Here is a 255,135-nt window from a genome sequence, read left to right as displayed (position 1 = left end):
GTGGGGCAGGTGGGGGCACTAAGCTGGTTCTGGAAGAAAGTCTCCGGAACAGTACACAGAATGCCCTAAGGTATCTTGGGAACGAGTTGCGAGCTTTAGTCAGTCCTCGCAACTAACACACGAGAGTTGAGCGTGCTGTGTCTCCCCTTGTCTTTAGTGGTTCCTCTGTGGCGAAGTCACCTGGCCCCCGGGTGAGGACGCATCAGCCTTGTGGGTGAATTGCACCCACAGTGGGAGCCCAGTGATCCTTCTGAATGGCTCTCACCCTCCTCTGGCTACAGAGCTTGGGGTGTAATGTAGGCAAAGCATGCGCACACCTAGGACACCCGCATCTATGACCTGGTCAGGCAATAAAAACAACACCATTAAAATAGGAAAAAACCCTCGCAGGATATGCTAAAACCGGGACAAAAGCAGATGTTAGTTTTAACTTGAATTTAAAACCAAGTCAATGTTTTGAGAAACAAGTGAGCCAAACACCTAATTGCTGCTTCCATTTTAATTAACGGAAATTTTATACTTTGAAAAAATAATTGCACTGACACAAAACGAGAAGGTAACCACATTTGAACTGATTAGAAGCTCAGGCGATGTGATATGACGTTATAGGAGATGAGTGCCCGGACCCTCTCATTCTGTGGTTCATAAATAAGCGTTGCTGGGCCACAACACCTGAATTTGCTTTCCGAAGTTTTCATTTGCCAGAACAAGCTTTTAGCGGTTCACCGGGAAAGCATTCAGTGTTCTTTCATTGCCTCACTTAAAAAAACAATCAAATAAAAGTAAGCATATACTCCCACAGATTCCTTAAAGACACAATTTGCAATTCAGAAAAGTCCAGACTTCCCCTTTCGACATCCTCTGTTATAATGGAACTATTGTGTCGTTTGTTTCTCCCATTGTATCACCTCAGAGGGATTTCTTAACCTCACGGAGGCTTGGTTCCCACACTTGTAATGTGGGGATAATAGAAATTTGTCTCTCAGGGTCATTGTGGAGACTAAGATGATGTATGGAGAAGTCCCGGCACGGCACGGTGCCTGCTTCGAAGCAGACTGTCAACACTTGAGTCTTCTGCAGATCCCTGGTGGAAGGGTGATTACTTGGCAGCATGTTTTTTTCTTTCTGCTCCATGAAATATTTTCCCTATGGATAGTCACCCACCCTTGAGGGCCACAGAAGCAGAGGGTGTAAATGCAGTGGACTGGGCTCCTGCTATGTCCTCAAGGGTAGGTACTCCTGATGACCTGGGGGCCGGGCCTGGGAGTGAGGGCCGAGGAGCTGAGGGGTGTGTGTTGATGTCAGCAGTGAGGGCAGCACCACAGACCTGCTCTCGTGGATGCTTTTATTTGGTCTTAGACTTGAGCCCCTTTTGGTTAGACTTTTTTGGTCAAGTTCTGTACCCCAAAACTGATTTTTTTCATTCTATTTTAGAATATTAATAAGCGCATCATCTGTCCTCAGAATCAGTCCTCCAAATAACCATCCACTGAGAAATGTTTGGAATTAACCCTAACGGCAGATGCTCATGCTTGATGTCTCCAAAATAGGGTGGCAGGAGCCAGCCTTCAAATAGAGATGTAGAGCTGTGTCACTGTTTACCACTAAGTCGGCCCCCCCTGCAATGGTCACACCAATGCCCTCATTCTACACCATGATGCCCAGGGCTTCCCCTTCATCTCTGTAGCAATCAGACTTGCATTTCATCTGGACTTGAAAGTTAGTAATCAGACAAATTGTAGTTCAAACCCAATATTGCTACTTACTGTTACTTTGGGCGAATTATTTATATCACTGATGCTTGGTTTTGGTGTCTGTGAAATGAAGCTAATCATGCTTTTGAAAAGTAGCTTAAAGATCAAATGAGATAATAGAGGTGAAATGACCAGCCCAGTGCCTGGTTTTCTTAATAATTTTGATGAGAAGCCCCCATCATCATCATCAACATCATCATCATCATCATTATCTTTTCACCCAAAATATTTTTGTTTAAGTCAACCCAAAGTGCTGGTAAAGATGTGGAACAACCAAAACTTTCATGCACTGCTGCAAATCACTTTGGACAACTGTTTGGAAATATCTATTAAAGCTAAACATATCCATACCCTATGTGTGACCCAGAAAGCCTACTCCATGTGCCCAAGAGTAATGTGAGCATTGGCTCACCAAAAGATTTGCACTAGGATTTTCACTGCAACGTTGCAGCTATATCCACTGTGGTTAAGAAACTGGACACAACCTAAATATCAACAATAAAATGGGTAAATTACCTTCTTTTTGCCCCCCTTTTGCTAAGTACCATATAATGAAAAAGCAAATTATCTGCTACATGCAACAATGCAATAACATGGGTGTATCTCACAGATGTAATTTTGAGGTAGGGAAGTCAGGTATGAAAGCATATGGGTTGTGTGGTTCTATTCAAATGAAGTTCAAGAACATGGACAAGGTAGTCTATGGTGTGGGCGACCGAGGCAGTGATAATCTTTGCAAGGGTTAGAGCTAAAGTGGACACAAGGTAGGTTTTAGAAAGCAAAGTATATTCTGTTTCTTGGTCTGTGTTCTAATTCTGTGAATGTTGTGGGTTGAAATTGTTTCCCTAAAAACAGATGTGCTGAAGCTCTAACTGCCACTACCTCAGAACGTGACCTTAGTTGGAAATAGGGTCATTCCAGAGGTAATCGAGTTACAATGAGGTCATTAGAGCAAGCTCTTCCCCAATACAACTAGGGTTCTAATATAAAAAGGGAGAATTTGGATGCAGAGAAGTACCCACAGGGGGAAAACTATGTGAACAGGAGGGCAGACAGTGGGGCAATATATCTGTAAGCAAAGGAACACGTAGTATGACCAGCAAACTGCCAGAAGTTAGGGGAAAGGTGTGGGACAGATTGTCCCTCACAGCCTCCAGAAGGAACCAATCCTGCTGCGGTTCTGAGCTCGGACCTCTCATTTCCAGACCTGTGACACCATAGATTCCTGTTGTTTAAGCCACCCATTTATTGTGCTTTGTTGTGATGGTCCTAGCAAACTAATACAGTGGATACATCTATTTTGTGAAAATTCTTTAGGCTGTGAACTTACCATCAGGGCACCTTTTTTGTATGTAAGATACATGCCCCAAATAATACTGAAGTAACATGTGGATGAGCACCTAATTGCACTTCAAAATAGTGAGGTTCTTCATAAGATTTTATTTTATTTTTTTTCTTCATAAGATTTTAAAAGCCTGTTGAAGTAAAAAGGGAAATACTTGATTACATAGAATGTTAAATTCTGTCAAATGATGTCTAACAAGTGAAATTAAGAAGAAAAAAAAAAAAAGCCACCAGCATGTTAGGGGATATATTTGCAGCAATTGTGACAACAAAAGATTTGTATTCCTGGTGAAGAACTTTTGCATACACGTTTTATTTTTTTTTTATTATTATTTTTTGCATACACATTTTAAAGAACTAAAATTATATAGAGAAACTAGATGAAGGATATATATCAATTACACAGGACAAGAAATAAAAATATTTTTAAAAATATTTTATTTATTTATTAGAGAGAGAGTGTGTGTGATGGGGAGAGATGGACAAAGGTGGGGGGGGTGGAGGGAGAAAATCTCAAGTAGATCCCGCGTGAATGTGGAGCCCAACACGGGGCTCGATCTCAACAGCCCCAAGATCATGACCTGAGCCAAAACCAAGAGTCAGACGCTTCACTGACTGAACTACCCAGCCACCCCAGAAATAAAAACATTAATAAATGGAAAATGTTTAATAGAACTAGAATTCTAAGAACTGCCAGCAAAACAAGATAGCATCTTTTACTTGTCAAATTGGCTCTTTTTATTTTTAAACAATAGTATCCAGCGTTGATGAATCTGCTGTGAGACTAACATTCTCATCTACTGGTGAAAAGACTAATAGTAACAAACATACACACGCTTGGAGTATGTCAAGCACTCTGCTAAATACTCAGCTTATGTTGGTAAGTATATCCACAATCTGATATCTTATTTTTCTCTTCACGGCAATCCCATGAGATAAGCATTATTTTCCTTATTTCCAGACAAGGAAGCCATGACTCAGGAAAATGAACTTGTCCAGTGTTATTCAACTAGCACACGTGAAAATAGGACTTGAAGCCTAGACTTCTCCAGTGTCAGATACTGGGATTTATTGCCTCTGAGAAGGTAAACTTGTTGTTCCCTTTCTTGAGAACAATTTGACAATACGTATCCATGCCTAAAAAGATGCATAAACTTTGACCTACTAACTAAATTTGTAGGAATCTGTTCTTGTGCTATAACCAGAAATGTCAACAAAGACTTAACAACAACAACAACAAAAAAAGACTTAACAACGAGGATGTTCATTGTTGTATCGTTTATACCAGTGGAATAAATGGAGAAAACTTATGTGGCCACAAGAGAAGTACACTTAAATAATTTAAGATACATCTATTCAAAATGTGGAATAAATTATAGCTATAAAAATATGTTTCTGGGAAAAAATTTAGAAAGACATGTGCATAAAGCTATTCTTGCAGCACTATTTTTAATAGTGAAAGACTAGAAACCTCCGCTTTATCCCTCTGTAGGGGACTGGCTGACTAAACTATTTCCCTCTATATAATGGTGGCCATTAGCCTTAAAAAGAAATGACGTTTATCTCCAAATAGTTATGCAATGAATTCAGGTGGTATTAGTAGATACAAAAAAGAAATGTGAAGAATTCTGTGCATAGCATGCAAAGTGCTTATCTTAGAATGGGGGATATGTATTTGTTATTTATGTTTTAAAAGCGGAAAAATAAATAATAAACCATAAACAAGGTGACTTATAGAGGAGAGAAGGGAAGACGGAGGAGAAGGCAGAAATGAAGCTAGACTTCTCTGAATATATCTTGTTCTATAACTTGGCTTTGAAACCTTGAAATTACTTTATATAATTATGAAACAAAAATACAAAAGAGACTCCCCCAAAAAAACTGAAAGCAAGATAAAACAATCTGTTTTTCAAGTTGGTGGTAGATGCCCACAGAAAGGACAATTTTAGGTGATTTTGGAACATGATAATATTACTGTAACTCTTTAGTAATGCCCAAAGGGCAAAAATAAGTTAAAAGTTTAACTACTGGGCAGCCCCAGTGGCCCAGCGGTTTAGCGCCACCTTTGGCCCAGGGCCTGATCGTGGAGTCCTGGGATCGAGTCCCACGTCGGGCTCCCTGCATGGAGCCTGCTTCTCTGTGTCTCTGCCTCAATCTCTCTGTCTCTCATGAATAAATAAATAAAAATCTAAAAAAAAAACAAAAAATAAAAGTTTAACTACTTTAGGTAATCATATTGTTAATGCTAGCATTGGTAGTGGTTTATTTTTTTTATTTTTATTTTTTTTTAAATTTTATTTATTTATGATAGGCACACAGTGAGAGAGAGAGAAGCAGAGACATAGGCAGAGGGAGAAGCAGGCTCCATGCACCGGGAGCCTGACGTGGGATTCGATCCCGGGTCTCCAGGATTGCGCCCGGGGCCAAAGGCAGGCGCCAAACCGCTGTGCCACCCAGGGATCCCTGGTAGTGGTTTAAAAGTATGACACCACCTTCAAAAAGTGGAGCCTGATCGCCCCCTCCCCGTGAATGTGAGACAGAGTTAGTGAGTGCTTCTAATGAAAAGTGTGGAAATGATTACGTGGGATTTCTGAAGCCAGATTATCAAAGGAATTGTGGTTTCTCCATCGTTCTCGTGGATCGCTAGCTTCATGCCATGAAGGCATTCCATTAGCCCCCTGGAGAGATCCATACAGAAGGGCACTAATGTCTCCTGCCAGCAGCCAGTGCCAACTTGCCAACCATGAAAGTGGGACCATGGAAGTGGATCCCTCAGCCTTAACCCTGCCTTCAGATAACTGTCGCCCTGGACATATTCCTTACCGCAACGCTATGGGCAAATCCCCACCAGAACTACCCAGCTGAGTTGCTCTCAGGTTCCTGACCTACAGAAACTGTGGGATAATCCATGTTTCATGTTGCTTTAAGCCACTAAGTTTTAGGATAATCTGTCAGGCAGCAATAGATAACTACAGAATTTGTGCTAGCAGGAGGGTGCTGCCTACTAACAAAACCCTAAGTGTAGGAGTGGCTTTGGAATTGGGTGGTGGACAGAAGCTGAAAGTATTCATGAAAGTCTTAAAAGGCCTTGAAAGAACTATGAGTAGAAGCCTAAGCTCAAGAAGGGTTTATTTTGGAGGAGTTTGTGAGTATGGTGTTGTTTGAGTGGGCCACAAGAGTCACAGGAGATCCATGCAGTTTTTAAGAGAAGTAAATTGGCAGAAATGCCACAAGCTTGGATTGAAAGGGAGCAGAATCAGTATAAAATGGTAAGAAGCCTTTGAACTCTGAAGCTGCTGTCTGCGGGAAGCAAGCTGAGAAAACTCCTCTGCAGAAGACCTGGGCTGCCTTTCTCAACAGAGATCATTCACCCTCGATCTAGAGGATGGAATGAAGAGCACAGAGGCTGGGGCTGAGACCTAAGGAGACTCATTTTCAGGCCTAGTTAAGAGTCAGGAGTCCTAGTCAAGGAACTTCCAACATTTTCCCTGATGGTTTTGCTGTGGGTCAGAGGCTCCTATGTGACTCTGTTTTCTTCTATTTTGAAAGTGTGTGTGTGTGTGTGTGTGTGTGTGTGTGTGTATGTGTGTGTGTGTTGGGGGCCATGGGCCATGGTCCATAGTAGTTATCCTATGCTTGTCCCACCTTTGTATGTATTATGTGTTAAGTGTGTGTATGTGTGAGGAGGTGGCCAATAACGTTTCTTTTTTAGTTCATAGGTCTTCGGGCTGCTTCTCCACACCTAGACCTGATTTAGGTGACAAGATTCCAGACTTCAAGCTGATTCTGTAAAAGAATGAATTTCGGGGAGTCTTTGGAAAAGTAAGTGTATTTTACATTTGCAATGTAAACCAGTAAGCCAGCAAGTAGAAAAATATATGCCTGCACATTCTTTGATATTTCCCTTTCAATGGATGGAGATTAGTTGTCCTCCCCTTGAATATGAGCAGACTTGGTGATTCACTTACAATAGCAGAATGCAATAGACAAGACAATGTATGATTTTTGAGGCTAGATCATTGAAAGCATTGCCATCTTGAATACTCACTTTTGAGGAAGCCGGAAATCATGCTGTGAGGACCCTCCAACGGCCCTCTGAGAGCAAAAGAAGTCTTCAGTTAATGTCCACATCAACTTGGTAACCATGTAAGTAGGGCCCCTTGGGAACAGATCTTCCAGCCCCAGTCATGCCTTCAGATGATGACAGCCCTGGCTAACATTTTGTCTGCAATCTCATGAGAGACCCTGACCCTGAGCCATGTAGCCAAGCTGCTTCTGATTTGCTCCTTCATAGATGCTATGACATTTTTAGTGTTTATTGTGGCTTTGCACCATTAAGTTTTGGGGTAATTTGATGTCTGTATGTGCGTGTATCATTGATGAAGCAAATGGATAATTATGCTGGTGTTGTTGAGGTAAGAGAAAGGAGCCACAGGTTTAAGATTGATGAGGTTGAAAAATACTGTAGTCTTGAATTCAAATGGCAATAATTGCAATGGTCTATTTTATGTTGAGGAGCAGACAGAGGGGAAGGAGGAAGAGGAGGAGGAAGAGGAGAGCAAAAGCAAAGTTTCTTAATTCTGTCCACAGAAAAAACTTTGAAAAAATAAGTACATTAAAACCCAGGTTGCGGCTTCTGTATACATTTTCCCACTTAAAAACAAACTAGGTCTTTCTGAAGAAATGTCTAATTCCAGATCTGGAGCAGAAAATGTTGAAGATGAGCCTGGAACATCTTATCACACCAGAAAGGAAGGATGCAATGAAAAAAAAAAATACTAGAAAAAAATGCTAAGGCCTTCTTAAGGATTCAGAAAATAATGCCAAGAGGCCCCTACTAGCTGAAGATGGAACAATTAAAGCATGATTAAGAATAATAACTGTAATGAATTAAAACACATCAAATATGTTTAAATCCCTGCATTCATAGTGATACTAGAAAAACGAATTCGTTTCTTTTGGATCATACTTGGCACTTAATTCATTATTTTGATAACCAGTGAATAAAAGGAATAAATTGGGCATTTATCCTGCCTGTCTTCTATGAATTATACCTAAGTATAATTAGCAAATGAGAAGTTTTTCTTTGTAGAAGTAGTCCAGTTCCCAAATGAAGAAATAATGATAAAATGAGAATATACTTTTTTGAAATTCCTAATGCCGCAATCGATCTGGGCATCAAGTATCACTGCTGACATCACAGAAAGACAGCCAGGTACTGTGTGCCCCCCGGGAGATCTACAGCACTGCTTGCAGAGCGCTCTTGCTAAAGTAACAAACGTGCCTCTGATCGAACTTCTAGATTTAACTACCAACTTTTAGGAAATATAGGGGACAGAGGAACAAGATAAATGACAACATGGGGATCTGACTAGCAAAATCCAGGTTGTAGGAAAAGTGACTGGGTTCTTTAACAGATAACAAATACATTGCAGAGAGAGAGAGAAATTAGGTTTCAATTAAATTTTTTTTCAATTAATTTTTATAACATGCAAAAATGCCCAATGTATACTGAATTAGGAAAATCAGGATGTAAAATTGTATTTATAAAATAAACCTATCTTATTTTTTAAGGAAACATAATAATACAGAAGAAAAAAATATAAAAAATATCAATGTTTGTGGGCAACAAGATTATTGGTAATATTTAAATATTGTTCTATATTTGCCCAATCTGTGTTAAGATACAAATATTATTTTCTAATCACTACATTGTCTCTTTTTTGGAATAAGACAAATAGATAAATTAGTGAAAATATGTCTGCCAGTCAGGAAAAAGTGAATATAATTATAAAGTACTTGTTTTCTCACATGGTGGGCCTGCGATTCTGTCCATTGAGATTCTGTTTTCTGCAAGAACATGGACAAATCCCACTGGATTATAATGTGTCGGTGGGCCTCGCCTCCCTAGTTGTGGGCATATGTGTTACGAGGGGTCCTACGGAAAAGACCCCAATTTGAAGGAATGACCAGCCCTTCTAACTTTGAGATAGTTCTCATAGAACGACGGAGAAGTTCAGTTAGCTCTCAAAGGTCAGAACTAAGGAGGTCAGCAACTAAATACGAAGCCTGACTTCTGGTGGATGATAACCAGGAATAGGAAACCCACAGCTCCGACATAGCTCAGGTTGGGTACAGATGGTCCAAAGGCAACAAGTTTATTCTGTAATGTTGCCAAGGCAACAGCAGCTGCTTCTGTCGTTGCAGAGGGTGGGGGAGGGGGGAAAACAGTAGAAATGAAGAAGCAGAATGATTCTGTAAATCTTTCCCAGGAAAACAGGAAAGAATGCTATAAAATATTGAATATTTTCTGGGTGAACATACCTTCGTGACGTGCGAGGTGTCATCAGGGAAAGGCAAGTGGTGTTTTTCACATTCTCCTCTGCCTAGACCCAACTAGGAGTCCAGTGCCTGTTGTCATCTTGTCATTCTCCCTTCCATGACTCCAAGCAGTGGCAGGCAGGGCTTTCTTACAGCTCTATCCCCTTGAGTGTGAAAACACATTGACGTTTTCTTGTGACAGTTACCGCAGCATCTATTCAGGAGGCTGAAAGATGCTTATTATGTTTTTGCTGTGTCTGGACTTGAGAGGGAAGAAGGGAGGGAAGGAATGGCGTTGGTCTTCCTCCTCCTCTTTTCCTCCCCTTGGCTCCTGCCTCTGGTTCTTTTTAGCTGCAAAGGAAGAGGATGAAGGAAGGAGAGTATGGCAGCGAGAAGAGAGAGAGGACAGCAGGTCTGGGGAATGTGCTAGAGATATTTTCAGCCCGCAGCTAGTGCAGCCAACAGGCGACCTGGCCAGAAGGTGACCCCATGGGGACGCTGGGGAAGAGCTGAGTCAGGAGCCCAGCTGTGCGTGTTAGGGCCTTAGAGAGGGATTAGAGGCGGACACGGACACGGATGAAGACGGAGGTTTGTAAACAATCAGGTGGGAGACGTGGAGCATCTCATCTCAGTCGTTCTTCAAGGGGAGAAACTGAGCCTTCCGACACCCTGGCTCAGGGAAGGGGGGCTCTCCTTCCCACCTGAACCTCGTTTTGTGTCTTCAGAACTGAAACAGTATTCAGGGTTTTTTCACATGCTCAGAAGTAGAGAATTTAGAGCCCTGTTGGAACTGAGTATTTTTTCAAATGCCAAACCACATATATAACAAGGCAGCGTGGCTTAGATCGGTCAAAGAGCCTGAGCTTGGAAGTCAGGGGGGTCAGGCGCACCCGACTCAGGGCCCCAGGCCTGACACCTGGAGCTGCCCATGCCCTTTAGCTGGAGGCACATTTACAAGGTCAGCGGCAGGTAGCCCAGCCTCCCCTGGCCTTAGCTTCCTCTCCCGTCAGTGCAGGCTCCAAGGCCAACCTCCCGCTGTTGGCTTGTGAACCTGGCACAGCACCTGGGACATTACTACTATTATCACTGTCATTTCAAGTTGTCTTTGACAAGTGGGAAGGAATGGAGTTCACCTATGCTTGCTTCTTGGATTTGGAAGTGACACTGGATAAGGTAAAAACCCTGGCCAGAAAGCTCTGTCACAAGTTGATGTCATCAATATGTCTATCTGTCTATCTATCATCTATGTATCAGCGAGAATTGGAGTGAATTTATTTCAAGGCATTGGCTCACACGGTTGTGGAGGCTGGCAAGTTCAAAATCTGCAGGGCAAACTGGCAGGCGCAGGAAAGATTTGATGCCGTGGTTTAAGTCCAAAGGCAGGCTGGAGACCGAATTTCCTCATCTTCAGGGGAGGTCATTTTTTTCCCATGAAGCCCTTCCATTGATGGGATGATGCCTGCCCACCTTACGGAGAGTAATTTGCTTCGCTCAGGTTCTGCTGATATAAATGTTAACTCCTTGAAACAAACAAACAAACAAAAAACACTTTCACAGAAATATCTAGAATAATGTTTGACCAAAATATCTAAGTATCGTGGCCTCACCAAATTGCCAGAAAAATTAACCTTGACAGGGTCCTTAGAGCACTGTCCAAACTTTGGTATCTCCTCCCAAATCAGTAACCATGACCCCAGAGGGTCACTCACACAATGTCTAGGGTCCCCTTGGTGTGGTTGGTGTCATGGCACCCGCAGAATAGCTGGGACTAGATCTCAGCATTTCTTTCCCTGTGCTGTCTCCTTCTTTTATTATTATTATTCTTTTATTATTATTACTTTTTTTGCTGCTGTCTCCTTCTTTAGGAGGAAGTCGAAGCATGACAAAAGTTGATAAGCAGGAGTTAGGCAAAAAAAAAAAAAAGGCAATTTTTACCACCGATCCTGGTGCTGTTATATATTTATTCCAATGTCTTAAATGTTAAATGAAAGAAGAGACTATTTAAAGGGAATGCTAGACTGAGGACCAGAAGTTCAAAGCTCTACCCTGCCATTTAGGCAAGTGTCCTAAACTGCAGCGAAGCGGTTGATTACACCTGCACCAAACACTATAGTCATGGGGAGGATCTGCTATGAGGATCCCTGTAAACGCACACAAATATTAACTGTGCTCGAATCTGGAGAAAGGGTTGTCAGCTGAAGCCTTGCTGGGGTAATCTAACTTTTTCAGGGGAGTGGTGCCATAGAAACAGAAAGCATTGCTGCTTTTACCTTATTTTTTTTAAAGATGTTATTTATTTATTCATGAGACACAGAGAGAGAGGCAGAGACACAGGCAGAGGGAGAAGCAGGCTCCATGCCAGGAGCCGGATGTAGGACTCGATCTCAGGACCCCAGGATCACAACTGGAGCCAAAGGCAGGCGCTCAACCACTGAGCCCCCCAGATGCCCTGTGTTGCTGCTTCTAAAACAGGAGGAAGGGAAGAGAGAACCAAGCCACATACCTCTGAGGCTGACACCTGGTTCTTTTCTTTCTTTCTCTTGAGCAAAATTTCACTCTGTCTTGATAGCGCCTCTCAATTATTCCTCCAGTTTATGGCTGCCTGCCCATCTTTCTTTCTTTGGTGCACACGAGCGCCCCAGAGCCCTTTCTGTAAGCTGCTGTCAGGAAAGGAGTGTGTCCTGGTTGGGAGTCCAAGGGCAAAGATGACACACAGGATCTTCAAAGGTGCCTTTCATGGTCTAGGGAAAGAGGCTCTCTTAGACACTGTTGCTGAAAGTGTAAATCAGTGCAAATATCCCACAGTACAGCTTGGAAATATGTAGTCACTGTCTCAAAAGGGTAGGCTGTACCTAGCAATTCCACTCTAAGGGCTTTATGCCAAGAAAATAACGGACGAGTATGCAAAATGTACATACGAAGACACCCATTCTAATCTTTTGATAGCAAAAAGCTGCGAGTAACCTAAATGTCCACGGGTATACAGGACTGAACTGCTGTTCATCTCGAGAATAGAATTCTTGAAACGTTAAAGATAATAAAGATAATACAATGATGATGGGCCTGTGTGTGCGCCTGTAACTACAAGATACTCATGATATGTGAAGAGGACACGTAGGTCACTAAATATTGAATGCAGCATTAATTCCGTTAAAAAAATAAACACACGCAAACATGTGAAAAAGTTTGGGCAGGTGTTTTGGTCTGTTCGGGCTGCTATAAGAGAGCACCACAGACAAGATGGGTGAGAAGCTACAGAAGCGTAGCCCGCGTTGTTCTGAAGGTTGGAAGTCCAAGATCGAGGCGCGAGCACATTCAGTGTCTGGTGAGGATCCACCTCCTGATTCAAGGATGGTCGGTTTTTTTCCCTCCATCCTCATGTGGAAGAAGGGAGGAGAGAGCTCTCTGGAGTCTCTTTTATAGGGGTACCTAATCCCGTTCACGAGAGTTCCCCCCTCGTGGCCTTATCATTTCCCAAAGGCCCTGCCTCCTAACCACGTTGGAGGTTAGGATTTCAAAATATGAATTTGGGTGGGGATGGGGAGGGGGAAGCACAAGCAATCCATCAATAAATATTGATTTATTCCATCAATAAATATACACCGAAATATTTACAGCGATTTTCACTCGGTAGTGGAATTTTGGCTGGCTCTTCTAATATCTTGTTACTTATCTGTGTTTTCTCTTTTTCTACATTGCACGTATGATTGCTTGAATACCTGAAAACATAAGGCGGAAAATACCCTCCTGAGATATTATTTACTTCTCTGCGGTCTGCCCGCCCTTGATTTTACAAGTGGGAGCTCCGTGTATTCTTGAGAATCATCAGGACATCCGGGGAGGGAAACTGTTCTTGGCATTATTTCTGTTATTTCTCAGCGTCCACTGGCGTTTTGACATCAGGGTTGATGGTAACCCCTCAGATTGATTTTCTTTCTTCTGTAAGAAAGAAACGTCGCAGACACTAACACTAGACAGTTCTCTCCGAAGAGTCTAGATCATGAGCCCTTGCAAGGTAAAGCTGCCATGTACGTGGTACCCAGAAGGAGGCCCTGGCAGCCATATTATCAGAAAGACTAATTCTTTGAGGTTTGCTAACATGAATTCCTCAGGAAGGTTCTGGGGTTAATGCAAAAACCTGAAGTCAGGAATATAAACAAGGGGAACACTGAGAAACCTTGACAGGTGGGTATTTCCATAAGAGGAGTTGATATTGGGGGATCCCTGGGTGGCGCAGCGGTTTGACGCCTGCCTTTGGCCCAGGGCGTGATCCTGGAGACCCGGGATCGAATCCCACGTCGGGCTCCCTGCATGGCCTGCTTCTCCCTCTGCCTGTGTCTCTGCCTCTCTCTCTCTCTCTCTGTGTGTGTGACTATCATAAATAAATAAAAATTAAAAAAAAAGAGGAGTTGATATTTTTCTTCCTTTTGGTAGATCATGGGACCTGGTATTCTTAGTGTTTGCAATGGCAGGGCCTGAAATGATGCTATTTCTTGGGTTACACTGGGCCGTCTCACCCTGAGTGCCCATAGGGTAGGTAACCTAGAAAACATGTTGCAGGTTGGACAATGCAGAGTGTCAGCATGTAGTCCTGTCACCCTGTCCTTCTTTTGGGCTGTTGAGCTGTAGTCAGAGATTTTTGTCTCTTGACAGGACAAATATGAAGACCACTTGAAGTCGTCTCAGGCTCCTAGATCTTGAACCACAAAGCAGAAGGCCCAAAGTCACTCTGTTTCTTAAAGAGAGAGACCAAATACTGAGGCAAGATAAGGGGATAAGGGTCGTAGGCAGGAAGGCCAACATCCTGCCCATATATCTGCAATGTCAGATTGGCTTCTGCTGTGTTTTTTTTTTTTTAAGATTTTATTTATTTATTCATTCATGAGAAACACACACACACACAGAGGGGCAGAGATACAGGCAGAGGGAGAAGCAGGCTCCATGCAGGGAGCCCGACATGGGACTTGATCTCGGGACTCCAGGATCACACCCTGGGCCAAAGCACTAAACCACTGAGCCACCCAGGGATCCCCCGATTGGCTTCTGCTTTTTGATGAACCTCCTTCCTGGCTCTACTCTCACACGATGATGGAGATGGGAGATTCTTCTCTTGCCTTATCTCTCCCGCCTCAGAGCACCTACTAGCCTGCCTACGTCTCTCTCAAGACGTTCCCCTTTTCCTGCCTTGGGCAGGATACTCGTGCATGAATACTTCTTAGGCTCTACTAGGTTACAAGCTCCCTGAGGGCCCTGACAGTCTCTTGATTGGCTTAGCATCAATGATGTACAATACCTAGCAGGTATTCAGTGAAACAAATAAAATAAAATAAAATAAAAATCAGGGACAGATTGGGTGTCTGGGTGGCTCAGCAGTTGAGCATCTGCCTTTGGCTCAGGTCAGGATCCTGGGGTCCCGGGATCGAGTCCCACATTGGGCTCCCTGTGTGGAGCCTGCTTCTCCTTCTGCCTGTGTCTCTGCCTGTCTCTGTGTGTGTCTCTCAGGAATAAATTTTTTAAAAAAATCATTGAACAAATTGAACTCCAATTAAAAAAAATCATTGAATAAGTGAATGGATGGATGAATAAACCATAGGCACTTAAAATTTACTCATTTCCACTAACAGAGAAAACAAGAAGTTGGAGATCTTTAAAAAAAAAAAAAAAAAAAAAAAAACAGCTGATGGTGACACCATCAATCCCCTGATGGTGTAATGGATGTGTGGGATTGTCCCCTCTCAGGGAAGGAGTTGGCTCCGATATCCCTGTCTTCACAGCTTGGATGCTTTCTTACTCTTCCCTTCCTAGTAGAAAAGGTGAGTTTAGTAATGAATCCAGTGGACTCGTTATTCAAGGACCTGTTCTCCATCTCAGACTCTGTCTAATCAGGTTTTCTCAGCCCCCCCCCACCCCCATAACAAACTCTGTTGGTGGAACAGGTTTAGTCTTTCCACCTACAACCTATCAAATGGATTCATAAAATCAGCTCAGGGGCATTTGTTACTCAACTATTACATGCACAACACTGAGAGACACAATCCTCAGAATTTGGGGACTGATGGGGCACCTGGGGGGGCTCAGGTCATGATCTCAGGGTCCCGGGATGGAGCCCCGGGTTGGGCTCTCTGCTCAGTGGAGCATCTGTTTCTTCCTCTCGCTCTCCTTTTGTGCTCTCTCTTTCCCTCTCTCCTTCTCTCTCTCAAATGAATAAACATCCTTAAAATAAAATCAATTTGGGGACTGACCAATAAAGTCATAGATGACAAGACATTGCATAGATAACGTAATCCATCCCTTCTACAGGAGATTGCGCTAAGCCGTTCCAAGGCACCAAGTGAATACAGGGACCTGTTAGATCGATAGATGTATGTGCAAAGAACTGTTTTCATGGTTTAGGTTTACCCTGCGGATGGACACAGAGACTGTATCTTCCATTTCTAATGATAGCCTGGTGCTTTGTCACTACTTTGAGGGACGTGCTAATAACATTAATGGAATGTGCAACAATCTGCTGGCCCCGGGGCCTCTTTCCCTCTCGTAGGCTCCAAAGGAGCATGGGCATAGGCAGGCTCCAGGAGTTTCTATTAAAGGGGCCGTGGTCTCCCTGATGGAAGCTCCTGGGAGAGGAAGGCTGGCCCTGTAATTGGGTAGTGCAGCCCCCCCCCAACGTGGGCTCCCCTGAGGAGTGTGAGCTCCGCATTCCATCACAGGCTCACCAGCCAGTGCCTTCCCAACTCATCAGCTGCCTGTAGATCTTTCTTTGTTTAGTGAAGGAGCTCTACTCTCCCTTACCTCAAATTTAAACAGAGCCTCAGACATGCCCCAAATCATTGGGCCAAATCTGCCAGGAATCATAAAGGGAAAAAGAAATTTCCGGGAGTGAGTTATATATGGCAATGAATTCATATACTTTATGTAGCTCCTCATTTCCTTCCATTATGTTAATTCTTCTAACTCAATAACCTAATTCCACCCTCCTACTACACACACACACACACACACACACACACACACACGTGCACATTTTTTTTTTTTTTTTAACCCAGAGAAGAAGCTGATTGATGCTGAAGTCAGAATCCATCCAATTTTGTGATGGTCTAAGTACTTCAGGCAATTGGCCTGCAGCTGCCAGTGGCTGCCTTAAGCCCACGCTAAAACAACCAGGTGTTCAACAGACTCGCTTAGAGCTGCAAGGAGGTCGGTGGTGTGCGCTAGGTGTGCGTTGAGGAGTTTGTTTGCAGCTGCATGTCCTGGACAAATGCCAAGGTCAGGAAATCTATAGAGGGTTGTCCTAATATTTCCTCTTTGATCTGTATCAACCTGCCCTTGTGCCACTTGGGGAGGTGCTGCTCCAGCCTGTTGGCATCGCTCCCTCACACAGTCTGTGCTGACTTGATGCTTATTTATTATTCAATTATTGGAGTTATTGGATGTGCTCATGGCTTATTACCCTCTGGACGCATTTACAAGTAGGAGAGGAAAAACCCACAGCAGCTTAATTTCTGTTATTATCAAGAAATGTGTATTTACTGTGAATCACTGTCTTTGTTCCATTAAAGCTTCTCAAAGCTTGATTTTTCCTTTTAGGGGCTACCGAACACCCACATGTAAGTCTTTTCTATAAAGTAGGTTAGAAGCAGGCATGACTGATCAAGAGGCCCAGCTATTAGGGACAGGGCCCCCTCTCTGAGCTAAAACCTGCAAGGGGATACCTGGGTCCTGATTATGTCAACATTTGCTTACCAGACCACGTTTCTGTTCCTTTCTGGTCTTGCTCAGAGCTTGTTCCCTCTGTCTCCAATTTGTGGACAAACACATGCGCACACAAGCAGATGCAGATGCACGCACGCACACATACAGAGCTGCGATTATGCAACACAAACAAAGAAGCATGAATAGTTTTCTGGAGATGAAGGAGACACATTCGGGTCATCTTGGCAGACCTCCCTCATGGATTCTTTCAGACGACAGAAGGTTCCTGATTTCCTCATTGCCATACACCGTGATGCGAAAGGAAGCCCCTGAGTGCTGTGGACCAGCTACACCTGGGGGTGGTCTTCTCTGCAAATCAGATAATACTAGAGCATCAATAATGTGGCAGGACATTTCTCCTTCCGACTTAGGAAGAGAAGTGCTGGGATGAAAAGGATCTGGGAACCTAAGTTGTATTGTTCTGGCTATAAATTTGCAGTGATTGTCAAGAAAAGAGAGGAACGGGGATCCCTGGGTGGCGCAGCCGTTTGGCGCCTGCCTTTGGCCCAGGGCGCGATCCTGGAGACCCGGGATCGAATCCCACGTCGGGCTCCCGGTGCATGGAGCCTGCTTCTCCCTCTGCCTATGTCTCTGCCTCTCTCTCTCTCTCTGTATGACTATCATAAATAAATAATTAAAAAAAATTTATAAAAAAAAAAAAAAAGGAAAAGAGAGGAACGTGAGAGTTCTCTCATTTCCTGTTTCTCATTTTCTCTCATTCCCGCCCTTGTCTTACCACCAACCACTCCCTATGACTGGGTGGGACTCTGGCCACCCGGACATCACTACTGAGGCCATCTGGAGCCCAAATGATGTCCTTGCCTCCTGGCAGCTCACATCAGAAGTTCTGATCCTATCTACCGGCCAGGTATTTATCAGAATCTCTGCTCTGCCTTCCTGTGGTTCAGGTCGGGGATAGGGCAGTGCTGAACTCTGACTTCTCCCACTGTAACACCTCGATGCTCCATCCACTTACCCTTTCAAGGCTTGAGCAGAACGTCCCAGAGTTCTTACTCTGGTCACTCCCTGGAGAGGAGCCTGGGATTAGCCCACCGCAGGGGGCATCTGAAATAGCCCATATGGGGCTTGCTAGATGGGCTGAGAGCCCCGGATATGGCATCCCACTGGCTCCTACTCTAGTCTGGGTTCTAGAGCCGGTGAAGGAGTCATCATTTACTGAACTCGGGAGCCTACAGGAAAGCCAGGGAGTGGATGGATCCCTTTGAGGGATCCTGGAAAAGCAGGAGACCATCCAAACAGGTGCTTGGTCTCTTAGAGCAAATGCACAATTTGTATGGATCTGAGTCGTGGGAGTCAGCTCTGCCCAGGGTCATGCTCGGACTTAAAGGCAACACTAACACCAAAGCACTGAAGAGGAACATTCTGAGTAATTTGGACCCTAGGGAGTGTTTCCTTAGGCTCCTACTGAGTGATGGCTCCTACTGCCGCTCTGTTGTCTAGCCAGCAAGCCCCTCTCTCTTCCACAGGCTGCTCCTTCCACATCATTTGCCAACCGCAACAGGATGAAACGCTCTTCCATGGGATGCCCTGTTATGCTCCATTTTCATCTCAGCATTCCCTTCCTTTAGATGCACCTGCTGCGATTCCCACTCCCTGCCGCATCAATAAGTAGCTTCCGCTGTGTGTTTCCTGATGGCACACTTTGGTTGGTTCTCTTGGAAACACGGTCATTGGCCCCCAGAGACTGTTGCATTCAGCCTTCTTCTTCCTCAGTTGTTTGAATCAGATGACAAGGGTGTGTGACTCGGCAGTGCCACAACCAGCAATCACCTACTGGACAGGCTTCCCCAGGAGAAACTCTGCCGTTGACCTGCAAATGGCTGATTGAAAGTGAGTAAATCCCTTCCAAGAACAAGGTCTGTCTTGACCACATCGGGCTTTGCCAAATATTTCAAATAGCTTTTCTCATTTAGGCAAGGGGGTTGGGGGGAATGTTGGCATTTATCATCAGTCCAAGGCAGTGTTCTTAAACTAGGGGTCATGACCCACCAGGGGGTTCTGAAATCAGTTTAGTAGGTCACAACTACATTGGAAAATAGAATTGAACCAAATAGAATAGAATAGACATATAGGGGTACACCTCATGTAATAAAGGTTGGTTTCTTTTCCTTTTTTTTTTTTTTTTTGAAGATTTTATTTATTTATTCATGAGAGACACAGAGAGAGAGGCAGAGACACAGGCAGAGTGAGAAGCAGGCTCCTTGCAAGGAGCCCGATACGGGACTCGATCTCAGGACCTGGGATCACGCCCTGGGCCTAAAGGCAGACGTTCAAACCCGAGCCACCCAGGCATCCCCAAAGGTTGGTTTCTCTGTGAAATTTTCATTTTAGTATAAACACACCTAGATAGATAAATGTGTGTACTGATATGGGGGCATAAATGTATTTCTGTTTATTTTTTCACCTCTATTTTAATTGTAAATACTATTACTCCCAGCAGCATATATATACAATTTCTATTTTAAAGACTAATTAGGCAACACCCCAAATTCCCACCACCATGGTTGGGAACTAGGACAGGGCTGAGACCTTAGCTGGCTGACCCTCCTCACCTCGATACCCCCACCCCCACCCCAGATGCAGCCTTATCCTGACTTTTATGATAATCAGCCCCTGGCTTTTTTTTTTTTTTTTTAAGATTTTATTTATTTATTCATGAGAGAGAGAGAAAGAGAGAGGCAGAGACACAGGCAGAGGGAGAAGCAGGATCCATGCAGGGAGCCCGATGTGGGACTCGATCCCCGGCCCTGGGATCATGACCTGAGCCAAAGGCTCAACCACAGAGCCACCCAGGTGTCCCATATTCAAATGTATTTCTGACCGTGGATTGTGACCAGAAATTTGAAAAACTTGTCTGAAGACCGTAAGGTAAGAATGGGCCTTTTATAAAACCAACAATTTTTGCATTGCTTTGTGTGTGTCTGTGGGTGGGGAAGGTGAGCCTGGAGGAAATCCGAACGGGAGAAGAAAGGATGAAAGGATGTTCATGTTATCGAGCCCTTGTTACCTGCCATGCCCGGAGCACAGCACTTTATCACTTTACATGTGCTTTCCCCTAAATCTTCACATCAGCCTGTGAGATATGGTAAATCCCATGTGAAAGGAGGGCTGAGGTTCAAAGAAAGTAAAGAACTTAAGTAAAGTTCTTCTAGTTCTTCTAGTAAAGCTAGAATCATATAGCAAGCTGGAGCTGGAATTTGCACCCCGCCTGTCGGTCTCCAAAGCCTGACCAGCTTTCCCACCTTAGATGCTCTTCCCGAGGCCCCTGCATCTCCAGGCTGCGCTTCTCTGCCTCATTGGCACATGGGCTGGGCCCGGGGTTGCCCTGACATCACTGTGAGAGAGACACAGTGCATCCCAGGACCGCGAGTCTTCCGAGAGTGCTCTTGCCTCTCACCCAGGCACCTGCTCCCCATTGCCCTCCGATGCTTGCACCCGCACGGCAGACACTCAACCACTGAGCCACCCAGGTGCCCCGAAATCTCAGCCACTTGAACTGCTGGCCACAGAGAGATGTTTGCGAGGAAGAAATCCTTCCCGACTTTGGCCACAGATTCCCAGAGCAGAGCAGGACTGGATATTCAGTTGGCAAAATTGGTGCCTGGAGGGCCTTCCCAGCAAGAGGTCATCTGGACTCTATCCTAAACAGATCCCCCAAACTTTTCTCACAAGACGTAAAAGGAGGATACCTGTAGCCAACGAACTCTTCCCCTTCATTCAAAACAAAATCCAGGATAGAGGGGAGGGGAGAGAAAGGATGATGGTTCATTCGTTCATTCCCCAGACTCGTGCTGGGCCCCATCGGGGGCGGTGGGAGATGGCTGCTACCCCACCACCCGGCCAGCCCTCACAGATGCAAGTGTGAAAGCACATTCGTGCATGTTTGGGTGCTACCACAGACGGAGGCTTGCCTGTGGTACGAGGCATCCTCCTGCCCACGAAAAGGCCAATTGGAGGGGGAGATCTTTCGTTATCAAGGTATCCTTAGGATGTTTTGAGAACCTTCTCAAAGCTTTAACATTTCATGCAATAATTAATATACCCGGCCAGATGAGTCACTGGCAAAACCCTCGATTTCTATAGCACTGCTGCAGGCCAAACTCTCCCAGTGCTTAATGGACTTCATTAGCAGCTCGGAGTTACAACTGAGATGGTTTGTAAGTCCAACGGACAAGAGAAGGTGGCAGGCGAACCTCTCACCAAAGACTGAGAAAAGGTGTTATCTAGGGAAATAACATGGTAAGACTTTCCATTGACTCAAATGGGGCTCACTTGTCAAAGGACTGTCCCCTACTGATTCAGCACTGGTGTATTCAGTGAGCTACTCTGGAGAACCCACATTTGCCCACATTCTTTCTGGCCCCAGGGTGCTCCACCCTGAGGTCTCAGGTGCTGGACCTTCAGCTGCTGGACACCAAGGCCTGGAGAGCCTGAGGCCAGAAGGCAGGGGTACATGGCACTGCCCCCTATTTGTCATATGTTCCATGCCACACATATATGTGATAGATGATAGATAGATGATAGAGATAGATAGATGATAGATAGATAGATGATAGAGAGATGATAGAGAGATGATAGAGAGATGATAGAGAGATGATAGAGAGGTAGATGATAGGTAGATGATAGATATATGATAGATGATAGGTAGATAGGTGGATGATAGATGATAGATCATAGGTAGGTAGATGGATGATAGATGTTATACATATATATATTTTAAGATTTTATTTATTAATGAAAGACACACACACACACACACACAGACAGGGACACAGGCAGAGGGAGAAGCAGGCTCCATGCAGAGAGCCGACGTGGGACTTGATCCTGTGTCTCTAGGATCACGCCCTGGGCCAAAGGCAGGCACCAAACCGCTAAGCCACCCAAGGATCCCCTGATAGATCTTATATAGATAGATGATAGATGATAGGTATATAGATGATTGATGATAGGTAGATGATAGATAGATGATAGGTAGATGATAGATGATAGGTAGATAGATAGGTGATGGATGATGGAGAGAGATTTGACTTAAGGGACTGGTTGACGTGGTGGTAGGCGCTGGTAGGGCCAACATCTGCAGTGCAGAACGGAAGGCTAGAAACTCAGGTGGGATTTCAAATGTGTTATGGTCTTGAGGCAAAAATTCCATCTTCTTCGAGAATCCTCAACATTTACTCTTAAGGACTTCAATGGATTGGATGGGGCTGATGTGGACCGAATTGCATCCTCCCCAGTTGCATACATTTAAGTCCTAACTGTATTTGGGAATAGGGTCTCTAAAGACTAATTATGGTTAAATGAGATCACAGGTTGGGGCCCTAATCCAACAGGACTGGTGTGCTTATAGGAAGAGGAAGTAACTATGGGGTGGGGAGGGTGGGGTGGCAGGAAGCACATGGCCTCACATGGCCACAGGAAGGGGGGCACATCTATGAGCCAAGGAGAGTGGTTTCAGGAGGAACCAAAGCCATTGGCACTTTGTTATTGGGTTTCCTGCCCCCAGAACTGTGAGAAAGAAATTTCTGTTGTTTAGGCCCCCGGGCCTAAGGTATTCGTTGTGGCGGCCCACCCATATTATTGAGAGGAATCCCTTCTATTTAAAGTCAGCTGAGGGGTACCTGGCTGGCTCAGGTGGTGGAGCATGCCATGCTGGGTCTTGGGTTCTGCGTTCGAGCCCCACGTGTGGTGTGGAGTTTACTTAAAATGAAAAAAGTTTTAACAGTAAAATTAAGATGCAGCTGATCACAAGCACTAATTGCATCTTAAAAATAATACCTTCACAGCAACTTCTAGACTAGACACCGGCCAAACACCTGGGCCCCATACCCTAGGCTCCCATCGTCAAACACATGAAGCTTCCGCAGCAGAGGGTATGAGTTGCCCACTGTGATGACGTCTGTCGCCAGGATCCCCTTGACTTCGGGTCAGATTTTGCCCCCGAATGTGTTTTCGGAGCTCAGGGTGGGGTGTGTATGTGTGTGTGTGTGTGTGTGTGTGTGTGTGTGTGTGTGTGAATGGGAGGGTTGGAAGGAGAACAAAGGTTAATTCCATTTACTTCACAGTTTCGATTGTGGGCACACCTGCCACCCAAGCCATGTGGAAAGAGCAAGGGGCTCCCATCCATTCCTAAGAGTGAAAATGGCGTTTGTCACTTAGACCTGTGTGACACTCTGCCAAGTGTCACATGGCTTTTCCTCCTGTGTCTTTCACAGTAACCCCAGGAGGCACATATTACTTTTCCCGTTTTCTAGAAGAGAAACGTACACTCAGAGAATGTAAGTAATTTGCCCCAAGTCACGCACCTACGAAGAGGCAGGTCTTGGCAGACTTGTGACCAGCTCGCTATGCTGCCTCCATCCCCCCCAAGAAAGGGGTAGCAGGTGCAGAAAAGAAAAAGTATAACTAACTGCTCGGAAAACAGAGAAGGTCCAAACCCTGAAGCCAACTCACTGCCACACCATTGACATTCTCCTGAAATCCTTCCACTTGAGCCTGCGCCCACCCTGTGGTTGGAGAAACCCCCTATAGATGTGGCATCCTCAAGGGCTCCCCATTAATCACTCAACACGGGCAGTAAGAATGTGGCCTCAATGGGGTCTTGCTGGTGTGTTGGTGGGTTTTCATGTTTTTGTTTTGTTTTTAGCAGCACCGCATTTCGGTGGCACTTTAGGTCCCCACATTGTCCTCCTGACCTGAAAACCACCTCCTCCCAGGTTACAAATGGAGCTTGGGGTTTGGTGGCAGGAGAGAGGGCTCTCGGGCCCTCCTAGTCCCACGCTTTACCACCTGGGCTCACTTCGGTAAGCTCTTTACTCCTACTGTACGAGGTTGATGCAGAGTCTCAAGGATCGGGCACAGAGAGCCCTCGTCGTGGATGGGCCTCCAGAGGCGCTCTGTTCCTCAGCCAGGGGGCCAGGACCAGGCTCACCCTGCTCAGGGTTCACTGTCCCTTTCTGTCCTGAGTGGCCTCCAATGTCTGGCCTCATCGCTCCCAGGACGGCAGGAACCCGCTCATGATGCCAGTGCCTACCCTCTGTGCCTTGGGCCACAGCCGTTCTGGAAAGCTCTACCCCCTTTCGACTCCTGGATCTGTGATTGACATACTTTTTTCTGGGGGTAGCGATGCTAATGAAACTCCACAGGCTCAGAAAATGTTCAGCAAAGTCTCTCTGAAATTGCTTTTCTTCTGCCCACCTTCATTTTTAATTTGAAGCAAACAAAAGCCCAAATGCTGCCGCGGAAGAGTCATTAAAGAATTGACTGCACCTGCCATTTTAAGTGGTCATTTAATGCAACCAGCCTTCGAGCCACCTTTATGACCCCAAATTTTCCTAGGGCCTCACCAGGAGCCCCTCTGGCAGGTGAGAAGCCGCCTTCTTTCGGGAAGGAGGCTGTGTTCCCTGGGGTGGGTGTCTGGGTTGGTCGCCGGGGAAGCCAGAAGCCCTCAAATGTTTTCCAGCTCTGACAGCAGAGATGCACTCGTTTAATAACTTTGCCATTTCGTGCAGATTAATTTACCTTCAGGGTGGAATACGGGTGCATTCAGAAAGAAAACCAAAAACCGTATTTTAAAGGCAGCCCGCAGACAAACCAGGATCATGTGTGCCTACGATCCTAGTTCAAAGGCTTGTGATTTTGGGGAGTTAACAACTTTTCATTCCCTCCCTGGCTTTTCAAAGTCTTTCAGTGCCTCTTTTCTGCCACTGTGGTCATTAACGACAACAAACGAAAAAAACCTAAATGGTTTTTTTTCCTTAGCTTAATGAATTAATCATGTGACTTAAAAAAATCAGGAATCATGGTGACACACCTTTTTAAAACTGTGGTAAAATACACATAACGTGAAATTTGCCATCTTAAGCATTTTTAAGCATACGGTCCAGTGGCATCTGGTTCATTCACATTGTTGTGCTGCTGGGGACACTTGTGCTTCCTCCTACCCCCGCCCTCGGTGGTCTTGACTCACTAGAAGGGGCCACAGCAAGATTTTGTTGGGTGATATTTCTGCTTGTCCCTTCCCAACTCTCTTGGGATGTCGTGTGTTTATGCTGTGAAAGTCTCTCCTCCAACTGAACGATAATTAACAGCAAAACCCATTTACTTTCGCCAAGCACCCCTAGAACTAGAGGGACATGTGTAATCTCTGACTTATAGTCACTCTTCTTAACACAGAGACTACCAAGGAGAAGAAACGACGTAAGAGGAGAAGGAACCAACATTTGCTGGGGGCTCTGTGCCCTTTCTGTGCTATTTACAGGTGTCATTCCGTGTCCTGTTGAGCAGTGTCCTCCTCCACCACGCTCGCTCCATTTCATGGGTGAAGAAATTGGGGTCCAGAGAAGCTAAGCAACAAGGAAGCATGGCTAGGTCTGAACTCCAGGATCCAGGGAACACCGCAGTCCAATATGGCATATCCCCCCAAAAACGGAAGAACCCAGTAAGGTGGGAAGATTCTAGGAGGGAGATGGGGAGAGTGAGTGAATAGATGAGGGAGTCAGAGAGAAAGAGCCAGACTGGGCTGGTCTCCTTGTCCAGGAGGGATCAGCGTCCTTGACTTCTGCTCTTCACGGCACTTACCGATTCTATAGCTCAGCTGGGCTTCTCTCTTATGGAGTGACCTCTCCCCCCGCCCCCCAGAGGGCTTCCAGACAGTGCTCTCCCCGCTTAGGGAGTCTGATTAGAGACATTACAGATGACTTCGATCACTTGCATCCTCCTGCTCCAAGGGTCACCCCAAGCTGCAGGCAGAGTTTCTGACTCTGCCTCAAATTAAAACGCCAACTGCATGTCAAGATAGATTTCCTTGACCGCCTGTCTCTGCCTGTTGGGATGTCTCTGTCTGGTGGAGAATGGCCTTGGAGAGTTACCATGGCAACCCCAGTCTGCAAGACCCCATCATATCTTTAAAGAGAGAGGGGTGACCACTTGCAGCCACAGGCCCACCAAGGGTTTTGCTCTGGGTACCAGGTTGAGGACTGTGGCCTAGGGGATGGATGGGAGGCCAGGAGGAGAGGTCTGTGGTACCAAAACGTGGGAAGTGCTCCCGCTCCGTCTCCCCCGGCCTCGGGAGTGGGTTTGCAATGTCTCTGTCGGGCTGTGGGGCTTTTCCTCTGTCCTCCGCCTTCCAGGCTCAAGGTCAAACACTTTAAAGGAGATGTATTTCTTACAGAAAAGGGCTGGCACGCAAGTAAGGGAAGAGGTAGCTGGCTCAGTAAAGGGGGATAAGGAAGAGAGAAACATTTGAAGGTTTGAAAACTGGAATTGGGTTTTAATAAAAAATTAAGATAATTTTCAAGAGAGCTTAATGACTTTCTTTCTTTCTTTCTTTCTTTCTTTCTTTCTTTCTTTCTTTCTTTCCTCTTGCTCCTTCCTTCCTTCCTTCCTTCCTTTCTTCTTTCCTTCCTTCCCTGCCTCCTTCTCTCTCTCTCTCTCTCTTTCTATAACTGGAATAGAAATGCACACAGCCAAAAGGTTTGGAATATATAATTTGTCATAAGTGAGATTAAAGTTATACAGACTCCTGTGACCATATTTAATTAGAGCTGAGATCCATCGAAAGATGGCAGACAACTTACCTTAGCGTTGAAAAGCTGTGCCAGCTTAGTTATGTGCATGTGTGGAAGAGAGCTACAAATTTTATAGAACTATCAGTCACTTCCAGTCCTTTCTGTTTGTAAAATAGGATCACATTCTTATTTTCATTGGGTGTAATCACCCAGGAGGACTCCAGAAGAGTCTATGTACCCCTACCCCTGTATTTCATTCCTATCTGCCTGATTTCTCCTGACATCACAGTCTGACCACCGTCTCCCCCCACCCCGCCCCCCGGGATGCTAAATATAACCAAAGAGCCCCAGACTCAAAAAATTCAGAGGAATGAAACATTCATTTTATCATAGGTTGGTGTATTGGTTTCCTAGGGAAGCTATAATAAGGGTCACGAACTGGATGTATCAAAGGAATAAGAATTTATTTTCTCATAGATGTTGAGGCCTGAAAACCAAACTCTAGGTATTGACAGAATTGGTTCCTTGGGGGAAATTCTCAGAGGGAATCCTTTGCATGTGTTTCTTGTAGCTCTGGGTGGCTCCTGGCAATGTTTGGCGTTCCTCGGCACGTGGATGTGTCGCTCCCAACTCTGTGTCCATCTTCACGGAGCTGTCCCCCTGTGCGAGTCCGTGTCCCTTCTCTTCTTCTAGGGGCGCCAGTCGTTAGGGCCTGCCCTAATCCAGGGTGACTTCTTCCTAAAGTGATTTCATGTGTAAAGATCCTATTTCCAAACAAGAAAGATCACCGGCGCAGATGGGGGAGCTGAGATCAGACCGTCACCGTATCCTTTTGGGAGACCCAGCTCAATCCACAGCAGTTGAGTTCCACCTGAAACAGACCCTGAGACAAAGATTTGAATGCAGAGAGTTTATTTGTGAGGGGCTCCCTGGGAGTCCTGGTAAGTGAGTGGCGAAGTGAGAAAGAGAAGGGAAGGGAGCCAATAGGGAGGGCATTAAAGAGCAAGATGCGGTTGTGGGCAGTTGGGCCTCAGTCATCTTGGGAGCCTCCAGGAGACAATGTCAACAGCATCTCAGAGGTAGCCCCACCTGAGAAATTTGGGGAATTTAACCCCCGTCTTTCGCATGGGCTGAAAGCTCTCAGGCAGTAGGAAATGGCCACGTGGAGGAAGAGTGAGTGGCCACGGGTGGACTGCCAGCAGCTCTGCCACAACATCAGATCACGGAGCCTTCTCTTTCCTAGACAAGGAATTCCTATTGGAAATTACTTCAATTACTTTTCTGAATGTGGGCAGGTAACTATTGTATAATAACTTACATGTAAAAAAAAAAAAAAAAGGTATTTTACTCCCAAATTCCTTTCTTCAAATATTGGCCAACTATAGATCATCTCGAATGTTTAAAAATGAATAATTGTATGATCTGAACTTGGAAAACCCTTGTGCCTATGTCCTATCTTTCCATCTCCTCAAAGGTGGACTTTCAACCCCGTGCCTCTTCTCCGCAGCTCACGTAGCTCTGGTAAATTCCGATTCCATCTTTGAGACCACACCGTAGGCCCCCGTAGGCTTTGAGCTCCCCGTGGCCGTGCTGTTGCATGGAGCACAGCGTCGCACACATCGTCGGTGTTCCATAAATGCTTGAAGAGCAAGTGCATGAACGTGGATCACTGGTTATTTCAAGCTCTCCATAAGCACAACGGCAGAGTGGGCCCCCACCTGCAAAACTGTGTGATTCATTAGACTTTGAAACATGACATTGACCAGGACATGCTTTCTAGTCATGCAAACACCCTGAAAATAGTTCCTGACGGTGTGTTCAGGCGCCCCTGAAAAGGCCAACGCCCGCCAGCTTTTCTCCCTGTGGGGACTGTTCTCCAGTTCGAGGCTGTGCTGCTGTCATCCCAGGGGCCTGTCCCTGCTCTGGCCATGGCTTCTCTCTGACTCCAGGTCAGCCTGGTGCCACCCAAGCCCCCCCCCCAGGGCCCACCAGTCACTTCCAGCAGGCCTGACCCCACTGCTCACACCCAGCATGTTCTGGCTCTGCTCTCCAGGCTCCTGATGAGAAGGTCTATTCCAATCTTAGACCTTTTGTGTTCTTTTTCTGGATTTCTACAGGCGCTGAGGAACATCTACAACATAGGCAGCCTTTAATTAATTAATTAATTAATTGGTTTAATTAATTTATTTGAGAGAGAGAGGGAGAAAAAAGCACAGGCAGAGGGAGCAGTAGAGGGAGAGAGAGAAGCAGACTCCCCCGCTCAGCAGGAAGCCCAATGTGGGGCTCGGTCCCAGGACCCTGGGATCATGACCTGAGCCAAAGGCAGACGCTTGACCAGTGGAGCCACCCAGGGGCCCGGTGGCCTATCTTTAAATGACCCAATCTTGGGGCATCTGGGTGGTGCATTCGGTTAAGTGGCTGACTCTTTGCTTTGGCCTAGGTCATGATCTCAAGGTCGTGAGATTCAGCCCCACTCTGGCTTCCCACTCCATGGGGAGTCCATTTGTGGTTCTCGCCCTCTGCCCCTCCACCCATCCCAATAAATAAATGAGTAAATCTCGTTTAAAAAGGAGAATAGGTAAGTGACCCAATCTTACCACCATCTGTGTTTCTGTGAAACCCAGGACTACATCATTCCCATGTTCTTCATTATTACTGCCATGACTGTCATCACATCAGCACTCGTAACATCTGCCAAGCACTGAACACTGTGAGCTCTTTTCTTTGGAGTTAGAGATGAGGGAGCAGGACCCTTTAAGCTTATAGGGAAATGTGAATCTATTACATTGGCATATTTTTTTTCACAACCAGTTTTTGGACATCTACCCACGGATATCTATTACAAGCCTCTTGTGCTGGAAGTACAATGGCGACAAAGACCCAGTTCCTCACAAACGTTCATCACATGAAAAGGTGGAAACAGCTAAAACACTCTTCAGCAAGGGAATGGACGAATCAAATGTGGCGTATACAATAGGATATTACCTGGCTAGCTGTAAGAGGGAATGAAGTGGTGACACATACCACAGCATGGTGGGATCTTAAAAACATTTATGCTAAATGAGAGACGCCAGACACAAAAGTCATATATAATATGGTTCCACCTATAGGAAATATCCAGGTAAGTCTACGAAGACAGGACCCAAGTTGGAGTTGCCAGGGACTGGGAGAGGACTATAGGGAGTGACTGCCTAACGGGTACAGGATTTACTTCTGGAGGATGGAAAAGTTTTGGAACCAGTTGCAGGTGGTCCAACAATGTGAATGGACTCAACGCACCACACTGTATACTTTAAAACAGTTAATTTTGTGTTATGTGAATTTCACCTCAGTAAAGAAGTTTTGTAAAAAGAACCAGTTCCTCCTCTTCACAGTCCATTATTTCTAAATAGTGTCACATTTAAAGTTTTATGGACACTCATGGGGCACCTGGACAGCTCAGTTGGTTAAGTGGCCAACTCTTTGTTTTGACCCAGGTCATGATCTCGTGGGTCCTGGGATGGAGTCCTGCATCGGGCTCCATGCTCAGCAGGGAGTCTGCTTGAGATTCTCTCTCCCTCTCCTGCCCTTCTCCACCATGCTCTCTCTCTCTCTCTCTCAAAAAAAAAAAAAAAAAATAAAATAAAATAAAAATAAAAATAAATAAATAAATAAAATATTTAAAAAAAGTTTTATGGGCAACCAAAGAATCTATAATGTAATGAGGGAGACAGACAATAATATTATGGTAGAGGCAATAATTTACATCAGCAAGAGCTTTCAACTGGAGAAGGACAAGGAAACTATCAAAGGACAAAAGCTGGAGTGGGATTAGTGGAGAATTTAGGTATTAGGTGTTAATGCTCCATGGCCCAATCCTTAATAAAATTCTTTGGTTTTTGAGGTTTTTCTTGGCACAAATACTTGGCAGCCACCAGGCAGGCTTATGGGGGAGGAAGGAGATACGAGGATGAATGAAATGAAGACTCTGCCCACTGTCCAACCAGCTTACGTTCTAATGTCCACAGACAACAGCAAAATGAGGTAGAACAATGTGTGCCATGGGAGAGGGTCTCATCGAACATTCTGGTACAAGCCCAAGAGGCAGATCCAAGAGATAAAGGAATCTCTTTATACCCACACAGGTCCCAGTGGTTATGGGGACTCCATGCCTCAAACTTTATGTCTTTGTGAGCTTGTTTGATCCCATCAGTAAAAGAGGCCGGTTGGGCATGTGCCAGATTGTTTCCAGGTTAGCTCAGCGACCTGCTGAGACTTAGGGATGTGTCCCAAATGCTGGCTGCTTCTGATCTCTTATTTTTCTCTCCCCAGAAGTTGTCCACCTGGCTTTCCGCATGCCTTACGGTTCTAGGTTAGGAGTGAGGCATTGAGGAGAAAGAGATCCTACAGCTGGGGTTTCCAAACTCTGCCCAAGAGGAAGCTCGGTGCTTTCCCTGTGAGTATTTCTCATAGTTGTCCTTTGAAAGAGGGATTGTAACCAGCCCTCTTTGGCCGATGAGGCCAGGGAGATGAAGAGATTTGCCCAAATCACAAAGCCACAAAGTGACGGAGTCATGATTCAACCCAAGACCCGTGGCCCCACGCTGGCTCTGCGTGTGGGCCTCACCCCGACAGCCTTCCTGTTCGGCTAAGAATCAGGGCTACAGAGCCAAAACCTGTATTAGGACAACTCATCCCACTGAAAACACGGAAGGGAAAATGAGTGGAAAGCTGAAACTATTAAGAACCAGTAGTTGCAAATATGCACAGTGCAGACCTCACCCTCCCCTGGGTGACCACGGCTCGCTTCCTTGAGACCTTCCGGCCACTGGGTCCACTGATGTGCACGTTAGGGCCAAGTTCCCAGAGATGAGAAGCCAGCAGGCGGGGGGTTGGGGTGGGGGCAGTGGGAGGGAGCAAACCTGGCCCTCAGATGTGTCATGTTAAGGCCTCACCGTGTTCTTTTTAAGTTTTTGAGTTTGAGGTCCCTGCTTAACCTTCGGGAAATTTTACATAAAATATAGATTTTTCTGCTTTTCCTTACCATGCCACGCTGGACGCAGGTTCCTGGGCCTCCCCAGGACTCGAGCGGCCTGGCGGGTCCCCCAGGCTGTCTCTGATCCCCCGGATGGCACAGCCTTGACCCGGGCACGAGGTCATGTCCTTGGCCAGAGCTGAGACCTGTGAGGTTTCTGACGACGGAGGAGCCAAGCGTGTGCAGCCCAGAGTTATCCTCTGCCTCGGTGAAAAGGCCAGAATTGGCATTTTAAAAATTCATCACCTTCTAATAATAAAACTCTGTATTTACCGAGGACCGTGGCTGCGAGCGCAGCCGGCTTGTGCAAACATCGCTCCTGGAGGGATCGTCGCGGAGGCTCGGGGGGAGCAGGTGACTCGGGGCGCGGGCTCCGCGGTTGGGGACCCGCCCGGCCCCGGGGATATGAGGGGAGCCCCCAGGACGGCTGCTGAGCACCTGCTGTGACAGGCACCCCGGGGAGCGGCTGGGCTCAGTTGCAGACGGGATGGCGAGGGAGGAGGCTGCTGCTCCAAGGGCCCGACCCACCTAGGCCGCCCACCTGGCCTTGGGCGCACCTGCCCCGAGCCCCGGCCGTCCTCGTCCTTGTGCCATGTGGCCGGGTGGCCGGGCCCGCTCATCCCGGGCTTAGCCCCGAGGCCACCTGCTTTTCCGAGCTCTTTCTGGCCTCTCATTGCTTCCTGGCCTCTCCACGCAGGGCTGTCCTCTCCGGGGGGGCAGGCAGGGGGTTGGTTGGGGGGCATCTCCAGCTCCGTGTCCCACGTTTCCTGGCCCACTCCCCACCCTCCTTCACCCCTTCTCTGCAAGGAGTCACCAGCACGGGGCACCGGGGCGCTCGGCCAAGGGCCTGGCCGGGCTGGGCTCTCGCCTTCCTCTCTCTTGCATGCCTGGTCCCTGGGGGGCAGCCGGGGTGCCTCCCTGCTCTGGGCCCGGCAGCGAGCTGGGGGGCACGCTCCACCCCTGGGGGGGCCTGGGGAGTCTGGCTCTGCCCCAGTGCACTGGACGGGTGTGGGGGAGATGGTAGGAAGCTGCGTATCCAAACACAGCCTCAGTCTGGCCTTTACCAAGAGTAAAGCTGGTATTTCATCTCCATCTATTACCCTCTTGAAGGTTCTCTTCATTGATGCTCAACTTAGAAGACCGGAACAGGAGTCTTAATTTTTTTTTTTCTCTCCTAGAACCAAGGAAGTGTCTGCGTTCTTTTCCTTTTTGGGATTTTATTTATTTATTCATGAGAGACAGAGAGAGAGAGAGAGAGAGAGAGAGAGAGAGAGAGAGGCAGGGACATAGGCAGAGGGGGAAGTAGGCTCCATGCAGGGAGCCCGATGTGGGACTCGATCCCAGGACTCCAGGATCACGCCCTGAGCCAAAGGCAGATGCTCAGCCACTGAGCGCCCCCAGGCACCCCAGTGTCTGAGCACCCCCAGGCACCCCAGTGCCTGGCACGCAGGAGATGCTCTCCATGGTGAATAATGAATTTCTCAGATTCCAGGCTAGGAGGCCTCTGCTTTTCCTCCTTCAAGACAGGAGGAGTGCATAGCACACCCATGGTCAGGGGCCCCCTGCTTTCAGGCAGGAGTGGGGCAGGGGGCAGGCAGGTGAAGTCCCCCCACACCCCAAAATTCGACTGGCTGGGGATCTCCTGTCTTTGAGGGAGTTAAGCATGAAATGGAATTCGCCTGAGTTCGAAATGCCCAGGGCAACCCCCCCGAGGATCTTTCTATCGGAAGAAGGAAGATAGTGTGAATTGGACGAAGCTGAATTCTTTTTCGGGAGATGGAAATAACCGTGCACTTTTTTGTTTGCGAAGCACCGCAGCTGCGTGAGCAAACGTTGAGCTCATCTCAGACGAGCTGCCGCTCTGCACGTGGGTGGTGACGGGCCTCGGAGGCGGCGGGCTCCCCGCTTTTGTCCTCCTCCAAAGGAAGCAGAGTTGGGTCAGCAGATTTGGGAGAAGAGGAGGAAGAGGCAGTGGTCCCAGCCCCGGCAGGTGGCAGGTGAGACTTGGAAACTCAGGTGTCAAGTGTCATGCTTCTGAGGTGCTAACTGGGGCTGTGGGCTTCGTGCAAACCCCGAGAAATGACAAAGTGAAAAAATGTTGGGTTTTTTACCCCCAGAGGATAAAAGTACAAATAATAAGAGGGACATGAGAGAGATCTGAAGATAGCCAGCCAGGGGACAGAGCGGGGCGATTGTAGAAGTCTTCCCGAGAAAGCGAACAACAAATAAGGTGAAATTAAAATCATTGACCAAAGTGCCCAGGAACCAGCCCATGTCTCTGTGGCCTCGGTGCTGAAGCAGGATTGATGCCTAAATCTAAATCTTGCGGGCCGCACAAAGGATATTTCTCTCTCTCTCTCTCTCTCTCTCTCTCTTTTTTTTTTTTTGGCTCTGTGTGGGGTGGGCGTGATGATGCAGGAGGAGAAATGGAGCCCCCACCTGCACCCCCACCCTCCAGCCCCAGGAGGTGCGTCTGCAGAGCAGTTGGGCTTCCCCCAGGACACTGCGGGGTGCCGATTTCAGGAGCAGGAGGCAGCAGGTTTGCTTGATGGAAAACAAAACCCAAAAGCAGACAAGGGGCCCTTTGATTGACTGCAGATCCCATTGGGGTACATTCCCAGGGGTCCCTGCTCGCTCACCACGATTCCGTGAGCAGAGAGACGAGGTAGCTACGGGTTCAGGGCCCGGGGTGGGAAGCCGGCTCTCCCACTTACCCGATTTTGATGGTGGGCAAGTTGATTAGTCTCCCTGGGTCTCACTTTTCCCACTTGTTACAGGAGGGTAAGAGCGTCTGTGGTCTCAGAAGCTGTGCAAATTAAATGAACTAATATCCCGTGCCACGGCCGGTCTCCATCACCTTGTTGTAGATCCAGAAGTCCCATCCTTAGAAAGCCCCTCTCGTGGTGCAGCTCTTTGGAAATCAGCCATTCAGATGGCTTCCTACTACTGAGCTGCCCCAGGAAGCAGGGGGGGGGGGCCCCCCGGGATGGGCCACAGTCAGCGCCGGGGTGGGAAACAACACGATGGCAATACTGAAGACTTCCCTTCACGGCCAGGCTTGTTCCAGTGGGGAGTTAGTCCTCCCAACCTCCTTACCAAGCAGGTGCTGCTGCTCTTTTCCTTTTGCACATAAGGACAACGAGGCACAGGGAGGTCAAGTAACTTGCTTCATGTCACAGATCCTGCCGGTTTCGTCCAGTCCCCTGTGTGTGGCCTGGGCCCTGCCTTCCCGTGCCCTCCTTCCCCTGGGCTCCATTCCCAGCCCAGACTGGGAGAAGCACCGACGTAAGCGGAGGCGCTCCAAGAGACCGGGGTGCCACCCTCCTGCCAGGGCTGGGACCTCAGACAGCCTGCTCACCCGCTCTCTGCTCCAGAGGCCCCCCCCCTCTGAAAGCAGAGCATATCTGGAAGTTAGAGCCATGCACAGCACCCCCCCCCCCCCAGGCTGTCATGGGAATCCAACGAGGTAATTGTGAGCTGCGCTTGCAGGGGTGCCTGGCATATAGAGAAGCGTCCAGAAGATGTTGGCTCTTATGATTATGATTGGATTCATCCTCTCAAGCCGGAGCATCCCTGGAGGGAGAAGGAGAAAGAAGCTGCTGAAGCAGCGGGGAGGGGCCGTGGGCACCCCCGCGATGGTTAGTGCCCCGCAATCAGATCTTAGCAGACTTCCTCCCTGCACCCCGCAACCCCGCCGCTCCTCAGAGATACAGGAGGGCGATCGCCTGATTCTGCTAAAAGAAATAACTCGTGCTTGTGGTCCCCAGATTGAGCAGCTAAACCCGGCTCTCCATCCGGGATTATCCAGGCGCCGGGGACAGGAGCACCGGGAGCTTGTTACGAGCGGAACCAGCATTAGCCACTTCTGCAGGCAAAGCTGGCAATGAACCTCAGAAACCGCTGGGTCTTAGGCGTTAATCAGGCAATGGCTCCTGATGGTTCCCTTTTATCTCTTGAGGGATCCAAAGCCAAATCCCAAAAGGTCTTAAAAATAAGGACACGTGAACAAATGAACTTTAAGGTTCTAATAAGGGGTTGAGTGTATCAGTTCAGAAGACTGTCCTCACGCGTCAGCTGCTAGCTGGGGACTTAAAATACTTCGTTTCCCCCGTTTTCGTCCCTTGTGTGGGTTTTTAGTTTGTATTTTTCCCAACAAATCTGGGGTCACCTGCAGTTATTTCATTTTCCCCCCTCAACTCTCACACAGTGTGTTCAGAGCCTGGACACCTGGGTGACCTAGCCACCCCATCTTCTGATTACTGCATTTCTCTTGCTGCTCCCACAGGGAGCAGAGCACCCCCGCATCCCCCCACCGTGCCCCCGCCAGCTGCAGGGTCCTCCATGTACAGGGCAGGCAGCAACACTCCACAGGCATGCAGTGGTCACTGACCAACAGTGTCCAGTGCACAGACCTGCAGGTGCACAGGTATCCCTCCACCCTGGCCTCTGCCCACAGGACCCCAAGGGAGGCACCTGATCCAAGGGCTGTAGTCACCTGGTTTCCAAAAATGGCCAAACCAATCAAATTCCTTTGTTCAGAAATTTAAACTAAAAACAAAAATAGAGATAGCACATTCACCCACTGGTTTTAAGAGCTACCGCTGACCAGTCATGCGGCGGACATGGGGGGAGCTTGCCTGGATGGAGGGGCTGCTTGCCGGTGGCCCTGCAGAAGGAAGCAGATGTGAGCGCCAGGCCTGACCAAAGTGAAGGTCTCCAGACCCAGACTCCAGGTGCATCTTTTAAAGTTGGGCCTGATTACAGCTGCCTGTGGATCCTGAGGATGAACCCTGTTTTAATAGTGCTGGCTGGGCGAGGGTCCCTTTACTGCCACCAGTGGATCCCAATCCTACTAATCAGTACTCTCCTATAAGATGCCCTCCAAGCGCAGCCTTCTGACGTTGGAACGAGCCAGCCTGGCGGTGGCCCCGGCTTGGCCAGGGGAACCCTGGGGTCAATCTATGTGATCGCCAGGCCTGCTCTTGGGGTGGTATGTGAGAAGCTGTGACTCTGGGAACACCCTCTAAAACAAGCACTTATGGCCCATTTTTAGGTAAGTGTAAGTGACAAATGCTTCCTAATTCTTTTTTTTTTTTTTTTTTTTTTTTGGTTTGCTTCCTAATTCTAAAGTTGCTCTCTGGGGTCAGCATGTACATAACTATTCAACAAGTATTTATTGGGTCGCTCTGCTGGTCAAGTCACTGTACTAGGTGCTGAGCATGACTCAAAGACGAAACGTTCAGGCAGCTGTTGCTCCAGACTTACAATTTTGAATAATGCAGCACCATAGGGACCAAGGTTAGAAAGTGATCATTATCCTACAGAAGCACAGATATGATGCCATAGACCTTCAGAGCAGGAACAGACTACTTCCTTCCAGAAAAATTAGATGAAACGTTGAGGCTGAGGTGACACTTTGTCTGGGCCTTGACCATCGGGTAGGATTTAAAGGCTGGTGAGTAGGAGGCATCAACAGGAAATAGCTCACATGTAGCTGGAGGGCAAGAGGCAAGAAAAGGAAAAAAAAAAATCCTAAATCAAATTGTGGAGGCAGATTGTGATGTTGGTCATCTAAGATCTGGCCTCAGTGTGGAACCTGGGCTTTATTCTGATGACAACGTGAGGTCTTTGGACATTTTGGAGCAGAACAATCTTGGGCAAAACTTTAGAAAAATAACCCCACACTGTAGGAGGGAGGGAGGCCCTGGGGACACATAAGGAACTTCCCAAATCTCCCCAAGGTGGGGGGAGAGTGTGCTTTCTGCCCAGAGGCAACCTTACCTCCCTCTGCTTCACTGAGGCTGGAGCTGCCTGAGGGAGCTTTCCCCTCGACAACAAATTTCCTTTCTCTTTCCGATGGACCCCCACCTCCCTCCATGGTAAACTGTTGCCAAATGGATTTAATTCAAATTCTATGTAATAAAAACATAAAGTGAAGCAAAATAAATGGGAATGCTTTAAGTAACGTGCTCTGGCATCTCATAAAAGCCTCTTAAATTGATCACATAAGAGCTCATGGTGTAGACTCAAGAAAAGGAGGGTTTTATGGGGACTCTGGCAGGGCCCCAAAGTGGAGTCGCATTGCGCTTGCTGCGATCATAACTCTTCCTCGTGTCACCTTTTGTGCTTGAAATGCTGCACCCTGCACAATGAGTTTTCCTTCCCTAACCAGGGCATATATTTAAAAACAAAACCCCACAGTCATTAGCAATTCCAGTCAGCTCCAACCAGACTCCTTATACTGAGCCTCTTGGCTGCTAAGATCCTGGGGGCTGTTTTCCAATGACCCTAAAAACCAGGAGGTTGAGAGAGTTTTCCCAGAAGTTGAGAAAGATCTGTTTTTGCCCCAGTCTGGCAGCCCTGGGGAGGGGGTGCTGATTTTTGCATGGCGCTGAGCCCCAATCCTGGTACGAGGGAATAATGGCAGTGTTCCCGGCAAGGGGGAAACTCAAGAGGCGGGAAGATTTCTTTCCAGATCCACTCCAGAATCTCTTCTTGCCTGTCTAATCCTCTTCTACAAGATGCCATCCAAGGGCAGATGTGATCTCAGAGCAAACCAGCCTGGAGGGGGCAGGCCTGGCCAGTGGAGCCCTGAGGCCAATCCCCACTTTCTGCAGAGTGGATGAGGGCAGCCTGATTGCCCCCCACATTGGCTTGAGCATAGGGACACCTGGCAAGGCTTGGAAATAATTTGTGCGTGTGGCAGAGGTGGAAGCCCTTTAAGCTGGGTGTCAGAGGATGAGAGGGGAGGTACTGCAGGCTGGTTGATGTGTGTCCTGTGGATGGTTGAGATCGGGGCTTAGAAGACCAGGAATAGCTTCCATGGCTTGGCCGTGGCCCACTCGCCAGATACCAGTAGGCCTTTCTCCGTGTATCTGCTGGCTCACATCTTCTTGAGAAGTAGATCCGGTCCTTACAGCTAAACCAGGAAATTTCTTTTCACAAAACTCCTGTTTTTAACTTGTAGTATCTTCCCCCAGAGGGTACCATTCTTCCAATGAGCCTAGAACACTTCTACTTCACCCCTCTGCCAACTGCCCCCCCCCCCTTTTTTTTTCATGGCCTTTTGACTGAAAGTCTAAGTACTTCATCCTGCTATAGGTCAAAAATGAACAAGCCACAGGGTGCCTGGGTGGCTTGGTTGGTTGAGGGTCTGACCCCTCCTTTCAGTTCAGGTCGTGATCTTGAAGTGTGGGAGTGTGAGGTTCTTGTCTCTCAGAGTAGAAGAACGAGTGTCCCAGACAGGGGAGAGTGAGCAACGTGATAGTTTAATTAAGTGAATATACAGCAAAGGCGCTCAGGAGTGAGACGGGTCCCAACGAGGGCGCCCCCCAATGGTATTTTATTTAAAACTGACCAGGGAGCTTGTGGCTTTACCATTGTCCTGCCATCCTGGTTTGAGTAAGGACTGGTTGATGACCTCTTTAATGGCTTCCTTTTGGGGCTGGTAATTGGTCACAGGTGACTGTCATAAGAGACACACCCTCTCCACCCACCCCTAGGGCAGGGTGGTCCGGTTGGTTCCCTTATCTCTGGTTTCCTTACATCTCAACATTTGGGGACTTCCATGAGCCTGATCTTGCAGCCCCCCCTATTTCTCTCCCTACCTAGCCCTGCGTGGCCCTTATTTAATCTCAAGGTCCTGGGATAGAGCTGAGCATCAGGCTCCATGCTTAGCTTGTGGATTCTCTCCCTCTGCTCCTCCCCCTGCTGGTCCTCATGCTCTTCCTCTCTCAAATAAATTAAAATATTAAAAAAGACCCAGTCCCGGCCTTGCTCAGAACCCACAGTTCAGTAGGTGACTTTCAAACAGGAGTGGCCATCAGAATTTCCTGGAGCACTTACAGAATTCCTGGGCCTAACCCCACCTACTAAATTTGAATCTTTAGGAATGCAGCCTAACAATAGGTATTGTTGGGGAGGAAAAAAATCTTCCCGGAAAATCTTCCCGGTTGATGTTTATGTGATCAAGGAGAGAACTATCAGTCTGTTGGAGAAAAATAGCTGCAATGCTATCTGCTGGAATAGAAGCCTGAACCTTGAGCTGTGTGAGCAAGGAGGGAACGCTGAGCCCAGTTGTTTGAAGGGGACTGGTGGTTGGGGAAAACCTGACAGAGGTAATGGGTCTACAATTGGGTCTCGATGGGTGGAAAAGGAGTTTGCTCGGAGCCTACCAGGGCAGGTAAAAGCTGGGTGGGATGGGAGAGTTCTTTTGGATAGATGTGTACACCTGCGAGGAAAAGTGACTCCGTGCAGGAGCTCCATGCCGTTCCCTGTGGCTGGAATGGTGTGAACCAATGGGAAGCGCTTTGACATGTGGCCAGAGGCCAAATGAAACCAGCTTTACAGGTCTTGCCAACTCACTTGGAGATTTTCCCTCAAAGCCATAGGAAAACTTCGAAAAGTTTCAAAGAGGTGGTAATTGAATTACATTTGAGAAGGGTAAACTAGGGGCATGGCTGTGAGGCTGCAGCTGGCAAGATTAGCTAGGATTTTCCTCCATTATTCTTCCATTAACTTAAAAGACCGACTCAGCGTCTCTGAAGACCCAATACTTTAAGGACAAGATGGCCTAGTCAGACACACAGGCAGGATTCATCAGACCCTTTACAAATGTGTCCAAATTCTTCAGTTTCCATATATTCCCATCGCTCCCTTGTTCCATCAGCCATGCCCACCTGGTGTGAAAAGGGGTCTAGGAGCGTCACTTAATACACTGCTTGTCGAGCCCCTCATCCTCAAGATCACATGGTGGGTAAAGACCTGGATCCTGGGATCCCTGGGAGGCTCTGCGGTTCAGCACCTGCCTTTGGCCTGGGATGTGATCCTGGAGTCCCAGGATCGAGTCCTGAATCACGCTCCTGCCATGGAGCCTGCTTCTCCCTCTGCCTGTGTCTCTGCCTCTCTCTCTCTCTATGTCTATCATGAATAAATAAATAAAATCTTAAAAAAAAAAAAAAAAAGACCTGGATCCTGAGCCAGTCAGCTTAGTATTTACCAAGTATTCATTGATCAACTCAGGCAGATAATGACGATACAAAGAAACTACACCTTGACTTCATGTAAAAGATGTTTTCCAGGAAGCACAAGCTTTTGTTTCATGGTTAAATCAAACTCTGCTCATTAAGTTTATTGTCTTGTGAACATGTTCTCTATGTTCCCCAAACCTATAGAACCTATAAAACACAAGCAAATGGAAAAACTCAGAAGGATTCCCATAGGATAGCATCGAATGCTCGAAAATAGTTATTAAACAGCTCAAAGATAATTTTTAAACTAAATGCTAATTGGGACTTAGGTTTGAGTCAACTCCAAAAAACTTTATGACCTTAAAACACTGGCAAATTATAGAGCAGTTTCAAAACCCCCTAAATGAATGTGGTTAAAGCTCCTCCAGGAAAAAGATTGTAAGAGGAATGGCAGATTTAAGAACCAAATACTGAATGAAACAACCAAAAATGATGGATTACCCACTGTGATTGCGTGTTACAAACCAATACTTTAAAGTGAACTACTATCGTGTTCATAATCTGTGCTGGGTTAAAAACTGGTGCCTCCGCTATTTTGTACTCTGATTGCTTATAGCATAACTTGGTGTGAGAAAGGGATTGATAAGTCTCAACCAATACACTCTCTACTCTTCAAACCCAGTCCTCTATCTTGAATATCAAAGAGCAGCAAAAGTGGACTGAAAAAAAAAAAATGCCTGGAGACTTATATTAGGCTCATGAGCCTAGATTTTTTTTTTCTATGCATAAACAATGATGAAATCGTCAAAGAGGTCAGAAGAAGTCACAAAGCCCTAGAGAAGCTATTAACAATTTAGCATTTTCAGATCATGTGGAAATTTTAATTCCATCTGCCGAAGATACGTGCAGAAATGGTATTTGTGACAATTAAGACCTGTAACTGTAAAATTAGGGAATTTACAGCCTCATAAAAATGGTTTGTATAAAATGCAAATATCCCAGCTGGGTGGGTTGGCCGAGGAGGTCTCAGTTGGGTTCCTGCCTGAGCTCATTACTGTTCTGAGTTCAGCGTGGGCATTAGTGGGTTTTGTTTTTTGTTTTTTGTTTTTGTTGTTGTTGTTTTTTAAAGGCAGCATGTTATCTTAAGTAGCTTCTTTGATTATCTTTTGAGCACTGTGATGGCCTCTTTAAATGGTGAACAGCTGGGCAAGGCAAACACAGAAGCAAAAAGTATGTTAATTTGGGGGGTAAATTAGGGCATTATCCTATGTTCTTAGGACTACAAAACAGTCCCTACAAGTCTGAGTAAACTAACGCTATGTTATCTGGTGTGCAAGGGGCCCCGGGACCACTAAGATCACATGTTTCTGGACCTAAATGGTGGGACGAGACCCAGGCAACTACAAGAGGAGACCTAGTGGAAATGGAGGGGAAAAAAGTGGGAGGAAAGTTGGCATTCAAAGGAGAAGGGAAGGGGAATTCGATGACCTATAGGCGTTGATTCCAAACCGATGGCAAGATACTGAACATTGGTGGAGCCTCCCGAGCAAATGAAATTATCCCTGAGCATTCCTTCCCTTGGTCCTGAGCTTTAGCCAAATTAGACCATTAGTCCTTAGTCGCAGTCCCTTCTCTGGGACTATCCCTGCCCTTAGCGCCCACGGAAGAGGGAGGTCTTGGCAACGTTGGGTGTATCCTTTGATTTGTGGTTGGCCAAGATTCACACGTACGGTCATGGCTGAGTGGACGAGGATCCGATTTAATGGCTCAGAATGATCAATCAGTTTCTCCCTGGGAATATGAGCTAAGACGCTGTGTTGGACGTGCACCTCTGCTATCCCAGAGTTGGGAGGTGTCTGGAAAGGCATGGGGGTATTTGAGGTTGCTAGGATGAATTTGTAAGGAGACATTACTAGCGTCCACTGGGCCGGGGCAGGGGATGCAAAATCTCTAGCTCTGAGCAGGACAATTAGCCCAAAGAAGAGTTGCCCCACCCAAGCTGTCAATGGCGTTCCCACTGGGGAAAAGCCAACCCCTCCCTAAGAAAGAATTGGTTAGGGTGCTGGGGACACAGGCATGGATAACCAGCCAGGGCTGTGACCGCTGGCCCTGAGGAATGGCAGGGTAGCTCTAGGTCTTTCACCTTTCCCATTGAACCCCGACCTGGCTCTACCTCCTATACTTGATTCTGTGAGGTGTTCCTATAACCTCCCAACAAAACACTTTTTTAAGTTGACCTCGTCTCAATTGGATTGGTTTTTCTTTTCTTGCAACCAAATGATTCCACACTGAGGCAGAAATCTAAGACCTGATCCCCTCCCTCACGAGCTTAGAACTCGAAGTACCAGGACCAAGTAGATTAACAACAGAAACCATCATGTGACCCCTCTATTAATGCAGATGGTGTGTTCGGTGACAAGATTCTTTGTCACCCTTTGTTTTACTGAAAGGGACATAATACAGGTATCTCTTTCACAGCCGCTTATTAAACATTCATGAAAAAAATCAAATGTGCTTCCCTCAAAAAAAAAAAAAGTCTCATATCTATATAAAACTTGGGACTTGTGAAGAGGAAGGAAAGGAATGTTGGGGGCCGATGGTTTGTTTCAATTTTTGTTTTGAGACTGAGGCCCGAGCTGTGTTTGGGCAGGAAGCAAAAGGGAAATCCTACCTCCCACCACTTACCCTATGCATGTTTGTGCTCCCGGTCTTCTCTCCGCGTTGGGATACACAACGCTGTCTGCGTAAAAAGCCAATTTTGGAAAAACACACGTGTTTACATTTTCCCTCTTTCAAATAAAAAACTGCATTATTGCATTCCATGGGAACAAGACACAAGTTTACAATCTAGCTGACCTACTTTATTTCACAGGGGAATGCCAGTGGGGCAATGTGGCACTATCTTGCCACAAATTATTAATATCTGAGCGCATTTGAGAACTCCCATGGAGACCACTCTCTAATCTATCTTCCTGGAGCTGGATTGTAGATAACTGAGTGGGCCCCGTAAATAAGGTCACAGCTCCTTGAGACCATCCTCCTGCACAGCTGTTGCAGCTGCAGAATTAAGTCTCCCACCCACCCTACCACTAATCTCAAAGCGGTTCCAGTTTGCATGTCCTGGTCCTGCTACGCGTGAGGTATAGACTCGAGGTTACTCTTCACTGACTTAGAACAAAAAAGCAGGCTGCAAGTCCTGCACTACGGAAGGGTCTTTGGGCCCTGGGAGCACCAGCCACTTCTTCCTCCAATTATTAAGAATCATTAGTTCTGTACTTAGCCTCTGGCTGAGCTGGGGGCTAGAAGACCATAAAAAATATCCCTGCCCTTGCAGAGCTCAAATCTGTAATGCTTGGGGGAGACCGGTGAGCGAAGCAGACAAAGCTCCCTTCCCTTATGGACCTCAAGTCTAGCAGGAGGCAGCGTGAACTACGTAATAAATGTATGACCTATTATAGAAGGTGAGCAACTGTCATAGGGGAAATCAGGGTAAGGAGATGATGAGTGCAGTGGGGTGGGGGGTTCACGTTGTAGAAGTGAATAGTCAGGATAGGCCTCTTCCCCTCCAGCTTTATACAATGTTAGGTCAATTATGCCTCCACAAGTTTAAGGCATCCAACAAAGGGGTATATGTATGGGACAGACCTTATTGAGAAGGTTTTAGATTAAGAAATTCTATCCTTTGTCAGTCCTGCATGGCCAGTTGAATCCTAGAGATTTCCAAAGTGCTTCTCAAACTCCAGGACCTTTCCAGTCACCTACGGATCTTGTTAAGCTGGGGATCCTGATTCCAGAGGTCTGGGGTGTGGTATGAGACCCTACAAGCTCCCAGGTGTCCCTGCTGTTTGCTATGTTGTGTCCTTGTCAGATGAATATCCAGTAGAACACTGGGGTGTGGGATGGAAGCAGAAGTTCGGCAAAAGACCACAAAGGAACTTGAAATAAGCTTACTACCCCCACAGGTCCTGGAGGAGGTACACAGCATGTCTTGAGGGGACACTTGGGGAGGTCAAGGCAGGGTGCAGGCAGAGAGAGGGCTGCAGGAGCTTGGGCACACGCTTTAGGATTGGTGGGTGGAGTAGGGCTTTTGGGTCTTCCTGGGAGTAAGGCCAGATGAGTCCATTCAAATGAAAAGAGTGGGACTTTGTTAAGCTTCTGGAGAGTTCTGTCTTCAGGGAATCCAAGAGGAAGACCCTTGGAGGGAGGGGAGAAGACCTATCACGAGGGTTGTTGCAGAAGTCCTATCAGGAACTCCGATTCGCCTGTGACTCTGTGGGCCGTTGTCCAGGAGCTAAAGTCAGTTCCTGGTCCCTGCAGACCGCTTGGCCATGCCAGGTGGAGGCTGAGGCAGTAATAGCCTGGAGTGGGTGGCCTCGAGTCTCCGCATGCTGGTTCTCAGGCCACCCAAGGCACAGCCAAGACCTACAGCACGGCGATCACGCCTTCCGGTCGCATAGCCTTCCCCAAGCTCCCTGTGTTTAGACAAGTGTCCCGTAAATGGGACGTTGGGTAACTCACCCGAGAAAAATGATGCAACATAGAAGATGTCAAGTCGTATTAAAGAACAGCTGAGCTACGGATGATTGAGTCCCTCGACGGGCTCCTTTTCAGAGGCAGGGCCCGTCACCATTCTGTTTGTTTGCACTTCATTTTAATGACCTTTAAACCAGACAGAATGAATGTAGTCTTAAATGGGGATGTCATTAGCGCTCCTGAAAGACGTCTTGCCCTGGAATTTTTAATGAATTCATCATGAATTTAAACTCGTTTTAGCTCCATCCCCAGGGCTGGCCCCATGCTTAGAAAATGACCCATCCAGTGCAATTTGATGGGTGCCGGAATGAGCCATCTGCTCAAAAATACTTCCTGTTCTGACTCCAGAAAATTCACCATCATAGTTTCACCTAATAAATCAACAAATAATTTGATTGATAGTCACGTCAGTCATTATTTACAAAATAACCTACAGCTTGCCAAGAGCCATAGGTCGTACAAAAGATGAATAAGACCTAGTTCCTGCCTGTGGGGACCTCTCAGCTTGATGTGAAGTTAAGAAATAGATATTTAAAGATGCATGCATGACGTGAAGTTATTTGTTAGAAGCCCCAAGCAATGCAAAGGAGTAGCTTTTCTAGTTCCCTGAACTTTGCAATAATGAGGGTGTCTAACTGGGGAGGGAGATAGATGTAATGCTACATAGACCAGGATTATAGGGGACTTTGGAGCCAGTGGTGCAAACTGGGTGCCTTTGAATCAACTCCTTGCCTTTCTGCCTTTGAATCAACTCCTTCCATCCCTAAGCCAGCTCCTCGTCTGCAATAGAGAAATAACAGCCTCTACCTCCCTGTGTTGATTGGAGACTTCCAGAAAGAGTATACCCAAAGCACTTAGGATACTGTATTTGGTACAATGCCTGGAGTAGACCTAGCACACACGGATGTAATTTCCATCCCCTGGTGGTCTGAGTGGATGAAGCTGTGAGCAGTGGGAACACGCTCCGTGTCCCGCATTTCTTCAGGTTGCCCTTCAACAGTCACTAAGGGCCAGAGACCAGGTTGGGTGCGGGGATAACCAGTAGGGCTGCATGCCTGGCCTTACACAGTTTCGAAGGTTACATAGCAAAGTCTGCTTGGGGCCAGGAAGAGTCTGGACCCAAGTGGCAGGGTCAGAGCCGAGTCTGGAAGACAATTAGGAATTGGCCAAGAGAAGACAGTAGTAGGGGCTTTCACCGGGAGAGAGCTCCTTGTCTGAGGCCCCTAAGCCCAGGGGAGCAAGACCTTGCAGGAGAGGGGCACTGTGGGAACAGGCTGGAGGCAGACGGACCATCTGTCAGGTATTTTTGTCCTCCTTCCGAGAGGTGATCAGGACCTCAGGCCAACTGTGGAACTGAGAATATTCCTGGGATTGACATGGAAAACCCCATAAGGAAGAGTTGAGAGGACCCTTCAGGAGGGAGGTTGCCCGAGATGGTTCTGGTTTTCAGCCCCCTGTTGGGTCATCAATGCCTTTAAGAGAAGAACAGCGATCTGTGAGGGGAGCGGGCTTGGGCAGGTGGCCATGGCGATGGTGATGGCCTCGGCTTTAGGCCAGTTTGTAGCGCCGTCCGGGAGGAAACACCATTTCCTCTGTGCTCCCCCAGGAGCCACCTGCCACGTGCACTATACCTCCAAGCAGGAGCCTACTACGTCCGTGGGTCGGTTGCTTCTGCAAGATGTGGTGGAAAGGAGAGCAGTAGGGACACGGCTGTGGGTAGCTGGAATATATTTTAACGAGAAGGTAAGAAGGACCCTGGTACCAGGTGTGGAGATGCAGACACAGTGGGGTGCTTCTGGCTCTCCGAGGGCCAAGCCCAGCACCAGCCATGGGCCCCATGCTCTGCACCAAGGGAGAACACGCTCCGTGTCCCTCTAAGACCACTCCGGGCTCCTCTTTCCTTGGGAACCTCCCAAGAGTGAAGCGTCCCTCATTCTTCTAAGACCCTCTTCTCCAGCGACCGCTCTGCACCCGTGGCCGTGGTCATTCTCCTGGATTACTTTTGCCCTTGAGTCTCTGGTTTCACCATCCCTATTGCATTTTTCTCTGCCTAAAAGGACGGTCTTCTCTATCCTGCCTTAAAAAAATAAATTTAACTGATCCTTCCCAAACCTTGCTACCCCTTGAATAACCACTTTTTTTTCTCCCCCTCACTTCAACTGAACTTTTTTTAATTGAAAAAACTATAGTCTGTAGCCTCCATGCTGTACACTTTACCTCCAGGACTTACTCAGCTTTTAACTAAAACTTTGTACCTTTTGATCACTCTCCTCACCTGTTCCAACCACCCCACTCTCTGCCTTGGGCAACCACCAACCTGTTCTCTGCATCTATGAATCAGGTTGTTTTAAGAATCCACATATAAGTAGGATCGTATGGTGTTTGTCTTTGAATTATTTCACTCGGCCTTCAGAGTCCATCGACATCACAAATGGGAGGGTTTCCTTCCTTTTTGTGGCTCAATATTTCATTCTATAAATCACATTTTCTTTATCCATTCAACCGTCAATGGACACTTCGGTTGTTTCCGTGTCTTGGTTATGGTAAATAATGCTGATATGAGCATGAGCATGCAGGTATCTTTTTGAGGTAGGGATTTCACTTCCTTCAGATAAATATCCAGAAGTGGAATTGCTGAGTTATGTGGTAGTCTCAGTTTATAAATTTTTTGAGGAATTTTCATACTGTTCTCCACGTTGGCTGTACCAATTCACATTTCCACCAGTACTGCACAAGGGTTCCCTTTCCCCCACATTCTTACTAACACTGACTGGTGTTTTTGATAATACCCCTTCCAGCAGGTGTGTGGTGGTATCTCACTGCAGTTTTGCTTTGCATTTCCTTGATGATAAATGACGTTGAGTGTATTTCACGTACTTGCTTGCCATTTGGATATCTTTGGAGAAATGTCTATTCAGTTCCTCTCTCCATTTTAAAATCAGGTTTTGTGTGTGTGTGTGTGTTACTGAGATATAGGAGTTCTTCATAGATTTTGAAATTAACCCCATATCAGATGATTTACCAATATTTTCTTCCATTGGTAGGTTGTCTTTTCATTTTATCCATGGTTCCCTTTGCTGTACAGAAGCTTGTTAGTTTGCTATCGCCCTGCTGCTTTGTTGTTGCTTTGACTTTTGGTGCGAAATCTGAAAAATTACTGCCAACACTGATGTCAAGGAGCTTACCCTCCTGTTTCATTGTAGGAGTTTTAGGATTTTAGGATTTATATTTGTTTATCTGTAATCCATTTTGAGTGAATTTTTGTGTTTGGGATAAGCTAGTGGTCCAACATTTTTTTGTATGAGGCTGTTTGGTTTTCCCAGCACCATTTGTTGATAAAACTAGCATTTCCCCATTGTATGATCTTGGCTCCTTTGTAATGAATTGACTATAATATGGGTTTACTTCTGGGTTCTCTATTCTGCTCCATTGATCAATGTGTCTGTTTTTATGCCAGCACCATGATGTTTTGACTGCCATAGCGTTGTGCTAGACTTTGAAATCAGGAAGTATGATGCTTTATCATCAGGAAACTGTAAAAGCTTTATCGTTTTTTCCTCAAGATTACTTTGGCTATTCTGAGTCATTTGTGGTTCCATATGAATTTTAGGATTGTTGGCTATGTGGAAAAAAATGCCATTGGAATTTTGATAAGGATTGCATTGATTCTGTAGATTTGGATAGTATAGACATTATAACAATATTCCAATTCATGAGCTCAAAATATCTTTATTTCTGAGTGTCATCTTCAGTTTTTTCATTAATATCTTAAAGTTGTCAGCATACAGATTTTTACCTTCTTGGTTAAATTTATTTCATCCTTTTTAATGCAATTATAAATGGAATTGTTTTCTTAATATCTCTGAGAATTCATTATCAGTGTAAAGTATAACTGATTTTTGTACATGGATCTTGTATCCTGCAACTTTATTAGTTCTAACATGTTTTTTTGTTGTTGTCAAGTCTTTAAGGTTTTCTATGTATAATATCATGTCATTTGCAAATAGAGACAATTTCACTTCTTCTGTTTAGATTTGGATGCCTTTAAATTTTTTCTTGCCTAATTGCTCTGGCTAGGACTTCCAGGACTATATTGAATAAACAAGGCACAAATGGGATCTTATTGATCGTGGTGGGAAAGCTCAGTTTTTTTTTTACCATTGAGTGTATCGTCTGTGGGCTTATATATGGCTTTATTATGTTGAAATACTTTCCCTCTGTACACAGTTTCTTGTAAGTTTTTATCATGAATGGATGTTAAATTTGCCAAATGTTTTTTATGCATCTATCAAGATATGATCTTTATCCTTCAATTTGTTAATGCATCACACTGATTTACAGATACTGAACCATGGAATAACCTGGAATAACTCCTAATTAATCATAGTATATGATCTTTTTAATGTTGAATTCAGTTTGCTAATACTTTGAGGATTTTTTGCATCATGAACATCATTTATGTTCATCATGGATATTGACCTATAATGGTTTTGGGTTTTGTGTGTGTGTGTGTGTGTGTGTGTGTTTTGTTGTTTTGTTGTGTTGTGTTTGTTGTTGGTTTTTTGTACCACCTTTGCATCCCAAGAATAAATCCCACTTGGTTGTGGTGAATGATTTTTTTAATGTATTGTTGGATTGGGTTTGCTAGTATTTTTGTTGAGGATTTTTACATCGATGTTTATTAGAGTTATTGGCTTCTAGTTCTTTTGTGGTATCTTTATCTGGTTTTGGTATTAGAGTGATACTGGCCTCATAGAATGAATTTGGAGGTATTCTTTCCTCTTGTATTTTTTTGGAGTAGTTTGAGAAAAATAGATATTAACTCTTTAAATATTCGGTAGAATTTGCTTGCAAAACTAAAAAAATTTGTCTGGTTCTGGACTTTTATTTGTTGGGGATTTTTCGATTACTGATTCAGCCCCCTTGCTGTGTTCACTCTGTTAAAATTTTCTATTTTTTCCTGCTGCAATTTTGGTAGGTTATATTTCTAGGAAATTATCCTCGATTGTCTAATCTGTTGGCATATAGTTTTTCATAATATTCTCTTATAATTGTTTCTATAGTGTTATTTGTCCTCTTTTGTGATTTTTTTTTTTGAGTCTTTTTTCCATAAGTGTGGCTAAAGGTTTATCAATTTTGTTCTTTTCAAAGAACCAGCTCCTGGTTTCATTGACCTGTTTTATTTTGTAGTTTCTATGTCCTGTAATAGTTGTAATTTGATGTATACTATGAAAGAGGTCAGTTCAGAATCTTCCTACATCACTGTCATGAATTAGAACCCCACTTCCTCATTCTTTTTTCTTTTTGTTCCTCTGATTGAATTCCATTGCCTTGTTTTTCCATTTGCTGATCCTTTCTTTCCCTTTATTTAGTCTACTCTTGAACCTTTTATTATATTCTTCAGCTCTGATTTCATTAGGGTACTTTTTAAATACCCTTTGTTGAAATTCTCACTTTTATGTATTATTTTACTACCTTATGAGGCATCTTTGTCAATTATTTTGAATTCTTTGTCAGGCATATTACTTTATCTCCATTTCATTAAATTTTTTTTCTGAGGGGAGCACCCGGGTGGCTCAGTTAGTTACATGGCCAACTTTTGATTTTTGGCTCAGGTCATGTTCTCAGAGTCCTGGGATCAAGCCCTGTGTCCGGTTCCCCACTCAGCAAGGAGTCTGCTTCAGGATTCTCTCTCTTTGCTCCTCCCCACCTAAAATAAATCTTTTTAAAAAGTATTTTTCTGAGGTTTTATCTTACTCCTTTGTTAGGAACATGTTCCTCTGTTTTTTTTTTTTTTTTTTTGGGGGGGGGGGGTTTGTTTTTTCCTTTTTCTTGACCCTGTGTTGGTTTCTATACATAGATAAAACAGCCATCTCTCCCAGTCTTGATGAAATAGTCTTACTATTCACTTGTGTAAGTGAATCTAATCATTCATCCATGCCCTACCTCTTGGTTGTCTCTGAAATCTTTGTGATTAACCAAGCATCCTTCTTTATTCTTAGTGGATCCCAGTAGTTGAGATCTGGGAGTGTCCCAAAGGGGAGGATCTCAGTCAGCACCTAGATGCTGGCTAACTACAGGCTAGATCCTCAGGCAGCAGCTTATAAAAGTATGCAAATATACCTCTTTCACAGGACGACTGGGAGTTGGGTATTTTTGTTTGCCTCTGTGCTGTGTCCTTCGAGAATCCCTGGTTAAGTACTGTTTCTCTGTTATAACCGTGGGGCCCATGAACATAAGCCTCATTAGCCATCAGAGCCAGGCAATCAAAGAGTGTCCCCTGGGTGGGAGATGTAAAACCTGGAATGCCAGACATGTGCATTAAGTCCTTTCTGGGAGATCCCGACAACATGGAGCAAGGCAGAGGGAGAATCCAAAGATCGTGCCTGATAGCATCCTTGGCCTCTGGAATGTGTTGCAGCATCCCCTAGATATGTGTTAAATTAGTAGCCTTATTCTCAGTCCAAAGCTTTTAAGATAAGCAAATAGGTCTCTTTCATGGAAAGACTGGGTTTGTTTGCTGCCTTTCCAGTAGGTCCTGAGGTGTTAGCCATAGTGGGTGTGTGAGAGCCCATGCAACCCCGTTAAGAACTCTTAGTTCCCTGTAGCCCAGTGGCTCTTCTGAATAAGCCCCGTTGGCTCTCAAAGCTAGATATTTTGGGAGCCCATCTCTCAGGTGGAAGTCTTAAATGTTTGGGTACCAGGTATGGTGTCCAAACTCTTTACTCCTCAGGAAGGAGCTGGGAGTTCTGAGTTCCTTTCTAGTTGCAGGTTACCATGTTGGGTGTGGGCTTTATGGGAAATTGCTTCTCAGCCTCTCCTATCCATTTCATCGTGGGATTTTCCTCATTTGCCTGTTGCGTAAAAGTCTTTCAGCTAGTTTCTAGATTTCTTTCAGAGGAAATTCTCCCATATGTAGTTATAGATTCAATGTGTCCTTGGAAGGATGTGCATTCAGGAGCTTCCTATGTTACTATCTTGAACCAAAACCCCGTTGCTTCTTCTGAACTTTTTAAAAGACAATCTTTAATCCTTGGCTCTACTTCCTCACCACAGGCTCATTCTATTTTAAAAGCAATCTTTTCTGTTTCCCTGATTATAAGCATGACTCTTACTTCAGAAATTTTGGAAAATACATGAAATATTAAAAAAGAATGAAAATTACCCATAAGCCCACGGTGTAGATATATCCATTGACTACCAAATGTCCTAGTAAGTTTCCCTTTTAGTCTTTTTATCTATGGAGCTAGATACAAAAATATAAGGTGGATGGATGGATGGATGGATCTAACCCAATTTTTTACTTTACAAAATTTAAGTCCTACTGAATATAGTGTTTTATATTCTGAAGTTTGGTTAAATATGATATTGTAATCCTAGGTGATTTATACTTTGTAAAGGTTATGATGGTATGATTATTATTTCTTCTTTCATTTTCTTGTGATTATAAGTAGCATTGTGATACAGTTCTTACGCTACCTTTTTGTCTATATGCCATGTCTGGAATAATTTTTAAAGCTCTCGCTACAGCATCACATCAGTTTATATTTGAGCAGTGCTTGAAAGGGCATCTTACCAACGCTGAGTACTGCCCTTCATTTACTAAACATTTTTTAGACTAGCTTTTCCTTGAAACTATGCCAAAGTTGCTTTTCTCCAACTTCTGTGGTGATCTCTTAACTTTTGAACCCAAAAGTTCCCTTTTGGTGCCTTCTCCTTCTCCTTCGTCTCTGCATAGTTCCATTGTCTGTCTCATCTTCCCCTCTCTATCAACATCCTTAACTCTCCATTGCTCTGGTCCCCCATGACCCTTCTGGTTGCAAATATAATATAATGACCCTCTCATTCTCTATCTGTCTCTCATGAATAAATAAATAAAATCTTTTTATTTATTTATTTATTTATTTATTTATTTATTTATTTATGATAGAGAGAGAGAGAGAGAGAGAGAGAGAGAGGCAGGCAGAGACATAGGCAGAGGGAGAAGCAGGCTCCATGCACCGGGAGCCCGATGTGGGATTTGATCCTGGGTCTCCAGAATCGCGCCCTGGGCCAAAGGCAGGCGCTAAACCGCTGCGCCACCCAGGGATCCCTAAATAAATAAAATCTTAAAAAAAAAAAACCCACTCTGATTAAAAAAAGAAGAAAAAAATGGACATATGAGCTCTTAGACCCCTGCCAAATACAAGTCTGTGACTCAGAGGGAGGATAATGACCTAGTCAGGTAGAGTGATTCATTAGGAGGAGCAGGGGTGGGGGGATACAGCTTGCTAGGGAGGAGTAGAGAGGACATACCAGATAGGAGGTATGATAGGTAGGACCTAGTGGCATGAGTAGAACCCCTATAAGGCTACACCCTTGTCCTGCCAACTGACTTCCTCTGGGTTGGATCCCTTGCCTCTTCTTATCTTTTAATCAAACTGCCGTCACAGGAAAGCTGCACCTGGTGGTTGACAAGCAGCTCAGAGAAAAGCCAGGCCGTGGGTATACAGGGAAGGGGAGGGAAGCCCCAAACCACAATCAGAAATTTCATCATGAACCTAGGGGTCTGGGGTGTATGGTTCATGATCTCCCCTCCTGGCCTACCCGAATTAGCTTTCCTTCGGGCTCAGAGCAAGGTCTCCCCTTGTTCTGTTCATTTTTCAAACAGTAGATATAAAAATAATAAAACCACATCTAGCATTCCGGGAAACTCTGCTCTGGTCCACGTGATGTTCCTATGAAAGCTTTAGAACCAGGGATAGCAACACTGATCCCATATACAGATGGGGTGAGAGGCCAAGGCCCTCTTCCCCCCACCCCACTCACCCCTCACTTTGTCTTATTACCTACAGTATATTTATACCAGGAGAGACCATTACTGAGAAAAGCATCACCGTCCTCCTTAAAACATCCACAATGCTTCAACCTCTTAATGGAAAGGAAATTATCAGTGCGATCGCAATCAAAGACCTTGACTCTCTAATGGAATATTAGTCCTTTCCAATCCATCTCAGACCTGTGGAAAGAGTGGAGACCTTGCATCTGTGGAATTAACATTTGAACTTTGGGCTCCTTGTAAGAACTGATGAGCTGAAGTCAGTCACTTAGGGAGCATCTCAGTGTTTGTTCTTTCTTTCTTTCTAACTGGTTGTCTTTTTTGAGAGAGTATATACTTGAGAGAATTGTGAACATCTCAGGACATTTTTCTTGCAAATATCAGAGTTGTGTATCTTAAAATATTTATATTTCATTCATTCAGTGGAAGCACCCAAATGCCTACAACATGCCAGGCACAATTGTAGATGCTGTGATTTTATTTATTTATTTATTTATTTATTTATTTATTTATTTATGCTGTGATTAAGACAGAAAAGGTACAGGAATCCCCCCTGTCCAAAAGCTTAGTGTTCCCATGAAACCTTTTGTAGACCAACGGCATAAAGAAGCAATTATCATTAATCCATATGGAAAAAAATTTGAGTATTCCCAGACCCAAAAAATAACCTCTTCCACTTTCCTCATACCTTAGGACACATCTCACCAACAAATGTATGCCATACGTTGTGACAAAGCACCTCTACTCACAAACATGGTTCTAAACTACGGAGCTGTTGAGCGTATTTCTGGAGAAGGAGCCTGCGGGTGCCCCGCTTGCTGCTCGGGGTGTGTGCTTCCACAGGGGCTTGCTGCGCAGCAAGTGCTGGGCGCTATTTCTACTTTGTGCTTTTCTCCTGAAACTGAAAATCCCCTTTGGATATCTGTTAGCGGAAACAGGTACGAATACGGGTCTTTCGTAAAAGCATAGTGTAGTGCAAACTTTCAAAACGGGGATACGTGCATCTGCCCTCCCATCCATTTGGAAGAGACAAATGGGTAAGATACTTCTAGACTGATGTGCAGAAAATAAGCCTAGAGAGTGACTGGGGAGGGGGTGGCTGGGGTCTTTGAGGAGGTGACATTGGGACTGAGGCCTGTGGAGTGAAGAGCCAGTAAAGCTATGTAGCAGCCTCACGTCTCTGGATTATAACCTGGCTCGTCTCGTGGAGTGAGGGGTGTCACGGTCCCCCTGAGGTCCCTGCCGGTGTTAGTTTTCTGCATATATAAGTGTGGAAGTTAGTTAAGCCTCTAGCCCGTAAGCCCCGTGGCGGAGGCTGGCCTCCAGTCCCTTTGGGAGGATACTGGCGAGGTTGTCAGCATCCCTGTTTCTGCTGAACAGCTCTGAGGTGGAAGATTAAATTCCAGGTCTGTGGAAAATGGCACAGCGCTTCCTCAAAACATTAAACCTAAAATCACCGTGTACTCCAGTAACCTCCCTTCTGGGTACACCCCCGGAAGAGTTGAAAGCAGGGACAGCAGTCGTAGCGGTATCACAGCCGCCAAGGGGGAAGCCGCCCAAGTGCCCAGGAACAGATGAATCAAACTAAACGTGGTCCCTGCATCCAGGGGAATGTTATTCAGCCTTAAAAAGAAAGGAAATTTGGACACACGCCACGGCCCGGATGAACCCTGAGGACACACTAAGTGAAATAAGACAAACGCACGAGGACCAACGCAGTGGGATTCCACTTGGACGAGGCACCTAGGACAGGCCGATCCTAGAGCTAGGAGACCACGTGGAGGTTCCCAGCAGCTGGAGGTGGGTGGTGGTGGGGTGTTCCTGGGTTACGGGATCCCCTCTGTCCCCCCCCCAAAGGAGCCTCAGGTGGGCCACGGCCTCCCAGGGCACCTGCGCCGGGGCTCATCACCTGGTGAGCAAGCTTGTCCCTGTCGAGCACTATCTCACAGCTGCAGAGGTCGCCAGGCAGGTAGGGTCCTTTGCTCCTGGTCACAGAGGTGGGGGTGGGGGTAGGGGTCGGAGGGTCGGGGTCCGCCTCTGCAGCCCATCTGCCAAGCCTCTTGGTTTATCAGCCGGCTGTTCGGCTTCCCCGGCCCCCTGCACAGAACTACTGAGTCCTAAACTGGGGTTGGACCCAGGGTCGGGGAGTTCTCCAGCCCCCCACCCCACCCCGGGCCATTCTGGGGACACCTGCACGTTTCAGAAGCATCACCCTCCTGTCTCCCAGCAAGCCATGCATTTAATTTCCTTCAATTCTGGAAAAAAAAAAAATTGACTGCAGCTAATAACATCTGGGTTTTAGGGGTATTAGAAAGAAATTGATGGAAAATATTGACGTGGAGGCAGACAATGGGGCTGGCTGGGAACATACAGGCCCCACTCCTGGTTCTGGTTCGGGGAGAGGCACCCCGGGGGCCGGGGTAACCCGCGCCTCCAGTCGCCCTCCCTGCCCCACTTGCCTTTGACCTGCTCCCACACTCGGACCCCTTAATACCCGGTGAGGCGTCCCGGCAAGGCTGGGGTCATGAATAATGCAGCTCGGCCCCAGGAGCCTGGACGTGCTTCTCTTATTTTTATTCTGCTGTGTTCTTTCTTATACCCAAAGACCTCTATTTATACCTGGTAAGCTTGATTCAACCTCTGGTTTCCAAAATCCATTTCTGGAATCTTTGCAGCCGAGGTGGTGGTGCTCGGAGCTGCTGTGTATGGTTGCACGGCCGCACACTGCACAATCCGGGAGGAGCCTTTTGCAGAGGCCACCACTCGCCTGGCCCAGGAAAGTTGACTCCTGTTGGCAGCCTCCCGCCTCCTTCCTCCCGGGCTCACTCCCCTTGGTAGCCCAGGCCTTGCCTAGTCTTCTTTCTTTCTTTCTTTCTCTCTTTCTTCTCTTTCTTCTCTTTCTTCTCTTTTCTTCTCTTTTCTTCTCTTTCTTCTCTTTCTTCTCTTTCTTCTCTTTCTTCTCTTTCTCCTCTTTCTCCTCTTTCTCCTCTTTCTCCTCTTTCTTCTCCTCTTTCTCCTCTTTCTCCTCTTTCTCCTCTTTCTCCTCTTTCTCCTCTTTCTCCTCTTTCTCCTCTTTCTTCTTTCTTCTCTTTCTTCTCTTTCTTTCTTTCTTTCTTTCTTTCTTTCTTTCTTTCTTTCTTTTCTTTCTTTTCTTTCTTCCTTCCTTCCTTCTCTTTCTTTCTTTCTTTCTTTCTTTCTTTCTTTCTTTCTTTCTTCCTTCTCTTTCTTTCTTTCTTTCTTTCTTTCTTTCTTTCTTTCTTTCTTTCTTCCTTCCTTCCTTCCTTCCTTCCTTCTCTTTCTTTCTTTCTTCCTTCTCTTTCTTCCTTCCTTCTCTTTCTTTCTTCCTTTTTTTTTTCTTCCGAGGCACTCCAGCCTCCATGTCTGCTGCAGGACGGGGCTGGCTCCCTTGCGCAGGTTGGCGCTCCACAGCCCCCTGGTGTTCAGGACCAAGAGCGAAGTCCCCACCCCAGGGGACCCCACAGCCCGTCCTTGCCCAGACCATTCTAAACTCCCCAGGAGGCCTGGGGACCTGGAGGCTGTGGGAGATGGAGCTATTAGGAGATGCCGTGTGGCTGTTAGGAAATGTCACGAGAGAGGGCGCCGGGGTGGCTCAGTCGGTTAAACATCTGTCTTGGGCTCAGGCCATGATCCTGGGGTCCTGAGATAGAGTCCTGTATTGGGCTCTCTGCTCAGCAAGGAGCCTGCTTCTCCCTCTGCCCCCCTTCTGTTTGTGCCTTCTCCAGATCTTCTTTGAGAGAGAGAGAGAGAGAGAGAGAGAGAGAGAGAGAACTTCTTTCCCAATATTTCTTTTCTAATCAGAAATGAAAGGCTCCAAGTCTCTGTGTCATAAACAGGAACCAACACGAGAACAGCCCCTGAGCCCTAACCTCGCTTCTAGACAGCGTGCACGAACGGGCTCTGAGCGTGGCTGCCTTGGCCATTCAAATTCCGCCTGGGGTGAGGGGCTGGGCCAGAGGCAGGAGACGCCCCGAAACTTGGCTTCCCTGGGTACGCGGGGAGAACTCAGGGCTCCCTTCCCCACGGGCTCCTTTCTCCCATTTACTTCCCGTGCACCTAGGGGTTGTATGGGTTGTGTTCATTCTTGGACTCAAGAACCAAAAAGTGAATAAAACATTAACTCTGAGTATCCCAGGACCTTGCAGACCCCGCAGCCTCATGCTCAAGGCTGGTTTTCTTGATCCACGGGCTGAGAAGTATTGACTGTCCACCACATTTTAAAAACAGACACTTGTCTCCTCTTTTATTTTTTCCCCCCCTTTTTTTTCCCCCACCAAGACCAGGTCACTGGGCCCAGAGGCCTTCTCAGAGACTTGCTCCCTGGTGCAAACCTTTCCTGTGTTCCCGTCTCTTAAATACGAATTTGGCTCTTGGTTTGGCTCTGCCAATGGGTTCTGTGTCCTTAAGAAACCAGTTAGGCTTTCTGAGCAACTTGGTTTTATCTTTTTTTTTTTTTTTTTGTAACTAGGAAATGATAGTATTGCATTTGCTTCCTGGGGTTGTTTAGTGCAGACTGGCAAACATTTGTATGAGTGTTTTGGTTTTTTTTTTTTTTTTTTTTTTTTTTTTTTTTTTTTTTTTTTTTTGCGGGGGGTGGGGTGGGTTGGTGAAGAGACTGATAGTAAATAGTCTAAGCTTTGTGGACCATCAGGGTCTCTACGGCCACTATCGATTGTGCCATTTTAGGGAAAGCGGCCCTAGACAAAGTGTGCAAGGGGAGGGTTGGGCAGGTCCCAGTAAGAAACCGATAGGCCCTGAGCAGCAACTGGCCACCGACATCCGTTTGCCAACTCCAGGGTTAGCAGGTGAAGTCAGAAGTATGGGGGAAGGTAGGCTGGGAAGCGCCGTTGGGGGGTCGGGGATGGGGACGAGGGGCCAAGGCCAGGCTCAGCTGAGCTCCAGCAGAGCTCCCTGGCCCAGAGCGGAACTGTGGGCGGGAGAGCCCGCAGCGGGGCTCCCTGGCAGCCCGGTCGGGTGTGTGCAGGGGAGCAGAGGGCCCCTCCTGGGCAGCCCCTCTCCTCTCCTTTCCTGGAACGTGTCTGAGGTGGGCTTGAAGTGCAGCGAAAAGCAGCCCGTGTTTGGGCATCAAACTGGTCTGAGCCATGGCCCCAGCTGTGGACAGCGGTGGTTGGGAGAGTCGGCCGCCCACATCTGGAGGCCCTGGGGCAGCCGGGCTCCGTCCCTCTGCTGGGGAAGGGGAGCCCCCCCGCACCAGCCTGCAGATTGGAGGACCCCCCCCCCCCCCACCTGGACGGAGGCCCCAGGCTTCCCATCGGTAGATGACAGTGACTGTCCCGCTCCGTCTGCGGGAGGCGTTGCGGGGTCACCGAGAGACCGGGAGCCACGCGCCAGGCAGCAGCGGCTCTGGGCCCCACGTCTGTTCATGTCCCCAAGTCCCTTCTCTGCAGCTCTAGGTCTGGCGGGTGTGGAGAGCTCTGCTGTTGTGACGATTAGGAGATCCTGTGCGTACGGTGTGCGGCCCGATCATGTCTGGGGGCTCCTCGTCCCCTTCTGGGCGCACCTGCGTCCCCGAGCTGGCTGGTCCCGGTGTGCCAGGTGGGGGCCTGGGCCCTCGGCAGGTGGAGCGGGAGGAGCGCAGAGATCTGCTGTCCTCTTGGCCTCGGGGGTGCCGGTCGGTACCGGGCAGGGGCTCTAAGCTCCTCCAACACCAGGCCCGCGCCGGGCTTCACGGGCTTGCACCTCGGCCTGAGCACCTCCAGGCTTCCTGTTCGGCCTACAAGCCAGTGACGGTGGATAGAGCCCCAGTCGGGAATCGGGGTAGTGGGGAGCCAGCGTGGGAGAAGTGGGAGTTCTCTGGCCCGGGCCAGAGCCGCCGGCCGCGGCGTCTGTAAGCGGTAGGGACTGTGCTGCACCGTGGGGGTCCGAGCTCGGAAGCAGTGGCGCTGCTCCCCCCTGAGTGGGGACGTGTCCCTATAAACCATGAGGGTTAATCTTACGTGTCAACCTGACTGGGCCCGGGGCGCCCAAAGGTTTGGTCAAACATTATTGGGGGGTTTTCTCTGGGGATGTTTTTGGTGGATGTAACCTTTTTTTTTCCCCCCTTATTTTTTGGTCCATGAGCCTTTATTTTCTTAAGCATTTTGCTGAAGTATGGTTGACCTGCAAAAGGCTGACCCCTTTAATGCACATAACCTGATGAGTTTGGAGACTAGCGTGCACCCCTGAAGCCACCCGCATAATCCGGACCATGCATGGATTGATCGCCTCCAGAAGCCTCCTCGTACCACATGTGTCCATGTGGGAGAGAAGAGGACTTAACGTAAGACCCTCCGTCTTACCAGAGTGCTGAGTGCACAACACCGTATTGCTAGCTACAGACGCTCTGCTGTGCGGTCGGTCTCTGGGATCTACTCAGCCTGTGGATCTGATGCTTCCTGAAACCTTTCATCCTCTGACTAATGACTCTCCACGTATCCCTCCTCTTCAGCCCTTAGAAAATACCCTTCTACGCTCTGCGTCTGTAAGTTCGACTATTTTACATTCCTCCTGTAAGAGGTATCACGTATCTCTTGTCCTAGTTTTGTCTGACTTATTTCACGTAGCACGATGTCCTTCCAGGTTCGTCCGTGTAGTTGCAAATGTCAGATTTCCTCCTTTTTTTTAAAATTTTATTTATTTATTCATGAGAGACCCACAGAGAGAGGCAGAGACATAGGCAGAGGGAGAAGCAGGCTCCATGCAGGGAGCCCGACATGGGACTCGATCCCGGGACCCCGGGATCATGCCCTTTGACCAAAGGCAGTTGCTAAACCACCGAGCCACCCAGGCGTCCCAATTTCCTCCTTTTTTAAGGCTGAATGATATTCCGTCATATGGATAGGCCACATTTTCTCTATCGGTTCATCCATATCCATCAGTCAACGTTTAGGTTGCTTCCACGTCTTGGCTATTGTGACTAACACTGCAAGTATCTCCCCAAGATCCTGCTCGCAGTTCCTTTGGGTATATCCCCGGGAGTAGGACTGCTGAGTCCTATGGTAGTTCTTTTTTTTTTTTTTTTTTTTTTTAAATCTTTGAGGAACCTCCATACCCCACGGGAAAATTATTTTCAGCCCAGATTTCTATTCTGGCCACACTAGTGAAGAAGTAGAAGGACAAAATATAGATACTTTCAAACATGCAAAATACAAAAAAGTTTACGTCTTTCCACAGTGGCTGCATCAGTTTACATTCCCACCAGCAGGGCACAAAGGTCCCCTCTTCTCCACGTCCTCAACTTGGGATCCTCCTAACAGCCACCCCGTCCTCCTGGCGTGAGGTAGTACCCCATCGTGGTTTCGACTTAACGTGATTTGCTCACTGTTTGGGGATGTTGAACACCTTTCCACGTACCTGTTAGTCATCCGTGTGTCTTTGGAGAAACATCTACTCAGATTCTCTGCTCGTGTTTGAATCAGGCTATTTTGGGGGTTTGCTACTGAATCTCAGAATTTCCCTCCAGGAGGTGGGCACCGACACGGGGGCAACCGGGCCTTCTGTGAGGGCCACATCCAGCCTCTCTGGAAGGGCTGCAATAACCAGAACAGCTGGTAGCACTTGCTGACCTGCTGCTATTTGCCAGACACTGGTAAGTGCTCTCCGAGCTGTTCTCAAGCCCCTCAGCAAATGAGGCAAGTACTCTTACTCCCTCAGAGAGGTCAATGACCTTCGCCAAGATGACTAACGTGGTGACCAGCAGGGCTGGGACTCCCAGCCAAATCTGCCGGGCTGCAAAGTGCGTTATTCTGCATACTTGGGGCTTTCCATTGCACCAACATCCAAGATGTTGGGCTCCCCTGGGACTGCCAACCATGCCCACCCTGCTGCTGCCCGCAGTCCCAGTCCCCCCATGCCTCTCTAGATCCCACCTCTGTCTCATTACCCGTAATTGATTCACTAAGCATTGAGCACGCACGAGGGGGCTCGGTCATACACTGGGCACCGAGGATGCAGTGACGAACCAAACGCACACAGCTCCTCCACTCTTGGGACCCACGGTCCAGGGAGGAAGACGATAAATGTGCAGTGACAGTCCACGGGATGAAGGATGGTGCAAAGGGAAGTACGGAGTGCAGGGGAGCGTACAGCAGGTGACCTTTTGACTGTTTTGAGGGAGGCCCACTGCGTCTGACACCTCAAGAATGAGAAGGGTTAAGTTTATGGGGCAAAGAGTCAACCTGCCGGAGTCAAGAGTGGGCACGACCACGTTCAAGGGATGGTTTGTGATTCCATCAGAGGCAACGTGCCTTTTTCGGGGGTGGGGTGGGGGGAGTTCGTCAAGAACCTCTTTCCGGTAGTACGATTCACCTACACGCATTTAAAAAAAAAATCCAATATCAAGTTATAATTGTAATATGGGAGGAACAAAGGGAAAGGAATTTAAATACAACGCTGTGCGTTTCCCTATATAAATGCTCAAAAATCCAACTGCCCTAGAAGACACAGGGAAGCAGGCAGGAGTTCACAGCTCTCGGGGAATGACGGCGCCTGGCGGCGTGAACGCTGGCAACCCCGATACCCTGAGCAGCGCTGCCAATAGTGCTGTGAATTTCTAAAGTGATGAACAACATTTGGTGACGTTCCAGTGAAACAAAGTGCGATCTTTCCTCGATTTACACAGCAGCTGCGTCCCTGGAAACTCTAGTTAGTGCCAAAAAAAAAAAAAAAAAAAAAAAAGCAAAACCCCCAGCCCTTGTGTTTATATGTTAAATGGGGTTTAGTCGAGGCCTCAGTGGGTATAACCAATTTTTCCACCCGTATCCTGGCTGGTGGGACACTCGGTGATGCGGGTCACAGGCTAACCCTCGTGTTGCATCACACGGCTCTTCGTCATTGTGGGCCGGGCCTCTCCACCTTCCTCACGCCCAATACCCGCGTGTGTCATTGATGTCTCCGGCAGTCAGGGTGACCCCGAGGAACCCTCTAGAATTTCTGCATGGCGCCCCAAAACCCCATGCTGCAGAAACCCCAGAGCAAGAGCGCCTTACAGGAATTCGTGAGCCGCGTAGGCGAGCATGAGTACTGTGCTGGAGAGAAGCAAAACGGGACAGTCGCGATGGACTTTAAGGACATGTTTTATTTTAACGCAATACAGCCAGGATACTTTAATTTCAACAACACAATCTAAAACGTGACTTTTCTCCCCCCACACAGCCTCTGAGATTCCAGCGTGTGTCTTACACCTAAAGCACATCCCCGTTCAGACTGGCCGCGCTGCAGATGCTTAAGAGCCGCAGGTGGCCACGGGCTGCCGTACCGGGGAGTGCGACGCCAGGCCACAGTAAGTCCCCTCCTCTTTTTTTTTTTTTTTTTTTTTAAAGATTTTATTTATTTATTCCTGAGAGACAGAGAGAGGCAGAGACGCAGGCAGAGGGAGAAGCAGGCTCCACGTGGGGAGCCCGATGGGGGACTCGATCCCAGGACCCCAGGGTCACAGTCTGAGCGAAAGCAGACGCTTCACCACTGAGCCACCAGGCTCATCAAAGTTCCCATCTTTGGCCCAAGGACTTTTTCCTTGAAGGTTCCAGAACTCTTAGACTTGGGTAGAAATACACCCCCGGCTTTTCCAGACCAGGGCACGGCAGCCTGCACACGGGGCCGGGCCCTGAGCCGTAGTGGACACCGTGCCACCATCCGGCCCCAGCCCTGCTCACGGAGCTGTGCGGGGTCCTACTCAATTGCCCATCACCGCATGGCTCGGCGCTGCCTGCCGACTGACGGCCCCCTGGAAAATGCCAGAAACAGATGTTCTCAAGACTCTGACCTCTCGTCATTAATTTAGAATTTAAATGCCCGGTAATTCCGCCCCCCCCCTTTTATTGCTGAGCCCCACACGGTGGCACACTCCATGTCACGGGGAACATCCTCTGGGGCTGTTCCACGGATTAAACCTGAAGGTTGCTGGAAATCTGAGCACCTGGGGGGCGGGAGGGGCACCGTGGGCCACAGAGCGAGGCTGGCAAGAAGCTTCTTGGGCTGGCACGGAGGCCCGAGCAGAAGGCCCCAAGGCCTGTCCGTGTGCCCTTGGCAGGTGCCCGCGCTGACCAGGGCTGTAGGGGAGGAACACACCTGAGTAAAGTGGCAAGCTGTGAGCTGAGGGGTCCCCTTACTCCCATGGCCCCACCCCCCACCCCGATGACCGGCAGTGTCTTGGCAAGAGCTGCCATGTGGCAGGGGACTGCATGCAGACCCTGGAGTCAGGCCAACCCAGACTGAATCCTAGAGGACCTCAGGCCCCCCCTCTCCATTTGCTTGGGTAGGAAATGGGGGTGCGAGCCCCATTGCAGTTTTCATTAGGATTTCCTGGTGCAATGGGCACGGCCCCTAGCGCAGGGACTCACACAGTAGGGGCTTGAACATCCCTTCGCCACGCGTCTGTCCTCGGAGCCTCGGGGGGTGGAGGCGATGGTGTTGTATTGGCTGGCGGTGACGAATCCGGGGAGCTACGGTTCAACCATTTGAGGCAAGGTCCTCAGAGAAACGGAGGATGTTCGCGCCCAGACTCTAGGTGGGGAGTAATCAGAGTGGCTTCCTGCTTAGGCCAGAGGCCCTCCCAGGAAGCTGTGGCGGGGACCCGACAGGGCACCTAGCGTGTCCCAATGTCAAGTCCCCTTGGCCCCACCGCTGGGCTCTTGGCTACTTCCACGCAGTCCCACCCCTTCCCCCAAGAGCAAGGGGAGGAAATTCAGAACAGAGTGTCCCCATTATTGCCAACGATGAGAGGAGGCCCCGTGCGCGACCCCTCTGGGCCCACTCCGCTGTGTCTGCTCCATCCTGTTCAGGGACAGACGTGGCCAGGCCGTGGGATGGGCCCTGCGAATAGGTGTCACCTGGACCCCCCAGCCCCTGCTAGAGCCCCGAGCCTGAGCTCTCCTTCCACCGGGGCACTGTGCTGTCCCTTCTCCCCCAAGGCCTCTGGGGCTTTCCTCAAACACTTGGCCCCAAGACCCTAGTCCGGGCTTGAGGGTTCAGCCAACTTCTGCAAAGGAAAACGATTATACTTTGCCGGTACTCTGGAGCAAATACGGTGGCCCTCACACAAGGAGGACCTCTAGGGTTTTAACCTCCCTGCTCTGAATCCGGAGAACTGCCCACCTTCACGTTGACGTTTGACGCTGGTGATTTGGCCCAGTCCCTGTAATTTGGTGCGGGGATGTCGGAGGACAAAAGGGACATCTGCATTGCTGATGGCCCCGTGTCCCTCAGAGCCCGGCCGGGAGGGGTTGGTGGGGACTCCAGCCATGACAGCCTCTAGGCGTGGGGCCTGGGTCCCCTTCCCCGTGACCGGTGCCCCCCCTGCCCAGCCAGAGGAGCTGTGGCCTTGCTTTCCATGTCTGCTCTGCTGTTTGCAGAGCAGCCACCTGGGGCCTAGACGGGGCGGGTGAGGCCAGAGCCTCGCAGCATCAGTTGGAAATGCACCCCCCCCGCCCCCCACATTAAGTCTGATGCTCCTTGCTGGGGGGGGGGGGGGGGGGCAGGTGCAGCCGAGGCCTGGGCACCCGGGGTCCTCCCTCTCTGTTTGCTGGGATCTGTTTCAGGATTTCCCTTCGGAGATCCCTTTGCTGCAGTTCCGCATCCATCCCGGGTGCGCCAGGGCCGCGGCCTGCAGGTGCACCCAGGTGCGGAGTAAAACCCGTACAAGCTGAAGCGCCTCCACTTTGGATAGCAGCGTCGCACTAGCGTCACCTTCCTGACTTGGGAAATGCGCTGTGGCCCCCTGGGATGTTGTCACCGACGGAACTCTCTGGGTCCTCTGCACCTGCTTTTGAAACTTAAATTATGATTTAACTTAATCGTAATTAAATTACGTCTGAACAAAAGGCCTCCCACGGAAGGGCCCTCGGGTCCTGGTGGCAATGAAGCCCGATCTGCCCCGTCCGCTCCCGGAGGGGCGGGGGGCGCGCACTGGGCCTGCCTCTGAACATCTGCCAAGGGCGCCTGTGCCCTGTTCATATTCATTGTGCTTTGGGTTCTTAGGTTTTTTCCCCTGTTTTGTTTAGGGTTTTTTGTTTTGTTTGTTTTAGTTATTTGGGGGAATGTCCATTTTTAAAAAGTCTTCGTTTAAATTCCAGTTGGGGGACGCCTGAATGGCTCAAGTGGTTGAGCATCTGCCTTTGGTTCAGAGTGTGATCCTGGGGTCCTGGGATCGAGTCCCACGTCAGGCTTCCTGCATGGAGCCTGCCTATATCTCTGCCTCCTTCTCCACCCCCCCTCTCTGTCTCTCATGAATGAATAAAATCTTTAAAGAAAAAAAAATTCCAGTTGGTTACCATACGCTGTTGTATTAGTTTGAGGGTACAACATAGGGGGTCAGCACTTCCATGCCTCACCCGGTGCTCGCCACAAGCGCCCTCCTTCATCCCCATCACCTGTTTCCCCATCCCCCCCACCTCCCCTCTGGTGACCACCAGCTTGCTCTCCACAGCAGCCGCTTCTTGGGCGCCGGGTGGCTCAGTCAGTTAGGTGACTGCCTTCGGCTCATGTCATGAATGACCTCGGGTCCTCAGGCTCCCTGCTCAGCGGGGAAGCTGCCTCTCCCTCCCCCTCTGCCCCTGTGCTCTGTCTCTCAAATAAATAGTCTTAAAAAAAGAAAATCTGCTTCTTGGTTTGCCTTTCTCTTTTTTTCCCCTTTGCCCATTTGCTTCTTAAAATCCACATCTGAGTAAACTCATATGGTATTTGTTCTTCTCTGATTGATGACTTCACTTAGCATAATACTAATGAATTAGTATTGCAAATAGCAAGATTTCATTCTTTTTTTTTTTTTAATGACTGAGTGGAAATTGATGCTTTTTTATACCACCCCCTTCTTTATCCATTCTTCAGCTGATGGAACCCAAGTGGGCTATTTCCATAGTTTGGCTATTGTAGATAGTGCTGCTATAAACATCCCTTCAAATCAAGATTTATTTTATTTTTTTTTTTTTGTATTCTTTCAGTAAATTCCTAGTAGTGTCATTGCTGGATCATAGAGTAGGTCTATTTTTAATTTTTAGAGGAACCTCCACACTGGTCCCCCGAGTGGCTGCACCAGTTTGCATTCCCAACCGTGCAGGAGGGTCCCCTGTCTCCACATCCTCTCCATCACCTGCTGTTCCTTAGGTTGTTAATTTTAGACCTTCTGACCAGCGTGAGGCGAGATCGTTGCAGTTTTGATGCGTCCGTTTAAAAAAAGTCTTTGTTTCCAGCTTCCCCACCCCCTTGCCAGGGAGGCGTTGGTGGATTAATGCTCCTCGGTGAACCTTGTCATGGCTACTTGGAGTCCCTGAATTTCAGACATCAGTTGCATGAGTGCCACCAAAATACGAACAGTGGATGGCTCCTTCCCCGCGCCATCCTGAAGGCTTTCAACTTCTTCCCTTTGCTCTCTGCTGCTTCCTGTGCCCCCCACACAGTGTAGGTGTTCAAGAAAGGTTTCTTTAAAAAAAAAAATTTTTATTTATTCATGAGAAACACACAGGGAGAGAGGCAGAGGAAGAAGCAGGCTCCATGCAGGGAGCCCGACATGGGACTTGATCCCGGGTCCCCAGGATCACGCCCTGAGCCAAAGGCAGACGCTCAACTGCTGAGCCACCCAGGCATCCCAAGAAATGGGTTTTTGAGTGATTGCACCCTCAGTAGAATCACGTCAAGACCCAAGCGTTTTGGAAGGATTGCTTAAATCTGACAGTTTCTTTCTCCTTGTGGCCTTGAGGGGAGAGGTGAGCTCAAGTCATGAGCTCAGGGTCCTGAGATCAAGTCCCTCAAGTCAGGCTCTACGCTCAGCGGGGAGGAGGAATGTAAATCCTCCCTCTCCCTCTCCCCCTCCCCTGCTCGTACTTGCACATCCTCTCTCTCTCTCTCTCTCTCTCTCTCTCTCTCTCTCTCTGTCTCTGTCTCAAATAATCTTAAAAAAAAAAAAAAAATGGAATCACCGAGCTGGGACTTGCTGGGGGTCAAGAAGCCAGGAGTCTAACCCCAAGGACAGCAGGAGTCTGAGGTGTGCTGCGTGTGCCCCATTCATCCCGTTCACCGCAGAGACAGCTTGCTGGGCACCACGGAAGGTCACAAACCCCATCTGATGACCGCACTGGACGTTTCTCCGACGTTTAGGTGTGCATACAAAAGAGGGGCAATGAGTGTTTGCAGAAGGGACGGTGACCCTGTGATGCTCCTTGGATAATTAAAGGAGGGGCAGAGGTTTCAGTGATCAAAACCAGATCCGTCTCCACAGGTGTGGGGCTCCACACAGGCTGGGGCGGGTGGGAGTTTATTCCGACACCAGCCCGGGGAGAGGTCTACGCCAAGGCTACCTGGCCACAGGTGCCCCGGCCCGGGAGCCAAGGTGGTTCCTGCTTGCTGGAAGGGTCAGCTCCAGGGAGGACTTCCAGAACCCGGGTCTGGTGGGAGAGAAGACCAGAGTGGGCACAAGGGCCACCACAGCTATCTGGGATCGGGCCTCTCTTCCTCTCTGCTTTTCCAGCTTGGGCCCCAGGACTGGTCCTCAGACTATTCCACGCAGCCCCCCCGAGGCCCGTCCATGGCCAGCAGCTCAGGACGTTTGGCGTCTTTCCTGGGCCCAGATCACATCTGCAGATGGCTCTTGTTCTGAATCCTAGAAATGCATCCTTAGGGGGCTCCACTGATGGCAAACGTACGGAACCGGTACGCGATGCTGGGAGAGAGCTGCAACCTGGCGGACGAGGTGGTTCTTTGCTCTTCATGCTAACAGGCCGGTTGCACTGGTCAATGGGCCAGTCCAGAGAACTGATAAAGCTGGCTAAGTGTTGATCACCTGATAAGCATTATTTAAAGAACTCAAGCGACTGAGATGTCTCTCCCGAGCAGGAGAAGAGCAAAGATAGAAAGTGGCAATACCACAAAAAAAAAAAAAAAAAAAAAACCTACAAAAAAACCAAAAAACCAAAATGCAAATCCTCATGAAAAACAGGAACTAATAAAAAGAGAAATTTGCCATTTTTCTTCAATATTAATACTAGATGCTCTTTCTTTTTCTTTCTTTCCTTTCTTTTCTTCTTTCTTTCAAAGAGGGAGAGGAGGGGGAACAGGGAGATGGGGGGAGAGAGTCTGAAGGTGGCTCCTTGTCCAGCATGGGGCTCGATCTCAGGACCCTGGGATCTCAGGATCCTCCCTGAGCAGGATCTCAGGACCCTGCTCAGGACCCTGAGCAGAAATGGAGAGCTGGACCTTGAGCCAACCCAGCCACCCGGGAGCCCCTAAGCTAGACGCCCCTTAAGGGGGCTGTCATCCCAGAAGCATTTTACCAAGTTCCTGAACCACGAGTCCCTGCCGTTGACCCTCCGTGCCCGGGGCTCCCACACTGCAGCCTTCAATGTGTCCCTCTGCAGAAAAAGGAGTACCACTGGGAAGAAACCGAGGGTGGTAGCTGGCCTCGCTGGAAGGGCTGCAGTTCTTTATAGACGTTACCTGGTCCCGTCGTCAGAATGATCTCGGCCCGCTTCACCCCCACTTTACAGCTCAGACCATACAGCTGTCATGCGTGGGAACGCAGGTCCCACCTCGGGCTGTCAGGCCACCAAGGCAAAGTGCTAATTTTCAAAATCCTACACTGACCAGAAACTGGCCATCAAGTCATTTTTAAAGGAAAGAATGTCACAAGAAAATCAGATGTTCGAACGATGATGTTTTATGCCAGAAGGTAAGGGGCAGGAAAATTTAAATACCCAAGGTGAGGAAACGTGAGTCCAGGCCAACTGACCTTCGAGGATGACGACCCCGATGGATTGTTATGAACCTATTAGCAATCAGGGAATGTCCTTCCCATGAGCCCTGCCTGACAAGGACGAGCTCCAGCCGAGTGAGGGGTGAAGCAGAGGCGCGGGCCTTGGTGGTGAACGTCGAGTGTGGACTGACCTGTAGGGCTAATATGCCTGATGCAAATACGGGAGATGGGGTAGTCACAACGCATACGGAGCTCGGCCTTCAAGATATGGAGTATTTTGGGAATATAGGGAAGGTTGGGAAGCTTATCGGCAGATTCCTAATATGAACTGTGAGAGAATAATATTAATTTGAACTAAATTCCTGGGGATAGAGACGAGAGGGGACAGAAGAGGTTTCTTGCTACTGTCGGGATTGCTCAAAGTAGAGAAGGGATAGTATGCTAAAAAGCAGGACTGAGAATATTAAATAGCATTACTATAAAGCTAAATTTTGGATAAAAACGCAAACCCTCCCACACACAAAAGATATATTCCAGAGAATAAGTAAGCCAGGGAGCCACATAATAAAAGAATATGAAATAGGTCATAGCCATAGCAGGAGAGGTCAAGCAGGCTTAACTCACCTATAAAAAATAAAAAGGTTTTCAGAATAACAGAAAAGCCACATGTTAAAATTATGCTGTAGTCAAAAATAATACCTAAAACCAAGAGATTCAGTGAGGTTGATAATAAAAGGCCAAAAACTGGAGGGCTCTTGTGGGGAAAGGTAAATAAGTAGTTAACGCTGATGTTGTTGAGAAGCAGCATTTTCTTACTGAGACATAATTGACCTATAACATTGAATCAGCTTCGAGGGTACAATGTAATGGTTCGGTGTTTGCTGGAATATTGTGACATGGTTGCTAGGACAAGTTTAGCTGGCGTCTTACGTCACAATTTTTTTTTTTTTCTTGTGAGGAACACTCTGCAGACCTACAACTTGCAAATGTATAACAAGGTATTATTAACCACAGTCATCACGCTGGATATCACATCCTCAGGACTGAACTTGTTTTACTCCTGGAAGCGTATTTCTTTGGACCGCCCTCACCTACTTTTGCCACCCCTGACCACGTGTCTCTGGCAACCAACGATCTGTCCTCTGTATCCGCGAGTCCAGTTGTTTTTTCTTTTCTTTTTTCTTTTTTAAGATTCCACATATAGATAAGATTATATAGTATTTGTTTTGCTCTGTCTGACTTATTTCACTTAGCATAATACCCTCATGATCCCCACATTGTTGCAAAAGACAGGATTTCCTTCCTTTTTATGATTCGTCTTTCACTGAATCATAGCCCATGGTGCACACATACTACATTTCCTTTATCCGTGCCTGCTCTGACAGACGCTTGGGTCATTTCCACGTCTTGGCTATTGTAAAATACTGCAAAGAATGTGGGGTTACTGATATCTGTTTGAGAGAGTTATTTTGTCTCCTTTGGATAAATACCCAGAAATGGAATTGATAGATTGATTGGCAGTTGTTTCTAATTTTTGGAGAAGCCTCCACACTGTTTTTTCCATAGTGGCTGAACCAGCGTCGGGCTCCCGGTGCATGGAGCCTGCTTCTCCCTCTGCCTGTGTCTCTGCCTCTCTCTCTCTCTCTCTCTCTGTGTGTGACTATCATAAATAAATAAAAATTAAAAAACAAAACAAAACATAGTGGCTGAACCAGTGTACGTTCCCACCCACAGTGCACAAGGGTTCCCCTTTCTCCACGTTCTTGCCAACACTTATTATTTCTTGCCTATTTGGTAATAGATATTTTAACAGGTGTCAAGTGATGCCTCACTGTAGTTTGCATTTCCTGATATTAATGTTGAGCACATTTTCACGTGTCTATTGACGGTTCGGATTCTCTGCCTGTTTTTAAATCTCGTTGCTTGTGGGGTTTTTTGGTTTTTTTTTTTTTTGCTATTGAGTTGTATTAATTTAGTATATGCCTTGAGTAGTAACTCCTTAGCAGATGTACGATTTGCAAATATTTTCTCCCCTTCTATGGGTTGCCTTTGCCTGTTGTTGATGGCTTCCTTTGCTATACCCGAGCTTTTTAGTTTGATGTAGTCCTGCTTGTTTATTTTTGCTTTTGATGTCAGATCCCACCCCTCCCCCCCCCCAAAAAAAATCCTAGCCAGGACCAATAGGAGCTTGCCACCTGTTTTCATGTAGGAGTTTTGTGATTTCAGATCTTACATTTGTTTAAGTCTTTAATCCATTTTGAGCTGATTTCTATGTATGATATAAGATGGGCGTCCAGTTTCATTCTTTTTGCGTGTGACCATCTAGTTTTCCTAACATATTTTACTGAAAAAGTATCCTTTCACCATTGTTTTTGGCTCCTTTGTGTAATTTAATTGACCATAGATGCCTGGGTTTATTTCTGGGCTCTCTATTTTGTTCCATTGATCTATGTGTCTATTTTTGTGCCACTACCATAATGGTTTTGGTTTTTTGTTTCTTGGTTTTTGGAGTACTGTTGAGACACAGTGTTGAATAGTTTCAGCTGTACAACATAGTGATTCACCAAGTCTGTGCATTATGTTGTGCTCACAAGGGTAGCTACCGTAAGTCAGCATACAACCCTGTTGTAATACCGTTGACTATATTCCCTGTGCTCTTTTATCCCTGTGACTTATTGATTCCATGACTGGAAGCCAGTATCTTCCAGTCCCCTTCATCCACTTTGCTCATCATCCCCGTCCCCCAGCAGCCATCCGTTTGTTCTATTATGGGTCTGCTTTTTTTTTTTTTTTCTATTTTAGATTCTAATATAAGTGAAGTCATACGATATTTGTCTTTCTCAGTCTGACCTGTTTCACTTTAGCATAATATCCTTGAGGTCCACGCATGTTGTTATAAACAGCACAATCTCCTCCTTTTTCATGACTCTGTAACATTCTGTTGTATATATACCACAACTTTTTTCTCCATTCATCTGTTGATGGACACAAGTTGTTTCCGTATCTTAGGTTTCATAAGTGCTACAATAAACATAGGGGTGATTATACCTTTTTGAATTACTATCCTCATTTTCTTTGGGTAAATATCCAGCACTGGAGTTACTGGGTCATATAATATTTTTAATTTTACAGGAAAATCCATATTGTTTTCCTCAGTGGCTGCACCAACTTACATTCCCATCAACATGTACAAGGGTTTATTTTTCTCCACATTCTCACTGACACAGGTTATTTCTTGTGTTTTTGATTCTAGCCATCCTGACAGGTGTAATGTCTTGTTGCAGTTTTGATTCATATTTTGCTGATTAGTGATGTTGAGCATTTTGTCATGTGTCTGTTGGTCATCCGGCTGCCTTCTTCAGAGACATGTCCATTCAGATTATCTGCCCATTTTTAGTTGGATTGTTTGGCTTTTTGATATTGAGTTATTTATATATTTTAGATATTTAGTCCTTGTTGGATACATCATTTGCAAATATCTTCTTCTACTCAGTAGGTTGCCTTTTCATTTTCTTGACTGTTTCCTTCACTGTGCAAAAGCTTTTCATTATGGTATAATCTCATTATTTTTACTTTTAATTCCCTTGCTTCCAGAGATGAATCTATAAGAAAATATTTCTACAGCTGATGTCAGGGAAATTACTGCCTATGTTTTCTTCTAGTAGTTTGATAGTTTCAGATCTCATATTTATATCTGTAATCCACTTTGAGTTTATTTTTGTGTACGGTAGAAGTGGTCCAGTTTCATTCTTTTGCATGTGGCTTTACAATTTTCCCAGTACCACTTATTGAAGAGACTCTCTTTCCCCCAGTGTATATTCTTGCCTCCTTTGTCTAAGATTAATTGACCAGGTAATTGTGGGTTTATTTCTGGGCTTTCTGTTGTGTTCCATTGATCTATATGTCTATCTTTGTGTCAGGAGCATACTGAGTTTTTTTTCCCCCCAAGTTTTTTTTGTTACTTTTAAAGTCTTTATTTCATTTGTTTTTGCTCTAATCTTTATTATTTCTTTCCCTCTGCTAACCCTGGGCTTTGTTTTTCCTTTTCTTTTTCTTTTATATATAAAATTAGCTTGTTTATTTGAGGTGTTGTTTCTTGGGGTAGGACTGTATTGCTATAAATTTTATTCCTAGAACTGCTTTTGCTGCATCTCAAGAACATTGGACAATTGTGTTTTGTTTTCATTTGTCTCCATGTGCTTTTTATTTCCTGGTTGATTGTTGTTGTTGTTGTTGTTGTTGTTGACCTATTGGCTGCTTGGTGGCATGTTGTTTGGTCTCCACGTGTTTGTGTTCTAAAAGTTTCTGTTGTGTTTGATTGTTAGTTTCATACAATTGTGGTTGGAAAAGATTCTTGATATAATTTCACGATTTCAATTGTCTTAAAATTACTGAGAGTTGTCTTGTGGCCTAGCATTTGATCTATCCTGGACAATAATCCATGCGCACTTGAAAGGAATGTGTATTCTGTTGTTTGGGGAGGAATGTTCTATATATATCTGTTAAGCCCATCTAGTTTAATGTGTATTTCAAAGACACTGTTTCCTTATGAATTTCTGCCTGATGATCTATCATTAATGTAAGTGGGGTATTAATGCCCCTATTATTATATTACTGTCCATTTCTCCCTTTTGTCTGTTAATATTTGCTTTATATATTTAGGTGGTCCAGTATTTAAATTGTTATACCTTATCCCTTTATCATTACATACTGCTCTTTGTCTCTTGTTACAGTTTTTCTTTTAAAGTCTGCTTCATCTGATACAAATGGCCAACAGACACATGAAAAACTCCACATCACTCAGCATCAGGAAAATACAAATCAAAAACACAATAAGATACTACTTCACACCAGTCAGAATGGCTAAAATTAACAAGTCAGGAAACAACAAATATTGGTGAGGATGTAGGGAAAGGGGAACCCCCTTACCCTGTTGGTGGGAATGCAAGCTGGTACAGCCACTCTGGAGAACAGTATGTAGGTCTCTCAAAAAGTTGAAAATAGAGTTACCCTATGACCTAGCAACTGCACTATTAGGTATTTATTCAAAGGATACAAATGTAGTGATCTGAAGGGGCACCTGCCCCTAATGCTTATAGCACCAATGTCCACAATAGCCAAACTATGGAAATAGCCAAAATGTCCATTGACCAATGAATGGATAAAGATGTGGTGTGTGTGTATACACACACACATACACACACACACACACACACACAATGGGTTATTACTCAGCCATCACAAAAAACAAAATCTTACCATTTGCAACAACATGGATGAAACTAGAGGGAATTATGCTAAGCGAAATAAGTCAATCAGAGAAAGACAATTATATGATCTCACTCACATGTGAAATTTAAGAAACAAAACAGAGGAACATAGGGGAAGGGAGAGAAAAAATAAAATGAAATCAGAGAGGGAGACAAAACATAAGAGACTCTTAACTCTAGGAAACAAATGGAGGGTTGCTGGAGGGGAGGTAGGTGGGGGGGATGGGGTAACTGGGTGATGGGCATTAAGGAGGGCACTGGATGGAATGAGCACAGGATGTTCTATGCAACTGATGAGCCACTGAACTCTCCCTCTGAAACTAATAAAACACTATATGTTAATTAATTGAATTTAAATTTTAAAAATTTAAAAATTTAAATTTAAACCAACATATAACCCCCCCCCCCCCCCCCCCAGCAAATAAAGAGCCATCAGGCCACCCCTCTTTTCCAATGTAGATGCCTTTTATTTCTTTTCTTTCCTAATTTCTCTGACTAGGACTTTCAGTACTTTGTTGAACAAAAATGGCAAGAGTGGAAGGAAGTAGAACTTTTGACGTGAAATAAAGAAGACACTGGTGTAAGATAGAGATTTAGTAAAAAACTTACCGTTCTGAATTGAATTGTATCAGTATAATCTCATAATTTATTATAACCTTTTCAAAGAAATACATGTATTTCATAGATCTGTCCTTTGAAAAAGCCCAGAGACAAAATCTTGATCGATAAATGTCATTTCCCACTAAAAGAAACAAGGATCTTTGGAGAAATGGTTGATTCCAGGTCTTGGCAACAAATGTACAAAATAATCCTGAAACATCTTCTTATACTAGAAAATAAGAAGGCTTGAAAAAAAGAGTTGTGCCAAAAAAGTTTAGGAGCCAACCTGAAAAGATTTCCGTTGACCAGAGATGGTATAACTGGGGTATCAATATGAATAATACCTGCAGTAGATTGAAGACGATGAAATTGGTGTAAATCCATGAGTTCTAAATTTGAAAAACTCAGTTACCCCTGGGGGTGACTGGTAAATAGAAGGAAAAAATAAGTGCTTATCTTGCCTTCCTGTGTGAACTGCACGTCATGGTCATCAAATAATTCGCGAGGAAAAATTCCTCTTTTGGAAAGCTTCTAGTTTATAAATGGGAGAAAGAATGATAGAATCATACTATTTCATATCATGTAATAAAACAATGGATGTGGACAATAATTATCAGTGGCTGCTACCATCACAGAAAGAGAGACATCTAGAGGCACCTGGGTGGGTGGCTCTGTTGGTTAAGCATATGCCTTTGGCTCAAGTCATGATCCCAAGGTCCTGGGATTGAGTCCCACATCAGGATTCTTACTCAACAGGGAGTCTGCTTCTCTCTGTACCTCTTCCTGCTACTCCCCCTGCTTGTGCTATCAAATAAATGAATAAAATCTTAATAAATTTTATTTTTTTAAAAAGAGAAACATCTAGACAATATATGCTGCTTCTTGGAAGCACACAATACTATCCATGAAATATTTCTGCAAAGTAACCTAACCTCATCTTATTCAAGTCTCTAATCTTCAGAGAGGTTACCACCTTATCTAAGATAGTACCTCTGCTCTCCTCCTGGCTTTAATTTTCTTCATAGTACTTATTTTGTAAAAATATATTTTATGATTAATGTTTTATTTGTTCATCTGTTGACACTGCTGGATTATAAGCTTTATATGGATAGGGAGTTTGTCTTTGTCAACATTTTATTCTCAGCATCTGGAATACTGCTTGGTACTTAATTGGGCACTAAGTAAATATTTGGGTCAATGGCTTTATGACTCTCACAGGATCAATAAATTATCAGCTAATACCTTATTGAGGATTAGCTGATAAGCAGTTGAGGGTAAATTCTGCAAGCATGGAAAAGAGAGAGACAGCTGGAAATTTGGAGTAAATAGGAGAACTGTAGTGGGTGAGTGAGGGGGAAACAGAGGGTTTGACGGCCAGACAGGAAAGGCAAGACTAACTTCAGAATCTGTATGACAATTTCACAAAAATGAATCCTTTTAAAATTTCTTCTTTATGACACTGGTCTTGCTTTAATGGAAGCATATTGCATACATGACAGTTTGATAGCATAGTGGTTGAAAATGTGCTTTGAAGCCTGATAGAGCTATTTGACCTTGGCAATCAGGTAATTGTTTTGTACCTTTCTTCATGAGAAAACTGTGAGGTGCTGATAGTTTTCTTACAGGTTTATGAGGAACCTGTAACTTGGGAACTTGCCTGGCACACAGCAATCATTCATCCAGTGGTAGTTCCTCTGCCCATGCTTCTGGAGCTGAGGGTAATCAGTGTCCGTTGACAACAATGCCACATTCAGTGAGCAAAAGTGAATTTTGACTATCTTGGATCTTTGCATTTTTAGTCTCAGCATCTTTGAATATCCTTCCTATGTTTGGGGAATTCTCTACCCAGCAAATTTATGTTTCCCACAAAGTAGAAGAAACTCCCTTTCCCAGTCTCCTGTTGTGGCTGGGCCCAGATATGGGACTAGACTCAGAGAGACTACCTGAAACTCATTCAGGGAAGGGAAAAGCAGTTATCCCACAGTCTCTATTCTGCTGAGGGGGACAGCAATACCAGGGCTCCTAGCAGGAGCATCATAGGCCCTCCACATCTGAGACAAGCTGTAGGGTCCATGTCCAGGGCTACAGACAGGAGTGATCATACGTGTGATTTGGGCCCCACTCCTGATTGTGTAGACTTCAAACTTGTTTTCTGGTCTGTTCACATTCTTTGATAAATCCTTTTCGGCTTAAACCAGGAAGAGTAGTTTCTGTTGACTCATATACTGACCTTCTCTCTCAGCCAGGATAGGTATGCTGCTGTAATGACCCAAATCTCAGCAGTTTAACTCCCTGGTCAAGTGACCTTCCCCTGAGCACTGACTCAGGGGAAGGACCTGGGCCCTTCCAGCTTGTAAGCCATAGCTCTGTAGGGTCTCAATGTCTCCTGATTAATTCTCTGTTGGGTCTAGACAGCTGCTGAACGAAGAGAGTATGGGTGTACTCATGGCAGTTAGTGGGTGGTAGGCCTGAAAGTCACATGAATCACTTCTGTGTGTCAAGAGGCTGGAAAATATAGGATTGCAGTGTGCCTGAGAAGAGGAAGTGCCTAGCTTTACCACTGGCCTTGAACAAATCTTTCTGAGCTCTCTCTCCTCATATCCAGAATGCCTCTTTCACCGGTCACATGAAGGGGATAGAAGTGTGATAATATAGGTGAAAGGGTTTCGTAAACTTGCAAATGGACTATTGCAATTAGAGGAGAGAGAGACTATGATAATAGAGAGAACGGCTCAATCATAAGATTTGCAAGCATCTCAGAGGTTGAGCAAAAGAATTTTTTTCTTTCATAGGGAGGAGCCAACAAGCTGGAAAGGACAAGAGTAGGCAATGGGATTAATGGATACTGTTGATCAGGGAATGATTTTCCCTCCAGTAGGCTGATTCTTTGAAGGGACTATAAGGAGGAATGGCTCCTGAAGGATGGGTCAAGATCCAGGGGTTAGGAGAAGAGAGAAGCCCAACTAAAGTTTGGTCAAGTTAAATTTAGTAGATATTTAGTACAGATTGAGAGTGGGGACAAACTGTCCAGCTGATCATGTAAGAGACAAAGAATGGGAATTTCGAGATCTGTGTCTGGCCATGTCATAGACAAGCAAGGGGTTCATCTATGAGTCTTACCCAAGTCTGTGGGGAAGGGCAGTTCTTTGCAGTAAGCCATTTCTGGAACACAAAAGGGCAAAGCTCAACATTATCAACCAGGTTCTGAGAATTATGCAAAATTACTATAATTAAAGAAGCACAAAAAAGAATAACCATTGACACCAATAATTAACTTTTTCTTCTCTGGTCTATTTTAATACATCATAATGCTAAGTAGTAGATAAGGTGTGTATCTAAGACCACTGCATCATGCATAGGACAATAAAATCTGAGTTATGAAATAATAATGAGCTCCATTCCAATGTTATCCATAAAGCCCCTAACTTTTGGGATTTTCATTCAAATCAAAATATAATTTCAGCCTACTTGTGGGTAAGTTAGGTTAAAGTCTTTTTGATTCAACATAGATGTCTTTAGTTCACAATTTTTAATGTTTAAAAGCTGTTTCCAACTGAATAAGTATTAAACTGGCTTAAGCTAATTGCAGCCTAAAGTATGTTACGTACTTAGATTTCAGAGAGCTCATTATTTAAACTTATGTTTTAATGTATTTTATGAACTCATTGTGAAAGTCATTAAAATCACTTATTACTTATGCTCAGCAGGTTCATTTCAATTCTCAGTATTTAAGCTGTTTTCACAGTTAAAATACCAAAAAGGCTTACTCAACATTATGCACCAACAGCAGGAAAAAACATCTTTATAATTGAAGTAACTTTCAATTTATGTATACAAAACACATTCTAGATCAAGGAAATGCCTCCTACCCATCCTCTGTGTCATAAATAGAGGAATTTGCTTCTTCCCACACAGAGAGATACAGAGGAAAGAAATTTCCACACAGATGGTTTTTGGAGTAGGGGTGGTGGAAACAGGAGAAGGGTGTGAATGGCCAGCAATTATCAGCCACTTCGAAGATAGATATCTCTGCCTTACCTGGGCTTATAAATTCTCCTTCCCTGCACATACCCCACCCAAACAACAGTGTCCTTTCATGTCTCTATGAATATTTAGTCTATTTCGCATTTCACAGGGGGAGAGGAGGCCAGCACCAAGGTCCTGGGACACACTAAGGATTAACTAGTGGGGCTAGTGTCCATGGAGTGCCAGTACCAGCCAGGATCCACTGAGGTCTGGGGACATGATCTCTCCTGCCCACATATGAACCTCACGTGACAAGCCAGTGGGAAGTCAACTGGACTCCCCAAGTTGAAAAACAAAAACAAAACAACAACAACAATAACAAAAATCCCTGTCCAACATGATCTTCCTCTGGCTTAATTATGTGAAGCTTTGGATAGAATTTTTCTTTTAACCTAATGGATTCTTGATTGAACAGTGACACCACTGGCAGGGCTGCTGTTTCCCATCTTCACCAAAGTCTGCTTGTTAAAGATTAGTGCTAGGAGTTTAATTTATGCTATACCCTGTGGAGTCTGATTGAAAATAAAAGCCAGTATCTATTTAAGGATTGTAACATGAGATTCCTTCCAAAGAGGCAAAGATCTTCAGGAGAGACGGTAATAATATCTCACGTAGAGCCACTAGAAATGTCATCAACTTATTATGAAATTACCTGCTAGCCCTTTTAACCTCAAAATGACTCAAAGAGCTTCTTGCTTGGATGGCTAGCTTTAATAGGAAGTCTGTCCACATTTGCCCTTTAGGGAATTTATATTCTCTATGAACAATCAAATTCAAGGATGAACCTATTTAAACAACCTTATTAGCACAACACAAAGATTAATTAAGCAATAATCTCTGTAACACTGCTCAACAGTGGTTAACAGGTTTGCTGGTTAACTTCCTAAAGCTAAATCCATGGTGGTGGATGTTTTAGGCCACTGGCTAACCACAGTAATAGTTTTAACGAAGCTTAGCACTGCCTTCAGTTGCCCTTGATGATTTGGAACAGTTGTAATGAATTCATGAATATTACCCATGAGACACCAGTACAGATGGAAAGAACTGGCATTTATCCATGGGGGTGGCCCGAGGGCAAGAATGGAGATAACAATAGCGACGGATTGCTTCCCAAGTGTGAAAACTGTATTATAGCTTCCCTTTTAAAATAATTTTTTTGTTATTTTAAATAATTTTGTCCGTTCCCCCCCCCCCCCCCATCGCTACAGATGTCATTTAATTAACATGGAAAAATATTGCGGAGAACTGAAGTCTGGAAATTGAGAGTAAAAATTAATGAAGCCTAAGAAATCTTTATTACCTATATTTACATGTTAATATGAAAAAAAAAAGCTACATTAAATGAACGAAAGTTTTAGGTGAACTTAACTGGAACCTGACCAATTCTAATGATGCTATCACAAAACTCCTGTCCTCACTTCAAGGAATAAATGTGAAGGGAAAAAAAAAAAGACTCCATAAATTTTATGACTGAGTAGACAAATTTCACTTATTCCACAACCGGATTCAGCCAACATTTGAGCGTTCCCTTTTGTTAAAAGATAAACTAAAGCACGTTTAAACATCTTAAGAGTTTATCTGGGCAAAAAGATTGGAACCAGGAAGTGCCACAGTGGAAGGAGTTAAAAAACATCCCACCTGGGCCAAGACTTTTATGGAGAAGAGGTGGAAGCAGAACAAGGAAATGATCTGGTCAGTGATAGCTTGAGTGTTCGCCTTATTTGGGAAAGCCTAGTTGGCGGTTTGTGATTAGTTCTCCTTAGGTTTTGGTTTCTTAACCTTGAGGCATTTCAAGCTTAGGTTTGGGGTTGCTTAGGAAGCTTCCTAAGACTTTGGAATCACCTGGTCTAACGGCTTCCTTGTTTGATTAATGTAGCCCTATGTTCAAGGGCAAAGAGCTCACCGTGCTGGAATGAGATGGGTACTAAAAATTTCACTTGAAAATAGTCCCTGAATTCAAGTTATTTATAGTCTGGGAAACCAGCTGGGCACATACAGACCCAGCCAACTAGAATGTAACTAGAGAAGTAACAGAATAGAGACCATAATACCCATCTTTTCCTTCAATGTGGATGGAACTGGAAGGTCTTATGCTAAGTGAAGTAAGTCAATCGGAGAAGGACAATCATGATGTGGCTTCATTCATACGGGGAATATTCGGAATAGTGAAAGGGACTATAAGGGAAAGAAGGGGACCTGAGTGGGGAAAAATTAGAGAGGGAGACAAACCATGAGAGACTCCTAACTCTGGGAAATAAACAAAGGGTTGTGGAAGGGGAGGTGGGTGGGAAGATGGGGTAACCAGGTGATGGACACTGAGGGGGGCACTTGACGGGATGAGCACTGGGTGTTATACCATATGTTGGCAAATTGAATTTACATTTTAAAAATGGAAAAATAAAAAATAAACCCAATGTCCAGTAGAGGCATGCTATGAGAGACAAAAACAAGCTGCAGAGAGAAGACAACATTTAACTTGGAATGAGTAAAGGTTCATCAAAGAAGCAGCATTTGAACTGTATCTGAAGGATAAATATAGATTTAATATAAAATAAAGGGAGAATGGGAGCGAGGAGCAGGCAGGTGGTGTTCAAGGCAGGAGAAACAACATCCAATGTTATGAAATTACTTACGTGTCTGGCACCGTGCTGTAGGGGAGGAAAAAGATTTCCTTGGCCTTCTTAGGATCCCTGACTAGGCCTGGAAATTCAAGTGACAGATTAATAGGAGAAAAACATTCACATTTATTTAATATAAATTTTATGCAACATAAGAGGCTTCATAAGAAAATACCTAAAGAAACTGTTAAACTTGAGTGGGTTTTTTTTTTTTTTTTTTTTGCTAGGTTTGATGAAGATGAGATGTTGTGGGGAAAATAGGATAAAAGAGTAGGAGCTAAATGTAATAAACTGGGAGCTTCTTTGCAAGACCTTAGATTCTTCTCAGCATCCCTCCATCTTGAAGATAGGGAGGGACACCTCTCACCCAAGGGTCTTATGATGTATTTCAAGGGCAAGGGAGGAGAAAGGTCAGCAAGATCTTCCCGCATCTGCTGTTTCTCAAATTCCTTCAGTTGAAAATGTTCAATACATCAAGGTGCCGTGTTCTGGGGTAGTGTGTTTGGAACCCTGTCAGTGTCCTACTCTAGACACACAAAGGTAAATAAGGCACAATAGCCAAGACACAATCTCACAGAAGATGAACAAGCCTACAGAGTCCTGGAGCTCTATTGGGTATAAAAAGAAAGAGAAATGGTGACGGGAGGGAGATAGGTCTAAACGTAGGTTGGGGTGAGATTGTGAATGGTGTTCACAGACCAAGCTCTGTCTGGACTGTGTTCCCCTAGAACACGGAAGCATTCACAGAATTTTTTTTTTTTTTTTCTTTTTAAGTAGAGTGACAGAGAAAGTCCTGGAAATTTAAAACAACCTACAACCCAACTCCTTTACTTTATAGATTGAGAAAATGACACTCAGAGAGATTAAGTGATTTGCTTAAGTTTATTTACTTGACAGTGGCAGGACCCCCCCACTAGAAACCAGGTCAATCATGTCTGTATTTCAGGATAATTTAGAAAGATTATTCTGGTGGCAATGTAGAGAACGGATTAGGAAGATAGGGCTGAGGGAGAGTGTCTGAATAACAAGCAGCAGCCAGGAGGATGTTGAATGGTCCAAATCAAGAAATGATGAGATCTAGGATTTAGCGTAAACGGGCGTTTTGGTGTCATTTTGATGTTTTTGTTAGTTTCTTAAACATGATATGCTTTAAAATCAGAATCATTCTTCTTAATCATTCTTTCATAGAAGTCTCCTGAGTTTGTGTGTTTCTTTCTTTCTTTCTTTCTTTCTTTTTTTTTTTTTTTTTATCACAATAGAGGTTAGAAATAAGGTATAACTCCCCATTCCCTACCTGCAAGTGCTAAGAAGGTGTCCTGTATATGTCCTAGAGTATTTTGCCCTAATTTCTTGGTTTTGCAAGAATGAACTACTGTGGGGCTTGATTAATTGCAGATACATCGTGTGGTATGTTTAAAGGTTACTGCATGCGAAGCTTAATAAAAAGCCTAATTCTTTAAGTATTTTTAAAATACTGTGAATCTGTGCTTGAACTGTGGCTGTGAACAGGTACAGAAGGGAGAAGTGACCACACTACATGTCACCTGTGTTCATTCACTAGGGTTGCCATAACAAGATACTACACACAGAGTAGCTTAAACACGGAAATTTACTTTTAGGCAGTTCTGGAGGGTGAAAGTGAAAGATCAAGGCACCAGTAGGGATGACTTTCTTTGAGGCTCCTCTCCTTGATGGGCAGATGGTTATCCTTCTTGCTGCCTCTTGACATGGTTATTTCTTGGTGCAAGTGCACCCCCATGGTGTCTCTTCCTCTTAGGACACCAGGCATATTGGATTAGGGTCCCACTGTAATGGATTGTAACCTAATCATCTCCAAATGCATTATACCCTGAGGTACTGGGATTGGGATTTCAACATGTGAATTTGGGGAAAGGGGGGAGACACAACTCAGCCCATACTACTGCTCTGTAAAGAATTAGTGAGATGTAAATGATAGCTGCAGTTACCTTGCATTTATACTTTGCAGTCTACACAGCAGTTTTACATGCTAATCTCATTTAATTTGAATGGAGTTTTCTTATTTGATCCACAGTTTTCTTTTTTTTTTCTTAAAAAAATTTTTTTTGTTGTTGTTGTCGATCCAAAGTTTTCTTACCAGAGCAGCACCTACAGAAGAATTCCTCCCATTAGAGTTTATCTGGAATGATTAGGAGATGCAGGTTGAAAAATGTCCAAATTATGTTCTAGTAATCTTTAAATCTCAGCTATCTTTAGATCCAGCTTATTTGGAAGATAATAAACATCATAAAAAAGTGTGACTTAAATGCCATATCCTTTCTCTCTTCTGATGGAGGAACAAATCCAATTAAAAACAAAAACAAAATTTAAGAAACCCTAAGCTAAAGAATTAGAAGGCTTGAAGGCTTGGCTGGGACTGGAGGATCCACTTCCAAGATGGCGCATTCACAAGGCTATTGACCAAAAGCCTTGGTTTCTCACTGCATGGACTTCTCCAGAGTGTTTCAAAATGTCCTTGGGCATGACAGCTGGCTTATCCACAGGAAGTGATCTAAGAGAACAAATAAAAGGCTACCATGCCTCTTAGGACCTAAGCTCTATTTCTGTGAAAAGTGCCATTGGAATTTTGATAAGGCCTGCATTGAACCTGTAGATGGCTTCGGGTAGTAAGGACATTTTAGCAATAATAATTCTATCAGTCCACATGGGGTGTCTTTCCACTTATTTGTTCTTTTCTGTCATCAATGTCTATAGTTTAAATGTGCAGGTCTAGGGGCACCTGGGTGGCTCAGTTGGTTAAGCATCTGCCTTCAGCTCAGGTCATGATCCCAGGGTCCTGGGATGGAGCCCCGCGTTGGGCTCTCTGCTCAGTGAGGAGCCTGCTTCTCTCTCTCTCCCTCTGCCTGCTGCTCTGCCCATTTTGGCTTGCTCTGTCAGATAAATAAATTAAATCTTTAAAAAATTGTGCAGGTCTTTTACCTCCTTGGTTAAATTGATTCCTAGGTGCTTAGTTCTTTTTGATGCAGTTATAAGTGGGGTTGTTTTCTCAATTTCCCTTTCTGAGAGTTTATTCATATAGAAGCTCAACAGATTTTTATATGTTGACTTTTGTATCCCACAATTTTACTGAATTTGTTCATCAGTTCTTTATATATATATATATATATATATATATATATATATATATATATATATATATATATATATTGATGGAGTTCAGGGTTGTCTATATATAATACTGTGTTCTCTGCAAGAAGTAAAAAGAGTTTTATTTCTTCCTTTTCAAATTGGATGACTCCCCCACCCCCTTCTTGCCTAATTGCTCTGGCTAAGACTCCCAGTACTATGTTAAATAAAAGTGGTGAGAGCAGGCATCCTGGTCAAGTTCTGATCTTAGAGGAAAAGTATTTTGCTTTTCACCACTGAGTTTGATGATAACTGTGGGTGTGTCATATATGGCCTTTATTATGTTGAGGTGGGTTCCTTCTGTATCTGCTTTGTTGAGGAGTTTTTATCATAATGTACATTAAATTCGGCTAGTGTTTTTCCTGCATCTATTGAGGTAATCACAGGAATTTTATCCTTCATTTTGTTAATGGGGTACATCACACTGATTTGTTGAACCATCCTTGCATCTCTGGAGTAAATCCCATTTGATCATGGCATATGATCCTTTTCATGTATCAGTGAATTTGGTTTGTTAATATTTGGTTAATGATTTTTGCATCAATGTTCATCCAGGTATTGGCCTGTAATTCTATTTTCTCATGGTGTCCTTTTCTGGTTTTGGTATCAGGTATTAATGTCTCATCAAATGAGTTTGGAAGTGTTCCCTACTCATTTTTAGAAAGAGTTTCAGATGGATTGGTATTACTTTTCATTTAATTGTTGGTAGAATTCATCCCTGAAGCCATCTGGTCCTGGACTTTGTTTTGTTGGAAGTTTTTTTGATGACCTACTCAATCTCCTTACTAGGTAATCAGTGTGTTGAGATTTTCCATTTCTTAATGACTCAGTGTTGGTGGGTTATAGGTTTCTAGGAACTTATCAATTTCCTCTAGGTTTTCCAACTTGTTGGAGAATAATTACTCAGGTAGCGTCATAATCCTTTGTATTTCTGTGGTATCAGTTGTGACATACACTCTTTCATTTCTGATTTTATTTGAACTCTTATTTTACTTATTATTACTCTTATTGAACTCTTTTATTTCACTCTTCCTGTGAGTTGAGCTAAATGTTTTTTTCTTGAAAAAAAAAATCTTAGTTTTATTGTTATTTTCTATTGTCTTTTTAGTCTCTATTTCATTGATTTCTCCTCTGATCTTTTTTAAAATTTTCCTTCCCTAGCTTTAGGGTTTGTTTCTTTTTTTTCTAGTTCCTTGATATACAAAGTTAGGTTTTTATCTAAGATCTTTCTTGTTTGTTAGGGTAGGGTTTTATCACTACAAACATCCTTCTTAGATTCACTTTGCTGCATCCTATAGTTTGGATATCTTGTATTTCCATTTTCATTCATCCCAAGGCATTTTTAATTTTCTTTCAATTTCTTTTTTGAGTCATTGGTTGTGCATAACATGTTGTTTAATCTCTACATACTTTGAGTTTTCCAGTTTTCTCTTGTAATTGATTTTTAGTTTCATATCACTTTGGTCAGAAAACATGCTCGATATTATTTTAATTTTAAACTTATTAAGGCTTATTTTGTGGCCTACCATGATTTATCCTGGTGAATATTCTATGTGTGCTTGAAAAAAATGTGTATTATGTTGCTTACGAATGGAATGCTCTGTATATTCATTAAATCCATCTGGTCTAATGTCATTTTCTCATTGATTTTTCTATCTAGATGGTCTACCCATTTACGAAAGTAGTGTATTAAAGTCCTCTGCTACTGCTGTATTGCTATCTATTTCTTCCATTTAAATCTGTTACTATTTGCTCTTCTCTTATATTTAGGTGCTTCTCTGCCAGTTGCATAAATATTTATATATCTTCTTGTTGGACTGAACTCTATTATTATATAATGAGCTTTTTTTGTGTCTTATTACAGTCTTTGTCTTCACGTCTATTTTATCTGATAAGTATAGCTACCTCAACTTTCTTTTGGTTTCCATGTGCATGGAATATCTCTTTTTCATTCCTTTACTGTCAGGCTATGTGTCCATATATTTGAGGTAAGTTTCTTTAAAGCATATAAAGCAGCATATAAATGGGTCTTGTTTATTTTTTTATCCACAAAGCCACTCTGTCTTTTGGCCAGAGACTTTAGTCCACTTACACTTAGTAATTTATAGGTATGTATCTATTGCCGTTTTCTTAATTGATTTCTGGTTCTTTTGTAATTCCTTTGTTCTTCTTTCTCTCTTTGTGACTCGATTTTTTTGTTTGTTTGTTTGTTTATTGTAATGTACTTAGATTCCTTTCTCTTTACCTTTTGTGTTGTTTTTGCTTTGTGGTTACTGTGAAGCTTACATAAAATGACTTATATTTACAATAGTCTAAGTTGATAACAACTTAAGTAGAACTCTTTCTACATTTTAACTCTCCCATTCCCAACATTTTGTTCGATGTCACAGTTTGCATCTTTTTATTTCGTATATCCATTACAAATTATTATAGTTGTATATACTATGTAGTATATATTACAGTATATAGTTAGGCCTTTTAATCTTCATACTAGCTTTATAAGTGATTAACACAGCACCTTTACAACACTGGAATGTTCTGGATTTTACTGTAGGTTTACTTTTACCAATGAGATTTTACTTTCAAATGTTTTCCTGTTACTAATTAGTACCCTTTCATATCAGCTTAAAGAAGTGCCTTTACTATTTCTTGTCAGGGCAGTCCAGGGGTGATGAACAACTTTAGCTTTTTCTTGTCTGGAAAACTCTTTACTCTTCTTCAATTCTAAAAAGAAAAAAAAATTTTGTTGGTAGAGTACTCTTAAAATTTTCTTTAAAAAAATTTTTTTTAGTATAGTTGACACAAAATGTTACTTTAGTTTCAGGTGTACAACATAATAATTCAGCTTCTCTGCACATTATGCTATGCTCGCCACGAGTGTAGCTACCATCTGCTACCATACAATGGTATATCATTTGCTCTATGCCCTATGGCGTGTCTTATTCCTGTGGTTTATTCATTCTTGTGGAAGCCCATTTCTTCTACTCCCCTTTGTTTTGCTCATCCTCTACCCTCTTGCCCTCTGGCAACCATCAGTTTGCTCTTTATATTTACAGGTCTGATTCTGCTTTTTGTTTGCTTGTCTTTTTTTTTTTTTTAAATTCCACTTATGAGTGACATAATTTGGTATTTTACTTTCTCAGTCTGACTTATTTCAGTTAGCATAATACCCTCTAGGTCCATCCATGTTGTTGCAAATAGCATGATCTCATTCTTTTTTTCGAGTGAGAAACCTTCCATTGTGTGTGTATGTATTTATGTATACATCTTCCTTATCCATTCACCTAGCAATGGACACTTAGGGTTGCATCCCTATGTTAGCTATCATGAATAATGCTGCAATAAACATAGGGGTGCACATCTTTTTTGAATTGATGTTTTTGTTTTCTTTGGGTAAACTACCGGATCATATGGTATTTCTATTTTTAACTTTTTAAGGATCCTCCATACTGTTTCCCACAGTGGTTGCCCCAGTTTGCATCTTCACCAGTAGGGCATGAGGGTTCCTTTTTCTCCAACACTTATTATTTCTTGTCTTATTTATTTTAGCCATTCTTATGGGTGTGAAGTGCTATCTCATTGTGGTTTTAATTTGCATTTCCTTGATGATTAGTGATGTTGAATGTCATTTCAAATTTCTGTTGGCCATCTCTGTCTTCTTTGAAAAAAATGTCTGTGCAGATCCTCTACCCAGTTTTTAATCAGGTATTCTTTTTTTTTTTTTTTGGTGTAGAGTTGTGTAAGTCTTTGTATATTTTTGGATACTAGCCCTTTACTGGATATATCATTTGCAAATATCTCCTCTCATTCAGTATGTTGTCTTTTTGGTTTTTTGCTCATTTCCTTCACTGTGCAAAAACTTTTTATTTTTATGTATTCCCAATTGCTTATTTTTGCTTTTGTTTTCCTTGCCTGAGGAGACATACCTAAAAAAATGATGCTAAGGCTGATGTCAGAGAAATAAATTACTGCTTATGTTCTCTTCTGGGGAGTTTTATGGTTTCAGATCTCCCATTTAGGTCCTCAGTTCATTTCGAGGTTGTTTTTGTGGATGGTGTAAAAAGGGGTCCAGTCTCATTCTTTTGCATATGGATGTCCATTTTTCCCAACACGATTTTTTGAAGAGGCTACCTTTTCCCCAGTGTATATTCTTGCCTCCTTTGTCCTAGATTAATTGACCATATAATTGTGGGTTTATTTTTGGACTGTTTATTCTGTTCTATTGATCATGTGTCTATTTTTGTTCCCAAACCATACTGTGTTTTTATTTTTAAATTTTATTTCTGATATAGTTAACATACAGTGTTCTATAGTGTCAGGCACAAGGACAATACTATATTGATTACTACAGCTTTGTAATAATACATCTTGAAATCTGGGATTGTGGTACCCCCAGCTTTGTTCTTTCTCAAAATTGCTTTGGATATTTGGGTCTTTTGTGGTTCCATACAAATTTTAGGATTATTTATTCTACTTCAGAGAAAAATGTTGGTATCTTGATAGGGATTGCATTGAATCTGTAGATTGCTTTGCATACTATGGACATTTTTCACAATTTATTCCAATCCATGAGCGTTTATGTCTTTCCACTTACTTGAGTCATTTAGAACTTTTTCATCAATGTTTTATAGTTTTCAGGGTACAGGTCTTTTAGTTTTCAAATATAGTCCTAGGTATTTTATTGTTTTGGTGCAATTGTAAAGGGAATTGTTTTCTTAATTTCTCTTTCTGCTACTTTGTTATTAATGCATAGAGGCACAACTGATTTCTGGGTATTAATTTTGTATCCAGCAACTTTACTGAATTCATGTATTACTTCTTATAAATTTTTGGTGGAGACTTTAGGGTTTTTTATGTATAGTATCATGCCATCTGCAAAGAGTGATAGTTGTACCTCTTTATAACAATTTGGATGCCTTTTATTTCTTTTTCTTGCTTAATTCCTGTCAGTAGGACTTCCAATACTACCTTGAATAAAAGTGGCAAGAGTGAACATCTTTGTCTTATTCCTTAGGGGAGAAGCGCTCATTTTTTTTTTTCATTATTAAGTATGATGTTAATTGTGGGTTTGTCATACATGGCCCTTTTAATGCTGAGGTATGTTCTCTCTAAATCTACTTTGTTGGGAGTTTTTTTTTTTTTAATTTTTATTTATTTATGATAGTCACAGAGAGAGAGAGAGAGGCAGAGACATAGGCAGAGGGAGAAGCAGGCTCCATGCACTGGGAGCCCGACGTGGGATTCGATCCCGGGTCTCCAGGATCGCGCCCTGGGCCAAAGGCAGGCGCCAAACCGCTGCGCCACCCAGGGATCCCTGTTGGGAGTTTTTATCATGAACTGGTGTTAAATTTTATCAAATATTTTTCTGTATGTATCAAGATGATCATATGATTTCAATCCCTCATTTTAAAAAATGTGTATCATGCTTATTGATTTGCAAGTATTAAACTGTACTTCGTCCTCAGAATAAATTCAACTTGACCATGAAGAATGATCCTTTTAACATATTGTTGAATGTGATTTCCTAATGTTTGTTGAGGATTTAGCTATCTATGGTCATCAGGGATATTAACCTGTGGTTTTTTTTGTTCTGTGGTACCTTTAGTTTTGGTATCAGGGTAAGCTGGCCTTATACAATATATTTGGAAATGTTCCCTCTTTTATTTTTCAGAATAGTTTGGGGAATATAGTAATAACTTTTTAAATGCTTGATAGAATTCAGCTGTGAATCCATCTGCTTCTGGACTTCTATGATTTGGTCATTTTTTTTAAATTAACAATTCTGTTTTGTCACTAGTAATTCATCTGTTCAGATTTTTTATTTCTTCCTGATTTAGTTTTGACAAATTATATGTTTCCAGGAATTTATCTATTTCCTCTAGGTTGTCCAATTTGTTGGCATATAATTTTTTCATAGTATTCTCTTATAATGCTTTGTACTCTTGTGATGTCAGTTATTCCTTCTCCTCTCTCATTTCTGATTTTTTTTTATTTTAAAGATTTTATTTATTTATTCATGAGAGACAGAGAGAGAGGCAGAGACTCAGGCAGAGGGAGAAGCAGGCTCCATGCAGGGAGCCTGATGTGGGACTTGATCCTGGGTCTCCAGGATCAGGCCCTGGACTGAAGGCGGCACTAAACCGCTGAGACACCAGGGCTGCCCCTCATTTCTGATTTTATTTATTTGGATCCTTTCACTTTTTTCTTAAGGAGTCTGGCTAAGGGTTTGCCAATTTTGTTTATTTTTTCGAAGAATTAGTTCTTGGTAAAATTGATTTTTTTAAATTAAAAAAATCTGTTATTTATGTCTACTCTTATCCTTATGATTTTTCCTTCTCTCACTTTGGGCTTTGTTTTCTTTTTCTAGTTTCTTTAGGTTTAGGGTTAGATTGTTTATTTGAGTTTTTTCTTATTTCTTAAGTTAGGCTTAATATTTTTCTTTCAGAACTGCTTTCACTTTATCCCCAAATTGTGAACCATATGTTTTCTTTTTCATTAGTCTCTGTGTATTTTTTAATTTCTTTGATTGCTCCATTGATCCATGGTTGTGTAGTTATCATGTTGTTTAGACTCCATGTTTGTGTTTTCTCAAATTTTTTTCCTGTGATTGATTTCTAGTTTCATACCATTGTAGTTGGAAAAAAATGCATGGTATAATCTTAATCTTCTTAAATTTATTGAGGCATGTTCTACATGTGATCTATTCTGGAAAATGTTCCATGTGCAATTGAAAAGAATGGATATTCTGTTGTTTCTGGATGGAATGTTCTTTATATATCTGTTATGTCCATCTGGTCCAACATTCCATTCAAAGATACTATTTCCTTATTGATAATCTGCCTGGATTATCTATCCATTAATGTAAGTGGGATGTTCAAGTCCTTTACTAATATTTTATTACCATCAATTCCCTCTTTATCTCTGTTAATATTTGCTTTATGTTTTTAGGTCCTCCAGTGTTGGGAGCATAGATATTTACAATTGTTATATCCTCTTGTTGGATTGATCCCTTTATCATTGTGTAGTGCCATCCTTTGTCTCTTACCACAGTCTTTCTTTTAAGATCTATTTTGTCTGATATAAGTATTGCTACCTCGGCTTCCCCCCTCCGCCCCCCACTTCCATTTGCATGGTAAATGCACTTTCAGTCTGTGTGTGTTTTTAGGTCTGAGGTGAATCTCTTGTAGCCAATATATAAACAGGTCTTTTATTTTTTAATCTATCCCTCCACCCTACATCTTTTTTTTTTTTTAAGTAGCTCCACCCACCATGGAGCCCAATATGGGGCTTGAACTCACATCCCTAATATACTCTCATCCCTGAGCTGAGATCAAGAGTTGGATGCTTAACTGACTTACTACCCAGATGCCCTGTCCACCCTACATCTTTTAACTGGAGTATTTAGGCCACTTACACTTAAAGTAATTATTGATAGATATGTACTTATTGTCATTTTGTTGTCTGTTTTCTGGTTGTTTTTGTAGTCTTTCTCTGTTTCTTTTTCCTTCTCTTGCTCTTTGTGACTGATAGTTTTCTTGAGTGTTATACTTTCTCTTTAATTTTTTTGTGTATCTATTACAGGTTTTGGGTTTGTGGTCACTCGGAGGTTCATAATTACCATCCTAAGTATACAGCAGCCTATTTTAAGTCGATGGTCTTTTAAGTTCAAACACATTCTTAAAAAAAAAAAGAACGAAACTTCTGTTTTTAAATTCTGTCCTCCACATTTTATGTGTATGCTGTCATATTTTACATCTTCTTATTCGTGATTTTCGTGTCTAATTATGGCCATTTATTTTCCACCTAAGCACCTTGAACATTTCTCACAAGGCTGGTATAGTTGTGATTAACTCTATTATCTTTTGTTTATCTGGAAAACTCCTTATCTGTCTCTCAAATCTGAATGCTAACCTGGCCATGTATTTTTGGTTGTAGGTTGGTTTTTTTTTTTCCTTTCATCACTTTGAATATATCACACCACTCCCTACAGAATTTTCTGCTGAAAAATCAGCTTATATAGCCTTATAGGGTTTCCCTTATACATAACTTTTTGCTTCTCTCTTGCTGCTTTTGAAATTCTCTAACTTTTGACATTTTAATTATTATGTGTTGTTGTGTGGACCTCCTTGGGTTCATCTTGTTTGGAACTCTGTGCATCTTGAACCTGGATATCTGTTTCCTTCCCTAGGTTAGGGAAGTTTAGCTATTATATCTTTTAATCTTTATTCTTTTTAAAAGATTTTATTTATTTATTCATGAGAGAGAGAGAGGCAGAGACACAGGCAGAGGGAGAAGCAGGCTCCTGCAGGGAGCCCGATGTGGGACTCAATCCCGGGACTCTGGGATCATGCCCCGAGCCAAAGGCAAACGCTCAACCACTGAGCACCCAGGTGTCCCCCCCCCACTTTAAAACATATCTTTAAATAAGTTTTATGCCCCTTTCTCTCTCTCCTTCTGAGATCCCTAATAATGCAAATGTTTGCTCAATATTGTCCAAGAGATCCTTTAGCTTATCCTCACTTTTAAAATTCTTTTTTCTTTTTGCGGTTCAGTTTTAGTGTTTCCACCCCGTCTTTCCGACCGCTGATACATTCTTCTGCATCTGCTAATCTGTGTATTTTTAATTTCCCTCTAGTTGTTGTATTCTTTAACTCTGATTGGTTCTTTTTATGTATTTTATCTTCACTAAAGATCTCACTGAGTTTTTCTACTCCTCTCTCTAGCTTTCATGAGCATCTTTGTGATTATTAACTTTTTAGTAGGCATGTTAATTATCTCTGTTTCCTTTTGTTCTTGTTCATTCTTTTGGAGTATTTTCCTCCATATCCCTATTTTGCTTGTCTTTCTGTGCTTTTCTATAAATTAGGTAGAAGAGATACTTCTCCTAAACTTGAAGGAATGGTCTTGCTTATGGGCATCCCTCATGTGCTTGGTAACTTGTGCTGGCTGGTTGGAGCGGTGGGTGTTGTGGATTGGGGCTCTTCGTGCACTGGGTGCCCTGGCAGGATAGCTGAAGCTGAAATGGCTGCAAGCCAGGTTGTCCCAGGACTCCCCAGAGTGAGGGTAACCTGGTGGTGTAGCCGAAGGTGAATTTGGTGCAAGCTGAAGTGTGCTGGGGTGCTCAGGCAGTGGGTACCCTGGCCATTTGACTGGAGCAGAGGCTGGTACAGGTGGGGGTGTTTCCATGTAGGGGGTGCTCTTGCAGGCTGAAGCGGACACAGGCATGGGCCCGGGGTTCTCAGGACCCTTGGCAAGGGGCACCCTGGCAGGGTAGCTGGTTCCAAAACAGAGGTCAGCGGGGAGGTTTTGGAGCACTCTGCACAAGAGGTGCCCTAGCAAGCCGCCTGAAAGTGAAGTGGTGTGGGCCTGGAGTATTTCAGGATGCTTTGCACAGTGTCACCTTGGCACAAAGGCTGGAGCTAGAGTGAGCACCAATCAGGGGTGTCCCCAAGTGTACCCCACAGCTGCCTTGGTGGGATGGCTGAGGCTGTCATGAGCTAAGGGCCTGGGGCTCCCTGAGGAGGCAGGCTGTTTAGGGCATCGGGCCTGTACAATGCTCTGTGCTTTTGAGGTGGAGGGAGAGCATAGATGGTGTCTGTCAGCCCTCCCACCCAGAGAGATTTCTAGCAGCTCCCTCACCATTTGGTGGCGTTCTACGGCTGACTCTTTAAATGCTAGTTGCTTTTTAAAACCATAAAAAGGTTGGGACACCTGGGTGGCCCAGCAGTTGAGCACCTTCCTTTGGCCCGGCGTGATCCTGGAGTCCCGGGATTGAGTCCCACATCAGGCTCCCCGCAGGGAGCCTGCTTCTCCCTCTGCCTGTGTTTCTGTGTCTCTCATGAATAAATAAATAAAATTTAAAAACCAAAAACCAAAACCAAAACAAAAACAAAAAAACGTGACTTTTTTTCTCGCCCAAGGACAGAGGAATCTGTTCCCATCCTTCAGGACTTTCCCTCCCTGCTACAGTCTGCAGCACTGGGGTAGGGTTTCCCTTCAGTACCCCATCCCCATTTCTCTTGCTGCCTTTTCTCCATTCCCTCTTTTGTTGTGCAGAAGCTGTTCAGTTGGCCCTCTGGTCTTTAGGAGCAACTGCTCTTTAAATAGGTGTAATTTGGTGAGTTCAAGGTTGTCCTATGTCACTGTGTTGGGCCAGAAGCCCCTGTTGGATATTCTTGGTTGACTTTTTAAAAATTTTCTCCCTATTACTTTGAATATATTTTGTCAATCCCTTCTGGCCTGCAAAATTCCTGCTGAAAAATCTGCTGACAGACTTATGTGGGTTTCTTTTTTTTTTTTTTTTAAACTTTTATTTATTTATGATAGTCACAGAGAGAGAGAGAGAGAGAGAGAGAGAGAGAGGCAGAGACATAGGCAGAGGGAGAAGCAGGCTCCATGCACCGGGAGCCTGATGTGGGATTCAATCCCGGGTCTCCAGGATCGCGCCCTGGGCCAAAGGCAGGCGCCAAACCGCTGCGCCACCCAGGGATCCCTTATGTGGGTTTCTTATACATGGTTTTTCTTGCCTCATCTAGGAATTTTTCCTTGTCTTTAACTTTTGGCACTTTAATTATAATGTGTCAGTGTGAGTCTCTTTGGGTTCCTTTTAGGAACTCTCTGGGATCTGAATCTGGAGGTCCATTTCCTTCCCCAGATTAGATTTCAGCCATCACTTTGTTAAAGTTTTCCACCTCTTTCTTCTCTGGGACCTCTATAATAGGAATCTTGGTTTGTTTCACGTTGTTCCAGGAGTCCCTAAAGCTATCTTAACTCTTTCTTATTCTTGTTTCTTTTTGCTACTCTTATTGGGGGAGTTTTACTGCCCTGACTTTGATCCTTTCTTCTCCATCTAGTCTGCTGTTGAACCCCACTATTGTATTTTTTTAGTTCAGTTATTGCTCTGTGACTTCTGTTTGCTACTTTCTTATATTTTCTATCTCCTTGTTGCAATTTTTAATTTTTTGTCCATTCTTCTTAGCTCAGTGAGTATGTTTGGCCATTATTTGGAACTCTACATCAGGGAAAGCACTTATCTCCATTTCCTTAAGTTCTCTTTCTGAGGGTTATTTATTTATTTATTTATTTATTTATTTATTTATTTATGATAGTCACACAGAGAGAGAGAGAGAGGCAGAGACACAGGCAGAGGGAGAAGCAGGCTCCATGCAGGGAGCCCGACGTGGGATTCGATCCTGGGTCTCCAGGATCGCACCCTGGGCCAAAGGCAGGTGCTAAACCGCTGCGCCACCCAGGGATCCCTCTTTCTGAGGGTTTACTTGTTTCACTGGGAACATATTCTTCTGCTCCTTCATTTCCCTTAACTCTCTGTAAAGGTCACCCCTCCTAATATTGAAGGACCGGTCTTGTGTGGATGAAACCTGCCGTTTGATCCCACTGTAGCTTGATTATCTCTTTGTGAATTTCTAAGCAGTCTACTTTTAGTGGTTCCCAGTAGTTGAGGGTATTCCAAGGCCTGTCAGTGTCCCAAATGGGATCTTAGCGGCACTTATTTGGTAGGCTGATTGGGAACCAGGTCTGGTTCTTTTTTTTTTTCTCTTTTTTATTTATTTTTTCTTTTCTTTTTATTTATGATAGTCACACACACACACACACACACACACACACACACAGAGAGAGAGAGAGAGAGAGAGAGAGAGAGAGAGAGAGAGAGAGGCAGAGACACAGGCAGAGGGAGAAGCAGGCTCCATGCACCGGGAGCCCGACGTGGGATTCGATCCCGGGTCTCCAGGATCGCGCCCTGGGCCAAAGGCAGGCGCTAAACCACTGCGCCACCCAGGGATCCCCCAGGTCTGGTTCTTAATATATGTAAACATACCTTTTTCTGTAGAAGACTGGGAGATGAGGCTTTCCGTCTACTCCCTCTGCACTGACCCCTGAGGTGATAGCCAGAAAAAAACTGTTTCTTTGCTATAGTCTTGTTGAACCTGTAAACACAAGCCTCATGGGCACCAAAACAAGGCTCTAAATGGATGTCCTTTGGGCAACAGTCACAAAAACCAGGGCACCAGATATGCACACAAGCTTCTTTTTCAGAGATATTCACAATGTGGCACAAGGGAAAGGCGGAGTGCACAAGTGACAACCACAGGTGGCCTCCATCCCCAGAGAGTGCCTACTAGGCCCCTAGATATGCACCAAACCAGAAGCCTGTCCCTTGGGCTGAAGCTCCAAGACAAGCAAATAAGCCTCAACTTGGCATGTGTTTCAGACTGCGATCTCTCTGCTTTGTGCTGGGGGGCGGGGGAGTGGGGCGGTGAGTAGCCAACCAAGATCAACTTCTCCATTTGCTGTAGCCCTGTAGGACCCAGGAATCCAAGTCCCACGGCCATCGAAGCCAGGCAATCGAGGGGCTTCCCTGGGTCGCACCACAAAAACCAGGCCACCAGACATATGTACAGGCCGCTCTCTGGGAGATCCGTTTGGAGCATCTGGAGCGCAGCAGTGGAAGAGTCAGAAGTGTTCCCCGAACACCCCCGTCTAGGTCTCTGCAAAGGATTACAGTTGACCCCTAAATGCAAATTTGTTTGTTAGAATCCTGTCCCTTAGGCCACAGCTATCAAGATAAGCTCATGGGCCACTCTCACGGAAAGACTGAGCCTCAGTGCTGAGCCCTGGGGGTGGTAGCCAGTTAGTCACTGATTGTAGGATCTCTAACAACCCTGTAGGACCCACAATGAGCCCCACTGGCCACCAGAGCCAAGCAATGAAGAGGTGTCCCCTGAGCAGCAGCCATGAAAGTCGGGGTGCCAGACCAGTGTACAAATTCCTTCCTAGGAGACACCAGTGAGCTGGGATGAGGCAGAGGAACTCCTAGAGATGGTGCCCACCGGGCTGCGTGGTTGGTGTTTCAGTAGGCCCCGAGACAGACTTTAAATTAGGCCCATACCTTAGGCAAAAGAGGGTTACAGTTCTTAAGTCTGGACACTCTTCAGACGCTGCCTCTACAGTGGGCCCTGGGACGGGGGCGTCCATCTGAGCCCTACGGGGGCCCCACAGGATGGAAGCCCCACTGCCTTTCAAAGCTAGACGTAGTGGGGCCTTGTCTCTCAGGTGCAGCTCTTAAAAGTCAAGACGTGGGATTCAAATTCTTCACAACTCAGGGAGAGGCTCAGGGTTGGGAGTTCCCTCCTGACCGGGGGTCTCTGTCCCGAGGATGCGGTTTACTTCAGCCTACTTGCTTCGTTGTGGGTTTTTGTCTTTGCCCAATGTGTAGGAGTCACTCAGCTATTTTGTTTTTGTTTTTCAGAGAAAAATTGTTCTGTATGTAGCTGCAGATTTGGTGTGTCTGTGGGAGGAGGTTGAGTTCAGGATCTGCCTTTATTACCATCTTGAAGTGGAAACCACGTATCTTTTAAAATACGTTGAGGCTCAGCTGCTGGCTCCTCTGAGACTCGAAAGCATCACTGACCATACACATAACATAAACCCTAATCTTTACCCAAGTGAACAGTAACACATAATGTGGGATATTCTGCTAATGGCACAAAACTTCAAGTTAATGAAGTCAAGTCACAGAATCCTATTGTGGCCACGGGGCAGGATGAGGAAGAGAACCTGCAGTTACAGAACAGGATGAAGAGAAGCGACACATTAGATTTTTCAGCAGATCAAGTGCCAAGTAGGGTACAGTTACATAATTTTTGTAAAATAAAAAAGTTACCTATTGTCGGTTAAAACAAACCAAATGGTGAGGACAGCTGCCAAACAAATCCAACAAGTGACTCAGTGGTCCATGTAAACACTCATTTATTGGGGATTGCAGACATATTCTCGCCGACCCTTTTATTACCAGCAGCTGGAGTCCAGTTGTGCGGTTACGGGAAATGGACAAACTTGATCCGTCAGTTATGAGGCAACACACCTTCAACCGTACTAGCAAATAACTTCTAGACTAGCAGATGTTTTCAGGAATATTGATTTCATTGAGACTTTAATTATGGCCCGAGATGGAAAACTCAGTAAGATTTGCTTTAATGAATTTTAAGGGTCTATGATTAGCAATACATAGAATGTTTGGATTAAAAAAAAAAAAGGGAGACCTGACAACACTAGGTTCCTACTGGGAACATTAAGCTCTGAATATTGTGACTCAGTGTTCAGAGGATTAGCTCCCCATAGCTCTTCTTTCAGATGACGTAACAAAATACTCAAACCTGAAAAGGCAACAAATTTGACTATATGGCAAATTTAAGTACATCGTTTTCATTCTGTAAATACACATCTTGTGAAAGATTCCTAAGGTCAGCTGACAACACAGGAAAACCATTATTTTTGTTCCACAATTCCGAGAAATAGGATTAGAAGTTCTAAGACTTTAAATGCTTGTGCTGCAGTGAATATTATCTAGCGTGATTAGGAAGTAGTTTTTGAAAGTATATTTATTCTTCAGGGTTGTTAAAGACTTTTTATTATTATTATTATTTAAAATATCTACCAATTGGAAAAAGAAACAGACACCAGGAAAATCTGGTTACACTCCCCACCCCTGCTTGCTATTGTCTCATACATGCTTTCAAAGTCATTTGAAAATGTGACCATTTCCTGTGCTGGGTCAGTTATCTGATATAAATTACATATACAGTGAGTGTTTCTTGAACAGAAATTTTACAGCAGTAACACTGTTACCTTTAGAGAATATAAAACTACTGACACAGGTAACACAGGGTTACAGTTTTAACAAAACCTGTGAGATCCAATGGGGAAAAAAAATTAATTTTGATTGGGTTCCTTTATTATTACCGCTGTCCACAAATTCTGCAGCCTGGAGTCCATTTTAAATCCTTCTAAAAGTCCACTTATGAGTTACATATATACTCACAGAATAAAACAAATACCGTAATTTTTTTAAAAAAAATTCTCATTTTACATTTTACAAGCTAGACAGTTCAATGTAATCAAAGGTTATAGCTGTGAAAAATATGATGGTTATGGATTTTAAAGCTCAGATGACAAAGGTTTGTTAACTCCCGGTTTGTTTCAAGTATTACTGAGCTGTATTTAAAATATATCCTCAACTCCTATTGCATTATCGAGCAGTATAATATTTGAAGTATGAAACATAATGTTGATGACAAATGTTTCAGAACATCAGGAATAAGATCAATGAAGAGCAAAGTGAATCTAGAACAAGGAAAGGAAAGGTACATTTATTAAAAATAAAAACAGTAGACAGTCTCTGGTAACAAACAAAACCATATGGAATCCAAATACGTCCAATATACATTGTAACAATACACATATATTCTTAAAAAAACAAAGATCCATTAGTAATTTTTTTTTAGAACTTTAGAAAAGCAGAAAAGGACTTTGGCTCCCTCCTACTGGAGGTCTGCCCACGACACAGCATGCAGGACCAGCATCCACTTTCAAGAGTCCGTACAGCACAGAGCTGCAGTGTGTGTATTCATTCTGCGAACACATGGTTTCTGAATAAAATCAGTTTCTGCTGGGATGATCCAAAACCTATCAGTGGCTCCATTTCATAAAAAATATTCGTAGGTTGCAAGAGCAGTGGCAACTGTTTTCCAAAGTCTTCAGTTTTAACAAAAGATAAACTGCTGAATCTAGATGTTTTCACATTATTTCACATGAATATCAAGTACTGTGTAAAAATTTATGTAAAATCGTAAGTTAGCCAAAACTAGTGTCTTTAAACTTCATATCAAAGTTGTTCTTCACCCTTTTACCATGGCTGATACATCTTTTCTGTCTTTGTCATGAATGATGTTTGCCAAACCAAAGAACTCTGAAAAAGAGTATGTAACCCTGAAGGGACACAGAACCAAAAATGTCACTGGGCTCCGGTCCTAAGACACACACAGTTCCTGCTGGACACTGGGCTGGGGGAGCTTCTCGTCGGCCTTCTCGGGCCCCGGGGCGTGACAAGTAGTCTTCTTCTTAAATAACCGAAGACTCAATCGCAGCAACTCGTTGTCCACCACTGGGGCATTCGTGTAAGCTTGTTTTACGGTGCCCTGATTTGAAGAAAACAAAACAAAATGTAAAAGACGTAGGTTACTGGCTGACAGCAGGACGGACAGGCAGGGTAACTTCTCTTTAACTTCCATTTAAAAGCAAAATTAAGAAATGTTTTTCAGACTCCACGAACCTTAGAAGCGAGAGCAATCTTGAGAAGGTGCCCCCTGCGTAAGGCAGGCCTCTGGGGCAGCCCCTGGCGTCAGCCAACCAGGCTCTCCCCAACGACGGAACAAACCATCGCCGCCGCTCCTGAGCTCGCCCAAGTCAAGTCTCTTCCACGGACCAGCTGCGCACGCGCGCTGCCTCCACCGTCCTCGCCCAGGACGACCTCTCAGGCCTCTGAGGAGCAGCCCTGAACACTCCCCTTCCTTCCCGGTCGGTCACTGTTCCGGAAAGTGAGGGCTACGGAAGCGGACACGTCCTCCAGCAGGGCCCGCCCATCGCTGCGGTGACTGGGACCCTGCAGCCTCCCTTCGGCTAAAATGTGTTATTTCTGTTACTCTAACTTAAAGCTACACTCGCATTTTGGGAGATTGTCCGAAAGCTTTGCTTAATGCTCTCCAAGTGTGTTCCTAAGTCTTGAAATAAGGTGGGTTCTGGGCCGAGCACCTGCCGTTTGTCTTCTTTCCGGGGTCCTTAAAGGAGCAGCGGGGCCCTGATCATCTCTCTATTAAAATGTATGTTGTCATAAGTAAACGGATTGTTCACGTGTTGTTCTGAGTTTAGACGTATGTGCTGCTTCACGTAACGCCTTCTCCCCAGCTCTAACCTCTGGCAACCAATGACAGGGTCTCTTTAATCGTTTTGCCTTTTCCAGAACATCAAATAAGTGGAACCCTACGGTATATAAGCTTTGGAGACTTTTCTAAATTCACTCCACACAATGCTTCTGAGATTAACCCATGTCGCTGACAGTACCGACAGTTTGGTTATTTTTGATTATAAATTAGTAATCCGTCGTTATTTGGGTGTCCCCCAGTTTAGCAATTAGCTATGTAAAGAACACTGGGGTGGTTTTCAGTGTTTGGATAATGAACAGACCTGCTATAAGCTTTTGTAGACTTTTTTTTTTTTTAATATTTTTATTTATTCATGAGAGAGAAGCAGGCTCCATGCAGGAAGCCCGACGTGGGCCTCGATCCCGGGACTCCAGGATCACGCCCTGGGCTGAAGGCAGCGCTAAACCGCTGAGCCACCCGGGCTGCCCCTGGACAGGTTTTTACATGAACATGTTTTCATTTTTCTAAGGTAAACACCTAGCAATGGGATCACTGGGTCATACAGTAAGTATATACTTTACAACAAACAACCAAACTGTTTTCCAAAGTGGCTGTACCATTTTGCGTTCTCACCCCGGGGTTTCTTGTTGTTTGGTTTTTAGTTATTGTAATAGATTCACAAAGGTATCTCACTTAAGTTTTAATCTGCATTCTCTAGTGGCTAAATATTGTTAAAACATTTTTTTATGTTCTTATTAGCCATCTATAGATCCTCTTTGGTGAACTGTCCATTCAAGCCTTGCCCATTAAAAAAATTGGATTCTCACTGTTAATTTTTCAGAACTAATATATTCTAGATACAAGTCCTTTTTATAAAAAGTGATGTCCAAATATTTTCTCCCAGTATACTTGTCTTTTCATTCTCAGTCGCTTTTACAGAAGTTTAAAATTTTGAAGATCAAGTATCTCAGAATAAAAAGTTTAATTAAAAGTTTTTCAGCCCCCCCCCCCCCCCCCCCACACACACAGGTGACTAGTCATATTTGTGTGGGTTTATTTCTGGACTGTTCCATTAATCTAAGTGTCTCATCCCTGATGTAAGTACATTATCTTGAGTACTGTGGCCTTATAGTAAGTCTTGAAATTGGGTACTGTGAGTCCTTCAACTTTATGCATCTTTTTAAAAAAATTCTGTATGTTCTAGTTGCTTTGACCTTCCATATAGACTTTAGAATCAGTTTGTCTGTATCTACAAAACCAACCAACCAAAAACCCTGCTGGGATTTTGATGCGTTGTGTTAACTCTGTAGATGCATGTGGAGAGAATCCTAATCTTAACTATACTGAGTCTTTTAACCCATGAATGTGATGTCTCTCTCCACTATTTAGGTCCTCCTTGATTTTTTAAAAATCAGGGTGTTACTGTTCTTGGCACATAAGATAATGTGCATGTTTTGTTAGATTTATACATAAGTACTTCTTTTTTGGGAAGCCACTGTAAAACATATTTCTCCCCTTCATTTCAATTTCCAGGTGCTTCTACAGACTGTTTTAAGAGTATTTCTGGTAAATTCCTTAAAACTTTAGTCAATCATGTTGTCTGTGAACAAATATAGTTTTACTTTTTCCTTTCCAATCTGTACACCTTTTCTTTCTGAACTGGCTAGAACTTCCAGTAAAATGTAGGGTAGGGTAGTGGAGACTGGGCATCATGCCTCTTCCTGTTCTCTCCAGGAAATCTTTCAAACTTTTATATTAAGTATGATGTTAGCTGTAGATTTCTGTAGATGCCTCCTAAAAAGTAAAGACTCTAATTCCAGCTTGCTAAGAATTCTTATTATAAAGGAATGCTGAGTTTTATCAAATGGTTTTTCTAAATCAATTGATATGATTAGGTATTTTCTTTTCTTTTTGGTCTGTTCCTTTGGGGATTACACTGAATGATTTTAGAATATTAAGCCAGCCTTTCATTCTGAGGATAAATGCTACTTGTAATGGTATAGTCTTTTCTACATATTGCTCGATTTGATACCTGAATTTATTTTTTTTAAAGAGATAAGATTTTTTTTTAAGATTTTATTTATTCATGAGAGAGAGAGAGAGAGGGGCAGAGATACAGGTATAGACAGAAGCAGGCTCCATGCAGGGAGCCTGACATGGGACTCAATCCTGGGTCTCCAGGATCATGCCCTGGGCCGAAGGCCGCACTAAACCACTGAGCCACCCGGCTGTCCGATACCTGAATTTTGAGGATTTTTTATGTCTACATTCATGAGAGATAGTGATCTGTAGTTTTCTTGTGATGTCTTTATCTGGTTTTGACATTTGAGTACTGCTAGCCTCATACAATGAGGTGGGGAGTATTGCTGTCTCTTCAATTTTCTGGAAGAAATTATGTAGAACTGGTGTTATTTCTAACTGCCAGTGAAACCATCTGACAGTGAAGAGACTTCTCTTCCAATAAAAACAAAACCCAATGAAACAGACATAGGACTATTCGGGTTATCTGTTACTTCTTGAGGAAGTTTTGTGCTTTGTGACCCGCAGAGCAATCGATCCATTTCTTCTGAATTGTCAAACTTAATATGCACAGAGTGGTTTATAGTATCCTTTTAATATCTGTAGGATTTGTAGGGGACTATCAATTTTTTTCATCTCTTCAGAATCAAATTTTGGTTTTTACTACTTCTATTTTCCTATTATTGTTGGTATTATTTCTTTCCTTCAGCTTGCTACAGGTTCTGTATACATTTTCAATACTGTAGTACCAAATCAGAGTTAAACTCATTTAAAGCAGCTAAATGTTCTCTTGGTATCTGTCATCTATCTCTTCTGATATATCAGAGTATAATCTATATATTTTAAAATTCATTCTTTAAATAAAGGCAATGCCTATATAGGAGTTTAATGGCTTTCTTTTTTTTCTCATCATCCAGTAAGTACCAACGTTCTTCAATGGATGGTCCTATTCTGTACTTTTATAGTTATACATTTTAAAGGTTTTTCTTAGCATTTTTCATGAGATTCTCTAGCATCTGAAATTAATTTTTCTTCAGTTTGCTTTCTTTAGATGGATCATTTAGGACATTTATACTGTGCCACTATAACTTTTTATAACGTGTCACATGCTAGTTAATGGTCTGTGCCCTGTACTGAAGGGTTACAAGGTTCTCAAGGAGAATTTTACAAGGGTATTTTTGATTGTCACAATTTTTGAGAGGCATTATGGCATATTAGAAGAGGAACTAGATAATGTTACAAAATATTTCTTACAAAAAGGGGGCAGAATTCTGGTGAGACTGCAAAACCTGCAGCCTTTCTCAACTGAAGTTCCCTACTTAAGCCAACAGAAAATGATGTGATGGATTATTTTTCAAATTCAATACTGACGATGGAAGTAGTACCATTCTAGATACACAAAACAGAAGGTGATACATTACATACATGATTATTAGGGCTAACTGGGGTTTAATTCTCTTAGAAAAATTTCCAACGGAGAAAAGCTGCAAGGAGAAATGGGTACCTAAGCAACAGAATGAAGGGAACGAAGTTGTATATGAAATGGGAATGCAAAGAAGAATGACTGTAGCAACTCTGTCAAAAGTAGTTCTGAGCCAGGCCTTTAATCAGGGAAGACTAAAAGCCTTGTATGCCTTATATATCTGTTTCCATGTTAATCTCTGGAGTTGAGTTCATTCCTTGGTTTTTCGTGTATTTTTCTTTAATGAAGTACACTTTCTGTTAGCAGTGTTTCTTTAAATGTCCCTAGGTAAAAAGCTAATGAATGTTTCTCTAACCTTTTAAAACCAACTCTCTTAGGCTTTTTTAAAGTTAAGACATTTTCAAAATTTCTCATGATTAGATCTCTCCCAGCTCTAAATTTCTATTTCTCTTCTGTTTCTATTCCCTTTATCCTTTAAGTAAATGGTTAAATATAATCACTTGTATTTATTTCCCTTTCTTCTGACTCGGTACATTTTCATAAACACTATTTCTTATAAATATCCTCACTGTTCTGTGTCTGGAAAATTTCCCATCTTGTTTAGATAATAAAACTTAGAAACAGTAACTTTTCACAAATAAAAATATTTCACAGAAAGAGTAAACTCTTGCATCTAATTTTGAATAACAAACTGCCATTCACAAATGTTCATCAATACTATTAAAGTAAAATGAAAATTATAAGTACAATTTTTCCTCTTACATGTGTACAAGACTAAGAAAGCAAATTCATAAAAGCAGATAATGGATGTTAATCTCACCTTAAAGCAATCAAATGAAAAAAAAAAAAAAAGCCATTCATACTATTCAATACTTTGCATATTTTCTCAAGGAAACAACAGTACCTTCTCATTTTTAACAAGCTGCTTCCGGATTGCTGAATCTCGTCTGAAGCATAATGCTTTACAACATGGTCCAAGATTACTAAGAAGACTTGCTCGCTCTTCTTTTCGTAGTAATGCAGCCATGTTGAGAGCCCCCAATTCATGTTCAAAAAGACTCTCTGCATCTTTCAATAAAAACAAACAGGCATTAAGTTTTCCTAAAATAGGAAAGAATTACTGGCCGTTTAAATAGTCCACATAGTCTATACTTTATCAAAGTTACCATAACACTGGTTAAAGTTATTTTATATTAAAGGCAATATACTTATGTTAGGCCACAAAACAAGTTGCAATACATTTAAGAGGACTGAAATCATATCCTGCATCTTTTCAGACCACAACAGTATAAAACTAGAAATTATACGAAAAAAACCACATGCCACTAAAACCAACCAATGGGTCAACAAAGAATGAAAGAGGAAAACAAAAAACTACATGGAGACAAATGAAAATAAAAACACAATAGTCCAATATCTTGGGGACACAGCAAAAGCAGTTTTCAGAGAGAAACTTATAGCAATACAGGCTTCAAGAAGTAAGAAAAATCTCAATCTAACCTTAGACTTAAAGGAACTAGAAAAATAAGAAAGCTCAGGGATCCCTGGATGGCGCAGCGGTTTAGCGCCTTCCTTTGGCCCAGGGCGCGATCCTGGAGACCCGGGATTGAATCCCACATCAGGCTCCCTGCATGGAGCCTGCTTCTCCCTATGTCTCTGCCTCTCTCTCTGTGTGACTATCATAAATAAATAAAATAAAAAAAAATAATAAAAGTTCCTTTTAAAAAAAAAAGAAAGCTCACAGTGAGTAGAAGGAAAGAAATAATAAAGACCAGAGCAAAAAGAAATAAGAGAATAAAAAAGCAAAGAAAAAAAAAAAAAGCCAATGAAACCAAGAGGGGGTTCTCCAAGAAGAGAAAAAAATAGATAAATCTTTAGTGAGACTCAAGAAAAAAAAAAAAAACAAGACACAAATAAATAGAAATGAGAGAGAAGAAACAACCAACACCAGAGAAATATACAGGATAAGAGAGTACTATGAAAAATTGTATGCCACTGGACAAAATAGAAGTGGATAAATTCCTAGAAACATATAGTCTGTCAAAACTGAATAAAAAAGAAATAGAATCTGAAGAGACCGACTGCTACTAACAAAACTGAATTGGTAATCAAGAGCTCCCAAGTCAAGTCCAGAACCAGATGGATTCACGGGTGCATTCTATCAAACACTTAAAGAAAAGCTACTAATACCTATTCACCTCAAACTATTCCCCCCAAAATAGGAGAGAAAACTTCCAAACACATTGTGTGAGGCCAGCATTACCTTGATACCAAAACCAAAGATACCACAAAACAAGAAAACCACAGGCCAATATTTCTGATGAACTCAGATGTAAAGGTCCTCAACAAAATATTAAGAAATCACATTCAACAATACATTAAAAGGATCATTCACCACAATCAAGTGGGATTTATTCTGGGGATGCAAGGATGGTTCAGTAACAAAACGATAAAAATCCTACCTCATTAGTGAAGAAATAGCATCTGACAAAATTCAACATCTATTCATGATAAGAACTCCCCACAAAGTGGGTTTAGTGGGAACATACAACACTAAAAAGGCCATATATGACAAGCCTATAGCTAACTTCATACTCAATGGTGAAAACCTGAGAGCTTTCCCTCTAAGATCAGGAACAGGACAAGGATGTCCATTCTTGCCACTTTTATTCAGCACAGTACTAGAAGTCCTAGCCACAGAAATCCCTAAAGACTACCAGAAAACTACTAGAGGTAACAAATGATTTCAGTAAGGTTGCAGGATACAAAATTAATATCCAGAAATCAGCTGCGTTTCTATACACTAATAACAAAGTAGCAGACAAGAAATTAAGACAATTCTATTTTAAAATTGCACCAAAAAAGAATAGGAATAAATTTAACCAAGGAGGTGAGAGGCCGTACTCTGAAAACTATTATCTATGCTACCAAAGCAATCTACATATTCAATGCAATTGCTATCAAAATACCAATAATGTTCACAAAACTAGAACAAATAATCCTAAAATCTGTATGGAACCATACAGGAGCCCAAATAGCCAAAGCTATCTTGGGGCAAAAAGAACAATGCTGGAGAGATCACAATCCCAGATATCGAGATATACCACAAAGCTACAGATAAATTCATATAGGGAACAAACTGATCGTTGCCAGAGGAGAAAAGGGTGGGCGATGAGCAAAATGTGTGAAGGGTGGTGGGAGGTACAGGCTTCCAGTTATGGAATGAATAAACCACAGGGATAAAAGGTATGGCACAGACAATATAGTGAATAGTATTGTAACAGCATATGGTGACAGAGGGCAGTCACACTGTGGTGAACAGAGCATGACACAGAGTTGCTGAATCGCTATGCTGTACACCTGAAACTAACGTAACACTTGGTGCTGATCATACTTCAATGCAAAAATTTAAAAGACCTATTCTCTGAAAGATCTTGAACATGTAGTTATGTTGCTAGTCTCAAACAAAAGTAAATATTCAGACAGCCACTTGAAGATGTAACACAAGCAGCCTAGGGAAAAAGAACTTAGACTTTGGTGCCTGTTCATGACTGGGAAGAAATGTTCAAGTTAGAATCCCTGAAGTCAAATTCAGTATGTTGCTTACCATCAACTATTATGTAAAGCTCTAGAATAGGTTTTAGGACTTTATTATAGCAAGATTCAAATGCAGTAATACAACTACATTTTGTGACCTCTAAAAAAAAAAAAAATCAGGAAAGTGATTAGGTGTTAGACAACCTGCAGATTTTATTCTAGACTTGGTCACTATAAAAACAATGTATTAAATTAAAATCACTTAGTTTTAAGTCATAACATGCAAAGATAGAAAACACTTAAAATCTCTCCTTAATTCTTTTAGTTTTACAAAGTGTAATGGAAAATAAAGAGGTTGGGTTAACACAGATAAAGAATAGTCAAAAGAAAACAATAAGGCCAGTCAGTAATCCAAATATATATATAACAGAACAGTAATTTCAAAGCTAGCATTCTACAAGCTAGCCAGAAGTACCAAGGTACCAGATAACTGCCTGAATGACATGATCAAACAAGCCACTGTTAGAGTCCACAAAAGAAAACAGTAAGTAACACCTAGTAAAAACAAAACAGACGCATTTGAGGATGAATGGAACTGCACATTTCACTTTCATCTCCTGAGCTGCAAAGTATAGTGAGATTAGATAATTAACAAGAAACTAGTCTCATGTAATGTATCTGGTCAATAGGTTTACATACCTGTCAACAGGTACAGAATATAAAACAAGTGTAAACAAACGTAAAGGAAAAACTCAGAACCAGTTTGCAAATGTCGGTGTTTATCAGAATCATCTGAGGAGCTTTCTGAAATACAGTGCCAGGGTCCTACCACCGTATCTGCAGAACGTCCAGTTGGACCAGCACACAACACTAGGAACAAAGGCAGTTCCTCAGGTGATTAATACATAACTGTGTTTGAGCCAATCAATGACACAGTCACAAAAAATCCTAAAAACCCCTAAAACATTAACTACTGTTCCACTATAGATACAAATACAAAAAGAACATGCACTGAGCCCACATTCTTCCTTGCAAATTGGTCATTATGATAAATTTCTTTTTATTGGAATCCTTATCATCAGCTGCGTTTCTATACACTAATAACAAAGTAGCAGACAAGAAATTAAGACAATTCTATTCAAAATTGCACCAAAAAAGAATAGGAATACATTTAACAAAGGAAGTGAGAGGCCATACTCTGAAAACTATTATCTATGCTACCACAGAATACAAAACACATACTTGCACATGTCCTTAGAAAGTAAACATGGTTAAACTTCTAGTATCTTTGTGGTTTTGAAATTACTACCATCAAATTATTCAAGAGCCTGTTTTATTTGTACTTTTTCTTCAACGTAAGCTCTTTACCCAACACGGGGCTCGAACACATGACCCTGAGATAAGAACTGCAGGCTCTACCAACTGGGCCAGCCAGGCGCCCCGTAGTTGTTTTTAATCTATGACTCTACACACAGAAAACCTAGAAAAAAACAATTTAAATTTCAGTATATAAAGTTTTCGGTTTTCAACCTTAGAATTTTAAAAAAATTACGTATGGGCAGGGATACCTGGGTGGCTCAGTGGTTGAACGTTTGCCTTTGGCTCAGGTCGTGATCCCAGGGTCCCAGGATCGAGTCTTGCATCAGGCTTCCTGCAGGGAGCCTGCTTCTCCCTCTGCCTCTCTCTGTGTGTCTCTCATGAATAAGTAAATAAAATCTTTATAAACAAATTACATATGGGGCTAGTGATATTCTTTCTTCAGTACTGGGGCACTGAAATAGACTACATGGGAAAGAAAAAATCAGTACTTTATTTTACAAATACTTATTGAACCTCTGTGTGTTGGGTACTGTTGTGGCAATAGCATAATTATTAAGAATGTTAACATCATTAGACAATGGATACAGCAGTAAACTAAGTCCTATTCCTTAGGAAACTTCTATTTAGCATCATGTATCAGTTCTCTCATTCTCTAATAAAGCTATCATAGCAAAAAATAGGAGAGATCTGATTGGTAAGCAACAACCCTTCTTTACAATGTATGTCATCAAGTTAGGGCCAAATTGCATTTCTATAGGTTAGCAAAATCGTAGGGGCAAATAGTTTCAAAGGTGGCAAAGACCTTAGGGCTTTTGTTCCATCATTTTATACTTAGAGGAGTTATTTGCTTAAGGTCACAGAGCCAACCAAACAAGGAAGAGTGAAGCAGGAACCTAAGAGTTTGGTCATTTGTCAAGTTAATACACATTCACAATTATAATTTATATATGTTTCAGGCACATACATTTTATGTTCATTGGGACACGTTAAAACCAATGCTCAACATTTTTTTTTTCAAATTTATATTAGTAAAAAGCTTAATTTTTTTAACTAAACTTTTTTGTTCTCACAAACATGATATAAAATTAAATTTTGTTGCTTTTACGTTTTCTTTCTTTTATGATCTAATCATCTCCCTCCCATTAATAAAGTAGGAACCAGATGAACAGAAAAAAATGCATATATAAAATGCATATATAAAAATGCATATATAAATGCATATATATGCATTTATATGCATATATATAATGCATATATAATGCATGGTCAAAATGCATATATGCATATATAAAAATGCATATAATATTCTAGAAAACAGAAAAAATTATAGAAATGTTGTTACCATAAAGTCTAAAATCAATGTGAAAATATTTATTGTCACTCCATGTCAGGAATTTTAAGTACTTTACCTCATTTGCTCCTCCTAAAGATCTTACGAAGTTGATGGTCAATAATAATTATCCCCAGCTTAAATGGTGACACTAACACAGAGATTAAGTAATAGCTAAGAAGTGGTGTGCCTATTGAGGAATCCAGACCATCTGGCCTAGACATCAACTTCTAAGTTTTTATCCCTTTGTTAAAGGCTCAACCTACACATTTGCGTTTGGGTAGAACTCCCCATTTCCCAGGGGGAAAGGGTTGCCAAGACACTCAATTCTCTTAGATATAAAAAATATCTAGTCCACTCCTCTAGGCTCTTTTTGGTTTAGGGAACACCACTGAGGGCTCTGACATTTGAACTTACTTGTAAAAAGTAATTATGGTAAGAAAGATCATTTGTGGTATTTTCATCCACTGTTCTGAGGACTTTAATTTTCATGGTCAAAATTCCTTCTTAAAATTTCAAAGATTTAAAGAATATGAGTCCTTAAAATAAAAAAAAAAGAAAAAAAAAAAGAAAAAAAGGAAGAAAGAAAAAAGTTCCTATACTGTGAATGCTGCCTGAGAAAAGAACAGCACCCTTTCCAAAGGCATCTAAATTAATAGTTATAGCAGACACTGTACAAAGTAGAATAGAATTACCTTTGGGTTTTTCTAAAAGTCTCTGACATGTTTCTTTGACTTTGGTAAAGAGTTCAGAACCTGCCAACTTTTTAGAAATCCCAACTCTTAGCATAACAGCTCCAGGTGTGAATTTTAACAGTGCAGCCCCAGGCTCTCGTGGTTCTTTTGGATGCTTTGGCATAAGACCAGACCAATCCACATCTATCACATCTAATGGATCTGTAAAAAGTTAGGAACAGGATTTTTTTTTTTAAACACCAAGAAATAGCATTCTTGTTATCTTTAGAGAAACAAACTGCAAAATACAGAAATTAAATTTCAAGTTAAATAACAAGTGTTTTGAACCAAAAATACCCTATTCTTAAAATGAAAAGCTAACATTTAGTATCTATGGACCTTTACAATATACCTCACCAAAGGAAAACAGGTAAGCAAACGAAAATCCAAATGCATTCCTACAAATAACTCAAGCAGTGGCTATTTAATACTGAGAACAAATAATCCATTCACTAACAGAAACAATTTAAAAAATTAATGTTCTACTTAGAAGAACTTAATGGCATATAATAAAAAAGATATCATACATACCTTCTACATTAGAAAAAATTGTGGAACTTATAAACAAATTACGTCAATTAAATTTTAATATTTTACATGCACATATAAAGCAAAGACCCTCACAATGATTTTTAAAAAATTATAACAATTAGACTAATTGGGATGATTCAACAGCAACACTGATGGGATGTTGCTTCATGGTGGTCACTAGAATAAGCTCTAGCAATGCATAAAGTATACTATAAGGGAAAATATTACTGAATTCAGAAAACTGATAGAGGTATATACTGTTTAAATATAATTTCATTGATTATAAATTTTAAATGATTGTTTCAAAAGTTGGCTTTCACCACAATTTTGAAGCTCTGAACCATATAGCTACTATCTAGAACCTTGCTAGGCAATCAGTATTTGGTTAGATTCCAGGTCATATAAAATGAATCTTAACCTGCGGAATGGAAATCTTAGAATTTTGCTATTTTAAATGAGACTCTTTCCAATTTATGGGCAATGTCTACTTAAAAATGAGCAGAGCATACAGACTGTAATTTTCATTTTATTGGCCTTTCAGTCTTAAATGAAACACAAAGGGAAGAATTCTAACTGCCTTTCATTAACTTGAACAGCTTGAAAGGGAACAAAAAATACCTTCATATCATAAATCAGATAATTTTTATGTTCAGCCACTCTTGTAAATGATTACCTGGCATCTTCTCCTCATCCTGTTGGTCTTCCCTCTTTTCAGCATCACCTGCTAGAATTTCATCTAGTTCATCATCACTAATTGGCTCATATCCTTCTCCAGCACCAGATCCTAATGAATGTGCATCATCTAATTTGGATTCGTCATCTCCTGCTTTGGAAAGATTAATTTCATGTCAAAGAGTATATCTAAGGGACAACTAAGTGAAACCAAAAAGGAAACACTAAAAATATCTTAAAAGTATTTTTTTCCTTAGAAAACTAAATTTCTTAATTATTCAAAATACTTGACAATTCCAAGAGAAAACTTAAAACAATTTTAATGGCAAGAACACAGTATGAATAGCAATATCAAAACAAGTTATAAGATTACAATTAAAATATGACAAAAGGTACCAATAACTTATTAAATGTTGCTTATGTGTTAATTTTTTATAGTAAAACTTCAAGTAAATCCAGATTTACTAACTTCAAAAGGATGCAGTAATTTCTTTACCTAAATAAGTTTATTAACTTAGAAGGCTTGCAAACTTATTAATATTTACTTGAAACTTAAATCTTAGTTCATAACATTTAGCTCATGATATGAAGAGCTTTACAGCAGTGATGTATTTATTTATTTATTTATTTTAAATTTTTATTTATTTATGATAGTCACAGAGAGAGAGAAACAGGCAGAGACACAGGCAGAGGGAGAAGCAGGCTCCATGCACCGGGAGCCCGATGTGGGATTCGATCCCGGGTCTCCAGGATCGCGCCCTGGGCCAAAGGCAGGCGCCAAACCGCTGCGCCACCCAGGGATCCCTACAGCAGTGATGTAAAAGTGCCATTAATCCTCAGCCCATCTCCTAGTTCATCTTCCCTATCCCAACACAATTTTAAAAAGAATGTTGTAATATAATTTAAAAACATTTTGTTGGTACCACAAGCACATTTTATTTATTTTTATCAATTTTTCTCAACTACCACCTAAGGCTAAGCTTTGTCACCTGGTGAGTTAGTTGTGCATTGAAAATTATCCTACATTTATTATTATTATTTTTTAAAGATTTTATTTATTTATTCATGACAGGCAGAGAGAGAGAGAGGCAGACACACAGGCAGAGGGAGAAGCAGGCTCCATGCAGGGAGCCCGATGAGGGACTCGATCCTGGGACTCTGGGATCACGCCCTGGGCCAAAGGCAGACGCTCAACTGCTAAGCCACCCAGGTGTCCCATAAATTTATTTATTTTTATTTTTTTTTAATTTATGATTTTTAATCACCAGTTATCCACACACTAGTTATCAAAATGCAACACTTTGCTTTACAGGTATAAATTTGCAGCAAACAAAACATAATAAACTATGAGATGTTTCTAGTCATTCTATAATTTTCTATTCTATTAAATTCTGTAATAATCTTACACCTCCACCAATTCACTTCCAAGGTAACCAACTTTAATACCTTCATTATACAAATATACATCTAAGCATAAATGTAGATAATAGGATTTTTATTTTTTCAAGTTTATCCAACTCATTTTTCTACTTTAGGTAAATCAAATTTTTCATCTCACCATAGATAATTCACCTATAAATTTCTATGCTATGTTATCCTGTGATCACAACCAGTAAAAAATATATTTTAAGGATGAAGGGCACAGACTCCAGTCACAAGAGAACTATTATAATGATTAGTTCAATTATATTCAATTATATCTCAAGGTTGTACTTCCATTAGTACGATGGCTCATGATTTGAGGCTATTTATACCCAAAATTGAGATGAAAATGTAACGTGAAGAACACTGAGAAATGTTTGTCAAGTAGAAAAAAATATATAAAACAGATGGTGTATTGGAATATGTCTAATCAGACAAAGATGTTTATAGTGCCAAAAGAATGTGAATTTTACTCTGGGCCCAATGTTGTAATATGGCAAATAAAAAGAATAGTAAAATATTGCCACTAATATACAAGTAATCCCAGAAGTTTCTTGAAGGCTTGAAATGGAGAAGTTATATCACAACAATGGTATAAGTGCTGTACCAGAGCCGGGAAGCCATTACTGTGAAGCTAGCTTATAATTCAGCAACAAATAAGATGTAGGGTATGTGTGCAGAGGGAGAACCTATTTTCATTCATCAACCATTTACTGTGTCCTTGCTATAGCCTTGATGATAAAGAAGTGAAAAGCTATGGTCCCTAACAAAGGAATACAGCATCGTGGGGAGAAAACCACAGAAAACTCCAGGTAATACAGTGTGAGGATGCCGTAAAAGCTATAGAGACGAGGTGCTATGGCAACCTGAAACCGTCCCGTTAGCAGAGAAGGCTTCACAGAGGCAATGCTGTACAGACTGGGAGTTGATGTTTGAGGAAGAGAGGATAAAAGGGCAAACAGCTACCAGGCAATGGGAAGACAGGGTACAAGGACGGCTGGCGTGCAGCGCCTTCAGAGAATTCAGAGCCATGAGTCAGTCTGTAGAGCAGACTGGGGGTGAAGAAAGAGTGAGGCGGTGGAGAATGATGTTCCCCACACCTGAGGCTTGCTCTGAGTGGGCCAGAGCGGAAACGCAGCTTTAGGGAGTGTGTACTGTTTCATGTATTTGTTCTCAACTGCCCTGGAAAACAGGATCACTAATAGTTATTTAGTCCACCTCTAAACCAAGAAATAACTTCCATTTATATGATTTTTCTTAATTTCTAAGAAAAGGAAGTGATAACTACTTTTTAACATCTACAGACACTGCATTTAAGTGTTTATTTCATTTAGCTCATCTGAACCAAGTCTAACTTCATAGTACCAATCAGGGGAACACATTTTTCAAATACCATAGAGCTTTTCCTTATGCCTAGCAGTAGAACACCTTCACAAGGAAATAATTTGTTTTCCTATATAATTTGAAAAGGAATGAAGCTAAGACAAAAATGTATGGCACTCACCTTCCACACTCTCCGTTCTCTCAGCTTTGCTTAGATCTTCAAATCCCTGCACAGATCCTAGATCTTTATCCATTTTTTCTTTATCCAAAGCAAGAGAGTCTCGAGAAGTGCCTTCTAAGTCTCTTTCATGTTCACTTTCCAGTTTTGCTTCACTGCGTTTAACAGACTCTATTTGAGAAGAACTCTCAAAAGTTCTGTCTCTGTCTCTGTCCCTGTCTCTTTCCACAGAATCAGGAATTAGTCTCTCTCTCTCCCTGTCCAAATCTCTCCTTTTGTCTCGTTCTCTCTCTCGTTCCCGCAATCTATCTCGGTCCCTGTTCCGTGGCCAATCTTTATCGGCATCTCGGTCCCATTCTCTCTGTCTTGTATCTCTCCTCTCTCTGTCCCGCTCTCTATCATGCTCATATCGGTCACGTTCTTGAAGCCTATCTCTGCTATCAAATGACCCGGATCTTGAATGGACCTGTCGATCCGACTCAGGAGAACTTCTTCTTGAGCTATGGCTCCTTGAGTCCTGGCGATCTAAAATAAACAGACAACAAGTTAACACATGAGAAGATGCAGAACAAAATGCTTCATTGTTGCTACCCTTGTGGTGAGCATAGCATAAGTCAACTCATTGTGTTATACACCTGAAACTAATGTTAACACTATATTTCAACTATACTTCAATAGGAGGTAAGAAAAAGAGAAAATAAAGCTTACAATTTGAAGTTTCTATATTCCCAATTATTCAAGGAACTCACTTTATTTATTTATTTATGAGAGAAACAGAGAGAGAGAGAGAGAGGCAGAGACACAGGCAGAGGGAGAAGCAGGCTCCATGCAGGGAGCCCGACAAGGGACTCGATCCTGGGACTCCAGGATCACGCCCTGGGCTGAAGGTGGTGCTAAACCACTGAGCCACCCGGGCTGCCCTCAAGGAACTCATTTTAAGGAAACACTGACCTCTCTCAATTAAAATATGTGAAAGACAAGGAAACGTGTATTTCCACTATGCCACAAAATACCTTCCAAGAAATACATACACAGAATAGGTAAGCATTAATAGAACTGATCACTTCATTTTCTGATCTCTTCCTTTGCCCTACCTTATTTTCTGTGGTCAAAAGAAAAAACACTGGCTGCAGGAAGAAGAGTAGGAAGGTTAAAATTTTAAGCATTGATAAGGGAATTGAATACATAAGCCCATCCACCAAGATATACTTACTAATATCCTGATATTAAACTGATGGACATTACTCAATGTATCTCTATTATAACGTTGGTATTAATGTCATAACAGGTAACACTTTGGTGGCATGGTTAAATGTTTAAGCTCCTTAAACTTTAAGGTAACTGTATTTTGTAACTAACTTAGCATTTACTTTAAAATTTTAATTTGTATAAAATATAAAGTTGTATAAAATATACTAAGACAGGAAACACTTGGCTAGATGATAATTCAATTTTATTACCTGAAGAAGTACTTCGACTGGGTTCGCCACGCTTTAACTGATCAATCCTAGATTTTCTCTCTCCTGTGATTTCCAGACTTTTTGTTTTCTCTCTATCTCTTGAGCCACTATGCAGTACTCTCTTTCGACCACTCTGGTCATCTCCACTTCGATGGGCAGAATCATTGGATGGGGAACGCAGACGACCGGATGTATGACTACGGTTACTTCGATTGCTCCCCAGGCTGCTACTCCTCTTTTGATCCACTGGCTTGCGATGTGGTGCATCTTCTATAGTGACGTGAGGTGCCTCTACTTTCTCCGCTCGTGTTCTATGGCATTTTCTGTGTGAGTCTTCATTGGTGGTGTTGGTGGGAGTAGCAGAGGAGGAAATGGTGCTGGCAGATGTGCTGAAGGTGGTGGCAGCAGAAGTGGCAAGGGCAGGGCCAGTTGTACTAGCAGCAGCAGCTGCAGGAGGAGGAGGGGGAGGAAGCGAAGACGGAGAAGGAGTCCTCCCAGGAGTAGCGGCTATTGCAGCATGCTCTGGTTCCACCACCTCTGCACGGTCAGGCACATCCTCATCAGACCAGTCACTGAATGCTGTATCTTCTTTTTTCTGAGAATCCTCTAGCGTGCCATTCTTACTATTGGAAATTTCAACTAGTTCTTCTTTGGTTGTTATAGGGGGAGTCCGTGGACCTCTCTTCTTTTTATTCTGCAGGGCTGCTTCTTCATCAGAAAGATCAGAATCGCCTTTGGATTTTTTACGTTTTTTTTCAATACTTTTCTTCTTCTGTCCCTTTTTGGGTGAAAATACTTGACCATCTTCAGATGTTGTCTCTGTGTTACCCCTCTCTATCCCAACATCATCCTCTTTCTTTTTCTTAATAGGTTTCTTTTGAATTTTTGCTTTTTTCTTGTTCTCGTCATGAGCTCGATCAGATGTGTCTCGATCATCGGACAGGTGGTGTCCTAGCATGTCTTGTGCACGAGTTCTTGAGCTTTCCATGATTTCTGTCTGTTCTCTTTGCTTATCTACAGAAGAAATTTTCTCTTTGAGCTCTTGCTCTTCATAGCGCCTTGAACTCTCTTTTCTCTCTAGTTTACGATCTTCCTCTTTCCATCTACCCTGCCTGTCTTCTGTAAGGTGTGATGGACTGAGAGAACGAGACTCTTGAGGTCGTACAACCTGGCTCAAGAGTCTATGTTTTTCATCTATACAAAAAGATGAAAGTAATCACACTTTCACCAGGTAAACAACATTGCATGTTACACAGAAATAATAACAGCCCAACCTCTCACTTTTCATTTAAAAATTTTAAAAATGGCAATAATTTCACTAAAAATACGGCTTTGTTATAAATAGTAGAAGAGGACAGTGCCAGTACGATAAAATAACTATTTCTAACATATACTTTAGTCAGACGGAGATATTCAGAGGAAGCAGAGCAGGAATAATTTTAAATCTTACTTCATCATTTTCTACTAATGCCAAAGGACAGTTTCATGGTTACAAAGGAATGTGGATATAGAAACACAGAAACTAGATTCTGCTTACTTTTATCATCTCCACTGTTGTATGCGTCACTGTCAGGAGAATGTTCTCGCCGGCGCTTAGGTGACTGACGAGGGCTAGGACTCCCTTCATTTCTGTAGCGCTTCCTAAGTTGGACAAATATAATTTATAATTTTCGAAGGGATGTAAAAGTGATTTCTTTACTAGCTTTTAGTATTATTTCTTTACTATAACTAAAATGTAAAATTCTAAGAATGCAATGTCAGAACTATATCATACAGAAGATATTCAGTATCTTTAATAAAATTCCTCACTTTTAGAAACACAATTGTGGACTTAAAATACATGGCAACAGGTCGTTCTTCATTAAATCACCAGATTTAAGTACTACAAGATAGTAACATACAACAGATGCATTAATATATTAATGCAACACATCTACTAAAACTTACTAATTTTACATTTTTATGATAAAGAAATACTGTATGTTGGGAAGCCAAATAAGAAACCTTAGTATTTGTTTTGGAGTACAAAAGACATGAATTTAGATTAGTTATATTGTAAGCCCAAGGCCGGTCATGTTGTGGGTATACTGGAAAAATTGGTTCCTTCCTCTTTGTAGAGCTAAATCACTTGGGACACCTGGGTGGCTTAGTGGTTGAGCATCTGCTTTTGGCTCAGGGTGTGATCCTGGCTTAGGGATCAAGTCCCACATCAGGGTCCCTGCAGGGAGCCTGTTTCTCTCTCTGCCTATGTCTCTGCCTCTCTCTCTGTCTCTCATGAATAAATAATTTGTGGCAAGTTAATAAAATAATTCATGTGTTCACTATACATCTTGTTCTTTAAGTTAAATAATAAATGACTAGTGATTTTTATCTCTGATATTTAAATTATTCCAGTGTTTGCCTATTTTTTCACTAAATTTTGGCCTCTTTTTTTTTTTTTTTAACATTGTTTATAAATACTATGGTCAAAAGTTGCAAAAATACTGCAGCACACCTATCACCTTGACAGCTCATTTACACAGATGAGTAACCAGGTGGTATAAAGGAAATAAGTATGACAACTTACAGACCTAAGTTTGTACAACTCCCTATCCAAAGCTCTCACTCTCTCTCTCCACTCTTTAAATCTGGGCTGGCCCACTCACTTGCTATGACAAGAGGATGTGGTGAAAGAACAGTATTAAGTTTGGAGAGTCAGCAGGACTCAACAGGCAATGCAACTTCTGCAGTTGCCCTCTGGGTATGTTTCTATCGTTCGTTATATGTAAAGTTTAGACTACTGGCGGAGAAATGAGATGCCCTAACCAACAGCCAGCACCAAACGCCAGACATGGGAGTGGGCCATTTTGGGTCACCCAGACCCAGCAGAACTTCTAGACTGACTGGAAACATAAGTGATACCAAGTAAGATCAGAAGAACTGCTCTGCTGAGCCTAGCCAAAAGCGCTAATCTACAGAATTATGAGCTTTGTTGATTGTTATTTTATTTTTAAAAAGATTTTATTTATCCATTCATGAGAGACAGAGAGACAGAGAGAGAGAGAGAGAGAGAGGGGGGGGGGGGGGCAGAGGCACAGGCAGAGGGAGAAGCAGGCTCCATGCAGGGAACCTGACATGGGACTCGATCCCAGGTCTCCAGGATCCCACCCTGGGCTGAAGGTGGCGCTAAACCGCTGAGCCACCGGGGCTGCCCTGATTGTTGTTTTAAACTAACTTTTTCTGTGGTTTGATACAGCAAGAGATAACTGATTTACCAGAATAAAGTGAGTAACTAAAATATATAAAAAAGAACTTTTAACTTCAAGGAAATATCTACAGAAACAAAATTAAGAGTAAAATAAGTAGTATGGCAATTCAGCAAATAAAATCTTCTACATAATAGGGGTTAAAAAAATTCTGGATAAATTCAACTACTGAAATGACAATACAATTGATAAAAACATCAAGATATTAATCTCATATAGCTATTATAGACCTGTCTGGCTCCTATGTTTCTGTGGTCCTTGCAATGTTTGGATTGTGCAGTCACACAGAACCAGAACAAACTTTTGCCACTGTAAGCAGAGATCAGAATCACGGAAACATATAATCAAAGCACAGGACTGATAATGAAAAATAAAGATTTCAGGATTTTAGAGAGAAGGAGGTCAGAGAAGAGAAATAATATGTATTGTGGGCCTACATGTGTTAAAGATAGTATCTAAATTTTATGTTAATGTAAATTTTTTTTTTTTTAAAGTGGGGAAAGGGAAGCCAGTGGGTCATCCACAGAAAACCCTGGCTGCAGACTAAAGGGAAGCCAACACCTAACAGAAGAAGCCCTCAGTTCTGAGCTTTGTTCTTTGTCCATAATCTACAGTAGCAATGATGAAAGAAATCCTAAAACAGGGAGCTGTATTCACCATGATTCAAATGAACTGGAGGTAGAAGCAATAGAAATGAATTTATAAATTATTTCCACAGTTGTTTTTAGCAAACTTAACCATACTGTTTATCCCAGCTGCAATTAAAAAAAAAAAAAAAAAAGGCAGTTACCTCCAACGAGGTTGGTTTTAAGTCTGTAAAACCTCAAAATTGACTGGATCCAAAACTGACTGGCTACAGTGATTGACTTAGCTCCCTTGTGTCCTCCTCAACTACTGAGAGCCCCAACATAGAGGCAGCTGTGAAGCTGATAGGTATACCCTGGGACCGTCTTAGCCAACATCTGGAGAAAACCATTCTGGGGCTGGAACTCACACAAAAGAAAACAGTGGAGAGATAGCATTCCTGATGCTTTGTTTGAAAGTCTGAAAAGAGTCCCATCAGAACAAATGAACACTAACCATGGACTTCCCTGACGCCTGAGCAAATAAATTCTTTTTGATTAAAAAAGAGAGAGAAAGGGAAAAAAAGAAAGGAGAAATTGCTCTCAGATATTTGAAATAATGACCCATCTTTTGATCCCAATAACCTACTATGACTCCATTGCTTAGAGAAGACAACTCCTATCTCTCTTCTAGCCATGAAGTGACTGCAGGACTTTCTTCAGTTCTAAGACACTGAATGCTTCCGTCACTGGGAGTAGTGACTCCAGACTTTTAAGTACACAAAAAGGCATGAAAGATTATTAGGAAAATACTTCTTGGTGACTGGTCAACTCCATTAACTAGTGATAAGGAGGATATGATGAGATGTGAGTTTCTTGATTCTATCACTTTTAGTTGGATTCCTTACTAAGTCTATAAAAGTTGAATAAGACAATATGACATCAAAAATGGCACAGTTAAAAAAAAAATGGCACAGTTAACACGAATGATTAATTATATCCATGGCTAATGAAACAGAACAGGAGTGTATTTTTCTTCTTAGATGAAACACCAAATACATATAATAAAATATAGGAAAATGTAGAGAGGCAAAAGAATTAACAGTACATTATTAGGAGCACACTAAAAAGCATTAAATGAAACTTCTTGAACTCTTTACTGACATGTAACTTTAAGCAACGGAATCTCATTCTTACTTTGACTTTCTCTCATCATGTCCATCCCTGGGATTGCGGTCTTCTCTGGTATCTTCCCGCTTTTCCCGGCGGTCATCTCGCCCTTTGTCTTTGTCTTCCCAATCCCTCTGTCGCTCCCGTTCTTTATCCCTTTCTCTGGCTCTCTCTCGTTCCCGCTCCCGCTCCCGCTCCCTCTCCCGCTCCCGCTCCCGTTCTTCTCTTTCTCGCTCCCGCTCTTTTTCCCTATCTCGCTCTCTCTCTCTCTCCCTCTCCCGATCATGGTCCCGATCTCTCTCTCTCTCACGGTCCCTCTCTTTTTCTCTTTCTCTTTCTCTCTCTCGCTCTCTAGCACGCTCTCTTTCCAGTTCTCTCTCCTTTTCTCTCTCCCGATCCCGCTCACGCTCCCTCTCCCTCTCCCGCTCCCGGTCTCGCTCGCGCTCCCGGTCTCTTTCTCTAGCCCTTTCATCTCTTCTATCCTCCACTCTGTCTACTCTTCGTTCCTCTCTTCTTTCATCACGCTCAAGCTCGTCATTCCTCCCCTGATGTCGAATTGGTGAGCTTGGTCTTTGATCTACAATGAAAATCAAGTTTTGTCAGTGATTAATTTGACAGATAACCTATTGGTAAGACAATATGGCAAATCTTAAATTTTATCTGTGTATAGGGTCACACTGGCAGCAAATATAAATCAGGTGCTATATTTACTTTTAAGTTAACCATCCAAATAATCACCCCTAGATGTTTATACATTTTTTTTCTTAAAGGTTAAGTTTTATTTGCCCTCTAACTAGCATGTTTTCTGCTCCCCATCAACAACCCCCCTCCCGCCTCCCACTGATCCACCTTTGAGCTTTCTCTGCATGCTCCCTACCCTACCTCCAGCCCACTGCTCCAACCCCACTTTCTGCCATCTCTACCCTTCACCTCTGATCTTCTCTGTCCCCCCAGCAGGACCTGAGAACACTGGTGGCAAAGGATAGGGGCAGCAGGAGGTGTAGAACATAGGAGCTGAAGGAAAAAAAAAATTTCCCTCGTAAGTCACACCTCTAATTTCAGGCCAAAATATATACACATCAAAGTGCAGCTATTATGTGAGGAAAATATAGTAGAACAAAACATCTGTCAATAATTGTCGCTGCATATTAATTTATCAAACTAGAATATTTAGGGTACTGATGCTTAGCAATCTTGAAGTAATCAAATGTAAATTGTCTCAGTGATATATATTTATGATAAATTAAAAGTTTCATTTAATTGTATAACTGATCACTCAGATGAAGAGCTGTTTTCTTAAAAAAGTTAACTGATAATTTCATCACATTTTATATAAATCTATTTTTTTTCACTACATGAATCATATAAACACAGAGAAAATGAATACATGCTGCCCAAATGCCCCATTGAGGAGGAAATTAGTCTGGGACCAAAAAAAGTATATGAAAATGGCATTAACTCTTCCACAGAGCTAGCCAATTTTGAATGTAGTTCACTGTGGTAGGATCTAGGCTACTGTAGCATTTCTATTTTTGTATTAAGTAGTAACGTTGATGGGTTAGTCATAGAGGTCATACTACAGTACGGTCAACAGGTTTTCAAGTTGAATATCTAAAATCAACTTATTAAGCAGAATAACTTTAGGGTATTTCAAGGAAAGGGTTCAATATAGTAGGCTGAATTTCCTATCTTATCACAGATGAGAAAGACAAGAACTACATGTATATTAACTCTTTAGAGGTTACAGATCAATATGAAAGTTCATAAACTTTTAAAGCTAAAACGAAACAAAACCTTGTCCAGCCCTTTTCTGCTTAAAAACACAGAAATTATGGTCCAGGGGTTGACTGGCCAAAGTCACAGAGATGGCAGATTTGTTAGGACATCAGAACTAGAAGTCAATTCTCTTAAACCCTTCTTTACTTTTGCTGAAACCAACTTAAACTTAAAATGGTTCTACTAATCACTTTTGATTCCCCAAATGCTACTCTATTTATGGTATTAGACTGTTTAATTCCTGGTTTAGGGGTCATACCAATGTCACGATGATTACAAAACAACCTAATATTCAATACTGCAACTTTTAGTAATTCATAGTTGAAATTTCCAGTTATATCAAGGTCAGAGAATAAGCTATTTCACTCTTTGACAAATAAAAATTCTCTTTTCCCCCAACCAAAAAGACAATGTCTCTTACTTAAGAGGAAATGGAGAGGATATAAAAACGTCACTTTAATGTGTCTAAACTATTTTGCCTATCTTTTCCCCAGAACACATTCCTCAAAAATGTATTTCTTTCATGTATTTCCTTATCTTAATGAATGGCATACCCAGTCAAGAAAACTGGAAATCTCTGAATTATCCAACAATTTCACTCTTGAAATATTTCTTTGTTCAATGTTCTCTCTCCATCCCTACAGTTAGTATTATTTACAAACTCTGATCACCTCTTCTTAAATGTCTATGACGTCAACAGTCTAACTGGTTGGTATCCTTGTCTTCAGTCCTTCCCCACACTCACTTATACTTTTTTCATGAAAACTCTATTTTTTCCAACTGCTTAAAAGCAGTTGTCTTGTAGGCAGTGAAAAGGTAACTGAATAAAAAATTTGGGCCTGATTTATTAGGCTATTTAGAACCTGACCTATAGTCTCTCACAATCCTTCTTCCCCACTTCTTTCCTTGTCTACCAGTTATGGCATACCTCTACTCCCAACACCATAATTTATTACTATTCCAAAGCCTATGTTTCTTTTATGCCTGTGTGTCTGCACATGCTATACCCTCTCCTTGCAAAATGTATCTTCCACTGTTCCCTTTAGCAAACTCATTAGGAAGCTTTCCTGATCTCCTTGGAACTCTGTTTGCTCCTCGGTCATCTTACAGAACTTCATACAGTAGTAGTATTCATCACACTCCAATTGTCTCTGTGTATCCTAATCAGCCTGTGAAGAACTAAAGGGAATACTGAGATTCCTGAGCACAGAACAAGGTGCCTGGGTACATCTCTATCCTCAACCTCTATCAATCTTCATATTGCTCACCATACTCTGGCCACACTGGTCTTCTTTCAAACTTAAGGACATAATTAAGCTATTTCCTATCTCAGAGAATTGGCACACTCTCTTCCCTCTGCATGGAATGTTTTTTAATCTTCACAGTGCTAGCTTCTCTTACATTTATGTTTCTGCATAAATGTCAACTCCTTAAATTTCTCATAACAGTCGTCTGAAGTAGGTCCCTCTCTTATCCTTTATTCTATCTGGACCCCTTCTTTGTGTCCTTGATTGCACTCAATAGTCATTTCTCTTTTTGGGGGGGAAGGAGAAGTATCTTCCCTCTCATTAAATTCTATAAGCACAAGAACTACCGTACTTTGAGAACCTAGCAAAGTGCATGAGTACTCAATAAATACAGTAACCTCAAAAATATAGTTCTATTTCAATCATACAACTGATATTTATTGAAGTAATTCTAGAAAAGTAAAACAGAAAGAGGAAAGAACTTGCAGTCAGAAGATCTGAGTTTGAATTCCAGTTCTGGAACTTAGTTTCTCTGTAATAGTGGAAAAATCACTATCCTTTTCCTACCCCAAATCTCCAAAGTTATAAAATGTGAATTCTCTTATCACACCTACACTCACGGGGATATTATAAAGATAAAAAGATTTTATTTATTTTATATATATTTCCTGAGTTAATATCTTTTACAGTATCTTAATATCTTTTACAATATTAAGTCAGGGAATATATATAAAACAACTATCAAAGTTCCTTGGAAACTTCATACATGTATGGTTGAGAACTAAATGTAAGATTAAAACCAAATGTTACTACTGAATTCAGGAATAAGGTGAAATAAACCTGAGCTAGGATATCCAACTAAGGGGGGAGGGGAGAGAAGAGATATTAAAAAAGCACAGTGTTACGAGGACATAGTGTTAGATTAAGGAGAGGTGAATCAAGAGTTAGGAAAGATATAATTTCAGATATCAACACACAACATATAAACTCTAGCCTCATCTGTAACTAAGAAAATCATGCACATCCTTTAACCTAAAATGCATGAGGCTTACTTAGCCTAACAAACTCAATTCAACCAAATCTGACCTATAATCCCAAAATACATGATGTCTTAGTGACTTTGTTCTTTCTTTATTGTCCATATCAACATACACCATTGCCTTTGTGATTCAGCCCACTACGAAGCATCATTATTCAATTCCCTACTCAATCAAGTTTTGTACTATATTAATCTCAGCATTACAGCAAACTTTACTTTAATAACCAAAGTTAGTAAGACTTAAAGGGCTTAAAGGCCCTAATACATATAGACAATAAATGCTTGTTAAAGAAAGTACTTATAAACCCTTCTAAAAGGACTTCTAGTAATTTTGCTTTAAAACTGATTTAAGAGAGTAAATCTAATAGAGTAGGATCTAATACAGTAACCAAAAATGTTTAGCTTAAGACATACAAGAATACAAAATTAGCTAATCCAAGTATTGTAAATTCTCAAGAAGGAACATGCATAAAATGTTTCTTCAAACAACCCACAGCCCTACCATCATCAATTTTTCTCTGTTCTTCTGACAGCCTGTATACAACTCTGTTTATTATCACAGCTAGTGAGTGGCCAGCATACTTTGGTGAGAAAGTATCTCCTGAATTAGAAATGCCTAGAATGGGTACCCAAACATCTACATTCTTTAAAGGGTTGTATGCTACTTTGTTAAGACAAAGGACATAAAGTAGGGCACCTAGGTTCTTGCAGTACGCAAGTACTTTCTACACCCTAGTACCCATGCTGTTGCCAAACCGGTACTCTCATAGCTAGTTATTTACATACTGTCCCTTAAAATAAGTAAATAAGGAAGATTATATGAGTATATATTATAGTTTCAAATGTGTCAACAAGCGAAAGTCTTAAAAGATGTATTAAAAAGTAAATTGATAATGGTTTTTTAAAAACAATCCTCCCAATCACTGTCGGCCATCATTTAGTAATAAGCCATTTGACAAACCTCTCTCTCTGTTGTCACGACGATCTCTCTCTCCATGTCTTCTCTCAAAGGAAGAATCCCTTGCTTGGTCTCTGTTGTCTCTTTCAGGGTATCTGTCTCTTTCAGGATAGCTACTTCGAGTTTCCCAGCTGTCATGATAGTTGCTACTACTACTGTGACTATCAATTTGAGAACCTCTTGTGCCTCGACTTCCTAAACAAAGGATATTCACACAAATGTTTAAACACATACACTTTATTAAACAAGTTTCATCAGTCACAATCTTTCTTCCCAAAAAACATACAGATAGAGAAGGTGTTTTGGGTTGTTTTGGTATTTTTTGTTTTTGTTTTGGTGTTTCAAAGTATGGTAATCATCGTTGAAAAGAATATTAAACGTTGGCTCAGGATACCCAACTTGTCTAATGATGGGTTTGGGGAAGTTAAGTCCCAGTTTTTACTATTGATAAAAAAAAAAAAAAAGTCTTAACAGAATCATAAAGCAAAAAGACTCATTTCAGTTACTCCAAAACTCAATGAAATAGAAAATGAAAATTATCTGTTCATATCTAATTCACAGAAATATGAAAATAATTAAAAAAAAGGATATATATTATTGCTTTGATTACAATTTATAGCAAAAACATTCCAGTACAGAACCAAGGTACTTTGTTGACATTAAGTGGTGCCTGGAAATTTTCATTAAAAAATGTGGGAAATGAATGTTTATATAGTAGCTTTATTTGTAAAAGCCCAAACCTGGAAAGTACCCAAATGTCTTCTATAAAAAACAAAGTATTGATACATGTAACAACTTGGATGAACCTCAAGGAAATTATGCAAGTGAAAAAGCCAATCTCAACAGGATACATACAGCATGATTCTAACTAGGTAACATTTGCGAAATAACAATTATAAGATCCCGGACACCTATTAGTGGTTACCAGGGGTTGGAGACAAAAGAGGGGGTTTAAGTGTGGCTATAAAGAAAGGGGCAGGAGTCCTATGATACATAGTTGAGTATCTTGATTGTAGTAATGGTAATGCAAGGCTACAGAGCCCCTACTGGAAAACAGTACAGAGGTTCCTCAAAAAAAAAAAAAAAAAAAAAAAAAGAACGTGATCAAGTAATCCCACTACTGTGTATATATCCAAAGGAACTGAAATCAGGATCTGGAAGAGATGGCCCATGTTCACTGCAGCATTGTTTACAATAGCTAAGAAAAGGAAGCAACCTAAATATCCTCTCACAGACAAATGGATAAAGAAAATGTGGTATATACATATAATGGAATATTATTCATCCTTTAAAAAAAAAGAGGAAATCCTGCCATTTGAGACAACATAGAGAAACCTGAAGGGTATTGTGCTGAATGAGAAAAGTCACATACAGAAAGACAAATATTACATGATACCACTTATATGTGGAATCTAAAATAGTCGAACTCCTAGAAACAGTAGAATGCCATCTGCCAAGGGCTGGAGGTAGAAGGAAACAGGAGTACTGTCAAAGGGTACAAAGTTTCAGTTGTATAACATGAGTAAGTCCTAGAGGTCTACAGTACAGCACAGTGCCTACAGTTAATACTTTATCAGAAAGTAAAAAATTTGATAGGAGTGTAGATGTTATATTAAGCATTCTAATCACACACACAAAATAGAAAAGAGAGAGCAAGAAGAAACTTGCAGGAGATGGGTATCTTTAAGGCACAGACTGTAGTGATAGATTCATGAGCACATGCTTATCTCCAAGATAATCAAGTTGTATACATTAATGTATACACTATACATAATAGGCTTTGAGTCCACAAAGAATTATAAAAGAATTCTACATACTGTTATTAACGCATTTTAATAGTTAAAACATCTTAATAATTAAAGATCCAAAGAAGAAATTTAAGACATTTTTTAAAAACTAGAAATGAGCTACATAAAAAGGCTAACAATGAGTAAGTAACAGCTTAGGTGCTGCTAAGAGATAATTAAAAAAAAAGAGAGAGAGATGTCTGAGGATATGACCCAGGAAACAAAAGAGAGACAGATGAAAATTTCAAAGTTAAGAATCAGAGAAGATACAATAAGAAGATTCAACATATGTGTAACATGTCTAACCTATGCTGTTCAGAGTCACATTTAAAACAAAAAGATACAAAAAGGAGGAAAGGATGAAAAAAGATACTTACTAAATACTAACCAAAAGAAATGTTAGTAAAATATCCTTCAAGATAAAAAGCACTATTAGAGATAAAGAGGAACATTCTACAGTGATAAAAGGAATAATCTGCCCTATGTGTACCTAACAGCAAAGTTGTAAAATATCTAAAGCAAAAACTGATCAAATTTCATGAAATCGACAAATTCACTATGACAGTGAAAGATTTAACTCATTTCTCTGTAATGTTAGAAAAGGCAGACTAAAAATAATTAAATACAGATTTGAAACTATGGATAACGAATTTGATCTGAGACGCCCTCTGCATCCAACAGTTAAAATTAAAAGCACACAACAGAACATTTCTGTAAATTTCTGAGCCACAGCTAACCTGACTTCAAAGTCTTCTCTGACAACAATTAAAATTAAGGGGATTTATTTTAAAAAATTAGATTGGAAATTTATAAAGCTATTCCTACATAATTCATGAGTCAAGGAAGAAGTCACATCAGAACTTACAAGGTGTTTAAAATGGTCACTAATTCAATTACCACATATTTCATAACAAAGAAAAACCTGAGTAGAAATTAGAACAAAAGAGACAAAAAAGGATGTAAACCAAAGATGAGTTGTTTGAAAAGACTCAAAACAAATCTCTGGCAAGACTGAGTAAGAAAAATAAGAGAATGCAGTTATAGATATAAAAGAGATTTTAAAGAAATTTTGGAACATCTTTGTATGAAAAATTTGAAAACAAATTTCCTGGAAAAATGTAAGTTATTACACACTGCTTTAAGAAAAAAACAAATCTGTAACTATTATAACAATCTAAATCTGGGATCCCTGGGTGGCTCAGCAGTTTGGCGCCTGCCTTTAGCCCAGGGCATGATCCTGGAGTCCCGGGATCGAGTCCCACCTCAGGCTCCCTGCATGGAGCCTGCGTCTCCCTCTGCCTTGTGTCTCTGCCTCTCTCTCTCTCTCTCTCTCATGAATAAATAAATAAAACCTTAAAAAAAAAATCTAAGTCTATCACTCTTAAGGAGAAACTCTATTGGTAGTAAAAGTTCTAACCATCAGAAAAACAGAAAACGAGAATAGACAAATATTAAATTGTCAAAGAATAGATAACTAATCATATATAAATTGTTCCAGAGGAAAAAAGAAGTAACACTACCCAACATATGTTGTATGTCTAGTATAACTTTGATTCCCAAACCAAACAAGAACATAAAAAAATGAACTATGCAGTGGCATGCTAGAACCAGTTCACATTGGCTTCAAAGAGTCAATTGTGTGCATCTCTTCTCATGTTAGTAGCTCAAAATCAGCTATGGCAATAGTATTTATATCATGAAAATTGGCAAAAGTTAAAGGCCAGGACTTTTTCTGAAGAGTTTGCTGTTAAATATTTACCATCATCCCACTAATTAAATGTAATCTCAATTGAAAACTTTACTTCAAAATCAAATTTTAACCTATTCCAGAACTTTAAAAAATGGAAAAAATTCAATTTATCTTAGAAATTCCAGGATAGTTCTAAATTTTATTTTATTAAAGATTTTATTTATTTATTCATGAGAGACACACACACAGAGAAGCAGGCTGCATGCAGGGAGCCCGACTCAATCCCTGTTGTCTCCAGGATCACACCCCAGGCCAAAGGCGGTGCTAAACCGCTGAGCTACCAGGGCTGCCCAGTTCTAAATTTTAAAGAAATACATAAATAAAAGAGGCTAAAGACCAACCATGACCTTCTCAAAATACAGAAAAAAATGGTCATGATAGAAGTTGTTCCCCAAGTTGGGAAAATAAGAGGACATCTGTAATGCAATAAAAAACATGTTAAAAATTTACAAATACCATGCTTAACAGTAAAATGCCAACAGTAACACTTTAAAATCTGAAACAGAGCAAAGAAGCCCCTTATACCACTATATTCAACACTATATTAAAAGAGATCAGCAGATGCTCAACAATAATCAGAAGAGCCAAATCTGTTCCCAGGCATAAATGTTTAAGAGAATCTAATTAGATCTCCAATGAAATTACAGCAACATAGAAATTTAAGATTAATATACAAATATCAATCATCATTTCCATACACCAACAGTTAGTGGTAGAAAATAAATTACTTTAAAAAGATATTCAGTGACACTTATAGGCAGTTATTCATTGAAGCACTGTTCAAAAACAAAAAAGACTAGAATACCTAAATATCTATCCATATATGATTTGCAGTAGTTTCCCCTATCTGTGGCTTCACCTTCTGTAATTTCAGTTACCCACGGTCAACTGGGGTCCAGAAGCAGATGATCCTCCTCCTGACATATCCTCAAAGGTGAATGGTAGCCTAACGTTACATTACAATGCCTACATCATTCACCTCGCTGCATCGCATCACCTAGGCATTTTATCAGCTCATTTCATCACAGGAAGGGTGAGTACAGAACAATGAGGTAATTTGAGAAAGACCACGTTCACATAACTTCCATTGCAGTGTATTATCATTGTTTTATTACTGGGTATTTTTAATTTCTTACTTATTTATGAATTAAACTTTATCACAGGTGTGTATGTTCAGGAAAAGACCCAGTACAGAGTTCAGTATTATCTGAGTTTTCAGGCATCCAGCCATTATCCTGGAACACATCCCCTGCAGATAAGGAAGAACTACTGTATTCACTTTATGATCATTTGTTCTAGCAAACACCAACAGCGTTTTGACAGGGATTGCAAAATGAATAATCCAATTAAAAAATGGGTAAAAGACATGAACAGACATTTCTCCAAAGACATCTAGACGGCCAACAGATACAGATACCGGTCTCCAAAGACCTCCAGATGGCTCAACATCACTCATCAAGGAAATATAAATCAAAACTACAATGCTGTATTACCTTATGCCTGTCAGAATGGCTAAAATCAACAACACAAGAAACAGGTGTTGGCAAGCATGTAGAGTAAGGGGAACCCTCCTGCACTGCTGTGGTGGCAATACGAACTAGTACAGCCACTCTGGAGAACAACATAAGGTTCCTCAAAAATTTAAAAATAGGGATGCCTGGGTGGCTCTGTGGTTGAGTGTCTGCTTTCGGCTCAGGGCATGGTCCCAGAGTCCCAGGATTGAGTCCCGCATTGAGCTCCCCTCGAGGAGCCTGCTTTTCCCTCTGCCTATGTCTCTGCCTCTCTCTCTAATCAATACATACATAAAATCTTAAAAAAATAATTTAAAAATAGACCCCTACAATCCAGTAATTGCACTACTGGGTATTTACCCAAAGGATACAAAAACACTAATTCAAAGGGATACATGCACCCTAGTGTTTACAATAGCACTATTTACCAAAGTCAAATTATGGAAATAGCCCAAGTGTCCACTGACTTATGAATGGGTAAAGATGATGTGGTATACACACACACACACACACACACACACACACACACACACACACACACACACTAGTGGAATATTACTCAGCCATAAAAGAAATGAAATCTTGCCATTTGCAATGACGTGGATGGAGCTAGAAACTATTGCACTAATAAGCAAAAGAAGTCAGAGAAAGAAACATACCTTTTCACTCATATGTGGAATTTAATAAAACAAATGAGTAAAGGTAAAAAAGAGAGGCAAAGCAAAAAACAAACTCTTAACTATAGAAAACAAACTGATGGTTACCAGAGGGGAAGTGAGTGGGGAGATGGGTTAAATAGGTCATGGGGATTAAGGAGGGCACTTGTGATAAGCAACAGGTGTTGCATGACCATGTTGAATCACTACACTATACACTGAAACTAAGATTATACTGTATGTTAACTCACTGGAATTTAAATAAAAACTTAAAAAAAACCTTTACAGTATATCATATCTTCAATAGATAATGTGCACCGAAAGGGTTACTTGTTTATCAAGCTGACTTGGAATGACCTCCAAAGTATTTTTAAAGTGAAAACAGTAAGGTATAGAGTAATGTACAGTTTTAAAAATTATGTTTGTAAAACCAGAGGGAGATAACAAGAAGACATACAAATCTGCTTGTGTAGAATATTTCTTGGAAGGATACAAACAAAATTGGCAAAAGAAAAAAAAAGTTAATGAGGTCAGGGATAAAGGCTTTTCAAAATATATTCTTTCATATTTTTGAAATTTTGAACCATGTGAATGTATTATTAAAAAGAGAAAGACTTTTTAAAAGTATCATAGGCAAGAGCACCAAAAATGTTGGGTACCCAAGAATAAAATACATATATAAGACGTTAATAGAAAAAAGTTAGAAATTCATAAATTTAATGCATTTGAAATAAAAAAACTAGTTTTTCCATGAAATTTTTAAAAAAACAACTCATTTTAAAAATGTATATGAAAAAGCAAAGGGCCAAGAAAAGCCAAGACAACTATGAAAGAGAATGCAAGGGGCCTTTGGCTTAGCGTGAAGCTATAATTTTGCCCAAGATAGACGAAAAGACCAAAAGAATGAATCGATGTTCAGAATTCTGCAGCAGTATTTTGGGGGAGGAGAGAAAAGAGGGGAGGGGAAAGGAGGTCAAAACTAATCCAGTCCAAGAAGTTTGGAGACAAATACATTTTGGTAGGTAGTTACTAGGTGTTGGCAAATGCTTTTTAGGGGAAGAAGAAAAATGGCTCAAGATTGTGATGTGCAAGTATCTGAGGTGGTCTGAAGCAAGCACATGTATACTGAGGAATTCAGTCATTTCTGATACCAGCAACTTTGAAAGCCCACATTTTAGTCTCACTTTAATAATCATTTTATCATATATACACCTGTTTCATAGAAATTATTTCTTTTGGACTCTACATTTTTGTCTGATAGTAATTTTCTTAGTGTTCCACACTAATCAACAGGATAGGCATGACTAGATATAATTTAACCAGGGGATCTTAATCAGGACCCATTTATCTTTTGCTACTTGAGCAAATTCCTAATTCCTAGGAATTTAACAATTTCTATTTGGAGCTTAGAGGAAAAGTCAAAACTCAATTAATTGAAAATTACTTTGACAAAATGATGATAATGAATGTAAATGTAAAAAAGAATATATTTAGAAAAGAAACCTTAAAAGATTTAATAATTTCTATATAAACATACAAGATACAGTTCACTGACAAGTCAAAAACCTTACCCTTTTCAGGTAATTCTGGACCTCTCCCCCTACTTCTGCCCATCCGGTCATTCCTAATTTCACTTCGAGACTCATTTCTGGCATCATTCCTTATTTCAGTACGAGAACTTTCTTCTCTTAAATGGTTTCTGCCATAACTTCGGGATTCTTCTTGATAGGTATCCTCCTTTCGATGAGTATCTCGACTTTCACGGTCCCTATAATCATGGGTATCACGAGCAGACCGAGAATCTCTGGGATCACGGCTCTCTTTGTTATCTCTGCTATAATCTCTCATCTCCCTGGAGTCCCGAATGTCTCTAGAATCCCTTAGTTCCCGTCGGTCTCTAGCATCTCTGGCATCTCTCCGATCCCGACCATCTCGAGGTTCTCTGTCATCTCTGTGGTCTCTAGAAGAGCTCTGATCTTGCTCATATTCTCTTTCTTCTCTTGCATCTTTTTCTCTATCCCTTTTGCTTCTGGTCTCTGTAAAGCAAGTTCGGAAATCAACTAGAATTCCTTTTACAAAACTTTGAAAAACTAGACAATACATATATAGAGGTTAAAATTTTTTTAAAAAGGTAATTCATATTCTTTGCAGAAAATAAAAAGAAAACATGGGCAAATAAGAAAATTAAAACCATACATAAGCTGCAATTCCAAAGGTAATTTTATTAATACCGGGATAACCGTGTTCTTGATAAACTTAGAAGAGGATCTTCCTGTGTGCCCACTTACCCATACTTACAGATCTTAAATAAATTGATCTCATATCAATGATGGCTTATTTTTAGAAACTACTTGTAGATCCAGAGGTACACAGCGACTTTAGCCATCTCTACCAAGTATTAGCCCAGACTAAACCATCCATCCATGACCACTTCAAATGTACCTTAAGCACTTTAGAGTGGTCTACAGTTAGTAACCTGGCTGGTAAAGAGATACCGTTCTTTACCCTCTCTTCTTGGACTATTTAGTGGAATCACTCCTTTAAGTTTTCTCTCCTTAAAGCATGTTCTATCACTTCAAAGAAAAATAAGAAAGAACTCTAGCTTTTGAAAAGCTGAAAGGGAACTCACTGATTATATAATTCAACCTTGTCACTGTCTAAATGAAGAAGAGGCCCAAAACCTAAGTGGCTTAGACAACACCTTACCAAATGGGAATTTGCAAAGGATAGAAACTATTCTTTAGATATGCCTAGAATAGGCATAAATTGATTACAGCATAAATCTGATATGAAATCAAAGGATTAACAAGAGAATCTCAGAAGACAAACACACTGCCTTGTTTTTAAACCAGATTCCTTCACGTATTGCTCTGAAACTCTGGAACTGCCTCAAGATCTGAGGCTACCTTAGCAATTAAGTAACCTTATGCCTGTTGTAAATTTACTTTCTTTTCTCTTTGTCTCAGGTGGCTGGGTCTACAGACTTTCTCAGGTCTCAGACTTTCCCAAACACCTAGTATCCATAAGACCCCCTATATTTTCACAGTAATAACTCATCTCTCCTGACAATTACAATGTCCATATACTTATATCTGCAAATGCCATTTAAGAACAGAAGCACCAGGCAAGAATTTGATAAGTTTCCATCGCTTTTTGTGCATATCTATAACTTCCAGTCCTTCTCCAATGCCAACTGTGCCGAAAAATATGTTCACTCAGTACCAGATCCTTTTCGTGATTTTCCCATCTGTCTTTACAAATACATCTAGTTACTATATTTTGTTCTTTACCTACCTCCCCACTCCTCCACTAAAATTATTCTTATTTCAGATGATGACATCTAAATAAAGGAACAAACATCTGCTACATCTCTTATATAGAAGGTAAAAGAAACATCTTCTTTACAAAGAAACACATATAGTTTATTATTAAATGGATTCTTCTTGTAATATAGACCACTCTTAGCACACTAAAATTCTTTTAAGACTCTACTGCATACTATTTCCCCTCATTATTATTTCAAAACATAGATATTAAACACATTAAAGAGTTTTCACTCAGCAAGTAGTCATGAAATGTACACTATATTTCCAGTCAACTATAGTTAAATATCTTATTAAAATTAATAGATAGGTGCTAAGGGAATTTTCCTATCTTACCAATGTTCCATAAATACTGCTGTGCTGTTCTGATTGCAAAATCATGTACACAAGACATAATTCTACACAACAGATGCTCTCTCTGGTCCCTATCTGGGCATTCACGATTTTCTTGAATAAAAGAACTTGATTAATTATTGCTTGCACTGTTGATAGGAAGAGAACAACTAAATTCAAAATGTTTCACAGGAGATTTCTATACTATACTCACAGAGAGGTTTATTCTAAAATGCATATTAAACAGAAATGTTGCAAGTAGGCAAGTATTTCTTGAGTACTCATTATGTTTAAACATCAACTCAGGAGAAGTTAGGGAAAAAAAATAAGGACAAGAAGCTTGGATAAGGAGTACAGAAAGAGATGAGAACTATTAGACTATATTATCAGATAATAACAGCATCTCAGCTTGAACAAGGAGTAGCAAATCCAAAAGTAGCTTAATTCTCAGGGATCTTGAAAGAAAAACTGCTTTGCTTACTTCTTTTTTGAGTTACACCTAGAAAACTGATCACTTGGTTTACACCAACCTTCTGAATGTCCCCTTGGCCCTTACCTCTTTATCAAAACATGTCTGATGCTTTCAAACTCTACCCCCTGGTTTGCTGCCTTTCTTTCCTTCACTTCTTTGTTTTTTTTTTAAAGAATCAACTAAGCAATTAGAAGGATGTTTTAAGAATCAGATAGCCAAAAATTTCTAGAACTTGAGAGTACTCAATTAAAATACCTTCACTGAAGAAAGCATTACCTCAGTATATACAAAAATGCGCACTTACATGCATTTAATAGCTTATGTTCCTGTGTCATTAAAAGCATCCTATTGCCCTCAAGAACTCTTCTCGATAATAGAAAATTTAATACAACACAGTTCTCTTCCTTCTCTTATTATAACAATAAATCTGAACGTGCAGTTTTTTAATAAAGAAAATACTTGGGACTCCTGGGTGGCTCAGAGGTTGGGCGTCTGCCTTTGGCTCAGGGCGTGATCCTGGAGTACTGGGATTGAGTCCCACATTGGGCTTCCTGCATGGAGCCTGCTTCTCCCTCTGCCTGTGTCTCTGCCTCTCTCCCTCTCGATCTGTGTCTCTCATGAATAAATAAAATTAAACAAACAAACAAAAAAACCCCAAAACCAAAAAAACAAAACAAAACAAAAAAGAAAATACTTAAAGAACTCTAAAAAAAAAAAAAATCAAGATAAAGAACAGTACATACCTTCCCTTCTTTCATGACGTCGATCATGAGACTGTGAAGTTCGTTCATGGTCATGCCTTCCCTTCTCTCGCATTGGAGAGCGATGTCTTGGGGGACTTTGCTTTCTCTGAGGAGAAGACAGAGAATGTGAAGGATAAGGAGAAGCAGAGCGTCGTAAAGGTGGAGTTATTGTCCTCTGATAAGATGGTGAAGGAGTTCTTTTCCGACGAGGAGAAGGAGAATGTCTTTGAATAGATGATCCTGATTGTGAGGAAGATGAGTGATGTCTAGAAGATATAGGAGAATGATGCTGTCCTACTGGGGAAGTAGACCTGTAAAGAAAAGCAACAATAAAAAAAACCCTGAATTTTAAAGCTAAAAGTGTGAATCATAATTCCAGGATAAAGTTTAATTCACAATGCTATATAGTAATTTTTAAAATATCTTATTGATTTTAAGTCAGCCTGAGGCAACAGTTCTAGATGAGATATATATGGCCTTACTCCCAAGCTCTGGCTCCAAGAAGCACTCTTCCTGAGCACAGGTAGAGAATATTACCCTCACTTAAAGTATGGAATTCACTCTTATCAGAGATAATCTCTTACAGTGTGAAATAGGTACTTGGAGGCAGGAAACAAGAGGCTAAAGAGAAAACATACTCGTAAGATCTAGATAGAAAGTGGCTGTGAGAATGCCTGTAATTCAAAGCTGTGGGAAAGGGAAAAGTCCTCATCAGCTAAGCCAAACCTCAAGTCTGCACTGTCTAGGTTGATATTTATGAGGGGGAAAGAATGAGACAGTTAAGGAAAGGACATACAGTCTATACTGTCTTTATCTTAAATAACCGGCCTTTACCCTTAGCCAGCACAGATTAAATTCACAAGTCTTGGTTTAACGACGGCTTCTTCTATGCCCTCCAAATCACCTTTTCTAACCGTACAAAGTACATCTGAATCACTCCTACAATCTGTTAAATCCTGGGCCCTGGTTTATACTGAATATGCAAAATGTGTGTGTGATGGAAAGCTGGAACACACACACATCTGTGCAATAACTAAAAACAAACAGGACTAAGGTTTAAAAAATTACATTCCAGACACCACATATCTGGATTTAGTACCATATTCCTCAATCATTCTGAGGACTAGATGTTTGTTCAAAAACATTCTGTAGTCCTAGTCAAAGTATTTTATTTTTTCTAGTCAAAGTATTTTAAAATTACCTTCAGTACCTATGACAAATGTTTTTTAATATCCACAATGGTGGCAAAATCATTATTAATCCTAAACCAGGGTTTGTCAACCTTGGCAGTACTGACATTTTGTATTCAGCAATTCTTTGTAGTGGAGGCTATCCTGTACATCATGGGACGTTTAACAGTATCCTTGGCTTCTATCCACCATAAGCTAGTACCATCCTCCCTCTCACTCCCATTCATAACAATAAAAAATTACTCCAGACATTTCCAAAGGTCCCTAGAGAGGCAAAATCATCCTTGTTGAGAACTGCTGCCCTGAACTATGTTGTTTATAAATGATGCCTTAGTAGACCTTTTATCAATAAAAGCTTCAAATGCATAAAATATATGTTACTGATTCAGGAAAGTGATGCAATATATAATAGAGAATTTTGCAGAACAAAGATATTAGCAAATAAAAAACACCTTTTGGATAATAGTTGACTAAAAAAAGTCAGCTAACTAGATCACCACATTCACCTAAACTAGTTATCAGCAATTCCACTAAACCTTCATGCTTTTCATAAAAATTATTTCCTTTTCATAAAAAAAAAACCATAAGCCACTATAATTTAACTGACTGAACAGAAATTTATTTACTTAGAGGTAGGAGTAGAAATGTTCAAGAATCTTACTCAAATTGGAAAACCAGCTATGATCAATGATGATTCAAATGCATTTAACTGAACAGAAAAATACTGCAAGATTGAGAATTAGAATGATTATTGTTTGGTGTTTTTTTCCCAATTTCAATTTTGTCAGGTTCTGGTCAATTTGGAAATATCTAAATTGATAAAAGAAGAGATGTGGCTCTCCACTGAATTGACATTTTGGTTAGTTTTATTTATCATGCATACCAAAAATTGTTTCAAGGATGTCTACAATACCCTTTGGTGATTAGTTCACAAAACGTAAAATAGTTCATAATACTATCTTTAAAAGACACAATACAGTCCAATCACATTTCTATTCAAGTTTGGTGTTGATAGCATGGAGTAAAAAACTTCAGTTCAAGCTTAGGATAATCAACCTATCAAGTTAAGGTCAGAGGACGAATGCACTGTCAAGTTATGGTTTCAGCATTTTTCTTCTTACCCATCTTTAAAAAAAAAAAATTAAGAGAACTGTTGGTTTAATTTAAAAGCATCTGTTATGGACTATGTCCTCCCAAATTTATACAACCCCTCAACGTGATAGTATTTAAAGGTGGGGGCATTTGGGAGTAAATGGTCTAGATGAGGTCCTGCGCGTAGGGCTCCCATTATGAGATTAGTATTCTTATAAATAAAGGAAGAGACCAAGCTCACTCTCTCCCCTCCATGTGCAGACATGGTGAGAAGACAACCGTCTATGAACCAGGAAGGGACCAGGAACCGAATCTGCTGGAACCTTGACTTTGGACTTTCTAGCCTCTATAGCTATGATAAATGAATGTTTGTTGTTTAAGCCACTTAGCCTATGGTATTTTATAAAAGCAGCCCAAGTTGGCTAAAACAGCATCTTAGTATTTTCCTATTATTATTCTTTTAAAAGTCTGGTAACTAAAAAGAAAAGTAAAAAGAGAGAATCTGTTACCAAAACAGGATGTGTCAAATTATGGATGTCAACATAATTGGACCTAGGTCTATGTTCATTCTGCGTTCAGAAAAGGTAGAAAATAAAACTCTCTTGAAACCTGACCAAAATCATTGATATGTTGTTTTTTACACTATTGCAGAGGTATATTAAAATACACTTGCAGTTAGAATAGCAGTAATTTTAGATCAACTATTCTTAGGCTTTAGAGTTGGCTGGTTTCTTGTTTGAGGGGAAAAAAGAGGTGACATTTGACACTCAAATAAAGAAAAGAGTTTATTGCATGAAGAGAAGCTCAATACGTTAAAAAGAAACCTGTATAATCAGCAAGAGCACTGTGGTTTATAGCATAGGGAAAACGCCAATCATTAGCCTGACTTGATTCTAATCTAAAGTTTTTTAATGCTGCTACAATTAGGACAAAACGTGGGATGAGAATATTCAGGGAATATTTCATTTGGGGAAAACATGTGGAAGTTAAGAAGGTTATAAAGAAAAACTTCTCTCATTCAAAATACAATAATTTCACCTACAAACCAGTATGTTTACCGTAGACTTTCTTAAAATTATAATACCATTTTTTCCTTGCAGTAAATAGTCTTTCTAAAATACAAAAATATGCCTTCATAGTGTAACTAACATTTATAACATTTAAAATCATCATGCAAAGTATACTCAAAAAAAACCCCCAAAACAACAAATGAATGGACTATGGACACTATCATAATCAACTATTCCCAGTGGTAAAATACAACATAACATGATACAGAGTTTACGAACAGAAATATTTAGGCTTTGTTATTTTACATAATAAATATATCTTTATATAAAATAGTCAATTTATTGAGCAAATATTAAATGGGCATCTTCTATGCTCTTAGCATTATGTTTTTGGCATTGAGAATACAGAAGTAAAGAAGACAGGCAAACCATTAACATAGTAACAATAATAATAATACCAATAATAACAACAGCAGGTAACACACATATTGCTACTATGTGCAAGACATTGTTTTAAGTACTCTACATGTATTAACTCATTTCATCTTTATGACAACAACCCTAAGATAACTGAGACAGAGGACTGAAAACCAATCTGTCTTAACTATATGGTCTAGAAGAAGACCACCAACAAGAAAGCAAAAGTAATTTCAGGTAGTTAATGCAACGAAGTCTGTAAAAACGGTAATGAAAATAGAAACTGATAGGTCCAAAAAATAAAGTTTAGGGGGACAATGTTAAGATGCTTAGAAGGAAGGGCCTTTACGGAGATGAAATTTGAGCCAGAAATTGATAATGTGGGGAAAGAACTTTGCCTTGCAGAGGGTTCAGCAACTACTAAGGAGGCAGCAGGAATCAAGATATATGAGAAGATGAGAAAGCAGACAAAGATAACTACAATTTGTAAGTGAAGAGTTACATGAGGGAAGGTCAGAGAGTAGGCGGGGGCCAGATGATATGAAGTCATCTAGGTGACAGTAAAGTCTGGATTTTTTTTTTCTCCAGATTTTATTATAAGCATGAAGAAAATCATTGGTGAGTTTTAGGGAGGGATGTGTCATTCAAAATTTAGCATGATCTCAAAGGATAAAAATCATTATGATCATCTCAACAGATGCAGAAAAAGCACTGACAAAATTCGACACCCATTTATGATAAAAATTCTCAACAAAGTGGCTTTAGAAGAACGTACCTCAACATAATAAAAGCCACACATGACAAACCCACAATAATTGGATCATCATTGGATATGATGAAAAACAGAGCTTTTCCTCTAAGATCAGGAACAAGACAAGGATGTCCGCTCTAATCACTATTATTCCACATATTACTGGAAGTCCTAGCTGCAGCAATCAGACAAGAAAAAGAAAATAAAAGCATCCAAATTGATAAGGAAGAAATTAAACTGTCACTATTTGTAGATGACATGACACTATATATAGAAAATCCTAAAGACTCTGCCAAAAAACTATCAGAAGTAATACATGGAGATCCAGTAAAGTTGCAACATATAAAATTACTACCCAGAAATTGATTGCATTTCTATACACTAATAATGAGATAAAAAAATTAAGAAAACAATTCCATTTAAAACTGCATCAAAAAACAGTAAGATAGCTAGAAACAGACTAGAAAAACCAAAGCTGGAGTGTCACAATTCCAGATCTGAAGATATATTACAAAGTCATAGTGATTAAAACAGTGTGGTCCTAGAACAAAAATAGACACAGGATCAACAGAACAAAATAAACTGCCCAGAAATAAACCCACAATTATACGGTCAATCTATGACAAAGAATATACACTGGGGAAAAGATAGCCTCTTCAATAAATGGTGCTGGGAAAAACTGTACAGCCACATGCAAAAGAATGGAACCTGACCACTCTCTTCTACCACACAAAAATAAACTCAAAATAGATTAAAGACCTGGAAGCAAAAAACTAGAAAAAAAACATAGGCAATAATTTTTCTGACATCGGCCTTAACAACATTTTCTTAGATATGTCTCCCCAGGCAAGGGAAACAAAAGCAAAAATAAACTATAAAATGCTTTTTGCACAGCTAAGGAAATCATCAACAAAACAAAAAGGCAACCTATTGAACAGGAGAACATACTTGCAAATGATGTACCTGATAAAGGGTTGTTACCCAAATATACAAAGAGCTTATACAACTCAACAGCTAAAAACAAAACAAAACAAAAAAACAAGAAACCCTAAAACAACAGCAAAAACAAAACAAGTAATCCAACTGAAAATGGGTAGAGGGCTTAAAGAGGTATTTTTCCAAAGAAGGCATGCAGATGGTCAACAGATAAACCAAAAGATGCTCAGCATCACTAATCATCAGATAAATGCCAATCCAAACCACAGTCACCTTACAACTGTCAGAATGACCAGAATAAAAAAACAAGAAATAACAAGTATTAGTGTGGATGTGAACAAAAAGGAACCCTCATGCACTGTTGGTGGGAATATAAGTTGGTAGAGTCACTGTGGAAAGCACTATGAAGGTTCTCCCAAAAAATTAAAAATAGAAATATCATATGATGCAGTAATTCCACTACTGGGCATTTACCTAAAGAAAACAAAAACATTAATTTGAAAAGATATGAACCCCTATGTTTATTACAAAATTATTTACAATAGTCAAGATATGGAAGCAGCCTATGTGTCCATCAGCACATAAATAGATAAAGAAGATGTGGTATACATATGCAACGGAATAGTATTCAGTCATTAAAAAAAAAAGAACGAGATGTTACCACTGGCAACAACATGGAAGGACCTAGAAGGTATCATGCTAAGCAAAATAAGTCAGACTGAAAAAAGATGAATACCACTTAATTTTACTTATATACGGAATCTAAAAAAAAGAAAGCAAATGAATAAACAAACCAAAAGCAGTAACAAACCCATAAATATAGAGAACAAACCAATGGTTATCAGAGGGGAGAGGGGTAGGGATGATGGCCAAAATGGGTGAAGGGGAGTGGGAGATACAGGCCAAAATGGGTGAAGGGGAGTGGGAGATACAGGCTTCCAGTTAAGGAATCAATAATTATAGGGATAAAAGGTACAGCATAGGGAATATAATCAATGGTATTGTAACAGTGTCGTATGGTGACAGTTGGTAGCTACACTTGTGAGCACAGCATAATGTATACAGAAGTTGAATCACTATGTTGAACCACTGTTTCACCTAAAATTAAACTAACATTATGTCAAGTATACAATAAAAAAAATCTTACCTGTCTAAATAACTATGTAAGATGGAGAAAGAAAATGCTTTTGTGTGATGATTGTTTTTTAAACCTAGAGTTTGCCGTCCCTTTGAAGCAAGTAATAAATACTCTCTGGAAGGGGAATCATTTCTAAGTGAACAAACTATCAAAACAGGAGAATACTTTTGTTTGTAGGAATCTTCTGAAAGATGTCTCCTCATAAATATAATGGTACTTATAAAACAGATCTGACTCAAGCAAACAAATCAATTCGACATCATAAAAGTAAATCTAACCCAAATACAATTCTAACAATTTTATTTTTGCATTTATATAGAAATGAAGTAATTTCAAAAACCTTAAGAATGACGACTGTTAAGATAACCCTTAAATCAACACATCCTTAAATGTTATTCAAATCTAGATTTACCGTAAATAGAATTTTTCAGAATCTTGTTCAAGAGCCTTACATAGATTTTCTCAATCACATAACTTAGCTAAAAACTGTACCTACCATTGTTATTGAAATTCGGAAGAGACAAGTACCTGGTATCCGTGGCACACTTGAGGAAGATTGTTTTTGAACTTTAGGAATATAAGAGTCAGTATTCCAAATGAAATGAAATCCAGAAACAACACACACCAGCATAACATGAATTAAGACAACTGGCTCCTATCCCCTACCTGGTGGAGCAAGTTAAAGTTATTACTTTCTCCTGGGATGGGATGAGGTGGTGAGGTGATGAAAGAGGGACCACACCAAGAAACAGCAAAAATCTAGTCTTAGGAAGGAGGGAGGTGAAGAACAGTTCTCAAGGCTCTGGACTGATCTCCTAGACATAACATCTCCTTAGCAAGGCCAACAAAGTAGGTAACTAAATTAAGGCAGATTCTTAAAATCCTTGCCACTGTTCTAAAAGTTCTCACCGGTCACACATGATTTAACTGTTAGTCAAAAAGTTACCACCAGATGGCACCAAACCACAGCCAGGTTGGGATGGATTTTGCTAGTGCAAGTTTGGGTGTCTTTCATTAATCTCACCACATAGAATGCAGCCCCACACTTTTACTGGATGGAATTTCTGGCCTCCATTTACCATGGTATACACTTCTGATTGTAGCAATTACTGGAACAGGATCAAACTTTCCAATCACCTGCTGCTGAAAAGCCTCTCGGAAACTACTTGAGAACAAGTCGTTCTCCCTCTCAAGTCTAATTTCACCAAGCATGTTGGACAAAAGGTAAAAGTACAATTTTTAGGGACATAAATACCAAGAGATTCTCTAGATAGCTCAACAAATTTTCCCAATATCACCTATGAAAGAAAGCCCAAGACTTGATCAATTTGACTTATTGTGAAATTGCTTCTTTTCCCCCCAATGTGACCGAGTTATTTTGGTATTTATAAAACTCTTTCATTTTGGGGGCGCCTGGCTGGCTCAGTCAGTATCACAGGCAACTCTTGATCTCAGGGCATGAGTTCAAGCTCCATTTTGAGTGGCCAGCTTAAACAGACAAATAAATAAATAAAACTCCTCTTTAACAGAAGTCTACTATAAATTTAGTGTATTATAGAATTATATTCAGCTATGTTACATTTTAAGTGCCTTAATTTTGTATCCCTAGCCCAAATCAGTCCTCACCTGAGGATACTTTTTAGGTCTACACAAAGGGCTCGATTAAATGCAGAAAAAAAAGATAATGTCTCAGATAAGCAATTTCTAACCTGAACACAAAGGTCCCATTTTAATATTAAATACTGCTTTCCTTTTTTCCTTTTAGGTGTGATGGAGGTATGTGACTGTATATTTTTAAGTGTATTTTTCTCGGAGATATATTCTAAACTATAGGGATGAAAGAGTAAAACGTCTGGGATTTGCTTCAAAGTAACACTGGAGAAGGGAAGGTATATAGGAGTATACACAAAACAAGATGGGTATAAAAAGGTCATTATACTAGTGTATTTTTATGTGTGTGAAATGTTCCATAATAATTGTAATGTTAATGTGACATTTTCCCATCCTCTATATACAGCCCAGCAGCATTAGTACACATTTACTCAAGAAACCATAATTCAGTCTATAGAAAAAGCTTGGTGCACAAATGGATCCTTCCTTGTCCTGTGGCTCATGGCCACAGGGTAAGATCTGCAATCCAGATCATGGTACTTTTACATGAATACTGAATAAATCCAATAAATAATATTCTTTGTCAATCTGAAACATTTTATTTATTTTGATAAATGTGTGCAATCAATGAAAGGAAACATGACTGTCACTTTGATGGTAATTTGCTTATTCTCCTAAATTGAAGTCAAAGCCAGCAAGTTTTAAACGATCACATCAGTCTTTCAAAGCTGGGTAAGACTCATCATACAGACATTTATACTATCAAGAAGTATATTTCTACATTCAGGTAATTATAATGAAGTTTGTTTGGTTTTTTTTTTTTTTAGTGAATAGCTATGCTCTCAATATTATCTTCTCATTTAAACACAAAATTCTGCATCTTAGCATTTTGATTAAAACATATTACCATCCATCAATAAAACCATATTTAACTAAATGTCGAGTAGAATTAGCTATATACACAAATTGCTAGCTAACTCCTCTGGTTAACTACTATCCATAAAGTTTGTGCTTATTTAAGTCTTTGTTTTTAAAGTACACTAGTAATTTGGTTCACTTTCCTAATTCAACAAAGTATATAGAATATGGATTTTTCACTGATGAAGAAGATATTACAGGTCCACTAAAAAACACCATTGCAAATATCCACATGAGATTATCTAGCTATAACAGGTTAGGAATATTAATACAAAATATTTCCTTCATAAGTGGTTTTCTGACTAAATACCTAATTTGAACTTAATTTTCCTGTATATTACACCTCTTCTAAAACAAATTATAGAATAAAAAGATTTAGTTGAGTTCCAAGTAATCAAGATTTTACTATTTTCTATACAAAGTCATGAAAAGTTTATTTTACAAAAGTGTAATGGGAAATTGGAGTAATAAAATTTATAACTCTTTTTTTTCTTGGGCAAACAGCGGTACTCAGGTTTTGATCAATGATGCATAAATAAGTAAATTAAAGCTCAGTAAAGTCTACCTCAAATGGGAAGACACTGATTAGAAACATTCTTCTAATGACCATGGCCTCCAAACTAATAACCATATTCCAAATATGACAGAACTTAGTGCTATTCATATTAATAAATATTTTGGGAACAGAGTATATTTTTAACAAAGTTGAGCAGATTCATCAACAAAGTTGATGGCCAATGAAGGTGTGGGAGAAGGTACTCAAATTCTCACTGCCAGAACACAGGCAACACCCTTTTTGAACCTGGCCACAGCAACTTCTAGCAAGATACATCTATGAAGGCAAGGGAAACAAAAGCAAAAATGAACTATTGGGACTTAAGATAAAAAGCTTCTGCACAGCAAAAGAAACAGTCAACAAAACTAAAAGACAACCTACAGAATGGGAGAAGATATTTGCAAATGACCTATCAGATAAAGGGCCAGTATCCAAGATCTAGAAAGAACTTATTAAACTCAATACCCAAGAAACAATCCAATCATGAAATGGGCAAAAGACATGAACAGAAATCTCAAAGAGGAAGACGTAGACATGGCCAACAAGCACATGAGAAAATGCTCCGCATCACTGGCCGTCAGGGAAACACAAATCAAAACCACAATGAGATCCCACCTCACACCAGAGAGAATGGGGAAAATTAACAAGGCAGGAAACCACACATGTTGGAGAGGATGTGGAGAAAGGGGGACCCTCTTGCACTGTTGGTGGGAATGTGACCTGGTGCAGCCACTCTGGAAAACTGTGTGGAGGGTCCTCAAAGAGTTAAAAATAGGGCAGCCCGGGTGGCTCCGCGGTTTAGTGCCGCCTTCAGTCCAGGGTGTGATCCTGGAGACCCAGGGTCGGGTCCCCACATCGGGCTTCCTGCATGGAGCCTGCTTCTCCCTCTGCCTGTGTCTCTGCCTCTCTCTCTCTCTCATGAATAAATTTTAAAAATCTTAAAAAAAAAATGAGTTAAAAATAGAGCTACCCTGTGCTGGGGATTTGCTGTATCATCTGTCCTACACATATGCCTATTCTTCTAGTAACTAAACAGGGAACCATTCTTTTTTGTTTTTTTTTTTTTTTTTAAAGATTTTATTTATTTATTCATGAGAGACAGGCAACAGGCAGAGGGGGAAGCAGGCTCCATGCAGGGAGCCCGATGTGGGACTCTATCCCGGGTCTCCAGGATCCCGCCCTGGGCTGAAGGCGCGCTAAACCGCTGAACCACCTGGGGTGCCCACAGGGAACCATCCTTAAGAAATAAATGTAAATAATCCTCTAAATCCAACAGGCCTGGTACATTTTACTTGGAGAAAAAAAAAAAGAAAATCCATATTCAGAGAAATATTATTTTCCATACACATGATTAATTACTTCTATCTGTAGTAACAAAGCTTCTGAGAATATTTTTGTTCACTGTTCTATCACCAGCTTTTAGAACAATGCCTACCCTATACCCAGTAACTGAGTAAATGAACTAGCATACTTTCACTTAAGCACAACACATCCTAATAACCAAAATATTCTGAATAAATCCATTATAAAATCTAAATGTTTAAGGACAATTTTCTCCAAAGGAATTCTGACGCTAATCTTTAATTACATACCACACCAATCTGAAAGCATGATGAAGATTCTTAATACGGTATCTGGTTTTAGAATTAATAAGTTCTCTTTCAAAGTAATGGAAATATATTAAAATAAGAGAACACCTCAAAAAAAAAAAAAAAAAAAAAACCCTGGAAATTAAATTAACTTCTCCTAAATCAAAATGCCTTATTCAATTTTGTCAAATACGGCTTCAGAACTCCAGTGCAAGTAAGGTACCTATGCAGTTCTTCATACTCCTAGTTCTGCTGCTTCATTTCCTTAGATAAAATAAACAAAGTTCAGATTTTTTCTATATACAAAGTAATAGGAAAATTATAAGGCTTTCTTCCCTTCATAATTTTTCTGCTGCCTGGACTATGGATGGAAAAATCTTAAGTCATCAGTAGTGACATTAATAAACCACTGGATAACCCTGAAAAAGGAAGCATGGGGGCACCTGTGTGGCTCAGTTGGTTAAGCATCTGCCTTCAGCTCAGATCATGATCCCAGAGTCCTGGGATGGAGCCTCCTGTCTGCCTCTCTGCTCAGTGGGGAGTCTGTTTCCGCCCTCTCCCTCTGCTGCTCCCCCTGCTTGTGGATGCTGGCTCTTTCTAGTGAAGCATGCATAAGGAAGACAGTACTAGATCACCAATGACTCTGCAGAACAAACAGTGTATATAGGTCCTGGACTGCCTCCCTCTGAGCTTCTCTAAATGAGAGAATAAATTGCAATTTATGGTTCCTAAACTTTGTTAAACATTAGAGTCACCCAAAGAGCTTTTAAAAATCTGGATGCCAAGGCTGCTCCCCCTACTAAGAAAGAATATCTGGGGATTGAAATCAGGTATTAATACTCTTCAAAGACTCTCAGGCAGTTTCCACAGTGCAGTAAAATTTGGAAACTACTGCTTTCTGTACTTAAGCTCCCCCCCCCCCCCAATGCCCCCAACCACTCACATTGAATCCTTACTACCAACAGCTGGTTCTAAATTTGATGCTGTGCAAGTACCAGTTAGAAAAAAAAAAAAAAGAAGGCAGCCCTGGTGGCTTAGCAATTTAGCGCTGCCTTCAGCCCGGGGTGTGATCCTGGAGACCCCAGATGGAGTCCTACGTCAGGCTTCCTGCATGGAGCCTGCTTCCCCCTCTGCTTGTGTCTCTGCCTCTCTCTGTCTCATAAATACATAAAATCTTAAAAAAAAAAAAAAAGAAAAAATCTTTATGGTTATATTCTATTACCTATGTAGCTTAAGCGAAAATCTGCAAATGGAAAGGCATTTTTAAATATCACTACACTGTAATTTATCATTAAAGTAGGAAGACAGTGTATCTAATTAAGTACTTTCCTTATTTTTAAAAGCATTATCTCACTGAATCCTCACCTCAACCTTATGAGGCAGTAGCACGCATATTTTACAGTGGAAGAAATAGAGGCTCAGAGAAAACAAACTTACTCAGGGTCTCACACCCTGTAACTGGCAGAGCCAATATACAAGTTCCTGTTTGTATAACTTCAAGGCTTGTGCATCTTCTAATACAATGTAACTCAGGAAAAACAGACTGAGAGCCCTCTAAAGCTACATTTTTTTCTTGAGGAAATGTTAATTTCATGAAAGGATAAAATGTGAAAACTAATTTTTAAAAGTGGATGGGGAAAGACATCCCTATTAAATTTGTTTCATAAATCTTGTGCACCACAGAATTACTTTCAAGTTAATTAAAAAGAAATCTGCTCTTAAGTGGCACTAAATAAGTGAATTTTAACAATCAAGAATTTGTAATTTGTCAGTTTTGAAAACATTTTTAAGAAGGCCTATTATTATAATAGTGGAAAAACTTGTTTATGAGAAAGAATCTAAATTAGTTAATGTACTAACTTAACTCTACATTTTGAAAAAATTATTAAATTTAAAATGAAGAGAGTTTTAGAAGGATCTCAGCTCTTTTGCTGGCTGGCTCTTTTATACCAAAAAGTTACTGCTGATAACTAGAAAAACAGTAAGGAAACAGGATTTGAACAACACTATGGATCAACTGACCTAACAGGCATATAAAAAACACTCCAGCCAACTATAGTAGAACATTCATTCTTCTCCAGCGCACATGGAATACTCTGGAGGACAGACCACATTTCAGATCATGAAATAAGCCTTAACAAATTCAAGAAGACTGAAATCATACAAAGTATCTTTTCTGATCACAATGTAGAAAAACAGAACTCAATTTGCATAAGTAAAAACCTGCAAACAGGGATTTTTAAATATTATTATACTACAACTTATTATTTAAGTAGGGAAATAAAGAGCATATTTTGTTGAGTACTTTGCTTACTTTTTAAGTATTATGTCATTTAATCCTCAAATATATGGAAATTAAACAGTACACTCTTAATTAGTCAAAGGCCACCTCACAAGGGAGATTAGAAAATACCTTGAAACAAATGAAAGTGAAAACACAAATACCAAAACTAATGAGATGCAGCAAAAGCAGTGCTAAATTTTATAGCTATATAAACGTGTGCTTTAAAAATAAGATCTCGGAGAATCCCTGGGTGGCTCAGCAGTTTAGTGCCTGCCTTTTGCCCAGGGCGCGATTCTGGAGTCCTGAGATCGAGTCCCGCGTCAGGCTCCCAGTATGGAGTCTGCTTCTCCCTCCTCCTGTGTCTCTGCCTCTCTCTCTCTCTCTCTCTCTCTCTGTCTGTCTGTCATAAATAAATAAATAAATAAATCTTAAAAAATAAAAAAAAAATAAATAAAAATAAGATCTCAAATCAACAACCTAATGTGACACCTCAAAAAACTGCAAAAAGAACAAATGAATCGAAATCATAAGGAACTAAATAATAAAGATTGGAGCAGAGATCAAAATAGAGAATAGAAAACCAACAGAAATAATCAACAAAACTAAGCTGGATTTTTTTAAAAGATCAACAAAATTGACAAATCTTGAGCTAGATTTTTCAAAAAGGGAGAAGACTCAAATAACAAATCAGGAAAGCGGGGTCAATACAACCAATGTCACATGAATGAAAAGAATTGTACTACAGTATTATGAAAAACTATATATCAGGAAACTGAATAGAAACAATGGATAAATTCCTAGGCATACAACTCACCTAGACTGACTCATTTAAGAAACAATAAAACTGAACAGACCAATAATGAGTAAGAAGATTAAATCAGTAATTTAAAACTTCTCCAAAAAGAAAACCATAGGACCACATGGTTGCACTGGAGAATTCTATCAAACATTTAAAGGAGTTAACACTAATCCTTTGGAATTATTCCAAAAATACTAAAGAGGAGAGAATACTTCCAAGTTTATTCGGTGAGGCCCTGATAGCAAAGCCTGAGATAAACACTGCAAGAAAACTATAAATATTCCTTTTTGTTATTTTTTATTTTATTTAATTTATGGTAGTCACAGAGAGAGAGAGAGAGAGAGAGAGAGAGAGAGGCAGAGACATAGGCAGAGGGAGAAGCAGGCTCCATGCACCGGGAGCCTGACGTGGGATTCGATCCCGGGACTCCAGGATCACGCCCTGGGCCAAAGGCAGGCGCTAAACCACTGCGCCACCCAGGGATCCCCAGACAAATATTCCTGATGAATACTGATGTAAATACTCTCAACATAGTCTTAGCAAATCAAATTAAATGAAACACCATGACAAAGTAGGATTAATTCCTGAAATGCAAGAATGGTTCAAGAATTAACAAAAGTCACACGATCATCTCAATAAATGCAGAAAAAACACTTGACAAAATTCAGTATTTTTTCATGGTAAAAACACTCAACAAACTAAGAACAGAAAGACACTATCATAACATAACAAAGCAATTTATGAAAAGTCCATGGCAAACATCATAATCAATGGTGAAAGACTGAAAACATCTTCTAAGATCAGGAACAAGGTAAGGATGCCTGCTTTCATCTCTTCTATTCAACGTGGTATTAGAAACTCTAACCAGAGCAAACAGGCAAGAAAAAGAAATGAAAAAGCATCTAATTGCAAAGGTAGAAGTAAAATTATCTTCATTCACAGATGACAGGGTCTTATATACAGGGAACCCTACAGATTACACATACACACACACCTAGAATAAGTAAATTCAGCCAAATAGCAGGACACAAAATCAACACAAAAAACTAGTTGTTTCTATATACTAATAATGAATAATCTGAAAAAGAAATTATGAAAACAATTCTGTTTTACAGCAGCATAAAAAAAGAATATAGGGGCAGCCCTGGTGGCGCAGCGTTTTAACGCCGCCTGCAGCCTAGGGCATGTGATCCTGGAGTCCCAGGATCAAGTCCCACGTCGGGCTCCCTGCATGGAGCCTGCTTCTCCCTCTGCATGTGTCTCTGCCTCTCTCTCTGTGTGTCTCTCATGAATAAATAAATAAAATCTTAAAAAAAAAAAAAAAAAAGAATGTAACACTTAGGAATAAACCTAACCAAGGAATTAAAAAACTTACACACTGAAAACTATAATATAAAACATCACTGGAAGAAATAAAAACAGTGGAAAGACATTCCATGCTTATGGATTAGAAGACTTAATACTGTTAAGGTGTCCATACTACCCAGTGACCTATAGATTCGACATACTCATGATTGAAATCCTAATGGCATTTTTTGTAGAAACACGATCACACAAAAAATAATACAGAATTCCAAGGGACATGTAAATAAGCCAAAATAATTTTCATATAGAGGAACAAAGTGAGGGGGTTAAACTTCTTCATTTTAAAACTTGTTAGAAAGCTAAGTAATCAAAATAGTGTGGCACTGGCATAAAGACAGAAAAACAGACCAGTGGAGTACTAGAGAGGGTCCAGAAATAAATCCTTGCACCTATGGCCAAATGATCTTCAACAAGGGTGCCAAGACCACTCAATGGAGAAAAGATAGTCTTTTCTAAAAACAGTGCTGGGAAAACTGATTATCTACCTGCTAAAAAATGAAGCTGGAGCCTTATCTTATACCATGTACAAAATTAACTTAAAAGGGATTAAAAATCTAAGTGTAAGATCTAAAACTGTAAAACTCCTCCACAAAAAAGCATAGGGGAAAATCTTTATAACTCTGGAGATGGCAACAGTATCTTGAAAATGACACCAAAAGTTCAGGCAACAATAACATTGGCAAATGGTACCACAATAAATCTAAAACCTTTTGTGCATCAAGGGCATTATTAACAGGGTGAATAAAAAGACAACCTATGACAAGGGAGAAAATATTTACAAATCATATATCTGATAAGGGGTTAATATTCAGAATATATAACAGATTCCTAAAACTCAAACAAAAATCAAATAACTCAATTAAAAACTGGGTAGACCACTAAATAGATATTATTTCAAAGGTGATATACAAATGGTCAACTGTGGGACCCAGGAAATTTAACAAAATCCCCTACCCCTGGACAAGCAGAGGAGGACTGACTCCATTTTGTGCTGCACCTGCCTTGTGCTGACCTGCTTATTGCTTAGGGCACTGCCCCACCCTAGTCAAGTCCAGGGCACACCCTAACCGGAAATCCGGCTCAGTGACAGGCCAGTTCAAATGGATACTTTAGGGTAAAATGTAATTCAATAGGCCACCTGCGAGTGGACCAGCATGACTGTGCAACTTTCTGCGTATCCCATTGGCCACTGGCCCCTATAAAGTTGCTAAGCCTCTTAGTCTCGGGGTCCAAGTCCCTGCTCCGCTGTGTCAGGTATACTTGGACCCAAGCTCGAGCTTGTAAATAAACCCTCGTGTGTTTGCATCGGTGTCGGCTCCTTGGTGGTTTCTCAGATTCGCAATCTTGGGCATAACACAACAAATATATGAAAAGATGCTCAACATCACCACTCATCAGTGAAATACCAAGTCAAACCACAATAAGATATCATCTCACCCCTATTAGGATGGCTACTGTCCAAAAAAACAAAAAACAAATGCTGGTGAGGATGCAGAGAAACTGAAACTTGTACACTGTTAGTGCAACTATAAAACAAGGCAAGTGGTATGGAAAACAGTATGAAATTTCCTAAAAAAATTAAAAACAGAACTATCACATGATCCAGCAATTCTGGATCCAACACTTCTGAGTATATATCCAAAAGTATCAGAAGGATTTTGAAGGGATACTTACACATCTGTGTTTACCACAGCACTATCTGCAGTAGCCAAGAGGTGGAAGTAACCCATATGTCCAACAGGGGAATGGATATACAGACAATGGAATATCATTCAGCTTTAGAAAACCAGGCAATCCTGTCACATACTACAACATGGAAAAATCTTGAAGATATTATGCCAAGTGAAATAAACCAGTCACACACACACACACACACACACACACACACACACACACAGAGGTTCCGTTTATGTGAGGTATCTAAAATAGTCAAATTCATAGAAACAAAAAGTAAAATGGTAGTTATTAGGGGTTGGGGAGCTGGGGGAAGAGGGAAAGGGAGTTGTTTAATGGGTATTCAAATGAATTTCGGATGCACAAGATGAAAAAGTTCTAGAGATCTGTTTCATGACAATGTGAATATACTTATTAACATTATAAACTGTATACTTAAAAAAACGATTAGGATAGAAAATTTCATTATTTTATTATGTTTAAGGTAATGTTTACTGAATTATCCCTAACTCAACATGGGAATGATTAAATACACATACACAGAGTTTTAAAATGCTAAAAAAAAAGCTTCTGAAAATTGAGTATTTTAGATTCTACAAAAGATTGTTAAAAAACAGACAATCCTACTTACCTTGGCTTGTCTCTTTTTTCTCTTTGTCTTTCAAAATCTCGTCCTCTGTCTTTTCCATCTCTTGGTTTTTCTTCTATTCTATCTTTTACTTTATACTTTTCTTTATATTTTTTCCCCAGAACAATATCTTCCTGTATAGGAGGGGGTGGGCTAGGAGTTCGAGGTCCTTTCTTTTTACTCTGGTTGCCTTTTGAATTCCTGAAGGTAATACAAAGATATCATTAGGGGTCCAAATACTTTTGGAAGGTCAAATGGGTATTTTTTTTTTTTTTATTTTAACAAAGGACATTTAAAAAACGGGAGCATTCCTTGCCTTTTACTATTTTATGTTAGTAATCAATATCTAGAAAAAAACACAGAAATGAGCAAATTACTAAACTTGCCGCTTCTCTAATTTTAAAGGGTAGTTATCTGAGAAAGTGAAGTAGGAAGAGATTCTTTCAGAAAAAGAAATAGTAAGACAACTGCAAGAACTGAATGTTTTTTTTAGCTTATACAGAAAAGTAGATGAAGAAAATAAAATCATGTATAATTGCACTTCCCAAGGATAACCCTTGCTAACACCTTGGACACATGCCCATACTTTTTCCATGTCTCTTCCCCCTCCCCTAATCCTATTTTAATATTTTGTAAAAGTTTCTGTACTAAACATAGCATGGGATTCTTTTCTAGGACAAAAACTGGATGTAGGTAATTATTTTTATAGGTTGTCTCAGATTTCATTGCATAGATATGCTCCATAACTTCTTTTAAACAGTTTCAGATTGCTAAGTTTTTTAGGTGGCCTCCATGTTTTATCATAACAAACCCAAAATTACATCGTTTATAAATGAAATCCTAAACACTGTTAATAAACATTCATTTAAATCTGAGTCTTGTTTAAGAAATCTTAATTCAAAGATTATAAAAACAATCCTCTAAAATCTAGGAATTTTACCTTTCATATTTAATCTACCTAGAATTGATTATTATGTATGTATTTGATTTGGCACTTTAAATAATTTTATCCAAATGGGGTAACTTTGACCCCTTATATACTAAAAATTGTCTGTCTTTACCTCATACCTGTACAGTCCTTTGAATACAGTATTAATATCCTTTTCCCTCAGAGCTCTATAAATAGTTACATTATCTTATAACATTTAGTGTTGCAGATGAAAAATACAGAGTGTCCATTTTTTTCCCCATGCATGTTACCCAGTCTTTCAGCTGGGAAGATTATTCCCATTCTTCCTTGGAAATTAAAAAATTCACCAAGATATATCTAGGTTTTTTCTTTCTTTTTTTTTTTTTTTAACCTCCTCAGGAACGCAGTGAACCATTTCAGTCCGAAACCTTAAGTCTTTCAATTTTTAAAAATTTTTATTTCATCAATTCTCCAAATGGCCCAAGTCTCTCTGGTTAGCTTTATTACAGTTAAGGCATCTCCTGGATCTCTCCCCTCCATGTCTTATTTTTTTATTATTTCCATCTCTCCTTTTGCTTTCCAATATCCTAAATATGTCTTCAAATTCAGTAATTCTTTTAAAAGCAGTATTCATTCTCCTTGTTCTAAATTTGGGAATCTCATTCTGCTATTTTCAGTTTTTTAAAAATTGTTTTTCTCCCAAAATATCTTTGTTCAGATTGCTTTAATTTTTGTGTCAACTGTCTCATCATCTCAATGCAATCATTCTCTCAAATTGTACTAAAATTATGAATTTATCATTTAAATTTGTTCTTGTTTTTTGCAACACTGAGTGTTTAGTCTGGTACTGAGTTTTGAAGTAGCCCTCTATTTTCATGGACCTGGTAAGTTTTCACCAGTCATTTCACTTTTAGTTTTGATAAATGATGACCTCAGTCTAAATCCTAGAACTTGCTTCCTGTAACCCTGAGGTCTCTAATCCCATGATTCCTTAGCTATGAAAAGGTATAAAATCAACAGACCATGCTGGGCATTCAGAAACTTTAGCTCTCTTAGTCCTTTATCCCTATTTCTTTTTTTTTTTTTTAATATTTTATTTATTTATTTACGAGAGACACAGAAAGAGGCAGAGACACAGGCAAAGGGAGAAGCTGGCTCCCTGTGCGGAGCCTGACATGGGACTTGATCCCAGGACTCCGCGTTCCCACCCTGAGCCAAAGGCAGACACTCAATCGCTAAGCCAGGCATCCTATTTCTTTTTTTTTTTTTTTTAATAAAGATTTTATCTTATCTTTTTTTTTTTTTTTTTTTTTTTTTGAGAGAGAGAGCACAAATAGGGAGACTGGTAGGGGAAGATGGAGAAGCAGATTCCCCACTGAGCAAGGAGCCAGACATGGGGCTTGATCTCAGGACCCAGGATCATGACACGACCTAAGCTGAAGGCAGACACTTGATAGACAGCCACCCAGATGCCCTATCCCTATCTCTTTTTATCCTAGAGAGGGCTAACTATGCAGCAAGTCAAAAATTACTAATGCATGACCAAATCTATTTTTCACCTTTGTCCTCTACTAGGAACCATATTAGCCACATACCTTATTATATATTTATGAGATGACTCAAACTCTTAATGTATCTATCAGGTAAGTGATAAATGCCTGCATTTCTATTTTTCACTTAAAAAACAAAAACAATAGTTACTATCAAAAATTATTTTATTTTAAACATAAAATAATAGAGGAATTCTTAATATAAACTGTATTTTCACATTACTTCCTATGACAGACTAGCTAGGTGTTTACTAAATTTTGTGATTGGCACGGTGTTGAACCATGACTGACTCTTTCCAGACTTTTTTGAAATCAGGTATGGCCAAATGACCAAGTTGTGGCCAAAAAATGTGAGTAAAAGTGATGTACACCACTGCCAGGCCTAACTAATAAAAGACTCTCATACTCCAGGCAATTGTAAACTGTATAGCCAAATAAGAGCAATATTCCAATTAATTTTTTCTTTGCCCATTCAATTTTTTGATGTCTGTAACACCCCAAGTGGAGCCATGTCTCAAGGAGCCTAGTTTACTGCATCTCTATGTTGAGGAGAGCAACCAGGATGCCTGTGTGGCTCAGTGGTTAAGCGCCTGTCTTCTGCCCAGGGGCATGATCCTGGAGTCCCGGGATCGAGTCTCACATTGGTCTCCCTGCATGGAGCCTGCTTCTCTCCCTGCCTGTGTCTCTGTCCGTGCAAACCCCCCCCCCCCCATGTCTCTCATGAATAAATAAATAATAAAATCTTAAAAAAAAAAAAAAAAAGAGAGGAACCTATTAATCAGAAACACCCATTTTGATTTTACTTCAGTAAAAATGTATTTATTTACAGAAATAAACTTCTGTAGCATTAAACTCACATTTTGGGAATAGGCTATTACAACAACCAGGGTTATAGTAATACACTCACTGAAGTACAGAATTTCTTCACTTTACCTTCAAAAATAGGTGTAGTTGGAAATCATACTTATGTTACAATATAGGGTTTCCAAGTACCTTCCAATTACAGGGGGCAAGATTGGTTTCATACATCCTGAAGTCAACACGATCTTTCAACATTTTTTTTTTTTTTTATAAACACACTTTTTTTTTTTTTTAATTTATTTATGATAGTCACAGAGAGAGAGAGAGGCAGAGACACAGGCGGAGGGAGAAGCAGGCTCCATGCACCGGGAGCCCGATGTGGGATTCGATCCCGGGTCTCCAGGATCGCGCCCTGGGCCAAAGGCAGGCGCCAAACCGCTGCGCCACCCAGGGATCCCTCAACATTTTTTTGAATCAACTAATTATTCTTTAGTGGCACAGAGCCTACTTTCTATTTGTGACAAAGAGCTCACTTATCTACTTCTACCATTTTTAGATCCTTTCTCTTTCCTCAAAGCTATTTCTTTTGAACAGCTTTTGACTTCCTTTGTACATCTTTGTACAAAAAGCTATAAAAAAAACTTAATAAAAACTAAGAAACCAAGTAGATGGACAGACAGATAACACATTGCTAATTCAAAGCCATATTGTATCTCACATATCTGCCTAAAGCTTGCTATCAGGGTATATCTCACAATGAACATCAAAGAAAACTGCCAGCTGTCAGGGAGAAGTATGAGTTTCAATTTGTCTGTAATTACACGGTCTACTCAATATGATAACAATGTAAGACCAAGGAGTCTGTTTACCTGAGTGTCACCTCAGTTGATTTACTGGCATTGGCTAAACCACCATAGTGAATTTTAACTGAAATTCTAATCCTTACTTTTTGCTTAATATGCCTTCAAGCAGTTTACCTATGATTTAGCAATGAAACCAGAAGCTAATGATCTGACATACTTTACACACTGTAAACTGTATGGCTAAAGAAATGCTACACTTCAAGGTTTTCTTTGCACCTCTAATGTACTATTTTCCAAGCTTTTCTACTTCAATGATTAAATTAATGGTGGATCCTAAAGTCACTAATATCTTAGAATACAAGAAATGCAGTAGTTAAATCAAGGTAATTATTCATGCTAAATACTAAGAATAAATGAATTACTAATAAAACAGTAAGAGAAGACTGCATGAAAAAGGACGAAAAAACTAAGCCTCATCTAAACAGTTAAAAGAACTTTCTACAAAGAGATTAGATTTCAAATACTTTATAAAAAGAAAGGATAAGAAAGCCAAAGAAGGATATTTCTGGTAAGCTGGTTTTCAGATTATTTGTCTTGTTTTTGTTTTTCCAGAAATGGAAAGAATTCAGGGATGGTTATATAAATGGTTGGCCAAGAGGATAAAGAATAAGAACAAATGGAGTGGATCACATCACTCTACAGTTCACTTCTTCCATATTTCTTTGCAACATTTAATTTACCTAATCCAAGGAGCAAAGGAGACGATCACATCAACTTTACAGAGTGCCTTATTACAATGTAAAGCTCTATGCAAAGCAAGTGCAGTGGGGAGAAAAAAACAATGAACCACCAAGATCCCAATCTTCAAGGAGCTTAAATTTAACAGATTGTAATACATGTATGCCACAGATAAAATACAAAGCAAATAGTAATATTAAGAGGGAGGTATAAATAAAATTGGATAGATATACAAAAGGAATAGAAATTTTGCTCAGTAAAGATAAATGGAAAGATTTAATGAAAAGACAGAATTTGAGCTAGACATTGAAAAATTGAAGGTGCAACAGAGTAGAAGGAAGACTGGACAAAAATATTAAGACTAAAAGATCAAAGCATAAATGTCATCTTAAAAAAATCTAAATTTTATTTATTTATTTTTTAATATTTTATTTGAGAACATGAGAAACACATACAGAGAGAGAGGCAGAGACACAGGCAGGAGGAGAAGCAGGCTCCATGCAGGGAGCCCGATGTGGGACTCGATCCCGGGTCTCCAGGATCACACCCTAGGCTGCAGGCGGCGCTAAACCGCTGCGCCACCAGGGCCGCCCAAAAAATCTAAAATTTAGAGCACGTGGGTGGCTCTGTTAGTTAAGCGTCTGATTTTGACTCTGGTCATGATCTTGGGGTCCTGGAATGCAACCCCACACTGGGCTCCTCGCTCAGTGGGGAGTCTGCCTGTTTCTCTTCCTCTGGCCCTTTCCCCTACTCAAACGCACACATTCATGTGTGCCCACTCTCAAATAAATAAATAAAATATTTAAGAAAAATTTTTAAAAAAGAATCTGAATTTTACTCAACAGAATGGAAAACCATTGAGTTTTTCTATGGCATAGTATATTAATGTTCTTTCAAGATTTATCTCACAACATCTGTAAGATGAATGGGTTGACGTTGCTGAATAAAATGTTTATGTGTGTAGGGATGTGGGCATTGGATAAAATAAAGTTAGTAGGATATAACAATCTAGGCAGAAAGTAACTGGAGTCTAAAATATGGCTAAAGCCTCTAAAAACTAGGAAGGAAGAAGACAAATAAGAGTTTTATTGTGGGTTCAAACAGTTGCCAACTAATATGTTGGGAAGAGGTTAGTTTAGGTTTTTGTCTTGAAGAATATTCATGTATGTGCTTTAATTAAAACAAAATTTAGGGATCCCTGGGTGGTTCAGCAGTTTACTGCCTGCCTTCAGCCCAGAGCGTGATCCTAGAGTCCCGGGATCGAGTCCCGGATCAGGCTCTCTGCATGGAGCCTGCTTCTCCCTCTGCCTGTATCTCTGCCTCTCTTTCTCTCTCTGTCTCTCATAAATAAATAAATAAAATATAAAAAAATAAAATAAAATGAAACAAAATTTAAATAGTACAGAATAACAATAAATGGAAGTCTTTCTCTCTTAGTCCCTCAATGTAATCATATTACATCATTTCTATTTTTATTTCCTCAACTGGCTACTGGAATAATTCTAAACAATATCTTCATTCTGCTATGTATATGCTATGAAGAATCTAATCTCATGACTACATGCACAAGGAGAAAAAACATTCACTATGTGTAACTTGTAACAGTGAATATCTGTAAACTGAAATGTTCAATAGGAAAGTAAATATATAAGTACTCAAGTGAAAAAAGGCTAAATACATCAATATAAATATAAAAAATAGAAAGCTGCAGAAGCAAAGCTTTATTATATAAGTATTAAGATCAAATAAAAATAATACATATGAAAGTATAAACACACTTGTACAAAAATCAAAAACAAAAAATTTGAGAGGGAAAGACAGGATATATATATGTATTATGTTTTATTCTTAAAAAATAAAAAACTCTGAAGCATATGTAGGTGGGACACAGACATTTTGTTTTACTGTTCTGTATAACTTTCTTAATTTTGAATTGAAACTTTCATTTTATAGTTTTTTTGGAAGAAAAAACTTACATTAAATACTGAATGTATTGTAAGTACCCTTTTGTAATCTACTAATTCTTTTAAGCATTGTTTCAGAAAAAGCGATTTCATTCTGACATTATTTACCATCCTACTGACCTCTGCTGGTCCAATAAGGGTGAGGATACTGCAGTTGTCTTCCTGTCTTTCTTGCTTGCTGAAGATGACGACTTAGGGCTTGATTTTCGCTTTGGAGATTTGCTTGATTTTCTCAGAGAAGGTGACGGAGATAATTTTGATCTAATCACTTCTGGTGAAACCTTTTAAAAGTATTCAGTAAGTCAGTTTGGAAACTCCTCCAATTATGGCTGTTATAATCAACAACAAAGCTGGTATTTCTAAAGCATACTAAGCTTCAGATGAAATATTAAGGGCTATTATAGCCACCATGTATTAATCTGATTCCTAAACATTTGCTTATAACCAATGTGATAAATAACTGCCATAACATAATATCAATAAAGCAAACTAAAATTATAAAACTTCAAAATATCCTCAGAAAAATCACATATTATACTCAAATAAATTGTATCTCTAAAACAAGTATTTGAGAAATATTTTAGGCTTAAAAAATAGACGTACATAGATTCAAATCCTGTTCAATATTAGCTAGTGATTCTACACAAGACAACCTGTTTAATCACCTGTTCAAAAGCAAAAATATTTATCAAATAATGTGAACATTAAATGACTAACATATATGAAATAGTTGATATACAATAATTTGATCAGTGTATCAATATCCTAATACAATTTAAGATAGATCAAGCAGCTAATGAGTTCTCTGATCACATATATTTCAATAAATAGCATACCTCCTTTTTAATAATAATTTCTTCTCTCTTGTCCATGTTTTCTTGTTCCAGCTTCATTAATTCCCTCTGTATCTTCTGACGTTTCATTTCCAATGACAACTCATGAACATAATCATAATTAATATCTCCATTGTCAGAATCTTTAAAATAAAAATTCCATTACTAGTCAGAAACTATCAATTTTCTATACCAAAAAATTAGAGAAATTTTTTCCACTAATTTTTTATACAAATTAAAATGGTAGATTCTTTCATTAGAATAACACACTTCTAGGGATGCCTAGGTGGCTCAGTAGGTTAAGCAACTGACTTCAGCTCAGGTCATGGATCCCAGGATCCTGGGATCAAGCCACACATCGGGCTCCCTACTCAGTGGGCAGCCTGCTTCTCCCACTCCTGCCTCAGCTCCTGTGCTTATGTGCACACGTGCTTTCTCTGTCAAATAAAAATAATTAAAAAAAAGAATAACATACTTCTCAAAGATAAAAGAAATATATACTGTTTCTATGAGGGATTAAAATCAGTATTGTTTGATTCTCTATGAAAACCCAACAATTTTAAAATTTCTGAGTTTTCTGAAAGTGGTTTTGAGTTGCCTGGGGGTTGGGATTTTGGTTGGGAGGTGGGATTTTAAAAGATACAATTAAAAGCTCACATGTAAATTATAAATATTAAAGATACCAAAGCCTTCAATATTTCATGCTAAATGTGACGGATTTCATTATCTCTTTTTTTTTTATGGATTTATTAGTATTAAATGAAGGTTACATTAGGTCTCCTACATTGCTTCCATATTCTTTTATTAGTGACACAAATGATTTGCTTCTAAACTGAAGTTTGGTAATTTTAATATTAATGTGTATAGGAGCTAATGTCTGAAGGATCTGTAACATTTCCATTATAAGGGAGGAGTACTAGTTCCTTAGATTAAAACTGTCCATCTCCTCAAAAGATCTGATACCAGGTCTTTATTTCCATTCACCTTTTCCAATGAAAAAAATATGATAGCTGGTTAAGTGGGGAACAAAAAAAGAAAGAATGGCGTGCAGAGCTATTTCATCATGATATGTAGAAGTTTTCAGTGGCTACTGACACTGCCACCCCACCTCTCACCCTCTAAAATAATTCCATGAAACCTAGAGGAAGGAATTTCAGTGACTCGTATCCTATCATTGTTCTATCCTATGACAATGCTGGACTTGACTGCTTATGAACTGAAGTGCCCTCTCAAACTATACTTTTAGCACTGAGGATCACCATCCCTTAACCTGGGGTAAAGAAATAAAATGAAGAACTAAAAGGCAATGAAAACAGATAGTCCTACTTGATTGCTTGAAGCACAAAAAAAAAAAAAAAAAAAAATGAACATCATTGTCATGCATAGACCAAATATGTTAAAATGCCAACTATCCATCCATTTTTATGTCTGGGAACTGAGAGGGTAGCTACACAGCCTTTAACTGTGTAACTAAATTGATTACTCATCTGCTCTTGGAAGATAATTTTTCAGTAAATACAGAAAATAGACTAAATCACATTTTTCATTCAGAAAGCAATTACTAAATATTTAAGGACATAAAATTTCTACTAGATAAAATGACTGGACATACTGAATTTTTAAACATTTTATTTATTTGAGAGAGAGAGTGAGCATACAAGCAGAGAAGGGAGGTAGAGAGAGAGGGAGAAGCAGACTCCCCACTGAGCAGGAAGCCCAACTGGGGATCAATCCCTGGACCCCAAGACCATGACCTGAGCTGAAGGCAGATGCTCAACTGATTGAGTCACCCAAGTACCCTAAGGAAGTGATTTTTAGGAACATAAAATAGAAAAATACACACAATATGTAAGGCTGACATTCTTTATGTATAGAGAGTTCTTACTGATTCAATGGAGAATGAGCAAGGACACAAATAGGCAATTCACAGAAAGAAAAAAATGCAAATGATAGACAAACATGACTTTTTCATGTATTAAAGGGTCATTTTTTCCTAATTACAATACTAAGTATTAGCAAAGGTACAGATAAAAGGTATGTTCATTTTCTGAAGGTAACAATGTAAACTAGACATATATCTATCTTGGAAAGTAATTTGGCAACATGAGTAAAAGCCTTGAAAAGACTCATACCCTTTAATATAATAATTTTGCTTTCAGTAATCTATTTTATGTAATAATCATAGATATATAAAAAGTATATACATATGAATAAAAATTATAAATATTTCCTTTTGTCTTTAACATATACATTTGATTAAAAGTCTGAAAATTTTTTTTAAAGATTTACTAGACACACAGTACTACACTAGTTCCTATGATAAATAAATAAAAGGAAATTTAAATAACCAAATAAAAAACACAGACTTGAGGGTGAAGGATTGGAAATATAGGAAGCAACAAGATAATGAAAAGTTCCGTACAATAAGAATTTGTACTTGATCCTGAAGGAAATGGGAAATCCAAATTTTTAAAAAAGATTTTATTTATTGATTTGAGAGACAGAGAGCAAGCACACGTGCATGCACCAGCAGGGAGAGGAGAGAGAGAATCTCAAGGGGACTCCTGCTCAGTGCACAATCCTAAGATCCCGACCTGTGCCAAAACCAAGAGTTGGAGGCTCAACCGACTAAGCCACCCAGGCAACCTGGGAAATCTGAATTTTAAACAGAAGAATGAAGTCAAGCCATTTATTCTCTCATAAGAGCATTTTGCAACTCATGGAGTGGAAGAAGACATTTGGAATTCATGTATCTGATAGAGATCTTATATCCAAAAAATATAAGGAATTCTTAACAATTAAAAATAGTTAATACAACAGAATAGGCAAGTCTGGGACACATAGTTTATAAAACAGATTGTACAGTGGTCAATAAATGTGAAAAAGTTCTCTTTTATTAGCCACACACTGAAACCACAATAAGAGGGTTGCCTGGGTGGCTCAGCGGTTGAGCGTCTGCCTTCAGCTCAGGGCATGATCCTGGGTTCTGGGGATTGAATCCCACATCGGGCTCCCTGCATGGAGCCTGCTTCTCCCTCTGCCTATGTCTCTACTTCTCTCTGTGTGTCTCATGAGTAAATAAATAAAATCTTTAAAAAACAAAACAAAACAACCACAATAAGATACTAGCACACACCTCCAGAATAGCTAAGATGAAAAAGACAAAGACAGACCATATGAAAAACAATAACTGTGTTTAATTTGACATCATCTACTAAAGATGAACATATGCAAATTCCATGGCCTAGCAATCCTACATCCAGGCATAAACTAAAGAGAAATGGGTACATGTTTAGCAAAAGATATGATTAAGAATAGTACTAGCACTTTATTCAGCTCAAAATTGGATAAATTACAGTATATTCATACAATACTATATAGCAATAATAATTAAAGAACTATGTGCAATAAATATGGTTTAATCTCAAAAAGATATTTCAAGTAAAAGAAGCTAAACATAAAAACAGTACTGCGGTAGATTCCATTTATATAGAGCTCAAAAACAGATAAAATTAATCAATGGTGGTAGAAATCAGGGCAATAGTTATCTTTGGGAGGCAGGAGTTGAGAGGTAGTGACTGGAAAGGGAGCACAAGGCAGGTTATGGATATCACTGCCTATTTATTGATTCCGGTGCTGGTTATACAAGTCTGTTCTGTTTGTGAAAACTCAATGAGTTGCACACATGAATCATGCATTCCTCTGAATGAATACTATAGTAAAAAAAAAATTTCTTTTAAGATTATTTTGACTTTCAAGTAGAGAATGAATTAGGTGATAAGATTAACCTCAAGGCATGAGGTTAAGTTATTCTGGTAAAATATATTTGATGGTAATAAGTATCTTAGTAACTAAAATATTACTAGTCATTCAGAAAAATAGATGATTCTAAAAGATATTCAGTAGGTAGAAATGTTGGGACTCTATAAATATCTAGGTTGAGGGGACTAAGTATCAAATAATGATTCCCTAGCTTTGAGGGACCTAGTAGAAAAGCACTGCTCTCAAGATAAGGAACTCAGCGATATCCCTTAATGGATGCCTCAATTGAGAGCTTCAGATACTGGAGTCTTTAATAGATAGATGCTAATGATGCCCTAAAAGCATGATTTCATCTGGAAGGAAAAATTAAAATTGGGAAAAGGTGGCTAGGTAAAGGGAAAACAACTGAAAGCAGAAGCCACTTATAGAAACAAGTGGTTCTCAAAAAGAATGGTCTGAGGACTCCTGGGGAACTCCAAAACAATTCTGGGAGTTTTAGAAGATCAAAAATATTTCTATAATACTATAGTATTTGACTGGTTTATTATTCCTTCTTGAGTATGTAGTGGAGTTTTCCAGAAGTCACATGATATGTAGTATCATTAACAGACTGAACGCAGAAGCAGATATGAAAATCTACAAGTCTTCTATTAAGCCAGATGTTAAAAAGATTTATAAAAACATGTAAAACACTGCCCCTCCCCATAATTTTATTTTTAATTTGCAAAACATATCTATTTTCCATAAAAGTATATGCTAGGTTTATTACTGTCCTTATTAAATAAATTCATAAATAAGTATTTAAAAATTTCTCAGATTAACACAGATAATCCACCAAGTTAAGAGATGTTTGGAGGGGGGTGCCTGGGTGACACAGCTGGTTGTGTCTGACTCTTGGTTTTGGTTCAGGTCCTGATCTCAGGGTGGCTGAGACTGAGCCCTGCATCAGTGTGGTGTCTGCTTAACACTCTCTCTCCCTCTCCCCCTCCCTGCTTCTTGCGTGCACATGCTCTATTTCTCTCTCTCCTCCCTCTCTCAAATCTTTTTTTTCTTAAAGTTGTTTGAGATCCTTTAAAAAAGTGAAAAGTGTCCTTAGACCCAAAAGTTTGAGAAATATTGATATAGAGCAATTTCTTCTGAATCTAGCTAAAATTGCTATTTACTTTAGACTGAAAATGTAGAAGAAAAGTCTACTAAATTAGTTCACAGTCTCATTATCCTGGGATTAAAATGGCTAAATTCATGCATCAGTATTCCTTCAAACATATTTTTTGTTAAATATTTTATTTATTAATTCATGAGAAACACAGAGAAACAGAGACATAGAAAGAGAAGCAGGTTCTCTGCCAGGAAGCCTGATGCAGGACTTGACCCTAGGACCCTGAGATCATGACCTGAGCCAAAGGCAGTCACTCAACCACTAAGATACCCAGGTGCCCCTCCTTCAAACATATTTTTAATATATAAACAATCAAAACCTTTGAGTTGCAATTAAGAGAAGCTGTAATAAGTACCCATGTGTATATTTCCTATGTAAATCTACTATAGAAGGCATCTACTCACCTTTTAAAGGAACTTTGTACAGAAAAGCCTCTTGTAGTAAAATCACTTTAGTTTTTTTTAAAGATGACAGTCTAGAGCAAAGCCTTGGGAATCAACATTTAAGAGAGAGATAAAATACAAGGAACCCCTGTACAAGACTGAAGGGTTTCAAAGGAAGACAGAAAACCTGAAGAGGGGTAGATAGATGAAACTGAAGGGGAAAGTGCTTCCAGAAGACAGAAAGTGCTTCCAGACATTTGAGAGATTGTTGCAGAAAAGCAACAATCTCTCAAATGTTTCAGAGAGATTATAGAAGAGGGACAAGCAAGTCTCCATTTATTTACCAAAGAGGAGGTTATCAGTGACCCTGAAGAGCAGTTCTAGTGAAGACATGGGTCAGAAAACTGAGTAAGTATTGAGGTGAAAATCTAAAGACAGTAAGGTACAGAATTCCTTCAAGAATTTAATTGTAAAGTGGGGACAAGCAGGGTGATGGCTAGAGTCAGATGTAGAGAAGAGAAAGTGTATCCAGATGGATGTTAGAGATATAAAAAAGAATGTATGTCAAATGAGCAAGACTGCAGAGCAGGGAAGAAAGTGAATCCAGAATAAAGGGGAATACAATCTTACACAGCAGAAGGGAGGCTTCTTACCCAGAACAAGAGAGAAACAGTAAAGGTCAGGTGGGAAAAGACGACTAATTTATAAGTGTGGTATCAAGAAGTTGATAAAGTTAGTAGATGGTGAGTGTATCGTCTCTGTGTAGTAAACAGCTGACAGGAACTATGAAAGGTCCACTGGGAGATTTAAGGAGAGGGTTTAAAATAGCTGTTATGAAAACAAGCAGAGAACTGTCTTAGGCTTTTACAAACCTTTTAAATGGGAATAGAAAAATTTTTGTTTTTAAAGATAAGTATTCAGTACATTTCAGAGTGTTTTTTTATCCAAAAATAATTAAGATGGAAAAAAATGCTGAGTTAATCCCTTCATACTTCATAAAGTTCACTATCCAACCTTGAATAGTCAAGGTTTGTAGTATTTTGTTTAGTATATTAACTACTTAAGCAACTATAATGGGACATCATAGCTACTTCTACTGCTATTTTGTAGAAGGTATAAAATTGGCTTATGAAATCCCTATAAACTAATCATAGGAAAGTTTCCTATGTGCTCTTGGGAGTAAGTTTTAAGTAGGCAACAATGTCCAAAGATGGAATGGATTTTCATAAAAATACTGATGTTCAAGTTACCGGAGAGGCATTCAGCACATTTTTCACCTATTAGAATATGTCTTCAGAGACTGCTCTTAAAATGTAAGAGAAAGCATTTTAGGCTTACAGGCTCTTGGTTCTCACAGATGTCTATTCATCCACTATAGCTAAAAAGCAGCCACAGGAAATATGTAACCAAATGAGGATGGCTGTGTTCCAACAAAACTTTACTTGCAAAACCAGGTGGCCGGCTGGCCCGTAAGTTATTGTTTTTTAACGTCTGGTCTAAGTTTTTAGTTTATTGCTGTGGAAGTTGCTTAAATTTTTACATTCTTTAATTCTGTCATCTGTTAGCAGAAATACAAAGCTATTGAATTAATAAGGAATATTATATAAATTACATAAAAATGCCCAGCACACTCAAAGCAACAAATATGAGTTCTCTTTCTCTGTATTTGGTAGTGTGAGGCTGTAGTGCTCACTTTCAGAAGGTCATAGAAGTGAAGAAGAGAGAATATTCATGGTGTGGAAAAAGAAAAAGCTAATTTGTTAAGACAATGCAAAGATGATTTTGTTATTTTTCATCAACAAATCCCTGGTCTCAGTTATCTGAAATGGATTTCTTCTGAAAGAAAAAAAGTCTACAATTTCTTGGAAATAACTTTCCCAGATCCTTAAGATTTAAAAAACTCACTTTAATATTTTATGTAAAACAAACAAAATTTAGATTTAATTTTTTTTCACCTTGGTATTGAGGAACTAAAAAAATTTAGAAAAGTAGTATGATTTCAAAGGACTATGATGGTGCCCAATAAAGTTCTAGCGGGGGGAAAGGATGGGCAAGTTGAAAAATGCAGTGTGAACAGCATTCTCTGCCTTTGTTCCACTACCATATGCCATTTTCTGTATCCTAACTCAGTAAGGTAGAAACAAGGCAATAAGATGAAAGAATAAGATTCTGAAATAACAAGGAGATCACGGTTGAGAAATGTTTTGAATCCCCCTAAAATCTACAAAGTAAATAATCAATAAACTGACTATATAAACAAAGATTTTTGAAACTCACCATCTCTATTAGTTTCCCATTCTACATTTTCTTCTTCACTTTCTGGCGTTCTCTCCTTAGTGATTTTTATGTCTTCCTTTTCCCTATGTCTCCCTCTTGAAGATTCTTTCTAAAAAGCATATACAAACATACAGATTACTATATTTTTAAAATTATGGGATGGTTACTGAAATACAGAATATTTCTAGCTTTGTCTTTGTTTCATTAAAGAAACTGTGTTGCAGATAATCACTTACTCACTAAGTAGAAGTGACAAACTCCAGGATAGCACCACAATGAGAAAACTATCTACTAAAGTACAGCAACCTGGTAGAAGTAAGGAGTAACTAAGAGTTTAAAATATACAATGCAAATATTTAATAAGCACTGGATAGCCATGGAAAAATGGTAAGGTCAAAAGAAAAAAAGAGAAAGGGAAGAAGGGAGGGAGGATCTTATTTATATGTAAGACAAAAAGAAAAAAAAAAGGAACAATCTATTTTTATTCGTAAAATATATTCTAAAGATTATCAATCTATAGATATAGATTATCAATCTACATCCCATGTAACTTTTTTTTTTTGGCTCCATATCCAACGTGGAGCCCAATGTGGGGCTTGAACTCACAATCCAGAGATCAAGACCTGAGACAACGACAAATACCCACCATTTGCTTCGACGTGGATGGAACTGGAGGGTATTATGCTGAGTGAAATAAGTTAATTGAAGAAGGACAAACATTATATGGTCTCATTCATTTGGAGAATATAAAAAATAGTGAAAGGGAATAAAGGGGAAAGGAGAAAAAAATGAGTGGGAAATATCAGAAAGGAAGACAGAACATGAGAGACTCCTAACTCTGGGAAACAAACAAGGGGTGGTGGAAAGGGAGGTGGGCGGGGGGTGGGGGTGACTGGGTGATGGGCATTGAGGGGGGCACTTGATGGGATGAGCACTGGGTGTTATGCTATATGTTGGCAAATTCAACTCCAATAAAAAAAAATAGAAATAAAAATAAAAATAAAAAAAAGAATCACACTTAACTAACGGAGCCACCCAGGTGTCCCCCAGGCAAGTTTTGAATGTTCTGTGGATTAAACTCACTATAAATATACATTAGTACAAGTTGTATCAAAAATTCTTTATAGGAAGTTATCCCCAAATTACTGAAAAATATATTGTTTTCTACTTCAGGTATCATGTAATATCCAAATACTAATTTAGTTGAAAAGGGTTTCAGAGCCATAAAGACTATAATTAGCTTCATGTCAATTAAAATCAGGTTTTGCTGTCAAATAAGTTTATGCTGAACTTAGGAAAAATGTTTGGTTTTAAATATTTCCTACATTTTAGGAATACAATAAATGATTGTGGACTTTTACTTTAAATTATTTTCATTTTATATTATATTCACATTTATTCCTTAACATTATATGTATGGATAGATAGTATTCATTATGAATTCTTAGAAAGGAGACATTACCAAGAATTTGTTTTAAAAAGAAGTATGAAGCTAAGAGTTGAAGACCAATATTAAAATAACTGGATTAGTAACTAGAATAATAAAATATTATGGGTCTTTGTAAATAATATAATCCAACAACTTCCTGCCCTATATAGAAAAAAATTTTTAAATATTACATATTTATGAAAGTCCTATTAGAAGAACTTAAGAAAAAAAAATTTACTCCCTATATCTCCACTGATAGTTCTTCACTGTTGCATCCCCTTGTCCCCATTTTCAGACAGCTCTAATTATTAAAACTGATCTAATTTTATACTGATCACAACTCTCTTACACCTCTCCAGGATTCCTTCTGATTGGAATCAGTTCTGAAGTATAGATCGTGTAAAAATACTACTACTTTCATGAGACAGCCCTTTAAAATATTTAAACACTGATACCAAAGCTCTTCAATATTTTCTTATATGAGGCCAAAGAAATAGTTCACATTGATCATATATTAACATTTCGGGATTCTCACACTCTTCCTCACTCAGTCATCTTCCCTGGACATATTAATTTGACAATGTACTTCAATAAAATGTAATAACTAAAATTAATCTGGTCTTATCAGAGCAGTATACAGCATATGGCTTCTACTTCTGGTATAGAACTGAAATTATGATTTATTAACGAGTCTAACTTGTTTTGGAGGATAAGTTTTGGGTGGAGCTTAAATAAGATACTATAAGCTTGTAAACTGTAAATTTAAACTACAATCTCACATAAAATAAGGCAAACTTCAGGGCTAGGTGATTTAGTAACATGCTGAAATCATTAGAGATCAAACTTTCTGGTGGTTCTCCCTTCTCACAGCTCTGCTATTCTTACTGTTGACTTCACATTAAGGCATATTTCTTTTACCATAATAAGAAGCAATCTACGTTCTCCCAGTGTGCCTCTCCCTCAATCATGAAGTAAGAATTCTTTCCTTCAGTTTGAGTAGGCCAACTTCAGTCACATGACCACATCTAAATCAATAACTAATACTAAGGTAATCCACAGGTGAAATGATTTAGGCCTGGTTCCTGAATCAGCAAGGAGACTGGGGTTATTTTGACTGCATTAGACTAAACAGGCCCCAACAGTGCACTGGGGTCAATTCCCCGAAAACACAATGCAGCTACAAAATGAAACAGTGATGGAGTGGATTTTGTGGAGTTCAAAGCCATTTACTCTACACTCTTAATACACTTCACCTCTTCAAAGTACAAGGCCACACTGTTGACAACTTCAAAGGCCATAACAAAACAGACTGTCTAACCTAGTAAACATTTTCCCTATTCACCTTTACTATTCACATTTTAGACCCTCCTTCTAAGGTCATCCTGCTATTTTCCTGATGCATATCTTTTTAGACACTCTTTATTTAGTGAAGGTCTCCTAGTACTCAACACTCTCAATTTTATTTGAAAATGTCTGTATTATATCCTCATTCTTGAAAAATAGTTTTGTTGGGTATACAACTATGGGTTGACAGATTTAGCACTTTGGAAATACTATCCGGCTGTCTTTTGGCTTCCATTGTTATTGATGTCATTCTGTTGCTCCTTTGTAGGATGATTTGCCTTTTTCCTTGGGGTATTTTAATATTTTCTCTAACTCTGGTATTTTGCAATTGCATAATAACATTCTATTTGATATGTATTGTGCTATTTGTATCTGTAGCTCTGTCTTGTCAATTACAGAAAAATTCACAGCACTACTTCTTTCAGTATTGACTCTCCTACATTCTATTTTTTCATGGAGTTCCAACTAAAGGTACATTAAACTTTCTAAGTATTTCCCCCACATTTTTGAATCTCTTCAACATTTTCTATAACTCTGTCTTTATGTATTCTGGTTAAGTTCTTCAGGTCCATCTTCTAATTCAACAATTCTCTCTCCACAGATGGACCAAAGGCTTTGTCTCTATTTACAGCTCTAATACGAGTAAAGTCTCAAGGTCACCACTAGCTTTCACATTTGCTACTTAATCCTTGGTTTCAATTCCCTGTTCGTATTTCTTTGTTTTTGCTGCTGTTTTGCATTTTTGAGAAAGTAGCAATGCATTTAAAATGTGTTTGTTGTCACTTTTCCAGGACCCAGTATTACTGTAGTGGGAGACCCTAAAAGTTTATAGTCCACAATTATGCTGAAAGGGAAAGTTAAGACTAACAATTCTTAACAAGACTAACAATTCTTTAGCAATCACATCAAACTTTGCCTACTGTTTAAAGTATAGTCAACTATTTTCCCTTGAATTTATCCACAACCATTGGTCAGAAGAAGCCACTCTAGGCCATACTACTATAAATGACATTTTGTTCCTAAAATGAAGTCTGTTTATCTCTAACACAAGTTTGTTCTTTGTTAATGACAGGGAATAGTATTATTACGTATTACATGAGACAAAGATGGGAAGGGGAAAAAAAATCCACTTCAACTACCATTTCTATTTATCCCATATAATCTTATATATTTCCTTACATCTTTCCAAAATTACTTAGAGAAATTTACTCTGAGACTAACAGACAAAAATTATCACAGAACATTTAATCAAAGATTAACTCAATTATATACCAACAAAGTTCTCCCCTTGTACTAATATTTACTTTAAAATAACTATGTAAATACATCCATTACTAGCCTAAAGCTATTATCATAGTACTAATTATCATATTAAAGAATATCAAGTTTTAAACATTCAATGTTTTATACAAAGGATTTTTTTTCATGTCTTATTTTTAAAGAATAATGATTCCAGGGGTGTCTGGATGGCTCAGTTGGGTAATGGTCCAATTCTTAATTTCAGCTCAAGTCATGACCTCAGGGGTCATGGGATCAAGCCCTGAGTGGGGGCTCTGTGCTCTTCATGGAGTCGTTTGTGCCTCTCCCACTGTTCCTCCCTGCTGCTCCCTCTCTTTATCTCTAAAATAAATAAATTCTTAAAAAAAATTCCAACCCTACTGCTCTAAAAATATACTTCGTTTCACAAAACACTATCATTAGTGAATTCCTAATTTCAAAAAATTTCCTAAAAATAAGACCTAAGTACATGCCGTCTACAAGAAATAACTTTAAATATGAAGATAATATAGAGTTAAAGGAAAGAGATGGAGAGAGATATAATATGTTAACATTAAAAGAGAGGAGGAATAGCTACATTAATTTCAGACAGAGCAGACTTCAAAGCAAGTGAAGTTACCAGGGACATAAAGGGGCTTTACATAATGATAAAGGGGTCAATTCTCTAAGAAGACATAACAATCCTTAATATATATGTGCCTAACAGCATAGTGTCAAAACACAGAAGGTAAAAACCAATATAAAACTGTAAGGAGAAGAAATGATCCACAATTATAGTTAGGAGATTTTAACACCTCTCTGTCAAAAATGGACATATCCAGCAGGCAGAAAAATAGCAAGAACATAGTTGAACTCAAAAGCACCATCGATCTACTGGATACAACTGACATCTATAGACTACTTCATTCCACAACAGCAGAATACACATTTTTCTCACGTTCACATGGGACATTTACTAAAATAGACCATATTCTCAACCATAAAACACACTTCTAAATGAATGGAAATCATACAATGTCTGCTTTCAGACTACAATGTAATTAAATTAGAAATCAATACAATAAGATAGCTGGAAAATACCTAAATATGTGGAGATTAAACAACACACTTCTAATTAACACATGGGTCAAAGAAAAAAATTTCAAGAGCAATTTAAAAATATTTCAAACTAAAAGTGAGAGGCATTTGGGTAGGGCAGTTGGTTGAAGTGTCTGACTCCTGATTTTCGCTTGCATTGTGATCAGGGCCTTGGGATCAAGCCCCATGTGGGGCTCTATGCTCAGCAGAGTCTGTTTGATTCTCTCTCCCACTCTGCCTCTCCCCCTGCTCACACATACAGTCTCTAAATAAATAAAATCTTTTAAAAAATGAAAATGAAATACAACTTACTAAAATTTATAGAATGCCGTGAAAATAGTGTTTAGAGAATAAAGTACAGCACTTCTAAAGAAGATCTAAAATCCATAATCTAGGGACGCCTGGGTGGCTCAGTGGTTGAATGTCTACCTTCAGCTCAGTGTGTGATCCCGGGGTCCTGGGGTCAAGTCCTGCATCGGGGTCCCTGCAGGGAGCTTGCTTCTCCCTCTGCCTATGTCTCTGCCTCTCTCTGTCTCTCATGAATATATAAATTTTTTTAAAAAAATTAAAAAAATATATCCATAATTTAAGATTCTACTTCAGAAAAACTAGAAAAAGAGCAAATTAAATCTAAAGTAAGCAGAAGAAAAGAAGTAATAAAAATTAGAGTGGAAATCAATCAACTGAAAACAGGAAATCAATAGAAGAAAAAAAAATCATTAAACTTAAAGCCAGTCTTTAAAAAGATCAATAAAATTGATAAGCTTCTAGTCAGGCTAAGAAAAAAAAGAGAGAAAAGACATAAGTTAGTAGTATCAGAAACAAAAAAGGAGACATTGCTACAAATCCCAGAGATTAAAAGGATAATAAATCAATACTATGAACAATCCTATGACAAATTTGATAACCTAGAGGAAATTGTCTAATTCTACAAAAAAGACAATCTGCCAAAACTCATAGACAATCTGAATAAGCCTGTACTTACTAAAGAAACTGAATCAGTAAATAACCTTTCAAAACAGAAAGCACCAGTTCCAGATGGATTCACATCTATCAATTCTGTGAATTCTATCAAACATTTAAGAAATAAATTACAGTAATTCCCCACTTTTTCAGAAAATAGAAGCAAAGAGACTATTTCCTGACTCATTCTAAGAAGCCAACTAATACCTAAGTACCTAGTATAAAAACCAATATTTCTTGTAATTAGAAATATTTCTCAAGAACATGGATGTAAAAATCCTGTGGTTTTCTCCTCTTTCTAAACTTTCACCATCCCATCTTTCATCCCACCTATCCTTCCAACACTCAATGTAAATGTCATTTCCCTCTGTGAAATGTTCTCTGTTCCCCAGGCAGTTATTCCTTCCACTGTGTTCTGTGTACCTCTCTGTCATACTACCATACTCTACAGAATTACAATTTATCTACTTATGAATTTGTATGCCCACAAGATCACGTGTTATCAACCTCACAACTCAGATGCACTAGAGTTGATGTTTGTATCTTAACCTGTCTTAGCTATCTTATGTTATCTAACCTATAGTTGCCCCTACCTAAACTAAATCTGACTTTCCCATAGAAGTTCATCACGTAAAGATCAACAGACACATGTGTTGCAGTAGGAATGTACCATAGAAATGATCAGTACTTGTTATCCTGTCAGATCACTCAAAATAATTAACACCCTGGTATCCTAGCTTATTAACAGTTTTGTCTAGTTTTGGATCAGGAATTTCCTAAAACCTGATCACTCTTGTCACTATAACACTTAGGCAGGCATGACACTCGGCATCTGAGGGCTTTCTCACCTAGGGAAAGTAAGAATCAAGCTTTTTCTTTTTTTAAAGATTTTATTTATTGATTCATAAGAGACACACACACACACACACACACACACACACACACACACACAGAGGGGCAGAGACACAACACAGGCAGAGAGAGAAGCAGGCACCATGCAGGGAAGGCAGAGAGAGAAGCAGGCTCCATGCAGGGAGCCTGATGTGGGACTTGATCCTGGGTCCCCAGGATCACGCCCTGGGCCGAAGGCAGGCCCTAAACCACTGAGCCACCCAGGGATCTCCAAGCTTTAATTTCTTAATGAAAGGCCAACTCTGCTGTCTACTAAACTGAATATGCTAAACATATAAACCTTTATGATCAGCAATATACTTAGATTTAGATATCTGTTAACAACCTAAATTTCCAACGCTGATGTTTATCTATTAAGAGCCTAACACTAATTTATATTAGAGAGGAAAGGCCAAGAGCTGTTCTAATCCCTGTACATACCAGTTACTAAAGAGTCATCGTGGATTAGCCAGCAACTCATGTTACTTGTTTGACATGTATTTTTTTTCACAGCAACACACTGATAGAGCTACTGCCTCCACTTACAGGTAAGGAAACTGACAGCAGAGTTAAAAAACAATTCCTAAAATAATGTCTTCAGAATATGAATTCCAGATGTTTGCCTTTTAAACTAGTCCATTTAGTGGTGTGCTAGAATCAGTTCACACTGACTCACAAGAACCAACTGTTAAACCTTTGGAACTGTGCAAGCCAGTGTTAAACACTATGATTAAAAATCAAATCATATAAGCTAACAATTACACAAATAATAAAAACAAAGGTACTGTTATTCAAAATTCACTTCCTAAATATTTTAGTACATTTTAGTCTTGCAGTTAATTACACTATATGTGACTGCATATACATATTTATGTGTACGTGTGAAAAATACTATATAATGGTGTGAAAATGAGTATCTCTTCCCAAATCTGTATTCAGTGATATCACTAAGCCAGCTTGAAACTGACCGTGATGGTAGTATTTATGCTAAAGAAATTGGCAAATCCCATAAAGCAGAGCTTTTTTCCCTGAGTGGTTGTTAAACATTACCAGCAACTCATGGAGTTCATTCCATATTCTGAGCAATCAGTTACTTCAAAATGCAATACCTGTGCCCAGCCCCTACCCAGGAATTCTAATTCAGTAGATCAGGGGTAGAGTATCAGCATGTATTTCACAAAACACTATCTCTCCTCCAAAAGAATTCTGATACATACACACCTCTAGCTGAGAACTACTATCTAAGATTTCTAAAGCAGTATTATGTATCTATCATCAGACATTAGAAAGCTACATACTGAAAAGTACATTACTTTAGGTTCCTGAAGATAAATCTCTACAAACTATAATGTAAAATGGTAATGTAGCTGTTTTATTGAGGATCAGCAACAATCATAGGAAAGCTTCTATACAGCTTAAATGAACAGAAAGTTTCTCTTTAAACAATTCAATAATTTTAATGAAACGGTTATAATATGAGACAACTGAGATATCCATATGAAAAAGTATAAGGCTGGACCAGAAATGTAAACTAACTCAAAATGGATCAAAGCTAAAGCTCCAAGATTGTTTGGGAAAAAAAAAAAAAAAAAAAAAAAGGCAAGAATCTTTGTGACCCTGAATTAGGCAATGGTTTCTTAGATAAGACACCTAAAGCACAAACAACAAAAACAGATAAACTATTTCATCAAACTAAAAATATCTGTGCTGTAAAGGACATCATCAAGAACATAAAAAGATAATCCACAGGATAGAAGAAAAATTTTGCAAATCATAAATAAGGAATTTGTATCTAAAATATATAGAAAGTTCTTACAAATCAACAATAAAGACAACCCAAATTTAAAAAGGGGCAAAGATCTGAAAAAGACATGTCTCTAGAGAAAATACACAGATGGCCAATAAGCACATCTTATTGTTCAATATTACTGATGTTCAGTATCATTAGCCATCAGGGAAATGCAAAAACTACAATGAGATTACCACTTCACACTCATTAAGAGGATTCTAATCAAAGAGTTTGTAATAGCAAACACTGACAAAGACAGAATTGGAAATCTTATTGCTGGCAGGAATGTAATATGGTGCAATTGCTTTGGAAAACAATCTAGCAGTTTCTCAAAAAATTAAACACAGAATTAGTATATCACTCAGCCAATTCTCCTCCTAGATATAAACCCCAAAGAAATGAAAACAAGTCACTCAAAAAACTATTCAGGATGTTCACAGCAGCATGATACATAAAAGCTAAATCTGGAACAGCCCAAATGTTCATTAATTAATGAACTGATAAATAAAATGTGATGTATTAATGGAATATTATTTAGCAAAAACAAGGAACAGAATATTGATATATCCTATAATTTTTCATAAACCTTGAAAACACTATGGCACGTGAAAGACAAATCAAAAACAAAATCACATACTGCACGACTCCACTTATATGAAATATTCAGAACAGACAAATCTATAGTGACATAGTGGCCGTCTAGGGATGGTGGTCAGTTTCTTGGAAAAAAAAAAAAAAAAAAAGCTCAGGATGAGATTTCCACGTATGAAACACTGACGTTTTCTTTTATTCAATAAGCTACATCATAAATTAAGATTTCTCTCTTGGCGTCACTGTCAGGAAACCCACCATTAAACTTTGTGGTCACATGTGCCTTCCTTCACCTAAATTCTCTGGTTCAGTTTTTGTCAACACCATGCCTTGCTTTCATTGTTTTAATTTCTAAGTGTCCTACTATAATCCACTTTAACCTTTCTTGGAACAAGCAGGATATGATGGCTGGCTGAATTCTGAAGATTTAAGAATACTTTTAGATAGTTATGATGCCCATCAAGATCCAGAAATCCTATGAAGTTGAACTTAAGCTCCACTAACCAATTCCCTCCATCTTAATTACCACCAAGAACTGATTCAGAGAATTAGAGGAGTTTTCCCAGAGGACTTTTTTCCCCCCTAAATTACACTATCCATATAAACATTATAATGTGGTATTATTCACATCTACCATATATTTAGCACACAACATAATATTATGGAACAAATATAATAAGTCATTACTGAAATTTAACTTTGTTTTGGGAAATTCATTCCTACCCTAACAGGTGAGGATGACTCCTCTGTATTTCGTTTCTGGGACTCAGTGTCCACATCTTGGCGCTTGTTCTTCATTCTTTCTCTAAGATCCCCTGTAGGTCTTTCTGGTGACCTTTGAACCAAAAAACAAAAACAAAACAAAAAACAAAACAAAACAAAAATCTATATTTATATAACATTTATAAGAATGTATTTACAGAAATACCTCATGAATCTCAATAAAATTTTTCTGTCCATGGCTCCTAATGTTCAGAAAAACAATTAATTTGCTTCAGCTTAAATATTAATATATAAAAAATATGAGCATAACTTACAAGTGTTCTCCCCATAACAATCAGAAATGTATACAATAAAATTCCATGGGGTGGCAGGTACTGGTGATATGAGTAAGAAACTGTATGTGAACCAAGAAAAAGGAATTTGTAATTAACAGCTTCATTTGTTTTTCTAAAAATCACATAAATGTACTACTTATATTTGAAAGTAAAAAGTAGGAAGATAAAGTTTTAAACCACGATGTTGCAAAATTAATAAGGGGCAACAGTATTATCATGCATACATATATGTGGCTGGATGCAACATCAACAACTGAAAATTATCCATCTTAATAATCACAGGACATATAGGAGTTTTATGTTATTCTTATAACTTTTTTTTAAATTTGAAATTATTTCAGAATAGAAAATAATTAAAGGATTCAAAACAAGGTTTAGGCAGTGGATTTCTTTTTAATCAAGGAAAATCATACATAGTTATGTTCAACCCTGGTAAGCCTTCATAATTCATACTGAAAATGTGACAAATGGCTCCCAATTATTTTTACACTATTGTTAAGTGAGAAAACAAAGCAGATATGGAAAACACACCGCCTTTAAAAAATATTCCTAGAGGAGCTTTTTTAAAAAGGGCAATAGAAGTTAAAAAAATGGTAGGTCCCTCACTGGCGACCAAAATACACTGTGTGAGTATTTTTTTAAAGATAGAAACAATCCCATAAACATTTACATCTATTTCAAGTAATAGTTATCAATCAAATCAATTCTTGTATCAATCAATACAAGTCACATAATGAAGATATAATTTCAGTTAACTCACTTTAAAGGATCTCATTAACATTTGTATGTACATTTTATAGGAATATATAAATGTTTAAACAGTTAAATCTGATCTTGAAAGTGGATCTTATTAAAAACCAGTACTTAAATACTTTAAATTATAATTATGATATACAAGTTAATCTTATGTGCCCTGGTTTCCTTTATGTAATAAGACAACTTATTAAGAACTTGTTTCTATCCTAAGCAGCTCCTAACAGAGTGCTCTACATACAATGAATGCTTAATAAATAATCTTGTGACTAATCATTTCTGAATTACACTGCTTTTCTTTCCATCTCTGAATCACATTATGAACCGTATTTTCTTCCCTATAAAAAAAGGAAAAAAAGACAAATCCAAAGGGGGTTATCGAATGGAAAAACATGTACAAAATAACAAAAAAAATCCTTTATTCTAAGTCTGGCAATGACACTATTTTTTCCCATCTTAGACAAATTCTCTGACCATTTTCCTCAAAATTACCTCTTGCATAAAAATTCTGTGTCAGTTAACAATAAACTTCAGAGATGAATTAGGCATGTATTAAAAGTGTGGTAATAATATGAACAAAACATTAAAATTGTTGAAAGACTATCTAGGTGTATATTTGTACAGATAATTAAACATATGTAAGAATTGGTTTTCCCACATTAACAGAAGGCAAGGATGACAATCTAAATACAATAAAACTGAGTATTCACAGCATCACAAGTAAACTAAAATGTACGTTTAATTGAACAAGAAGTCAGTTAAGGGTTTGAGTTTTAAATTCCATTAAGCTTCAAAATTTATATACACACACACACACTCACCCATTTAAAAAAAAAATCTACAAATGCTACTGTTCAGTTTTTATACTGTTGGTATAACCAAAGCCATCAGCACATCCAATTATAGGAACTGGTTAACTATTTGTTTACCAATCAACTTTAAACTGTTTTTGTGACAACCTTTACATATATTACATACTTAAATACCATAACACAATCATCATGAACTGAACTGAAAGGAAAATAAAAGGTCTTTATTAGGAGATTTTCATTTAGCTTTGCCTTTATTAAAGGCAAAAAGATGTCTTAAATAGGAAGTAGTACCTTTATCCATGTGTAAGCAAGTATATATTTTCATTTACATTAGTACATTATGATAAGGGATTTGGCAAATGCATTTTAATGTACAGAGCTTGCAGCAGAATGTCGTATGTCATTTAGATTTGAATTTAAAACATCTTAAAAAGCTAAAACTATATCCTTGTTAAATTTTAAGGGTTAAAAACGGTCTTTCCTCAGTAAAAATAATCTATGATGTTCTGCAATCTTAAACCATTTTAGTACGTAACTAGGAGTAGGGCGAAGTAAGTCATACATATATTATTTAAAAAATCTATTGGCAAAACCAGTAAATATTGAGCAAATAGTTTTAAAGCATACATTTTATTAATCTTGAAATTAACAACTAAAAAGATCTTATTGATCTTTGACTATTGATAAGACCACCACCAAAAGAGAAAATCTGATCAAATATATGCTTGTATTTCAGATTTTTATACTAGATAAATTACAAATCATCTTCTAATAGTATATGAACAATTCAAAGTTCTTAATTTACCTTCTATAATTGCTGCTATAACCTTTACCACGGGGTGAAGGGCCATGTACGAATCTACAAGTGTTTCCATAGAGGCAGTTGCCAGTCTTCAACCAGTTACGGCACTGTGTCTAAGAGACAGATATTACTATGTAAATTTCATATTTATTTCTAGAAAAAAGATGCCAGTGGGACAAAATTAAAACAAATGCTACCAAAATTCCAGCTACCCTGAGATACATTATTCCCCAAACAATAAAAACATCAGGAAAAGAAAAACATAACAATTCTTTTCACTCCTCCTTTATGAAACTCAGTTTTAAAAATTTACTGAACATTCCTACAATACAACAACCTGTTCACTTTTACGATACAAATCAGTATTCAAGAACAGGATTACAAGATAACCCCTGTGACTGTTCTAGTGACAACTCACCTCTGCTGTACTGCCAGTGCTGGGTCCAAGCCTCTCAAATACACTGGGTCTTCGGGATGTGCTATCAGATATGGTCTTGGTATTTTCCACTGTGACCTTCCTTCTAATTTTTGACATTTTGTACTACTTTAACCAAAAAAGAGAGAGGCAAAACTGTAAAATTCTTCAGTTTTAAATTAACTGCCCATAACTTATATGTAGATAAAGCTATAGATAACACTAAAAAATTATGGGGAATTTTTCTCAGGAGAAAAAAGGCATAGGAGAGGTCACAGGTAAACAGAAGGTATCTTCGAACCCACACATTAGTGAACTTATAACAAGTTTGAAATCTGTTGCCTAGAATCCTAACTCTTCTGCAGAGTAAAGGAATAAGATTCTACTCACAGTTTTCAAAGCACATTCAACCTCAGAAAACAAACTATAAAATGTTTAGTTTCTAAGTTACTTATAAAACTTTCAAAATTTAGTTAACTATCTTTTAAGGAAAAGTTGTGCTATCATCCTCCATAAGGTAGTTAATTGGAAAAGAAAGCCATGTCAAACAGAATGGGAAAATAAAATCAGGCAAGAATTTTATTGATAGATATTATGCTTTATACGGTTTGTGACATTAGGTATATTCTAAAAATCAGCTTAGTAGAAAAGTGCAAACTATTTAAATTTTTTTTCATCTTAACAGAGCTTAAAAAAGAACAGTCTAATCAAGGATATTTATTAATTTTCCAATAATATAAAGAAAATTCAATGTTGATAAAATGACTTTCTTTCAAAATAGGACTATACAGCCTATAATAGGCTATAGAACTAGAGCTCAAGATGTTTCTATAATTTATGCTACACTTACATAAAAGTCAAAGATGCTAAAAGTGACGAACAGGCTATCTTACCATTATTAGAAACAAGAAAGACAAACTGTAAAAATATTTTACAAAAGTAAATAAAACATTTAAAACTAAAACCGTAACACAATATATCCAAGTATATAATCAGGTGATTCAACTGGAAAGGAAAACATCAGGTAACAGTAATAGGATATATGCTAGAAAAAAAAACAAAACATTAAATTCTAGATCTAGAACAAATTAGTACATAACTGCGGGAACTGAGCAGGAATTGCCTAACTAAAGAAAAAAAAAACCAACACTACACCATATCACATTTCACATAATCCAATTAGTTGAAATCTTATCAATAGTCAAAAGTTACTAGAATGAATGATAGCTAAAGAAGTAAAAGTTCCATTTGATATAGAACTGGTCTCCATAAAGTTCACAAATTCAAAAAGCTCTTTAATGTAGTTTCAAAGTAAAGATATACCACTTGAAAGGAAATTAAGTCTTGATAGTACCAAATCAAAAGTTTAATAATATTATAAACGACATTTGGTTTAATTAGATACTTCTTTTAAGGTCACATTTTTAAAAGAATCCTAAGAGTAAGGACATTTTATAAGTAAACAAAGATAATGAACCAAGAGGAAAAAAGGAAATGATATAATATGGCAGTTTTAAACTGAGAAAAAAATGTGTATTCTTATTTTTTAATATAAAATACCACCATTTTAGCAATTAATTTTTAGTGATTCAAAGAAGTTGAAAGAGAACTTACAAATTTTTTAAAATTAGTGTAAAAATTAGTCATTAATTAGTCACATTAATGAGTAAGAATTTGTTGCAACATAAAACCACATATTTATCAACTGTTCTCCAAATAAGGAACTACACAGCCAACTCTACACACAGCAGTTACTATTATAAGTTAGTATTATTAGTATTATTATTGATTTCATTCTCAGCCCAAAAGTGAATTTACAGACTAAAATGTGGTAAAATTTCATATGTCCATTTGTTTGACAGAACTGAAAAATTCTTTATAGGAAATCCAAAATAAATGGAACTGGAAAAAGATCTAGAAAATGTAGAGCTTTAATTAACTGAGAAAACCACTTTTTTACAATTTATATCTGAGTCAATAAAAAGTGACTATATCACAAAAAATGGGTAGTTTAGAACAAAAACAAATGTTCAAAGTTTCATTATGTTGCTATATATATTAATATACTGATGTACACTGTAATCATCATTCACTAATTCAATTTTTTAAACATCTATTAATAAACTTAAAATTGAATGAGTTCTAAAAATTCCTTATTAGCTATTATTAGTTATTTAGAACGTGGCAAACAGGCACACCATCTTCCCATGCTGCCTCAAGAAGACTGACCTTAACTAACCTTACATATTTCCCTCCACTATCAATGGAAATCGTTCTGCTCCCCAGCATGCCACCACTCCCAACACACCCTCCTCAAAAAAGTTAGTGGTAGTGCTTTCCATAATTACAACAACAGCTATTATACATGAAACACTGGTCATCTAGCATCTCCTTTCTTGTTTTCTGAGGGCTCCAGATATTAACTGTTTCTCATTCTGCTCTATAACCTGTTGCTTGGATCAGTACTCCACTGCTCCCCAGGCCTACCCTGAAAACCATGGCATGGCTTCTCTCCAAACCTGGATCACTAACATAAACTTTCAAGATTTCAAAAGGTCTGGACTGCTGTCAAAGACAAACAAGTGAGAACTGATGATGGAATCTTATACCCCTCCTTGTATGTATCACTGCCACAAAAAAAAAGTATCTTCCCACAGAGACAAAGTTGCTTGTAACAGTGACAGCAAGAACTACTCAAGATTCACCTACACAGTTATTATCACTGGAACTTTACTTTTAGCTACTGTTGAGTCTTCCTCCAATTTAAGGAAAAACAGCAAAGAAGTAAAAGTCATATTCTCAGCATCCAACAGTGTCAGACTTCCTCCTAAAATTGCACTGACTTCGAGTACCAAGTCTATATTAGAGAGGTCGTAGACAGGAAAAAAAAAATCTGTGGCAAAAGGGAAAAAGTAGGACTTAAAATCTTCTAATTGAAAGGGAAGAGGAATTCTGATCACCTACCTAGGAACTCTATCAGTAGTCAACAATAAGTTTTAGAAATATTATTACTGAAATACTAATGACTGACCTATATAAAATGCTTTATGCTTATAAAGAATACAAAAAATTATTTCAAACCTATTTGTCTAAATATATACAATCTACAATATATCAGGAAAGCATTTACTTTGATTTATTTGTTTTATTTACTTAATTTAAAAGTATGCTACCAATGAACTTAATTAGAATTTTCAATCTAAAAATTTGGGTCCTCAAAGGCAAATAAATACCACAATCGAATAAAATATAGATTCAAATGAGGAGAGAAAAACCTTTTCCAATTAATATCTGAACAGACTTCAATAAGCAAATGCTTCAAAGTATGTGAGAAAACTTAGGAACAATAAAATAAAAATGTAAATATTAAAGTCTTCCTTCTCTTAGAGACTTTAAATCTTTTCCCCCCAGTTTTGTTTTCAAATTAATCTTTGATTTCAAATTGTCAACATACTTTCACCCACATCATTATGTCTTTCCCAAATACCATCATTATCAAAGCCCAAGTATCACACGTGAAAGTCTATGGAGTTACTGTCCTATTTCTCCCTTCTACTTGTAGAGTAAATAGATATCAAGGTTCTAACGATATCTTTTCAACTGAGAAAAGAAAAACAGGGGGCATAAGAGTTTAAATTTTTGAAAATACAACAAAAGGAGGTCATGAGACCCCCAGACTTTTATCACAATGTACTAAAAGCTACACACTATAAATATATATGGCTAACAGGAAACATACAGAAGCCTCTTTTTAAATGATCAATTATTCCTGAAACCTAATTACTATAATCTTCCTAATAAAACATATCAACTCTAATATTCTCATTTTAATCCATAATCACATCTTTTTGAGGCCTCATCTTCCCCTAGCACAAATGAAAGCATAAATCGTTTTGATCTGGATAAGCTGCGGCATAATATTAAGAAAACTGTCAAATCATTAAACAATTAAAACTACATAAATACGCTGTAAAGTAGAATAAATTCTTACCCACTGAAGTTCTAAAGGTAAAAGGTTTGTGTTAAAAAATAAAGCCTCTTCCTATTTATGCTTCATATTTTTGAAAGAAAAAAATTAAGCTTATTTGATGCATAGTCTGGTAGAATTTTTTAAAAAATAACTTTCTACAACAGTCTTCCAGGTTACTTACATATAGACAGACTAAAACAACTCCAAATTGAATTCCAAACAGAATTAACAGAACTAAATTGACTATACCACTACGCGCAAGGCAATACCATGAATGACTGCACATAGAACGATAGAAAAAATAATTTGTTAGAAAGACTATAAACTAGAAAATAGCCAATGCCAGCAGCCACTATAAAGTGAAATAAACAGAACTGTAACCTACACACTACCCCGAAAAGAATAAAGATGCTTTAAATAGCAACATCAGTTAACTTTTAACTGTTACTAAGTATCTACTAAAAGAGCTCCAACTCTACATGAAAGGGACAGGGGCTGGAGGAGGCAGCAGCCAAGACTAAAAAGCCGCACCGAAAACCAAGTCTTCCAATAAATGTAAATTACACAATTTTGCTCTTTGCTCTATATATAACTGCCAGTGCATACTGTAATAAAAACTAACAACTTGTAGAGAAGTGAAAATAGCATCCTCTTGATGGATTTTAGTATTAACTTACCGATACGTACATTGATCTGCATATCTTAAATATGCAATCAACATTCATTTTTGAATCAGCAAGTATTAGCAAGCCAGTAAGAGGCGTGCATTTGGTAAAACTGGATCTCACCAGGTCCACACAGGAAAAGTCTAAGTAAGCTTCACGGTGCAACTGTTTTTTTACCGACACAAATTGCTACATACTTGCATCAACGCTCTAAGTCTCTTGTTTAAACTGTCACCTTACAACCTAAATTATTTTTATTAAGGAGGTGGAAGTTATTTGAAAACCTACAGATCTGCCCACAAAACTCTTGGGGGGGGGGGGGAAGTACTGTCGTTTTGGGCACTAAAGCCAGTAATTCTAAATATCACAAAACTAGGGCAGCTTGGGTGGCTCAGCGGTTTAGCGCCGCCTTCAGCCCAGGGCCTGATCCTGGAGTCCCTGGATCGAGTCCCGCGTCGGGCTCCCTGCCTGGAGCCTGCTTCTCCCTCTGTCTCTCTCTCTCTCTTTTCTGTGTATTCTCATGAATAAATAAATAAAATCTTAAAAAAAAAAAAAAAGAATATCACAAAACTAGACTCCGCTGACTGGCACCATACACACGTGGCACGGCTCGTAACTGCGTGAACGTTCAGATGAGACGGCAGCAGGGTCTTGCAAAAGCTGAGGTGTGAAGATACTTTCCAGACTTTTAGTTCTTCCCGAAACCCGAAGACCTGAAGGGCTAGTACTGTGGGCCTACCCATTTTCAGAGCGGCTCGGATGCTCTAAGAACTTCACGACATAACCGAAAACAGCGTGTTAGGGCGCAAGACCCTGCCGGTGTCATTCAAGCGATATCGACGTCGGATCTCCCCCCCCACCCCCCACCCCCCGCAGCCCACGTTAGGCTGTTTGAACCCAGGGAGGAAGAGACGATGCTCAACAGCTGACCCCCTCTCCTTTCACGCCACCTTCCTCCGCTTCCCACAAGGGGGTTGCCAAAAGCAACCATGCTAGCCCTCCTCGACCTCCGGGACCCGAGTCGTTCCGATCAACCATCACTGCCGGGGAAATAAGCAAAAAGACCAAATGCAACCGACAGCAAGGGGCCAATTTCTCCTAACAGGCCTGCGAGGCGTGAAGAGGGAGCCTCTGCAGCTAAGACCGTGTTCCTGCCCACCGACCCCACCCACCAGCACCCAACCCCTTGCAGCGCAAACAAACGCGAATAGGGCGCAAAGCCCGCAAAGGGGAGGGGACCCCCCCCCTCCCAACACACACACACACACACACAGTCTTTGTCTGCATCCACCCGTCGGCATGACAGCGACAGCGAGAAACGAAGCCTGAACCCAGGCAGCTACTGCTGAGTTGCGGGGGGGATGCTCCAAGAGGGCTCAACATCCCGGCGTGACCCGAGGGCGCTGGAGGGAGGGGGAGGGGGAGGACCCCCCGCCCCCCCCCCCGCCCGGTACCCACACCAAGTCCCCGACTTCAAGCTTACCTCCTCCTCCCCGGACTCCCGTCGCAAGCTCAATCCGGAGGCGCTCCCGCCGCCACCGCTCCGAGGAGCGGGGGAGGCGACTCTCTGTCCCCGCGCCGGGCCCCGGGGAGACGACGACCAGGAGAAGGAGGTGCGCGCGCGGCTCCCGGGAACCGGCCCTTCGCTGGCGAGGGGCCCCCGGGGCGGCTGAGAAGCAGAACCCGCCCGCCGCCTCGCCAGGGTCGGGCGAGCCTGAGCCGGAGGACGAGAGACGACGAGGAGCCGCTGCGGAGGGTCCGAAAAGGCAACGAAAACACGACCAGGCCGCCGGGAGGACCCACTCGAAAGGCCGCCGGAAGTCAAGTGTTTGCCCTGATTCCCCAGCGGACCGCTTCCGGCCGCCAGATTAGTCGTCAGCGCGCAGGCCCCGCCCCCTCGGAGGACACGCCCCCCCGTGCGTAACGTCGGCACGTGCGGCGGCGCCGGGGGAGGGGGGGCGGAGCGCGGTAGGAATCCTCGAGTCTGGGCTTTCTGGGCTTGGCCGCGGAGCCTGCGGGCGGGCGGAGGGGGGGAAGGCCAGAGCCGGGAAGAGCCAAAATTTCCACGGGAAAGTGAAGCGGGGAGCAAGCGTTTCCTCCTTTTATTGCTTGATTTCTTACAGTCCACAGCTGTTGGCGATGCCGCGCACCTGTTGTTGCAAATAACTACAGCCGTTCGTTCATTTGCGCGGAAAATGTGCACTGAGCAGTGACGGGGCGCGGGGGGGGGGGGTGTCCTGGTCTGACCCTGCCCGGCGGGCTGGGCGGTTGCCTAGCAACGGGGGAGCCAGGGGGACGCGGTGGCGTTTGGAGAGGCGCAAGCAGCCCATGGAAACTGGAGCAGAGATGTTTGATGCGCTTCCAGCCACCTTTCCCCTTGGGGTCCCAGGGTCTGCAAGAACCTAGTTGCTCACGTCGCTTGAGGTGGGTAGTCAGACATCCTGCATCCAAATTCGTATCCAGCCTCTTACACATTTTTTTTTTTTTTTAGAAAAGAGAAATGTGAGCCCCTTCCCGCCTTGATTTTTTTAAAATTTTTATTTATTTATTTTTTTCCCCGCCTTAATTTTAAGGTAGCATTTATCTTGTTCTTTTGCAAAACCAAGGAAGAGGAAACTCTTTTCTCAAAACTACTGATAAAACTTTAGAGCACCTACAGTGATTTGGGGTTGTGGGAGCCAGTGAATCAAAATATGGAAGAAGAGTGGAAGAATCAAGGGCATTAAACATTCCTGATGACATGCCCAGCTATTTCAGAGATAGCTGCGAGAGCTTCTGCACAAGTGGGTTTGATGAAACGCTCTGGCAGCAAGAATCCATATCTGCCTGTATCTCGAAGTTCAATCGTAAACGAGTATTTTATGCCCAAGTCATAGATCCAGTCATCTGAACCTCCAGGAGCTAGATCTACAAAAAAAAAAAAAAAAAAAAGAAAAAAAAGAAAAGAAAAAAAGAAAGAAAGAAAGAAAGAAAGAAAGAAAGAAAGAAAGAAAGAAAGAAAAAAAATTATTCATTGAAATACAGGTGTTTCAAGTTAACTTACAAAATGGATCTTTTTTCCCTAAAAATAGCTCTGCACTTTTCTGATTATTATGTAATCTAAGTTCTTGGTAGAAAATGGAGATTGAAGAAAAACAGGTTAAGGAAGAAAATAAAAATAACCCATCTATCTGCCAAGAAGTAATAATCACCATTAACATTTTAGTGCTTTTTTTTTTTCTCAATGCATGCTTTAACATACTTCATTTTTCCCTTCGTAAATAAGGTCATCCTACACATGCCGTTTTTTAATATTTCTTTTTTAATTTAAATTCAATTAGCCATCATTAGTCTCAGAGGTAGTGTTCAACGATTATGTTCAATATCGGTGGTGTATAACACCCAGTGCTCATCACATCACATTTTGTAATATTTCTAAACATAATCTATGTGACCAGCTCTATGTATCAACGACTTCAAATTTTTCATGATCACATAGCACTACATTGTAAAGCTGCATACAGTTCAGTTCAATAATTATTTACTTGAAGACCTTTAGATTTTTTTCTAATTTCTAAATAATATAAACAACTTTATAATGACCTCTCTTGGTTTTACTAATTACTGGTTCCTTGGAATATTCTTTCCTAGAAGTAGATTCATTAGCCTAAGAGTATGTACTTTTTACAATTATGCCACAAGTTGCCAAATAACCTCCAAAAAAATTGAACCAATTTACATTTCCATATTGGCGGGGTAGAAATATGCCTAATTCCCTCTCCCATATCATCCACAGGAATTATGCATTATGCATCTGACAATTTTATGGGTGAAAAATCATATTGAATCATTCTATTTTGTTTCTTTGATTACCACTGAGTTGAACATTTTATTTGGTATATTTATTGTCCATCTTTATATTTTTTTATCAGTTGTCCTTGCTCATTTTTCTACTCAATTGATGCAACATTAGAGTTATTAGCCTTGTGTAATATGTGAATTTTTTTCTTATTTGGTTATTTAGCTTTCAACCTGATTTATGGCAGAGTGTTTATTTTAAAAAATTTTTGTCTATCTGGAATTTATTTTAGAGAAATATAGATCAGTAAATCAATTTCTTTTTCTAAGTAAGTTGTCAGGTTTTCCAACTGTATTCAATTGAATAACATTCTTAGAAATGCCTCTTTTAAGAGATACTAGATGCCCTTAGATACTTAAGTGTCTTTCTGTTCTCACCATTCCTTTCTGTTGAATGCCTTTTCCTGGCTCAGTTCCATAGTCTTAATTACTGTAAGTTTATAATGTGCCTTAGTATCTGATTGGGACAAATTCTCTCTTATTAGTCTCATTTTTCAAAATTTTACAAGCTCTTCTATCAAATTTATTCTTTCAAAATAAATTCAAAACTGTTCATTGGGATTGTATTAAATATACAGATTAACATAGAACAACTCACACATTTTTATATTGCTTTTCTGCTCAAAAACATGATAGGTTTCTCCTTTTATCTATCTTCTTTCATGTATATCAGTAAAATTTTCTAGATTTCTCATATAAATATATGGATAGATTTGCGTGTGTACACACATACATTTAACAATGAATCCACATATATGTATCTTTGGTATATATGTGTGCAATGTGTATATATGTACATATAGAGGGGCAGTAGGATCTTTTTCCCATTTTACTTTCTACCTGATTATTTTTGGCATATAAGAGAGCTTTAGATTTCTGTATATTTTGTTCATAGTCAGCCACGTTACTCAACTTTTGATTGTCACTAATATTTTTGGTTGATTTCTACTGTTTTCCAGGTAAACAATCATATAACATTCAAAGTGATCATTTTTGCCTCTTTCTATTACCTATACTTGCGTTAACTACAAAGGTGTCTATCAAAGCCTTGTTTATAATACTGGAAAACATCCATCAGCATTGGATTAAATGAGTTATTCAGCAACTATTTCTGACAACCACCATCAATATATGTCATTTCTTCTTCCAGCCACTTTCTTATACTTATGAACAGATTCCCATAGATGTATACTGAATGAATGAATGTGTAGAAATAGACTGATTTCATCACACCAGAAAGTTGCTTTGTAAGCTCCTTGCAGCCCTGAGATGCTGTGTTTATGCTTTGGGGAACAATGGTAGAGGAGAGGATTAAAATCAAGAAAGTTCTAAATTGTGAAAGAGAGCTGTGGGGTCCCTCTCTGATAGAGCAAGAACCTGAGTCAGCAAGGCAGCAGTGGGCCAGTGAGACCAAGTGACAGAGATCTCACGTGGGCCAAGCTGGCCCCACTTTGTTCTGAGATATTTTGGGGTAGTTGAGGGGGAAGAGGAAGATTCTAGACTTTCTATAAATAGGGCATCTGGTGCTTAAGCAATTAATTGAAAATAATATGAATGCGATTATTAAGATGAATGTGTTTTTATACCGCTGTAGATCACATTTGTTAAAGAAAACTTCGGGGCTTTGAACATTGTCTCAGGGCCTTTTCACAAGCCGTTTTCTCTCCCTGGTTCTCCTCCTATAGCACCGTTTGGCAGACACTTATCAGGTAGGTCTCCCAGAAGTGTCACCTACAGAGAGACAGCTCCTAGGCCACTTTCACTAAGTAGCCCCTCTCTCCTACAGTCATTCACAAACCCTTAGGTCTATTTTATTGTCTTCACTTCTCAATGGAATTATACTATATTTGACTATTTCATTGTTGACATCAGAGATTGGCAAACTTTTTCTCCAAAGGACCATATAATAAGTATTTTAGGCTTTCTGGGCCACAAAGTATGTCACAACCACTTGACTCTACTATTGTGAAAGCTCTCATAGACAACACATAAATAAATGGATGTGGCTGTGTTCAAATAAGACTTTATTTTTAGATACTGAAATTTTAATTTCATAGAATTTTCACGTCACAAAATCTTTTTTCAACCTTTTAAAAAAATAGAAAAACGAGGGTGTCTGGGTGGCTCAGTTGGTTAAGCGATGGACTTTTGATTTCTGCTTAGGTCATGATCTCAGGGTCGTGAGATCCATCTGGCTCCGCACTAGGTGCAGAGTCTACTTGGGATTCTCTCTCTCCCTCTGCCCCTCCCCACACTTGCACTCCCTTTCTTTTTCTTTAAAATAAATAAATAAATAGATAAATAAAATCGTTTAAAAATGGTAAAACTATTCTTATCTCACAAGCTATACAAAAACAAACCAGTGGGCTGAATTTGGCCTGTGGGTCATAGTTTGCTGACACCAGGTTGCATGTTTATTTTCTATAAATATGCAACCTCTTTTGCCACCTCCTCCTCCAGCTTCAAAAGAGAAAAATTATCGTCTTCCATCACAATGTAAGCAAAAGAGGATCCCTTGATAAATATCTGCCAGTAGAAATTAAATTTGAAAATATTTCTTAAGAGTTTGCCATATACAAGCTGTTGTCAGTGCGATACAAGCAAAAGACATTTCACTATATAGTGTGCTTTAGTGGGCACAGCCTGTCACTCTAATGCATCTAATGGAAATAGTGTTCCCTGGATTTGTATCGTGTTCAACCCGCACAACTTTGCATGGGGACCCTGGATATCTTGCACATTCTTTTGACCCTTTATGACCTTTCCTGCTTCACTCAACTAGTGTGATGCCAATTCTATGATCTCTGCTCTATAGTAATGAACGTGACATCTTAAATATCATTTTGGCTTCTTTTGAGTGTATCTATTTATTAATATAGCCTTGTTCAGTGCTCTCATAGCTATCATGCCTCCATTTCTAATTGTTATAATACAACTATTTTACATGTGATCTTGTTTAGTCCATTTAGAAAAATTAAACCCATACAGAAAAACCAGACACATGGATTTCTTTAGCACCTCACAATTCTCCACGATCTTAAGAAGAAATACTTACATAAACTTTCTGAACCACTGCCATGAGTATATCTGGTATTTTTATTAGTATTTTCAATAGCCCGGACTGCTTCACTGGCCACTAGGGACTGAAATCAATAGAATATGGAATTTCAGTTCATGTGCAGCTTCAAAGCAGGACAAGTAGAAGTTCTTAATAAAACCATTATTTATTAATTGAATCAAATTATGTACAGAAAGAAATAGAAAGTAGAATGGCGGTTGCCAGGGGCTTGGGGTGTGAATGAAATGCGGAGATGTTGATCACAGGATATACGTTTTCAATTGTAAGACAAATAAGTTCTGGAGATCTAATACATAGCACAGTGACTATAGTTAACAGTACTATTTTATATACACGAAAATTGCTAAGAGAGTAGATTTTAAATGTTCTTACAACAAAAGAAAAAGTTGTAGTTATGTAAGGTGATGGAGGTATTAACTAAGTTTATTGTGGTAATCATTTTACAGTGTATAAGTGTATCAACTCATCACCTTGTATGCCTTAAACTTCTATAATGCTATACATCAATTATAGGTCAATAGAGCTAGGACGAAAAGGAAAAATATACATATTTAGAAGAATAAATAAACTTTAAAATAAATATTTTTGGGGATCCCTGGGTGGCTCAGTGGTTTAGTGCCTGCCTTCGGCCCAGGGCGTGATCCTGGAGACCCAGGATCAAGTCCCACATAAGGCTCCCTGCATGGAGCCTGCTTCTCCCTCTCCCTTTGTCTCTGCCTCTCTCTCTCTCTCTCTCTCTCTCTCTCTCTCTCTCTCTCTCTGTCTCTCATGAATAAATAAATAGAATCTTTAAAAAAAAGTAAATATTTTTTGCTTTATGGAAATCACAATTGGGTGGCTTACACTTAGACATAGATTTAGACATAGACTCTTCCAACACATTGAAAATTTTATTTAACTTGAAGGAAAAATAATTCTCACGTGCTTTTTTGGCTTCAGGAGTTCATTTATCATATAAAATGAAGTATAACTGTATTTCAAGGCAAACAGCCTGGAGTTACCCTAATCCTACAAAAAATTATCATCAAACATTATTTATTTTTTATAGAATTAAATTAAATTAACTAATTAATGTGTTTGTTTGTTTGCTTGTTTGGCAGGGGTAGGAGCAGAGGGAGAGAGAGAATCCTGGAGCAGACTCAGCGCTGAGTGTAGAGCCTGACAATGGGCTCAATATGACAACCTGAGGTCATGAGATCATGAGATCTACGCTGAGATTATGACCTGAGCCAAAATCAAGAGTTGTATGCTTAACTGACTGAGCCACCCAGACACCCTAAAATTATCACCAAACTTTAAATGCGACTTCTCTAAATACTACATATACCTAATGCGTAGATCATTTCCTTCTCACAAGCTATTATTGTCTTCTTGTGCAAAATGTCTAATAACTCCTAAAGACTCATCAGGTAAAAGGGATTATGTGCCCAGTATGGGGCAGGCTAATAAATAAATCCCTTGTCCCACTACATTTGCTTCTAGCTTATCCAGATCTCTTATGAGGTTGATGTTAGTATTCACTGTGACTCTCTTGGATAACCCAGAGGAGTATCAGTGCCTATGAAGTTGTAGCATTCCTTTGTTCAAAAAAATTTTAATGGAACCCCCTTGTCTACAGAATAAGATACACATTTATTCCAACATTTAAACAAGCAGACCACGTCTACTTTCTGGTGGTGTCACCCTCTACTTTCATTCAGTAACCTGAACACACTTCCTGTGGGCAACACATTTCCTCAGCATTGAATGTCCTCCCTTTCCTGTATGCCTCTAGAATTCCTATCTTTCCATTTCTGGCTAAAAATGTATCTGTTTTTCGATGTCAGTAGCCCTTTATTGTCTTTTTCTTTACAGTGTATCACCCCTTAATAGATGATAAATTCCTCAAGGACAGGGACTTTATCCCCTAGCTTATCTAGCATTTCCTTCTAAGTCAGTGAATGAGGCCGCTCCTTGATATCCCAGTCAGAACTGAGGTCTACCATCTGCGCCACTTATTTAGTAGTTACTGCACTTAGAATATAGCTATTTATAGCATTTGCTAATGGCTGAGCTTCCTAACCATATCATGTTCTCTAAAAGGTCAGGGTCCACCTAATGCTTCTTTTAATGTCCACCAAATACAATATTCTATACAAAATAATGCTCAACAAACACTTGTGATAACAGCAATCCAAAAATAAGGGAAATCAGAATAATTCTATCTCCAAATCATGATAAATAATCTTTCATTTCTTCCAAAATAACACCAATAAGGGAACTTTCCTTAGAGGTTTTCCACTGAGAAGAAGAATTGCAAGTATCAAGTATATTTATTCTCTAAATGAGCTATTTTCAGAAAATGCAAATAACCTTTTATTTGTCATCATCAGCTGCTAGCACCTAATGTGGCTATAGTTTCTTCTTGTTAGAGAACCAGAACATACAAATCAACACCAAAACAACAAAACAAAAACAAAACAGAATCCAAATCCACAAATAATCTAAATAAAAAATAGGCAGAGGATCTGAATAGACATTTTTCCAAGGAAGGCATACAGACAGCAAAAGGATGCATAAAAAGATGCTGACCATCACCAAACATCAGGGAAATGCAAATCAAAATCACAATGAGATATCACCTTATACCTGTCAGAATGGATATCATCAAAAATACAAGAAATAACATGTTGGCATGGATGTGGACAGAACATAATTTGATAGGAACACAGATTTGTGAGACCACTACGGAAAATAGTAGGGGGGGTTACTCAAAAAATTAAAAATAGATATATCATGTGATCCAGTAATTTAACTAATGGGTATTTACCCAAAGCAAATGAAAACACTCATTTGAAAAGAAAAGATGACCCCTATGTTTACTGCAGCATTTACAATAGCCAGGTTATGGAAGCAACTTAAGTACCTGTTGATAGACAAATAGATAAAGAAGATGTGGTATATATATGCAATGAAATATTATTCAGCCATAAAATAGAATGAGATCTTGCCATTTTCAACAAGATGGATGGACCTAGAGGGTACTATGCTAGGTGATATAAGTTAGAGAAAGGCAAATATATTATTTCACTTATATGTAGAATCTAAAAAAAAAAAAAAGCAAATGAACAAACAAGAATGCAAAATCATAAATACAGATAAGAAACTGGTGGTTGCCCGAGGGGAGAGTTTGGGAGGATGTATGAAATATGTGAAGGGAATTAAGAGGTATAAACTCCCAATTATAAAATAAATAAGTCATGTAATAAATAGCATAGGGAATATAGTAAAAAATATTATAATTATGTTATATGGTGACGGATGGTAACTACACTTAGTGGTGAGGGTAATGCATAGAATTGTAGAACCACTACGTTGTACACCTGAAACTAATATAACATTGTATGTCAACGATACTTCAATACCTAAAACAAATAAATAAAAATTAAAAAAAATAAAAGGAGAGAGAGGGAGTATAAAAGAGAACCAAAACAAAAGGGGTCAATAAGAAACAAACAACTACATAAAGATCAGATCTCGTGCAAGAGTCACCATAACACTTCCATTGTCTGGAAAGCAACTGGGGTAAGAGTTTGGCCAATCCTATCCACGACCCAACAAGAACTCTTGCATCATTTGCTGTCAACCCAAACACAGAACAGCTGGGACCAAAAAATAGTTAGGGCAAGCAGATTATGTGAGTCCTCTTCAAATTTCCTGTATCATCTACTACATTCCAAAAAAAAAAAAAAAAAAAGGTGGGGGGGGGCCCTTGCTCCAATCTTGACATTGGAAGTGCTTTTAATAGGACCAGCCCCTGGGGGTTAGAGAGGTCAGTGTGTACACAATTCCCAATGCCGATATCAAATTGGTAAGTGTTGTACCAGGACTTGATCTATGTCAGGCCCTTGTACAAAGCTAGTTATCATGAAGCAGACCCACAATTCCAGAGACTCTTGTCCTTGCTCTTTTGGCTTTCTATGTAGATCAGCTCCATGTGGAATGGTTCAACCCTGATCTTCAAGCAGTGTGTCTGGCATTTTCTTAGGGACCCATCTGCTAGACTAAAGTCCATGTCCACAGGGTACGATCCATTCTTTCCATTCCTTCAGTGAACCTTGACCTAGGATGACTCCCAGTAGAGTAGACCAAAATATAAAGCATCTACCCAACTGTCCTCCAAAGGAGAAATTTTCCCCCCACAGTTTTTGATTCTTGACTTAGGTATTATCTTATTTCTTGCAATGCTAATGAAAAAAAATAAGTAACACTTACCAGTTCCTCATGGTCTTTGCTTTTGCTTCTATTATAGGAATATGGAAACACTATCTGCTGGGAGTAGGAATGCATACTGATGTAAGCCTTAATGTGGTTGATGTTTTTTCTCAAGAAATTAGCCATTGCCTTCACTTCCGGTTCTGACTCAGGGTAAGGACCGCAGTAGGTTTCGGAGCATGAGAGACTTGATGCACCTTCCCCTGAAGTGAAATTCATAGAGTGGGATTAGAGGGGATGCGTAAGCTATTGCAATTCGTGATTCCTCTGACAATGCATTCTAAGCATCGTCTATCTATGGTGCAACATTTTTTAGAGAAGTGGATTAGATAGAATTCTATAAATAACATATTTATATTTCTTTTGCAGTAAATATTTATATGCCTCCATAGCAAACACCCCAACAGTTGCTGCCTGGAGCAGGCATCTTGCACCCTTTGTGAAAGTGGCTAAGGAAGTCTCAGAGACGCCAGCCAGCCCTGCCTCCAAAACTGTAGCTATGTGAGAGAAAGAAACCCAATTTTTTTTTTTTTTAGAAACCCCATTTTCTTTAATTCAGAATATAGAAGTCTGCCTTCAGTGCTACTTTTAAGTTACTAAATAGAGATTCTGGTGAATAAGATGGTGATTTTGGGGGGCCAGGGTAATATTTATTCATCCTCTTGAGAGATTATAGTAAATATCCATCTCTTCATATGGTAGCCTGCCTCCCAACACATCACCTTTCTTCCTTTTAATGCACAGAAATGGAGGCCCACGGAGCCACCTCTGAGCCCAAACATCATTTCCTCCTGGGAACATTTGATTAATCCTGGACTGGGTCCTTAGCTTGTGTTCTGTCAATCTGAATCCCTCCACCGATAACTTGAAATGAACACGAAGATGCTAGTGTCAGTCTAGCTGCTCAGTAGAACAAAGAAGACAACACCAACAACATGACCAGTTGACACGAACTCTAAGATTTACTCACAATACCTTGTGTAATCCTCATGCAACTCTATGAAGGAAATACTGCTATTTCAGGAGATGCAACATGAACATTCTCGGTGGTAATGGTCCTTTACAATAAGAGGCTAAGTGGCATAGGCATATTGTTAATCACCCAATCACTTGATTCCAATCTTGGCGCTGCCATCTAATAGCTATATGGCCTTAGGTAAAATGTTTTAAACCCAGCTATACCTTGAGTTTCTTATCTGCTAAATGGGAAAATTATACATTTAATGAGAACTTAATGAGGATTCCATGAGCTAATGCATATGAAGTGCTTTGCGTGGTGCCTTGTATATACTAAGTGTTGAGTGACTGTTGTTTCTCCTCTTTGTCGCCATCACCGTCATCATGTGGATTGGAATAAAAAGGAAAAAAAAATCCAGTGTGCTTCACAGTAATAAATGGGGAGAGAATGGACTCACAGAGCACACTGTAGTGCTGAGGCCTAGCTCCAGGCTGTTTCTGAGGCCCGGCTGCATCCTTGTCCTTGGGTTCCATGGGCTACTCCATTATCCTTCCAGGGCCTGCCTGCCTTACTCAAGCTTGCTCGGCTTTCTTCCTTTTGTTTGTAATAGAAACAACCTTAATGTTTGTTAAACATTCTTTTCCCCATGAGAAAATGTTGTGCTAAACATCCAAGGCTTTTCCAAGTACTTCATTTGTATTAATTTTTGACCAATAATGTGATTAGACAAGCCAGTGTTTGGGGTGATGATAAATTTTGGAAATGGATATTGGTGATGGTTTTACATACTGTGAATGTACTTAATGCCTTAATGTATTGAACTGTACACTTAAAAAATGGTTACAACGGGGGTGCCTGGTTGTAAGGCAGGTGGTTAAGCATCTGCCTAAGGCTCAGGTCATGATTCCAGGGTCCTTGGACCCATCCCCACATTGGGTTCCCCACTCAACGGGGAGTCAGCTTCTCTCTGTCTCTCTCCCTGCCCTTCCCCCAAAACTCATTCTCTTTCAAATAAATACGTAAAATCTTTTTAAAAATGGTTACAATGACCAATTTTATGTTATATATATTTTTGTACCATGAAAAATAATGAAAAAACACCATAGTCTCATAGGAAAAGAACTAAAGGATTTTCTACTGTACACTAGTTACAAAAACTTTGTCATTTAACTTAACATTTAGAAAAAGAGAGGATCCATCTCAGGAAGTTTGAGACTAGAGGTCCTCACAAAATACTACCTGTTACAGACTGACTTCTGTTTCCCCAAAATTCTTATGTTGAAGCCCTCACCCACAATGTACTATGCGTGGAGATAGCACCTTTAAGAAAGTAATTAGCTTAAGGAAGTCATAAAGGTAAGACCTCAATGTAATATGGGTGGTGTCCTTTTAAGAAGAGAGAGAGAGACACTAGGAATGTGCACACAGAGAAAATGCCATGTGAGGACACAGTGAGAAGGTGGCCCTCTGCAAGCCAAGGAGAGAGGCCTCAGGACAAACACGCCCTGCTGGCACTTTCATTTTGGATTTCTAGCCTTCAGATCTGGAAGAAATGAATTTCTCTTGTTGAAGCCACCCAGCTTATGGTATTTTGCTATGACAGCCTGAGCAGTCTAAGATAACCTCACCCCCACTCCCATCTCCAACACACACACACACACACACACACACACACACACACACAGACACCCATGCACGCATATGCACACACAATTTTAATACAAAGAAAGAGGAAAATGAACATGAAATAAACAGGTTTGATATGTCAATTCCTGTTAATAAGTAAGGTGCTCTTTTAGATTCTTAAAAAAAGTATCATAAAGGCATCTTCTAGTTGCAGGGACAAGGAAGAGATGAGATTTAATTCTTTCTTACTGGTTTGCTTACTAAAGAAATACTGGGGCCCTGGTCAAAAAAAGAGTCCTTACAATTACTTTTCATTTTATTTGGCACTCTCTTTTGTCTCTATGCTTGCTGCATCTGCTTCTGTCGTTAACTCTTGTGATGGGTAATAATAGATTGCCATGTCTCAGAGGGGCCTACCATACGTCTTGACGGCAATAACAGAATATATTTGACATGTTGGCCATTCAAATTGGGTAGTATTGACTTCACCATAAAAAATATTAAGTAAAACGGAGCACCAAAAGGGTATGAAGATGAAATAAGATGTTCCAAAAGGGAAGGTATAATAGAGGAGTGATTCTCAGACATAGAAGAATTGGAATAACTTGGGAGTCCGTCAGTGTGGCTTTATATCTACCAGCTTTGCCACTTCCTAGGTCTGTGCTCTTACGCAAGGGATTAGCCTTCTAAGTCTGGGATTGTCCACTTGGGATACATAGATAATGACCCAGGGGGAAACCTATGTAAACAGCTCGGCACTTATGTAACCATCAGCTCTATTCAGACCTATTTTATATTTGCTGCTGCTTCTCTGACTCCCTGCCCAATGATCACTTCTATGGCAGTCTTTGGGCCTCAGTGGGCACTTTTAATGGACAATCTTAAGAATGGCTCTCACTGAGAAACCACTAGGTGATTCCCTTAATAACAAATGGAGTAAAACTCAGGCAGGATTAACTGCTGTCTCCTCTTCTTGCTTATTATATCTGCAGCTCTTTTAGAAGAACTAATTCATTCTATATTCACTTAATTAATTTCTGGGAACCTTGCATATGCCAGGCATTGCATTAGGTAGTGGATAATGGTCTCTTCCCTCCCTAAGTTTTTTTTTAATAATATATTTATTATTTATTGGTGTTCAATTTGCCAACATACAGAATAACACCCAGTGCTCATCCCGTCAAGTGCCCCCCTCAGTGCCCGTCACCCAGTCACCCCCACCCCTAAGTTTTTAACCTAGAGGATGAAGAATTAAAGAAATAGGGTAGGTACTCTTGTGAAATTTTTGTATGTACTCTGAGATAATGATGAAATGTTCAAAATCACAAAATTTCCCTTCTTTTTATCTTTTTAAAGGAAATACATACAATCATGTACGTAGCATTGTGTAGGGCAACGGGGTGGTTGGAAGCAGATTTTTGTGGCTTCAACACTTGTAATATTTTGTAGTGCCCACAGAGCCACATGTACCCACTTCCAAAAATAAAAATGATTCAGGTTTATAATTAGGTTTAGTTATATTTTGTAGCTGTTTCTTAAATGTAGTAACTATGAAATACCACAGAGGAGGGTGGACCATCACCTACCTCCCTGAGAACAGACAATATCCTTGAATTCCTAAATCAGTATTCCCTGAGTACTTTAACTCACTCAAATCAATGAATGATAAATTCCCACAGTGCTAGACATAAGCTTATGATATTCATAAAAGAAAAAAAAACATGTTAAGTAAATAGTGAGAACCAAAGAAAATGTAGAAGTAAACATTTTCTTATGCAATTAAAAAGGAGAGGTACCCACCCCAAATTCTACTTTGATACCCTAATGACAGATGTCATTTGTTCATTGAAATAGGATTTTTAACAGTCACTTCCTTGTTATTCTAGAAAAGTAGAATTTTAGAATTTTGAAACTAGAAGGTACCCAAAGGAACTGGCCTAATTTCCATTTTTTTTGTTTTGTTTTTTTGTTTTTTGTTTTTTGTTTTTTTTTTTAAATATGAAATGGCAGGGCAGAGAGGTTAAGGTGAGTTGTTGGGCGCATGCACAGCACCACATTTAACTAAAGAGTTTATTAAATTATTTTCCTGATTCCTGATTCAGATAGGCTTCCCCTCTAATTACTTTGAATAATGAGCCTCGCTTCATGAATATCCCTTTTTAAATGAATAAACATTGCTAGAAATGAAGCAAATAACCTACCACACCAGTGTTTGGAAGCAAAGTTCCTGTTCAGGTCTGTTCCGATGCAACGATTATTTTCATGATAGGACCGGTTCTTTCTCCACATTCGATTCTAAATAAACAAAATACTGATAACCAGGATGGCCATGTTTGCAATTCAAGCAGAGACACGACTTCTAAAGCCTACGTGGTCAGGGTTGTGTCTCTCCTGCAAACCCATCACTCCACCTTGTTACTATCTTCACATTCCTTTCTCATGGCCCTTGTTTCCATCCAGGTCTCAATCACGTTCACTCAAAACTATTCCAATCTGAACCAAACGAAATGGTAATATTTGATTAATTTTGACCTATACCAACAGAAATTTCATTTGGTTCTGCTAGGCTGCTTATTGGTTTTCTTTAATCTTGTTTGCTTTAACTTTAATTCTTTCTGAGAAAAGTAAAATAACTTTGTGTTTCAACTAAAATTAAAACTATGAGTCATGAATTTCAATGTTCTCTTTTGATTGAATTCAACTCTCTCATTTAAAAGCTTCAGGAGGTGAAGCTATGAAGACACCTGTAGCCTGATAATTCCTTTGACTTCACTGACTCAGTCCTCGTTTGTAAACATAAAGCAAATTCCCCTACTGGGTTCTTGGGGCAAACTGGGAAATTTCATCACGCAAACAGTTGCATAGGCTTTATTTAAATCCTGGGGTTGGGATGATGCGGCACCTTTTCCCCTGCTCTCATCAACCCTTCTGCCAAGCTTCCCAATCTCCTTCCAACCCGTGATCTGTGGTTTGGTAGCAAAGATTGCCCTGGAGAAATTAGGTTCTCAAACTGCAGGGACTAATTGGTGTGTGAAGATACAAAGGACAGCGAGGGAGTAACAATATCTCAAGGGTGACTGAGTTCTACTGTGATTCAGGAGAAAGAATAAATTGATCATAAGATCAGTCTATGAATGTGATTATTTATTTATTTATTTATTTATTTATTTATTTATTTATTTGAGAGGGGTCGAGGAGAGGCAGAAGCAGAGGGAGAGAGAGAGAGAGAGAGAGAATCCTGAGCAGACTCCCTGCTGAGCATGGAGCCCAACTCTGGGCTTGATCTCATGACCCTGAGATCATGACCTGAGCTGAAATCAAGAGTTGGACACTTAACCAATGGAACTACCCAGGCTCCCCAAATATGGTCATTTATTGAACACAAATTTGTGTTAGGTACTATGCTAGGGATTTCTCATTTCTTGAGTTCAGGATTTGCCTGCTCCTTCCTACAAACTTTTATTCACAGCATTTCTTCCACTTAGGATGACTTTTCCAATCAAGCCTCTTTTCCATTCCCATTTCTTCTGCAAAAATTACCTCCTCCGTAAAACAATTTCTGTTTAATCCTCTGTGTTCTAATCACTCTGATTACTCTCATTCCCCTTGATGTTTACATGTGCTGCTCAAGGAGGCTTTTCTGAACTTAAATATGCTCAATTATGCTTTATGTGCTCCTCATTAAATTAGAAAGGACTGCACTTATATTGCTTGAATAAATTTCCTGAATCATGAGGTTGATGGGCTAGAAATACCATTGATAATGGTTTCCAGTATAGATGAGATTAACTAGGAAACTTACTCATACCTAGATGCTCATCATTGAATTAAACGGTCCTAAGGCTTAAATTCACATATTAATTAGAATGCAGTTCTATCAGAATGCAAGTGTTGTTAAGATGCTCTTCTAAATTTTGCAGTTTATGATTTTACAAATCAAAATGCTATGCATCCATTCCTAGTAAGAATGGATGGATCTAGGTATCATTGTTGATGGCAGCTAATATCACTAAAGGAAATAAAACCGAACAGTATAAACAACACGGAATCACAATGAAGTAGTCCTGCCCAAAGAGTCAAGCCTGAATTTGGTTTATCCTCTATAATCCAAATGTCAAGTTTTAGGAAATGCAGAGGACAGAGGAATGTTAAATTGCAACATGGCAATGCAATTAGGAAATCCATACAATGAGAAACTTTTCCTTTAATAAATAAATTGCAAAGAAATAATTGAGAGAGAGAGAGAGAGAGAGAGAGAGATGGCAGGAGAATTTATGGATTAAAATAGAATTAAAAGACATCTAAACCAATCACAAGGGACACCTGGGTGGTTCAGCAGTTGAGTGTTTGCCTTTGGCTCAGGTCGTGATCCTGGGGTCCTGGGATTGAGTCCTGCATTGGGCTCCCCACAGGGAGCCTGCTTCTCCCTCTGCCTATATTTCTGCCTCTCTGTGTCTTTCATGAATAAATAAATAAAATCATTTTAAAAATAAGTTATGAAACAATTACACCCTTAAATATTGATTGGACATTTTTATAATGCCAAGTATTAATTTTTAGGTATAATTGTACTGTTTTTTAATAGGTCTCTTTCAGAGATGCATCCTGAAATATTTTTTGATGAAATGATATGGTGTCTGAGATTTACTTCAAAATAATATAATAAGATAGAATTGGTTTGGAGATATACATAAGAAAACATTGTCCAGGAGTTGATTATTTTATTTTTTAAAGATTTACCAGTAAGTTTCCTAGTAATAATTTATTAGAGAGAGAGTGTGTGTGTACACAGGGAGAGGAGCAGAGGGAAGGAGAGAGTCTTATGCAGACTCCACATTGAGTGCAGAGCCTGATGCAAGGCTCTATCTCACAGGCTCTGAGCTCATGACCTGAGCTGAAACCAAGAATTGTCTCTTTAAGCAACTACACCACCCATGTGCCTCTGGCCATGAGTTGATTATTGATGAAGTTGTGTGATAGGTACAAAGGAGCTTACCGTGCAATTATTTCCGTTCATATGTTTGACATTTTCCATAATAAGAATTTAAAAAATATATATTTTAAACAAAAGCATTATGCCAAGATCCGAGAGTCTGTGAATATTTCAGCCTGTGTATCCTGTATCCCCAAATAGGGCATGTTTCATTTTCTTTGTCTTCACCTACCTTTTTCCACGTGAAGTCATAACCATCCACATTAACTAGTGGCATCACATAGAAATCCACGTGCCTCAGAAGATTGGTGTACAGCATTTCTTGCCCAGGTAATTGAGTTACCTGCAAATTAAACCAAGTGTGTTTAATAATACCTCTTTTAATTCCTTCTAAACTTAGTCTGTTTCTTTTATATATTTTATTTTTTTAAAAAAAGAGTCATTTGTAATGTTTAGATTTGTGTATTTAACTTTCAGGAAGAGTATTAACTCCTTGAAAAGTCTAAATTTAGGGCATTATGCTACGCTGCCAAGTGGTGGCAAATGTCTTGGACATGGAAAAAAATGGTCTGCTTATGTAATGGAGGCAGAAAATAGAACCATATATTTTCTAAAGTTTTCTTCAAGAAGCAAAAGAACTCTTTATTAAAGTAATACAGCTCATTTCAGAGATTTAAGGAAACAAGACCTAGATATAATCCCACTCCTTTTTCATTTATCCAGATTGATCAGTTTCAAGTAACCTTGTCCTAAGCTCAGATACGACTAGATAGTTTCTACATTGTCCTGATAACGTGGGGAGCTAAATTTTTAATGTTAATTCTTTTAACAAATCTATGAAACATACAACCGAACCCTCACTCACTCCTTCTGTTTGGAGTCCTGCTTTTTGGACCAGAAATTCCAGAGCTAATGGGGATCATTTGTCAGAGTCCAACAAGAATTTCTTGTGGACCCCAACAAGGGGCTCAAACTTACAACCTTGAGATTGAGACCTGAGCTGATATCTAGAGTTGGATGCTTAACTGAGTCACCCAGGTGTTCCTTTCCCCCCTTTTTTTTCCTTCAACAACTTTATTAAGATATAATTCACATAAAAGGAAACTTACCATTTTAAAATGTATAATTCAGTAATTTTAAAAAATATTTTCACAGAGTTGTGCAACCATCACTACTATCTGACTTCAAAACATCTCCATCAGCCCCTGGCCTAAAAAAATCCTTACCCATTAGGAGTTATTCCTCTTCCACATATCCCCACACTCAGCCCTGACAATCGCTCATTAACTTTCTGTCTCTGGGGATTTGTGCATTCTAGATATTTCATATAAATGGAATAGTAAAATATGTAGCCATTTGCATCTGGCTTCTGTTACTTAGCAAAATGTTTGCAAGATTCATCCATTTTGTAGTATTAGTCACTACTTCATTCCTTTTCATTGGTGAATGATACTCCATTATAAGGATATACCACATTATTCTACTCATAAACTGATGAGCATGCTTTTTGACAATTATGAATAATGATACCTTGAACATTTGGAAACTAACGTGTCTACTTCTCTTGGCTGTATACCTAGTAGTGGAATTGCTGAGTCATATGGTAATTCTATGCCTAAGCTTTCAAGGAATTGCCAAATTGTAAAATAATGGGTGAACTATTTTACGGTCCCAACAGGAATGGATGAGGGTTCCAATTTTTTTCACATCCTTATCAACATTTGTTACTATCCTTTTTAAATTTTAGCTATCCTGGTGGGTCTGAAGTGGTATCTCATTATGGTTTTGATTTGTATTTCCCTAATGACTGGTGATGTTGAACATCTTTTCATATGCTTATAAGACATTCGTATATTTTCTCCAGAGAGTTTTGTCTTCAGATATTTTGCCCAATTCAAAACTGGATTATTTGTCAGTTTATTGTTTATTTGTAAAATTTCTTTATATATTTTGGATAAAAGTTTATTATATATATTTCCCCCCATTCTGTGCATTGTCTTTTCATGTTCTTGATGACATCCTTTGTAAAGCACTAAGCTTTGTAATTTTGGTAAAGCTCTATTTATCTCCTTTTTCTTTTGTTGCTTGTGCTTTTGGCATCATATCTAACAAATAATTACCTAATCTAGAGTCACAAAGATCTATTACTTCTAAGCTTTCTTCTGACAATTTTATAATTTTAGCTTTTAAGTTTAGGGAATTGGTGATCTGAAGTGCAATAGCAGGATAAAACCAGGACCTCAGTGGAGGGGCTTCGCAGAAGGAAAGACAGAGGGAAATTGTGCATTAAGGAGGTTTTTCAATGCCTATCTATAAGAGGAGATGTGAATCCAAAATGGAGGGTGACTTGAGCAGATCAGCTAGCTAGTATTATAGCCTCCTCGGGACTTTGGGTATTTACTTGATTGGCTAAGGGTAAGATTGGGTTGTATTTGGCAGTTGGGCAAACTTGTGCTCTTTTCCAGGCATTGTGTGGATTAAGGGCAGAGTTACACAGATATAAAGAAATCTAAGAAATGTTCTCAATTAACCTTGTGAATAATGTTATTACTCGTTAAGACATTTTCAGATTTGATATTTATCCAGCCATTTATACTTCAAAAACATATAATCTAGATATATAATCATATCATTGAAGTAATACAACCTCTAAGATTCTATAAGTCTTATAATTCTGACTTGGTATATCACCTGTGTTTAAAGACATGATTTGTTAAAATAACATTTTCAACCAAAATTAAACATGCTTACAAATCTAATAATTCTTTACTGTTAATTTGTAATTTGTGTATGATGGGGCTCTCCAAGCATGTGTTATCCAATGAGTTTTCATGGTATTTTATAAATATATTTATAGTCATGGTTTTGTATCTAGTCAATGAATCACTCTTAATGAGGTAGTTGGCTGAAGAAATTATTCCTGACACATAAATGACAGCAAATAAATATTTGTTGAAGGAATGATTTACCAACAAGTAACATAGTTGAATTGTCCAAATATAAAAACTATGTAAGTATAAAAACAAGAGAGAAAAGATGAGAATAGAAGGTTCAGAAGCCTACACAAGAGTGAGAGATTAGGGGATGGGAGATAAAGGCTTGTCTGATTCCTATCAGCTTTACCTATGGCATATAATTACTCACCAAGTTTTCCTGGAATACAGCAAAGCTTTGTCTTTATAATGACCCTAAACAACAACAACAATACCTGCCAACAAATTAACCAGTAGCCATTTGACAGAATAAATTAGTACAAAAAGGCATATAAGATGCTATGAATGGAAAAATTTTAAAATAAACCATCACTGCCACTACCACTAGAAATACAGCAAAGAAGGTGTGGTGTATATATATTCAGTGGAATACTATTCAACCATCAAAAATGAAATCGTATCATTTGCAATGATGTGGATGGAACTAGAGGATATTATGCTAGATGAATTAAGTCAGAGAAAGACAATTATCACATGATCTCACTCATATGTGGAATTTAAGAAACAAAACAGGATCATAAGGGAAGAGAAGAAAAAAACCAAGATGAAATCAGAGAGGGAGACAAACCATAAAAGACTCTTAATCATAGGAAACAAACTGAAAGTCACCGGAGGGGAAGCAGGGAGATGGGGTAACTGGGTGATGGATATTAAGGAGAGCACATGATGTAATGAGTACCGGGTATTATGTAAGACTCATAAATCACTGACCTCCACCTCTGAAACCAATGGTCCATTATATGTTAAATAATTGAATTTAAAATTATTTAAAATTTAAAAAATAAATAAAAATAAGTGAAAAATTAATTAAAAAAAGAAACACAGCAAAGAGCTGTAAGTCCCAGTTTTTCTACAATGACAATAAAGCATTTAGCACAATGCTAGGTACTCTTTGGCCCCGAGTTGTATTTGAGTCTAAACTTGAAGCATTAATTTAAAATTTAAAAATAAGAGGATGCTGAATGCTGGTTCTGTGGAACAAACAGTATACTGAGTTATGGGTAACAACAACAAAAACTGATTTTAGAGATTTTTTTTCCCTAATAAGCTGATAAAAGTGTTAAGTTGGAAAGGAAAGAGCGATAATCCAGTGTTCTAAGCATGATAATAAAATCAGGATATACAACATAGCTCAGAAGAAGGACAGTTAATTCTGTGAGGTGTTTGAGGTTAGAACTCCTGAAGGGGACAAGACCATTCGAGATGCAGGTGAATGGATGATGAAGAGGTATGAGGAATGACAGAAGTAGGAGGAGAGGAAATTAAGAAGTCAGATTGTTAAGTGGTTCCTTTTATCATTTCTGGTCACCGTCCTTGGCCATGTTCTGGATCTAGAGGTCAGGGAGAGAATTACTTTTGAGATCTAGAGGATGGCCATGGAGGAAATATACTAAAATAGAGTTGAGGTTAGGTTTAGTGATGTAGAGTTCAACTCGCTGAGATGATTCTTTGGATAGATCTCACTTATGGACTTAGATAGAATTCACCCAGGATAGTGGCAAGCATTGGAAAAGAAGAAAGAACCATGAGCCATGTTCTAAGGAATTATCTGGAGGCCGTTAGATGACAGTAAAAAGAAAACAAGGGTAACTCAACCGGTTCACTTCAGGAATTTGGAGAAAAAGGCAACAGCAGTACAGGTTTCCCACCCTGTCCAAAAGTAGAGCGTGCCTATGAGACTTTTCCAGAAGCCAACACAGCTTGAAGTGAAAAGTGCCCCCCACTTTCCAAACACTTTCACATTGGTACCTGTTTTTGCTAATTGAAAGAAACCTGAAGGGCATTTTTTTTGCTTTTATGAAGAAAGCCATTCCCATATGAATGGAGGGCTTTCATCAAAGTGAAACGACATATTGCAAACTTTTGGAAAGTAGGGGAAACCTGTATTAGGACAGGGGAACATTGATCCCCTCCTCGGATCCCTTGGCAGCTCCTCTCCTTGACAGAGGTTCTATGAAGCAGTGTCCTTCACAAGCCACATGTCAGCTAAGGTGAGGGCAGCAGAAGGAGCTCTATGGAGTCCCTGAGGTTGCAGATGCCAACTTTGTGTGCAGCTACACGAAAGTTCTCCAGGTCAGAGGTTCAGAGGGAGGTTAGCACTGAGAAAAAGCCAGTTGGCCTGCCAAATACTGAGCAAGGTGCGATGCCCAACACGTGTTCCTTGGGCTTCTATGATGTGCTAGATGCCGAGTTTGGTCCTAGTGACGCAGTCATGCAAAAGCCAGCCTCGGCCCCTGCCTTTGCAGAAGTAGAAGGGATCTAAAATTGGCCTCATAGGAAGAAATGACTGGCTTCAGGTTCCCCAAAATGTAGAGAAATGGGTTTCCCTAAGCTGAGACTGCATCATATTGAGTTGGAGAAGAGAGTGAGAGACTGTGATGTACATATATATTGGTCTCTGCCCCCCACCCACTCTGGTTCCTGGCACAGATCTTGTAATTTCCTAAATGATAAGAGCAATAAGGACATCTTTGTTCCAGTGTTTGGTCTTTGTCCTCGGTTCCTGACACAGAACTTTTAAATCCTTTGGAATTTTCTGAGTGAGAGCAGTGTCTTTGTTCTAATGAGATGATTCCTGGTGGGGTCCTGGAAGGAGGTTGGTCAACAGAAAGACCAAGCCAGGAACTTTGAACTTTCAATTCCAACCCTATCCTCCGGGAAGGGGAGAGGGATTAAAAATTGAGTTAATGATCCATCATACCTACATGATGCAGCTTCTTTTAAAAATATCAAAAGTATGAGTTTCGAGGAGCTTCCAGGTTAGTGAACATGTGGACATGCTGGGAGAGTGGCTCATCTGGAGAGGACAGGGAAGCTCTGTGGCCCTTCCCATATGCCTTGCCCTATGCATTTCTTCCACGTAGATGTTCATTTATATCCTTTATCATACCCTTTCAATAATAAACTGGTAAAAAGTAAGTAAACTGTTTCCTCTGAGTTCTTTGAGCTGCTCTAGCAAATTAATCAAACCTAAGGAGGAGGTCGTGGGAACCTTTGATTTGTAGCTGATCGGTCAACACCACAGATAACAGCCTGGACTTTGAACTGGTATCTGAAATAATAAGGGAATAGTCTTGTGGGACTGAGCCCTTGCCCAACGGCATCTGACTCATTCTCCAGGTAGATAGTGTCAGAATTGAATCAAATTGTAGGACACACAGCTGGCGTCACAGAATTGCGTGGTATGGGGAATGACCCCATGTATCTGGTGTCAGAAGTGTTGTGCTTCTGGTAGTTGTACAAGAAGAAAGGAGAAACACAGGAATGGTGTAGATTTTCTTTATAGGGACTTAAAAGCTAAGGCTTCTTATCTGGGTTCTTTTTAAATATAAAATCTATGCAAGCAAAAATTTTAAATATTTTATTTTTCCTACTACAGTTGTTTGAGTTGTTAGGAAAGTCAGATGATCTGGATTAGTTTTAGGCAGGCAAGGATGGATTCTCACAAATGTTCATCAAAAGGAGTTGATTAACTGTGTTGCTTTGGGCTACAAAAACCAGATAAACGTTGTTGGGGCAAAATACTTGACAGTAAGTTTTTTAAGCTGTATCTTGTTTACCATGGTATCCCCAGAGTCTGGAAACTCTTAGACAATTTATAAATATTTGTGGAATAAATAATTTAATCTTGTAAATGTTCGGCGAGTGGAAAGGGTAGAGGAGGGCATGTGTTATAGGAGAGAAGAAGTGTCAATTTGAGAAGGATGGCAAGTAAGGATGACTTCACCAATATGAATTAGAGTCAATACGAATTAGAGTTTCTTTCTGGCCCTTTCCAGGGTCAGTGATGGAATGAAAAAGAAGAGTTCTTTCTTGCCCACTTTTCACCTTTCTTCTTCCACTAACTGGTGATCCATTCACTGCCTAAAATGAATAAAACTACCCAGCTTGGGGAAGGATTATTAAATGGTGGGGCTATGTTAAGGATCTAGTCAGTTGAGAGCTATCCTCATTTGGTCGAGGTGGTACCCATGGGTGGCTGGGAACTTTGCAGAAGACTAGTGGTGCTTAGCTCCCATCAGGGAGACAGAGAAGATGGCTAGGTAGGAGAAGGTAGGTAGAGAAGTTGTATTTGATAAGACCCAGTGGAGGCAGAAATGTTTTTACCTTTGATGTACCTCATTTGTTAAGACAGATCAATCTGGCTATCTTTAATTTTTTTTTATTTTATTATTTTTTTCTTTAATTTTTTAAAACAACTCTATTTGTATAATTGTATACCTGTGACTACAGTGACAAGAACCATCGTAAGAAGGACACATATTTTAAGTTAGTCTTCCAGTGGCAAAGACTCTGTATAAATCAATAGAAAGGACATTTATCCCCATTATATGGGAACTGAAGCATAATTTTTATGCTTTCAATTATTATAGAGGTTTATGGTCATTATCATTTTTATGCCATACTCTTTGTCTTATGTATGGATTTTTTGCTGCCAGGGCCTTCTTCAGGGCAAAATCCCCTATTATAACATGAGAGAAAATATGATCTGCTCTGTAATGTTGTACTTCATGTTCAGTGCCCAAGGGCAGTATATCGCTCTTAGTAAACATACTACAATTGCAAAATATTTCTTGATTATTTTTCCAGCGTTTGACCTTAGACAGAAATGTAGGAAGGAAAAGGTGAGCAATCTTTAGAGCAATTTAAATGCTTGAAGTTATGGTTCTCAAACTTCATATGCACACAAGTCTCCTGGGCAATTTGTGAACATTGTAGACTACCAAACCTCGCCACCAGAGAGTTGAAGTTGAGAATTCTAGGATATCGCGACCTGGGAAATTGCATTTAATAAACAGTCCAGTTGATTCTGCACATGTTGTCTTAGGCCATACATTGGGAAACTCTGGCTTAAGAGAATGTAAATACTCACATGGCCTATGAACCACAAGCAGAAAGCAGGGGAGATCCATTCTCTGGCATGGATTCCACAGTCAATCCATATGGCATTTTTGGCTCTTTGTTCTTTTCTAGAAACCTGTCCAAGGAAAACCAACAGCAATAACAAGAAGTTTCAGGATAATAACTTCCGTGTATATAGTGCTTATATTTAATGCTTTCAACAAATCTGTAAAATACATACTATTCTCTGTATTCCTTTGAGGGTTTTCAAGGGACATTATAAGCTGGTAAGATTAAAAGATACTAGTTAAGGTCACATAACTGATGAGAGTCAGGACTGAGGTTTGCAAGCAGTTTTGATTTAATGCCCTCTTGTTCCTCCACAATTACCTAGTCCTACCAGAGCTGCATGTGGAAGTACAGAAATAAAGGCCAGAGCACTAGTATTTCAGGCTGTATCTTGACACTTTTGTGAGATAAATAGGTATATGTAGCATGGACAGCTTTCTGCAGGAGACCAGAACAAAGAAAGGTATTGGAAAGGGAAGGCAGTGGTGCCAGAGATAAACTTGGATTCCCTCACCATTTTCCCCAGGGTGCATACGTCTTATGTTTAGACTATTTCCCCATTTCACACAAAAAGAAGCACACATCTCAGTTCACACAAACTTATTACTACCAGGTCCAGGGGCAGAGGCCTTGTTCTGATTCATGATATGGGGAGCTAGTGCAAGCTGCCAATTCTGGAATAAGAACTCCCAATCTGTCCTCAATGATAGACTTTGGTACCTTCAGAAGTGTTCGCAAAAACACTTCCAAACAAAATGAGTCATGGTTCATTTTAAAAATTCGTTTTGAAACAATTAGGGTACAGAAGGGAGGAAGAAGAGTATTATAAAATTAAGCAAATATGTGGAGTTGAAAGTCCAAAATAAGAAAAAAAAAAAGAGAGAGAGAGAATTAAATTTTTATTGCCATTCTCCAGCACTCAGGAGGTTTGTTCTAAACTAACCTGGAGCTAGTGATAACCCAGTAAGAAAGCAAGGGGGAAAGTCAAAGGGCATTGGCTTCAGAGAGTGAAACAGCACCCAGAATGAGAACTAGCTGGTTGATTTAATCTACTCAATGTAAAAGAAAATCTTGAGCTGTTTGGACTAGTCTCCTGACTCAACTTTCTAATAGTGCCAAGCAAACTCTCTCAGTATGGTCCTGATGCTGGAAAGATGAAGGAATCCCAGAGACTCCCGTTGTGTACACATCCTTTGTCAAGTAAGACTGGGGCTAAGGTACGCAGGAAGCATGATCTTCCAATGTGTAAATCTGGGTCCTGGAAACGCAGGTTCTAAGGAGTGCACACAATATGGCTGAAAGCAAAGGTCACGGGCAGGTAGACCACAATTGCATGGATCCAACTTTATGGACCAACTCAGCTGTCAAGAGGACCTGGAGTTTCATACGTCTAGCCTGAGTTTGCATGGCAGGTTCTTGTCAAAACAGATGAAAATCCAGAAACCCTAACTCGAAATCTTACCTTTGGATGACTAAGGAGGTTCTCCTCTCACAATTTAGATAGATAATGTTGGGAAACTACATGTAAATTAAGTGTTATTAAATCAAATGTATTTTTCTGACACTTTTTTTTTTTTAGAACTTCTTAGTTATTTTTTTGGTGGACGTGGGGAGCAGAGGAAACTGCTTAGAAAAAGAAATGCAGAATTAGAAATTAACAGCAGGAATTAGTATGGTTTCATGGCTCCCAAAAATTCTTTGGCCATATTCACTGACCTTTACTAATGTCAATTTATTCAACTAAAAGTAAATAACTAAATGGATAGGGATTGGAGCAGAAGCTATCATATCAGCCCTCCTGCCAAGCTCCCAACATTGCCCTGGTTCCTATCCTTCCCTGGGTTTGGTTATTATTTCTTTCATTCCAAAAACTACATCAGTGTCAGTGTTTGTCTAACAACAGATTCCTATCTGTTTTTTTCCCCCTTAGGTAAGCCAGTCAGAGGTGGTGGTGGTGATAGTAAATAAAGTCCTTATTCCACTTAATGTGGAAAAATAATGCAGACAACTCCCCTCCTTTTATGAAGGTAGCCACTGAACTCAGGAAGGTTAAATGGCTTATCTACGTCACAAAAACAGAGACAGCGTAGAGTCTAAAAATAGGGTTTTCACTTTTGTACCAACGCTGCATTAGTAAGGGAAAGAATGTAAAAGTAAAAACCAATCCCCAAATAGCTGGATATTGAAATTGAGGAACACTTGTAATACAAATATTTCTATAGCTCAAAGAAAAAAAAATCCAAGTTATAATAAACAACAGGAAAGAATTAACATGTTCTCCAAGGTTGAGAGATCAACGAGTCTCCCCACAACACACCTTTAAAACATAAAGTGGGTACTTCTCGTATGAGGATCCAATGTGGATTTTTTCAACCATCTCAGGATAGTTCTCGGATATAATTTCCATCCAAGTGTAGATCTATCACAACAGAAACCAGAAGTCAGTCACAGAGCAAGTTCAAGGCATTTCCCTGGCCAAAGGAAGCAGACAACTTCTTCAAGGCAAGGCGATCCCTTTAAAAGTTTTGTATAAAGAAAGAATGAGGAACCAAAGCTGTTGGGCCTATTTAGGAAAATCAATACAATTAAGGTTTTCAAAACATCAAGGTTTAAAGAAAGAGTAGAAAAGGACTAAGAAACTTATGACAAAGTAGGAAAAGTTAATCTTTAGAGTAGATCTCCAGAACGTTATTTTTAAAGGCTCTTACATTGAATCCCTGCCTCTGTGTCTGATACCCTCTTTACCATTCATTTGTGAGTTCACATTTCTATGGGACTTTTTTTTTTTTTTAAATATTCACTTTTCAAGGGTAACCTGAGGTAGTCCTGGGCGCTCTCTCTGTGCAGGATAAATAGCAGTGCCATTGTTTCCCACTAGAGACCTGTGTACTCACAACAAGATGTGTAAAATGACAGGAGGCAAGGGTGAGGACAATCTGGAGGAAAAATATTCTCTGTCTCTGAGAAGCTTGATTCAGAAGCTTTCTCTTGGCTGGAAGTCTAGTGGTACAGGTGATTGTCAAGATGACAGTGGAAGGAAAAAATAAAACCTCCTGGCCCTGATTTTAGGGTAGTGCCCACTTCAAAGCAGGGTTTGAATGTTGGAATTCAGTCATGTTTTAATGGAGACCTACTTCTCAAGGGCCATACTTGTATTTTTATACCTTCTGAAATGGGAATGACCAACCCTTGCCCTTATCTCTAGGATCTTACCAAGAGGTAATTTCAGACTGCAACCCCAGCTGATGGGAACTGCAACACCATTTGCCTATGGATCCTCTTAGAGTAATATAACTAGGGTGAGTGGTTGTCCGGTGCTGGGAATTAAGAAGCTCTTGGAAGGCCTACCTGTCACCAAATACCGATGCTGTCTGTGTCTGAGGTGTTGAGCATCTAACCATCAGAGATTTCCTCAATGGGTCTCTGTTTATCATGCTACTCTTCTAAGGCATGAGTACATCTGAGGGATCTACTACAAGGAACCACTTCGTGTCACAGTATTCATGGTTCAGTAGATTTCCTCCAACCAGGGAGGTGGCGTTGGATGAAGGCAGCTTTACCGAATCCTTGGTTCATTTCACAATCTAATCTGGTGTAATGAAGGTAACATCCTTTGAAAAACTTGCTTCTTTTGCTATTTGTTTTAATCAGTATTTTTTTGCCATTTGTTTTTCTTCCCACAGTAGATTAAGGTGTCCTAGTGAGAATCAATGACCAAAGAACACCTCTTGCCCTCCAGGGGACCTTGTGGTGGGGGCTGAAGGAGAGATCAATGCTGAAGGGGAAGGAAGGCCTTGGAATTTCCTGAGAGCAAGATGGCCACAGTTCCTATGAACCCTAAAGGATTGAGGACAGGAGGGAAGAGAGGTCCAAAATGTGTTCTTCGATGTCATTGTTATGAAATGAATTGTGTTGCCCTCCAAATTCAAGGATTGAAGCTCTAACCTCCTATAGCTTAGACTGTGATATCTTGGGAGACGGGGCCTTTAAAGAGGTAATTAAGTTAAAATGAGGCTGTTACCGTCGGCCCTAATCCAAACTTACTGGTGTCCTCATAAGAAGTGGAGACTAGAACATAAGCACACGCAGAAAAACCAGGGACGTGTATACAGAGAGAAGGGAACGTGAGGACACAGTGAGAAGACAGGTATCCGCAAGTCAAGGAAAGACTCCTCAGGAGAAACCAACCCTGCTGACAACTTGATTGTGCACCTTCAGCCTCCAGAGCTGTGAGAGAATAGATTTCTGTGGTCTCAGTTACCCAGCCTGTGGCACTTTGTTAGGGCAGACTAATACAGCCATGGCCTTTCCTTTACCCTCCTTCTCACCCCCCACCCCCCATATCTTCCCAACTCTGTCCTGGACACAAGTAAGAAAAAGTAACCTTCTTGAACAAAATAATTAAAAAATACTTCAAAAATATTTAAAAACCCTTCTTCTTAAGGCATTCCCCTCTTTCGACCAAATTCAGCACAGCAGTGACATATTTATCTTCCCCATTTTGCAAATCATGCTGACCGAGCTTCTCAACTGCTGGCATGGAGTTTGCTTCTGCAGGGCTGATGATGGACCCTGGAGGGAAGAGGTCGCAGCAGAACAGAGACAAGGGAGGAGAGATAAAGGAGGGGGATGCAGTTTTAAGCTCCCCATCAATCAGCCAGGCACATTGATTCGAGAAGCAGACTGAGTTCTGGTTTAACTAACTGGAAAGGAACAGATGCTTTTGAAGATTAAATAGAAAATTGATTCTTAAGTCTTAGATGTCTTAAAAACATGGATATAGTCCCTAACAGTTTCTGGGCAGCAAGCCAAAGATGATAAAAATGCTTATATTAAGCAGTATAACAGCATACTCCAAGGAAAGAAAAAGGTATTGAGGGATTTTTATTACTTGGAGCATACTATATATAAAAAAAGAAAGTCCTCCAGGGAGTTTACCCTCTCAACTAACAAATATGGAGTATTACATGAAAGCTTACTCCGGTCAATTGAGCCCCAGCATCTTTCTTAGGTTCCCTCTAGAAAAATTAGAACCTGTAAGTAGTGATAGAAAAAAAAAAGCAACTTCTTAAAGATTAAAATACAGGTGCTGTTGTTATTATTATTAGTTTAAATAGATTCTTCCTAAGGGGGAATAAAATGCACTTGTTTACGGTGTGCTAAATGCGAGTGAATAAATTCCTTTAATTCAGTGAGATAATGTAGCACTTTTTCACTAAGAGTACAATCAAAGTAATGGTCCAAAAGGACATGATTCATTGGATTGTTAATCTTTTTGTGCAGTTTCAATGAAAAGGCTCTATTTTTTAATTTCCGGTTATTCCTGAGCATGCAGTATTACCCCTAGTAGTTAGAGATACTCTCGGCTGTGGACAAACAGCCTGCTTAGAGGCAGTTTACCAAACATGATGCAATCTTCTCAGGAAAGACAACCTACAAGAGGATAAGTTACCACTGTATAATCAACCTAATCATGATTTTTTTAAACCCTCTTTCACTAATTATATTTCCTTCATAATATCCCACATGATTGAAATGGCAATGCTAACAATGCTAATGAAACCAAAATTGGAATTTTGGAGAGAAATGTAATGACTTACTTCATGTAGTGGGTGATACCGTTCATAGAAGGAGGAGGAGGTCCGGGGGCTGAGGGTGTTGTTGGAAGTTTGCTGTTGGATAAGATCTTTCACTTCTTCCACCAAGACTCTGGGGAAAACCAGAGGGAGAGCTGGTTTCTAAACCGGACTCATTTTCCCATGGCCCATTGCAGGCACAGCAACAGGTGCGCATGGGGAAACATCACGGGGAAATCCACCGAGCCAAAATTCAGCAGGGCGCACACAATAACCCCTGACACTGCAGCAAGCAGTGCTGACATTCAGGGGCCACATGGTGCTGGAGAGCAAGTGGCTCCTACGTGGGAGCTTGGAGGGCCTCCCCATTTCCCCACCGTTACCAACATTCCTCTATTATGATTCATCGGTGTCTTTAACACAGGTCAACAGATGATTTTCTGAAATCCAGAGTAACAAGGTATTATTATTCTACGTTCAGTGAAGGACCAAGGAGAAGCAGAAAGCCTTTCCTTTTTGTTTTTCATTGTGACAACCATTGACCTGTACCCAATGCTCTGTAGAGCCAAAGACATCAAACCTCTGGAGGCACAGGGAAAGGGGAGGCATCAGAAAGAGCTTGTTTAATTCTCTTGACGAGTGCCACGTTGTTAACTAGGCAAGCATTTTAACTGAATTAAGCTGTTCCGTCACTTGGGATGACTGGTTTGAGTGTTGACTATCATTTTAATATAATTTTCTTTTTTTTTTTTTTTTTAAGGCCAACAGATAAAAGGCAAGGCTTTGACATGAGAAAAGTCTGAGTTCAACTCTTAGCTCTGCTATGTTGTGTGCGGTGTGATCTTGTGAGATTCCTTTGTGACCTATGAAACATTTTTCCATCTGCATAATGAGGATAGTACCTCACAGAGCTAAATAAGAACTAAACAAAGCAGCATGTAGGAGGGCTCGGCACAGTTCCTGGGAGGCAGCGAGCACCTATAACACAGTGTGAATAATGATCGTGGCCTATTCTCCAAAGGCCGCCCGGTAATACACAGAGGGGAGCCTGGCCTCCAGGAGGTGCCACGGTGGCTGGTGGAAGACCGGCTCTTAGGTAGCGGATGCAGGAAGGAGGCTTGGGACAGGAGAAGCCAAAAGGAAGGGGACATGGAGTCTGAACAGAAATTGCCTCTGATACAAGGTTTAGTTGAGGGCCGGACATTCAGGAATGCTCACTGACCTTGTGAAGCAAGGAAGGAACCAGAAATCCCCTTTAGCAGCTGCTTTTTCTAGAGATACCAACAAAACCTACTAAGATGAATGAAAATTTTGCTCCCCAGGTCTAGGCACAGAAGGGAGGGACTATGAGAAGGAAGGAATGAGGAGGAACTTAAGAGGCTCCCCAGATCCCTGAGATAAGGGACCTAGGGCATGAGAGATTAAGCCACTCGTCCAAGGTCGAAGAGCTCTAGCCACTTGGGCTTCATCCCCAGGCCACTTCAGAGATTTCCATGTTGCCATGTTCGATGTGTTTATTTTTGCAGGAAGCAGTTCTATTATCTGCTGGTAAAATGCATCATAGCTGCTTATAAGGGCTACTCGATCCATATTGAATGATGCCTACCTGAATAGGATTGTGCTGTCGTGTAAATGAGCTTTCACATTGCTTACATCGGATGCGTTCACAAAAAAATGGACTTCTTTCTTCTTTTCAATAAATTCAGCTGTTACTGGCTGCCAGAGAACAATCTGCATTTTCAAGGGGAAAATTGATAAAAACAAAAACACTGGTTCACATCATTGTCTTCTGTGGCTAAAGCCATAAAAGTGTGTCAATAGGAGAAATGAAAAGGACATTTCCTGGCCACTGGTCACCATTCCCGCATGTGGCAGTGTAAACATTTATTTTGCAGGGCGCTTGTTTTATTCTTCTGTGGAACCCCAGTTGCTAAAGGGAGCCTGGGACCTACACGGCACTCAATAAATATTTGGTGAGACTGGAATAAATGAGTGAATGAATATATTTATGACCCAATTATAGAGCCGACTGTGCATGTCAGACATGTAAAGGAGAAATGAAATTCTGTCTAGAAAGATAGTTCATTAAGTGTTGACTTTAATAAAAATTCTAATTTAATAAGAACTGACATTATTATCCTGTCAGTATTGCTTTTCTTTAATCTAATTATGGACTTTGGGTCATGCCTTCCAATAATATTTACTTTTTTTTTTTCTATTTGACTCTGCTCTCTCCAAGCACTTTCACACCCATTTCCTTTGCCCGTTATAATTACCCTTTGCTATAGGCTTGGCAGGTGTCGTTATTTTTATTGTTATTATTTCATTGGAAATAGTGAAGTTAATGCTCAGAGGCAGACACAAAGGTAGAGGGAGAAGCAGGGTCCCTGCAGGGAGACCATGCGGGACTCGATCCCAGGACTCTGGGGTCACGACCTGGGCCAGAGGCAGATGCTCAACCACGGAGCCACCCAGGCGTCCCCTTCTCTGGCATCTTTAATCTGGTTTTGACGTCTGCTTCTTAGAGAACCTTGACTGACAAATAGAGAGCCACCAATTTTCTACCATGACATTTTGTAACTCTTGTCAGCTTTCTACACCTTAAGCATTCTGCGGAGATGGTTCCCAGGCATAAGATTTTGATAAATGTTCCCTCATGGTTTTGCTGCTTTTATAAACCATTGCTTTATGAGCAAAGTTCTATTGGGCTTCTACTGTCATAACATGTTTGCAAGTATACACTTTTTTTAAAAAAAGATTTTATCTATTTATTCATGAGACACACAGAGGCAGAGACACAGGCAGAGGGAGAAGCAGGCTCCCTGCAGGGAGCCTGATGCGGGACTAGATCCCAGGACCCCAGGGTCATGGCCTGAGCCAGAGATACAGGCTCAACCATGGAGCCACCCAGGTGTTCCGTAAGTATGCACTTGAATTCTCTACGTATCATTATTATGAATTTGGCTGAAAGGCCAATAGCACAAATGAAGGAGTTTTGATTGTAGCAACCACAGAATCATGTGATTGTGGGGAAGGGGTGGAGGCTACAAGAAGAGGGGTTTAGGGGCGCGTGCACGGCCCAGTTCCTTAAGCGTCGGACTCTTGATTTCGGCTCAGGTTGTGATCCCAGGGTCATGAGATCGAGCCTTGAGTCAGGCTTTGCAATGGGTGTGGAGCCTGCTGAAGATTCTCTCTCTCTCTTTGCCTCTCCCCCCTGCTCGTGCTCTATCTCAAATTTTAAAAAGAGGAGTTTATACCAGCTGTATATGTATATATATATCTTATACCAGCTTATATATATAAATATATATATGTGTGTGTGTGTGTGTGTGAGAGAGACAACATATGAGAGAACATGGCACACAAAATTTATACATAATGGAGCCAATATACACGTGACCCTTGAAGAGTGTAGGGTCAGGGGTGCATGCAGCTGAAAATCTGCCTATAACTTTTGACTTCACCCAAACTCTAGTAGCAGCCCACTGTTAACTGGAGCCTTACGGATAACGTAAATGGTTGATGAACACGTATTTCATATATTGTGTGCCTCATACACTGTGTTCCTATAATAAAGCAAACCAGGGCACAGAAAATGTCATTAAGAGAATCGTAAGGAGGAGAGCCTGGGGGGTTCAGTTGGTGAGCACCTGCCTTTGGCTCAGGTCATGATTTCAGGGTCCTGGGATCGAGCCCCGTATCGGGCTCCCTGCTCCATGGGGAGTCTGCATCTCCTTCTCCCTCTGTGCACGCTCTCTCTCTCTCAAATAAATTTAAAAAATATTAAAAAAAAAAACAAAGTCATAGGGAAAATACATTTTCAGTACTATACTCTATTTCTCAAAATTTTTTTTTAAAATCTGTGTGTACGTGGATCCATGCAGTTCAAACCAGTGCTATTCAAGGGTCAAGTGTAAAGATAAATGAAGAAGGAATTACCTCATATGCTGTAGTAAGATTCCGCAGAATCTGCACTTGCTTGGAGGTTCTAGGAAAAGCAGATAAAACCTGGCCACTGGGGAAAAAAATAAAACAGAATTTTGATGTTAAGTAAAAAAGTGAAAATGGGACACCTTAGACCGGTGAAAAGGAAACAAGCTTTTTAATTGTTAACAGAGGGTCTTGCTGTGGATTAAGTGTTAAAAAGAGAACATAGATAGACTTTCTCATTCTTTCTGCTCCTGAACAACGGCCGGATCAATAACTCTCTTGAATGGGAGCCCTTACTTCTTTTTTCTGTGTGTGCAGGTGTGCACCTGGGTAGGTTTTAATTTTAAAAATTCAGTATTGGATGCATAAGGGAATGTTTACGTCAATGCTTGCTTATTAATTAAATGAATGCTTGGGAACCCATTAGGCCACTTAAGAAATCCAGTGTTATAGGGTGTCCTTGAAGCTCCTGAGGCCTGGTCCCGGCTCTGCCTCCCCGCCACATCCCCAAAAGTGTGCACGACCCTAAATCTCCACCTTGCTCATGCCTTTACTGTCCCTCTACAGTGTGGATTCTTAAATACACGTGTGGATCCTTGGATGTGTAGATTCTTAAGCTACCCTTAGACTGATTGGCTCCATTTAACTCTGTAACACCGGTGCACTCTATGTATCGTTCCGTATCTTGTTTTTCTCCCTCAACATTGTATTTTCAAGTTTATCATCTGTGTTGAAGGATGTAGCCATAGTCCACACGTGCTGGCATTCGTCTACAAGTGGAATTGCTATATCTTGGGGTGGGGGGTACACGCATTTTAATTTCATAGAATAGTACCACATTATTTGTCAAACTTTTTGTACCAGTTTCATATTTTCACCAGCAGTGGAAACGATTTCCTATTGCTTCTTCTTGCTAAAATTTGATGCTGTCTGACTTTTTAATTTTTCCAATCGAATGGTTGCGAAATGGAACCTTCTTACAATTTTATTTCTAATTTTCTGATTTACTAGTGAAGTACAGTTATTTCCATCCAATTATCTTTTGTGAAAATTGGCTAGTATTTCTTTTTTATCATCTAGGTACTAACCCTTTGTCAGTTATATGTATTGAAAATATCTTGTACCAGTTTGTCTTTTTTCTTTCTTTATGATATATTTTTATATATCATTCCCATCTATAGTTGTGGTTTCCTATGTGTTAAGAACTTTTTCCCAATCCCTAGATCTTTAAGATATTCTCTTATATTACTTTTGCCTTTCTTTTTTTTAAAATTTGAATTCCAGTATAATGTACAGTGTCGTATTAGTTTCAAGTGTATAATGTAGTGATTCAACAATTCTATACATTACTCCGTGTTCATCATGATAAATATATTCTTAAGTCACTTCACCTCTTTCACCCATTCTCCCCGCCACCTCTGTTGTGATAACCATCAGTTTATTTTCTATAGTTGAGTCTGTTTCTTGGTTTTTCTCCCTTTTTCTCTTTGTTCACTTGTTTGTTTCTTAAATTCTACATATGAGGGGATCCCTGGGTGGCTCAGCAGTTTGGCGCCTGCCTTTGGCCCAGGGTGTGCTCCCTGCATGGAGCCTGCTTCTCCCTCTGCCTGTGTCTCTGCCTCTCTCTCTCTCTCTGTGTCTCTCATGAATAAATAAATAAAATATTAAAAAAATAAATTCTACATATGAATGAAATCATATGGTATTTGTTTTTCTGATTGACTTATTTCACTTAGCATTATACTTTTTAGATCCATCCATGTTGTTGCAAATGGCAAGACTGCATTCTTTTTCATGGCTGAATAATAAATAATATATATATATATATATTTATATTTATATATACATATCACAGCTTCTTTATCCATTTATCTATCAAAAGACATTTGGGCTGCTTCCATAATGTGGCTATTGTAAATAAGGCTGCAATAAACATAAGGGTGCATATATCTTTTCTAATTAGTATTTTCATATTCTTTGGATGAATACATAGTGGAACTACTGGATCATATGGTGATTTTATTTTTAATTTTTTGAAGAAGCTCTATGCTGTTTTTCATAGTGGCTGCACAAGTTTGCATTCCCACCAACAGTACATGAGGCTTCCTTTTTTTTTTTTTTTTTTTTTTTTTTACCATATCCTCACCAACACTTGTTATCACTCTGACAGGTGTGAGGTGATAGCTCATTGTGGTTTTGATTTGCATTCCCCTGATGATGAGTGAGGTTGAGCATCTTTTCATATGTCAGTCATCTGTATGTTTTCTTTGGAGAAATGTCTGTTCATGTCTTTTGCCCATTTTTAATTGGACTATTTGGGGGTTTCTTTGGGTTTCTATTGTTTTGGTGTTGAGTTGTACAAGTTCTTCATATAGTTTTGATAGTAACCCTCTATCAGAGATATCATTTGCAAATATCTTCTCCCATTCAATAGGTTGTCTTTTAGTTTTGTCTGTTTTATTGATGTTTTTAAATCTACTTGAAAATTATTTGGGTGCGTTGGAAAGAAGTCCTTGAGTTGCTTTTTTCTACTTAGCATCATTTGTTAATCACTAATACTTTCCCCAGGATCAGCTATGCCATTTCTGTCATATATGTTTTCATACTCTTTGCCAGAGACTGCTTGTTCATCGCGTCATTTTTTGTTTCTGGGGATACACCAAAACACTGCATTCCCCATTCTTCCGTGTGGTTGTGTTAAGACCCTGTGCCTTTCCCTGATGGAAAGTGATGCAGAGCATTTTCTCATGTGTATGTTGGCCATGTCTATGTCTTCCTCTGTGAGATTTCTCTTCATGTCTTTTGCCCACTTCATGATTGGATTGTTTGTTTCTTTGCTGTTGAGTTTAATAAGTTCTTTATCGATCTTGGATACTAGCCCTTTATCTGATATGTCATTTGCAAATATCTTCTCCCATTCTGTCGGTTGTCTTGTAGTTGTGTTGACTGTATCCTTTGCTGTGCAGAAGCTTCTTATCTTGATGAAGTCCCAAGAGTTCATTTTTGCTTTTGTTTCCTTCGCCTTCCTGGATGTATCTCGCAAGAAGTTACTGTGGCCGAGTTCAAAAAGGGTGTTCCCTGTGTTCTCCTCTAGGAAACAGTGTATGTTCTCATTCATTTGGGGAATATAAATAATAGTGAAAGGGAATATAAGGGAATAAAATCGTAAAAAAAAGAAAGGGAATATAAGGGAGAAGAAATGTGTGGGAAATATCAGAAAGGGAGACAGAACATAAAGACTCCTAACTCTGGGAAACGAACTAGGGGTGGTGGAAGGGGAGGAGGGTGGGGGGTGGGGGTGAGTGGGTGACGGGCACTGAGGGGGACACTTGACGGGATGAGCACTGGGTGTTATTCTGTATGTTGGCAAATTGAACACCAATAAAAAATTATTTTATTAAAAAAAGAAGGGTGGATTTGGAAATGAAAGACAATAAATCGACAACTGGCATTAAAAAAAAAAAAAAAAGACCCTGTGCCTGCGTGCTCAGCAACAGGAATATGGGGAGGGGGAGTGATGTGCCTCAGTTAAGAGCAGGTGGTAGTCTTTATGTGCTATGTATTCTCACCCTGGGGCTAGAAGCAGAGAATCCAAGGGAGTTACAGTAGGGAAGTAGTTCAGATCTCCAAGGTGGAGGAGAGGACCAGGGAGAGATGGATGGCTTCATCAACTGGTGAGAAGAATGAGAAACATTCATTGTGGCAAATAAAGCTATTTCAGGACGCATTAGTTACACAGGCCGATCAAGGATTACCCTTACTCATGTGGTGTGGTCTATTTCTTGGATCTTGGATTTACTTGTCTATCCTTAGGCTGATACCATTCATTTGTGGCGTTGTAGATTCCTATTAAATCTTAACAGCCTACAGGACAAGCTCCTGCTTCCCCTCTCCCTTCTCTAGTTCTTTTTAGAGATTTTCTTGTATTGACATTTTGCTTTTCCAAATAAATTTTATTTTTAATTTATTTTTATTCATTTTATATATTTTTACCAAATAACTTTTAAAAATCAGCTTGTCATGTTCCATGAAAAAGGTTTGGGTTTTGATTAGTATTATTATAAGGCAATAATTTGGGAGAATTGGTATTCTCCTGAGTCTCCTATCGTTAATATGATAGATTTGTCTACTGGTTTAGGCCTTTTTTAAATAACGTTCAAAAAAATTTTTTATAATCTTATCCATAAAAATATTACATACTTTTAATTATACTTATCCTAGGAAATTTCTTTTTTCTTTTATAAATGGTGATTTGTAAAATATTCCATCTCTTAGTTCTTTCTTTTGAGGTATAGGAATGAAATTAATTTTTATATATTGATTTTTCTATCCAGGTCCCTTGGTAGTTTTGATCATTTTAAAGTAGAAATGTTGTTTTTTCTTTGCAAGAAATCATTATAATTGCACGTATTAAATTTTGATTCTTTCATTTCAATGCTTATAGATTTTTTTCTTGCCTTACTGCACTGATTAGGATCTATAGTACAGTGTTGAATGGCAGTGGAAATAATATGCATGATGCATAATTTTAAAGAAAAGCTTTATAGTGTTTTACCATTAGGATGCTGGTAGCAGGGTTTTGTAGGTACCTTTCATCAGGGTGAAGAAGTTTCCTTCTACTCTCTGCTTTGAGTTTTTATAAAGAATGGGTGTGGATTTTATCATATGTTTTTATGAGACGAGCACGAAGTTTTCTAGTTTCACCTCTTAGAGTGATGAATTACATCAACAGATTCTTTTTTAAGTTGACACCTGGTTTAATTTGTTTTCTCACCTTTGCTTTGTCATATTTCTTCCCACCTTGTAATGCTCGCTAGGGCCGTAATAAATAATAATTGCTTAGCAATTCTTGCAAAGCCAAGGCAATAGATTAGTGTGAATCAACATGGATTGACTTTATTTTTACATACCACCTAATCAGAAAGAAAAGAATTTCTTAATAACATTTCTCATACTGCAGTTCTCCATCCATTTGTGCAGATGAGGGAGATTTGGATAAATAGAGAATGGAAGCAGTGAGGTGAGGAATTGCAGATATATGTGGTATCTGTTAACAGCCATGGCATTCTCAAATTTCTACTAAACCTCTAAGGAACAATTTTATTTACATTAAAATTAAGCTATATTGGTGGCATTTACCAATTTACCAGAGGGAGTTCATTTTTTAACTTAAAGAAGTTTTTCTTTTATTTTTAGACAAATATTGTCTTTGAAATGTGGGATAAATAAACATATTTTTTAATCACAAAGAAAATGTTTTGTTCCTTATTTAAAACTGATCTTAGGGGACGCCTGGGTGGCTCAGGGGTTGAGTGTCTGCCTTCGAATCAGGTCATGATCCCAGGGTCCTGGGATCAAGTTCTGAATCAGGCTTCCTGCAGGGGATCCCGCTTCTTGCTCTGCCTGTGTCTCTGCCTCTCTCTCTCTGTCTCTCATGAGTAAATAAATAAAATCTTTAAAAAAGTAAAACTAGTCTTAGACTTTGAGGTGCCTGGCTGGCTCAGTTGGTTGTGTCTGACTCTTGATTTTGGCTCAGGTCATAATCTCAGGGTTGTAGGATTGATCCCCTGTATTGGGTTCCACACTGGGCATGGAGCCTGCTTGAGATTCTCTCTCTCCCTCTCCCACTCATTCTCTCTCTCTAAAACAAAAACTATCATCTATCTATCTATCTATCTATCTATCTATCTATCTATCTATATCTATCATCTATCATCTATCTATCTATATTACAATGCATTCAATAAATTAAATTTCAGCAATGTGATGACTAGATACAGCATTGTATCCTAGATTAGATCCTGAAGCAGAGAAAGGACATAAGTGGAAAAACTGATGAAAACCAAATAAAGCCTAGAGTTTAAGTAATAATAATAATAATAATAATAATAATAATAATGTTGATAATGTTGGATTTTCAGTTTTGACAAATATAACATGGTAATGGAAGGTGCTAATGGTAGGGGAAACTGAGTGAAGAGTATTCAGGAACTCTGTAATATCTTTGCAACGTTTCTGTACATCTAAAAATACTCCAAATAAAAATTGTATTTAAAAAAAATGTAACAAGAGCTCTGGAAATACAAAAGAGATTATGGCAACTTACGCTTGTCATTATTAGCAAAGGCTTTATGGAAGAGATGATTGAGTAAGTTAGAGTGTATAAAGGCCCCGTGGCAGGAGACAAAAAGGCGCTGTTGGGGATATAGCAAGCTGTTCATTGTTGCCAAGTGTAGGATAGGATCATAGCTAAACAAAAATGAATTTGAAACTTATTTTCATCCTCCTCTAGAGAAGGTTTTGAGTGCGCATTGAGAAATCTGGTCTTTATCTTAGAGGCAATTAGGAGTTCAGAAAAGGATATCTCTTGTGATTTATAAGAATAACTTTGACAGCAGGGTGGAGGGTGGTTTTATTTTAGAAAGCCTGATTAAAAGATTTTAAATTCTGGAAATAAGCCTCTGGAGCCTTGATTTTCAGAAGAGGGAAGGATTGGCTCACAGGAAAAACAGAATAGGAAATTTTACGTCAATCCCTGGTACAGTTTTAGTGAACACTATTCAACCAGTGCTTAAGGAAATATGTTCAAAGGCAGGTACTGCAGGATCATTTGTAGTAACAATTACTGGAAACCACATGAATGCTTCTCAGTAACAGAATTGTTGAATGCTGGTAGTGTCTGCACATTCTGGGATGTTTTGTAGCCATTATAAAGAATGAATTAGATTTAGAACAGTTAACTTGCGGGAGATTTATATGACATTCTGAAAGAGAGAAGCAAGAAATGGAGAAGCCAATAAAATATTATCCCATTTTTGTGAAGAAAAAAATGAGAAAAAGGAAAACTACGCGTGTTAAAAGCAGGAGGAGAACGTGGTGAATGAATAAGCAGTACATAGCCAACATCTATCTGGATGATGGGGAATGACAATGAAAAGACTGGGTAGGTGAGGGACATGGAAGGAGGAAATAAGATTGTTTTTTAAAAGGAAGGTCTCTATAGTTCTGGTAGGAGACCCGGTATTCAATGAGTGTAAAATTAAACAAGGGTGTATATAAATGTATAGAGAAATGTATGAAAAAATGATCCCCAAAATGTTAATGATGTTTTCTCAGGGTGATGAAATCCAAATAAAGGTTTTTCTTCCCAATTTTATGCCTTTCAATATTATTTATTAACCAAAAAGAACTCTTACTTAATCAGGGGGGAAAGCTATTAGAAAGCTATACTGACTATGAAAAAGCCACTGCCAAGCTTCTTATACCGCTAGTGACCCTTTTGCTAGTACATTCCTTGTTGTTTTCAAATGTCCTCCAAGCCCATTAGGGGAGTACAGTGGGTTTTCTAGTCTTTCGTCAGTCTCTTTTCATTCTAGCATGTCCTGTTCTAGGACTTTTTTTATCCTTTCTTTCACCATCTGCCATAATAGCTTTGACATTTCTAGTTCATTAAATGTAGGCCACTGTTTTTTCTACCAGCTTCCAAACACCATCCTAGCAGCAATTAGCACCACCTCCCAAGGATCTAACTGGAATGTCAAATTCTGTATATTGGGCGAGTGCACAGCTTTAGGGATATAGTCCCTTTCCTTTTTTAGCATACTCAGCACTTGTGCAGCCAGATTATGTCATGACTTAACCCTACCTACCAGTTAGGAGGCCAGGAGGAGAGGTGGGAGTAGATTCTGAGGGCTGACAGTAAGAGATGATGTTCCAGAACTGAGCTCCCCAATAGCGATGGCCATGACGAAATCATTATACGATAGAAGCCAGGTGGCAGTGTTTAAGCATCTTTGACAAGTTGGGCTCAGTTGTTTTCATTAACAACAAGGTCAGAGTGGCAGCCAGAAGAACTCGACCCACAGAAAGCTATAGAGTTAGTTAAGAGAACATAGAGTTCCCAGGGCAAGATAAATGGCAGCCAACAAAAGTCTTGCTCAATCTTTACAATCAAAATAAATCAAGGATGAATATGAGAGAAGCTAAGGACAGCTATGCCAATCCAGAGTCACAATCCATTGCCCTGTTTCCAGATGTTGGCCAGTCCCTAGACCCAGAATCTCTTGCCTGAAGTGAGGAGACAAGTCCCCACAAAGAAAGACCCTGCAACAGTACAGAAAGTGCATATGACCATGACTTCCTCTGTCCCTTCCCAAAGAAACCTATGAAACTGTACTCAGGAACTCTACACACTGGAGAAAGGAAACTGCTCAATCATTTTGAGGTCATCTTGCAGGGTCCAAGTTGACATTGATGCTTAGCAGTCTGGAACCCTAAATCTAGGTCCAGCTCTTGGTGGAGGCACTGCCCTGGGTCCGTGGATCACCCATGATCATTTCCCTGTCCCCAAATGTAACACTGAGATGGAATACTTGGTAACTGATAGAACCCCACACATCAGGTCCTTACCTGTAAAGTAAGAGCTATCATAGTGGGAAAAGCCAAAGGGGAAACTGTGCCCCCTCTCTCAGCAGGAGAAGGAAGAAAAAGCAAACACAAAGAAGCATTCTGGGAGAAATGGTAGATATTAGCATCACCCTTAAAGACCTAATCATGCAAGAATGGTGGTTGCCACAAATCCACTTTAAATTCATTAGTCTGACTTTCACAAAAACCAGATGGGTCTTAGTGGTTGTGCATAGGCAATCAGACACTACCAAATAGGAGCAAATTGTAGCCACAGTGCTCAGTGTGGTCTCTTCGCTGGGCAGAGTCTTATTAGATATATGGTGTTCAGCTATTGAGCGAGCTATCTCCATGAGAAAAAAACATCACAAACAATTCACATCTACTTGGGACAGACACCGTATATAGTTAGAGTCTTCCTTGACTTGAATTAATTTTTCCACTAACTAGCCTGTCTGGATATCTCAGGCTACTATGTAAAGGAAATCATGTGAATCTTAGATCAGATGAACAAGACGTGCCAGGCGTGTTGGAGGTCTTGGTAAGACAGATGTGCTCCCAAGGGTGTGTATGCGTGTTGGGGGGTAATACTGTAAACATTCAGGGGACTGTCAAGCTAGGGATATTTTAAAGGTCTAGTGATCTGGGATAGGCTGGGAAATTCCCTCCAAAATAAAGGATTTTATTAAAATAAAAGATTTTATATCTCTCCTGATGAAGAAAGGCACATAATTCCTGGTAAGTATCCTGGGTTCTGGATATACCTCACTCAGATATATTGCTTCAACCCATTAATTGGTGACATGAAAGACTGTCATCTTTATGATGGAGAGGCCCAGAGCCGAAAGGTTCAGGATGTGGTACAAGAAGCCTCGTCACTTGGGCCATATGGCCTGGCAGGCCATAAAAGAATAGAGGCATCTATGGTGGGAAAAGATGCCAGGTAGAGGTTTTGGTGTGTCCCAACAGGAGAGTCATAATGTAGAGACTGACAGCAAGACCATGATGTCTGCAAAGGAGAATTATGTATCATCCAAAAAACAGTTCCTAGCATGCTATTGGGCCCTGGCAGAGATGGATTACCTGACCATGGGTAACAAGTGGTCACGGAGCCAGTCTCACCCATCATGACCGGGTTCTATCATACTATGGTAGGCAGTGAGGACCCCCAGAATGTCCGTGTCCTAATCCCTAGAACCTGCGAACCTGTTGCCTTACAGGGGAAAAGCAGCTTTGCAAATACAATTAGGTCTTTTGAGATGGGATAATTATGTTGGATTATCTGGGTAAGCCCCAAAGATTTTGCAAAGATCCTCAAAAGTAGAGATGGGAGACAGAGAGGAAGGCATAGGGAGATTTGGCCTAAGGATTGTTCAGAGCAATTCAGAACAAAAAGGACTCAACTCACCTTTTCTGGCTTTGAAGGTAAAGGGAGGGTTGTAAGCCAAGGAATGAAGGTGGCCTCTAGAAACGGGAAAAAAAGGAAGGAAGTGGATTTTCCCCTCAAAGCCTCTAGAGAAGAACACAGTGGTGGCTGACACTTTGATTTCAGCCCAGTGGGGCCCATTTTTAATTTCTAAACTGCAGAAATGTAAGATAATAAGTTTATGCCATTTTAAGACCCTCATTTTGCTAATCTGTTACAGTAGCAATAGGACACTGATACCCTTGTCATGTCATGAGGTTGGGCAGGCCAACCAGAAATCCATCGTGAGACCAAAGTGATTCATCTGGGACCAGGCACAAGTAGGATTTAGGGACACAAGTGAGGTGCATGACCAGGTGGCCCATACCCACATGTCATCATGTTACACCCGTGCCTCTCTCCACTCATACTGACACGTGCCACACGTGGCAGCCCATTATGACCAATTAATGGAAGATCGAGTAGCCATGAGAACACACCTCTAAGATCTCCAACTGTAAGATGTGTAATTGGTGGAAGGCGCCAGCTGCTCTGCTTGAATTCCGTCCCTATGTTAATGCTAAGGCCGTAGTTTTTACTGGCTGCTTCCAGCTAATAACTGAAAATGGTGGAGAGGCCAAGGCAGGCTCATTACTGAAAGATGAGGGGCTCTTCTGATGGATGACATTAGCTCAAGAACCATCTTATCAACTTTGCAAAACCTTTTTTAGAATTGCACTATAAACCTTCCGTGGTCTACCTGCCTTCCTTCCCTTTCTCCTGCACAGGGGTTAAACCTGCATTGCAGTCTGATGTCTCTCCTGAGAGCCTCTTCCTGTCCCCTCCTTATTTCTTTCTCTCAAGCATTTTCCTCCCTACATCTCTTGTATGCCTAATTTCATCTTGGTGTCTACTTTTTGGGGGACTAGGGAAGTGGGGGGACCTTTGTATCACATTGTAGCACGTAACAGAGAGCACCCACCAAACAATAGGCACTAAATAACTATGTCAACAAAATAATTGGGCAGTGGAGGGACACCTGGGTGGCTCAGTGGTTGAGCATCTGCCTTTGGCCCAGGGCCTGATCCTGGAGTCCCAGGATCGAGTCCCACATTAGGCCCCCTGCATGGAGCCTACTTCTCCCTCTGCCTATGTCTCTGCCTCCCTCTCTCTCTGTGTCTGTCATGAATAAGTAAATAAAATAAAAAAAAAAAAGGGCAGTGGATTTCAGCCAGCCTCTCTCACAGTCATACCAGTGTCGGCACAAAGGACACATGAATGGAACAGACACGATGGCAGGGGTAAAGTTACACATGGCCCAACAGGATGAATTGCTACTCATCAAGATTGAAAGAGCAACTGTTGTTGCCAAACGTCCAACTTGCCAGCAACAGAAACCCAAACCAAGCCCTTTAATCAGCACCATTCCTCAAAGAGACTAAACAACCACTTGGTGAGGAATTGTCTACTTTGGTCCCCTTCCACTCTGGGTCTGTATTTGCCTCTTCCACCTGCAGGGCCTCAACTAGTGTTACCATACAAGGACTTACATAGTGTTTGCTCTGCAAGGGATCCCACCCAACACTGTAACTGATTAAGGGATCCACTTTACGGGCAGCCCAGGTGGCTCAGCGGTTTAGTGCTGCCTTTGGCCCGGGGCCTGATCCTGGAGACCTGAGATCGAGTCCCACATCAGCTCCCCTCATGGAGCCTGCTTCTCCCTCTGCCTCTGTCTCTGCCCCCTACCTCTCTGTGTGTCTCTCATGAGTAAATAAATAAAATCTTAAAAAAAAAAAAAGGGATCACTTTAAATCAAGGGAGGCGCAGAATGGGCACATTACCGTGGGATCCACTGGGCACATACCCACACACCACCCAGAAGCTACTAGCCTCGTACAGCAATTAGAATGGATTAGCTGAGGTGCTGGCTTGGAAAGGGCAACATCTTCCAGGATGTAGTTTTAAATCAATAATCATGATACGATGCGGTGTCTCCACGAGTTAGAATCCATGGTTCCAGGAACCAAGTGTAAGTGGCTTTATTCACCACCATGCCAGGTGAATCAGGGCAATTTTCACTTGCTATCTGCAAACATGGCTCTGTAAATTTAAAAGTTCTGGTCCCCAGAAGAGAAAAGCTCCCACAAGGGTCATGGCAAGAGTCTTGTTAAACTGAGAGCTGTTGCTGCTACCCAGTCATTTCATTCTCCTTGTCCCACAGGAGAGAAGTTATGCCAGATGAGGTAAATGACCTGGATAACCAGGAGGCTTTAAAGGGCTGCATTTGCACGGTTAGGCTGGCGGGGAAGACTGTATTTGGTCCACAGGTGATAAGCTCAGGCATTCTGTAATTCCCCCTTAACCCGTGTTGACGTGTATAGACTAGTGCAATAGTCATGGCCCGGAAGGGCATGGTCATGGGAGGCTCAGACCCTTGAAGGTCGAGAGGCTGGATCATCTCACCAGGTAAGTCACCTAGACCACGGTAGGTGCTGGCGAAAGGAAAACGGAATGGGTTGTAAAAAAGAAAAAGATGAGTATTGGTTATCATCTCAAGACTAGGTCGGCTGTGGTGGACTGAACGGTGAATCCCACTAATGTTCCTCTCGTATGTTTCCTCCAGCAAACATGGCAAACTCCGAAATCCCAGAGGAGCTGCACCCCAAGCTTATGTTTGAGGTAGATTGATCTGGCACAAGGGCTGGACCGTAGGAGATGCCACGTTGTGCTGCCCAGGCCCCCATCCAGGAATAGATCATTTTCCCAGTGTCTGCCAGTGTTGGCAGCTGTTCCTCGAGTCCCTTTCCAGGACTTTTTCTTGACTGAAGAAGGTCATGCTGGCAAGGTCATGCCCCTGCCCAGGTACAGTCCACATCCAATGTCTAATAGATATGGGTTATAGAGGAATATGCCCTTGCCCCAGTTTGGGATAACTCTGCAAGAATGACTCTGCTTTAGGGATCCCAGGGCTTCGTGTGACTGCATCATTATTCAGTTCCTCCTCTGCTCAGGTCTCTTTCCTTAATTCCTGCGCAAATGTTGGTCCCAATACCACTTTCTAGTCAACTTCTTACATATAAATGTCTATCTGAGCTGCTGCTGCCTGGCGAAACTAACCCACGATGGATACAAAGGTCTATCATGTGGGATAAAACATGCAAAGTGCTCTGTAAGTTTGTATTCTCTGTTACAAGAATGCAAAGTCAGAAGTTACTTGGGCTGAGGTCATCAGAGAATGGGGACACTCTGAGCTGGACTTCTGAGATGGGCAGGATCTGGAAAGTGAAGGGGAAGTGACGCCATTAGACTGAGATCGGTAGACGTTTGGCAAGCGAGTTGGAGGTGAAATGGCCTAAGTGCCGACGCATAAGTGGGAAAGCAAAACCAGAGCTCAAGGAATAGCAAGGGATCTGGCTGGGCAGGAATATGGGGCTTCTGTTGGGATGTACCAGGAAATAAAACCAAGATGAATGGGCAGGATGGGACCTGACCACCAAGGGTCTTAAAAGCTGGGGTCAGGATTGTGGCCCTTGTCTATATTTCAAGCCAAAGAGAGAAAAACTCAAAGCTCTATTTTGATATGAAGTCGGGACTCCTATGAGTGAATCCTAGTTCGAGAGTGAATTTCCTAACAACTTAAGCTAACAATGAAATGGGACGCCTTTTACAAAGCAGTGAGGTCTCCATTGCTAAACAGGCTAAATTTCAGTCCTATGTAAAGGAAGTGTCGTGTTGATTAGAAGGTAAGGACCTTCCTCTAAAGTACTTGACCAAAGTTAATGAACAGAAAGGAGAAAAAAAGAAAAAGCAAAGGTTAAAAAAAAAAAAAAGTATTATCCCAATGGCTATATCCCTCTCTCTTAAGGAGAAAAAATTTAAGGAAATGCAGAAAACATAAATTGGGAAATACGAGGACTAAAAAGATGAGGGTAAACATGTTCCAGAAAATATTAATGTGTGCAAGTTCCAACTGCAGTGAGCAGGACTCCCTGTCTCCACCTGCTTGGCCCAAGTGCCAACACAATAGAATGGGGAAATGGGATGAGGGTCAGGGAGGTCACCGTATGCAGAACTCCCAGTTTCTGAGGATCAGTTTCCTGACCACGTCCTCTTACTTCATGAGAAAGATTCTATGAAAAGTGGTCAGAGTGGAGAAAGGGAGAAGATTTGCGACAACACTTCTTTGGAGCAAGTTGTTGCGGTTCTATCAGTGTCCCTTCTCCCAAAGGGGATGAAGTTTGGGGGTGTTACTTCCCTCATCCCCACCTCGCAGGGAGGACTTCCAAGGGGTAATGGGAGAGTCTGAACATACTTCCTCGACTTTAGAGACACAAGAACTGGTGCCTGGCTTGTTCCCAAGAAGGCCAAGCATGCATGTGGCTGGCCTCCAGTTGGCTGGACAGTAATTAAAACCCAAAGAAGAAATACTTCAGGTGGGTAGTTGTAACTCAGATGCTGTCAGATAGCTCCGCCTGCAGGGGACGAACACGTGGGAGTGAATGCAAGATTCCTGGGGCTGGGACATGGAGTCACAAGAGATGCATCTAGCCCTGGTCTGGAGAGTTCCTCAGCAGTGGAATCTGAACAGTTCCTAAGAAGTTAAACCCCGAGGGACACCTGGGAGGCTCAGCGGTGGAGCATCTGCCTCCGGCCCAGGTCGTGACCCTGGGGTCCTGGGATCGAGTCCCGCATGGGGCTCCCTGCATGGAGCCTGCTTCTCCCTCTGCCTGTGTCTCTGCCTCTCTCTCTCTCTCTCAGAAGTAAATAAATAAAATCTTAAAAAAAAAAAAAAAAGTATCCAAGGCCGCACAACTAATAAACCGCAGCTGTGGGGCCAGATCTGGAGATTTTGAGCCTCGACATGGTTCCCTCCAAGAACAGGATTGTGTTCATCAGGTTCCAGCCCTGAGCGACAGTTTCCAGGGGAAGGTTCACATTCGCCATCGGTTCTAGAAGGTTATTTTGAGTTTGAAAATTGGGTGCGACGCCTCTGAGCGATGGAACTGAGCTCAAGGCTGCAATTTTGTTTTACGCATTACAGCGTCTTAAGGCCCCTGATGCCCTGTTGTTTAAGATGAAAATGTTATATGAGGACGACCTCAGTGCGAGGGAATAAACTGGGCTCCAGGTGGCGGGTACCCGTGAAGCCCACAGAGGGGCCAAGGCCTGCGGCCTAGTCATAGTTCAGAAGGCCTCGCTCCGCAGGCCTGCTCCACCCTCCCACCTCCCTTCCTTTCCTCCCTTGTGCTTCCCCTACTGCCCTGTTTCCAATAAACAGCCCCCGTGACGGGTCATCAGAGCACAACACGGTGCATACCTCTCTGGTTGCGAGGTTCCTGCCAGGATTTCATTTTTGCCCTTGACACTGTGTGGTCTTTAACAGCAAGTGACAACTTGCAAGAGACCTGTTTTGGGTTCCGTGTGTTTGCTGCCTTCCTCCCTGGCATCTGGTGGTCACGCGTTTAACCCCTTTTTTGGGGGGGTCCTTGTTTTCATTTGGGGGCATTTACCTGATGAGACTTGTCAAAATGCACCTACAAATCAGCTGCTAAGGCATTGCCTGAATACCAAGTGCTGTTAGAAAAAGCATCAGGCCAAGAAAGCAGTAACAGAGAACAGCGTTAGGGAAAAGCCAGAGCGACAGCCTCTTTTTTTATTTTACTTTTTTATTTTATTTTATTTTATTTTATTTTATTTTATTTTATTTTATTTTATTTATTTTATTTTATTTTATTATTTTATTTTATTTTATTTTATTTTATTTTATTTTATTTTATTTTATTTTATTTTATTTTATTTTTATTTATTTTTTTTCAGCCTCTTTTCTAGAAGGGGTTATGGGCTTGCCCCCAGAAATAATTCATCACAGTCTCTCGCCTGAATGAAATTAGATTTCTCTTTAAGCTTCAGTAATAGGCTGTTTCTGGAAAAGCAGAGCTCAGAAACAGCTGGTTAAAAAAAAATTATTTTTACTCACAGAAAGAGTTCAGATTTTTTTCTAGTGGAGGGGGTGGTGGACTCAGGTACGCATCTGCCCGCGAAGCTGCAGCTATCAGCTAGGCCCTTCCCAGTACACATGGACAGTATTTTCAATACCCCGTGACTGGTTCAAATGTAGGCATGTTTTTATTCTTCTCTTCAAGCAGAGTTATCGATCGGACTCCAAAGTACACGCTGAAGCAAGAAATAGTAAGAAAAGCTGTGCATGAAGGAATATTCTCACATATTTCTTTGCTTTATCTGTGTCTGTGTGTGTGTGTGTGTGTGTGTGTGTGTGTGTGTGTAAATCCTTTATTGGCATAATATCCGCTAAACTGTCATGTGCTTTCTCATTTTGAAGTGACCTGGTGAAGCTTGTGACAGTCTTGTGAAGTCTGGTGAAGCTTGTGACACTACCAAGATAGTGACTGTCTTATCTAGGAGTCCAGTTCATGCCAGGCTCCAGATGGTGGCCGGCTGGGCCTTGCAGCCTCTGCCAAGGGGCTGGCACCATGCCACCAAAGACCCAGCACGGTGAAGATCTGGACCCTGGACTTCCAGCCCGCCTCTCCCCAAGGCTGCACTCGGGACCACCTGTCTTCTCTGCAAACTCACTGTGACTCAATCTGACCTCCATCAAGTGAGCTCTCTTCCTAATTCCTAGATCCTAGAACCAATACTATGCAGTGAAACAGGTGGGAGTGAGGTGACACGGGTTTGAATCCAAACTCTACACTTACTGTTTGGTTTGGGGCAAATGATTTATCCTTCCTAGGGCTCAGTTTCCTTCTCTGTTGGGTATCGCCATAAAGATTCCGAGGGTGTAGGATTGTAGGCATTTAATGAGATGATGTTTCTAAGTGCTGAGCCCAGTGCGTGAGGCGACACAGGTGCTAGATAACCATGTGTCCCCTCCTTTTCCCCTCTCCTGGATGATACTGCCACAGTACCCAGCTGGACATGTTGAGATCAGTTTTCCTCCTGCCCTCTCCCCTACTTTTAAGTAAAGCCAATTGCCAAGTTATGAGATATTAGAAATGGCAAGGACCTTAGAAATTATGTCATCTGGCTTATTGATAACACGTAGAGACATCAGTCACCAGTTATTCTAGCAATTTGACTCACATGTTGTTTCGATTAGCAATCATTACTTGGTGATGGAATTTGTTGTGTGACACTTGACAATCATATTGAACAAAAAAGAAACAGTGATAATGTACAAACACAGCATCAGGCTCTCAAGTCAAGCTCTGTTTCCTTAAATGCTGTCATGTGCCTCTTTCTGACTCAGAAAAGTATTTTGTTTTTCCTATAGATTTTCTTTATTTATTTGAGAGAGACACAGAGAGAGAGAGATAGCGAGAGAGAGCACAAGCAGGGGAGGGGAGAAGCAGACTCCCCGCTGAGCAGGGAGCTCCACAAGGGGCTCCATCCCAGGACCTCAAGATCATGACCTGAGCTGAAGGCAGACACTTAACCAACTGAGCTGCCCAGGACCCCCCCACCCCCCCAGAAGAAAGTATTTTGGATAGAATTTTCCTTCCTTGGTATGTCCTTCCTCTCTCTGCTATTCACTAAATGTGGAGAGGCATTTGTCTTGGAGACGATTAGAGAAGAATCATAGAAGCAAAACAAAGGGAAAAAATAAGACAGTTTCAAAGGAAACAAAACTAGTTTTAAAAGTCTTCGAGTTCACTAGGTAATAAATCACAATATGACACACAGCGTGAACTACTTGCCATATAGTCTATGTGTTAGAATGGGAGTTCATTTGTACTCTTCTAAGTGGTTGAGAGTGGAAAATCTCCAGGGAATCACTCAACTAAGCTAAATAAGGATTAGATACATTCACATAGGTGTTCTTTATAGCACAACTATTCTTCCTTTCATATTCCACATAAATACTCACGCACAACCCAAACCTCCTATTTCATACCTTTACCTTCTTCTCCCTGTATTCCATGTACAAGATGAAAATATTCATAGTTACCCATAGTCGGGTTATTCATAGTTAACACAAATTATCCAGTTAATATATTTTGTGTGTGAAGACAAAAAAATGTAAATCATGTGATGTGTTAGAGTGTAAATAATCACCTTTATAAAAGCTTCTATTTCTGTAATCTCCCTAGCCCCTGAATATAAGTATCATCCAGCTTTCTCTCAGTAATAAAACTAGAGCCAGAAAAGGAAAAGCAAAACAAAAAAAAGACCCTAGATCTAGTGAGATCCTTATTACACTGAAATGTACTTTTCATCAGGGCAACATGGAAAATCTCTGAAAGAGCTGACCTTCAAACTTTTAACATTTTGCTCCCAGGTTAGTGCACTGACTGGATTCCATGTGGGGCAAACAAGCGAGGAAATTGGCCCCCCACCACCTAAGATTCTATCGAGTTACCTCTGAAAAGCGAAGACATGCCGCTCACACAAGAGGAAGATGGCTACAAGGACTCCAATGCTATAAAGCTTCATCCCAACAGCAATTTGCTGAAAAACAAAATTCTCTGGAGGGAAGAGCCGGGCTGGCTGGTTACATAAGAGCCTTCTTTACACACTGGTTAAAATATAATGGCATGTTCCCTCTCATTTCTGTGATCAATTGACTTAGCTACTACTTTCACTCTCAAAAAAGAAAGTATGATGAGAGTTGTTCTTACTTTTGACCATCTAGAAGATAGTTAACGCCTCAAGAAAGATGAGGCTGAAAATAAAAGTATAGTAATGTTGCAGAAACGTGTCTGGTTTGTTGAAGAAAAATAGCCCTAGAGTATGGACTAATGGCTCCTAATCCATGCCGAGGGGAGGTCTCCACTGGAGAACTGATGAGGGCTTCCCTTGTCTCTGTCTTTTTCAACATTTTCAACTTAGGTGAAGAAGTGGAAGGCGAGTTTCTCAACTTTGTGGCTCTTACAAGGCTGAGAAGGAAGCTTGTATGGAGGATTACAGAGTCTCCATTTAAAGAGATCTTTCCCTGTTCATATGCAGTGATGGACCCACCTATAAGAGAGTAGGAATATTACGTCCTAGAGACTTCTCAGAGCAATAAAAAAAATCAGGTTGCTTTGAATCATATTTACTTAGGAAAGCTCACCGTAAGTGCCATTATCTAAATCAGAGCTCATCATGAGTCCTTCTGAAGGCAGCCTCTTATGGCATTTTGTCTGTTATAAGGTCACAGCTTACCTCTGCAAGTGGAGGAAACCCAGGTGTCATACCTGAATTCCCACTGGTCAGTGCATTTGAATGTTTCTGAAGTCAGGGCAGGCAAATCTGCAAAATAAATCAACCTTCCCGCAATGGGACTTCTGAGAAGGAAAGGATTGGCATTTCAAACTTCTCTCTCTGAGATTCAGAGCTATTAAAACATATTTGATGGATTAAGGTAACTCCACTGAAAGAATATACATGTGTATCTGATCATTTTTAGACAAACATACACCGGAAGAATAGGCCAGAAATCCATTAGATTGTGGTTAATTACAGCAGGTGGATAGAAAACTGAGTGGAAAAGACGCTGGAATAAGAAGGTAGATGAGATGGAGGAGGGACCCTTCTTTGAGTAAACATTTTTGAGTACTTCAGAATCTGAAAATACTACAGAATTTGGGAACCGTGTTAATTTTTCACTTACTCAAAACAAATCAATAAGATGAATACAAGCAAAAACCCTTGAACTGAAGGGTGTTTTTAGTGAGGGACATAACTACCCTGAAAGGGAAAGAGGCAAAATGAAGCCAACAACTTTTGCCTTGTTTTTCTCAAAACACAAAAAGTAACTTTAAGATAACGGTCAATAGAGTTTACTGACAAGTTTTATCAATTTTTGTGCTCCCTGTTTAGTTGTATCCTGTGGCGCCTCCCTGGGTTTGCATTTCTTCCTGCTGAAGCAATCTTTGAGAAGTTGCTTTAGTGAAGATCTATTCGTGGTAGGTTGTATTGTGCTCTGCATGTCTGACAAGAATGTCATTCTACTCTCACTTTCAAAGACTAGTTTCACCAAATGTCATGTCCAAGTGGGACAGCTCTTCAATGGTCTTTTGAAACCCATGGTGGTAAAGTAGGAATCTGGGCGGAGTCTTGTTGCTCTGCAGCAGACCAACTGTCCTCTCTACCTGATGACTTTTAAGAGATTTAAGGATTGTCTTTATCTTTAATAGTCTTCAGATCCATTACTCTTGTCTAGATGTGAATTTATTTTTTAATATCTAGCTTGGTACATGCGATGTAATTTTGATCTGAGGATTTGGATATTTCTTCAACCTGGGAAAACCATTTTATTAGTTCTTTGGCTATTATATCTCTGCTCGTCCTTTTTTAGGGGCTCCCTTTGGGGTTCCTTGATCTACCCTCTATCTTCTGTCTTTTTATGTTTTTAAAAATCACAGTCTGTGTCTCTGGATGCTGAATCCTGGGTGAGTTTCTCAGTAAACTCACCTTCAAATTCACAAATTCATTCTTTGTATCTAGTTTAGACTACATAGTTGACTGAGTTGTGTGTGTGTGTATTAATTTCAATAACCTCAAAAATCTTTTTCAACTTTTGCAATAGTTTTTTTCACATTTATCCATTTTATTTTTAAAAAATATTTTATTTGTTTGAGAAAGAAAGAGCAAGTGAGTGGGAGCATGAGCAGGGGGAGGGACAGAAGGAGAGGGTAAAGCAGACTTCCCACTGAGTGTCTGGGACTCAACCCCAGGATCCTGAGATCATGACCTGAGCTGAAGTCAACCATTTAACTGACTGAGCCACCCAGGCACCTCCATTCTGCTTTTACATCAGCATTTTTAAATATCATTTTAAAGCATTTTGTTGTTTAATTTTTAACAGATATGATTACTTCAGAGCTCTTGCTGAGAATCCTTAGAATACTTATTTTAATGTCTGTGTTACACTTGCTGTAAAGGATTAATTGTGCTTGAGATGAATTCATGCTCTGAGTATTGATTTTGTCGACTGTCTCTCTGTGATTTGAAACCTTAGTTTGCAGGCTCATTTTGAAGTCTTTTGTTTTCCTTTCCTGTCTTTCTCCTCCTCTGATCCCTTCGCTCCATTCTGCATAAGCCTTTAAGCGGCCCCTGGGATTCTAATCCAGAACACTGTCTTAAACTGGTTTTTGGAGTTTCTACACCATGATAATACCATGGCTTTCAAAGATCCAGTCACTGGTCAGGATGACTTAGTTGCTGGCTTAGTTACTCCTGGTTTAGTTACTCGTCTGTCTCCTACAGACCAGCAGATAGCTATAAACCAGTCCTTGGCAGCAGTGGGCACTATTTTCTTTTTAAATTGAGGTACATACATTGAAATGCACAGATTTTTAAGTGTATAAGTAGGTTAGTCTTGAAAAATACATTTACTTGAGTAACTCACACTCCTATCAAGGTATAGAAAGTTTCCATCATTCCAAAAAGTTCTTTTATATCTCTCCCAACCAATTTCCCCTCTATTCTAGTGGCTTCTGTTCTAATTTATCACTGTAGATTAATTTTGTTTGTTTTAGAACTTCATGGAATCACATATTGTCCTAGTCAGTTCAGAGTGTTGCAGCCAAAATACCATAGACTGAATGGTTTAATCAACAAACACATGTCTCACTATTCTGCAAAGTGGGATGTTCAAGATCAGGACACAGATTCGGTGTCTGGTGAGAACCCACTCCCTGGTTTCTAGATGGCTGCCTTCTTGCCATGTTTTCACGTGGCAGAAAGAAAGTGAGAGCTTTATGGGCTCTATTTTATAAGGGAATAATCCTATCCATGAGAAATCTACCATTATGATCTAATCACCTCCCAAAGGCTCCATTCAAATACCATTATACCGGGGATTAGGTGTCAACATGTGAGTGAGGGATGGGAAGGACACAAATATTCAGTCTAGGGCTTACAGCACGTACTCCTTTGTGTCAGGCTTCCTTTTCTTACCATGATTGATTGAGTGATTGATTTTAAAGATTTTACTTGCTTATGTATTAGAGCAAGAGTAGGGAGGGGTAAGGGAGGGCGAGGGGAAGGGGGTAGAGGGAGAGGGAGAAGTAGGCTCCCCACGGAGCAGGGAGCCTGACACCAACATCAGGACCCTGAAATCATGACCTGAACTGAAGGCAGACACAGAACCGACTGAGCTACTCAGGTGCCCCTTGCTCAGCATGTTTTAAAAACTCTTTTCAAACTCTTGTGCGCCAGCAATTCGTTCCTTTTTATTGTTAAGTAATACAATGGTATTCGTTTATCCATTTTCCTATTAATGGGTATCTGGGATATTTTCAGTTTGGGGCCTTTATAAATAGAGCTGTTATGAATATACCTGTACAAGGTTATTTGGTGGGCAGATGTTTTAATTTCTCTTGAGTAAATATCTAGAAATTAAATTGCTAGGGAATAGGAATGTTTAGTTTTGTAAGAAACTGCTGTGCCTTTTTCTAAGGTGATTGTACCATCTTATACTCCCACTGACGCTATATTAGGGTTCTAAGTTGGTCCGCATGGTTATTGTTACTTGAGGTTGTTGTTACTTGATGCAGTGTTTTTTATTTTAGCCATTCTAGTAAGTGTGTGATGGTAAGTAATTTTGGTATTAATTTACATTTCTATGATAACTAATAATGTTGAGAACTTTTTCTGTGCTTCTTGGCTATGTGCGTGTACATGTGTGTGCACATGTTCAAATTGTTTGCCTGATTTTTAAACAGACTGTTTGTCTTACTACTGATTTGTAGGACATACTTCTATTCTGGACATTAGTACTTTGTCAGATAGACGTATTATGAATAGATCTTCCTCTGGGAAGTATCTGTTAGAGTCTTTTGACCATATTGGAAAATTCAGTTGTTTCTCTTTTTGTCATAACTTTTTATCATAACTTGTGTGAATTCTTTATATACTCTGGATATAGCTCCTTGGTTAGATCCATGTTTTATGAATATTTTTTGCCACTTGGTGGCTCACCCACTTTTTATTGATGTCTTTTGAAAAGCAGATATTTTTAATTTTGGTGAGCCCACTTCATCAATTTTTCTTTGATAGTTGGTACATCTGCATTTTGTTTAAGAAATTTTGACTAATTCAAGGTCATGAAACTATTCTTGAAACTTTATAGTTTTGGTCTTTGCTTTTAGGCTTATGGTCCATCTGAAATTAACTTTTGTGTGTGGTATGAGGCAGGGATTCAGGTTCAAACAACTGGCATTGACATCTTGTTCTAACACCATTTACTAAAGACTTTCTTCTCCTTGTGGAATCACTTTGCCAATTTTTTTTTTCAGAAAGTCAATTGATTGTGGAAGTATGAACCTAAACCATTAAGTTTGCAGTGATTTTTTTTTAACAGCAGTAATAACCAGAAAAGTTCTGTGTTTTATTTCTTAACTGTTTTCTTTTGTGCTTTGGCTTGGACATTTTCTATTGATCTGGCTTCAAGTTCACTTATTCATTTCCCCACTATTATAGTTTGTTAATAAGTCTATTGAAAGAATTCATTTCCCTATCATGTTTTTCATGTCTAACATTTGTATTCAGATTTTTTTTTTAATTTTCTTTTCACTGCTGCTCATGCATGTTACGTTGTTCATGGGTAGTTTCTTCATCTGGTTCTTTTAACCATTTCCTCTCTTAAAGTTAGGTCACCTGTTCTTGCTTTTTCACTTGCTTTTAGTTTTTATTGAATGTCAGATATTATGTGTAAAATGAAGGTATAGACTAAAATAAGTAGTATTTATGCCCAGAATAGGTCATATATCTTCTTCAGGCCACTAGTGGGAAGGATTGAGTCAATCAAGACCTCAGTTGAGCTGGGTTTGGGATTTGCTATCATTTTCATTAGATTTTATTTACCACAGTCTCAGATTACTTAAAAACAGATGCAAATCCTTCTCTTTAGCAGAGGTGGGGGGTCTGATTGCCTCAGAATTTGCCCTCAATTCTCCTGCTCTGCCCTCAGCCTTCAGCAACATGAAAGAGAGCTCTCAAATCTCATTGTCTCTCTCCCAGTAGCAGGTAGTCATTGTGAACTTTTTATAATGTTTACACCTAAAGTAAAATGATTAATAAAAATGATTAATATCCAGGCATGTCTCTACAGGGACCCAGAAATCTAGGCCTGTGAAGTTATTACAAAAGATTGGCTACTGGGGACATGGGGCTTCTAAGCCAGTGTGATTCTTACACCTGTCAGATGTAAGTCTCATTCCTTCACACCTGAACTGTCATTTGAGGAGCCTGGGAAGCTGTGTAGAGTGTTTGGTTGACTGCTCCGAGAACTATTCAAATGACATTGCCTTGCGTCAGCCTTTGGTTTCTATCTTATACATCTCTGAATGAATGGTGCTGAATGAGGCTGGTGAAGGTTTTGTGAGTCTGAATGTTTTGTGGAACCTAAGAAGACTTCCTGGTGAATATTGCAAGACGGCACACTCAATTTGGTTAATTTGTGGGGAATTTAATAAAAGTATTGTTTATACTGAGGTGGGCAGGGTATAGGAAGATTATAAAAGATCATTGGCTAGTGATCCCAAGACTAGTAACAGTAAGGCACTGAAAGGATGAGAACCTGGAAATAAACAGAGCCACACACAGAGGGCTGACTGATGGGGACTGTGACCTCTCATTGAGAGACTCCATTGGTTTTTCCTAACCTTGCATGGAAAGAGGTAGAAGAAAAATAATCCTGACCTCACTTTTTTCCTTTCCTTTGTTTTCCTGTGGGGGCATCTTGTGGCTGAACCCAAAGAACTTGGGTCAGGCAAAGCTGTTTTTAAGACAGAGCATAAAAAAACCCCACAAATCACAAAAGAAAAATTTGAAAAACTGGGCTTCATCAAAATTAAAAGCACTTGTTTTTCAAAAGACACTTTTCACAAAATGAAAAGACAAGCCATGAACTGAATGAAAATATTTTCAAAACATACTGGGTAAGGCACTTGTATCCAACATATGAAAAGAACATTTGTAAATCAAGAACAAGACAAAAAAAATTTTAGTGGGTAGATTATATAGACACTTTCCCAAATATACAAAAGGCCAGTAATCACACACTCAACATCATTAGTTACTGAGGAAATGCTGATTAAAACCACAATGATATGTCACTGCTTACCTCTGGAGTAGCCAAATGAAAAAGGCAACAGTATGAAGTAATAGGATGTGGAACACCTCAACTCTCATACATTGCTCGTGGGAATGCAAAATGATATAGCCATATTGAAAAAGTTTGGCAATTTTTATATAGTCAAACATACTCACTATATTTCCCAGAAATTCAATTCCTCAAGGGAATTGAAGGAATTGGAATGGAATGCAGGAACAGAAGGAAGGAAAGAAGGAAGGAAAGAAAGAAAGAAAAGAAGACAAAAATGGAGACAAGTTTTTTTCTTCCTTGTTCCACATCTCTCCTTGAGATTTCTGACCTTGACACCTCTTGTGAAGTTTGATCAGATGTTCCCCACCCTTAACAGGATAATCTCTTAGCTTCTCAGAGGTGCAGTTTCCTCTTCTGAAAAAAAATGAAATTAATAATAACCTGTGTCAGAGGGCTGTTGTAATGATTCAGTGGGATAACATTTGAAAGTAACTGGAGAAACAGGTGCTCAAAATGTTCCACTTCCTATTAAAAAGATAAGCCGGGAAGGGGGTTGGTGGGGGCCAACTGGCCGTCTGCTCGGAGCCTTACCCAGCTTAGAATGATCTTGGGTACAGCTTGTCCTCTTCCTCTAATGCTCCCAGCAGAGCTGGGTGACGAGTTGCCTCCCCAAAAGGGCAATCGAGTTCCGGGGGAATCTATCTGATTGAACCACGTCCCCTGAGACTCATCTCCAGCCAATCTGGAACCCTGGCTGGCAAAAATAATATGGCAAGGCCTTCTTCAAGAGCCAGAACGCTCAGCCATTATGAAGACTGTGTAAGAAGATAATTTCCCCTGCGAGGACTGGTCTGCTCTGCCTTTCTCTCATCTGGAGGAGCCTGAGGATAAGGGTAAGTGCCGCTGAGATCTTGGCTGGCCTCACTTGGATATACAGCTCAGGCTCATTGTCAGGTAGGCGCCAAGAGAGTCAATTAATTTAATGGCTTTTTTATTATGAGTTCAGGTGCAGCTCAATTTACAAGTTTCCCTTTCAAAATCATTCAGCCATTAAAGCTGCATAATCTTGGGAGGTTTTGAAGACACTTAATTGATCAATGTTTTTTCTCTCCACGCATTATCTCTCATGTTTATTCATGAAGAGTAAAGCAGTTTTATAATTTGCACAAAGGTTTAGTGTATCCGGCCAGATCTTCCGAAAGGGGAAAAAGGATTGTGCTGTCTCCAAACCCACTGAAGAGGGGGATTTGAGGTGTGTGGGCAGAGAACTGGATCTCTGGTTCCAATTCCCTTGCTTTGGCTACAGCAAGAGCCTGAGACCTGTGGCGCCGAGGGCCTTACTTGGCATCCAGAGGGGCAAAGGCTTGTCGGCTGGGTGGTTAAATTGTGAACAGAGCAAAGTTTGTCTTTAGGAATTTCCATCCCCTCATTCTCCCTTTCTAAACCATCATCCTCTGTATTGGTCTCTCCGCTTTCTAACATGCTTCACCCAGTCCTGGCCTTTGCAGAGTACCCTGGGCTAGAGATCTGTATTTCTATTTCTCAAACTCAGAGGCACTTAAGAGGTGAGGCCTATATCCTTCCCTCCAAGATTCTCACATAATTGAGATACAGGCCTCAGCACTTTTTTTTAAAGTCCCCGAGATCCTTTCAATGTGCAGTCAGGGTTGAGAACAGCTGTTCTGGACCAGCACTTGTCCAAGTGTGCTCTGTGATTCATGAACTCCCTTAGGGTATTTGTGGAGAATGCAGATTCCTGGGCCAACTGCCCCTATAGGCACCGAATCTTGTGGTGGGGTCTGAGAGATCTGGGTTTTAAGTAGCTCCCCAGGGGATTCTTAAGGGCCCCGATGTTTGAGGATCATTACTAAACCTTTCACCAGACCATTTGTTTCGTGTGTTATGGCAGGTCTCGCTTTCCATTGCCATACAAGTTTTTCGGTTCCTCAAAGGTAACAGGCTCGTTCTATCCACTGGAACTTTGCACAGTTGGGAGGTGCTTTCCTCTCTCTCTTTGCTATTAGAAAATTGGCAAAGATAACAGTGATGAAGCTATACCCCCAGAAAGTCATTTCAAAGTGCATTTCAAAGTTTTGGGGGAGAAAAGAGTAGGCTCTGGAGGGCCACAATCCCTCCCCTTTGGACAGTTTGGTTTACTATGTTACCTGCTGTCACTGGAAACTATAGAGAGATTGCTCCAGAGACAGTGGGAGAAAAACCAGTAGGCTTGATGTAGGTAGTGAAGGAATGGGAGGGAAGACCAGTGATATGGCACTGGGTCAGGTGCCCTAGGCATTCAGTGAGAGAAAGCTGTGCCAACAGGCTCATTAAAGGTACCCAGGAGTGGAGATCCCTGGGTAACTCAGCGGTTTAGCACCTGCCTTCCACCCAGGACGTGATCCTGGGACTCCAGGATCACGTCCCACGTTGGGCTCCCTGCATGGAGCCTGCTTCTCCCTCTGCCTGTGTCTCTACCTCTCTATCTCTCTGTGTGTGTGTGTGTCTTTCATGAATAAATAAATAAAATATTTATAAAAAATAAATAAAGGTACCCAGGAGGACCAGGAGATAAAGCCTGGGCCTGGGAGTGGGTGCCACGGGGAAGAGAGGGGTCAATGGGCAGAACAACTGCAAAAGGCTAGTCTGGGTGACAGGGGATACACCCAATTAATGGGCAAAGCCACTCATCTACCTCGAAGAATTATTGCTGATGGGATAATGTTAGTGGAAAGTTATTTTAATCTCTTGAGTCCTCTATAATTGGAAAAGTAGAATTTAACTTGAAGCTGGTTACATTGACGACCTATCAACTGCAGGTCTTTAAAGAAGGCTTCTACTCTTTTAGGGCAGAGTTTCTCAAATTTTAACATGCACATGAATTAACTGGGAATCTTATAAAAATACAGATTCTGATGTAATAGGTCTGTGGCAAGGGTTACCCAGCTTCCCCTGGCCCAAGGACTACCCATAGAGCAAGGAAGTTTGATTACTGGGGACTCATCATTGGGATGAGCCAAGTTAAGGCACGCCTACCAAATTATCAAGTTTAACGTCACCTTACACATAGCTTTATAATTATTTGCATGCATTCTAATCCCCTAAAAATCCCTATTCCAGAAGGGGTACATGATAGCTCTCTATTAACCAAAGCACCTATTTAAATGGAAATCCCCGATTTTGACATACCAGATAACAAAAATTATTACCATTTTGTTGACCTGCCCGAGTTGTTAATGGTGACACACTGGATATTGACTAGATTATCTGTGTTTTTGTGCTTGACAAAAGTGGATACTAAATATATGCAGACTTTAGGTTTGAGAAAACACAGTTTTCTTTCCTTTTTGATTTTTTTTGGGGGGTCACTCATGCACAGACTCAGTGGGTAAACTCTGTCTTTCAGAAATGGGGAGACAGGACACTGAGTCAAGTGTGGTCTTTCGCAGTTGCTGTTCTTACTGGAATTTTATTAGGAAACTGTCAAAGTAACTAGATTTCACAAGAGGATCAGTCAGTGCTAACTTGTCATGAGCTGATGCCTCTGGTTTCTGGGTCATGAGGCTTGCAGGGTCGTGCTGGGCAAGGTGTCAAGTTCACGGACAGTCCTGCCAGTATTTAATCCAAGTGTATTGGGTCACTGGGGTAGACGGAGAACAAAAGTCCATAATATCGCAGCAGCTGCTGTGTGTCAACAGGCACAGTAACTGTAAAGGAGGTCGGAGCGGGAGTCATCCAGGGACACTGCGAGCACCAGAAATGTCCCTCACGCATCAAGCATCCATCTGAGTTGGGCTGGCTTACGGCAGGCTGAGTCTTGGTAGTTTTTACAATCAAGACCCGAGCTGTGCTTCCAGAAACAAACTAGACTGTGTGTGTGTGTGTGTGCGCGCGCGTAGGTGGATAAAATTGCTCAGTTGGCTGAGACTTTAAAAGCTCATCTAGTCCAACACATTGCATCAGACAGACTCGAATGTCACAATTCCCAGACACACGGGGATCCCTTCCATCTTAAAATCTCAGTAGGTAAGTTTGCCTCACCACGGTTCCTCACCTCTTTCCAGTTGGCATCTCTCGTGGTCGGGAAACATTTATATGTAACACAAATCAATTTTTAAAATGTTACTGAGCACTTATTAAAAATCTAGAAAAGCGGTTGGCATTGTACGGGATTTCAGTATGTGTAAAGCATGGTTCCTGCCTTCCCATTCATCAGAGCTCAGCTTTTCTGCCAACTTTGGTAACCCTTCATTCAGAATTAGTTTTCTCCTGAGCTCCCATACTTTATTTATGAATTTGTTATAGCATTTATCACATTCTGATTTTTATTATTATTTTTTTTGTGTGTGTGTACATTATCTCTTTGCTGGATCAATATGCTTCTGTAGGCATAAAATGGAGAAGGGAGGATTGGGTCCAGGATCCGTTTCGTCAAATAATTTGAAAGAATGATTTGGGAGGGAGGATCTATGTTTAACATCCAAGTTAATACCTTTGATAGAGCAGGAACTGAATACCCGTCCAATTAAAATGAACATTCTGTGCACAAGAA

At 40.3% G+C, this 255,135-nt stretch overlaps 2 protein-coding genes and 1 long non-coding RNA gene across 12 annotated transcripts; 1 reads left to right on the top strand and 2 right to left on the bottom strand.

Annotated features, from left to right (window-relative positions):
* Nucleotides 1-100,548: 100,548 nt before the first annotated feature.
* Nucleotides 100,549-191,531, bottom strand: ZC3H13 (zinc finger CCCH-type containing 13). Of its 9 annotated transcripts, none has more exons than XM_072760583.1 (20): nt 191,107-191,531; nt 184,992-185,117; nt 184,577-184,686; nt 181,872-181,983; nt 171,787-171,895; nt 164,209-164,348; nt 163,493-163,653; nt 156,610-156,807; nt 138,649-138,959; nt 135,349-135,813; nt 128,077-128,268; nt 123,984-124,067; nt 123,081-123,630; nt 119,613-119,716; nt 118,076-119,269; nt 116,619-117,140; nt 113,694-113,846; nt 112,451-112,651; nt 106,473-106,636; nt 100,549-101,403 (listed from the first exon to the last, which is right to left on the bottom strand). In XM_072760583.1, the coding sequence occupies exons 2-20, from the start codon at nt 185,106-185,108 to the stop codon at nt 101,236-101,238; spliced, it is 5,055 nt and encodes a 1,684-aa protein (XP_072616684.1). In that variant the 5' UTR covers nt 185,109-185,117; nt 191,107-191,531; the 3' UTR covers nt 100,549-101,235. The 9 variants fall into 9 exon arrangements, with proteins under 9 accessions (XP_072616684.1, XP_072616685.1, XP_072616686.1 ...); XM_072760584.1 differs by having other exon boundaries at nt 113,694-113,843; XM_072760585.1 differs by having other exon boundaries at nt 124,014-124,067.
* Nucleotides 191,532-191,893: 362 nt separating this feature from the next.
* LOC140599285 (uncharacterized) lies at nt 191,894-244,246 on the top strand. Of its 2 annotated transcripts, XR_012001981.1 has the most exons (4): nt 191,894-192,047; nt 238,155-238,393; nt 241,872-242,150; nt 243,831-244,246. It is a non-coding gene; the product is annotated as an uncharacterized lncRNA (long non-coding RNA). The 2 variants fall into 2 exon arrangements; XR_012001982.1 differs by lacking the exons at nt 191,894-192,047; nt 238,155-238,393 and adding an exon at nt 241,648-241,720.
* Nucleotides 192,147-244,043, bottom strand: CPB2 (carboxypeptidase B2). Its single transcript, XM_026017260.2, has 11 exons — nt 243,912-244,043; nt 225,730-225,805; nt 223,397-223,521; nt 221,815-221,923; nt 218,532-218,633; nt 216,177-216,281; nt 208,543-208,653; nt 205,579-205,672; nt 200,794-200,996; nt 196,516-196,603; nt 192,147-192,530 (listed from the first exon to the last, which is right to left on the bottom strand). Exons 1-11 carry the CDS (start codon nt 243,983-243,985, stop codon nt 192,346-192,348), a joined length of 1,272 nt encoding a protein of 423 aa, XP_025873045.2. The 5' UTR covers nt 243,986-244,043; the 3' UTR covers nt 192,147-192,345.
* Nucleotides 244,247-255,135: the final 10,889 nt, after the last annotated feature.

The sequence above is a fragment of the Vulpes vulpes genome, chromosome 6, assembly GCF_048418805.1.
Source record: "Vulpes vulpes isolate BD-2025 chromosome 6, VulVul3, whole genome shotgun sequence".
NCBI lineage: Eukaryota > Metazoa > Chordata > Mammalia > Carnivora > Canidae > Vulpes > Vulpes vulpes.
The sequence above is the reverse complement of the archived record's forward strand: the minus strand, read 5'-3'. Positions and strand labels throughout refer to the sequence as shown.

Bases quoted from the DNA above. Each gene is read 5' to 3' on its own strand.
- ZC3H13 (XM_072760583.1), bottom strand. From the start codon at position 185,108: ATGTCAAAAATTAGAAGGAAGGTCACAGTGGAAAATACCAAGACCATA. The intron at 128,269-135,348 runs GTAAGGTTTTTG...TCCTTTGTTTAG, and splicing joins TCCAGAATTACCTGAAAAGG to GAAGTCGAGGCACAAGAGGT. The intron at 112,652-113,693 runs GTAATCATTTAC...AACTTTTTACAG, and splicing joins GGATGAGGAGAAGATGCCAG to ATCCATTAGATGTGATAGAT.
- CPB2 (XM_026017260.2), bottom strand. From the start codon at position 243,985: ATGAAGCTTTATAGCATTGGAGTCCTTGTAGCCATCTTCCTCTTGTGT. The intron at 205,673-208,542 runs GTAGGTGAAGAC...TTGTTTATTTAG, and splicing joins ATGACTTCACGTGGAAAAAG to AATCGAATGTGGAGAAAGAA. The intron at 196,604-200,793 runs GTAAGTGTTACT...TATTGATTTCAG, and splicing joins GCAAAGACCATGAGGAACTG to TCCCTAGTGGCCAGTGAAGC.